This window comes from Rhipicephalus sanguineus, chromosome 10, assembly GCF_013339695.2.
Source record: "Rhipicephalus sanguineus isolate Rsan-2018 chromosome 10, BIME_Rsan_1.4, whole genome shotgun sequence".
NCBI classification, from domain to species: Eukaryota; Metazoa; Arthropoda; class Arachnida; order Ixodida; family Ixodidae; genus Rhipicephalus; species Rhipicephalus sanguineus.
Window position 1 is genome coordinate 141,003,575 of NC_051185.1, and position 288,358 is coordinate 141,291,932.

General features: G+C 47.3%; 6 protein-coding genes, 1 long non-coding RNA gene and 4 other non-coding genes across 13 annotated transcripts; 3 read left to right on the forward strand and 8 right to left on the reverse strand.

The window, feature by feature from the left end:
• Positions 1 to 3,431: 3,431 nt before the first annotated feature.
• Positions 3,432 to 3,505, forward strand: Trnan-guu (transfer RNA asparagine (anticodon GUU)). The gene has a single exon. It is a non-coding gene; the product is annotated as a tRNA-Asn (tRNA).
• A 4,642-nt stretch (positions 3,506 to 8,147) lies between these two features.
• Trnan-guu (transfer RNA asparagine (anticodon GUU)) lies at positions 8,148 to 8,221 on the reverse strand. Its single transcript has one exon. It is a non-coding gene; the product is annotated as a tRNA-Asn (tRNA).
• A 2,040-nt stretch (positions 8,222 to 10,261) lies between these two features.
• Trnan-guu (transfer RNA asparagine (anticodon GUU)) lies at positions 10,262 to 10,335 on the reverse strand. The gene has a single exon. It is a non-coding gene; the product is annotated as a tRNA-Asn (tRNA).
• Positions 10,336 to 12,563: 2,228 nt separating this feature from the next.
• On the reverse strand, positions 12,564 to 71,227 carry LOC119372500 (uncharacterized). 2 transcript variants are annotated; one of them, XR_007417765.1, is made up of 4 exons: positions 70,995 to 71,227; positions 66,143 to 67,651; positions 61,071 to 61,803; positions 12,564 to 17,403 (listed from the first exon to the last, which is right to left on the reverse strand). XR_007417765.1 is itself a non-coding variant. In XM_037642974.2 (3 exons), the coding sequence occupies exons 2-3, from the start codon at positions 67,052 to 67,054 to the stop codon at positions 61,153 to 61,155; spliced, it is 1,563 nt and encodes a 520-aa protein (XP_037498902.1). In that variant the 5' UTR covers positions 67,055 to 67,651; positions 70,995 to 71,227; the 3' UTR covers positions 60,215 to 61,152. The 2 variants fall into 2 exon arrangements, 1 of the variants encoding a protein (XP_037498902.1); XM_037642974.2 differs by lacking the exon at positions 12,564 to 17,403 and having other exon boundaries at positions 60,215 to 61,803.
• On the reverse strand, positions 17,402 to 30,415 carry LOC119372502 (uncharacterized). Its single transcript, XM_037642975.2, has 3 exons — positions 30,209 to 30,415; positions 23,541 to 25,030; positions 17,402 to 18,133 (listed from the first exon to the last, which is right to left on the reverse strand). Exons 2-3 carry the CDS (start codon positions 24,423 to 24,425, stop codon positions 17,483 to 17,485), a joined length of 1,536 nt encoding a protein of 511 aa, XP_037498903.1. The 5' UTR covers positions 24,426 to 25,030; positions 30,209 to 30,415; the 3' UTR covers positions 17,402 to 17,482.
• Trnan-guu (transfer RNA asparagine (anticodon GUU)) lies at positions 33,385 to 33,458 on the reverse strand. The gene has a single exon. It is a non-coding gene; the product is annotated as a tRNA-Asn (tRNA).
• Positions 49,854 to 57,782, reverse strand: LOC125760099 (P2X purinoceptor 7-like). Its single transcript, XM_049419776.1, has 3 exons — positions 57,225 to 57,782; positions 55,398 to 55,613; positions 49,854 to 55,071 (listed from the first exon to the last, which is right to left on the reverse strand). Exons 1-3 carry the CDS (start codon positions 57,524 to 57,526, stop codon positions 54,915 to 54,917), a joined length of 675 nt encoding a protein of 224 aa, XP_049275733.1. The 5' UTR covers positions 57,527 to 57,782; the 3' UTR covers positions 49,854 to 54,914.
• A 6,391-nt stretch (positions 71,228 to 77,618) lies between the features above and the next one.
• Positions 77,619 to 82,934, reverse strand: LOC119372503 (uncharacterized). Of its 2 annotated transcripts, none has more exons than XM_037642977.2 (2): positions 82,879 to 82,934; positions 77,619 to 79,337 (listed from the first exon to the last, which is right to left on the reverse strand). In XM_037642977.2, the coding sequence occupies exon 2, from the start codon at positions 79,241 to 79,243 to the stop codon at positions 77,765 to 77,767; it is 1,479 nt and encodes a 492-aa protein (XP_037498905.1). In that variant the 5' UTR covers positions 79,244 to 79,337; positions 82,879 to 82,934; the 3' UTR covers positions 77,619 to 77,764. The 2 variants fall into 2 exon arrangements, with proteins under 2 accessions (XP_037498905.1, XP_037498904.1); XM_037642976.2 differs by having other exon boundaries at positions 82,757 to 82,925.
• Positions 82,935 to 119,615: 36,681 nt separating this feature from the next.
• LOC125756166 (uncharacterized) lies at positions 119,616 to 238,812 on the reverse strand. Its single transcript, XM_049420204.1, has 11 exons — positions 238,564 to 238,812; positions 235,248 to 235,442; positions 232,877 to 233,089; positions 221,456 to 221,602; positions 219,430 to 219,622; positions 205,144 to 206,527; positions 177,518 to 177,668; positions 168,463 to 168,657; positions 162,589 to 162,801; positions 154,622 to 154,768; positions 119,616 to 119,838 (listed from the first exon to the last, which is right to left on the reverse strand). Exons 1-11 carry the CDS (start codon positions 238,718 to 238,720, stop codon positions 119,645 to 119,647), a joined length of 3,189 nt encoding a protein of 1,062 aa, XP_049276161.1. The 5' UTR covers positions 238,721 to 238,812; the 3' UTR covers positions 119,616 to 119,644.
• LOC125760100 (uncharacterized) lies at positions 156,111 to 156,684 on the forward strand. Its single transcript, XR_007417766.1, has 2 exons — positions 156,111 to 156,350; positions 156,487 to 156,684. It is a non-coding gene; the product is annotated as an uncharacterized LOC125760100 (long non-coding RNA).
• A 41,074-nt stretch (positions 238,813 to 279,886) lies between the features above and the next one.
• On the forward strand, positions 279,887 to 281,969 carry LOC119372506 (TNF receptor-associated factor 2). The gene has a single exon (XM_037642983.2). The coding sequence runs from the start codon at positions 280,024 to 280,026 to the stop codon at positions 281,431 to 281,433; it is 1,410 nt and encodes a 469-aa protein (XP_037498911.1). The 5' UTR covers positions 279,887 to 280,023; the 3' UTR covers positions 281,434 to 281,969.
• The last annotated feature ends 6,389 nt before the right edge of the window (positions 281,970 to 288,358 follow it).

Sequence of the window (288,358 nt, forward strand, 5' to 3'; positions counted from 1 at the left end):
TCTGTTTCATTTGTGTTCTGGTTGCTTGCCTATCGTACGTTTGTTCCCCAAATTAGTTTTCCTTAAGCGAGTTGGTACGTGCTGAAGGACATGATGTTGCAGGGCAAGACTTGAAGATACAGAGTAAGAGGCCGACTTTCCTACTTTTTTCTGCTTTTAGTGTTTTTTTTTTCGAGTTTTGCGCTACAGAATCATGTCATTCTTTCGCTCCAAGATGGTATGTTTGAAATGGAAGACAACTGAAATGAAGATATTGGGCACAGATCTATTCCTTAAAGAAGATGTGATCCGGAACGGCACGGCATAAAATGAGCTAAGAAGAAACAGAAGAGCTAAAGTATTTTTGAAGGCCTTCAGAAGATGCCAATAACAAGAAAACGCTGCCGACAGTCCACAATGGTGCGCCATTTGCCTGGAAGGGCGACTCATCATCGTTACGCCCATGCAACAAAGTACGGCGCCGACGGAAGCAGAATGATGGTGTTGCAATTGCCGCAAAATATTGCTACATCGTTCACTTGCTGCGATTTAGACTTCTTCTACGAGGTAGTTCAAGCCCAAATGGCATGTTCCAATCTATAAGAGCCAAATCCAAATTTTACACCTGAATACCGGGCATAGTGGGTGGGCTATATGGATTTTCGCCGCAATATAGATTTCATGTATTTTGGTGGCATGAGCACACTAGCAAAAAAATTGTCAGTAGCAAAAAAATGCGCTTTTCTCAGTTTCATTTACAGTGGACTTGGCTCTTTTAGAAAAAAAAACGTCACTACGATACCACACAGATTGGTCACCGCGCTTTTATCGAGGCAACAGTGCTAACAAAAGGATGAGCGCAATAAACTGTGCACTAAATAGCAAAGGGAGAGATAATCATTCCAGGCGCGTTTCATATGATAACAATGGAAGAATTGGCTGTTGAATTGAATTGAATGGAATTGAAGAATTGATTGTAGAAGAATTGACTGTTGGGATAGTTCTTGAGCATTCCTTGCTTGCAGTGCCTAGTGTAGCTGTGGCACCAAATATAATTTTGTTGCGAGTTCAGTGCTGTGGTTTTTTTCTTTAGTCCGTGCCCCAATTTGAGCTGTTTTCAAGATGTTCAAGGATTTTATAAAGGCGTTATCGTACATGCCTGCAGTGTTACCGTTGGCGCACGCGTATAAGCTCCAGAATGTGCTCAACTATACATGCTTCTTGTATGCAATCTGTGTAGAACAGTCAGAAACATTTGAGAAGGTATCAGTAGACGCAGGCGTGGCCTGCGCCCATGTAATATATAGTTTTAGACTGTGCAACTCGGTCCCTATGACTAAGAAGGATAATAATAGCTGCGGTTTTTCGTACCGAAACAACGATATAGCTAAGAGGGACGCCGTAGTGGAGGGCTCCAGAAATTTAGGTTGTCTGGTGTTCATTACCCTGCACCTGAATCTAAGTATAAGGGCCGGTAACATTTTGTATCTATCGGAATGCGGCAACCGCGCCTGGGATTCGATATCGCGGCCTTCGGATCTGCACTCGAGCGCCGTAACCACAACCATGGCGGGTGAGGTGGTACTTCCGTCAGGTAAATTCATTCACTATATTTTATGTCAGGCCGATATTTATGCCTCCTAAAAATTCGTTAAAGAAACGTGTTAAGAAGTTTTAGTAAATTTCGCGCACAAACAGTCCGAATCTCTTTTTTTTTTTTTTTGTATTGCAACAACACAGTACTTACTGAACCCTGGTTATAAGCGAGAAGTTTTCCGCACTGGCTCTTCAATACGTCTTGATCTGCAACAGCATTTTTGTGTCATATTGGTAACTGTTTTTCACGCCAATAAAGACAAATTACACCATCTCCCGCTAAAGGGGACCACGAGGCCATACGAAGCAGCGTTTCGGCATGTCTAGCGCACGTTTCATCCATAGCACTTTCCCGCCGACGTTGCCGTTTGCGCTGGGCTACCCCATCCCGGAGCACGTGGTCCGCTTGCCGACGTTTACGTTGCGCTTCGGCGCGTCGAACCTTCCGCTGCTCCAAATCGAAAAATTTCGGGGGGGGGAGGGATTTCAACCTCCCAACCCCCCCTGGCTACGCCCCTGCTGTGCTGAACTTCGAATAGCGCAAAGGCTCAAACGAGTGAGTGAGTGAGTGAGTGAGTGAGTGAGTGAGTGAGTGAGTGAGTGAGTGAGTGAGTGAGTGAGTGAGTGAGTGAGTGAGTGAGTGAGTGAGTGAGTGAGTGAGTGAGTGAGTGAGTGAGTGAGTGAGTGAGTGAGCGAGCGAGTGAGTGAGTGAGTGAGTGAGTGTTGGCTTACCTTGTTGTGTTTTTGTTTTTGTTTTTTGATTTTGTTGGCTTACCTTGTTGCTGCCTATCTGGTATTATGACGGAAGAATGTTTACCTATCGCTGTTTCTTGGTTCTTTTTAGGTTCTTCTTGCCCTTGCGCATGTTAGCATGATCCCCACGTGGCGACGATTGCACAGATCATTTGGGTCACCTTTGTATGTTTTCTTTTCCTTGGTTCTTTTAATAAATCTGCCATTTGCGAGTAAGCGTTCGTCTGTGAACTTCTTGTCCTTTGTCCCGTCTTTTGCGCTGCTCTTAATATTATGCATCTTTGCACTAGTGGTGCCGAGCCTGAAGGCTGTGAGGAGCTCAGCGGCGTTCCTTGTTTCTCTTTGCTCTTATCTTTCGTTCTCTTTCGCTTCTTTCTTTCTCTCTCTCTTTATTTCTCGCTTCCTTTCTCTCTTTCTTTGTTTCTCCATCTTTCTCTTACTGTCCTGCTCTCTATTTTTTCTATCTCTCATTGTGTCTGTTTCTTTCTCTCTCTTTCTCTCTCTGTCGATTTATTTCGCTGTCTTTCTATCTTTTTCTGTGTTTTCCCCTTTCTTTCTCTCTATTTCCTTCTTTCTCTTTCTCTACATCCTTTCTTTCTCTCTCTCTTTCTCTCTTTCCTTTGCTCTGTACTCGCTCTCTCGCTCGTCAGAGTTATTGCATACCACGCCGGACAAATCGGTGCATGTGTTCCCGGGGCGAAGCAGAAGATGAAGAAGAGGACGAAGAGGGCACGTGCCGGTTCATGATGATGATACCTTTTGGCCGCGACTAACGGACTTACTCCGAACTTAAAAACGCTGTTAAAAACGTTGGTGTACGGAAGAATTGTGTGCTTCCGTCTGACAAACTGAATGTTTCCATGTGGCAGAAAAGTTTTGTACTTTAATACAGAAACATACAGTACAGAGTACGAAAAAAGCGGAATTTGTTCGAATCCGAGAGAATTAATTGTCTGTTGGATTCATTCAGAAGGAAAGAGTGGTATTCCAAGTTCATAAATCATTTCAATGCAGATAGCAGGCGTCCCTAAGGTCGTAGCTTCTGTTATACCCGGAGATTTGCTCTATTTCACTCCTATTTTTGCGCGCCGCTTACACGCCCAGCCTCCGTGGCGCAATCGGCTAGCGCGTTCGGCTGTTAACCGAAAGGTTGGAGGTTCGAGCCCTCCCGGGGGCGGCTAAACTTTTTTTCTTGCAAATGCTTTTTTTTAATACCACCTCTATTACAATGATGTGCCGCCGCCTGAGTTTGGACTCTAGGCGGCAATGTGTACACCCTAAGCCGCAAAGGTGCGAAATGGGAGTAAGTGCTGCATTTCGTCCCCGCAACAGGTAGTTAGTCCCCGGAGGGATTAACTGCAAGACGAGGGTGCCGTGTGCAAAGTGAGGGAGGAACTGTTAGACCACAGGGAGCAACGTTTACTCTCACGGAACTTTCCGGCGCAGTGGCGGCCTCGAACGAATGGTCAGCATGCGCGTATTCAAAGAGTCCGCTAAAGAAATCAACTGTTAACAGTTTATTTAAGTGTAAACGGTCTTGTCAACTACGGCAACTGCGGCAGAAGTAAAGTAATATCGTTCATATGGCATAATAATAAACAAATGTGAAAAAGCTCCCACAAAAAAAAAATGTGCTCGCGCCCAAGCTGTATCAGTGCGCGGCGTGGTGTTCTCGTCGTATGCCTGGCAAGCTAGGACTCGGCGGTTTCGCGGTGTGTTGTGGATGTATTCTCGTTTCGCGGTTGCGATTGCTGTCACTAGTGGTGCATTGAATCGTCTTCGCGCTGTGGTAAACGTGATCTGCTACTGGAACGAAGTGCTACGCTGTCGAAATGCTACGCGCCGACTGGGACATCGCCTGAGAGGTGAGTGTAAACAAGGCTGCCATCAGTCCGCGTGATTTTACCTGTGTGCAGTTGATATGTAAGGGTCACCGCTGGTTTAACATTCACGTTCTGCGCGAACAAAACACGCATGATTGATGAGCTCGCGCTATACATCTTCGCGAGTGCTGCCCCGCATGCTATAGAATTACAAGCATGATGGTTGGGCCATCGTAACCTCGGTGAAGGCTCAACATTAGCTGTAGCAAGTACAGCTGTTCAAAAATAGTTTTGTTTTCAGTGCTGCCCAAATAAACGTTGTTTATCAGAACTTTTCTCGACTTTTTAAAAGAAAATTGACGTAAACTCCGCACAATATCTTCTACGGCAAGGTAAACAAATCATTTAGGAAGATTGGCTGTTAAAATAGTATGTCTAGCTAAAGGCTTAGCACCGCTAACACGGGCAGTCGGCGATGGCATCGGCGATTTCGCTCGTTTGTTGCGATGCTAGGAATCATTTAATTTTTCTATATCTCAAATGAAGAGCAAGCTTTATTGACAAATAAGTGGGCCCACTAGTGGGTCGCTGTGAAAGCGTGAAACGTTAAACTCGAGGACGGGTTTGTCGAACTTCATAACACATTCTGAACTGTTCCATGCATTGCACTATATGACAGGTTCTGTGAAAGAGCAGTTTCCATGTAATTTTTACGCATGCAGCATTTCTAACAGACGCCTTGTGACGTAACTGCAAGTGCACGAACAGTTCTGCCGGAAATATCAATGCTTCTGCAATTACTTTTTCAGGAAATCGATGAATGAGAGCGTTGCGCCTCCTGAGAAACGTCTTCAACATCTTGCAGCTATGAACACGCTCTCAGCAGCTGTCGATGGTGCTGTTGCACTTCCTGACGTCGGCTGGACAGCATCCATTCGAATAAAACATTGCACTTTTCATTGCCTCTTCTATAATACAGGGAAGCCATCCTATTTTCTGTATTCAACAAAGTTGTTCAATTTATGTGTACACACGATGCTGCAGAATTGACACGAGTCGTTGAATAAACTTGGTTGTTTCTTTAGATGTTTTCGTGTTTTTTTTTGTCATTAAGCAGACATTTTCGCTGAACGATATAACCAACCATGTTCTGCACAGTGAGAAGCGAGCAAGCTTGGCACGTCGACGGGAGCATATATGAGAACGTTTATATATACATACATTCATCAAGCGCCCAAATTCGCTCGAAACACGCGCGCGGAAAAACCAATCCAACGCATTTTACACTTTCATGAACGTGATCACCGAATGGTTGCTTGCGAAACACTAAAGGCTGAAGTCTAATATAATGAATCTTGCTACTTTGACTAACATGGCAGAACGCGCAGCTTCCAGACGGTGCCTGTACATATATAGCCCCGGTAATATTCACTCTGCTACATACTGGCGTGTGGTATAGTGGTTATCGTACGCGACTGCTGATTCAATGGTCACGAGTTCGAATCCAGTGTGTTTGTTGTGATTTTTCTGTAGTTTACTTCTGAATTTATTTCTGTGTATTAATTGTATATGTTGTCAAATGCGTGTATCAACCTCCAAATTCTCGGTAATTCAACCAGAAACTGTAATAAATTGATTTTTTTTATCGAGAAGGAGCAACTGTTAGACCCATCAGGGGTAACAGTTCGTCCCTACGCAGCTACCATGCAAAAAGAGGAATAGATCAGTTACTCCGTAAAAGGGGTAACTCTTACACCCGACATTTCGTCCCTCAAAACAACTGAGGACTAACAGTTCGTCCCCTGACAGTTACTCCCTAAAGGACGAATCGTTCATCCTTTAGGGAGTAATGGTTGTGGCAGTGCAGTTACCCCCCAAAAGGACGAACCGCAGACCTCTTTTCGTCCTTTGCGGCTTAGAGCGTATAGTACTATCGATCTAGCGCACTTTGCCTAGAACAAGCTCCTCAGTTTTGTAGCGAGTTTCTCCGGTTTTATTTCACCGTCCATTTGAAAACAACAGAGTAAAATAACATTAACATCACAAAGTAACCTTTTTTTTTGTTTGTGTCACCTTTCATATACGCTTCACGACTCCAAATAAATAAATGTATTGATGGCGAAAGCATCGTGTCGTCTTGTCGCTCGCCCGGCCGTCTCTACATAATGAGTGTGAGGTGTTGACGTGTAAGAAATTAAGACAATGAAGCGAAATCAAGCCCGTTAGTGGCGCGGCACCAGGCAGTAAGTAACCATTGCACATAGAACAAATATTACAGACGCCGTGGGGGTACAGTGGTTGCGGTGCTCGTATGGGACTGTGATGCGAGATTAGCCAGATCCTTATATTTATCTTTTCTTTATCAGTGTTCCGTGTTTATCGACCGAGCTCATGGGTCAATGAAATCAACCTTGCCCCAGAAATTAGATGGTGATTGATATAAGCACAGGTGCGAACTTACAGGCACACTGAAAGAAGCCTGTCGAGATTCCCTTGACCTCTCAGATCACCGCTAAATCAAACGTTTGCTTTGTTTTGTTTTTGTTTTTTTCATTTGCATCTGTATTGCCAGCTGCGCTGATGAAAAGGACAAGCGTGAAGCCGCAGCTTGTGCACTTCCAGTGAACGTGGAATCGCGTTCACCTAGTCTCCTCATTCTGTGTTACTCGTCGGTGCTGTGTAGCCGCATAGTCGCACACACGAAACCTTCGTTGAAACTTCATAAAGGGATATTATTCTTTGCATTTTTGAGAAGCTATATTCTCATGGTGTTCTTCAAGTTGTATATTGTATACATGTGCTGCGGATACGTTACGCTCGGAAATTTTGGACCCTGTATGTTCTATGTTTGACACCTCTAAGAGCTAAAGAGTAGACGGCGCCTTATTTGTGCGCCAGTATCTTCTTACATCATGACAATAATAAAAAAACAGTATTCATTTTATTTGTGTTCTAATATGATATGCATTCACTGTGAATTCCTGCATAGTCGCACCGTGGTATGGCATGCTGCGCACTAGCTGCTTCTGGCTAATTTGGCTATTATTGTGCTCAGGGCGCGTTGTTTGGCTAGTTGGTTATGATCCATGAGACTGGCGTAGCACGCAACCACAAACAAGGACAAAGGTGTGTGTGTCCTCCTTTGTCCTTGTGAATGCGCGCTACGCCAAACAGTCTCATGTATTGTTGTGCATTCGTTGAGGCCGCAGTGTTAAAGAGAAGCTGGATGGGCAGTCAAACAGAAAAGTTTCGGCGTGTTCAGAATGACTGAGCGATATATCGACACAGACAAACGCACTTCACACGGGCGTACACCGATGTTTGGTAAGCTGACGCGCAAGTGTATTCACCGACAAAAGTTGAAGATCAGGTGGAAATAAGGACGTTACGAATTAAGAAATTGCGTATGTTTTTGGAAAATAAAGTAACCTATGTAACTCTGAGCCTACGCCTAGCCTAACGTTATGCGTAGGCGCAGACACTATGTCGCGCCGGCGTGGTTGGTCCCGCATTCACACGAGGCAGTCCTATTCGGCAACGGCTAGATGGCGGCACCTTTCTGCAACTGTATTCTATCTATCTATCTATCTATCTATCTATCTATCTATCTATCTATCTATCTATCTATCTATCTATCTATCTATCTATCTATCTATCTATCTATCTATCTATCTATCTATCTATTATGTATGTATGTATGTATGTATGTATGTATGTATGTATGTATGTATGTATGTATGTATGTATGTATGTAACGTTTAAAAACACCCGCAGGCAGTTAGCCGCACTAGATGTTTAGAACAGTAGCAATACAAGCACAATCACTATGGCATGCGACACAGGCGCTGTGCCGTGTTAGTCATTGTTATCCTTATTTCTCAAATTGGCGCGACATTTTTAACGGTTTGTATGTATTGGTGGTGCCCTGTAAAAGGGAAAAATAAAAAGGAGAAAAAGAAATCGCGCTTCGTAAGACAAAAAAAAAAAAAACACAGCCGCCCCCGGGAGGGCTCGAACCTCCAACCTTTCGGTTAACAGCCGAACGCGCTAGCCGATTGCGCCACGGAGGCTGCACGGCTTCTGCCGTTGTAAACACGGAAGACAATATAAGAATTCTGGCTGGGAGTGCTGAATATTAATGAGTATTTGTACGGCAGATGTGTCAGAGCATGAGCCCTTTGAGTACTTCGCGAGAGGCAGCTTCCCAGACATCTGTGTTTTATCTTGAAAATACGACTTGCTCTCATGGCATTGGCGTCATGTCCGCCGGTGCTATGGTAATGCAGAATGTAATGGAGTGTTTTGTTTATGTTTTTTTGGTAACAAAGAAATTATAAATATAATATATGACATGTATAGCACGATTGTAGTCATTAAGCTCCAATACGTGAAACGATGGATATTATTTGCATTAAATATCAAAAATATCTGCTCGACCAGTTGACAAAAATTAATTGTTTAACTGACCAAAATTCATTTCCTTACGATACATATTGGAAATGATGAATTGTAGCGGCCAATTTCGCAAGGTTTTGAATCTTTGAAACACTGAATAAAATCTCAGGTGGGTGTGAATTTCCACGTCATCATCAGAAGAGTCAGCCTGACCTCGCCCACTGCAAGGAACAGGCCTCCCCTGTGATTATCTAATTTAATTAACACGGTCGTGTGCTTCCTGCGGCCACGCTGTCCCCGCAAACTTTTCAATCTCAAATATAATTTAAACGTTTGTGGCACCAAACTTGCGATACAAATGCCCTGTTATTTCAGCTACATATCTGTTTCCTTTCTCTCTATCTCTTTTTTTTTTGCACAAAATCGTTTTATTGAAAAGAGAGCGGGATCGAATCCCGGCCGCAGCGGCCGCATTTCGACGGAGGCGAAATGCTAGAGACCCTGTACTTAGGTTGCACGCTAAAGAAGCCCAGGTGGTCGAAACTTCCGGAGCCCTCCGCTACGGCGTCCCTTACAATCACATCATGGTTTTGAGACGTAAAAACCCCAACAAATAAATTAATTATTCGTTTTCTTGCATCTAGTGAAATTGGCGAGCTGCGCATGTAAATCGAGAGCCGCACACTTCACAGCCGCACGGTTGTAAATTATTTTACCGCTCTCCCTTTAGAAGCAGCCGCTTAATTTTGAGTTACGAATCTGGCTTGGTGCGACAGTCTTGACAGCGTTGGAGTGTGTTGTTAGAACGGTTATACTATTCACACATTACGAAGGAAAAAAAAATGCAGTAAGGTACATAGTTAACCGGTGAAGCAATCAGGCATTCCATGCCGCAGTTTCTGCGAAGGTCCGTAACTCTCGAAACCAACATTATGCAGACGCAAGAAGGCAACATGCTTTTCCTTCAAATACCGCGGTTGACTTCAACTGCATGATTACAGAAAGACGCGTAAAATAATTAAAGCTGAATTAGTGACGCTCTGTAATTTAACTGGCGATTATCGCTGAAAACTTGACGTTCATTTCTCGGTCAGAAAAAAATTTCGCCTCAGATTCTCGATTTTCACTAGTCCGAGAGCGACGTCCCATAAAAACGCCGCACACGCGTATTTTGAACGTATTGCAAGATGCCCGTGGCATAACGCCAGAGAGTTATCAGCAGCACGGAGTGGCGACAGCGACGCAGTTGCACAATTAGAACAAACACTCAGCCACCCTTGATTACGTACGTTGCTGTGCGTTAGTGTGTGCGTGCATTTATACAGATGCAAAATTTAAAGATTTCGGGTGGTTCGCTCCCCCAACCCCCCTATCCTTGGCTACGTCATTGCTGACTTGTAATGACAACGTTTACTACGTTATGCCTCGTACATTTCTGTAAAATGCCAGCGACAAGTAGTAAAGCTGACATGGGGTAGGTAAATGCTGCAGTTAATAACCTTTTGCTATTTTTTTAAGAACGTGCGCGTAACTACTGCGTGGTAGTTACTCCAGTTCACTTTTAAACAGCCGAACGCCACGCGACGCCGGTGCAGCCGGTTTCGTATTCACGCACGGCTACCATTGCTCCGCAAACTCAAGATGGCGGCACGTTTCTGAACGTGCAAAAGATAAAAAAAAGCAAAAAAAAGACCTTGCAAGAAAAAGATTCCAGCCGCCCCCGGGAGGGCTCGAACCTCCAACCTTTCGGTTAACAGCCGAACGCGCTAGCCGATTGCGCCACGGAGGCTGGCTGCGTAAGCGTCGTATAAAGTGGAAGAGCTAATCAACCTCACGTTAGTTACTGCATACCAGGGCTGGGCAGAGATACTCGGAAAAGTATTCCGGAATACAGATATCGAAATACATGGACCGGAAGCCTAAAATACAGATACTGAGATACATTTGCCTTTAGCGTAACGGGATATTTCGGAGATACTTTTGCAATATGACGAAAAAGTATTCCGGAATACAGATACTGCAATACAGATACTAGAATACTTCTTTTTTATTTCAAAGATGCTCGTATCCGCAAAGACATAAGTGCAGCATAATGGTGTAAATAAAGTTGCAGTGCATGGAAACTTTTAGTTTATTTGTTTACTACAGTACCCTCAGCGCCATTAAGGCATCACAGAAGGGGAGGGGTAGCTTACAAATTACATAATTAGTAATAATGACATACTAAAAAGACAGGGCGTGCAAACACGGACACAAGAAAGAAGTCAGGACACCACAAACGCCGACTAACAACTGAAGAGACGCACAACGGCAGAAAAGAAAGAAGGCACGAAAACTTATCTGCGCATGCCCATGCAACAGGCGAACCTATCAATCCGGCACGCGTGGCGGTCTACGTGGAAGATAACTGTTAAGGCATTTGATTTCATCTTTATGCAAGTTAATCGACGGTTGGCTCACGCATGTGCTACCACTATTCTCGATATGCCACGCTTCAATCATCAGGCGCGTTTCTTCATTTCTATGCCGGTACAACACTGCGCATTCATCAAATTCTGGCGTGCACTTACAATCTCGACGATGTAAAGATAGATTAGAAGGTGAGCCTCCTGTTAGCGATCTCTGCCGTTGTGCGTCTCTTCAGTTGTTAGTCGGCGTTTGTGGTGTCCTGACTTCTTTCTTGTGTCCGTGTTTGCACGCCCTGTCTTTTTAGAATGAATACTTACCAACTAGCTCAGCTCTCTGTTATTCTAATAATGACATAATTACACATATCAATCGCAATAAAAATACACTATTTCACAGCAACAGTAACATGAATTGGGCACCGAAATCGACATGCTTGGTGACAACTAAATGAGCTATGCTAGAAATAGCATAATTTAAGCAAATTGAGCTTCTGAAGCAGACTGTCTTATAGACAGCGTCGATTCCGCCCCAGCACAAGAGTCGGGAAAGAAAAAAGTCTATCTAGCGCTGCAGACGGGCACAAATTCGTGTTATAGTGAATAAATACCGCCTTCACAGCCGGATAGCCCTGGAGCGCGGCGACATCTCTTCTAGGGCCATCTAGATACTGAAACACTTCCTCCGTCACGTGGGTTGTTCTGACCGCTCGGAAGTCGGTCCCCATCTTCGGAATCCTCAGCCCTCTGGCCCGGTCGGCGCCGGGTCAGACGACTGCGGATTCTGCTGCCCATATAAGTCGGTCATAATTATATATGCGCAATGCAGCCCAATATGTCGAAACTGCACAATCCAAAAATTGACTTCCTAAAATCACGTTCTTTGGGGGTGAGAGGGTTCAAGCCCTCCCAAGTCGCTCCTGCAAACTATCTAAACAGACGTGGAATCAGGGACAGTTGCTCAGAGCGCCCCATCAGAAACTACAGCAAGCACTCGTCGCCTGAGCCGAAAGGGTCACTCTTCAATAAAGGTGTCACCACCACCGACGCTATACCAGCACCCATTTCAGCAAGCCGCAACAGGCGAAGTCGCCTCCGGCGGTGGGGGAGCCTGGTACCACAAAAGACCGTTTCATGCTTGTGATCAATTAGGAACGCACCCCGAAACGCTGGAGAGGTGGCTTAAAGCGCGACAAAGATAGCCATCTTCTAGTCACTTCCGCCGGGACTATGGGAACTGCTTTTAGAAGTGCCGCAGCTTTGAGAACTGAACGCACGCGAAGCATTGCAAAGCCTCTGTTCCAAGGCGGTATCCGCGATGGGGGTCACGAAGTAATGGTTTGCCACCCGAAAAAAAAAACTAGGCGAGCTGCACTGGCCTTGAGAGACATCGACTTTCGTCGGCAGAGGCCGTCGACACTGCCTCCGCGATTCTGCCGTCTGTGGCGTCGCGCGCTTTACCACATGGGCAATTCTGTGCTTGAGGGGAAATCATCGCCGCCCTTTCTGTCGGCGACCGGCGGCCTTGGTACAAAAACAAATGAAAAAAAACTGTCATACCTCCTTGGAAACACGCGTCAATTCATTTCCAACAAAAAGAAAATGTAACGAGATACCCGTGTCCTGCATTGTATCGCGATACAAGCGATACATCGTAAAAGTATTTCACTACTGAGATACAAATACATTTTTCAAATGTATCTCGATACAGAAATACAGATACTCAAAAGTATCTCTGAAATACTATCGCGATACTCTTGTATCGCGATACTGCCCAGCCCTGCTGCATACTAATGAATACTTGAACGGCAGTGGTGTAACAGACGTATAGGGTTTCAAGACTGCGATAGTAGCAGCAAGTGTTGTTTTCCTGTTCCTTCTTTTATCAGTACCGATAAGCGGAAAGCGTGTTTTTGAGGTGTCGATTCAGGAAAGCGTCTTATGTTACGTTTTCAGATAAAAGGAAGGCGTATAACAACTAAAGGGTACCTGTTATGATCGTGTGTACAGCTTAGAAGAATATTTATTTGAAATATCTGGCTAAACACGAGGAAAAAAATGTTCAAAATCTGCCGGCTACACGCCAAGGATTTTCTTTGACACTAGTGTTAGGAGGCTACGTCGATGGACAAAACCGGAAGCCGTCCAAAGGCTGTGCTCATAAACTGTGAAAGGGCCCTTTTCATTTCGTACGAGAAGCTGCATCTGAGACGCCCATATGTCACTTTGAAAGTTCCACCTGTTCTCGCTACGTACGAAGTCATGAGCGCCAGCTGTCAGCAGAACGCGGCATCTGACGGAGAGCGTTTCTTTCTCACAACGCTGCAGCCTCCGTAGTAATAGATGGATGGATTGAAATAAAAGCATTTCAGTGACCAGCTGCTCAAAAGTTCATTCAGAAATATCTCATCAACAGCAAACGCACATACCCACCACGGAAACAAATTTTCCTGTAATGGCTGAGAAGAAAGTGGGACCCTTTATTTTGATGGATAACATTTTTTTTTAAGAATTACCCGAGATGTTAGCCTGGTTAATCGCCTGGCTTGCTACTCCAGGTGTCGGCTGTTGATGTACATGCCTTGCACGTGACGTCATTGTTGATGCGGTCCTACGGCGGCGGCCATGTCGGTGAAGAGCCAAAGAGAAAAGCCGTACGTACCAGCCGTACGACGACATTCGACGACATTTGCAGGCTTGGCTTGGTGATGCGCTTACGGTAGGGAGACATTACTTCGCATTACTTACATTCGCATTACTGACATTTGCAGGCGAAGCACGCCGATACGCGGACAATTTTTTCGCTTGCCTACTACGAAGTGCGCTCCACACACACGAACGTTGGAGTTTTCTTCGTCGAAATTTGCACGCCTTATGTGCGCCAGCCAGGTCCTCCGACGGTTGGCGCTGAGCATTTTCGTGCGCTCGCACAAGCCTTCAATAATCTTTGGTATTCGAAAGAGGCTCATACTAGTGGGCTGCTTCTTTCATCCGCAGCTGTCGCTACGATTATAGCCGCCTACAACTGCGCATATAACCATAGTGGAGGAAGAAACTCACCGGTGCGGCAAAGCAGCGCTGAACAAGGTTTAACCGCTGTTCACCAATATGGCAGACTCGCTCCGAGCAGTGACGTCATAGGTGCAAGCCATGTGTTGACTACGGTACACGCAGTGATCACATATACACACACAAGTGACACGTACAGTCACGCGCACGCATATTCACACACAAAAGAGTCATTCATAAAGTTTCGTTAAGGTGTGTAGTCCTCAAGAACACCAACGGCGTTTTTGTATTGCGCATCGCTCAGGCTGCTTTGTCACGGGCCGAGGAGGTGCCCCAGAGTCCAAGGTCAATAAAATGCTTTGCTGAGCGCGTTGGTTCCTAGTCTGGAATAGATTTGAGCGTAAAAAGACGGGACAGAAGACGACAACACGAGCGTTACAGAGCGCTCGTGTAGCACTCTGTAACGCTCATGTAGCACTCTGTAACGCTCATGTAGTCGCCTTGTCTTCTTGTGTCCCGTCTTTTCACGCTCAAAGCTATTCCGTCCACGCTCAAGTCGCGTTGCAAATGTGGTGCTGTCTTCAGAATCTTTCGCTCTAAGCCATTACGGGAACAATCAGGCAGGCCGTGTTTTAAGTCTTCCCGAGCGTCGGCACCTAAGCGAATGCTGCCGCTTCCTTTTCTGTGGCAATAAAAGATTACAGAAATGCGATCACGTCATCAATTTAAGGAACGCACTCTCAAGGACATAAGCAAACAGCAGTGCCTAGTTCCCATCTTCCGCTGAAAGAGCAGAAGTTCCACATGCGGCCTTGACGACCAGACAGGTGGCCGCACTAAAGTGACGAGTTGGGCCACCAGGTACCACTTGGCTAGGCTGCGCCGCGCTTGACACGCGGCTCCTAGAGAGCATTGCCCAAGGCACGAGACTGCAGAGTTATTGTACGCCTTGGTGTAAGATCCGCGCTGTATGCATAGCTGTCGTTTCCAAGAGGCATCATGTACCGCGTCTATTAGATAATATAAATTTTTATAGTTTACAATTTATTTATAGTTTATTATACTCCGTTTCATACATCAGGTGCAATTCTATGGAAGGTAGCGAGACTTTTTGCAGTAGATGCGTTCGCCCCAAGGAATAGTTCAATTATTTTACCACACGTAATGTGATCTTTTTCGTTTTTAGAACCGAGTAATAAATGATGTCTTGCGCCTTCGAAATAAACAAACCCCCTTATTTATACGGCGTGTTGTTCCGGATCGCTTAGGGTATCTTTATTTTCGCTTCGTGGACTCCGCGATCAGTTCCGGTAGCGCGTAGCCGGAGCAAATCGCAGAGGCCACGTTTACGACAACGATATTCCAAGCGCGCGACACGCGGACTTACACACTTTGCTGACCGAACTTCTTGCATAGCTTCCGCAGCGTTGCACCTGATGTATGAAACGGAGTACAGAACTTGATTATAAGGTGTGCTGCATTGCGATAGCGGTACCGCGCAATCTGCCATGCTTTATTAGGAGCGAAGCTGCTTAGGCCCGCACTCCGCTGTCGCCGTCAAAGCTCCCTTCTCTTAAGCATCGCTTTGGGTTGAAGTGGCCGGTGATTTAAGAGGAAAATGCTTAGGCCTTGAGCGGTTTGGTTCTAGCGCACCACAAATTCGAGATTTAGGAAATAAGCTCTGTGCGCAACTGCTTATAATAGTAGTCTTCACTTTCACCGCATTTATCGTGGATTCTCAAATGACAGCCATCATTGTAGCGCACTACGGGCGCTTTGTCGAAGGTAGCAGCAGACGCTCTCCCCTACCGGCGCCGGAGCAGAAAGCGCGCGGCCCTCAAAAGAAAAAAATGGCGCGCGCGGCATTCCGCGCGCGTTGCGCAAAAAACAAGGCGCGCGGTGCAAACAAACAGTTTTAAAACGTACATGGTGGTTTGCGTCCCATTTCTAAGGAGCTTCGCTCATCGTTTGCATTCGTACAAGGAACAACTGCTGATTTTTTTACACTGCAGCGCAGCATTGCCAATTTGGCGGGCACTCTATTGACTCAAGAACAAAAAAAATGCACGGGAATAGAGAGTCACCTGAGTAGCAGGTGACCTAGAGCCCGACAGTATGCAAAGTTCAATTGATGCTCTCTTTCGCACGCAAGAGCAGAGGACAAGCGTCAATGCCCAACTAGCTCTATGGTGGCGGCTATTTCAGCGACAGTATGTTACAGTTGCGCCACAATAAGCATGGCGATGTGGGTGAGTTGGATTACGTTCGTGGCGAAGATGAGCAGCGCGAGGCACAGAAGTGTGGAAGCACAGACAGCCAAGGAAGGACTGAAGAAGCGAAAGTGTGAGCAACACAGCGACCGTCTACGTCACTCTTCCACTTCCTCTGTCCTTCGATTGCCTGTCTGAACTTCCGTACTTCTGTGCACGCGTTGCTCATCTTCACCACAATAGAGAGTTTTATTGCTGGGTTCCCGCGGGCTTGGGGGCGCGCGGCGTTGCGTACCCAAGAGTTCCTCAAGCGGAATGCCTTATAGTGGCGCGTACCCAACCGCAAGGCGCACGTTGGTCACACGCGCTCGCAGCGCCTTAGCATCTAGTCGCGTATAGATTTATTTGTGTAGATTGTATAGATAACGGCGTGAAGTTAATTGATTCCAATAAAATATTCTTAATTAATATGGCAAACTAATAAACCCGAGAGAAAAAATGTTTTTTTTGCACGTGTCGAAGTTGCGACTGCAGCCGGTGCCGTAGCCCGGCAACGACATACACGTGGAGAACTAGTGGCGGGTGATCGGCGTCGTCTTTTCCCGTGTACCGTTCACTTTCGTGAACTGTGCGGGTTCATTAGCGTCCTATAGTCTGTCCGGTATTTCCGCAATCGCAAAGGCCTAGCATGTGCCATAGCTGCCGCCACGTCAATTGGCGCCAGCTATGGACGAAAAAAAGAAAACTAACAAACATGTAATCTATGTCCTCCGATATTCCGGGAGCGCCCATCCTCTCGCTAAGCCTACAGCATCGATAATTTGAGTATGGCTCTCGAAAATGGTGCCGAATCGACACAAATACTTTGCTGTGCAAGCGTCACGACATTAATCTAAAGCAACTAAGAGCATTGGTTCGGAGCTGACGAACTACGGAGCGCCCGACGGCCACTTAATAGATTCGAGGCGGACGAGTCCTGCTAGAGACTGCTGATCTCCACTAGGAGGCCAATGGTGGCAGCGTTGTTCATGGCCGCGCGCACGCATGGCCCCGGCGGCCCGGGAACGCATGTTCTTGGAGCTTCGAGCATGCGCAGTACCGCCGCCCCAACGTCTTGAATACGCAAGCCGCTTGGGTGCCCAGCACTAAAACTCTCTAATAAGCGTGTGCGTGCGCCTAAGGAGAGGAGGAGGGGGAGGGGGTTGCGGTGAGATTTGCCCTCCTCCCCTACCCCTAACGGAGAAGCCTGGTCACGCCTATGACAGTAATCCTCGTGACAAGGACACATGCATTTTCTTAAGGCACAGCCCTGTTACGAATGCGCCTCCGGGCATTCCATTTCGTTTTCGCTCTCTCCCGAGTCGTCGTCGTCGTCTTGACTGTCCCCGTCGTCTTTGCCGCAGAGCTCCCTGCCACCAGCCTTGAGACGCCGAATCCTCTTGAGAAGGCACCTGCAACGCCTTTGGAGAAGCTCCACCTTGTACCGCTGCGCCGGTTCCAGGGACTCCAACGATATCCGGAGCCGGGAGAACTCCTTCTTTCCCTTGCGCTTCCGACACGCGTTCTGGCGCAGGGTGGGCTCCAGCTTCGCGCAGTGACGACACAGAGTGGTGCCGTACACCTCGCAGTCGACGCGCCTCCAGACGCCCAGCACGTCGACGCGAGCGTGCATGATATCGACGTCCGGGTACTTGAACTTGCACGGCCCGCCGCGGCACGTGGGCAGCCGGTCCACCGCCTCAACCATGCGCTCGACCTCCTCGATGGTCGTGGGCTTCGCGAGGTCGCCCAACGTGACGTTCAGGTTCCGGTCCAACACGAACGCCTCGAAGGGCTCGACAGGTTCGACCTTGTGGCCGCGACTCGTCGTGACGTTGACGAACTTGGTGATGACGGGAGTCGTGCCGTCGCTCGCCACGGCGACGGTGCTGTAGACGACGCGGTTCCACCGGAGCGCGCTCACCTGAGGAAGGTATAAATAATCACATATAAGATTATCCGCACCAATGTTAGAGGTACACATGTGCTTGCAGGCGGAAAAGATACCGTTAATTCAGCTTTGCAAGAACCGCAGGCGCTTTGCGTAAACAGCTTGACACAATATTGTTACGAAGCAGTGGGGTGCTAAATGTAAGCAAAAAAGAAAAAACAAAGAAAATAAAAAAACAAAAGTCGGATTATTACAAGAAGCATGACTTTCCGAATAAATCTTTCTGTTGCGAGTCACGACTCGTCCTTATGTCTGTTTTCTTCGTCGTTTCCCGTACCGGCTCACACCATTATTGCTCTTGTAGTGTTAGAGCTAACTGTGCCGACTGCGTTAACTTTGCAATCCGCTGTATAAAGCCTAAGGAATTCGCGGTTGCGTAGTAGCGTGTCGGCGAGTGCGGCTGAGCATGTGTATTGCCACGCCCACTTCTTGTTTTATTTTGATGTTTTTTGGTTTTGACCAGCAAGGACGGTTATCAACGCTCGAGGCTGTCCGCGAAGCAGTGTTCGAGAAGCTTCTCGATTGTAGTAGATCGTTTTGTTAAGATTTCGCGCCTCACGCGAATGTTCCAGCTTTATCGAGAGATAACGCCGCCATGCAGCGATATCGCTGGAAAGTTCGATAGCACCTGTATAAAAGCCGACGCACTTGACCGCTTGTCAGTTGATCGACGGTCGACGCTCTGTTCTCCGCTATCAGTGTATTGCTGTAGTTTGACTTTCAGTTTCGGCCACAAGTTCGGCCAAATAAAGAGTTTCATCTCAAACGTGCTGACTGCTGCCTTCTTCGACGTCACGATCACGTGACATCTGGTGGAGGTGCTGGGTACGTTCATGTTCCGGACGCCCCCGTCAAGCCGTGGACCCAGCCCCGCTCGTGAAGAAGACACCGACATCATCAGGGACAGTCGAGCAAGCCGGAGACTCAAAGGACTACCCCCTCAATTTGGACTCCTACCGGACAAGCCAAGAACCACGGCGACGAAGACAACGGGCACGATGACAGCCGCAGTGTCCCCTGCAGCTGTCGTGATGCAGCCGCCCAGAGAGCCGCCCACCTTCCGTGCATCGCCAAGCGATGACCCCGAAACCTGGCTGGAGACGTTCGAAAGGGTCTCGGCATTCAACAGCTGGAACACCGAGGACAAGCTGCGCCACGTGTACTTTTACCTGGAAGACGCGGCAAGGACTTGGTTCGAGAATCGGGAATCCAATCTTCGAACCTGGGACATCTTTCGCAGCGCTTTCCTGGAAACGTTCACAGGCGTCGTGCGAAAGGAACGGGTCGCCGCATTACTGGAAACTCGGGTGCAGCACCCGAGTGAAAAGGTGACAATCTTCGCGGAAGAGATGAACCGACTATTCCGCCATGCTGACCCTGACATGCCCGAAGAGAAGAAGGTTCGTTTCCTCATGCGAGGAGTAAAGGAACAGCTCTTCGCTGGACTTATGAGGAGTCCACCGAATACCGTCCAGGAATTCGTCTCAGAAGCCACGACCACCGAGATGACGCTGGAGATGCGCACCCGGCAGTACAATCGCCGCGCATTTCAAGACAGCGCAGATGTTCATGCCCTCGGATCCAACGACTTGCGCGAAACGATCCGAGCCATCGTGCGAGAGGAGGTGCGAAAGCTCGCACCTTTTGCACAGCCCGAAGTGAGGTCGATTGCTGACGTTGTACGCGAGGAAATCCACCAGTCACTGGGTGTTCCTCAGCCGACACCGCCGCAGCTGCAAGCAATGAGTTATGCTGCTGCAGCCCGACGCAACGCCCCCCCCCCTCCTTGCCCACGTCAAGACGCTGCGCCACCCCAGCAGTTCCACCGCCAGTCGCCACCACCGACGTCATACCGCCCGCCAGCCGGCCAGCGATACACACCGAGGAAGACCGACGTTTGGCGCGCCCCCGCTCTGCTACCACTGCAGGGAGGCCGGTCACACGTACCGCCGCTGCCAGTACCCACAGATGGGGCTACGCGGATTCGCCGTCAACGCGCCGCGCCCGCAGCCAGGCGAACAGCCTCGCGACATCGACGACTACCTCACCGGAACACAGTTAACACAGTGGCAAGAACAACGACCTTCCCGCTCGCCGTCGCCCGGCCGCTACATGTCACCTGCACCGCCGGCAGTACACTGGCCCAAACCGGGGCCCGTCGCCTAGCCCGTATCCGGGAAACTAAGGGCAGCAACCGATGGAGGTGCGGTTGCTGTACGACGAAATGCCGAAGATCATCCGCGGCCGCCGACGACGACAACGCGACGAGACCTTCAGAACACGACGCAAACCGGAGGGAACCCTCACGACGAAACTTCGCGGCCCGAAGAAAACCTGACTACGCAACGTCGAAACAGCGGGACAAATCGACGAAGCCGTGATCCGACGCCACGACCTAACCGCAACGCAAGACGACGAACTAGCGACCTCGATGTTCTTATCGACGGCCACAGTGTCACAGCTCTCGTCGACACCGGAGCCGACTATTCCGTCGTCAGTGGGCCATTCGCCACCAAGCTGAAGAAAGACCGCTTGGAATGGACCCGAAATCCGGACAGCTGGAGGCCACCTGATGACGCCGATTGGTGTCTGCACGGCGAGAGTCACCATCAATAACCGGACTTATCCTGCGAGCTTTGTAATCCTACAAATCTGCTCCAGGGATGTGATACTCGGAATGGACTTCCTAAGTGACCACGGCGCCGTCATCGACCTGAGGTCTGTGTCGATAACACTAACCTCAGACAAAGCGCTCCCGCCCCACGCGACGCCAGGGAACCATGCACTGAATGTGATAGAAGAGCAGGTGACCGTTCCGCCGCGCTCCAGCGTCATTATTTCCGTCGGCACCGAAAAACCTGCGAACCTTGAAGGCGTAATCGACGGCGATCAGCAACTACTCCTGAACCGTCAAATTTGCGTCGCAAGAGGTATCGCGGAGCTGCATGACGGTAAAGCAAAGGTAGTGCTGACAAACTTCAGCCACGAATATAGGCATCTCAACATGGGTACGACGGTTGCCTACATCGACGAATGTGTAGCCGCCAGCGATGCTTTCGCCCTCTTCGATGCCGCCGAACCTGCTTCGACGAATAGAGGTCCCGAACCGGCTTTTGACGTCAACCCGAGCCTTCCGAAGGTCAAGCAAAACCAGCTTGAGCAGCCACGCCCACTTGTCTTATTTTGATGTTTCTTTGGGTTTGAGCAGCAAGGACGGTTATCAACGCTCGAGGCTGTCCGCGAAGCAGTGTTCGAGCTTCGAACACTGCTTCGCGGGCAGCCTCGAGCGTTGATAACCGTCCTTGCTGGTCAAACCCAAAAAAACATCAAAATAAAACAAGAAGGGGGCGTGGCAGTATCAATACCCGCGCCTTCCGAATTCGTGACATTTCTAGTCCGCATATCAGGAAGTAAAGGTGTGCGCAGGGGGGGGAGGGGGGCGAAGGTTCACCGCAGCCCCCCCCCCTACTAAGTCAACGTACGAGGCAGATTTCGCCCCCCCCCCCTTCGTAGGTGACCAGGAGGTCAATGTATGGGGCAGATTTTGCACCCCCCCTCTTGGGTGACGGGTGGCGCCTCTCCTCACCCCCCCCCCCCCGTGCCCATGGCTATGTCAGGAAGTCAAATTGCGTTCCTGAACCCACTTCTCTCCTCGGTGCTTCGTCGTATGGCTGGTTCCAATCTATTGCCGGGAAGACGGGAATCAGCGTAAGGTGTAGCGGCAGCCGCAGTACGAGGAGGCGTGTCCCAACATCTCACTGCTTTCGCGAGGCCGGGCTAGTCCACTGCCGACAACCGGAGGTGTCCGCTTACTCAGCATCACCACGAAACAACAGATTTCTGAAGAGGTCGAAACTATTTCTCTGTGCTTTGCATTCGTCGCTAAAATTCGTTACGCAAAAAGAAATAAACGCAGAAATTAGGCCTACTGTCACGCAGTCAATGCCTCTGACGACCGAACAGTACAGGCAAATGTGGCGAAAGCGGCGGTAGAATTAAAAAGCGCGGAAAAGCCTTTCCTTCCGCTTTGGCTCTTTAACTCTCCTGCCGCTTCCCAAGCGTAAGCGTCAGCATATCACTGCTCGCCTAACGTGAACACGTTCGTCGATTTGACAAAGATATAGTACACAAGCACTATAACCACGTTGGATAACACACATAGCAATAAAATTCTTCGAATAACGTTCATCCGCCGCGGCATGTGCGTGGAATCTACAAGCCTAATTTCGCTTCTAATGCAAATATAACCTTCTCTGGCAGCCTGACACGATTCTTTCTTTTATTTCCGTACCAGGCCGGATATGAAAGCTCATATGCTTGTGCGTGGCAGGCTCACTGCATAGCGTTGCGGAACACTGCGAGGAGGCGTTGCCATCTCTTGCCGGGGGATCGCTATGCTTGACGCGCGTGTCGGATGGTTTGTCTCAGCGTAAACGAGGTTATCAGCATTAATTCGTTTGTACGGTTTTCTCAGTAGGCGAGAAATACACGCGGTGAAGTGAAAGTTGTTTCGCTATAATAACGTATAGAGCGCTCAACCAAAGCAAGGAAATCTTTGAACTCCCATGAGCATTCGCCTTTAGAGTTCAGAGGGCGTTGCATGCCACCTTTTAACCTATATACTTCATGGTTACGCCATACGCCAACATCATATAGCCTGTTTTTGTTTTGCCTCAAGAAAGGCTTCTGAACTGTACTCAGAAATGCTTGTATGAGAGATAAGAAGATCCCACGGCAACTGCCGTACCGTTTCACTCAGCGGCAGTCCAGTGACTACGGCGTCGCACTGCTGAAAGCAAGGTTGCGGGTTCGAAATTGGTGTAAAACCCATATGGTCATAATCGGAAGCTCCCACGACAGCGTGCCTCGCATTCAGGTCGTAGTTTCAAAGCTAGCACATAATTATTTCCTTTAAAACATCCCCTAGACAGAGTGTGCGTCGCGACGCCGCTGCCAGGAGGTGGCAACCTGCTAGGAGGTCGCAAGTAAACGAGGCGTCTCTTGAAATGGCCTCCGAGATAGCACGCGCCGCCTGATATCGGAGCCCATGTGTCTCCCGCCTGCTCATGTAGGCCGTACCTTTGTGCGCTTTTCTTGGCTTACAAAGTTCACTCATAAGAGATGAGTTATGAAACTAATGGTACAGTCGGGTGGTTGTTTCAGTGCGCTCCGGAGGCTCTGAAAAAAAAATGTAAAAGCGTAGCTAAGCATTACTACAAACAATAAGCGGGCCAATACACGATACGCAAGGTGGAACATGACTTGTATATCTGTTCTCGTTGTAGAGCTTTAAAGCTGTTGAATTCACCACAATCAAACCTGCTCAGAGCGCTGCAAACGACCATGCACCTGAATATGCCATAAGCAGTCCGTTCCGTACCTTGTGGTAGTTCCAGGTGAACGGAAGCTTCACCGCCTCCGGGTGGCGGACCAGGTGTTTCGCGAGGACACGCTGGGCAACTCCGGGTGTCGTCGATGTGTTGTAGAAACTACCCACTGCGCACACTATGCGAGGCACTTGAGGCTCATCGACGCACTCCTCCGGTTCCTTTTTCACTTCGACGCCACAGTCAACGCGCGCGCCGTCGGAATCGACGTCACAAACGGGTCTTATCAGGGGCCTGTCCTCCCCATGGAGAACATCCTCTGGATTCTGCACATCCGAACAGCGCTCATCCTTTTCAACTTTGATGCGGACATTCCGGTCATCAGAAAGGTCAGCGATCTTTTTCCCTTCGGCGCAGAGTTCAGTGTTCCTAGAGTGGCTTTCATCAGAAGGACAGCCGTCTTCTCTCTTCACGCTGACACGATGTCCATCAGGCTCAGCGCACTGAACGTCAGCGTCGGCGTTCAGCCGAGACTTCGTCTCGGCCGATGACTGAGATTCGTTCGACGTATCCTGTGCTTCAACTGGCGGCCATTGCGAAGCAGCAACCGCGGACGAATCCCGCTGCACGCCGCCACAACCACAGACACCGTGATCGTCGAAAATGGTTGGCACCGCGTCTCTCCGGAGCCTCGGAAGCTTGCCCTCGTTGAGCAGCACGTTTCCCGCATGTACGTTGTAATACCTGTCGGACACGAAGCGCTTCTCGAAGTGCAGCGAGCACACCTTGTCATTGCGAGTGAGCCCCCTGTCCGTCCTCCCGATGTTCAGCTCCCACCGACGCCGCAGATCGGGGTCGGCCGGTGGCCGGAACATAGAACAAGAACTCTTTCCTCCTATGGCGTAACGGGTGTTGCAGCCGGGCACGAAGCACCGCATCGTTATGCTTTCGACACGCGGGAGAAGGCGAGATCCTCCACAACGCCAGCCAGGATACCCAACTCCGGCCAGTGAAAAGAGCAGAAGAGGTGGCCGTCAGTCGCCGCCGCCTGAACGTCGCCTATCTGTGAAAAGCTAAATTTAATTAAATAGGGTTTTATGTCTCTCTCCTAAGCTTATCTAGCTAGCCTGTAGAGCCCGCGTGCTCTTACGTCACTGTCCTCGAGAACACCCTAGACACGCTTAGAGAGCGTTCTTCGTCTTCGCTTCAATCGTCAGACGTCTCTTCTGGCCAGCAAAGACGCCATTTTTGCCCTGAGGAACACCCTGAATGTCCAAGACCTGGTTTATGAGGCACAAATCAGCGATATTCGGCAACAGGCTGGTCAGGCAACATTGTCCAATCAGCTTGCGTACGGCAGTAAAGTGAAGACGGTCGTACAACTTTCTGCTTCTGAGCCTAAGCTCTGTGACCTGACACCAGGTTGCATTTTCCTGCGCTGACCTTGCAACCTGCACAGGCGGTGACACCGTAGCTGGCTGCGTGGGAGCTCTTGCTTAACCTGGGGCGCACGTTCAACAGGTGACGAGGTGTGGTCAGCAGCCTGCGCATAATGTTTTACATAATGCATTCAGTAACTAGGTCATACAAAGAACTCCGCATATCATAAGCAATCGGGCACTTGTCGCACAAAAACAAAAACTCCACCTGCGGACTTCAGGTAGTCTTAAATTTTCAGCATACTGTAGTGCTATGTGGCTATGGCGACAGTGGGCCACATAGCACTGAAAGTATTTCACAAAAAAATGCACGATGCAAATATGCAAATATGTCAAATTTGTCAAAGAAAAATACTAGGTACAATACAGAGTGATTAATTCACGACACATAAAAAAATTCTTCGGACAGCATTATGAGTAATCCCTTAGAAGCATTTAAAGCAATAATATATGCACCATCACAATCGTTACAGGTGTTTCAGGCTTACTGCTTCACTTAAACTTTTCACACCTATAAATAATGTATCCCAGCGAGCTCGAGCCAAGCCGACCAGAATAAAAGAAAAGGGATAAAGATACTACCTTTGAACCAACATTGTTTTTTCAGGCGACTTCATTGCGCACACTGGCGAACTTTTGTGTTAGCATCGATTGCATTATTAAATAAAAAACGCCGATTGTGGTTGCTCAGGCAAATGTGTAAGTTCAACATTAAATTGCTCATCTTTTTAGAAAGCAACATGTCTAATTATTTTCAGCTCGCTGGGGGGGGGGGGGGGGTGTTCAGAATTGTGTCTGATGGCGGTCACATCTTGCAGGCAGTGGACATATGTGCAGGCACGGAGGGAGCAGAAAGTTAGGTACGAGCATTGCGCAGTGAGATGGAAGCCTATTCCGCCGGCCAAACATGAGATCAAGACGTCAGAGCGCAAGGTAGGTTTTAGTACTCCCGGTTTTGTTTCGTTTTTGAAGCTCCTCCGTGAGCCAGCTCAATTAGCGAGTTGTGATTAAAAACCACCGAGCACCGAACCACAAAGTCTCGGCAAATCTCAACTGTTCCACGATCTTGGGGGAAGAAGTCCCGTGTTTTGTCAACAATGCTGGCTACATGGAGCGTTCGCTTGCCAAAGCCGGCCGCGTGGCGTAATGCTCCCTCCTAACTTTTTCTTCCACCATGTGGGCAGCTGTCTGCCTCTTGTTGCTGCTGCTGTTGTAGCCTACGAAAACTGGCTTATACCCACGGGGGCGATTGACCACACAGAGGCTTGTAAAGAAAACGCGCAAACAAAGAAATAAGTTAAACAATATAAAACACTATATAACCTAAAAAAAAATAAGTATGATACCTGGTGCAAACCAGTATTGTATACTAGTGGATTACATCATTTGTACTACATTTCTACGCATTTCTATACCTGCACACAATACAGATGGGAGATCTTGTCTGAAATAGTTTTCTTTCCCATCGTATATGTTCTTTATTCATAACCGGGGTACACCAGTAGCATTCGTGACTGCTGTCAAAAGCGAACTGCACCTAACAAAACTGCACAGAACAAAACGACTACACAATCTGCGATCCTGTCGTGCAACCAATCGTGCAACCGAGCGATAGTAATGACGATGATTATGGTGTGTTTTATTGTAATCATCTTTATAGGCATTTTCTCGAATCACAGAAGCCGAGAAATAGCCACTTCGAGTTAGTTTACTTTTAATCGGCTTTTATTGCATCTATTGCATGCTACCATCATCGGCCATCTCTCTCTCGTGTTTTCTTAACATCTTCATTCAAGCTACGTACACCGGTAATGGCTTTCATCCTTTCTTCTCCGCGAATACTTTAAACGTATCTTGCATGTCTCAAAGGCTGACCACATTATACTTCCAACCGCTTTTAAATCGAAAGTCCCTTAAGGTAGGCCACTCAAAAAAAAAAAAATTTTTCACGCGCAGCCAGAGTTGAAATAACTTTTTCTTCAAAACAAGCATGTCTTATTTAACTTACCCAGTCATTTATATTGCAAAATATTGATTATTTATTTTTTGGGAGGTGATCTTTGTCAAGAATTGCCTTAAAGGAGTACTGACACGATTTTGAGACATCGCAAAAAGGACATTTTCCGTTTCCTTGGTATGCAGTGTCAACGCTGTCCACACACCGGTGTCGAAGAACACGTATAAAATATTTTAATTTGACTTTGAAGTTGTCGTCGCTGAGCATGTGCAAGCCAGCCCCACTGCAATGGACATTATCCCGACGAGTGAAGACAGTTCCCCCGAGGTTACGAGTTCTGCGTGCTGCATGCAGCCTAAATCGCAGAAATCACTGTCAGGGTAACTGGACGACAGTTCACTCATCGTTGTTAATGTGAACCACGAGCAGATGACGGATTTGCCGTTAGTACGTCGCGAGTTGCTGTATCCCCGTGACGTCATACTGATATGAAACGTCACTGAGAAGCCGTCCCTCGATATCGAAACCGAAAGCGTATTTTTAATGTAGCGGTAATTAAAATATATACGATGCATTCCCAGGCACCACAATACTCGTTTTAGATTTCTCGTTACCAGTATTTTTATTTAGAGCAACAATCCGAAAATATTTAAAATTCGTGTCAGTACTGCTTTAAAAGTGGCAGTCACGCCAGCCGTGATAAGTGACTAATGGGTGGCTTAATTCAGTAAAGCTTTGGCATTTGTGTAACTAAAGGTTGTAGCTATGCAATGAACTAGGATAAATGTTATGCAGTAAATGTCAAGGAAGTAATGTTTAAAAAACCAAAAAGACAGGGAAGAAGAGCCAATTTGGACTGAACCTGTTTGAAAAATTAGCTGTGAATTTAAAGATATTCCATCAATATCTTTTATTCTAGTTCACTGCACAGATATATGTGTTGTGAACTATTATACAAAATTTCAGTTCGAAGTACGCACTGATAAAAAAGTTATGAAAGTTGGCGTCACATGACTTGGAGCAAATTCTTATTTTGAGAAAAACGCAAACAAAGATTTCAGATCTTGCAAGAGGTGTGCGTCTCCGCTGTAGCCATTTTTAGAGATTTTGAAAACAATTAGAAACACAAAGTTATATTTAATGACATCCTCTTATGTAACAGTCACAGTAAAATTTATAAAGTATATTGAATATCATTAGTATAGACGAAACAACACTTACTTTCGAAAAAAAAACACAATGTGGTTTCGGTTTCGCTATACGAGCATGGGGTATGGAAAACTTGCTGTAACTTGCAAACTAATGATGATAAGAGGATAATTTTTGCTGCAACATATTTTTGAATGTTTGGGCGTGCACAAAATACAAAAAACTAAAAATCGACCTCATGAAAAAAATTCGACTATTGAAGGAGACCTACCACCTTAAAGATGGGCGCCATCTGCAGGTGTGGCCTAGTGACTGCCCAGCATTATATTACAATACACTGACCGGTTTCTATGGAAGTTTGTTTTTAAAACCCGCTTGGCCGTCTCAGGATTGCTGTTGAATCAAGCTCAAGCCTCATCCCACACGCCGTGCAACCTAAGCAGCTAACTGTTGCTCTGCTGAGGTATTATTATTATTATTATTATTATTATTATTATTATTATTATTATTATTATTATTATTATTATTATTATTATTATCCTCAGGCCAAACAGTAAAGCACTCTCCTCTTCAATATAACAGATTGTTTTCCGTAACAATATTTCTTTCTGCCGCATTTGTAAACCACCTCGGTACCGCTCCCCCCCCCCCCCTTTTTTAGGGGCGGAGCTCCTTAAGGCGGCACCCGTTCGTCCCTCGTAGTCGTAGTCGTAGTAGTCGTAGTGCGTAACCAGTCTTACACTTTGACCTCCAAGGTGGTGCCGGTGGGAGATTTTTCCTGTGCGTTGTTGAACAATAAAAAATTCGCAGCGTGCGCGTTAACTACAAGCCCAATTCTTCTGCCTCTCATTCCCCATTAGCAGCCATTGGCATGTTCCAGTAGGAAACGTTAGTAGAAGTGTAAGTGTTAGCTAAAAGCCGACTTCTTCTGTCTCTCATTCCCATTAGCAGCCATTGTTTACCTCCAAGGTAGTGCCTGGTGAGATTTCTCCTGTGCGTGATTAAACAATAAAAATTTTGTTCAAAACGCCGTTGATTGATGAATTAAACCAACGAAAGACGCCAGATGTTTTGTAAAAGCAAAACGAAAGAACGCCAGATGTTTCTAAAGCAAAACGAAAAGACGCCAGCTGCTTAACGAAAGACGCCAGATGTTTTCTAAAGCAATGGTTTTCTAAACAATGAAAATTCACAGCGTACATGTAAAATTAAAGTGAGCTGCAAGTCGTCATAACTCATCGAACCTTTAGTATAAACGCGCCCGATCTCACGTCGGTGATGATGTACTGGGCAGAATTCACGGAAGATTCACGGTTTACTGATGAACCGCCGCAGCTTCGCCCACTCATCATCATTCACTCCGTGGATATGCTGTGATTTTTTTTTTCTTCCTTCAAATCCAATTTACCACCTCCATCTCTATTTATCTCATTATCTTTCTTCTGTGATTCCTGCTTGCTTATCTATACGAAAAGCACCAGGGGCGTAGCCAGAAATTTTTTTCCGGGGGGGGGGGGTGGTTCAACCATACTTTATGTATGTTCGTGCGTGCGTTTGTATGTGTGCGTGCCGCCATACGCAAGCAAAACTGAAAAATTTCGGGGGGGGGGGGGGGGTTGAACCCCCACCAACTCCCCCCCCCCCCCTGGCTACGCCCCTGAAAAGCACCCTGTACTTGGCCGTCTACTTTTCTGACCTGTTCGCGCAGAATACCGCGCTGCGGTGTGCAGCGTCCTCTGGCGCCCGCCAACACCCATTATACTTGTCCTGACCTCCACGTTCACTACTCTAAGTTGCATAGGCTCCTGTCGGAAGCCGCCTCTGCAATTTTAAACTACAGTTGACGACTACACAGCAGCTCGGATAAATGCACTACAATGCATCTGCCATCGCCCTGGTCACTACAACTGATAAAGTAGTCTGCTACATTGCTACACAGTCTGCTACATGCTACACGGCCCACTTAAGTCGCATATATAACACTTAACGAGCCGCATACGATCAGAGACTGACATGCGGTGTCAGCTCAGCTGCGCGCAGAGACCGTACGGCAGACGTGCCACCAACGCAACCAGACATACAGAATGCTGTGGTATGCACTTATCTTCGCGTGCTACACATGCACATGCTACGCGAGTCGCAGCCGCGAGTTTGAGAGGTGTGAAGCGTCGCTTACCTTATGAAAGCAACACCTAGAGGAAACGAACACCAGCCGAAAGAGCTGCGGCCCAACTCAGCCGCGTAGATCGGAGCACTGGTTTACTGTCATCTCAATGTTTAACGCACGAAGAACAGTGGCAATGCCGGCAAACGGTGATACAAGCGAAAAAAAACAGACATTTCGCGAACGCACGGACTTCGTGAACATTACCAAAGGCAAGTTGGGAACCAGAGAGACAGGTAAACAACGCAGCCTTCGTTCCTAAGATGGCCACTGCATCCAGCGTAGCGCTGAAGTAGCTTGTGAGTTAACTGCATCACTCGAACTGTGGTCGTGCAGGTGGCGTTGGGTAGTGGAACCGCTCTTCTATCATTCGACCTCACCTCCGCAAGAAAGTTTGGCAATCAGTGGTGTAGCCAGGAGTAAAGAAGGTACAGTGGAGAGTTCTGCGGTTTAACCAACTGTGTCTGTGTTGAGTGTTGGGCAAGTTGGTACGTCATCATAAAAAAAGCGCTAAAAGCAAGGATGTAGAGAGAAAGCGCTCGTTTAGAGCACTGTACGCTCGCGTCGTTGCCTTCCTCTCAGTGTCCTCGTTCCTTGCGCGTTTATCATTATTTGTCTGCATTCCTGTTTTAACCCCATAAGTGCCGATTAAATAACGAAAAACTTTGAAAATTGTCAAATTTTTATGACGCGAGATGCTCCAGTAACATGTTTAAAAAACTTTCGAAAACATTTAACTTTCGAAAACAGATAAAAATGCTTTATTCGTCATATTTCGAACCGTCATCTAATACCGAGGCCCGTAGCAAGGAATTTTATGGGGAGAAGGGGTGGGGGGCACTTGCTGAAGGCCTTGAAAAACACATATTTTCGTTATTTATTTTCGGCAAAACATCCCCCTCCATCAGAATTTCAGAGAAAGAAGGCCCTCCCCCCCTTTCCCCCCCCCCCCCCCCCCCCCCCCCCGCTGAGGGCCTGAGCCCTTGACTTGGGCATTTTATGTGTATTCCGGATGAAATTTCTGCAATTCGAGCAAATAAGGGTTCCATTTGACTTCCCGTGGAGAAAATGTACCATTCCTCAATACTACACAAACTATAGTCGGGTACAACTTTAGAAGGCATCGGCATTTTCCCCTCAAAGGCGGAGGTATAGCGGAGGCACACGAGCTTCCACCATCAGGCGCGCACTTCAGGTGACGTCATGAGCCGGACGGCCGGTGTCCCCGCCTACAGAGAACATGCCTAACATAGAGCGGGACTATTTCTTTAGTCGCGGAGGCAATTGGCTGCTGCACTTCGGTCATCTGGGCGGGGTCTCTCCGGTCTTCTAAAGTTGTACCCGACTATAAGGCGCTGCGCGGTGCTCCCGACCGGGCTGCAGAAATTAGGCGCCTTTTCCTCTTCAAACCACTACCACCACCACCGACTATAGATGAGGCCACCCTTCTTGCGGTAGCGTTGAAAGCACGGTACTGTGCCAACGCAAGGCGCTCATTTCGCCGTTTAGTGTGCAGACTGTTATTCAATAAAAGCGCCAATCACGGAACCCGTGCTACCACCTATCTTTTAAATAGGAAAACACCATTTGACGAGCTGGGCTCGTCAAAAGCCTCTTGAAATATTGATGACGGGCCTTGACGAGCATAGGTCGTCATGAGCAAAAAAGTGACTTTTGCTCATGACGAGCTCAGGTCGTCATAAGCGTTAAGGGGTGATAAATCCAGTCATCCTTACGCAGTTTTAAAAATTTTGCTGAATCCATACAAAATGCGGCCGCCGCGGGCGGGAGGCTGCTGGCCCGCGACCTTCGGGTCAGCAGCCTGCAATGTATCTATCAAGAAGGCATTCCCGAGTGTAGTTTGGCAAATTCAGCAAGGTCGACACTTGGGCGAGTTGTTGACTAATCATCATAACGTGCATGCGAAGCAGCGCACGGAAGAGGACAAAGCGGAGGAAGTACTGGTAAATGTGGATATCTTGTTCACTTGCGTTTTCTCAGTTCTTTTTCTTTTTCTTCCGTGCGCCTGTTCACACGCACGTTATGATAGTAGAGTAGCAAACCAGGCGCACCCTCGTTAACCTTCCCGTCTTTAATTTGCCTTTTCTCCGCTTATCGTTACACCCTGCCGACTACGTCACTACTTGTAACCACCCTGCTTGAAATACGACGTCATTAAACATCACCATGATTGTAGTCATGATACCACGGTGGTCGTATCACTAAAATGCTAGATACCAGAATGTGTATCACATGATGTGCAATATTGAAGATCAGCATATAATGAAGCCAAGGAAGCTATATGGGGTGTGAATTGTATTATATTAAGTGTCAATCGGATACAGACGTGAAGAAAGTGAAGCGGACGAAAAAGACAACTTGCCGCCGGCAGGGACTGAACCTTCAGCCTTCGGAAGGTTGCAGGTTCCGTCCCCTCCGGCGGCAAATTGGAATTTTCGTCCGCTTTACTTTCTTCCAATCTGTATCCGAATGACTACAAGACACTTAAAATAGTACAATTAACGCCCCCTATAGCTTCCTTGTCTTCATTATTTGCAGGTTTTCATTAAAGGGCCACTAAAGAGAAACAACGAATCGGTTTTAGATTGATAAATTGTACTTTGAGAACTATAATGCCGTTAATTTCACCATCATAGAGTATTAATAATGGAGCAAATGAAGTTCAAAGTTTCATATTTAGATTTCGCGCCAAAATCTCCACGCGTGACGTCACGGATATATATACACAGACACGATGCGACATCAGCCCACAGACGTCGTCGCCTCCACACATCAGATATACTTCCGGAGCCCCTCTTCGCACCCCCAACCCCTCTATCCTCGGGTACGTCATTGCTGAGTAGTAATGACAAGGTTTACTGCCTTATGCCTCGTACATTTCTGTAAAATGCCAGCGACAAGTAGTAAAGCTGACATGGGGTTGGTAAATGCTGCAGTTACTGACCTTTTACTACTTTTTTTTTAAGAACGTGCGCATAACTATTGCGTGGTAGTTATTCCAGTTCACTTTTAAGCAGCCGAACACCACGCGACGCCCGTGAAGCCGGTTTCGTATTCACGCACCGCTGCCATTGGTCGGCAAACACAAGATAGCGGCACGTTTCTGAACGTGCAAAAGACAAAAAAAAAACAGAAAAAAAGGCCTTGCAAGGAAAAAAAATCTCAGCCGCCCCCGGGAGGGCTCGAACCTCCAACCTTTCGGTTAACAGCCGAACGCGCTAGCCGATTGCGCCACGGAGGCTGGCTGTTTCAGCGCCGTATAAAACGGAAGAGCTAATCAACCTCACGTTAGTTACGGCATACTAATGAATACTTGAACGGTAGTGGTGTCACAGACGTATATGGTTTCAAGATTGCGATAGTAGCAGCAAGTGTTGTTTTCCTGTTTCTTCTTTTATCAGTACCGATAAGCGGAAAGCGTGTTTTTGAGGTGTAGATTCAGGAAAGTGTCTTATGTTACGTTTTCAGATAACAGGAAGGCGTATGAAAACTCAAGGGTACCTCTTATGATCGTGTATACAGCTTAGAAGAATATTTCTTTAAAATATCTGGCTAAACACGAGGAGAAAAATGTTCAAAATCTGCCGGCTACACGCCAAGGTTTTTCTTTGACACTAGTGTTAGCAGGCTACGTCGATGGACAAAACCGGAAGCCGTCCAAAGGCTGCGCTCATAAACTGCGAAAGGGTCCTTTTCATTTCGTACGAGAAGCTGCATCTGAGACGCCCGTATGTCACGTTGAAAGTTCCACCTGTTCTCGCTACGTACGGAGTCATGAGCGCCAGCTGTCAGCAGAACGCGGGATCTGACGGAGTGCGTTTCTTCGCTGCAGCCTCCGTGGCAATAGATAGATGGATTGAAATACAAGCATTTCAATGACCACCTGCTCAAAAGTTCGTTCATAAATATCTCATCAGCAGCAAACGCACATACCCACAACGGAAACAAACTTTCCTGTAATGGTTGAGAAGAAAGTGGGACCCTTTATTTTTATGGATACCAAATTTTTTTAATAATTACCCCGGAGACGTTAGCCTGGTTAATCGCCCGGCTTGCTACTCCAGGTGTCGGCTGTTGATGTACATGGCTTGCACGTGACGTCACCATTGATGCGGTCCTACGGCGGCGGCCATATTGTTGAACAGCCGCACAGAAAAACCGTACGTACCAGCCGTACGACTGCAGTGTTCAGTACGACGGAGCTGACGGAGTCGCATTGCCACGGTCACTTTCTTTTTCGCGAGCCGTTTATTGAGCATCATGCCGCCGGTTGGCACAAGGCAGCCGTTACATGCGGCGTACTATTCAGAACTGTTATAGGGCAAGAGTGCTCTCGCTATTAGGAAAAGGTGCGGTTGTGCGAGGGAGCGGTCACGCTTCGACCCGGAACGGACACAACTTCCAACATCTCCGCCTTCCCGGAAGTGTTGCACGGCGACATCGTGAACTGTTTGGTTTTCAGCACTAGCCTTGTTACTCTGGGCGAAATAAAGGCGTACAAGTCAATGGAATCGCACATGCTTTACCAACGGCTGGGTAAAGAGCCTCTCTGCAAAGGAGCTTCGCGACCGCAAATTTGATCGTGCTTGCAGAGGTAAGTTGAATGGTTCATGAAATTGACCCATTCGCCAGCCCCGAGTTATCAAATAGCGATGCACGAACGCTTCTAAGTGAACAAATGCTGATGTTTGCGCTTCGTTCTCTCTGCGAGTGCAGCGAGGTGCTCACGCGGCCGCGCGTTTTTCGATCGTAAACAATGAGGGATGTATGTAACGTATGTGTGTGCTGAGGGTTTTGTCACTGCATGAAGACTGTCATCGAGAGCGAGCCGCATTCGGCTTCATCAACACGCACCGGCCTGTGTTCAGCCTCCGCTAGCCGCTTTTCCAGACGCTGTTTTCCGCGTGCTCATGTCGCGCAGCGCCTGCATGATTGAAGCAGTAATTCGTCTCGTCGAACAACGCGGACGCCTTTCCTACGAACACAAGAGCATCCGCGTTAATTAGTGAATTCATATCTCATATCCTTTTCGCTTGCCTACTACGAAGTGCGCTCCACACACTATAGAGCATTGCACGGTCTCGGGCCTACCCGAAAACCCGGGCCCGGCCGGGTAAAGTAGCTTTCACGGCGGGCCCGGGCCGGGCTCGGGTCTGAAGCTCCGGGCTTAGGGCCGGGCCCGGGTTTTAGGTGGCGGGCTCGGGTCGGACCGGGCTTGCACTTTGCTCTTTTATTAAAGGGATACTAACGCGATACAATGAATCGGTTAAGACTGGTAAAGTGTACTCTGAGAACTCGAATGTAATTAGTTTCACCGTCATAAGGTGAAAATTAAGGGCAAAGTTTCATATTTAAATTTGGCGCCGAAATCTCCGCGCGTGACGTCACAGCTTTCAAACTGTATTTGTTGTATTTGGGGGACATTGGTTCAACGAAACTTCATGAAACTTGGTATGTTAAGCCTATGACCCTCTCAGCGGTCAATGCACTTAATTTTTACCGATTAGAAACTACGTAGATCCTAGTAGACGCCGTGTTTGTTGCACGATTTTCAAGGTGGCGTCGGTACCCGCATTTTCTTTTTGCGCGTTTTCCCGCTTACAAAGACTTGTCGCGGCGAGCATGCTGATTATGGAATTTTAAGAGTAATTTACTGAAAATAGAAGAATCGTTTTTTCTTCAGTGTCCCTTGAAGTGTGTTCCTCATACTTAGCGCGTACATATACGTTTCACATTTTATCTCGATAAAACGTTTCTTTTTTTTTATGTGGAGCAAGCTATTTGGAGAAGTGTTATGAGTGACAAGCACTGATCTTCTTTTGCTTGTTGCATATGGGGCTACTTGATTTATCGGAAACGGGCGAGCTAAAAGAAAAGAGACCAGGCGCCCATATAGTTAACACCTCGCTATTCCGTGCTTTATTTATTTATTTATTTATTTATTTATTTATTTATTTATTTATTTATTTATTTATTTACTTATTTATTTATTTATTCAGAATTGAAATACAAGTGAAAAATTGCACGTGTTATATACAAATACATTCGTTTGCATTCGTTATTATCTTACATCCTAAATATTATTCTCTAATCGCAGTAATAAATGTAGTATACTAAATTTATACCTATAACTTATCATCGCAAGTTCAATCACGGAGTTCCAAGGCAGCGAAACATTCTTGCAAGTTCCAGCCCTCCGCTAAAACGAAAATACTGCACGGAATCTCGTTGTAAAAAAACCCTATAACGACATTTTCTTTCCGTGGTTCCATCTAGGCTTCCAGAGGTCACGTGACGCGAGATGGACATGCACAGCCTGCTTTGTGTGCCCAGATTGTTAACATCTGAGCGTTCGTCTTGCTCCGCTATATCAGGGGTCTCAAACTCGCCTCATCGAACAGGCCGCATTCACGAAAATTTACTTCCGCACGGGCCAGGACAGTGACGATGGTAGGAGTGGGGGGTGAGGGAGGAATAGGTTGTACCAGATGTGAGCTTACGTTGCTGCCATTTTAAAGACCTTTTTATATTTCATATATGAGTCATTTCTGAAGGGTATCTGGCGGCAAGTTTCCACCAACATATCGATACCTATCTCCAAAATGACTAAAATCTGGACGCCAATTCTGCAATACTGAGTTTTGTTTCACGGTTATGTATCAACGCATGGCAGATGCATGCGATGCCTCGCGAAAAGAATATTTTAGACCTGTCGTACCTGTGTAGCACAAAAACGTACTTAATAGAGAAAATAAAGAAAAATGTGACAAAGACAGTCATGTGCGGGCCCCGCCACGGTGGTCCAGTGGTTATGGCGCTCGACTGCTGACTCGAAGGTCGCGGGATCGAATCCCAGCCGCGGCGGCTGCATTGTCGGTGAGGCGAAAATGTTTGAGGCTCGTGTACTTAGATTTAGGTGGACGTTAAAGAACCCCAGGGGGTCGAAATTTCCGGAGCCTTCCACTACGGCGTTTTATAATCATATCGTTGTTTTGGGACGTAAAACCCAATATATTATTATGTGCGGGCCGCAGGCCGCTAGCGAGAGGATCGAGGGCTGTGTGTTTGAGACCCCTGCACTATATAGTGCGAGAGATACATGATACATTCACAACAGCGTTGGAATGTGCAGGAATAACAGAAGTCCATTAAACATGTATATTATTGTTTAAAGGCAAGGTATATTAGCTTGATGAAATATCTGGCTTGAAATAAGAATAACGAATTTTATGCCGGGTGATGTCTTCTTACCTCCAATAATATGCATCCAATGAGTAAGCTTCGAGAACAGGGGTGTAGCCAGAAATTTTTTGCGGTGAGGGGGGGGGGTGCACCTCCTTGATCTGAAGTGGGGGCTGGGCAGGCAGACGAGGTCAAGTGTCATTTTGTGGTGTGTATGTCATGGCCAAAACAAATTTCGAAGGGGGGTGGGGGTGGGGGGGGGGGGGGGGCACGGGCCCGGTGTGCCACCCTCTGGCTACGCCACTGGTCGAGAATCTTATTCGCACCTTTATTACCCAACTGGAATAAACCCCGAAAATAGATCGCAATCACTTCGTCCACCTACTGCCAGTCCTACCAGTGTAGCCTTACCAGCGTAGACCACCTTCTACCGGTGCAACATCGTTAGGAAGGCATACGTACAGCATTATAATATGGAAAAAAGAGCGCCCTGTGCAAGCCGTGCGTGCAAGAAACACTGCTGAAAACTGCAAGGAGAAGCCATCAGAGGCATTTATAGATTATATCGAATAGTGGCACAATTTTCGGGAACGAGAGAAATGAAGGGATCAGCTTGACAGCTATTTTCATCCTGCGGAGGTCCAAAAATACATCCTAAATTTGCTCCAGTGGTGGACGTTAAGAACTGTGTACGTCTGCCGGCACCTTCACATTTAACAAGGGAGATGTGCGCCCCTGCATCTAGCTCAAGCAGTGCAAGAAACTTTAGCGCAGTAGGACACTGTGATGCAACGGCGCATGGTGTGCTTATAATGGAATCTCTTAATAATTTTATATTTTGTACAATGACATGCTTACAAATAAACTATAAACTATGCCACAAAAACTTAGACTGTATATAATAGCAGTGGTGTGATATTTGAAAAGAATGCTATGACAAATGGTTTCTTTTTTTCCATTCGGCTTCTTACACTTATTTGCAAAGTGCACGTGGTGCGCGCGGTTCGGTATAATTTTTATCTAGGTTAGTGTATTTACAACAAATGTAATAAATTTCGCTTTTTTCTTCCATTTCTCTCGATGTGGCAGAGTGCTACTATGATGAAGGAGCTACATATCCAGAAGATTGCACGGTTGGCTTTGTCGTTATGGCACGCTTTAATGGGGCACTAAAGAGAAAAACTATTTGTGTCGTATTAGTAAACTACTCTTTCACAATTCCAAAACCACCAAGCCTGCCGCGAGAAGACGCATGGGAAGCGAGAAAACGCGCAAAAAGAAATTACGGCTGGTGACGCCACCTTGAAATTCCAGCCTCAAACGCGTCATAGACTTTGACGGCGTCTGCTAGGTCCTACGCAGTTCCTAATCGGTAAAAAATGAAGTACATTGTCTTCCGAGGGGGCCATAGACTTAACATAAGAAGCTTCAGGAAATTTCGACAAGCCAAAGTCGCCAAAATACGAAACATCCGCCTTGAAATCTGTGCTGTCACGCATGGAGATTTTGGCCCGAAATTTAAAAATCCAACCTTGACCTTGATTTTCTCCTTCATTAACGCATCTGTGTTCGTGAAACTAATGACATCAGATTTCTCAGAGTACAATTTATCAATCTAAGCTGATTGATCGTTTCCCTTTCGTGTCCACTTAAACTTCAATGGAGAGCGCAATAAAAACAAAGTGAACAGAGCGTTCTGTTCTCACTCCCCTCTGCTTTTACTGCGCTCCTTATCAAAACAGAACTCATGCAGAAAATCACTTTTCTTCCTGCAATATCTGCTACAAAACGCTCTTGATGATCCCTATTGTATTTCTAGAAAATTAGGTACAGTACACCACTGCCAAACAAACGTTTATCGTACCCAGTATGTCCGTTCAACTGTTTCCACGGTGAGCCAGCCCCTTTTTACAAGAAAGTACCGTACGTTAAAGGGGTACTGACACCTTTTTTCGAAGGCGAGTTTACTGTGCCATACATATCTCCTGTATGCAGAGACGGCTCTGAGCAAGTTTGAAGCTCAGAAAATACTGATAAGGTATTTTAATTTTATATTAAAGTCCATTTTTCCATGGCGCACCTACTGAAATCGACACTAGCTTGACGTCAGGCTACAGTACAAATTCTGGCGACTTCACGCAGCAGTCTGGCTAGTTGTGATGACGTTAGGTACCAAAACTTTCAAGATGGCCGCTTGTGCGTCATCGAAACTTCCAAAATGGCCGCTTGTGCGTCACCAACGGAGCCACGTTGCGGAGCGGCCGTGGAAACGTCACTGTATATTGTGCGAGCACGTGACGAGAAGCTCATACCGTGTTGTGACGTCAGGGTACAGTAGGAACCGAAACTAGCTTTTAAAAAGATACTGTAATTACTTTTTCAGGGCGAACTCGCGCTTAGCACCACCTTTTCTAGGCTCTTGAGGGCTTGAACTTTCATTTGACGCAAAAAAACGACAACTCAAAATGTTCATGTCAGTACCCCTTTAAAGGGACACTAAAGAGAAACCGGAAGTTGAGCTTCGATGGTAGATTATCTTATTATGATTACAACGGTACCATTGTTACGGCGAGCAGAGCTTTCGTAAGCGAGAAAATAGCGAAAAACCGAAGGACGGGTGCTGACGCCCCTGCGGCTTTCCCGCACTAGGCGCTCGTGACGTAGAAACCCGCGAATGCAGACGGGCTGCGATTGGTCGACAGTGATTTAATGCTGCTAATAGAAACGCCCGATGAAATTTCTCTTAAACGTCCGTAAACAGTACTTCGCCCCTATTTAAGCCGTGCCACTCAAGGAAGTACAAATTTAACGCAAAACAAAATAAAGAAAGAAGAAAAAAAAACGGCATGGCGCTGCCGCGCTGCGTATGGCCGTGATGGTTTCGGTTTTGCTCCGCGCGTGAGCGTGCGTGCCTCGCGCTCCAGCTACTCTCCCGCATTGGTTTCGTTTAAAATCCCGAAATAACAGACGCCGGTGAGCGCTGACCTGTCGGCCGGAAACCTTTCCCACCGCACTGGACGGAGGCATCGACCCCGGAATTTACCCGGAATGTGCTTGGTACACCTGGTCGAGTGCGGCCTGTCGTCGTGGCGTTTCGCGGAAGCCTGACGGGGCAGTCGCGGACACCCCTTCTGCGCGGCGTCGTGAGCGTGAGACAGAGCCACTGGAAAGGTTCTCACCGCGCCAGGACCTGTCTTCACACGAACAAAACAAGCGTTTTCAGATGCTCGAGACAGTGGCCGTCATGGAAGATCTCCGAAGTGAACGACCCTCCGGACTCGACGCGTACCATGTCGCCGGGTGTCCTCAGAATCAATTCGTCAAGGTGTGGGACTTGTACGTCGTCATTGTGCGGTGCATTTGTGGAACCAATTGGGCACCCCGTCCGTGCTTCCCATCGGATACGTGTTATTCTCTCTGGAGATATCGACTTGAGCACAACCGTTGTGGACGACGGCGCGAGCCAGCTACCTGCTACGATACCCGCCGGACACCACACCTTACAGGCTCCGAGACCGGAGAACTTGCAGCAAACCGCAAAATGCGTAATGTGTGTAGTGTTGAGGGCTGTATTAACGGTCCACGGCGTCTGATCAAGGGCAGCGGCAGTGTCGACCCGTCTGTGTCTTTCCATGCGGTGCCACGCGATGAGCCCCGTCGTTCGCGATGGCTCAACGCTGTGCCCATGATTCGACGACAGAAGGAGCTAAAGAAACCGTTGGTGTGTTCACTGCACTTCTCGCCATCAGATTATGTTTACAATCCTGTGCTCGGGAAGGCTCTCGGCGTGCCCCAAAAGGGACTCCTCACGCGATCAGCTGTGCCGTCCCTATTGGCTCCTTCATTCCCGCCACAGGTGCCCTCGCAGGAGCAAACCAGTGTCTCGGTAAGTGTAGAATCCTAGTTATGATTGCTACCCTAAACGTATACCGAGTAGGCGCGCCACTTTCCGTTCTTGTTCGGTTTTCAGGCTGCTATTGCCGAGTCCGCGATCGAGGGCGACGCAGCTGGTGTACCTGTGGAAACCCAAACTGGGGTAAGTTGAGGTCATTCTCATGAGCTGCAGTTATCTGTTGCAGGGATAAAGTGCGTTCACAGATTGTGTGCATTATACAACTGTACGAAGGTCCTGGCGCGTGTTTTACGTCTAACAATTAATGCGAAACAATTCAAACTTCGTGTATGGCATAGTGCATTGGTTCTGCTTTCCAGGATGGCGTTGCGGAGACCGAGAGGTCGCAGGATGAGGAAAACACTGCGCCTGTTGGAGGCGACAAAGAGGTACTAGCATCATGTTTACGGCATCATCGTGGTACTGTACGGTACAATGCAAACCACGCTAAGCTTGACCGCTTTTGCACAAAAAAGAAGAAAAAGAAAAGTGGCAGTTCGCTCAGAACTGGCTCAATTTCTGTCATGGCAGCAAGAATATTTGCTTTTCAGGTCGACGATTCCTACAGGGGCTCTGCTGAGGATGTTGGAGCCGGCTGCCACAGGGAAATACACTCAGAGGCTTCTGTAAGTAAATAATGTTCGTTACAGCAGTTGCATTGAAAGGCCAGCTGTCTTTTGTGAGCTGAAAGTGCTACATGTGCTTTCCTACAAGTTTGGGCCTGTTATAGGTGCTGCCTGCTGCTGTCAGTACCAGTGGCTTGCAGGGGCAAAAGGATCCTGCCCGGTGCCCTCCAAGTGGCACAACAGGCCGCAGCATTGGTATTGACAAAAGCGTGCAAGTTCATGTGCGAGGCATAAGTGTTGGTGAGTATAGTGCATTGGACATGACTATATGTTTAAACTCGACGACATGGAAAAAAGTCTGTCTCTTAAAAGTTTTGTAAGCAAAACTTGAAATGTTCATTCTCTTTCAGCATGACCAAATGGAAGCATTATGTTTTCAAACCCAGTTTCAGGATAATAGTAATCTGTGAAATACTCATTGGTTTATTGTAGGAACATGAAGGCACATAAGCAGGCTCCTGTCTAACATCATTTCAAGTCTCTGCAGTAAACTTCCATCCATCAATTTGGTTAATGTCGTAACGACTAGGTCCAGTTTGTCCCATTGTTTCCTCATGGCTGGCAGCACTTTGAGGCAGTGTGTTCAACTGCACTGGCTGCCCCTTCAGCCGAGTTCAGGTGGCCATGCTTCCTCATTAGTGTGCGTAAAAAAAATTGGATATTACATTAATAACACCATCATAATCTCAGTACTGTTGTGTTGTGCATGAACAAGTAGATAATAGTTGCAAAGTGGGCTAGGTGGTGGTTTATATTAAAGTGGACCAGGGGGGCAAAATAAACAAAACAGTGTGTCTTCTGTCTACTTTTTCCTCTTGTTCCTAGCGCTAAACATTGTTGTTCCAAAGATTATACACGTGCTGTAACACTTTGAGGAACCACGAAGTAATCGGCAACTACCTGAAAACTTCTTTGCGTAGTGATTGTCACAGCACACACATGTGCATTATTTCTGCTAACAGCAGTCTCAAGTTCATAGCATTCGGACAATGAACAATGTTGAGCTCATCGGTTTTTTGCATTCACGCTTCGTATTGTTATGATTGATGCTTCATTTATGCCAACCTTGCTATATGCAGGAGTTCAAGTTAACCTCACTATAAAGGAAAAAAAGGATGAGGGCGTGCAGGTTGATATCGACGGTGTGCCACTGACATCAACCCCAGTGAAGCGACAACAGCAAATCTCTCCCGAGACCAGCTATGTCGCCTCACCTAATTTATCACCTGTCCGGACCTGTGTGGACACCACTGGCTCCACATACCAACCAGACGAGTCATCTTGGACCCTGGACTCCACACTGGATGAGGATGATGAGTAAGCAGGCTTTGATTAAATTACCTTAGCCCTAGTGTCTATAGATGAAATGGATTAAACAGAATTTCCCAGCATAAGTTTGCTTTATTCACATCATACATAGACCTAAGTTTGAACATAGACCTTGCACTCATATTGAAAGACTCAGATGACACTAAAAAAAAAGTAAACATAAGCAGCTGGTTGTCTGGCAGTAGTGTATGCTTGGATGGTAAGCAATTTTGTCCATAGTAGCATGGCAATCACACTAAAACATATAAATGACTGCACAGCCTTTTTATGTAATTTCATGCATTAATGAGAATTCACATTTTGTATATTCTTTTACAGATATGGTGTGGATATGGGAGATGCTCGGTCTTCGAGATATTACATCGTCTTTCATACATGCCTGATGGTGCTCTTGAACCTGTGCCGCACATGCCTCTCCACTGCCTGCACTGTCAAGCTTCGGCACTCTGGAACTCGCATAACAGCAAGAGTCGAGTGCCCTAACACACACACATACACATGGTCAAGTCAACCACTCGTTGGTGACAAGCCAAAGGGGAACATTGACTTGGCCACAGCATTGCTGTTTTCTGGATCGAGTGTTGCCTCCAGCCTACGAATGATGCGTCTCATGGGCCTCCAAGTGATCAGTGAGCAATCCTTCTTCAACTATCAGAAGGCATACTTGCTCCCTGCTGTCAACATGGTGAGTGTTTACTGCTTCTTTCAGTGGCATCGAAACAGGGGTCACCATAAGATGTGTTTAAAAAAAAGAAGTAAACCTTTGCCAATCGATTGTGTAACAAATAATGTTTCTATAGTCCCCAAGTAGATTTTCTTCTTGTCTATTTTTCACCTGTTACTTCCAATAACGCTCATCTGCATCAGTAAATATTCTTCCTTGTCAAAGCCCCCTCATAAAATATACAGCATAAGACATTCCACAAATCTTCTTTTAGTGAAGTCAAGTAAATCGCAGAGTAAGCCAGTGAACACGACATACAGTGGTGTTTTTCTTAGTGTGTAAGAGTCAAAAAGTTTACACTGAGGGTAATGCAGAATAGAAGGTGACACATCTGATTCAAAATAGAAGGCAGTTGCATATAAAGTATATCATTTGATATTCTTTAGCGAGGTGTAATGCAACAGTAGCATTAAGAAAAAAAAAGTCTACCTCCTAAGGCATTCAGCAGCCCATGTTTAGCTTTTACGTACCAAGCTATGTGTAAACAACCATTGCGGTACCATTTGCATACAGCACTGAATACTGTTGTTCATTACATCAAAAAATGGACATCTGCCAAGTCTATTCTTAGTCTATGCTTAGTTTGCAGCTTCCCTCTCTTACAGGTCTGGGACGAACATCAAAGAAGGCTGATGACATCACTTGGTGAAGGCAGCCTACAGCTTTGCGGTGATGGCCGATGTGATTCACCCGGCCACAGTGCAAAATTCCTGACTTACACATTCCTGTGCCCGGACATCAAGAAAATTCTGCACACAGAGCAGGTGCAAGTGAAAGAGGTAAATGAAAAGAGTGTTAGATCTCAGTTTATGAATTGCTGTTATGTAAAGGATTTTCAGCTCAAGCCTTTCAAGCATAAGACACAAGAGTGCTTGAACTACTATTTTTGCACAAAAGGCAAATTCTGTACTGCAGCTTGTCTCCGAGGTCTGAGAGTTAATACATAGGAAGTAGCACAGCTTTCATATGAATGCTGATAAATTGTTGGAAGCTGCACAGAGCTCTGCAGAGCACTTCACCCTTGGGAAATAACTCACGCTAAGCAGAGGAAGCGTCGCTTCAATACAACACAAAAAAGAACCGGTTTGCAGTGCAAATCTATATGTCCATTTCCATATGTCCATTATGTCCACATCACATCCATACAACCATATCCACCTGAACACCTTTTAGTTATACTAGCTATTTATGCATACACCTTTACATGTACCTCTAATGCACAGTAAGCATGACACCACAAACACCATAATGTGCTTTCAGCAAGCTGAGCCATGTGTATAAGCCATTTTGATGTTGTGAGTTCTCCACTTTCGTTCACCCCAGCACCTTGAAGAGTCATCAACACCATAATACCTAAACAGTGAATTTATTTACATGTGGCGTTCAAGTTACAAAACAGCAGATACACATACTATAGTACCTTGCACCTCCTCTTCATTGCTCATTACTATAGAAGATTTGCCACATGTACAGCTTCCTTTTGATAAGCACAATAGCATACCGGGACGATAAAGTTTAATATTTTTTTTTCAGAATGATGAAATTACATCAAGCAGCCAGATGGAAAAAGAAGGCCTCATCAGAGGCCTAGCATTCCTGCTAGAACATAACATCAGCATTGGCAGCCTGACCACTGACCGCCATCCAGGCATAAAAAAATATATGAGGCTGCACCAAGGAGCCATCCCACACCACTTCGATGTGTGGCATGTGGCAAAAGGTAAAAAACATGTTTCTGTGGCATCTTTCTGTGAAAACTGCCGACATCTACTTCAGAGGGCTGCACTGGTTCTAAATGCCTAAGGCGTGAGGCCCAATAAAGTGCACGGGAGGATGACCACCGTCGTTGCTCAATTGATAGAGCATTGGATGCGTTATTCGAAGGTTGCAGGTTCGGCCCCTGCTGACAGCAAGTTTTCTTTTCGTGCACTTTAATTTCTTCACATTTATATCACAATACTACAACTAACATCCTCTATACTTTCTTTGGCTTGATTTTTTTTAATTCGCCCTAATGTTGTGTCTAACAAAGGCATGAGGATGGCATATGAGATGCTGTGCTAATACTGAATAAAAAATAATTTTTACGTGATGCAACTATATATGACACACTCAATGCTGGAGAAGTGTTTGGAAGAAAGTACATTAAAACAGTGCATACAACTCGTTAATATTGGGACTCTCCTAGCGTTCCTGCGAAGGAGCCTTTCTTCAGAGCTGTGCTGTAGTGTTTGTACAATGAAAGAATACAAAACACTAGAAGGACGCGGGACAGCGTTCAATTTTCTTGTTCCTTGCATCATTTAAGTCCAAAACCTCAGTGTAGCGTAAATTTAAAACCCTTGTATCAGAAGAAAAAATGTCATAAGACCCCATGCATCGTGGTAATTGATGTCATGCGAAGCAGTCGGCGAGGGGCTGCCTGTGCCACATCGTTAAGCTTTGAGCCAAACATTACTAGGCGAATCGAGGCTTTTGTGCAAATTCAACAGCAGTGTGCATACAGCAGGCTTACCAGCCTTGTAGACTACACTGTGACAGCTAGAGAGTAGCTTATGGTCCAATGTAATATCAGCACTCATGTTAGAGCACAGAAGGTAGTTTTACCGAAAACGAAATGCACACTGCATTGCCATATTGCTGTGGGGTCGAGCAACACCAGACCAGAGCTTGCAGAGTTGTAGTAGAACATATGCAATGTTTATTACATTGTTATAAGAGCTGATAGTGCACACAGCAACCACAATTGACATCACACAAGCACCACAAGTGCCACAAGTGCTGATTATTATATTTATTTATGATCTGTACCACAGAGTCAGTAGCCGAGGGTCATTGCAGCACATCAGTCTGCATTTGTTTGCTTGTGTGATGTCTACAATAAAGTCGCCAATCATAATAAATTGTATTTATTTCTCTCGTTTAACCTATGTGCAAAATGTGTTCTTATAAAATTTAGAATGCCTATTTTAGCTGTTCCTATGTTGGCATAGACTGTGAACATTCCACTAAGTGGCATGTAGGCATGTTTGTATGGTATATATGGTATGGCATGTACCACACGCTATGGTACTCCGTTACGCGTTGCATGAGATGGGGTGGGAGAATTTCTTGACATACATGACGGGCATAACATGCCATTCATGCCATTAAGTGCCATTCATGTTTGTCATACACTCACGTCCATCTGTGCCAGTTTTGGTATATACCAGGTTGAGAAAATGGTGGCAGGAGCACCCAGATGTAGCCGGCTAAGTATAAATGTGTTCAAATTGCCTTTGGTTCACCAAGAAGCGCTTCACATTAATAGCACCAGAAGTGTCTTTCAGTACTGGCAAAATTATTCTATTTCATCCTCTTGGCTTTCGTGCATACTTTCAGTGTAAAACCTCATTGCAACAATCATAAATGGGCACCGATTAGTCCCGTTCATTGCTTTACTTAAGATTTTCTGTCTTTACTAAGCGCAATGGCTGCTGTAATCCAAATGCAGGTATTCGGAAAAAGTTGACCGCTGCGTCAAGAAAAGCCGGCTGTAGTTCGGTCAAAGGTTGGATTCAGGCTATCATCAATCACCTGTACTGGTGTGCCTGTGCTTGTGGTGGCAATGGGGACCTGGTGGTAGCTGCATGGGAAAGTTTGCTAAACCATGTAGTGAACATCCACGAAGGTCACAGTGAACTGTTCCCAAGGTGCCTTCATGGACAGCCTCGCCGTCTCTTATGGCTCAGTGCAGGTAAGCGAAAGCAACTGCAAAGTGGTGAACAGATGGAGTGCCTTGCACGACATGTTAATGTGTACCTTTTGCAGTGAGCAATCTGTGCAACTGGCATCAGGGTATGCCATAAGCACACTATCACTGAACACTTTCTGAATTGGGGACAAGCAGGCATCAAACACGAGCCATTACAGCTACATTATGCTGAGAGACGGGATCTCTCAATACCATTTCTTTAAATATCTGGAAGAGCAAAGAAGGATGTAGTCAGCTACGAATTACATCAGCTGTGTCAGAGGATTGAAAAGTGTGCGACAGACAGTGCGAGAGGTTCGTCCTCCTCAACTGCACAAAGAGTGCTAATGTTTACAACCATTCTTGATGTAAACCTTCCCACTAGGATAAAACAATCTCAACTGCTAGTGCAGGACAACCAATGGCTGGCAATGACTCTCAGGCTAACACCACTTGCTACACCACAGTAACTGCCACCATAGGTGCCAGCTATCACCAACTATGTTTTATCTCTTACAAGTCAGCACTACATCATCCCCATACAATCTCGAATGACTACCTGATCCACATTGCTTCATGTGATTGGAGAAGAATTCCAACTGCATGTGGAATCATAATGCAGAGGATGAATGAGATGGGAATGTTGAGAAAGGAGCTTTAACATGCTAGCAGTAATTGTGGCTGTATGAGCTGAGCCCACAGCTGTTCTGGCCATTATAAACAAGCAAACAAATTCTGAACAGGAGATGCTCCATGGCGGCACCTGTAGACATGGTATTGCAGCTGTAAAGGTTTATAGCACATGTATGCTTTGCCAGCTTTGTCATTTGTGCTGGTCTCTTATTGTTGTAACATGCTCAGTGGCGTAGCCAGGGGGTGGCACACCGGGCCCGTGCCCCCCCCCGAAATTTTTTTTTTGCCATGGCACACACAGCACAAAATGACGCTCGACCGCGTCTGCCTGCCCGGCCCCCACTTCAGATCAAGGAGGTGCCCCCCCCCCGAAAAAAATTTCTGGCTACGCCCCTGAACATGCTAAATAGATGCTGTAGTTTTAGTCATTGCAGGGTTAGATAATCTAGATGGTTGTCGATTGTGGCAATTGTAGCTTTTCATTCTTTGTTATTTTTATTGGTTCATGAAAAAGCCACTTCTATGCAATTACTCGAATGAAGTAATTAATGGCGAGTTATGTAGAATACAATCAGAGAAAAAGAATCCTTATGAAATATGGAAACATTGATGCAAATGTTATAATGTAAGTAGTTTGACTGTTACGGACTAGGTCAGAGAATACCACATTGTTTGAACAGAAAACACTGTTTCCCTTGCCACCAGGTTCTCCAGCCCATAAGGCACTTAAGGCAGTCATCACTGCACCTCTGCTGCGCAAGGACATTCGTCACCTGTCACCGTCTGCCCAGACCTACAGTCTTGAGAGTTTTCACAGCGTGCTCAATGGCTTGGCACCAAAGTCGACTGCATTCACATATGAAGGCATGAAAGCTCGGTAGGCCACTCATTTATTTCCAAAACATTATTATTCACTAGTATTCCATTTCAGGCGGTTACTTTCACAAGGTTTGCCCATTTCTTTCCTTCTAGAACCTTAATTGCTGCTCTTCACTTCAACGAGAACAGCGAGAGAGAGCAGTCGCTCACAGCTCATGGTCAAAGCAAATGGCACGCAAAGACTTCCAAGGCAAAGCCTGGCATGACGGCTTACGAAGTAAAGACTGCTGCAATCTTCTGTAAGTGCAGTTTAAACTTTAAAGTTATCTTTTTGTTCTTGCATTACTGTAGTGTAGTAACAGCCAGCGGCTCCTTCACATGTGCAAAAAATGTTACAACCTCAAAAGCCAGATTTTGGCAGCCGTGAGTGCCATAGCTAGCAAATTTTTTCTAGGGTGTGTGTGTGCAAGGGGGTGGGTGGGGGTTCTCAGGCTTTTTACTGTCTTGCGAGGGCCTGGCTGGCCATTCTGGTCTCATTTCATTTTATCAGAGGTACCCAGTGTGTTAGAGGAGTGCAGCAAGGGTTGCACAGTGTGCTACTCCCTTGCTACACCCCTGACAGCCATAGCCATATCTTTGTCAGATAAATAATCAAAGATTTTGCTTTCTACTGTGCTAAAGATGACAATACCCAAAGGTTACTGTTCAAGAACTGCTCTTTATTGCAAAAATTCCAACAACTGTGGTATGCATTTATCACAAAACACACAATGAGACGAGTAGTGCACGCCTTTGAAATTCTACGAGTTCGAATATCAGAATAAGAAATATCCACACGGTAATCATAGAATAAAGCAATTCTTTCACTTGTCTAATTTCAGGCTATGTGCAGGAACTCAGAGACAAAGTTCTGAATCTCTGCACATTGTACCCAAGTTTTCGGGAGGCACTGGTACAAGCTCCTGTCAAGGCCCCAGCAGCGTATGCACCACCTGCTGAGGAGAGACCTTCAAAAGCTGAACTTGTGGCAGCGCATAAGGCGCGCTTTGCAAAGCACTGAGAACATAGTGTGCATGTGTTTGAGCCAGGAATTATGGCAAAAACCAAGCATATGTTGTACGCCTGTGCTTTGGTTACAAGCACCTCTGGCAGAACCACTGTGAAATGCACAGGGGTGGTCAAAAGTTCCCAGGCTGCAACGGCCAGGCGCGGAGCAGCAGCTCGCTGCTATCGGGGCGCTGCCATCGCAATCACACCTTGGCGCACGCTAGCGTCGAGCGTGTGCGTGGAAGGGTGTGTATCCCTCTCACTTTCTTGCTCTTCTTGATAAGAAAGTGAGGTCTAAAAAACTACTGTGCAGCGCTGCTTATTCCACTAAGATATTCTAACTAGCCCCATCACAAGCTCTTCTGAATACATTTCGGGCTCCGGCCATGTTCGTATGCAGCGAATTGGCCTACGCAGATGGCTGAGAGAGCCACCGCAGTGCCAATGGAAAGTGAAACGCACAAGATTGTTTTCCAGGAAGCCCAAAACCATGGTAATGTATATGGTATCTAGCTAAACTTGGCCGCAAGCATGATGCGTCAGTTTTCCGGAAGACCGCCGCCTTGCTACACGCTGCACAGTAGTAAAAAATCGAACAGTGGACAGTGAGGGAACATGACGCACCATGTTTATACCTCTCTTTCTTATCAAGGAGAGCAAGAAAGAGAGAGGGATGCAACCCCCCCTCCTCTACGCACAAGCTCGACGTCTGCATGCGCCAAGGCGTGAATGCGATGGCAGTGCCCGATAGCAGCGAGCTGCTGCTCCGCGGCCAGGCGTTGCGGCCTGGGAACTTTTGACCACCCCTGTACATATTTTGACAGACATCTATCTGGCTCGGTATAAGAATTGCTTGTTGGGAGATGCCCATTGTGTACGTGCACTGCCTTCATGATGTGCACCTCAAGAGTCCTCAGTTTACGTGCATCATGTGCATGGTAGAGTGCAACAGAATTATCACACAAACCAAATGCCGCCTACTAAAGAGCCAAATCCGTGAATGCCACGTAAGAAGGAACTAGACCTTTTCTTTGTCTAGCGGCACCTCGACCATCAAATTCCCAATACACTTCCATCATAAAAGGGCTTTGCACGAAATGTGGCCACGACTGCAGCTCATAAATGAGCTTCCCACAAAAGCTAACTTTAGACTCTTCAAGAAGGAGAAAAAGAGATGGAGCAGCACTTGTAACTTCAATGTGACCACGACAAGACCACCACCGCCAAAAATCATTGTCGCTGCAGAGGAAGATGTACAGAGATTTGACAGAAGGAGATTGTCAGACTCTGTGGGCTTTTATGAGGCACGCTGTAGTGAAGGGCTCCAGAAATTTACACCATCTGCGCAGACTGACATCGAACAGTATGCGGGCCTCTAGCATTTTGCCTCCATCGAAATATGACTGCTGTGGCCAGCACCGAACCTGCAACTTTTGGGCCAGCCGACAAGCACTGTGACGGACGAGCTCAAAGGGTTATGCTCCCCACCGACAAGGGAAATGCAACTGTCCTATTGGACAGGGAAGCATACAATAGGAAAACCCAAGATATCCTTGAAAGCCTGGCCTATGAGAAGCCCACAAAGGACCCCACACCAAGAAATCAGAAAAATAAACAAGCTCCTGGCTGTTGTCTTCAAGCAACACAGAGAGGCAAGAACAATCTACCTGCGACTCATCTGCAGGGGCAGCTCCATGTCAGGAATTTATAGGGATTCAAAGATCCAAAAGTCCAACATCCACCTCCATCTAATTGTGGATTTCACAACCTTCCCAGACAGTGCATTGTCCAACCACCTGCACAGAACTGCGTTAGAAATCCCAGCGATTCGAATATTTTTGCACTTGCTTGAAGCACTGCTCGCTTTGTTAACCTTTCATTCAAGTCTGTCGTCGTCCATTTTTTTACAGGATAGCACAAAGCATCGTCTACAGTGTCCCATGTCATTTCTAGAATGTTGGCTTCACTTGATGTAGGAACGGCATCTTGATTCTCATCAAAATGTTGCCTCACCTCTTCACTGTTTGATGTCTATTTTCTAAGGTTCATTCCGGCTCGGCAAAACATTTCCTTTGCGTCCGTGTATAAACATTTTGCATGATTTTCGTGCAGTGCTCCAAGCATGACATCATCAATGTAGATTGAATTTCGATGTTTATCCACTTTTTCTGGAAAGTTTTTCTCTTCGTGATTTAGGTGATGCTGTACTGTTCCTGCTAGCAAAAAACTGCTTGGCGTGGTGCCAAATATCACTCTAGTAATCCTCCAGGTAACGATGTTTTCTTTAGATAAACCACAGTGTTCGCTCTGCCGCCATAAAAAACGAAGTGCATCGTGATCTTGCTCGTGAATGCTGATCTGCAAGAATGCCTTTTCCACGTCTGCTGTCATTGCAACTGAGTGTTTTCGAAGGTTCATTATCAGTGCAAGGATATCCAGATTTAGGTTTTCTCCAGCTTTGAGGTTTTCATTCATTCCTGGTGTTGATGACGACGAAGCATCAAACATTATCCCCACTTTCGTTACAATCTGTCTTCTCTAATAACTGCTTGATGTGGCATGTAGTATTTCACATGTTCAGATTCTTCCGACATCACTTGTTCTGCCACTCCAGATGTGAAGTATTCTTGCATAGCGCTGTTGTATTTTTCTCTTGGTGCCAAGTCTTTCTGCATCAATCTTCTGATTGCTACTTCCTTGTTATCTTCTATGTTCACTGTTTCTTTCCATGGCAGTATTACTTTGTATCTCTCTCCATCCTTCTCAATATAGTCTTTTTGAGCAATGTAAAAAGGTGGTCCAATCCCTGCGTCTTTTCCCTCTTTTCAGTTATGGCAGTGTTTTCTGGCTCTCAAAATCTTTTTATGGCCTCAGTTATCTCGCCAGTTCTTTCTGCAGCATGAAGCACCATGACCGACTTTGCCTCTCGTACTTTGGATTCTACAACACACGGTCCACGTACAATCCAGCCTAGAATGCTTTCTACTAGAACTGTATGCTTGTTTAGTCTTTTCACTCGTCCTGTGATCACGTCCCAGTAGAAATCATAACCTAGCAGTGAGCTTGTCTCCTGTGTTGTACATTTTTCATCATTGTCATCAGCAATTTTTATTCCCATCTTCTTCATATGTGACTTTGAAGTTTCGTATGGGCGAGGGAGTCGCACTCTTGATATCATGTCTACTTCAATAGCCTCGATTAGTAATGATTCGCCATCTGGATTTTCTTTCAGCACAACTTCGACAACGTTCATTAGACTTTCATTTTCTTTTCCTCCGAATGATTCAACTGTAAGCCTTTCTCTGCGGAGTAATTTGCAACAAATTCGTCATGCCAAACTGGTTTGTATGAATGACCTTTGACTTCCACTGTTGAACAATATTCATGCGTACTCTCCTTTATTTTTGCCTTCTGTCCATGCTATTGCCGTCTGCAATAGAACACAATGTCGTTCTTCCTGCAGTTTAGAAGATGCTAGCAGATTGCGTGATTTTCTAACAGTCATATTGTCGTTTCATTCCTCACTTTTCTCGTTAGGCTTGCAGATTTCATTGCCCTTCGTCCTGCACATTGACGTTGCCTGTCTTGCTTTGCAACATTTACAAACGACAGTGGCTTTACAAAACCTTGCGCTGTGATTCGACCTCGTGCACCTAAAGCACCTGTTTTTATCTCGAAGCTTTTCCCTTTTGTCCTTGTATTTTATTGACCTCCGACGGTCTTCAGTGCTGTGGCTATTTAGATTACAGAAGCAACGACGTTTTGTGACCAAGCTTTGAAATGCGGAAGTCTTGCTCGTGTAGTCTGATCTGTCAGTCCATTTCCTGCGAGCTTTTGTCTTCACTATCTTCAAAACTTCGTAGTGATTTTCTGCACCTCACTTGTTCTTGCAAACATTTTATCAACCCTTTTAGTGCCTCTGCACTAGTACTGCTGCTGGCTTCTCCTGTCGACGTTCCTGTTCTCTCTCGCGTACCTTGCATTGTAACCTTCAAAGTCTGGGGCTTGCAAAACGATGACAGTCAAGCCCAAGACATGCTACTGTTTCTGCGGGAGTCTGCACATGAGGTGGGCATTCACCATGTTATGTCAGTTCCTTCCCTAAACTCAACTGCCTCCTAACCAAATAGCCATAGCTAATGTATCATAAAATTATTGATTCATTCTAAGCAACACAAGCTGGACAAATCGTGACAATTTAAGACCATAGCACACATGCAGGTCCCATGGGACTTCACTGCAAAAGTGCCAATGAATGAATAGCCAACTTACGCTATAACACACATGAAGACCCCACTGGACTTCACTGAAAAGGCACCAATAAAGATTCAAGTTACAGCTGATACCATTGCTGAGCAGAGTATACCTGTAGAAACGTTGCGAGTGCCATTTTTAACGGCCACAACCATCCCGAGGAGTGATATCATCACACGAAAGCTTTCACTTGCTAAATGGCACACACAGGAATGGTGACACGCACAATGTCTTCTGGGGCAAATTTGGTGAGGAAGACCAGAGTTGCACAGCTGGTCCTCATGCCGAGCAGAGCATGCCTGTAGACTGCAGAAACGTTGCAAATGCCGTTTTTGACTGCCACAGACGTTCCAAGGAGTGATATCACACGAAAGCTTTCACTTGCTAAACGACGCACACACGCACGATGTGGCACTGAGTGTGCTGTTTGCACAGCCTGCTCATTCATTTGCACTCTTCTAGTATTCTGGATACTTGAATCCTGTTGGGGTCTCTGTGGGGAATGTGCCCCGAATTTTGGCCACAACGCATGAGGGTAGAACGAAGCGGTGACCTCTACCAAGGCGACCCCACAGCCAGCGGACGAACTGCCTGTAGGCAGTGTAGCGGTATCTCCTGTAGTAATAAAGAGTGGAAACCCACATTGAGAAGTCAAATCTTTTGAAAAAGAACACAAGCCGCAGTTATATAATACAATTCATGCTTGCATGTACAACAGTTTATGGAGCTGTGCTGACCAATACAACCTAAATCCTTGCTCTTGAAAATTGCAGCTAAGGCGACGCATGTACCGCACTAGTTCAGCCAATAAAATGCATCAGATGCACGGCAGCAGATTAGCTTATTTTTGTAATAATGGTGCATCCGTACAGCAATAAGGGTTTTTTTTTAATTATTAAAAGAAATCCGTAGTGCCATATTGTCAAGTAAAAATAATTTACTTGTGGATGTCTTCGTCCATGCAGTCCCTGCGCGCCCGCAGTTCGAAGTACGCAACACGGAGCACAGCTATGTTGAGACACAAGAGGTGGAACTCCGGGTGCTCCGTGATGCATCCTTCAGGCTGCGCAGCAGCGACAGGCTCTCCCATCTCTCGACAGCAAAGGCATTCCTCCTCGCTGAAATTGTCCAGCACCACGCAATGTCCGCAGTCGCACCTGAAACAGCACCAAACAAGCGCTCAAAAATTTCACCTTGGGCTGCATTAATAAAATCTAGGATGAACGGAAAAAGTTCTATACATAGCTGCCAGAGGTGCCTCTCTGCGTAAGGTATTGTTCGTTGGGAGATGCGCGTGACAGGGTAACAAGGATCTTTCGGTCGAGGTGTAGCCCGATCAAGATCGAATTCTTTGATCAAAATTTGATTCCTTGAGGCATAGCTTCCTTGCGGCGTCAATCATAACAAATAAGTTCTATCCTGGTCCGGTTCCGTTGCGATGTCTTTTGACGTACAGCACAGGTGTAGCCATAGGTCGGCAAACTCACTCATGAGTCGACTCACTCAGACTCAGATCGAGCCATGAGTCTGAGTGAGTCCGGGGGAGTAATATTTTGGTGAGCTTGAGTCCGAGTGAGTCCGGATCAGAAAAATTTTAGTGAGTCTGAGTCCGTGTGAGTCGGGTAGAAGGAAGTTTTGGTGAGTCTGAGTGAGCCCTAAGCGCAAAATATATTTCCTGAGTGAGTCTGAGTGAGCTCCACACTTCTTTGCCGACGTATGGTTCTATCTACACAACTTCAGCATTACTATCAGCCTTATGTCGGCTCACGTTTATACTCTCACCGACTCAAACATACTTCAAAGCACTAGCATTCGTACGCCAGCTCAATATTTATTAATCAGAGGCGTGAGTTACGTAGAAGAGAGGGGGGGGGGGCAGGTTGACCTCCCCCCGCAAACTCTATCACAGGAAGTTCTTGATAAAAATATCTCGTGAGTTACCACTTTCAATAAAAATGTCCTTACTGGATTACAACCACTGATAACTCGTATTTGAAGGTTCGAGATCAAAAGGAGCCAAGTAGAGCACCAAATATGCGAGATATGAGTGCTAAATAGCATTGACACCAGGGTCAAAAAAGTCCACTACACGCTAACGGACTCATGAGTCGACTCACTCACTCACTCACTCAGACTCAGATATAGCCGTGAGTCTGAGTGAGTCGGAGTGAGTAATATTTTGGTGCGTTTGAGTCCGGCTAAGAAAAATTTCAGTGAGTCTGAGTCCGAGTGAGTCCAGTTGAGGAAAATTTTAGTAAGCCTGAGTCTGAGTGAGCTCTAAGGGCAAAATATATTTCATGAGTGAGCCTGAGTGAGCTCCACATTTTTTGCCGACCTATGGGTGTAGCACGGCGCGCTTTTGACAGTTATCGAGTCCAATCGCGATCGATTTTTTTAATCGCGACTGGCCTATTTGTGCAAACCGCAGAATGCGGTCGGCTGCGGTCGATAAGTTCGATCCCTATCGGGGCTCGAATGCGATCGAAAAGTGCACCATGTGACGAAACATTCTGCGGGAATGGCACATCCGTAACCACGACGGCGTAGACACCGTTGCGGACTGGGCTCAATGACATCGCCTTCGTACTACATAAATAAGAAGCCGCCGGAGAGATTGCACAGCGCACGCGGGACGAAATTTTGGCCCCTAGAGGTAAACCCTCCCTTCGTCGCGTTGACACACCAACTTCCGAGGCACCTAGCTGAAACACCATTTCTTTTTCCTGAGTGGAAGAAATGCGTAGGCAGTAAAACGCTTTAGCACTTACCAGTCAGTACGGATGAGTCGCGAATGAAACTCTTCACCGACGTCTTCGCTTGGCTGACTGGCCGCCTCGCCTTCCGTCGACAACGAGGCTTCGCTCTCCGACGGTGCGGCCAGCGGCCCGCTGTCGTACGCAGGAACGCCTGCCGCGCGAGCTCGAAGGAGCATATCGCGCTCCACTTGGCTTAGGTCGCTGAAATGTAAACCCGCTTCCCTTGCGAGGTCTTCATTGCAAGGTTCAGCGGGTTCAACGTCTGCGCCGACATCCATCGCAGCCATGATCACGGAAAACACGGAAGCGGTCATGAAGCAGCGGAAGCGGCCGCCTACGCATGCGGTGACGTTTCATGGCGCCCTCTGATTCGCTGAGAGCAATGCGGACAGTGACGACACAGCTCCAGCGCCAAATTTCAGGCGAGTGAAATTGAGGAAGAGATATTTGGTCTTTGATTAAGAATTTCTCCACTAATAAGTCATCTTTTTGCACCGAACAAAAACCTACACGCATTCTCGAATGCCCATCTTTCGTCCCGTATCAACTTCGTGTTGCTCTTTAGTGTCCCTTTAAAGTACACTTGCGAGGGAAGCATACGCCAAGCAGGCGTAGATATTTGCCACTTGAAACGCTTTGCGGTCGATTCTACGTTCGGGCAACACCTATTGGCTCGGGCCCCTGTCGGGCCCGATCTGTGGTCGGGCCGGGCCGGGCCGGGTAGACGAAATTTTTTTTCGGGTTCGGGCCGGGCCCGGGTCTCGCTTTGAGTCACCGGGCAGGGCTCGGGCGGGTAAATGTGAACGAGTCCCGGGCCCGAGCCGGGCCCGGGCCGAGAATCAATGCCGGTGCAGTGCTCTACCACACACACGAACGTTGTGGTTCTTCTTCGAAATTTTGAAGGCCTTATGTGCGCCAGCCAGGTTCTCCGAGGATTGGCGCTGAGGAGTTTCGTACCCTCGCACAGGCCTTCAATAACCTTCGGTATTTGAAAGACGCTGAAACTAGTGGGCTGCTTCTTTCTTCCGCAGCTGTCGCTACAACTATAGGAGCCTACAACTGCGCATACAACCATAGTGGAGGGCGAAACTATTCGGTGCGGCAAAGCAGCGCTGAAAAAGGTCTAACTGCTGTTTACCAATATGGCCGACTCGCTCCGAGCAGTAACGTAGGTGCAAGCCACGCGTTGACTACGGTACACGCAGTGATCACATATACACACACAAGTAACACAGTCACGCGCACACATATACACACACAAAAGAGTCATTCATAAAGTTTCGTTAAGGTGTGTAGTTCTCAAGAAAACCAACGTCGTTTACGTACTGCGCATCGCTCAGGCTGCTTTGTCATGGGCCGAGGAGATGCCCACGAGTCCAAGGTCAATGAAATGCTTCGCTGAGCGTGTTGGTTCCTAGTCTGGAATAGATTTGAGCGTAAAAGATAGGACAGAAGGAGACGACAACACAGGCGTTCAAGAGGGCTCGTGTAGAGCTCTTTAGCGCTATTTATCCCTCCGTAGCGCTCATGCGGTCGCCTTGTCTTCTTGTGTCCCGTCTTTTTACGCTCAAATCTATTCCGTCCACGCTCAAGTCGCGTTGCAAACGTGGTGCTGTCTTCAGAATCTTTCGCTCTACGCCATAACGGGAACAACCATACAGGACATGTTTCAAAGGGACACTAAACAGCAAAACGATTTTTCTCGCATTAAAGTGGTCTTCCACGATACCAAAAACACCACGCTTGCTGCGAGAAGACGCTTAATAAGCGAGAAAACGCGCAAGAAGAAAATACAGGTGACGACGCCACCGTGAAATTCCTGCACCATATGCCGTGACGTCACATATTTTTGACGGCGCCTGCTTGGCCCTACGTAGTTCCTAATCGGTTAAATCGAAGTACATTGTTCTCTGAGGGGGCCAGAGACTTGATAAAACGAGTTTGTGGAAATTTCGTCGAGCCAGTGGCGCCAAAATACGTTAAATGCTTTTTAAAATGTTTTACGTCACGAATTACAAAGTCCGGCGCGAAATTTAAAAATGAAACTTTGAACTTGGTTTTCTCCGCTAATAATAAACCTATGGTGGTAACATAAACTACACAAGAGTTCTCCGAGCACACTTTATCAATATAAACCAATTCATTGTTTCTCTTTAGTGTCCCTTTAAGTCTTTCCGAGTGTCGGCACCTGAGCGAATGCTGCCGCTTCCTTTCTGTGGCAATAAAAGATTACAGAAATGCGATCACGTCATCAATTCAACGAACGCACTCTCAAGGACCCAAGCAAACAGCGGTGCCAAGCTCTCATCTTCCGCTGAAAGAGCAGAAGTTCCACATATGGCGTTGACGACCAGACAGGTGGCCGCACTAAAGTGACGAGTTGGGCCACCAGGTACCGCTTGGCTAGGCTGCGCCGCGCTTGAAACGCGGCTGCTAGAGAGCATTGTCCAAGGCAGGAGACTGCAGAGTTATTGTACGCCTTGGTGTAAGATCCGCGCTGTATGCATAGCTGTCGTTTCCAAGTGGCATCATGTACCGCATCTATCTATTAGAGAATATAAATTTTTATAATTTAGAATTTAATTGTAATTTATTGTACTCCGTTTTATACATCAGATGCAACGCCATGAAAGCTAGCGAGACCTCTTGTAGATAGATGCGTTCGCCCCAAGAAATAGTTCAATTATTTTAACATCGGTATTATGATCTTTTTCGTTGTTAGTTGTTAGAACTGAGTAATAAATGAAGATGTTTTGCGCCTTCGAAATAAGCAAACCCCCTTATTTATACGGTATGTTGTTCCGGATCGCTTAGGGTATCTTTATTTTCGCTTCGTGGCCTCCGCGATTATGTTTCACTTCTTGAGCGCACAAAAGAACAAGGACGAAAAACGACGCGGACACAGCGCTTACTTCAAACATATGCTTTATTTTCTACAGTGGTACATATATATATATATATATATATATATATATATATATATATATATATATATATATATATATACACACAGCAGAAAGCAACGCACGCAGGCGCATTGTACAGGAAGACTTCATGTAAAACCACAAATAAGTATGCGTGATAAGCAGTCAAACAAACCGGTACCGGATTTTTTCCTTTATACTTAGACTTTCTAAGCAAGGCCCACAGGGTGACCGACGGTAGGGACATTCAGGATTGACCTCTTGATCTTGTATAAAAAAAAAATTCGGCAGATCTCACGTACCGTGGGAGGCGATGTTATGCGAAGCATGCGGCGGATAGGGGACTGTGGCGTAACTTTTTTTACTGAGCGACACGTTACAAAATGACGCTAACGATTTCTATAATGTAAGCATGACAGACAGGGCTTGTTGGTTTAAAATATTTGAAGTTTAAGGCGCGAATAAGACACGGACGAAGATAAGGAACACAAGATAAGGTGCTCCGTGTGTGTGTTCCTTATATTCGTCCGTGTCTTATTCGCGCCTTAAACATCAGACTTGTATAAATTTTATACGCACACATATATGTGTGCGTATAAAATTTATACAAGTCTGATGTATACAAGCGACAGTAAGTTACAGTTGCGCCACAATAAGCATGGCGATGTGGGTGAGTTGGATTACGTTCGTGGCGAAGATGAGCAGCGCGAGGCACACAAGTGCGGAAGCACAGACAGCCAAGGAAGGACTGAAGAAGCGAAAGGGTGACGAACACAGCGCCCGTCTACGTCACGCTTTCGCTTCCACTGTCCTTCCGTCTGAACTTCTGTACTTCTGTGCCTCGCGCTGCTCACCTTCACCACAATAAGCGTGTGCGTGCGCCGAAGGAGAGGAGGAGGGGTACGTTGCGGTTAGACTTGCCCTCTTCCCCTACCTAACGGAGAATCCTGGTCACGCCTATGACAGTAATCCTCGTGAAGACCAGGACACGCGCATTTTCTTAAGGCACAGCCCTGTTACGAATGTGCCTCCGGGCATTCCAGTTCGTTTTCGCTCTCTCCCGAGTCGTCGTCGTCGTCTTCACTGTCCCCGTCGTCTTTGCCGCAGAGCTCCCTGTCACCAGCCTTGAGACGCCGAAGCCTCTTGACTAGGGCCCTCCTACGCCTTTGGAGCAGCTCTACCTTGTACCGTTGCGCCGGTTCCAGGGACTCCCACGATATCCGGAGCCTGGAGAGCTCCTTCTTGCTCTTGCGCTTCCGACACGCGTTCTGGCGCAGGGTGGGCTCCAGCTTCGCGCAGTGACGACACAGAGTGGTGCCGTACACCTCGCAGTCGACGCGCCTCCAGACGCCCAGCACGTCGACGCGAGCGTGCATGGGATCGACGTCCGGGTACTTGTACCTCGACGGCCCGCCGCGGCACGTGGGCAGCCGGTCTACCGCCTCGACCATGCGCTCGACCTCCTCGATGGTCGTGGGCTTCGCGAGGTCGCCTAACGTGACGTTCAGGTTCCGGTCCGACACGAACGCCTCGAACGGCTCGACGGGTTCGACCTTGTGGCCGCGACTCGTCGTGACGTTGACGAACTTGGTGACGACGGGAGTCGTGCCGTCGCTCGCCACGGCGACGGTGCTGTAGACGACACGGTTCCACTGGAGCGCGCTCACCTGAGGAAGGTATAAATAATCACATATAGGATTATCCGCACCAATGTTAGAGGTACAAATGTGCTCGCAGGCGGAAAAGATGCCGTTAATTCAGCTTTGTAAGAACCGCAGGCGTTTTGCGTAAACAGCTTGACACAATATTGTTACGATGCAGTGGGGCAGCTAAATGTAAGCAAGAAAGAACAAAGAGAATAAAAAAGAACAAAGTCGATTTAGAACAAGAAGCGTGACTTTCCGAATAAATCTTTCTGTTGCGAGTCACCACTCGTCCTTGTGTATTCTGTTTCCTCCGTCGTTTGCCGTACCAGCTAGCACAATTATTGATCTTGTTGTATTAGAACCGATTGTGCCGACCGCGTTAACATTGAAATCCGCTGTATAAAGCCTGAGGAATTCGCGGTCGCGTAGTAGCGTGTGGGCGAGTGCGGCCGAGCATGTGTATCAACACCCGCGCCTTCCGAATTCGTCACATTTCTAGTCGGCATATCACGAGGTCAAATTGCGTTCTTAAATCCACCTCTCCTCTGTGCTTCGTCGTTTGGCTGGTTCCAATCTATTGCCGGGAAGACGTGAAAAAAAGAGCCGAGATGGGAGTAAATGGACTTGTCCTCTAGCGCACGCCCCGATGGGGGTTTTATATACTCCGTCCAGGGGAGTAAAAAATTTACCCCCCTTAAGGACGGAGGTTTTGGATGGACTGAGGGGAGTATTTGTTTACATCCATAGGGGAGCTTTTCCAGGTAAGTATGGGAGTAAATTTTTATAACCATCGAAAAAAAAATGCTTTTCGCTGTCGCACTATGCGCCCGAGAATCTTTAATTAAATTAGCATCGAAACACGCAAACTCGATCACACGTACACAAACATGCACACAAGGTTCGCAAAGTAATACAACACTCACACTGACAACCGCTCGCCACCCGCGCTTCACAACCAAACTTTGGTCACCGAGCATATATAGGCACTACATCTTGACCTCCAATGTAGCTCAGATGGGACACTTCTTTTCCGTGTAATTAAGCAACAAACATTCACGGCGTACGTGTAAATTTGCGGTGGCCTTATAGATACCGCTGAGGCACACCTATCTTTTACTATAAACCCGCCTAACATTCAGCGCCTTTTTAATTAGCGAATTTTGATTATCAGCTGGCACTCCGCCGCACGAGGTGTATCCGCCTTAGCAGTACTGTGCGTAAGTCTGTAAAATGCACATAATCGTACACGAACCACGAGCGGCCGTGCACGAACGCTTCAGCGGCACACATTCACGAGCAACACCGGCGAACAACCGCGTCGCCCCGCCGGTATACCGCCTTGTGGCCGACGGCGTCGCTAGGCCTCTCCCAGGAGTACGGCACGGCTATACGATGAACGACAGCTCGCGATCACAAAATGCTTGCTGCTGTACAGTTTTCGTCGCCGCTTTTTTACACGCACACTGCCGCTATCCGAGTCCGCTATCCGCGTTAAGCTACGGAGCGATGCACTTACAACGAACGAGACGGCTCGTAGTCGCGGTTCCTGTTGCTCGCAGTGCATCGGCAATCGCATGTTGGTTCAATCTGTCTCGTATCGGCGCTCGCCTTCTCGCTAGACGTTTGACAGCGGTGGCTGCATGGCGCAAAAGAGACAATTTAAACTTATTCATTCCAGCAGCTTTTATTTTCTGTGAAACATATTCTTTGCTTCACCGGTGGCCGGTGCGAGCTCGTAGAACTCACCACGGCGACCGGTGTGGCGGTGCGAGTTCGCTACGCCGCCGGCTTGGTACCGACGATGTAGCGAAGCCTTCTTACCGCTTAGAAGTTGCAGCCGGTGAAACATCGGTTCGGTGACACTCCGAGAAGCAAGCGTTGCCGGTGGTCGGGGCGAGCGCGTCGCCGGCGTAGCTCTCACACCGGCCGCCGGCCGGCTTGATGCCGACGACGTAGCGAAGCCTACTTCTTTCTGCTTCGAAGTTTTAGCCGGTGAATCTCCAGAAACAACCCGCTGACGATCGCAACAGCTTACTTTTGTTACCGATGAAATTATTTTTCGCACTTCTTCGTAACTCGGCACGTTGAAGCGAGGTATCCGTGGCGTGTCGGAGGCTTGCACTCGTGTGCATGGGCATTGCCGCTTGACGGGAGAATAAACACGCGACAGCCAGCTCGATGTGTTCGCGGTCGGACGCTGGCGCGAGTGGAACTTGTCTCGGCCGGCCGTTGCAAATCCTCGCTGCACTGATAATTTCGTTGTCTGTCGACAAATGCTCACACGGCGACCCACACAATACACTGCAGCGTCACCCCGGCGTGCTAAACAGATGCCCGTACACACACGCACATTCACACACGCACGCACGCCACGACCAAAAATGGTTTTTAAAACTCCCATAGGGAGTTTAAACCACGTGACACGCACGCCACGACCAAAAATACTTTTTAAACCTCCCATAGGGAGTTTCTAACCACGTGATCTAAAACTCCGTGGGGAGTTTAACAAGGTCATGTCGTTCATAAACTCCTTCATTAAGCAAGGGGAGTTTTACGACGACATGTGCCGACTTCACTCCGCTACCACGGAGTAAATGATTGGGGCATGGGGGTTTTAGGGGCTCATATGCTGGAAAAGCTCCCATCCCGGCTAATTTTTGTTTACAGTGAGGTGTAGCGGTATAGCAGCAGTGCGAGTAGGCGTCTCCCAACATCTCATTGCTTTCGCGAGGCCGGGCTAGTCCACTGCCGACAACCGGAGGTGTCCGCTCACTCAGCATCCCCAGAAAACAACAGATTTCTGAAGAGGTCGCAACTATTTCTCTGTGCTTTGCATTCATCGCTGAAATTCGTCGCGCAAAAAGAAAGAAAAAAAAAACCGCAGAAATTAGGCCTACTGTCACGCAGTCAATGCCTCTGATGACCGAACAGTACAGGCAGATATGGTGAACGCGGCGGCAGGACTAAAAAGCGCGGAAATGCCTTTCCTCCCGCTTTGGCTCTTTCACTCTACTGCCGCTTCCCAAGCGTAAGCGTCAGCATATCACTGCTCGCCTAACGTGAATACGTTGGTCGATTTGACAAAGATATAGTACAGAAGCACTATAACCACGTTGGATAACACAGATAGCAATAAAATTCTTCTAATAACATTCATTCGCCGCGGCATGTGCGTGGAATCTACAAGCCTAATTTCGTTTCTAATGCAAATATAACTTTCTCTGGCAGCCTAACACGATTCCTTTTTTTTTATTTCCGTACCAGGCCGGATATGAAAGCTCATATGCTTGTGCGTGGCAGGCTCACTGCGTAGCGTTACGGAACGCTGCGAGGAGGCGTTGCCCTCTCTTGCTGGGGGATCGCTTCGGTTGACACGCGTGTCTGACGGTTTGTCTCAGCGTAAACGAGGTTATCAGCCTCAATTCGTTTGTACGGTTTCCTCAGTATGCGAGAAAAAGCGCGGTGAAGTGAAAGTTGTTTCGCTATATTAACGCATAGAGCGCTCAACCAAAGCAAGGGAATCTTTGACCTCACATGAGCATTCGCCTTTAGAGTTTAGAAAGCGTTACATGCCACCTCTTAACCTATATACTTAATTCATGGTTACGCCATACGTCAACATCATATAGCCTGTTTTTGCTTTGCCTAAAGAAAGGTATCTGAACTTACTCAGAAATGCTTCTATGAGAGATAAGAAGATCCCACGGTAAGTGCCCCACCATTTCACTGGGCGGCAGTCCAGTGACTACGGCGTTGCACTGCTGAAAGCAAGGTTGCGGGTTCGAAATCGGTCACGTGTGAACCCCAGATGGCCATAATCCGAAGCTGCCGCACATTCTGGTCGTAGTTTCAAAGCTGTACAAGCACGTAATTATTTAAACTAAAACATCCCGTAGACCGGGTGTGCGTCGCGACGCCGCTGCCAGGAGGTGGCCACCTGCTAGTAGGTGGCAACTCTCCTGGAATGGCCTCCGTGATACCGCGCACCGCCTCATTTCGGAGGCCATGCGTCTCCCGCCTGCTCATGCATAGGCCGTACCTTTGTGCGTTTTTCTTGGGTTACAGAGGTCACTCATAAGAGATGGGTGAGTTATGAAACTAATGGTACATTCGGGTGATTGTTTCAGAGCGCTCCGCAGGCTCTGAAAAGAAAAAAAAAACATGACGTAAAAGCGCAACTAAGCATAACTAGAAAAAATAAGCGGGCCAATACATGATAAGTAAGGAGAAACATGACTCGTACACCTGTTTGTTCTCGTTGCAGAGCTTTAAAGCTGTTGAATTCACCACATTCAAACCAGCTCAGAGCGCTGGCAAACGACCATGCATCTGAATATGCCATAAGCAGTCCGTTCCGTACCTTGTGGTAGTTCCAGGTGAACGGAAGCTTCACCACCTCGGGGTGGCGCACCAGGTGTTTCGCGAGAACACGCTGGGCAACTCCGGGTGTCGTCGACGTGTTGTAGAAACTACCCACTGCGCACACTATGCGAGGCACTTGAGGCTCATCGACGCACTCCTCCGGTTCCTTTTTCACTTCGACACCACAGTCAACGCGCGCGCCGTCGGAATCGACGTCACAAACGGGTTTTATCAGGGGCCTGTCCTCCCCACGGACGACCTCCTCCGGATTCTGCACACCCGAACAGCGCTCATCCTTTTCCACTTTGACGCGGACATTCCGGTCATCGGAAAGGTCACCGATCTTTATCCCTTCGGCGCAGAGTTCAGTGTTCCTAGAGTGGCTTTCATCAGAAGGACAACAGTCTTCCCTCTTCACGGTGGCACGATGTCCATCAGGTTCACCGTATTGAACGTCAGCGTCGGTGTTCAGCCGAGACATCGTCTCGGCCGATGACTGAGTTTCGTTCGACGTATCCTGTGCCAGCTGGGTAGAACGCCAAGGAGTAGGTCCACCTGGCGGCGATTGCGAAGCAGAAACCGCGGACGCATCCCGCTGCACACCGCCACAACTGGAAACACCCCGATCTTCGAAAATGGTCGGCACAGCGTCTTTCCGGAGCCTCGGAAGCTTGCCCTCGTTGAGCAGCACGTTTCCCGCGTGTTCGGTGTAATACCTGTCGAACACGAAGCGCTTCTCGAAGTGCAGCGAGCACACCGTGTCAGTGCGAGTGAGCGCCCTGTCCGTCCTCCCGATGTTCAACTCCCACTGACGCAGCAGATCGGGATCGGCCGGTGGCCGAAAGAAAGAACAAGAACGCTTTCGTCCTTTGGTGCAACGGGAGTTGCAGCCGGGCACGAAGCACGACATCGTTACGCTGTCGTCACGCCTGAGAAGGCGAGATCCTCCACAACGCCAGCCTGGAGACCCAACTCTGGGCAGTGAGAACAGCTGAAGAGGGAGCCGTCAGCCGCCGCCTGAACGTCGGCTATCTAAATCTAAATTTCATTAAATATGGTGTTATGTCTCTCTCCTAAGCTTATCTAGCCAGGCCGTAGAGCACGCGTGCTCTTACGTCACTGTCCTCGAGAATGCCCTAGACACGCTTACAGAGCGTTCTTCGTCTACGCTTCAATCGTCACATGTCTCTTTTGGCCAGCAAAGACGCCATTTTATCCCTGAGAAACACCCTGAATGTCCGACCGGGTTTATGCGGTACAAATCAGCGATATTCGGCAACAGGCTGGTCAGGCAACATTGTCCAATCAGCTTGCATACGGTAGTAAAGTGAAGACGGGCGTACAACTTTCTGCTTCTGAGCCTAAGCTCTGTGACCTGACACCAGGTTGCGTTTTCCTGCGCTGACCTTGCAACCTGCACAGGCGGTGACACTCCAGCTGGCTGCGTGGGAGCTCTTGCTTAATCTGGGACACACGTCCATCAGGTGACGAGGGTTAGGTCAGCAGCCTGCGCATAATGTTTTAAATAATGCATTCAGTATAACTAGGTCATACGAAGAACTCCGCACATCATAAGCAATCGGCACTTGTCGCACAAAAACAAAAACTCCACCTGCGGACTTCATGCACTCTTAAATTTTCACCATACTGTAGTGCTACGTGACTATGGCGACAGTGGGCCACATAGCACTGCAAATATTTCACAAAAAATGCACGATGCAAATATGCAACTAAGTCAAATATGTCAAATAAAAATACTAGGTACAATACAGAGTGATTAATTCACGATACATAAAAAAATTTTCAGACAGCATTATGAGCAATCCCTTAAAAGCATTTAAGGCAATAATATGCATCATCACACTCGTTACAGGTATTTGAGGCTTACGCTTCACTTAAACTTTTTATACCTTTAAACAATGTATCCCTGCGAGCTCGAGCCAAGCCGACCATAATAAAAGAAAAGGGAAAAAGATACTACCATGGGACCGATATTGATTTTTCGTGCGACTTCATTGCACACACTGGCGAATTTTTGTGTTAGCATCGATTGCATTATTAGCAGATTATAGTTGCTCAGGCAAATGTGTAAGCTCAACATTAAATTGTGCATCTTGTTAGAAAGCAGCATGTCTAATTATCTATAGCTCGCTAAGTGCTTTCTAGTTTCTTTTGTGTGTGTTTCGAAATTGTGTCTCGTGGCGGTCAGATCTTACAGGCTCTGGGCCTATGTGCAGGTATGGAGTAAGGATGAAGCTAGGAGGGAACACTGCGCAATCCGATAGAAGCCTATTGTGTCGGCCCAACGCGTGTTCTAAACGTAATAATAATAATAATATCTGGCGTTTAGCGTCCCAAAACCACGATATGATTATGAGACGCCGTGGTGGAGGACTCCGGAAATTTTGACCACGTGGGGTTCTTTAACCTGCACCTAAATCTAAGTACACAGACCTCAAACATTTTCGCCTCCATCGAAAATGCAGCAGCCGCAGCCGGGATTCGTTCCCGCGACCTTCGGGTGTGATCTAGACGTCAGAGCTCGAGGTAAATTTTAGTTATTCCGGGTTTGTTTCGTTTTTGAAGCTTCTCCGTGAGCCATGCTCAACAAGTGCGCTCTGATTAAAAATCACCCAGCACCAAACCACAAAGCGTCGGCAAATCTCAGTTGTTGCGCGATTTTGAGGGAAAAATTACCACGTGTTAAAAAGAAAATTCGACGACGCAAACCACCGAGAAGAAAGGGCGAAAGGAAAGAGCGTCAACTCGCATTGTTGTCGACAATGCTGGCTACATGGAGCAATCACTTGCCAAAACTGGCCGCGTGGTGTAATGCTCCCTCCTAACTTTTTCTTCCACTATGTGGGCAGGTGCCTGTCACTTGTTGCTGCTGCTGTTGTAGCCTACGAAAACAGGCTCATACCCACGAGGGCAACTGGCCACACAGTACTTTATAAAGAAAACGCGCGAACAAAGAAATAATTTAAGCAATATAAAACACTATATAACCTAAAAAAAGTAAGGATGAAAGCTCGTGCAAACCAATATTATATATACTAGTGAATTTTTCCTCATATATGTTCTGTATTCATAAATGGGGTACAGCAGTAGCATTCGTGACTGCTGTCAAAAGCTAACTGCACCTAAAAAGCACAGAACAAAACGAGTACACAATCTACGATCAAGTCGTGCAACCAATCGTGCAACCGAGCGATAGTAATAATGACGATGATTGTCATGTATGTTATTGTTATCATCTTTATTGGCATTTTCTTGAATAACAGAAGCCGAGAAATAGCCACTTGGAGTTTTTTCCTATCAACGTTTATTGCATCTCTTGAATGCTATCATCATCGGCCATCTCTCTCTGGTGTTTTCTTTCTTCATTCAAGCTACGTACACCGGTAACCACTTTCATCCTTTCTTCTCCACGAATACTTTAAACACATCTTGCATATCTTAAAGGCTGACCATATTATATTTCCAACCGCTTTCAAATCGAACGATGGATGGATGGATGCTATGAGCGTCCCCTTCATAACGGGGCGGTGCCAAGTGTGCCACCAGGCTCGACAAGAAAAAAAATCCCTTTACTCTTCTTTTTCTTAGTGTTGGCCTAGTCTCTGTACTTCAATTAAATCTATCTTACTACAGGAAAAAAAAAACAACGTAAATTCTCAGCCCAGTTCTCTGACCTTTACGGCAGAATGTCCTTTCATTTTTTTCCAATATTTATTTTTGTCCTTTCTCTCTAATTTTCTGCCACCTATACTCTAACCGTCTTTTACTTATTTCAATCGCGGGAGTGTTCAGTTTTCCACTGTCGTCTCTAAAACCCAGGGTTTCATGTAGGCTCGTGCCCAAACGTACACGCCTTTTAAAACGCCTCTTAAAAATGGGCGCCCCCTACAGGTTTGCCAAGTGACTGCCCAGCATTACATTATACATTACAATACACTGGGCGGTTTCCAACGAACGTTTATTTTTAAAACCCGCTTGGCCGTTTCAGGATTTCTGTTGTAGCAAGGTCAAGCCCCATCCCACACGCCGTGCAACCTAAACAGCTAACTGTAGTTCCGCTGAGGTATTATTATTATTATTATTATTATTATTATTATTATTATTATTATTATTATTATTATTATTATTATTATTATCTTCTGGCCAAACAGTAAAGCACTCTCCTCGACAATATAACAGATTTTGTTTTCCGTAACAATTCTTTACGGCATTTGTAAACCACCTCGGTTCTTTTTTTTTTTTTTCTTCCTTCAAATCCAGTTTACCACCAGCACCATCTCTATTTATCTCATTATCTTTCTTCTGTGATTTCTGTTTGCCTATCTACACAAAAAGCACCCTGTACTTGGCAGCCTACTTTTCTTACCTGTGCGCGTGGAATACAGCGCTGCAGAGTGCGGCGTTCTCTGGCGCCCGCCAACACCCATTGTACTTGTTCTAACCTCCACATTCACTACTCTAACTTGTACAGGCTCCTGTCGGAAGCCGCCTCCGCAATTTTAAACTACAGTTGACGACTACACAGCAGCTCGGATAAATGCACTACAATGCATCTGCCATCGCCCTGGTCACTACAACTGATAAAGTAGTCTGCTACATTCATTAGCACGGCCCACTAAAGTCGCATATATAACACTTAACGAGCCGCATGAGATCAGAGACTGACATGCGGAGCCAGCTCAGCTGCGCCCAGGGACCGTGCGGCATACGTGCCACCAACGCAACCAGACATACAAAATGCTGTGGTATGCACTTATCTTCGCGTGCCACACATGCACATGCTACGCGAGTCGCAGCCGCGAGTTTGAGAAGTGTGAAGCGTCGCTTACCTTATGAAAACAACTCCTAGAGGAAACGAACGCCAGCCGAAAGTGCTGCGGCCCAACTCAGCCGCGTAGATCGGAGCTTAAGCACTGGTTTACTGACATCTCATTGTTTAACGCACGAGGAAGAGTGGCAACGACGACAAACGGTGATACAAGCGAAAAAAAACTGACATTTTCGCGAACCCACGGACTTCGTTAACGTTACCAAGGGCAAGTTGGGAACCAGAGAGACAGGTAAACAACGTAGCCTTCTTTCCTAAGATGGCCACTACAACCAGTGCAGCGCTGAAGTAGCTTGTGAGTTAACCGCATCAATCGAACAGCGGTCGTGCAGGTGGCGTTGGGTCGTGGGACCGCTGTTCCGCAAGAAAGTTTGGCATGGCAATCAGCGGTGTTGCCAAGAGGAAAGAAGGTGGAGAGAAGAGTTGCGTGGTTTAACCAACTGTGTCCGTGTTGAGTGTTGGGCAAGTTGGTGGGTCATCATAAACAGTTAAAGAAAGCGCAGAAAACGAGGATGCAGAGAGGAAGGGCTCGTGTTGTCGCCTTCCTGTCAGTTGTCCTCGTTCCTTGCGCGTTTTTCATTATTTGTCTGTTTTCCTGTTTTGACCCCTTAAGTGCCGATTAAATTAAGAAAAACAGTTCGACAATTGCCAAATTTTTTTATGACGCGAGATGCTTCAGTAGCATGTTCAAAACAGAAAAAAAGCTTTCGAAAACATTTTACGACAGATAAAAATGCTTTATTCTTCATATTTCGCACCGTCATGTAATACCCAGGCCCATAGCCACTATAGCTTTTTTTTTGCGGGGAGGGGGAGGGGGGGGGGTGTTTGATGAAGGCCTTGAAAAACACCTATTTTTGTTATTTGTTTTCGGTAAAACGCCCCCTCCATTAGAATTTCAGCGGGTGGGAGCCTCCCCCCCCCCCCCCCCAACTTCTCACATGGCTGTGGGCCTGCTAATACCCCATACCTGGGGCATTTGATGTATATTCCGAGAGAAATTTCTGCAACTTCATCATATCTCGGTGGTTCTATACAAACTAGATGAGGCTACCATTCTTGAAAGCACGGCGCAGTGCCAACGCAAAGCGTTCATTTCGCTATTTAGTGTGCAGATCTCATTCAATAAAGGAGGAGGAATATACTTTATTCACAATCAATAAAAGCGCCAATCACGGAACCCGTGCTGCCACCTATGTTTTAAATAGGAAAACACCAGTTGACGAGCTCGGCTCGCCAAAAGCCTCCTGAAACATTGCTCAAGAGCCTTGACGAGCACAGGTCGTCATAGGCAAAAAAGTGACTTTTGCTCGTGACGAGCTCAGGTCGTCATAAACGCTTAAAGGGGAAATCCGGTGCATTTTCGGCCATATTGAGATAATGCCGTTTTCAAATAGTATCATCAGTCCTGTAACAGCTAGGGTGGCTCATTTTGCTGAGAGACTAGTCAATAATTTTAAATAGTAATAAGAAATAAGCGATGAGTCGGAACCGAAACCGGGAGCTAAGCTGGGTATGCGATGACGTCACGAAGTGCGCTACACGCAGCCACGGCTGGCCAGGGTGTAAACATAGCACACGCGCTTCTTCTATCACGCGAAAAGGAAGCTGGCGATGTCATCCGACGCGGAATCAAGCTGTGCCAGCCCGTCTCAACTTACCAGTCACGAGTTCAGCGATGATTGCAGCTACTATATGAGCGCGGGAGCATCGCCTTTTGATTTCTACCCGCCGGCGCTTGAAGTAGCACGTGCCCCGCATTGATCTCCTTGTTGTTCGACATTGTGCGTGATTACTGTAAGACTCGATGTCAATGACGACTAAGACGCTATGCAGCTAAAAAAGCCGAACTTTGCTCGCGTCGTCGCCGCCTCGTAGAAGAAAGCGCGCGCAGCAACCGTCTGCTGGGCGATGCGGGGTTGGAAAAGAGTAGACAGAGTAGACACGTTACGTCACATACACAGGGTGGCCCGCTTTAACAGGCGTGATTCCGGAATTGACTACCAAATTAAAATTCGTTTTCTAAAAATCTAAATGACTTACGGTTGTATAATTGGGCACATATCATGAGGGTACCGAAGAGGACATATGCTGAGAGTTCAACTGAAATCGGTGAATATCAAAAAATCCCCGATGTTCCCCTTTTTAAGGGGTGATAAATCCAGTCGTCCTTGCGCAGTTTTAAAAATTTTGCTGAATCCATCGAAATGCGGCTGTCGCGGCCGGATTCGATCCCGCGATCTTCTGGTCAGCAGCCTGCAATATATCTAACAAAAAGACATTCCCGAGCGTAGTTTGGCAAGTTCGGGAAGGTCGACAGTTGGGCGACTGGTTGACTAATCATCATAACGTGCATGCGAAGCAGCGTACGGAAGAGGACAAAGCGGAGGAAGTACTGGTAAATGTGGATATCTTTTTTACTTGCGATTTCTCCGTTTTTTTTCTCTCTTCCGTGCGCCGGTTCACACGCATGTTATGCAGTAGGCTACCAAACCAGGCGCGCCCTCGTTAACCTTCCTGTCTTTAATTTGCCTTTTCTCTGCTTATCGTTACACCCTGCCGACTACGTCACTACTTGCAACCACCCTGCTTAAAATGCGACGTCATTAAACATCATCGTGATTACAGTCATGATACCATGGTGGTCGTTTCACTAACCTGCCAGATACCAGAATGTGTATCATACGATGTGCAATATTGCAAATCAGCAGATAAGGAAGCTATAAGGGTAATTTAATTGTTCTATTTTAACTAGGGGTGTGCGAATATTCGAAAGTTTCGAATATTCGTCGAATATTACATTCGAAATATTCGTATTCGATTCGAAAATCGTGTATTCGAAAAGTTTCGAATATTCGATAACTTTGAATATTCGAAAAATTCGAATATGCGATTCGATTATCGTGCATATAATAACCCGTCTTCCACATTTCTGCTGCGTTCGTATAGCTAAAAATGTTGCCGAGAGGAGCGATAAACGTCGTAAGTACAGGGAGGCACGATATCTGCCTGCGACGAGCGCCCCAATACGTATGATTTATTGCTGGTGCATCTCCGACGTGTAGCGCTGTTGGCGATCATGTAACCGCACATTTTCAATATTATGCGGCCGTAACGTGCCGCACTACCACTCGTTCACTGTGCGGGACCACTTCTGAAGAAAGACAGTGACCCACGTGACTGGTGGCGGACTGTAGGCACCTTCAAATACCCCAGTCTGGCAAAGCTTTGCCCCATGTAACTCCCTATACCAGCCACTTCTGTTCCAAGCGAGCGTGCCTTTTCAGTGCCAGGTGGGGGGTGGGGGGGGGGGGGGGGGGAGTCTCTGTTACAAGGGAGCGCCTGCCACATGATCATGTGGAGCAACTCATATTTCTTCATGATAACATCTAGTCATTACTTTCATTGTGCCGTGATATTTGCTTGTGTTGTGATGTGCATTGTGCTAGCCTGGACATTGTGTTCTGGAGACAGCAGTGTATGTTGTGTTGCCAGTCAGGCTGTTAATGTTTTCTTTTTTTTTCAAATAGCTACATGTTAAATAAAATATCGTTAATGTGGAGGCATTTTTCCTTTAATATTCGATATTCGATTCGATATTCGAAGGTGGATATTCGTATTCGATTCGTATTCGAAAAATTTGATATTCGCACACCCCTAATTTTAACCCATATATGGCCATACTCGGAAAAACTGAGGAAACAAATATTTTTATTCAAGAATAGGGTATTTGCGCCCGCAACAAAACGTACAAAATATTTACCGGCAGGTAAGTGCAACACCGTTTTGCAGCGCTTTCTGCACCGTTTTTCTCTCGTGGCACTGAGCTCAAGTTGTGTATTTGCAATTACGGGCAATAGTATGGTCACTGCTACCAAACTACTTTTACCACGAATGGTGGAATGGCGGGATTCTTGAAATAATTTGAAGAAAAAAGAAAAGAAAGCGTCATATCTTAGGCTATCCTCCGCTCCACGGCCTCTCCCGTACAGAGTACACGTTCGCTCAGATGAAGTAATCCGTACGTGGTAATATTAAATGCAAGCAATGTGTACGCTCTTATAGCACATGTTTCGGTAGACACCTGCTTCATTTTCTATAAATGGCTGCAGTCTTCACCTAAAGAAGTAGCAATTTTGAAGGACATCGAAGAAGCATCCTGCATGTACGCCACTGGGCATATGTGGGTTAAGTGTATTATAGTAATTCTGATACAGACGCGACGAATGTCAAGCGGACGAAAAAGACAAGTTGCCGCCGGCAGGGACCGAACCTTCAACCTTCGGAAGGTTGCAGGTTCAGTCCCTGCCGGCGGCAAAGTTGAATTTTCGTCCACTGTACTTTCTTCAGATCTGTATCAGAATTACTACAATACACTTAAAATAGTACAATTAACGCCCCCTATAGCTTCCTTGGCTTCATTACCTGCAGGTTTTCATTAAGGTCGTCTCCAACAACGTTTCTTGTTGGTTCTAAAAACATTGGTGGCGAACGAAAAGAAACGAGCTCTCCAAATTACCTTCCTTCTTTCATGTGATGCGCATGTATGACAAACGTGACTGACAGTTCATGACATGAATATTAATCTCTATCAAGCCATGAATCTCAGAAATGGCATGATGCATGCGCCATGAACCCGTCGAGTCGAGGTTATTTCAAGACGGTATATTATGCTAGAATGTGCGGGCAAGCACGACAAACATGTTGTAATGTATAACATATGATATGGATACAATGAATGACAAGATATCATAGCAGTAATTTCTTCAGCTGGAATATCTCAATGTGCATGACATGACGGGCACGCCATGACGTGCACTTGTTGTCCAATACGTGCCTGTAGTCAGTTACCACCTAAGGATAAATACAAGCTCCGCCACCAGACCAGCAGCGCCCCTGCCATTCATTTGTGCAAGAAAGTCGTGCTAAGCGGTTTGCGTACTAACCGCAAGTACTTTTTCCCTGCTAGTATAAGTACTACGCACGCTAAGAATGAAAAGTTCATCATCTCTACTTGAAATATCACGTTTGGCTGAGCATTGATATCGGAATCTTTGCTGAAATTTGGCAGGAAGTTGAAGTTTTCTATGGACAACCAGCGACACGATTGTCGGTACGGGAAAATCACCTACCTGAATTACGCGAAAGGTGCCTGACGTCACGGAAATGGGTAAGTGCGATTATATAGGGCATCTATGCCAATTCTCTGAGCCGTGCTTCCAATTTGGGTTGCAGAAGTTGCGCCTTTTTCTTTCCTCAACCTCTCCTCTGGGTGAAACAGCGACGGCTGTGGGCGGAGCTTACACTCAATCTTAGGTTGTAACCGTATATATTGTAGGCTAAGTGTTTGATGTGTGCTGGCGTTGACTGTCTGACTAGTGGTTAAAAGGGACACTAAAGTGAAACAATGAATCCGTTCAGATTGATAATGTTCACTCTTAGGACTCTAATGTGGTTCATTAATTGCAAAGAGTGTCGCATATTGGCAACATTGGCTCGACGAAATTTGCTGAAACTTGGTCTGTTATGTCTCTGGCCCCCTCAGAGGACAATGTACTTCATTTTTAATAATAAGGAACGACTTGGGGCCTAGTAGACGCCGTCAAAATCTATGACGTCACGGCGTTTGGCGCGGGGACTTCAATGAGGCATCGCCACCCGCATTTTCTTTTCGCGCGTCTTCTCGCCGTGAGCGTGGTGATTTTGGGTATTGTGAAAGAGTAATTTACTGATAAGAGAAAAATCGGTTTTCTCTTTAGTGTCCCTTTAATGTTGGGTAGCACTTGATAATATTGGTATCTAATGCTTGATAATAATGCTTGCTGTTGGATAGCACTGGATGCTGTACGCTGTCAGTATTGGGTAGTGCTGGCTATGTTGCCTACTGTTGATTACCACTGGGTGTTCGGTGGCTAGTATCGGCTAACGCTGGAGTGCCTGCTAATTTTAGTGGCAACGAATAAATGGCTCACTGTGAGCGAGTGTTGGATGGAGCACGCTCTCAACTATAGGGTTGACGAGCATTGGACAATGTTCGTTAAGTGTCGGTGTTTGCTCATAACTGTAGAATTAAATGTCCTTCCCTTGTTGGCTTAGTGCTGGCTGATGTTGGCTACAGTCGTGTAGTGTTGGCTGTCCGCTCTTATATAACAATGTTATAAGTATTTCGTACGCGCTGCTATATGACTCTGTCACTAATATAGTCTAATGTTGCTCGACCCCGTAGATGCACGCCAAAAATACTCTTTTTACGCACGTCAGCGCACAGGAGCGGCCATCTCTTGTCTGAAACTTGCGTTTGCGCTCAAACAAGAGTGCCGACCTGGCTACAAGCTAACCTTATAAGGTGTCGCACTGTAGCCATCGTGACACGTTCGTCCGCGTCAAGCATACAGCTGCTCGATTTAGAAAGATGTCGATCAGCGTGTGTTGCCATCGGCTCAACAACGGGCCGCAACTGAGTCCTAGCTGACTGCTGCATATCATTTATCGCCACTGTGACTGCTAAATGCGGGATTTTTAATAAAAGCATGTACACTTCCTGCCACAGTGTCTTGGATCTACGGGACCTTTAAAGACAAATATTGGCATACACGCTCCTTTTTGCATGAAGTAGCACCTTGCAATAATTTATTACGAAAGTAATGCCAATATTGCAGACTATTTAGCGACCCGCATGCACCATAAGTAGCCTATTCACATTATCAGCTGCGTTGAAATATTATGAAAAGCAAGCCGGACACAGTCAGTGCCATCGGAGTCGGCAGCAGCTCAGCACTGAGCACCGGCAAGGGCGGCTTCCACATCGGCCATGACATCTTGCTTCGTCTTTCCGGTGATCTTTCGCAACTTCTCAACGAGAGAGGCGCTGGAGCGCACTTTCTTGAGAGCATCAGCCCCTTCCTCATCTTCGGTATCACTGCCTCCCGCTCTGACAAACTCGACCGCCCTGTCCAGGAGGCGGGCGTTTCTGTCCAGGAGCTCGGCCATCTCGGACACGCCTTCCACGTCGTCGTCCGGGTCGCACGCCACCATAAGATGCGTAACCGTATAGTTCTTCCTGAGGCCCTCCAATATGACGGCGAGTTCTTCGTTCCTTATTTCCAAGTCGTCGCAAATGCTGACGTCGTTCAAGACGTCGTTGGTGGCCAGGAGTTCCGAGAGCGACGCTGCGATCCCGGGAGTCAGCAGCTCCGAGCACATGGTAAGCGCCGTCACCGACCTATTCTCCCTCAGGGCGTCCAGTACCCGGATAACCAAAGTATCGTGGGCGCTGTCCACGCCCATCAAGTTCTGGAGGCGAGTGAGGGTCGACGATCGCTGCAAGACGGACACGAGACCGTCGGTGAGAGCTTCGAACGCCTTGTCTCCGCTCGGGTTGATGTGAAGCGTCCGCACGGTCGAGTTCGTCGCGACGGCGTCGAAGAACTCAAGCAGGTGCCCCTCTGGCACCGATTTGGTGACCTCGATGGAAACTTCCGCGCAATGCCTGTCTTCACGCAGCAGCCTGGTCAGCTGCGGAAGAAAGTCCTCCTTCCACAAGATGTACATCCTCTTAAATGTGTCCGCGTACCTGCCGTCCAGGAACAGGACTGCGACGTCTTCCTCATCCATGTCCACTTCGAAGACATCCACCATCTCCAGTGTCGTGTTGACGGTCAGCGTCTCCGCGAAGGCGACGAGGGTGCGGGAAGTGAGGGCGTTGTTGGCCAGCACTACCTTTCGCAGCGTGCTGTTTATCGCGAGCGCTTCGGCGAGCGAAGTGGCCCCATCGTCGCTGATGTCACTGTAACACAGGCTCAGCTCTTCCAGGCGAGTGTTGTCTTGCAAGAAGAACGCGACGTCCATGGCGAATTGGTCGTCGATGTCGCTGCACGATAGGCGCAACACGCGGAGGTTTCCAAATATCCCGGAGAGGTTCAGCGTGAAGTCCTCGTCGTTGCTCTCAATGTTGAAGAGTTCCAGTTCTTCCAGCGACGATGACTCGTCGAGGCCTTCCAGGACGACCTTGCAGACGTCTAGCGGTAGTCCGGAGAGTTTCAACCGTTTGACGAATCCCTCTGTGCTGAAGGCCCGCCGCAGGACGCGGGCTTCATCTACCGTGAGGTCGGGCTTGTATTCCAGCCTTAGGGCTCCGGCTAAGACGTCGCCAACAGTGCCCGAGCAGGCATTGTCGTCGGTGTTCGCCCGGAGCCCTTTCTTGAGGACGTCACTAAGCTCGACGTCTTCGGCTGACGCATCCCCGGACATGCTTGCGGTTATGAGTGGTAGCTTGAACTACGATTTTAACGCGCTTGTGACGTACAGAACTTCGGAATTTCCTGCGAAGTGACGTCCAAGCAGCCTGCGAAATAATAATTGTTGGGGTTTAAAAGCAGCGTGCGAAAGAAAAAAAAAACGAATAAACACGTAAATTATATGCCGATCGAACGAATTCCGCTGCACTACTGGAGGGACAGTTATCATGCTGAAGGTACGGAATCATTTCCATTCTCCATGGGGAAGTGCAAAAAGTGAAAGTGGACAAGGGACGGAAAGAACCAACCGAGACACTGTAATTAGGTGTGAACAATTTTGCCTTTGGGAGCGTGCTAAGGCATATGCATATGCGCTCAGGTGGACGTGCATACATATGTATGCAATACGTGCGGCGCTTTTCTCAGTTTTCGTGCCTTGTCCGCTTCGTGCAGCAGCATTCAAGCTTCCATAAAATCATGTCTTCCGCTTCACGGGGGAAATGTGCATCATATGACATTTAACCATTATGCCTAAAAACAAAATAACAGTTTTCTGGTTTTTATGCTGCTCGTCAGCCGCTACGCGCTTTTGAATACCAATCAGGTGTTTCGCCTAAAAGTAGGTCACCGTGTGCGCCAGTTCACACAGTTACACCCTATTAATGGCCATCACTTCACAGTTTCCGTCAGAATAAGGCGTAGTTGTATTCCTGAACAATCCTCCTGCGGTAACCCTGATACAAACGACGACACGTTAGGTAACTCCTCGACCTATTAATATCGGAACAGGACGGGGCTTCGTTTTTCTTTCGAGCATGTATAGCCACGATATGTATCCATAATGTCAGAATAACATTGTCCTTCCCTTTCTGATTCGTACCCCCTCCCCCCTCCAAAAGACCGAGCTGGAGCATACGGTCACGTAAGAACAAAAATACTCAAGGCAATTAGCTAAAGATTTCGAGTGCTAATCATACAAACTGTTTGACAATACAGTTTGTAAAATTACGGTTATCTTGAGGAGCAGCCTTCCTTACACTTGCGCAATGTGTCGTAGAATTAGTAATAATTTCCTGGGTATTACGAGCCAAAACTACGATATGATTGTGAGGGACCGAACCCGCTACTTTCGGGTCAGCAGCAGAGCACCGTAACCACTGTACGGCAGACAATGCGTCGTAGAATTAAATATTAGCAAGAATATCGGCTCGGCAAGGTGCAACTCTTGCGCAATGGGACTGATCAATGCGTATGCAGCGGAGAGGCGGGTCTGGAATTAAGTAAAGAAAAGCTACGTCACAAGCAGGCACACAGACAAAAATGAATCAGCTGAAAGTTGGACAATTAACAACTTCTCGTCCCGATAACTGCGGTTAGTAAAATTCGGCCGCTTTCCCGCAGTCGCTCACTCAATATACGTTATCCGCCTGATCTTTATGTCAGGAACACAGCGCGAGTATTAAAACTATCAAAACAACACAGAGATAGACAGAGAAGGGAAGTAGCACTTTATGTGAATTATGTTCCCGTGAACCATAAAAAAAATTTCCAGTGGCTTAGCTCGGCTATGCCAGGATTACATATAGCGTTAGCAAAGGCTCAGCTGATTATTCTTAGCTTTCCAGATTGTCTAGGATTATTAGCCTTCTTCTGTTCATTCTTCGTACGCTGAACCGCCAATTGCCAGGCAACTATTCGGGATACGATGAGATAAGCTTCTCGGCTCTTCTGCGCCATCGAGCAGCATTTGCGCTCTCCTTCTCCATGGCGTTACACACCTGCAAACGCCAGTCAGATGCGCTATCAGGCGGCCCCAGCGCAGTGTCAGACGGCGCTCGTACTCCCCGTCGACCGACACGTCTAGCTTCGAGATGCGCGGCTTCCTCCTCGGGAGTACGCACTTTCTTAGGACACCCCATGACTCTCCGTACGGGAGGTTGCGAGCAAGGAGGTTTAAAAAAAACTTGGTTGCGAGCGATGTCTCCGCCGGTGGGCGTGGCTTAGCTATTGCGCATGCGCGGCTTGGCCAGGAGGTGCGGTATCTGTTGGCTAGACGACGCGATGCTTGCTTCCTATTTCTTTCTATCTTGTTCTCTCTCCTCTTCTTACTCTCCCTTTCGCTGATGTTCATTCCGTCTCTCGTTTTCTTTCTGCATTTCTTTCTCATTATTTCTGTGCTACGCTTTAATCTCTCTCCTCCTCCTTTCCCTCCCCCTTACCATCACACCTCTCCTTCTCGCGCTCAGTTCCCTTTCCCAACCCCTTGCTACACTATACTATACACGGATATGCTATGCTCTGCTAGCGTGCGTGGACAGCCGAGTGGTTAATTAGGACGCTCGCCTTCGGATCGAGCGTACGCGGGCTCGAATCCCGCTCCATGAACTTTCTTTCAGCAAGAATTTTTCTGCTTCTCTTTCTTCATATCTTTATTTCCGTATCTCTGTTTCTTCCTTTCTTTCTTTCTCGCTCTCCCTGTACTTGTTCTCAGGTAGCCGCACAGCGGCACATACCCGTTAAGATGATGATAGTTTTCTGCGGTCGACTCACAAGGAACGATTTGCTAAGCAGCTTCGCTGGTAAAATCAAAAGTCGCATGTTGGCACACTGCTTCCACGGCATGTGCAAATAGCTCAGCACGACCCGCCACGGTGGGCTAGTGGTTATGGTGCTCGAGTGCTGACCCGCAGGTCGCGGGATCGAATCCCAGCCGCGGCGGCTGGCATTTTCGATGGAGGCGAAAATGCTTGAGGCCCGTGTACTTAGATTTAGGTGCACGTTGAGGAACACCAGATGCTCAAAATTTCCGGAGCCCACCACACGGCGTCTCTCATAATCACAATCGTGGTTTTGGGACGTCAAACCCCAACAATTATTGTATTAGAGCTCAGCACACGAAATACATATCACGTTCGCAACATTCAAGGAATGTCGCTTTTTGTGCGCTAAATATGTTAAAAACGAAAAATATGTATTTTGTTTTAAAAAAAGCTTCGCAACAGAAGCTACTCACGAGACGCAAGAAACAGCCAACTAGTTCCCAGAGCAAACCCCAAAACAGACGGGAGCACCACCTGGCCCTCTTGACCGCAAGACATTTTTTGGGTGCATTCTAAGTTACCACACTATGCCCGGAGAAAATGACAACGCCCTCTCTATGGTGACGCTCGCATCAGCATGCATGTCTTGCAGCACGGCAAATGTTTGCGTCCCTAACTCCATTATGAGACCAATCCTTTTCTCTAAAATGTATTATGACAAGCCACACGCGTTACCTAAAACGTGTTAGACATACTGAACAAACATGTGGTATGAAACACCCGAGGGTTAATGTAATCGTCTCTCGATTGTTGACACACCAATGTGACAGCTACAACTTCGTGCGCGCGACAGATACCCGCCTTACAAACACTGCGGCTTTGGTCCCTTATGTCTACTCGACATCTAGCGGATTGTATTCAAGGAGTGCCATTGAACGTTTCGCACGGGGCAGGCACGCATACAGTCGCTACCGGGTGGTGCTTACCTCAGATCAGCGCCTTTGACGAGAGAACTTCCATTCGAAACAAACAGTTTTGCTCTCCTTATTTACGCTAGCGTCAACACGGCTTATTCTACAATGAGCGACATTTGCAACATTATACATACGTCCAAGAATGACGGCGCCAGAGAAGCTTGGATGCACGTCTCAAGCGTTTTGATGCAGACGCGAGCTATGTAATCAATTATAGTAGGCGCTGCGGCACGAGCTACGCGGGCGCGTCGCGAAAGACATCCGCTGTAATACTTTTGGCGCGCACGTCGCTGGTGAGACATTTTATTTTCTGATATAGTTTGCGTGCAAAGACGATTCCTATGGTCGCACTGTTTGAACGAAAATAGGTCCAAAACATATTGTGAGACATCTACAAGCGTCTTTGCTTTCTTCCTTTCTTTTTTTTTGTATTAGCGGGGGCGCAGAGTTTCACAGTTTCATGCATTTTTTTAGGGGTTTGCGAATATTAAATTTTTCGAATACGAATATCCACCTTCAAATATCGAATCGAATATTGAATATCAAAGGAAAAATGTCTCCACAGTAACAATATTTAATTTAACATGTAGCTATGTGAAAAAAAAAAAAAACATTAACAGCCTGACTGGCAACACAACATACACTGCTATCTCCAGAACACAATGTCCAGGCTAGCGCAATGCACATCACAACACAAGCAAATATCACGGCACAATGAAAGTAATGACTACATGTTATCATGAATAAATATGAGTTGCTCCACATGATCAGGTAGCAGGCGCTCCCTTGTAACAGAGACAACACCCCCCCCCCCCTGCCACTGAAAAGGCACGCTCGCTTGGAACAGAAGTGGCTGGTATAGGGAGTTACATGGAGCAAAGCTTTGCCAGACTGGGGTATCTGAAGGTGCCTACAGTCCGCCACCAGTCACGTGGGTCACCGTCTTTCTTCAGAGGTGGTCCCGCACAGTGAACGAGTGGTAGTACGGCACGTTACGGCCGCATAATATTGAAAATGTACGGTTACATGTTCGCCAACAGCGCTGCACGTCGGAGATGCACCAGCAATAAATTATACGTATCGGGGCGTTCGTCGCAGGCAGATATCGTGCCTCCGTGTACTTACGATGTTTATCGCTCCTCTCGGCAACGTTTTTAGCGATACGAACGCAGCAGAAATGTGTAAGACAAGTTATTAAATGCGAAGCATTTCTTAGCGAACCTCTGGCACTTTGAGCGTTTCTATCTACGTATCTATCTATCTATCTGTCTATCTAGCAGCCTACGTCTGGGTGCTCTCATGATCGCCTCCTTAACTTGGTGTAGAACAAAATTTGCATGGGAGGGCAAGAGGATTTGACGAATATCATTGCCCGGAGATGACATGAATAACGTTAAAATCCTGTCGCGTACGTCGTCAAAACCTTTCCGCTTGACACGTGTGGCACATACCCATTTGCCACGGGCCGCGGTGTACGAGTATGCGCCAGAGGTGATTGACAGTTTATATCTACCCAGGAACGGCGAGAACAGACATTGGTAACTTAAATGCTAGAGCGTTAAGGAAAACCAACAACGGCAGCGTGGACTCAACGAATGGAAAGAATGAAAATTAGGATCCCAGTAGGAATCGAACCCAAGCATTCTGCGTTGCAATCTGGTATTCTACCACTGAGCCACGCCAGGTCTATAAACTGGTTTGGAAAAACAGCCTACGCAGGCGTAATATCGGTGCAACGTCAATCGTGGTTGTGGTGCTTGCTGTCTAATTTTACAAGAAATCAATAAGCACTACATGATACTCCTACGATGTGTACTCCTACGATACAGGCGTCATATCTTATAACGTCTGTAGTTCCATTGTTGGCTCCGCTTTTATAGCAGTCTAATAAACATTACGTTTGCACTCCTATGATTCAGCAAGCTATATTGAAGCATTGCTCGACCCTGGATGAATACATTAACGAAAGTTACATATGATCTCCACATCACCGCACCGTAAAATGCACTTCGTCCACCAGTACGACGCAGTGTCCTCTTCATTTCTTACGAGGCAGGGCGATGGCCTCATGCTGACCGAGTATGATGCCAGATTGATTGACAGCCGCTTTGTAGACTAGGCTACGTAGGCCACATATGCCCAGGTAGTCTACGAATACGACAAACACTATCCACTGATTTTGGTCTACGTAGCACTATCCAGGCCTACCAGCATCGACGGCCTATACCTCACCAACGCGAAAGGTGGCTTCAGGTTCTGACATGTCGCCGGCTCTGTCTACAGACAATTTGGCGACGAAATGACCGAGGCATCCACGAATTCCAACAGCTGTACTATACCACATACTTCACTACGCATGGACCCTTCCCTTCGTCACCACGATCACGACCGGATCCTATAACTGGTCATGACCAGCTGCTGGAGCTCACTGATCACGGTGATTATGCCCTTGTTCAAGAACTGTCAAGAACATTTTTGAACACATGCACACGGGTCCGTGAAACGTGCGTGCGTTCTCAGGACACGTATAAGCACTACATATCAGCTTACCGCTTCTGGTGTTGGTAATACCCACGTTGCCATCGGCAGCGTTACCCAACCATAAACAACTGGTTATATAACACATATGCGGCTCTCCAACATATACGTATATGTGTGCGTATAAAATTTATACAAATCTGTAGCGTCATTTTGTAACGTGTCGCTCAGTAAAAAAAGTTACGCCACAGTCACCTACACGGCGCATGCTTCCCATAACATCGACTCCCACGGTACGTGGGATCTGCCTAATTTTTTTATGCATGATAATCGAATCGCATATTCGAATTTGTCGAATATTCGAAGTTATCGTATATTCGAAACTTTTCGAATATACGATTTTCGAATGGAATACGAATATTTCGAATCTAATATTCGACGAATATTCGAAACTTTCGAATATTCGCACATTCCTAATTTTTTTCCTCCATGGTTTCATGAAAGAACACTGTAATGAAACTTTCTGAGCTGCCGCCATTGAAGCGCGACGTGGACGGTGTGCGGTCACTCCTCGAATGCGGCGCAGACCAGCAGCGGCGAGCCGCGCGCGGCGGTGGCGGAGCCTGTGCGCGCGCCGGCGCCAGCGTGTCTGCCGCGCCTATGACGCCACTCCTCCCGAACGCGCAGACCAGACCAGCGCAGACCTCCAACCATAAGTTACCCTTTAAACGCCAGTGTTGTCGACGTCCCTGGTAAGAGCACGATGTGCACACAGCTACTACACTTAAAAGGCACATCGATCCACCTAGCTTTGCTCAAAGCCATAAGATGCAGCATAGAAGTACTCGCTGACTGCTTCGCATGAAACCGATTCCCAGTACGTGTGGGACCTGCCTAATGTTTTTTTTTTTTTGCCTTCAGCTATTCGTGGGTGAGGAAACTCGTCACGTGCACAAGGTAATCCTTGATGTGCGAAAATTCTACCTTGGGTACGAGTGCGAGATCAAACGACGTTTCTTTGGAAGTAAGCGTAAGTAGATCGATGTCACCGCAAATCTCCACTTCCTTGACGTAGCGTTGCTTCGCACTCGCCTCTAAATTCTGCGCGTACGAACTCAACTTTAATGAGGGGCCCCCATTCACGGTTGCGAAACACTGGCGCCTTACTGCACCTCATTTAGGTAATGAAAAATCACAAATCAGATCACTAGACCACTAGCCGCGGTGCTGCAGAAGTACCTTTTGTTGACATCGTCCCCCCCAAAATATGGTGCCACTATAGTGGCCAACGCAGTTCGCGCCCTTTCCGCTGCTGCAGCCTGCTCTGCCATGACGTCACGTGAATATCAAGTATAGCGCGATACCGTACACGCTAAGAACCTCTATTTCTATTTTGACGCAGCGGTGATTGAGTCTTATATAAATTACATATAGTTTGAATGCAGTTATCATCATCATTTAGTAGTTTGCGTAAACGAAAGGTATACGTTTACGTACATACATAAATGTTTAGGTATGGGAAGCTAAAACTTTGCTAAAACATGTGTTCCTGTAACACGGTAAACTCAATCTGTACAAGCTAAAAGCCCCGATTATGTTACAGCATGACAAGAACGAGGAAAAAGCTAGGCACACGAACGACGGGACACAATGCTGTCCAGCCGTTCTAGAGCTGCGAGGAGGATAAGCATTTCACTTTCAAAAGACGAAGCAGCACGAGGGGTGGTGTTCGATAGTCTTTAAAAAAATTCGGCAGATCCCACGTACCGTGGGAGTCAATGTTATGCGAAGCATGCGCCGGGTAGGTGACTGTGGCGTAACTTTTTTTACTGAGCGACACGTTACAAAATGACGCTACAGATTTGTATAAATTTTATACGCACTCATATACGTATATGTTGAAGAGCCGCATATGTGTTATATAACCAGTTGTTTATGGTTAGGTAACGCTGCCGATGGCAACGTGTGTATTACCAACACCAGAAGCGGTAAGCTGATATGTAGTGCTTATACGTGTCCCGAGAACGCACGCACGTTTCACGGACCCGTGTGCATGTGTTCAAGAATGTTCTTGACAGTTCTTGAACAAGGGCATAATCACCGTGATCAGTGAGCTCCAGCAGCTGGTCATGACCAGTTATAGGATCCGGTCGTGATAGTGGTGACGAAGGGTCCATGCGTAGTGAAGTATGTGGTATAGTAGAGCTGTTGGAATTCGTGGATGCCTCGGTCATTTCGTCGACAAATTGTCTGTAGACAGAGCCGGCGACATGTCGGAACCTGAAGCCACCTTTCGCGTTGGTGAGGTATAGGCCGTCGAGGCTGGTAGGCCTGGATAGTGCTACGTAGACGAACATCAGTGGATGGTGTTTGTCGTATTCGTAGACTACCTGGGCGTATGTGGCCTACGTAGCCTAGTGTACAAAGCGGCTGTCAATCAATCTGGCATCATCCTCGGTCAGCATGAGGCCATCGCCCTGCCTCGTAAGAAATGAAGAGGACACTGCGTCGTACTGGTGGACGAAGTGCATTTTACGGTGCGGTGATGTGGAGATCATATGTAACTTTCGTTAATGTATTCATCCGGGGTCGAGCAATGCTTCAATATAGCTTGCTGAATCATAGGAGTACAAACGTAATGTTTATTAGACTGCTATAAAAGCGGAGCCAACAATGGAACTACAGACGTTATAAGATATGACGCCTGTATCGTATGAGTACACATCGTAGGAGTATCATGTAGTGCTTATTGCGTTCTTGTAAAATTAGATAGCAAGCACCACAACCACAATTGACGTTGCAGCGATATTACGCCTGCGTAGGCTGTTTTTCCAAACCAGTTTGTAGACCTGGCGTGGCTCAGTGGTAGAATACCAGATTGCAACGCGGAATGCTTGGGTTCGATTCCTACTGGGATCCTAATTTTCATTCTTTCCATTCGTTGAGTCAACGCTGCCGTTGTTGGTTTTCCTTAACGCTCTAGCATTTAAGTTACCAATGTCTGTTCTCGCCGTTCCTGGGTAGATATAAACTGTCAGTCACCTCTGGCGCATACCCGTACACCGCGGCCTGTGGCAAACGGGTATGTGCCACACGTGTCTAGCGGAAAGGGTTTGACGACGTACGTGACAGGATTTTAACGTTATTCATATCATCTCCGGGCAATCATATTCGTCAAATCCTCTTACCCTCCCATGCAAATTTTGGTCTACACCAAGTTAAGGAGGCGATCATGAGAGCACCCAGACGTAGGCGGCTAGATAGAAAGATAGATAGATACGTAGATAGAAACGCTCAAAGTGCCAGAGGTTCGCTAAGAAATGCTTCGCATTTAAAAATTTACGGTCGCTGTATTCGCGCTGTCGGGCATTTGAATCGTAAATGAAAATGCTTTGCTGAACTCTACGCCCAAGCATAAGCTACACACCATTCATATTTCACATTATGAAAAACTAGGTAGTAGCCGCAAATGCAGCGATGTGCCGAGAGAACGAAACCGATGGTGAGTGAGCTCAGGTGGCACTGCTGCAATGTCGTACGGTGCACTACCTCACTTGAGTATCGGGCAGCGTAAATTTTACAGCGGAGTTGTTAATCTTTTCGTTATGCCGGTTTGCGTCACCAGAAAGCTATCACCATCAGAAATGGTTATGAGATACAGAAATCGGGCAATATAAGTCTATAAGGCTAGCGAAGCCAACCTCAGGAAGATACTAGTTAATACTGACCGAGTCGAGCCTATGTAAGTTTAATAGTACCTATTAAGACTAGGCCTAATTAAGGCTAATCATTGTGTTATCGAATCAAGTCCACCCGAGATGCTTGAGTTTAATATGGCCAAGCTACGTTATTAAGTCTAACTAAGCTAATTAAACTGAGTCAAGGTAAGTATAGCCAAATCTAATTAAGCATATATGAGCATGATCTTTCCTATAGAACCAGACATAATTAATTATAATTAAACCAGACCAAATTAGGTCAATTAATCCAAGCTATCCAAGTGGAATTCCCTGTTAGAGTAGTCAAGCTAAGCTCAGGAAGGTACTAATTGCTACTGACCAAGTCGAGCCTGATTAAACAAAATTAAGTAATTGGTGCTAACTGAGAACCTAATTAAGAATGATTACCTTGTGTGTGATCGAACAGAGCCCACCCGAGATACTTGAGTTTTATGTGGCCTTAATACGCTAATTAAGTTTCATTAACATAACTAAGCCTAGTTTAAAAAATTTAGCCAAGCCAGGACTAGATATGAGAGCAGGAGCTCCAGTGTGGCTCATCCCTGCGCCTCCAGTGCAGACTGCCCACATTCTGTAAAAGGGCGTGCAAACATCGCACCTCATAAAAAAGGCATTGTATAAATGACTCCAGATGCTCATATCACTCACCATTACTGTGACCTAACTAATGTCGTTGAGATTCTGTAATGGGAGGTGGTGACGGTTGACCGTATCTCACTACCGGTGGGCTCCGGCCCGAGTTGGTTTCAGCTGTTGTTACATCCTCACCAATCAGGGCACGCGTTTCGTTTCAAGACGGACAGCACAGGGGGGTGCAAGAAACGCACTGAGAGCGGAGTCGCCATCACCTGATGTCCTAGCTGTTGCTTCGAACATGCGGGGCGTTTACAGAAGTAAACCGTAATTATCCGTAGTGGTAATTCGCTCAGTTTGTAACCTGTATAACTGCTCCATGATAAATATGGAAACTCATGCCGCTGTGGAAACCGTCGTGTGCACTATACCGGTACTTGGGCATCCCACAACGCAAGCCCATTCATGTAGTTTTTTTTTTTTTTTCCCACACAGCAAAGCTGTATATGGTTAGGGGTCCGAGCAATATTTCAGTCTGTCGACAAGTCACCAGTTTTCTCAGGCCCTCCGAGGGGGCAGTAGTCATTGAAGCTGGACGCGCTCTACCAGGAAACTTGCGCACCTCAGAGCAACGACCCCTGACACCAAAACTGAAACCTCGAGATGATTGTGTTGTTTGACTTTCCTGTATACGTGGGCACTTCTGACCAATTATTAGTGGGGAACGTTGCCTTTAAGATGTTTTAATTTGGTAATAAAGTAAGCGTGAGTGTTCATCTGAATTGGCAGCACCTCGCGATATCGCCACTGGTATGACGTAGAACGAGGCCACGTGTGACGTTCCACGAGTAAAGCAAGTATTCTGGACGTCACAGAAGGTTTGCGGGGCGCACACGACTGGCACCCGGGGAGGGCTCTTGTTCCTCGCGCCTCTCGCTCTGTGGTCGGCCTGCTCTCGGGCAACGTTTCTAGAACTACTTCAGCTTGAAAACTCAGCTCTGTTGCGCGGCTCTGCCGCAAGCGGAGGCGACAAGTGGCGCTGTAGTCGCGTCAGGCTTCAGCGAGGTGCGCCGGCGCTGCCGCTGCTACCGTATCGGCGCGCCGGATCATGTGTGCACTGCATTGCATTGACGAATGGGCAGTTCGGATATTGCAGTACGCAGCAGAAGAGATTACAGGTGTTGCGCGTCCAAAATGCCGACATTTTTGTGCCGGGCTGCAAAGCGCCAATAGAAGGAACAGATGACCGAGGCACTCTTGGGCTCCGCGTGATCAGGCGGGATAAAAGGCTGCCAGACAAATCTGAAGTTAATGAGCGAATGTACTGTAGAAGTGCTGCTTGCTGGGCCAGCTAGTTCTTCATACTCAACTTGAGAAAACCCGCGAAAACAGACGTGAACAATAAGTTAGGGCAAATTTGATGTTTTATACGTGTTTTGTACTTTGCTGAAAGCGTGGTGTGTTCGCTGTTTTGAATGTCTGAGGCCAGTGTGGTTTTCAACTATATGTCAGTTTCTAGTCCAGTGTGGTGTTGTGTCTTCCTTCCTTCATGTATGCATCTTCTTTCGCTGTTTTTAACAAGTATCATTAATGAGCAAGTCACGAAAACCAGGAGATGGCTCGTTTTCTGAAAATCAGGTTGGTGTGTAATTCTTGTAAATGCTAAACTAACCCCAGAAAACTTTCAATTAAACATGTGATTTATTTTTTTGACATTCACTATTGTGTCCTATAAATGTACCACGTATTCCTTTCATTATTCGCATTTTCTATGATACCTTTCTGCTAATTACAAAGCACCGCGTTCGCGAAGTCTACAGACAGTCAGAAGTCAGAAGCCTTGGTCAGAAGTTCAATATGCGGGGGTAAAGGGAGGCGTAGAAATACCAAACACACTCCCTGGTTACGCCACTTCAGTCTTCAGTGGTGTCAAGGCGCCTGTGAGTAATAATTGCAGAAAAAGTTTATCCATTGCCTTATGGCATGGGTTCTTTCACTGGGTTCCGCGGAACCCGGGGGTTCCGTGAAGGGCATTTTAGGGTTCCGCGAGTGGTCAAAGCGAATGCGACCTGCTCGCATTTTACCTCCATTAGCACCTGATTTATTGACTTAGACAAGAAAATTTGAAAAAATTTGCATTACATTTGCTACTTAACGAAGCCATCGCATACCCCCGCCCCCGCATCCGATTGACCTCCTCGTGCTGAAGAAAAAGCTAGGGGTTCCGCGGCACTCTAGAAAAGCCGTTGGGGTGTCAAGGCCAGAAAGTGTGAGAACCCCTGCTTTATAGTGTTTAACGTCCCAAAGCGTCTCGGGCTAGCTGTGAGTGACGCCATAGTGGAGGGCTGCGGACAATTTAATTCGACAACCTGGGGTTGTTTAACGGGCAACGGAATATAGCAAAGTACACATGTGTACCTCCCTCTGTCCTCGTTTTCTTTGTGCGGTCAAAATGTCAAACAGTAAGTACCAACTAGGCCAAACGCAAGTTCTCCTGACACATGCGAAGGCCGCGACCGGGATCGAACCTGCGTCTTTCGGGTCAGCAACCGAACAGCTTTAACCACCAAAAGCGTAGCCAGAAATTTTTTTCGGCAGGGGGGGAGGGGTTCAATCATACTATATGTATGTCTGTGCGTGTGGTTGTATGTGTGCGTTTAATACACGCATGCAAGGCTGAAGAATTTGAGAGAAAAATCTGACCCCCCCCCCCCCCCCCCGGCTTCGCCAATGTTAACCACTGTCATCGCGACGGCTTCATTGAGGTGAAAAGTGAAAAACTGTAGGCCATAACGAAGAACGTGCTTTACGATGCAGTTAAGCATACTATGAAAAGTAAAAAAATAACAAAATTAGTTGAAATGGTGACGTTTTAAAACAGTAAAAACACGGTTAAGCTGCAACACAACGGCGCAATTTTAATGTTTAGTGTTCATGAATATTTAAGGAGGCAGAGCAAAAATTATTTAAAGGAAAAACAGTAGATTACTAAAATTTAAAAAAGTAATTTCCTATTTTAATGCAGGATTAAATTATATGCAACATTCGGTACTTAAGCGTGAATTATGTCGTGTGAGCTGAGGGCAGAATTGTGCATCTTAAGGCCATTTTCGGCCTCAGCTAGTCGCGGCCGATATGAACGTAGTTCACTTAGCGTGGCTGGCTCCTCTCCACAACTTACACGAATGAGTCATTGAGCAACGCTAATGCACGCAACTTGCACAACTTAGCCAGTGAGCAACGCTAATGCTTGTAGTGATGAACATGACGAGAGCAGAAGCGCCTGCCGTGCTCGCGGTGCGTAGCTATACTGTCATTCGCGCAACACATAATACGAACAGACCCGGGGTGCTATGCGGGATGGCCCGAGTTTGGCGAAACTCGGGATCTTTCTGAGCTCTGGCGACACCCCCTTTTCAACGAGCTAACAATACGAGAAGGTGAAATCCATCCCTCAGCGCGCGCTCCATTCCATTGGTTACGATGGAACGCGGAGTCACGCCAAGGGCGGTCGAGAAGGTTGGGTGGTGTCTTCAAACTAGAGGCACCTTCTTTCATTCATTTGTCGTTCCACTGAGTGCGGAAGTGCACCCAGGCAAGAAAAGTGGCAGAAAGTTCTACTAACTATATTTTTGTGTGTGCGCGGGCCGTTTGAATTCATTTTCAAGCGTTTAATGTCTGCACTAAGTATCCTTTAGAATAATCAGCCCCGTGGCATCTGAGATTAGTTTCCGACCGAGCGCCTTACAACACCGCGGCAGTATCTAATCGCCGAAACCACGTGTATAATCACCATGGTCGGCCTGTACATTCTAGCGCGTTGCTCGGCCGGCGCGCGCCCTTTTCGTCCTCCTCTTCATCGTCTGCTCGCTCCCCGAGCACATGCGCCCGGCTGATTATCTAATTGGCTGGGCGGTATACCTAGCTAAGTCAGGACATGCTATGACGAAGCTGATTAAGCCAAATCATGCTAAGGCCGAGTTAATTAAGCCACGTCTTACTAAGACCATGCTAATGAAGCCGTGTAAAGCTAAGAACAATTTTCTAATTAACACGACGCTAATTGGGAGCGTGTAATTAAAACCAAGATAATCAAGGCCTTACTCACCGAGATCGTGCTAATTAGAGAACTGCTAATAATGATTATGCTAATTACCACTGTACTATTCAGGACCTTGCGAATTAAATCTGAGTGATTAATGTCGTGGTAATTAAAGCATCAACAATCAAGACAGGACCATTCAATATCATGTTAGTTAAGAGGTAGCTAATTAGGCCATGCTATGCAACACGACGCCAATTAGAAGCACGCTAATTCAAACAAAGCTATTAGGAACTTCCTCACCAAGTACGCGGTAATTAGGACCGCGCTAACTAGCATTATGTTAAGTACATTCGTGCTAATTAGGGCCTTGGTAATGCAATCTGAGTAATTATTGTTAATTATTATTACGCTCTCCACGCTGTCCTTCGCCAGTGTGTTGGGTTTCATAGCCACCGCTGCGCCGCTTGTTTTTGTACGTTTGTTGATAGGTGGCAGCACACTGCAAGCGATTTGCTTGTTGACCGGTCTGAGAGCAAAATGTTCTCCGCGCGCCGCCCAGACTTGTCTCTAATGTTGACTTCCAATGGCGGAATCGGAGCAAGCTTTTCTGCTCCTTTTGGAGCGAGTGTGTTCCAATGGCGGAGTGAGGTCGGGAGTCAAGGGTTCCAATCGGAGAGTCGGAGTGGATTCAGAGCGGGAGTCACTCCGTGGAGCAGGAAAAGTTGCTCCGCCAAAATCGGCGGAGTCGACCGGAACTCGGCTGACGTACTTCCTTTAACACGTTTGCCTGCTTGGGGGCGCTGCCGCCGTCGCGTGTTTTGGCAGTAATGGCGGACAACATGGGCGTCTGGGTAGCCACTGTAGTCTGGGCAAATCGTGCGGCGTTGCTTCCGCTGATCGATAGCGACAGCTCCGAGTCAGAAAACTCCAGTTTCTGCACGAGCGATTCATCGGATAGTGACAGCTACGCTGAAACTGCCGCGTACGAGCGGGAATTCGACAGCGGAATTAGCAGAATGGAATAACTACACGCAAGGTATTCTGGGCAACTCAAGCACTTCCGCTTCCTTCTTGCTACCATGCTTGCTCCGGCGGCGCTCATTGCGTTCCAATCGCGGATTTGGAGGCGTCGCTCTACGCCAGAGTCGAGTGCTCGCTCGCGGAGTCCATCGGCTGCTCCGACTCTGCCATTGGAATTCAACATAATTGTAAACGTGGTGACGCGGAGTGGTCGAAGTCGTTCGGCGGAGGAAATTCTTCAGATTGCTTTCAGCAGTGATGTTGAAAGAAACCATCTTGACGACGAGGATTTTTCACTGGACGTAGAAGACTGTGAAAGCACCAAGAGTGACAGCGACGATGAACGATCAGCTGCTAACTCACGAGGAGCGAGTTGCACTTCACGTCCCCTCGTGCGTTAATATTCTTTCACGCTCGTAAGTCACTTTGATGGTATTTAATATATAATATCCTTGAGCGAGATCAAAATAAAAGCATAGTTGCTCTTGTGCATTGCATGTATCACAATTATTGTGGATATTATGGAGCGCCGCATGCCGCCAACACCCTCGAGCTCGACCAGCGAAGCGAAATGGTTAGAGCGATGGAACGTGCAGTCGCGGCCACAATCCACGCCTCTCGGCTAACTTCGTCGACGTTGCGAAAAGGACACGTGTGCATTCTATTCGACATTCGTGTTTGGATCGTGCTGATCGAGCCTGCAACATGCGAGTGAAGTGAATTGCACACGGCCAGAGTCTCAGCATGGCTGTGACACAAGCGCTACTGAATGGGATGTTCAATGCTTGTGTTCCGTTGAGGACGTAACTCCGCGTTCCCGACTGCGCAACTAATGACGACGGCGTATTATGTTTGCAAACCATCACCACGTTAAACGTGCTGTCCCGTGCAGCAGTGAGGGCGCTATTCGCTGGCGGCCTACTACTGCCGCAAATCCGTCAGGCAGGCTCGGTACGTGCTACCTCGGAGTGCCGTTCAGCTCATACGTCAATTCTAGTTCATGCAGTTTTATGTAGCACGCACGGGATTTCGCAAAGCATCGTTATGCACGGTAACGGAGCTGAAATATAACCTTTCACACCGCAGCAAATAATTAGGTGGCGAGTACTTAGCACTTTCCATGGTTTGGGAAAGTATTTTAGTCTCATATCCAATTCGGCGCAGCTCATGACTTCATCCGGTGAAAGTGGCACGGGCCGTACGTCCGCACGTACTATCTGTTCCTATGCTAACAAACGGGTTGACCCTCCTCCTGGCGCCATCTTGAAAAGCACGGCGCGCCACCTATAGTTCGTGGGCATTGCGAATAGCCATTGGTAACAGTAGCCTAGGTGCCTGGGTGCCCCTAATTCAAGAAGTATTGAAGTTAGCCTCACCAAGTATTAGTTTAGTTGCTTCAATAACTTCATCTAAAGTGTTGCGCCCCATCAATTTCTTCTACTTCATCCATTTCTCCTCTTATTCACTGTCGCTCCTAACCGTTATAAAAGTGAGGGGTAAAATTAACTGCTAGTAATACATAGCAAGAAGAGGTACAATTGGAACTACAATGAACATTGAGCGTCAGATCCTGCGCATTGTGCGAGCCTAAGCGACGGGATTTCTTTTATGTGTTTATATAAATATTTGGGATGTAGCGTAGGTTCCGAGTGGATACACATAAACCGTAGGAGTTCACTTTTTTTGGCCTATTAATCGGGGTGTTATTTTACGGCGATAGCGCTAAAGAGCTCGTTTCGCAGAAATTCTGGTGTCGGCGTCGGTGCGGTTGCCTGCGAGCGAAAAATCGGCATTGCCCGTGAGCGAAAAATCGACACATATGCAAATAATTAAATAATGAAAATCTTTGGTCCGAGTAGGCATCTAACCCAGGCCTCCTGCATTGCAAGCAGGTGTTCTACCACAGAGCCACGCCGGGGCTTCAAACTGTTTTAGAAAAAACTTGGAGAACGCTTGAGCTACGCCGTGTCCCGCCATGGTGGTCTAATGGTTATGGCACTCGACTGCTGACCCGAAGGTCGCGGGATCGAATCCCGGCCGCGGCGGCTGCATTTTCGATGGAGGCGAAAATGTTTGAGGCCCGTGTACTTGGATTTAGGTGCACGTTGAAGAACCCCACGGTGTCGAAATTTCCGGATCCCTCCACTACGGCATCCCTCATAATCATATCGTGGCTTTGGGACGGTAAACCCCAGATATTATTATTAGCTTCGCCGTCAAGAGTAGAACGCGATATCGCCTTCAACCATGTCGCAAGGAAAGGAACGTTTGTGCGCGTAACATTGGCTGTTTCGAACTATCCTAGAATGACTACGGGATGTTCAATAACGAAGTGCCCACTACGCGTCCGTAAGTTGCCACACGCACCTGCATACTTTGTAATTGTGGGCAGCGTTAACCCAACCACTCGTCGCACAATTCACATGTTTTGACTTGACGCCTGGTGCGCTTTCACGATTCTGCGGCGCAATACTACATGCGTTAAGGAGACTCTTCCCACTACATGACATTCTTATAGCGTTTTTTTGTTTACGAAGCAGGCTCCATGGCAAAACACCTCTTTGCCACGCAGAGGGCCTCAGTTCGATTCTCACCCGGACCGAACATTTTTAGTATTTATTTATTCGATATCGTGTTAAAAGACCATGCGATATGTCATGTAGTAAGAGGAGTCTCCACAACGCATGTGATATTGCGTGGCAGAAGCGTAGAATCGCACCGGTCGTCACAGCACCTCCATTGCAGGGGTGGGTGGCTTAAAGGCCCACCTGTTATAAAACGCTAAGGTATAATCAATCAATCATCACCGGCAACAGCACCAAGAAAGTGTGCATCTGCTCAGGTGCGCTTGTTGCCTTACGGACGCGTAATGGGTACCTCGCCACTTTGCAAAAAGAATAATGATGGCGTAGTGGGCACCTCGCAACTGTAATTGCAGTAGGCATTCTAGATAGTTTGAAGCGACCATTATTACGCGCACAGACATTACTTTCCTAGCGGCACAGTTGAGGTGTCCACCAAGAACCGAAGCCAGGCTAGCGAGTGAGAAGGCGATGCGAACGGAGCCAGTTTGCGCTATCGCATTCTACTCTTGAAGAAGAAGCTCAAGCGTCCTCCAAGATTCCTATTTTTAGCTCGGACTAAGCAGCACGTATCCACAGTAATCAGGACAATCGTCGCTTTCTGATACCGGCCATGTGTGCCCGGAATCGTGATTGTGGCCTTCAGCGGTGTTTTTATTATTTGTAATATACTTTACAGCTACAGCTGAGAATAAACATCAAGGTTGTGTCGTTTGCGAGGTGACACTGTCTCTCGAGGCTGTTGCCATTTAGAATTTCCCGCTCGTTTGTTTTGTTTTAGCAAAAATCGGCCTTGCCTATGAGCGAAAATTTGAGATAGGTGCAAATAAATAAATAATAACCAAAATTTTCGGTCACAGTGAGAGCCGAACCCATGCCTTCCGCGTGGCAAGCCGGAGTTCTACCACGCAGCCACGCTGCAGTGCTCGAAGCTGCTTCGTAAAAGAACACTATAACGATGTCATTTAGTGGAAGGAGTCTACTAAACACATGTAATATTGTGTGGCTGAATTGTAGAATCACACCAGGAGTCAAAACGTGTGAATTGTGCAACGAGGTTCAAAGCTGCGCACCCATTACAAAGTGTGCAGCTGCGCACGTGTGCGTTGCACGTTATGGACGCGCAGTGGGTACTTCACAAATTTAAAAGAGCGAGAACTGTGGCGCGTAGTGGGAACTACGCAACTGTACTTGCTGTAGGCATTCTAGGACAGTTTTAAATGGCCAATATTGCGCACACAAACGTTCCTTTTCTTGCAGCATGGTAGAAGGCGATGTGCACGGGGCCCGATTACGCTACCGAGTTCTTATCTCGGGTTTTTGTCTGGGGGCTTTTGACTCGCACAGACATTTCAGCGAATGATAAAAAAAAACGCTATAAATGCATAGATTTCCTTAAAATTGCTGTCGCTCCTGCATGAAACTGCACACACACACACACACGCATTCGCTTGAGTATCACGTGACTCTGGACCCACGTTTATTACTTTTTTTGTATCCTTCGACGCCGTCGCCGGTCTCGCGAAGTATCGACAGATCTTGCCAAATCTCGAAGACGCGGACGGTCAATTTTCGCATTTGATGAGGTACCTAAGGCATTCGCCATAATAGGGACCTCATACCGGTTGGCTGATGTTTCGATGGGTGGTATATTCGTCAAAGGCGTCTTAGATTTGAAAGGGTTGGTCGTCGACGCCTTTCACCAAGACAGGTCCACCTACGAAAATGTTGGCTAGCCTGCCTTATGGCCTCGATCCTCCCATGCACTTTGGATTTTCTCACTAATACTGCCTACTGGAAAGGAATGGGCAGTGCGCATGATTCTGTAGTGATCGTGTCTACAAAACACGAGTGGCTGCCTCGCCGAAAGGCGGACAAAATTTGATAGAGAAGGTCATGCCTTTTTGAGGGAGCCAGGCTTTCTGCGAATGGGAGCGACGCACTGTAGCGCAGTTATTTTAGAGTCACTGACTGTTACACGCAACTTCATTTAACCCTCTAATCTGAGACGCTCAGTGCCGCCACTAGAATGGTGCGGTGACGCGAAATAGCGATCAAAAATGTCTGATTAGAAAAAACAGCGCAAAACCACAGGACACACAGGAAGGGAACGCACACAGCGCTGAACTCTCAACAAATTTATTGTGAAAAACCAAACGCATCGCCTATAAATACACATGAACCACTCGCATAATAGTGCGTCACTGGACATAGCGCAGATAGGCCGCGAATAGCACAACGGAGACAGATTACGTCAAACGCCTCCGTAGATACTCCATTTCCTTGGGCAATAATGTGATTGACGGGGTGCTGACACAGTTTTCACCCAACTGCGCAATCTTAAACGCTTCAGCAACTTCACGTGTAAGGCGATCCCTGTGCTTACTGACAACACTACATTTCTCAAAAATAGGTGAGCACGTGCACGATCTACAATGGATGGCTAACCAGCCATCTTGTGCACGTTTTACATTGTTGTCATGCTCTCTCATTCTATCGTTAGCACAACGACCCGTCTGACCTACATAATATCTACCAAATGTGAGAGGAATCTGATACCCAACATTTTCAATACAATCTATATACCTAGTGCTGTGCTTCTGAGAAATGTAGTGTTGTCAGTAAGCACAGGGATCGCCTAACACGTGAAGTTGTTGAAGCGTATAAGATGAAGCGTATAAGAGGGAAGCGCCTGCCGTCTCGGAGCACTGCAAACGGTAAAGGGTGTGTATATAACGCTCACCGTTAGCTACCTGAGGGATCTGCGCTTTGTGGAGTAGTGCTGAGCGCACCGCGCTGCGAAGTGCGAAGTCACTGGTTCGATTCCGCGCTTCGGAAGCATTTTCTTGTTAATTAATTAATTAGTTAATTAATATCTGGGGTTTAACGTCCCAAAACCACGATATGATTATGAGAGACGCCGTAGTGGAGGGCTCCGGAAATTTCGACCACCTGGGGTTCTTTAACGTGCACCTAAATCTAAGTACACGAGCCTCAAACATTTTCGCCTCCATCGAAAATGCAGCCGCCGCGGCCGGGATTCGATCCCGCGACCTTCGGGTCAGCAGTCGAGCGCCATAACCACTAGACCACCGTGGCGGGGCATTTTCTTGTTCATTTTTCTTTGGGATATTGATGTATATATACATACTTATACATATACGCCGCATGACGCGGCAAGAACCAGCCGAGACTGTCCATATAATTGCTATCGCAATAATAATTTCAAGCCCAATAAATCCCACCCCCCGGTTGACGCCCCTGGTTGGTGGTGTATGAGAGCACGAAATTTTGGGGGGGGGGGCTGAAGCACCATAAGCCCCCCCCCCCCCCCCTGGCTACGCCCCTGGTATGTACTCTAACGCGAGGGCTGACGTTACGTCGCACCATAAGTTACCCTTTAAACGCCAGTGTTGTCGACGATCCTGGTAAGCCCACGATGTGCACATAGCCATACACTTACAAAAACGCGTCGATCCACCTCGTAACGCTTAGCTCAAAGCCATAAAGTACAGCATAGAAGTAGTAGCTGGCTGGTCAACTTATTTCGTAACGATATAGTTAGCCGGTGGCGGCCACTTTTGCGTATGTGTGTTCGCTGACGTAGGTCCGTATTCTGAGATCATCACTTTCAACGACAGCGTCGCTTTGCGTGGCGTAGAATCTCGCGTGTCCAATGGCTGGCGGAATAATCTGCCCGCCTTTCAACTAGTCAATCAACACGAACTGAAAGTGGTATTATGGCGATATCCTCTAAAGCGATGGTGCCAGAACATGGCCTGTGGTCGTTGCCGACGCTTGGTCTTAGAGCATTCGACTAGATGACTGCATGGATATAAACATTGCTATAATTAAGTCTGCAAGGCTTATCAAAGCATAATTCACTGAAAGGTAGGCCAATGAGCGTACGTATCACAAGCTCAACGAAACCTCGCCTCTTTACGTAATTCCGGTGTACAAACTGGAAAAGACTAGTGCGTGGGAGTGGCCGTAATAATAAACTTTAATAGCATTCTTCAATGTCAAAATAGTTGCATTCAGTATCACAGTGACGAAAGTCCGATTATTCGCAGAATCATTGATCCGTACTCTTTGCAACGGTAGTCTTCTAATGTGTGACTTGATCACTCAATCACTACACAAGCTCTACCCCCACACGTGACTTGCACTTTCACTCTACATATCTACGCAAAGGGGGCACGTAATTCAGAAAAAAATGCTGATGCCATACCGTGACCTAGCGAACCGCAATAACGCTACATTTTCTAGCATTAAAGGGCCCTTAAACCACCTCTGGTATTTCTTTAACATTTCAAATAAACACGTACGTGCATTGTGTTCAGAATGCAGTCACGATCGACAATGGCAAAGACGGCAGCGCTACGAGCCGCAGGCGCGCCACAGATATATAGAACATACCGAGCTCCTCTCTGGGCCTTTCGGTTTCCCCGGCGTTGGCCGTGACGTCATCACCCGTATCTCGCCATGCCAGCACCAACAAGAACCTGTTTGTCTGCAGCAGACATACGCGCGCTCCCTGATCTTCCTCCTCGCACGACGAGGAGTAAAGACGAACCGAAGAAAGTAGCGTAGCGAAGGAAAGAGCGAAACGAGCGAGGGGCGCCTTTCAATCATCAAACACGTCTGATTCCGCTACTACGGCACCATTTCGAAAAATTCTCACGGCAACGTATTCGTTGTAGACTCGTGCGCAACGAAAACCCCACATCGACCTCTAGGTGGTTTAGGAGCCCTTTCAAGCGAAGCTTTGTTTTTGAGTCTTCCCGGGTTTTGCCAACCGTGGCTGCTACTGTTGCTGCTACTGGGTGCTGCTCTCTAATTCAATAGGTACGCTTAAGGATATAAACTAAAGAATGCAGCTTGCATTTTGCAATGCATTGTAAGTTTGCAGCTTACAACAATGCATTGCAAGCTTTGCAGCTTGCAATGCATTTTTGGTCGTACGTTCACTTCCGTTTTCTTAAGCTAACTTGTGGATTCCACTTCGTGACCGTAATCCATTCCTGTCATAGCCTAGCTATGGGTGGACTCTGAAACAACTTCGGTCAGAAATGGTTGTCGATATCGTGGAATGGAGGAAGCCCCGATAGACTCGCCATGTCTTGCTCATCTGAGCATTGGATAAAAGACGAAGATACGAAGGAGCTTTACTTGTTCGTAGATTTCAACAAGACACGTTAATTCTGTCAGGATGTTCTTCCTTTTTTATTCGAATCAATTTACGGAAAGGGAACTAGCGCTCCGGAAGCATGCAGGTGTCTCACTTGCGCAAAGAAACATTTCGATGCTATAACTGGGGGAAGAATGTACCAGTGAAGTAACGTGTGGCGTAAGAAGTATACGAAACTACAATAAAGTCAAAAATACCAATGTTGATTATACTTCAATGAAAGCTCTTATCGGAAGCCATTGCGAACATTGAAGTGATGAGCAAGACACACGTAGTACCCTCTATACAAAATGCCGCCACTGGTTAATGTTGGTTAGCGCTTGTTTGTGTTGGCTTATAGTGAGCTGGTAGTGGTTATTGCTGCCAGTGCATGTTGTGAGCAACTAATCCTCCGCACACACAACAGTTCCCCAATGGGAAATTCTACGCAACATTTACTTTTTTTTCCTGACTTATCGAGGGAATTCCTATGCGCATATCCCATAAATGATGCTCATAACATTTCACCAGACATAAGTATTGCGCTCTGTCCATAGAAATCCATAACTGTGCATCTGTCCTTTCCATGGCTCGCTGCGTCATCCTCAATTGAAGCTCAACCATCTTAAAGCCTCTAGGTTTTTGCTTCGTTGGTAAATGCCGGCAAGACGCAGCTGTTATATTGCCGCGAGTCTTATATTTCATGAGTTGAACCTTCACCCACAAAGACTGTGGGCAACGCGCTGCGCAGGCCTCGCCGTGATGTGTAGGAAGCTTCGCCATTGTTTTGGAACAATCTGTTAAGATGGCGCGCCGCACGAGAATGTTCCAGCTTTGTCGAGAGATAACGCCGCCAACAGCGATATCGCTGGAAAGTTCGATAGCGCCTGTATAAAAGCCGACGCGCTTGACTGCTTGTCAGTTGATCGACGGTCGACGCTCTGTTCGCCGCTATCAGTTTATTGCTGTAGCTGGAGTTTCATTTTCCCGGCCACAAGTTCGGCCTAATAAAGAGTTTCATCTCGGACGTGCTGACTGCTGCCTTCGTCGACGTCACGACCACGTGACATCTGGTGGAGGTGCTGTTCCTTCATGATCCGGACGCCCCCGTCAAGCCGTGAAGCCAGCCCCCAGCGCGGAGAAGACATCGACGCCAACCACGACCAGCGAGCTAGCCGTAGGCAACAAGGCCTAGCACCGGAGTACGGGCCTCTACCCGACAACACTCGGAACAGAAAGGCCAGGACCACGACTGCGGCAACGATGACAGACGCTGTGCCGCCCGCGCCGATCCTTCTCCGGACGCCCAAGGAACCACCAACCTTCCGCGGATCGTCATTCGAAGACCCGGAAAGCTGGCTGGAAGCCTACGACCGAGTCGCCGTTTTCAATGCCTGGACCAGCGAAGACAAGCTACGGCATGTCTACTTCGCCTTGCAAGATGCCGCTCGCACCTGGTTCGAAAACCAAGAGCGAACCCTGACAATGTGGGACACATTTCGCACCAGGTTCCTCTCTACCTTCACGAGCGTCATCCGCAAGGAGAGGGCCGAAGCGCTGCTTGAAACCCGTTCGCAGCTACCAAACGAAAACGTGGTGCTCTTCACACAAGAGATGACCAGACTCTTCCGCCACGCCGACCCCGAAATGCCGGAAGACAAGAAAGTCCGCTTCCTCATGCGAGAGTAAAGCAGGAGCTGTTCGCGGGTCTGATGCGGAACCCACCGAGTACTGTCCAGGAATTTATCTCCGAAGCGACGACGATTGAAAAGACGCTGGAGATGCGCACCCGACAATTCAATCGCCGCTCGACGCCAGCTTACGCAGAAGTTCAATCATTCTGCTCCGACGACCTCCGTGAAACAATTCGAGTGATCGTGTGGGAGGAACTGCGAAAGCTTTTACCCCCGCCGCAGCATCAAGTGGATTCAATCGCCGACGCTGTCCGCGAGGAAGTCCGGCAATCGCTTGGAATTCCCGAAGCACCGCAGGCTCAGCCGGAAGCCATGAGCTATGCTGCTGCAGCCCGACGCAACGCCCCCCCTCCGCGCCCGCGTCAAGACGCCGCGCCGCCGCAGCAGTTCCGCCGCCAGGCACCGCCGCCACCACCACCGACGCCATACCGCCCGCCGACAGGACAACAATGCGCCCCCCGAAAGACCGACGTTTGGCGTACCCCTGACAACCGCCCGCTCTGCTACCACTGCGGGGAGGCCGGCCACACGTACCGCCGCTGCCAGTACCGTCAGATGGGGCTACGCGGATTCGCCGTCAACGCGCCGCGCCCGCAGCCAGGCGAACGGCCTCGCGACATCAACGACTACCTCACCGGAACACAGTGGCAAGAACGACGACCTTCCCGCTCGCCGCCGCCCGGCCGTTACATGTCACCGCACCGCCGGCAGTACACTGGCCCAAACCGGGGCCGGTCGCCTAGCCCGTATCCGGAAAACTAAGGGCAGCAACCGATGGAGGTGCGGTTGCTGAACGACGAAATGCTGAAGATCCTCCGCCGTCGACGACGACGCCGCGACGAAGTTCCGAGCCCCCGCCGCACGCCGAACGACGTCCTGAAGACGAAACTTTGCGACCGGAAGCAGACCTGACGACGCTAAATGGAAGCAGCGGAACACACCGACGCAGCCGTGACCCCACGCCACGACCTAACTGCAACGCGAGACGACGAACTAGCGACCTCGACGTTCTTATCGACGGCCACAGCGTCACAGCTCTCGTCGACACCGGAGCCGACTATTCTGTCTTCAGTGGACCGTTCGCCACCAAGCTGAAGAAAGTAAAGACCGCTTGGAGTGGACCCGAAATCCGGACAGCTGGAGGCCACCTGATAACGCCGATTGGTGTCTGCACGGCGCGAGTCACCATCAATAACCGGACTTATCCTGCGAGCTTTGTAATCCTACAAAATTGCTCTAGGGATGTGATACTTGGTATGGACTTCCTAAGTGACCATGGCGCCGTCATCGACCTGAGGTCTGAGTCGATAACGCTAACCTCAGACAAAGCGCTCCCGCCCCACGCGACGCCAGGGAACCATGCATTGAACGTGATAGAAGAGCAGGTGACCGTTCCGCCGCGCTCGAGCGTCATTATTTCCGTCGGCACCGAAAAACCTGCGAACCTTGAAGGCGTCATCGAGGGCGATCAGCAACTACTCTTGAACCGTCAAATTTGCGTCGCAAGAGGTATAGCCGAACTGCGTGACGGTAAAGCAAAGGTAGTGCTGACAAATTTCAGCCACGAATATAGGCACCTCAACATTGGTACGACGGTCGCCTACATCGACGAATGTGTGGCCGCCAGCAATGCTTTCGCCCTCTTCGATGCTGCCGAACCTGCTTCAACGAATCGAGGTCCCGAACCAGATTTCGACGTCAACCGGAGCCTTCCGAAGGTCAAGCAAGACCAGCTGAAAACCCTGCTCCTGCAATACAAGGACTGCTTCTCGTCGTCATCACGAATTCGACAAAGTCCGGTGGCGAAACACCGAATTATAACGGAGGAAAGTGCGAGGCCCCTCCGTCAGAGCCCCTACAGAGTTTCCACTCGAGAGCGCGACGCGATAAAGAAACAAGTCGACGAGATGCTACGCGACAACATCATCCAGCCGTCCAAGAGTCCGTGGGCGTCACCCGTGGTGTTAGTGAAGAAGAAGGACGGGACACTGCGCTTCTGCGTTGATTATCGGCGCCTGAACAAAATCACGAAGAAGGACGTGTACCCCCTCCCACGGATAGACGACACCCTGGATCGACTACACAACGCGACGTACTTTTCGTCGATGGACCTCAAGACCGGCTATTGGCAGATCGAAGTAGACGAAAGAGACCGAGAAAAGACCGCTTTTATAACACCCGACGGCCTCTTTGAGTTCAAGGTCATGCCTTTCGGTCTTTGCTCGGCACCTGCGACGTTCCAGCGCGTCATGGACACCGTCCTGGCTGGCTTGAAGTGGCAGACTTGCCTTGTTTACTTGGACGACGTCGTTGTGTATTCCTCGAACTTCGACGAACACCTCCAGCGACTTCAATCCGTACTTCAAGCAATAAAGAACTCCGGGCTCACCCTGAAGCCAGAAAAGTGCCGCTTCGCGTACGAGGAGCTCTTGTTTTTGGGTCACGTGATCAGCAAGACTGGAGTGCTCCCAGACCCGCAGAAAACAGCTGCCATCGCCGCTTTCCCGCCACCCACCGACAAGAAGGCCGTGCGCCGATTTCTCGGCTTGTGCGCCTATTACAGACGTTTTGTCAAAGACTTTTCACGGATCGCCGAGCCACTAACGCAGCTCACGAAGACCGACGTCGAATTCAGGTGGCAAACAGCGCAAGTCGAAGCATTTCATGAACTGAAACGACGCCTACAGACGCCTCCGATACTTGCGCATTTCGACGAATACGCCGATACAGAGATTCACACCGATGCAAGCAGCATAGGACTCGGCGCCGTCCTTGTGCAGCGGACGGGCGGACTGGAAAGGGTTATCAGTTATGCTAGCCGGTCGCTGTCTAAAGCAGAGGTCAACTATTCCACAACAGAAAAGGAGTGCCTCGCCATCATCTGGGCTACGTCAAAGTTTCGCCCCTACCTCTACGGCAGGCCCTTCAAAGTTGTGAGCGACCATCACGCCTTGTGTTGGCTAGCTAACTTGAAGGACCCTTCAGGTCGCCTCGCACGGTGGAGCTTAAGACTTCAAGAATTTGACATTACTGTCGTGTACAAGTCCGGAAGGAAACACTCCGACGCCGACTGCTTGTCTCGTGCCCCCGTCGACCCACCACCGCCCGACGACCAGGATGACAGCTTCTTGGGAGCCATAAGTGCCGAAGACTTCGCCGAACGACAGCGAGCCGACCCGGAACTGAAGGGTCTAGTGGATTACCTGGAGGGCAGGACCATCGCTGTCCCAAAAGTATTCAGGCGAGGATTGGCATCATTTTCCTTGAAAAACAACGTCCTCGTAAAGAAGAACTTCTCTCCGGCCCGAGCCAGCTACCTTATCGTTGTACCTTCGGGACTGCGACCAGAAATTCTGCATGCCCTGCACGACGACCCGACGGCTGGACACCTCGGACTTTCCCGAATGCTCGCACGAGTACAGGAAAAGTACTACTGGCCGCGCCTTGCAGCCGACGTCACTCGCTACGTAAGGACGTGCCGAGACTGTCAGCGACGGAAGACACCGCCCACAAGACCAGCAGGCTTCCTTCAGCCGATCGAGCCTCTTCGGCGACCATTCCAGCAGATCGGGATGGACCTCCTGGGGCCGTTCCCAACGTCGACTTGCGGAAATAAATGGATCGTCGTGGCTACCGACTACCTCACCCGCTACGCCGAAACAAAGGCCCTGCCCAAAGGCAGTGCCGCTGAGGTAGCCAAGTTCTTCGTTGAGAGCATCGTCCTTCGACACGGCGCCCCGGAGGTTCTCATCACCGACAGAGGTACGGCGTTTACGGCTGACCTAACTCAGGCGATCCTGGAATACAGCCACACAAGCCACCGCCGAACCACCGCGTACCACCCACAGACCAACGGCCTCACCGAGCGTCTAAATAAGACCATCGCCGACATGCTGGCCATGTACGTCGACGTCGAACACAAGACGTGGGACGCCATCCTTCCGTACGTGACCTTCGCGTACAACACGGCCGTACAGGAAACTACGCAGATGATGCCATACAAGTTGGTCTACGGACGGAGCCCGGCAACGACGCTCGACGCCATGTTACCAAACATGGCCGACGAGGAAAACATTGACGTGACCACCTACCTACAGCGCGCCGAAGAAGCACGACAGCTCGCCCGCGTACGGATCAAGAACCAGCAGACGACTGACAGCCGCCGCTACAACCTTCGACGACGCCACATGGAATACCAACCCGGTGACCGTGTCTAGGTCTGGACGCCAATACGACGACGCGGACTGAGCGAGAAGCTTCTTCGACGATACTTCGGACCGTACAGGGTACTTCGACGTCTCGGCGCACTCGACTACGAGGTTGTCCCCGACGGCATCACGAACTCTCAGAGGCGCCGAGCTCGACCCGAGGTCGTGCATGTGGTGCGCGCCTTAAGCCGTACTATGCTCGTTAGCGCACCTGAGGACTCTAATGTTTGCTTTCTTTATTAGTTTTCTTTAGTATTGCATGTGTTCATATTCTGTTTTTAAGCATCGGGACGATGCTTTTTCAGAGGGGGGCATTGCCGCGAGTCTTATATTTCATGAGTTGAACCTTCACCCACAAAGACTGTGGGCAACGCGCTGCGCAGGCCTCGCCGTGATGTGTAGGAAGCTTCGCCATTGTTTTGGAACAATCTGTTAAGATTGCGCGCCGCACGAGAATGTTCCAGCTTTGTCGAGAGATAACGCCGCCAACAGCGATATCGCTGGAAAGTTCGATAGCGCCTGTATAAAAGCCGACGCGCTTGACTGCTTGTCAGTTGATCGACGGTCGACGCTCTGTTCGCCGCTATCAGTTTATTGCTGTAGCTGGAGTTTCATTTTCCCGGCCACAAGTTAGGGCCTAATAAAGAGTTTCATCTCGGACGTGCTGACTGCTGCCTTCGTCGACGTCACGACCACGTGACAATATACCTTTACCTTGAGGGATAGTCGCAAACTACGATTCATCACTTGAGAACGCCTGCCAAATACGCTCCACCCCATTGTTATTCAGCTAACCACGGAAAGGAATATGATAGGTGTAACCTTAAGGGACAAGAAGAGGGGACAGTGGGTCAGGCAACAAACGGGTTTTAATGACATCTTAGTCGAAATCAAGAAGAAGAAATGCGCATGGGCGGGTAATGTAGCGTGTAGGCAAGATAACCGCCGGTCAATAAAAGTAACTGACTGCGTTCCAAGAGAGGGCAAGCGCGCGAGGGTTAGGCAGAAAATTCGACGAGCAGATGAGATTAAGAACATTGCGGGGATAACGTGGCAGCAGAAAGCAAAAGACCGGGTTGACTCGCGCAACATGGGAGAAGCCTTTGCCCTGCAGTGGGCGCATTCAGGATGATGATGATGATGATGATGATGGTGATTATGATGATGATACTGATGAAGATGATGATTATGTGTATGAGTCTATCACACCGTACTAACTGTTGGCGGGCTCAAAATTCTTTCAGTGACGCAGGGACAAGGCGTGCGCGTACTGCTCCCGTCGGAAACCCAGAGTCACGTCCTGCACGCAACTCGACGAGTGACCGGTCCGCTGCTCCCGGTAAGGTCACAAAGTTATCCTACGGATAGATACAGAACCCTATTTTACTTTTCTGGTGCCGATAACGAGTCACATGAGGCGGCTACATCTACAGGTAAGCACCGAATGAGACAGTTGCACAACAGTGCGTATTTTGCATTCCACGAAGAAGTTTATGCAATTTCTGACGCGTTGAACTGGACTAGAATGCTTGTCAGGACCGGTTGGTGCATGTCCATAGAAAACGAGAAACGGCGCGAACCGCAGGACAACAGGACAGAGACGGCAGCGCTTAGTACGTGTCTGTCCTGTTGTCCTTGTGTTCGCGCTCTTTCTAGTTTTTCTATGACGTCTTCATTCTTCGAGCATTTGAATTAAAAAAAAAACATATGTCGTCTTGAACAAAATACATCGCCAAGTCTTTTCTTCTAGTTTTTTTTTTTACCTACCTGCCAAAATGTTGATGAGCTCTGCGCTTAAAAAAAGACATCGAATCATTAGGTTGAAGATGTTTGGCTGTTTATTTACACTTATGCATATACAGACTTTTTTTTTCAGATAATAGAAAGCTTTTATAAAATGCTTCAATGGTAAGGCGCCTCTAGTTTTACGATTTTGCAAAATATAATAAAAATTATAGGAAAGAACAAGGAGCAATGGGTGAAATTCAATACAGTGATGGAGTCTTTCTCGAGAAAACAGGTATTGTTGATCTAATCGCGGAAGACGGGCGGCGATTTAACTTTATTTCAGAAATTGATCACTCTAACACACGTCACGAATAAGTACAGTTTAGCGCTCGTTGAGATTTTGATCACTATATTCACAACACTTTGCATACGTCACGAATAAGTACAAGCTAGCGCTCGTTGAGATTTTGATCATTATATTCACAACACTTTGTATACGCCACGAATAAGTACAATCTAGCGTTCGTTGAGATTTTGATCACTATATTCACAACACTTTGTATACGTCACGAATAAGTAAAATCTAGCGTTCATTGAAATTTTGATCACTATATTCACAACACTTTGTATACGTCACGAATAAGTATAATCTAGCGTCCGTTGAGATTTTGATCAGTATATTCACAACACTCTGTATACGTCACGAATAAGTACAATCTAGCGTTCGTTGAGATTTTGATCACTATATTCACAACACTTTGTATACGTCACGAATAAGTACAATCTAGCGTTCGTTGAGATTTTGATCAGTATATTCACAACACTTTGTATAGCGCGAGAGGTACTCACTCGGTGCACGTTTCTTTTGCTTCTTTCTTTGCAGGTTTTGCAGGAACCGAGAGGAGATAGTCGCGAACTGCGTGCCCCTCGTCCGACGCATACAAATTGCCGACGCACCACAGTTAAAATGAGAAAAGTATTTGCCGTAACATCATGTCGAACAGACCGAGTAACGGAAACTAAATGTAATGAAATTGCGACGCGATGCCGAAAGTGGCTCTAAACTGCGATAACTTGTAGTTGCCGCTTAAAATGGCTTCACATACATCAGTGGCGCAGCTTTTTTACAGCGAAAGCTGAGATCACAACAACGGCCGTTTTTGGCAAGACGAAAGCTGACGTCAAAATTTTGAAGAGGTAACGTGCCATCATAAAACAGGCTGCACAGCTGCAATCCATCTGGCGCTGGAACCGTAAAAACCGGTTGGCAGTCGTTTTAGCGCACTGGCGCACCGACGAAGGAGGAGGAGGGGGAAGGTAGTTAGAATCATAGAATGTTGTAACTACCCCCCCCTCCCCATGTGACGCCGACTCACCTTCCCCACGCCCACCTCACTGTGTGGAACTACTTCGTTCCGATTATGTTTTCGTGCACCGTTTCGCAGAACGGTTTATTGGCCTTGCCGATATATTTCAACACCTTCCGGTAAAACACAGGAGGCTTTCCGAACTCCACGGGCTTTCTTCACGACCTCCCTAAGACGATAGCTACCGAGAGTGACCAAGAAAATTTCAGGCTTCTTCTAACAACTCACTAAAAAGAAAAGAAAACCAAAAGAAATGTTTCTACATAACCGAACGCAATACGCATTGTTCGTGTCATTGCCTTTCTTGTTACTCATGGCAATTATACGTGAAAAAATATTTCGCCGCAGCCAAATTATGTCCGGCTCGTTCTGTAATTCTCTTGTGTGTATTTCACTGGGTGAAATTTTATTCTTTCGTGAGCTATCGCGGTCAAAAGTATTTTTCTCGCCTGTACTGTTTCTTTTGTTGTATACATCATATCCTAACACAGTGTTACCGTGGCTTAGCTTATATGTTACTGGAACACCTTCTTTTAACGCGGTAGCGTTAGAGAGCTCGTGTCGCAGAAATTCCGCTGTCGGCGTCGGCACCGTTGGTTGTGAGCGAAAAATCATCCGTGAGCGAAAAATCGAGAAAGTAGCAAACAAAATAAACGATAAAATCTTCGGTCCCAATGAGGATCGAACCCGGGCCGTTCGGCGTGGCGAGCAGGTGTCTTACCACAAAGCCACGATGTTGCTTGCAGCTGCTTCGGACAAAAACACTACATAAATGTCATGTAGTGAAAGGAGTGTCGACGCATTTTGTTCGGCAGGTGTCACGACGAAAACGAGCCCATACGGTAGGCGCATTTGCGAGGCCATCAAACTACGTCGAAAAACGCCGGGATAGTGCAGCCATCGCCGCTAAATACACACACGAACTTTCAAACAGCTCTAAAAATTAAAGTCCCTGAAACTTCGTAAAGTAGCGACACTTTCCTCCTCCGCTCGCGTTCCTCCTCGTTCTCCTCTCCTTCGCACTCTCTTTTCGAGCATGGCGCCACCTACCTTGCTCTTGCGTAGCAGACGACGCTTCGCGAAGGGAGCGCGCGCTTGCCAGGCGGCGCGCTTTAAGCATTCGCACTAGCCGTCTAGATCTTTGTATCCTTTTTTTTTAATTTTATGTCGTTTAGGAGATGTTAGGACACGTTTGTAAAGGACATGTGTGATGTTGAACGTTAATGTCCCGCTCTACATGAAGCCTTTTGAAACCTATACATTGTATACGTCGTCCTCGCGAGGCGAATTCGCCGCGCATACCAATGACGCACTGAGGCTGCCAGTACGCACTAGAGGTAGCCGTTCCGAAGTATCGGTTGGGTAAATATAGTTAACGCCGCTATACGTGCCTGTATCATGTAACACTGCACACTGCAATACAAAAGGGCGTATTTGAGACGTCTCTTTCCTACAAAACAATATCCAGCATCTGGCTCACTTGTTTTATTCTTTTTCACCAAATCTCTGTGCTCGCTATTTTCTGTTAACTGTTTAGCAACCTCACAAAAAGGGCGTGCTATGGGGCGTATTTCTGTCCCGAAACAATAACTATCAATCTCGCGTGCCTTTCCTTGCATTATCGCCGGGCGCGCCGTACTTTCAGGTCACGAATGACGTGCGTGTTAATAAAAAGCATCCTAGATAGGAAAGTGCCGAGCGCCGAGTTTTCAAGAAAGGAAGCGCAAACTAGCCAGAGGACGGTTATTGGTGAGGGGCAAGAAGACTTCACAAAAGGTGCGGACAGTTTTTAGAGTGGAAGAAACACATGGGCAATGGGTGTTGGCTGTATTAGGAGTGCCGACTATTATTTATTTAGAAAATGACTGTCGTGCAAGCAGCAGCTCGGAGCTTCATTGAAAGAAGAATGCGCCAGAAGGCGTACATCATTTCTAGTCGATACATTTAGACAGCGTTGGTTGATTCGTTAAGAGATTAGACGCACCAACCATAGTGCGCAAGTGTGCCTCGTAGACGTACTTGACATACGAACTATACTCGCTGCTCAATGAACGAGCGAGCGAACGAATAAACTAGCCTGCCACCGTAAACGTTTCCTTCGCGAGAGCTCCACTCGCGGATATTAATATCATTCGGGGTTTTACGTCCCACTACCACGATATGATTATGAGAGACGCCGTAGTGGAGGGCTCTGGAAATTTTGACCATCTGATGTTCTTTAACGAAAACTGAAATCGCACGGCACACTGGCTTCAAGCTATTCGCCTCTGTCGAAATGTGACCGCCGAGGTCGACCGCGACCTTCGGGTCAGTAGCCGAGCACCGCAACCTCTGCTCCACCGCGGCGGAAAGCCACTCGCCGATATAAACCTCCACACGAAACGCACGTAAACCTTCGAGCTAAATACCACGTGTACGTGAGGTTCCTAAACGATGAATGCACCCTGCGACTCGGTTGGACACGCACGCTTTGCCTACCTACCTTTTATCGCAAGTCCACCGGCGGATCTGTCGGCGTCAAAGAGCCAGAGAAAGCTATTTGCTTTGGGGGAAAAAAAAAACAGAAAAAAACGAGCACGCAACAAAAACAGAGAGTACCACACCTAATGTGAGCTTTCACACGGTAACTGTGTTTCTTCAAAAGAACTGCGCCGAATCTCTGAAGTTTCGCAATCATATTTTCGAAAAAAAAAAAAAAACACTTAGTACAGACCCCGCAGAAGCAGCAATAAAACGTGTGAGGAAAAGCGACGTACTGCCCAAATAACTGAGACGTGTCTGCGGCGTTATAGCACGCAGCGATTTGCGCGAACCTCGACGAGTACTTATAGTGAGAGGATAGCAACTTACATCGCATAGTCGCGTCGAAAACGTCGGCCGAAAGTTCTATCTTCCGATTCGGTGTAACCAAGCCTTCCTTCGCAACTCGTTGCGCTTCCCGGACGGTATCATAAACAGCTTTTTGCCTTCACTTGATTTGTTTCGGCATCCGAAAGCGCAGCAGAAGCCCATGGCAACCAACCGTGACGTCGGTCTTGTGTGCAAGGTATCTCGGAGCACAACGCACGCGGAATGGAAAGCGCGTATCCATAAAACACATGCGCTGAGAACCAGCGAACCCGCGCTTCGAGAGCGAAGATGGCAGTCGCGAGCGACTGTAAACAAACGAATGCTCCGAGCGGTCCCACGTGACTGCAGTTGGCCAATGCCGACGCGGCGTCAGCCTCGGAGAGGGCAGAGGGGGGAGAAAAGAGAGGAGGCGCGCTTTCATGCACGTATGTCGCTACTTTACGAAGTTTCAGGGACTTTACTAAAAATGGACAACTATGTCCATCTAGAGGAAAACATATCAAGCCAACGCAGCAAACGCTAGATAATGTGCTGCCATCTGTGAGGCATTGTGAGAAATATGTCTCGCCTTTTCATGGCTTCCGAGAGGGCCGGCGCACGGCGTATATCTTGGAGGCCATGCGACTCTTGCTTTAGATCGAAAGCCTGTAAAATTCGCGCGCGTGCGTGCGTGTGTGTGTGTAACAATACACATTAATAAGTATGCACTTAGTAGTTGAAGTGCGCACTAGGGGCCGGATTTCGCTATCGCGTTCAACTCTTAAAGGCGAAGCTTAAGGGTCCCCCAATTTTTTTTTTTTTTTTCCGCAGTAAGACGGCAACTTGGACGAGTTGGTGGTTCATATTTCAGTGTAACAGTGCACAGCAAAACGAGCAGGCTGATAGGAGAGAAACGACGCACACAACTTTCTTTTCCTTTTCATTGCACATTTGTGCTGCTTCCTCGTCTTTTATAAATACTGTGCCTGTTAAATCTGCGACTGTATATTCCCCTTACGCAATGCCTCTAGGGGCCTGTGCTGTTTTTCTAAATAAATAAATAAATAAATAAATAAACAAATAAATAACATCATCATCATCCTTCAAGATATTATTATTTGGCATTTCATTTGCTGTTAAATTCCTCCATCTAAAGCAAGGAAATGGCATATTATGCAGGGCTTGTTATCATAGGTCAGCAAGAAATGTGGAGCTCACTCAAACTCACTGAAGAAATAGATTTTGCTCTTAGGGCTCACTCGGATTCAGACTCACCAAAATTTTCTTCCACCGGACTCACTCGGACTCAGACTCACCAAAAATTTTTGTCAACCGGACTCACTCGAACTCAGACTCACCAAAATACTTTACTTACTTACTGAAAAACCAAAAAGACGCGTACCATCAAGGAAAAAAGTAAGACAGGACAGAAAGGGCGTCACTCGCAACTAACTTTATTCCCAGAACATCAGCATCATATATAACCACAGCGACCCTGCGCGCGCACATCGCCTCACAAGCTCGTCAAAAACCCGCGATAACAAGATTAACTAATCGAAAAATGAATCGATGAAACTAAATTCAGCTAAATATATGATGCTGATGTTCTGGGAATAAAGTTAGTTGCGAGTGACGCCCTTTCTGTCCTGTCTTACTTTTTTCCTTGATGGTACGCGTCTTTTTGGTTTTTCAGTAAGCATGTACCAACTAGCCCAACAAAAAGTTCTATTAAGTTACTTTACTTACCCGTACTCCCTCAGACTCATGGCCCTATCTGTGTCTGAGTGAGTCTGTGTGAGTCGACTAATGAGTGAGTTTGCCGACCTATGCTTACTATGCGAGGCACCCACCTAGCATATACATGCACGTGTCGTAGCCATTGACGCCGCTATAAGCCAATGGCGTAGCCAAAGGAAGGGGGGAGGGGTTCGAACTCCATTAGCGGAAATATTTACATTTTGTATGTATACATATGCAAGCGCCGATACAAACAGGCGCACGATTAAAAGAAAAACGGAGCTCCCCCCTCTCCCCTCACCCAACTTTATTTCTCTCTACGCCTGTGACATAAACTGTACGTATATTGTTGTGTCCCTTGCGGACTATCTGTACGCAGCGGGAAACGCCCTGCTTCGAGTCGTAAATATGAAGCAATAGAGCATTTCCTCCATCATAAGCATCCTGTAAGAGTCCGCTAAGGGGGCTGATCTGTCTTGGTGTGCCTTGATTTGGCAAAGTTAGAGCACCGTTGGAGAGGCGGCATTCGTTACCACTTGGACTCAAGCTCTGTCCCATAAACTTGACGTAAGTACGAACGCTCCACATAGTTCTTTATTAAGGCTAAAGCCTAAAATGATTAAAGGGCCCCTCACCAGGTTTGACAATTTTGAGCTAACGAGCGCAATGCATACACTGGGCGTTCATGATCACGTCTGCCAAAATTTGCAACGCTACGCGCCGCGGAAATGGGTCAAATTTCAAGGTGAACGCTGCTTGCCCTTCCTCTCGCGGGCGCGTGCTTTAGAGAATGAGGGAATGACGTACATGAGAAAATGGCCGTACGTAGATGGTAGTGCTGTGACGTCGCTCCTCTACGTAGACGACTGTGCTCTGACGTCGTCAACAGTAGCGCGTGCCACTGCGATAATTATTTGACACGACATGTTTAGTTTGTGTAATTTCTTGTTTGAATAGATTAATAAAACTTGAGAGAAATAATGAGACACACAAAAGGAATGTGTGCGTCTTTTTCATTCTTTTTTGTGAATTGCAGTGAGATGCGGGGCTAATGTATACCTCCCTTTCCCATGCGTTCGTGTCCCCGCGGTTAGCGCATCGAGCAGACGCCAGCCCTGGAAACAAAAGTAATGTTCTGGCGCGTTCGAGCACTCATTATGCTCGTTTATTCTATACCGCGTCCAAGTAAACGTTAATGCGGCACTGGCTCATGATACCGCCACTCTCGTGCCCGTTCAAATGTCTCAACTTTCATGCGCGTCCCGCAGAAACAGACAGTACACCACAGAGAACGCCGACAAAACGCCCACGGCCGCTACATAAAAAAAAAAAAAAAAAAAGGGTAGCGGCCGCGCAACGCTGCTCGCGTGCTCGGGCTGGCTCGGGCACGTCATGCGCACGTGACCATGCATGCGCATGACGTGTTCATGCGTATGTGTCAAGTGAAGAGGGCAGGGAAGGGATTTGGCTTGCTAAGGCTACACGGGGCGAGTGGCAAGGGTTTGAAACTCGCCTCCTCGCATCATGGTTTCGCGCCGCTACAAATTATTGTTTTTCTCAGCTCGTAATGAACCGATTTGAAAAATTCTTGCCGCACACTGCTCTTCATTTGGCACACAACAACTTCCAGCGTCTAACTAAAATTTGCTATGTGGCCTGGTGAGGGGCCCTTTAGTCAAACGCCGAAAGTGACCGTTATCGGCGGCGTCAACACAGTGATGCAAAAAAAAAAATCATCACGTGATGACGTCATCGTGTGACGTCAACAGACCACCGAACTTTGTGACGTCACTATGGGGTCATCATGACGTCACTGTGACCTCACATAAATGTGACTTCACGTGAGGACGTCGTGACACGATATCGTCGCTTGGTCAAAGGTGGGCCGATCCCGGAGGCATTGCAAGACCACGTGAGGTGTAAAGAGCTTGCAAGCCTCCTATCCCGGAGGCAGTGCAAAACTGCGTCAGGTGCAGAAAGTTTTCGGGGTGGGTGTCAATACAATCGATTCAAGAAGATAGCTTTCGCCTTCGAGTCGTCTTAAGGGAATGCATAAAGGACCATGTAACTTATTACAGAATACGTACCCTAGATTGCTGAGAATGTGCTCTTTTGTGAATACTGTAAAGATATTCGTCAAAGAGCACACACACAAATGAATAAAAAAAATGGTACGATATCAGGTTCGTACTGGCTGACGAAGATGATGATGGCGGTACACATACGATGCTGTATAATGTTGCTCGGTCTGTTATTCAAAGTTTTCCGATGCTGTAGCCTCCTTTCTGTTATTTTCTATGCACTGTTTGTGAACATGAACACTCATATGCACTTTCGTTTGTCGCTATGACATTACTTTTCATTTTGTTTCGTTTTCCTTCATTCGTTGTACACACCAAACGCGGAAGAAAGGCCCAGATTCCAATAGCATTCGCTAATGTCCACAGAAACGTTTCAGGAAAATGTCACTTGCGCTTTGTGTCCTCATTGTCATAAGTCTGAGCAATGTAGCTGGCACGTCTGAGATATACACATCTTAACACACGTTTTATGTTCGTATAGCTTGAGAGTGTGGTGGACATTATGAGAGAGAGCAAAGAAACCCAAACTAGTTTGAATGAATATAAGCCTACGAGCTAGAACATGGCCTCCGAGATCAGACGATGCGTGGTAAAGCCCACGCGCTGCTAGATCTCGGGGGCCGTGTTCTGAGCACTATGGTTCAGCACGTAGTTACGAAGGGTCACCATTTGCCCCGTAGGTTCTTGGACCTGATTGTCGCTATGTCGACGCGCATTTACGCCATTGTACGTTTACGTTATGTTAAAGGGGTACTGACACAAAAGTTTTCAGTTGTTTTTTTTTTGCGTCGAATGAAAGGTCAAACCCTCAAGAGCCTAGAAAATGTGCTGATTAGCGTGAGGGCGCCCTTAAAAACTAATTGCGACATAATTTGAAAAGGTAGTTTGGTTCCTGACGTCACGAGCTCTTCGTCACGTGCTCGCTCAAGGAATCGTGACGTATACACGGCCGCACTGTTTCGTTGGCGACGCATAAGCTGACGTCATCACAACTAATCATACTGTCATTAAACGCAGTGCACAAAAACACGGACACAGAAAAGGAGCACACTACGCTGGCTGACAGAAGCAACTGTGCTCGCAAGACTACAAAAAAGACCGAGCCAGACATTGAAGAGGCGTTTTTTATCAGCAAATTTGGGGAAGCATGTGTCGCGAGGCCGTCAATACGGTTGCATACTATCGAGTTAGATTTTCTCATTGAAATCACTAAATCTCCTCTTTTCGTTTCGGATCACGTGTTTGTTTTCATGAGTATATATGCGTGTGTGTTCTTCAATAAATTCGAGTTGATAGCGCTGTGTAGTGTGCTCCTTTTCTGTGTTCGTGTTTGTTGCGCTGTGTTTAATGATGTTATCGTACCAACTCGCCCAGCAAGACACCCTTCTGAGGTTAATCATACTGGCGCTTGAAGTCACCAGAATTGGTATAGTAGCCTGATGTCACGCTACTGTCGCTGTCAGTAAGTGCGCCATGCTAAACAATTGACTATATTATTAAAATAAAATATATCTTCACAGCCTTTACTGAGCTTCACACTTCCTGAGAGTCGTGTCTGTATACATGAAATGTGTATAACGCAGCACATTCAGCTTCGAAAAATGGTGCCGGTGCCCCATTTAAACTTGTTTTCCCGCCGCATTGGAGGCTAGCCGGCGAATTCAAACGCCGCTTTTCCTTTCACTCCGAGCTCGGTGACTTGAAAGAGCAGCCCGTCTTCGGGTCTTGTGGCGTCAGGCGGGTAAGTGGCGGAAGTGACGTAGAGCGTGTCGTAGTTCTTGCCCCCGAAGCAGCATGACGTAGTGTACTTGGCCGGAAAGTTGATCTTGGTGAGGACTTTAGCTGAAATCGGGGAGAGGTAAACATGGGTAAGAGAAATTATGTACCGCCCTTCTCAAACAGAGACGTGGAGTATTGTTCCGAATTCCGTCGATTCCCGCCATAATGTGAACTTTTGTAATGGTGGAATTCTAAGCCAATCAGAAAGGTTGTAGCAGCGCTCAGGGCGAATAGGAGCTGACTATGTTCGGGTACAACTTTAGAAGGCAGAGGCATTTCCACCTCAAAGGCCTCAAAGGCTCAATTGTGCAGGCTCACAAGCCTGCGCATTATGAGCGCGCGCTCTAGGCTGACGTTTTAGCCGCATGGTCAGCCGTCGGAGAACATTGCCGAGTACATGAGTTGGACTACTTTCGTCGTGGAGGCAACAGACAGCCCGCTTCGGCCATCTTATGGCGCCTCTCCTGCCTTCTTAATTTGCTGTATCCGACTACGGGTGGTGAATTTGACAACATGGCGGAATACGACAGTGTCCAAAATATTACCCATATTACATGTCTTTTTGTAAACAGGACACTCTGAACAGGGTGTGGTCGAAATTCATAAAAGGCTCTAATCATATGTCAAGCAAAATAATCAAATTACCTTTCAAAGTAATATGTTTAGATGGTCCATCTCAACTTACAGCAGCTGCAAAAAACAGTGCGTGAGCTACCGAAAAACGTGGCAATCGAAAAACGTGACAATCGATATTCTTATGCGAGAGGGGTCGCGTGGTTTCAGACAACATATATAGTGCCAATTTTCGGAGCCTTTATTTAGTGTTCTGGGGCAAAAGACGTCTGTACTCTGAGATTCCCTCGAAATACCAAATATCTTCTAGGTGTGCATTATGGTTCGTTATCATTATCGCACGGAGCGTATATCGATATTTTTGACAATGTTCAGGCACGGCCGCTGTTCAGGTTGCAGCATGCAGTGCAAGATACCTTCGATGCTACGAGAGGCTTCACCTCCGTACAACTCTACATTACCTGGACGGAAACGCTCTCAGTGTCGTCAGGATCTTGGGACCATGGCACTGCGCGTCACAGTTCCGAAAGGCAACGAAAGCGCTGCTGGGATTTCTTAAGGATACTGGACTGATCGACTTCCTGTGGTGTCAAGTGCGGAACTGTTGATACTTCCGGCGGAAACAGAGAACTTTCTCTTCTCCTGTCTAACTTTTCTTCCCCTTCCCCAGTGCAGGGTAGCCAACCGGGCTCAGCCCTGGTCAATCTTGCTGCCTTTCTTTTATCCTTCTCCTCCTGCTTCTCGCTGTACCCTAGCTGACGTTGGACCAACTAGTATAAATCTAAGTTCTAGCAAACTTTTCCAGTCAATTACATTAAAAGGTGAGCGGTACCTGCGTGACACTTGAAACCGGTCTGTAGTGAAGCTATGCGCACATACTTAGCAGAAATAACATTTTACCGGCACAACTTCCTAGATATCTATCACAACTGCTCACAGGTCCATCTGTTTTCCCATCTACCATTGCGTTTACCCTCTAGGGTTTCAAGCACCAAAACCACAATGGGGGACTTCCGGTTAACTTTGACAACCTGGGGTTCTTCAACCTGCACGAAAATCTAAGCACACGGGTGTGTTTTGGCGTCGCGAACCCACCGAAATGTGGCTAACGTGGCTGGGAATCGAGCCCGCGTCCTCGACCTTTGCAGCGCCACATCTTACCTGCTAAGTTACTACGGCGGGTCGTAGTTGATATCAGATCTGCTTCATGCAAAGTTCTTGGTAACTCAAATGGAAAAGCCATGGATTCCTTAACGCATGAGACCTTTTAGCTTGAGTTGAATCAAGTACGCTATTCATGATGCGGGAGACTCATCAGCAAACAATCGCGCGACATCTTGGCGGAATCGCAGGCTCTCTTTACAGGCACAGAGACAGCGCACCTGTCGGGTACTTCGACAGTGATGTATGCCGAAAATGGCGTTACTCGTGCGATTCTTCCGCGTAAACGTTTGCCGTTCACTCTGTGTTCTTGCTACTCGGCCTGAACTTAGCAAGTTCAACAGTCTTCCTAAAGCCAATAAATAAAATCGTTAATTAACGAATCCCTCCGGCCGTATGGACATTAGACGTCTTTTAATTCGGGCCATAGTCCTAAACGTAACTGAAAGCAGGGTTGCCACTGACTTTCGAGTAAATGTCGCCAAACGACGAGCAAAAAGTCGCCAAAAGTCGCCATTTTTTTACAAATTTCGCCAAAAAAGTCACCATTTTAGATATGTGCGTCATACCTAGTAATAACAATTTCCTCTCACGTATAGCCTCGTAGAATACAGTACCATCTAAGACCCTTAAATTATATAGACGCTTCTCAATGCCAGTCGTATCGCCCGCTTCACCATGGCAATGCATGGTGCTGATTCTCCGACTAGCCGCAAGATGTGCGTGGTGGCGCAAGGGTGAATGAATGAAACACTCACAATATCCTTCCATCCCTGTCCGCTCGTTAAGGTAGAAGTGTGGTAAACATTGGGCGAAAACCGTGAAAGCGTTGTTTGTAGACAGCTTTAAGTGAACATTATGAATTAAAAGGATTAAAAGGTTTATTGAAGGTAACACGACAGAAGTCTTACAGGAACCGATCATTGGTGAGCCTTACACCTTTTCAGTGTGAACTAATATGATAAAGGACGTCACCGACCCTTTCTATAGACCCTTATATCTACACGCGTCAATCCGATGCGTTATTAATGAACAGGTAGACAATATAAAATGTTATATAGCAATTGTTTTCATTGCACACGCTCACCGAGAACACTGGGAAATGCCTCAATTCGCTATTCTAAAAAGTCTTTACGAGCTGAATTAGGGGTACTGCAACAGTGAATAAGTCGCCGAGCTATTCATAACAGTTGGAGCTTTGGCGGAACAAATGGTTGGAACCTTCAGCCCCTTCAGAAGCGAAACTTTAGAGAAGCTTAAAGCGCTGAAAGCTATTAACTTATAGTCAAACACTGCCCCCTCGCGGTTTACATTTTGCTAGAATGTCTCTGGGGGACGTTGCCGTATCTCCTGCCTCTAGATGAATTCAGATACGCACGAGTTACAGGACGGACATACGGAATGGCGCGTAATGTGCACATTCTACTCTTGGGTCTAAAACCAAGAAAAATACAGAGAATGTTGCCGCTCATTCGTTGGGAAGACACTGAGCTTAGGATGTATAACTCAGTGGAGACCTAAGCCGAAAATCGCCAAAAATTCGCCATGTCGCCATTCACAATTTTAGGTCGCCACGGGCCCCTCAAATTCGCCAATTTGGCGAAAAGTAGCCACCATTGGCAACCCTGACTGAAAGGGCGAAACAGTGCCTTCCATCTATCTATCTATCTATCTATCTATCTATCTATCTATCTATCTATCTATCTATCTATCTATCTATCTATCTATCTATCTATCTATCTATCTATCTATCTATCTATCTATCTATCTATCTATCTATCTATCTATCTATCTATCTCTTTATCTATCTATCTATCTATCTATCTATCTATCTATCTATCTATCTATCTATCTATCTATCTCATAGGCTCGTGCTTTTAAAGAAAGAAGTATTGAACTAAAAGAAGATTCGTATATCTGCAAAGGATCACTTGCCGGTCTCGGGGTCGACTTGCACCACAGCGCCGGCTGCGAAGCAGGCAATCCAGAGTTTGTCGTTGACGTCGATGGTCATGCCGTCAGGGTAGCCCAGCTGCTGGTAGCCGGGAGTCACCCGGAACTCGGCCAGCACGCGCCGGTTACCTGCGCCGACGACAGATCCACTCTTGAAGGGTGACCACCTCTTGATGTTTATTCACGCCATGCCGAGAATTGTCTGGTAAATTTGGTGCTCTACTGTTGGTTCCTTCTTTGTCAAAACTCTCAGGTGTCGTTCAGCTACTTAAATTCGCAACAAAAATAAAAGCAATTCCACTTGCATTAATGAGTAAGAGAAGAGAGAATATGCCTGGCAAACGATGAAACGCGCAAAAAAAGAAAACTGAAGTGGCAATGCCACATTAAGTTTGTAACACGAGCCTGCCGCCCATGACATCTTGGGCTTTGGCAGCGTCTGCTAGGGCCTCAGTAATTGAGTATAACGAAACATGCAATCAAAGCTTTCTAGTGAAGCATAGCCAGTTTCAGGAAATGCTGTTCAATCAATGCGACCAAAGCACGACAAAATAAAGCTTTGAATTCTATTTTATTACAGCGTGACAAGGACGACGAAAAAATTAAAGCACACAGACTACAGGACATGGCGCTGACTATACGCAAGCAAGACTTAGTGAGAAAAGGAAGAAATGAAGAGCAAGAAAAAAAATCACAACATATCCACGGAGTGAATGATGATGAGTGGGCGAAGCTGCGGAGGTTCATAGGTAAACCGTGAATCTTCCGTGAATTCTGCCCAGTACATCATCACCGACATGAGATCGGGCGCGTTTATACTAAAGGTTAGATGAGTTATGACGACTTGCAGCTCACTTTAATTTTACATGTACGCTGTGAATTTTCATTGTTTAGAAAACCATTGCTTTCGAAAAATCTGGCGTCTTTCGTTAAGCAGCTGGCGTCTTTTCGTTTTGCTTTAGAAACATCTGGCGTTCTTTCGTTTTGCTTTTACAAAACATCTGGCGTCTTTCGTTGGTTTATTTCATCAATCAACGGCGTTTTGAACAAAATTTTTATTGTTTAATCACGCACAGGAGAAATCTCACCAGGCACTACCTTGGAGGTAAACAATGGCTGCTAATGGGAATGAGAGACAGAAGAAGTCGGCTTTTAGCTAACACTTACACTTCTACTTCTACTAACGTTTCCTACTGGAACATGCCAATGGCTGCTAATGGGGAATGAGAGACAGAAGAATTCGGCTTTTAGTTAAAGCGCACGCTGCGAATTTTTTATTGTTCAACAACGCACAGGAAAAATCTCCCACCGGCACCACCTTGGAGGTCAAAGCGTAAGACTTGTTACGGACTACGACTACTACTACTGCTACTACTACGACGACGACTACGAGGGACGAACGGGTGCCGCCTTAAAGGGCCCCTCACCAGGTTTGACGATTTTGAGCTAACGAGCGCAATGCATACACTGGGCGTTCACCATCACGTCTGCCAAAATTTGCAACGCTACGCGCCGCGGAAATGGGTCAAATTTCATGGTGAACGCTGCTTGCCCATCCTCTCGCAGGCGCGCGCTTTAGAGAATGAGGGGATGACGTACATGAGAAAATGGCCCTACGTAGATGGTAGCGCTGTGACGTCGGTCCTCTACGTAGACGACTGTGCTCTGACGTCGCCAACAGTAGCACGTGACACTGCGATAATTATTTGACACGACATGTGTAGTTTGTGTAATTTGTTGCTTGAATAGATTAATAAAACTTGAGAGAAATTATGAGACACACAGAGGAAATGTGTGCGTCTTTTTCATTTTTTTTTCGTGAATTGCAGTGAGATGCGGGGCTAACGTGCCTCCCTTTCGCATGCGTTCATGTCGCCGCGGTTAGCGCATCGAGCAGACGCCAGCCCTGGAAACGAAAGTAATGTTCTGGCGCGTTCGAGCACTCATTATGCTCGTTTATTCTACCACGTCCAAGTAAACGTTAATGACACACTGGCTCATGATACCGCCACTCTCGTGCCTCAACATTCATGCCCGTCCCGCAGAACCAGGCAATACACCACAGAGAACGCCGACAAAACGCCCATGGCCGCTACATTAAAAAAAAAAAAAAAGGTAGCGGTCGTGCAACGCCGCTCGCGTGCTCGGGCTGGTTTGGGCACGTCACGCGCACGTGACCATTCATGCGCATGACGTGTTCATTCGTATGTGTAAAGTGAAGAGGGCAGGGAAGGGATTTGGCTTGCTAAGGCTACACGGGGCGAGTGGCAAGGGTTTGAAACTCGCCTCCTCGCATCATGGTGTCGCGCCGCTACAAATTATTGTTTTTCTCAGCTCGTAATGAACCAATTTGAAAAATTCTTGCGGCATACTGCTCTTCATTCGGCACACAACAACTTCCAGCGTCTAACTAAAATTTGCTATGTGGCCTGGTGAGGGGCCCTTTAAGGAGCTTCGCCCCTAAAAAGTGCCCAAAGGGTGTAGCTGCTTTCGGAGCGCAGTCCTGTTAACCAGTCGTAGCTGGTCCTCGAGACCTCGATCGGTATGTCAGCTGGGCCTCCCATTGAACTTTATAATAATATTACCTGGGGTTATACATGGCAAAACCATGATATGATTATGAGGCACGCCGTTGTGGAGGGCTCTGGAACTTTCGACTACCTGTGGTTCTTTAAAGGAGCACTGACACAAAAAATTTTGCACCTTGTTTTTTTTTTTTGTTGCAATAGATAGCTTATGATCCACTTATCACGGCTGCAAACCTCGTTTGCGCGAGTGCGCGACGGTTATTTATTTAGAGACGTCTTCAGAGCGCCCAGTCGCAGTTTCGGTTTCAAACAGCACCGAGCTAGGCAGCCACTTCCGGAGGACGGGTAGCCACAGCTGGCCACGTGAACACGCAAAATTGTGACGTAGGCGGCGCGCGAGCGTGAGTGCGGTGGGCCCCGAACCAGGTCAAGTGGCGCCAGCTATGGAGGATTAGAAACAACTAACAAACGCGTAATCTATATCCTCCGAGCATTCGGAAGCGCCCATCTCGACTCGCTAAGCTTACAGCATCGATTATTTGACTACGGCTCTCAAGAACGGCGCCGAATCGGGACGAATACATTGCTGTCGAAGCTTGGACATGAATCTAAAGCAAATGGAAGCATCAGTTCGGAACTTACACGTTACAGAGCGCACGGCGGCCACTTGATAGATTCGAAGTGGACGACAACCGCTTTTGGCAGTGCTGCCATGTTTTTCGGAGGCGCGAATGCCTCGCCGGCGAAGCTTGCCGTGCAAGTTGGACAGCTCTCGCGCGTGCGGCGACGGCCGACGTTCTGCGGCACCGCGCCGTTGCGGCAGGCTTGCCGCTAGCGTGAGCGGGCCATAACATCTGCCAACGGGCACGACGAGCGAACAGCGGAAGAGAACACAACTAGAACACGCCAAGCCGCAGGCACGGAGGAAGAAATGGCAGGTAGCACGGCACTAGAGGTGTGCACGGGCTCCGGGTAGCCCGAAAGCCCGAGCCCGACCCGGCCCGCGGGCCGGGCTCGGGCGGGCCGACGTGTTTTCACCTCGGGCCCTGGCCGGGCTCGGGCTACTTGGAGTTTTATCGGGCCGGGCTCGGGCCCCGCGCAAAGCCCGACTCAAGCCCGAAATATAGAGAATGAGCGGGAATTGTTTTCCAGCACGCACACAGCGCCTTTTCCGCGACCGCCCTTTACCGCTTCTCCTTTCCATTCGCTACTTCAAACAAAAGGGGAGCAGGTGAAGCACTGCCTCTGTTGCACTCCGACAGACAGAGAAGTAACACCACCTGAGCTGGTGACGGCGCCACGCGACTGTTAACGTTAGATTAAAGGCCAAATCCCGTGAGTGAAAATGCACGCGGCAGCGACGAGCGACTCGACGTAGATCGCCTTCGTGCAAGCTGACGCTTGCATGGGCATACCCCATACACGTGACGGCTTTGGCGAGTGAACTCCATTGTTGCTGGCATGAGGCCGTCTACTTGTATTTTATAATCTGTGTAATAGAGACTGTTCGTCGTGTGTCGTTTCATCATATTTGATATGCTCAATAAAATGCCAAATTACCGGAAAACGATGTTTTGTTTTCGCAACGAACCTTCAAAAAGCCGGGCCGGGCCGGGCCCGGGATTGTGTTTTCTTACGTCGGGCCGGGCCGGGCGGGCTCGCAGCCCTTTGCCGTCGGGCTCGGGCGGGCCTTCGACAAAGTCAGCGGGCCCGGGCCGGGCTCGGGCTCGGAAATACGGCCCGTGCACAGCTCTACACGGCACAAGCGCAAGGGCACAACCAGCCACCAGCCAACACAAAGTCGTGACGTAGGTTTGTTTACACATACTGCGCGTTGATGTCGGCGTCGCGAAGCGCTCGCATCTCGCTCAGTCGCGCGGCAGGCACTTTAAAATTGATTTTAAATATGTTCTAGGCTATATTGGCCCTTGATATTTCGTAGACGTTGTGTACGGCTCCACATACGTCTATTTCACTCATTATCTCGCCTTCGAAATTTTGTGTCAGTGCTCCTTTAATGTGCACCTAAATCTAAGTACACGGGCCTCTAGCATCTTCACCTCCATCGAAAACGCGACCACCACTGTCGTGATCTGTCCCACGAGTTTCGGGTCAGAAGCGAAGCACCGTAGCGACTACATACCATTTTGACAAACTGCGGTTTTAAACCAAGGAAACGCAAAGTAGGTGGCAATTTTTTCCTTGACATATAGTCACCCGAAATGTTGCATTAACTTTTAAGCCCCGTTCACTCTGAAAAATTTGTCTATACAGTGTCTATAGAGGGCATTCGCGCAATGGGACACTGTATGTGCAGCACTCAGTATTTAACTCATTGTTGCATAGTAACCAGTAACCTGCCTCTTTCTATCCCTGTCTATCACATTTTCCTTTGACATTGGCGAGGAGTAGCCTGATAGAGACGCACCCTCTGCATGTTCACGTATCCTCCTCTCTCTTGATCGAATGATCCTCCCCCTAAAGTGTACGCTGTGTACTGGAACTAAAGAAGCAATGGCCTTGTGGCGTCGAAGAAAAGGAAGATCGTGGGCTCGCTGTATCACCTCTCGCTGCGCGCGTCTATACTATTCGAGGACTCTGGTCATATAGAACGCCCCTCGACAGTGAACATTCTTTTAAAGACGATAGTCTTTCTTGGGATACTTAAACGGAGAAATTTTGGTCTGTCTTTCTGTCTTTCTGTTTGTCGGCACGTCCCTCGATTCAGCCACTCGGCCAAAGTTGAACCACTTGCCCAAGGGCCAGCCGTCTTGAACTGGTACGGCTGTTCATACTTGTGAACGTTGTCGATCAAAAAGTAAATATCATGCATATCTGAGGCACAACATCACTAGGTAAGTATTAGGTGGCGTGTTCCTTTAATAGAAAATGCACACATACATAATTTTAAGGACCCTAGTTTCTTGAGCTGCGCTGAAAATGCGACTGCGCTGAAATTTGCCTTCCTCCGTGCCCTCCGCACGAGCTCATTGTTGTGTTTCGGTTTCGGTTTTGTGTTGCACTGTACGAATGCCATGGGTTGGTGTTGAAAAACTTTAGTTTTGATAAGACCAAGAAGGTGAAAAAAACATTTAAAAAATGAAAAAGCAGCGTTGTGGGCGGCCTTCAGGCTGCCGGTTGTGGGCGCCGCTCTGGCATTCCTGTTTTGAACAGGCGACGTGTAAATAAAAGAGTGTGTGGAGAGTACTCGTTGAGTGCGGACGTTTCTTCTGCTTCAGCGCTTCGCGCCAAACCGCGTGTTCGGGCTGGCTGGCGTCCCCGCCGGTCGCGTTGGTCACCGCTGGTCTTCGCCTGCTGCTGCGCCGGGACTACCAGCACGCAACACAGCACTCATGTTTCCCGACGTATTGCCAGATGGCGTCTATATCTCACACAGCGCCTCTTCTATCGTCTTTACACGACATTTGCAGCGAAGCACGCAGATACGCGGCCAATTTTTTCTTATGTATTGTACATGTGTATTTATGTTTGTACAGATCGGTATATATGTATAATTATGTATGCATGTGTAAGCGTCTATATGTATATATATGTCAACAGTTTTTTGCCTCTTCAATATTTTTTTTCTTGTATAATTAAAATATATTTCTTTATCATCTTTAGCGCTATATTTATTATGTAACATATTTGCTGTATTCTATGTAAAATCAGTGCTTCTTAACGTTTTCGCGCTGTTTACATGTCCCGCTGTTAACTATTCTGATGACCTATTACTTCTATGATCTTTTGACTACCGACATGTTGCTGTTCATCATTTAGCATGAACACTGAGATCGGATAACACGAGTGTCATGAAGTCAACCTTGCCTTGTGTTTTTTGCTTCCGGCCCTCTGTCAAGCTGCCGACCGCCGCTTTTAGCCCTGAAAACCATTCCAAATGTATTTGGAAAAATTTCAATTTTAATTTTAATTTGGAATTATGTTTATGGTCATGCACGAGGGCTCGCAGTTTGGGCTCCAATCTGTTTCCACAGAGCACACTCAGAAAAGGGCACTCACTTATCTCGCCGGAGGCGAGGTCGAAGTCGAAAGCGAACAGCTTTCCTGGCACGGAGTCGTTGTAGAACATGGTCTTGTTGTCGGCCGTCCACGTGATTCCGTTTGAGAGGGATATCTTGTCAAGCTTGTGCTTCAGCTGTCCCTTGGAGTAAGACCAGAAGTTGTTCTTGCCTTGGACCATGCCCTCGAGGTCGACCTCCACAGGCATCGAACCTGCAACATGAAGTGGACAATGCGGCGTCGTCAAACTTTTTTTAGAACAACGCGTCGAGTTCAGCGCCATGGGTTGGTTGCGGAGAAAAACTACGAGGATGTTTTAGCTTAGGAAATGCTATTCAATACGTGGGTACGAATAAATTGTTCAGCTCGGGAATCACTGCACCGAATAGATGAGCCTTGTTAAACAAGCTTACAATTCAGAAGCACGGAAGCTTGGACGAGTTTGCAAGACATGATGGAAGAACTTCAAAGCGATCGAACACATGATGGAATAACTTGACAGCGCTCGTGTTGTCTGCTCTTTTTCGCATGTCCTCGTTTTTCGGCGCTGTGAAGGTATTTTAAAGACCCCTCACCCCCGCCTTACCCGACAAATGCATTTTTGCCGCCTCGCTGTAAAAGTGCTCTTTGCGACTGCCTTGGAGAAAGATATACGCAAAGGCGAAGGAAAGGCAGGGATGTTAACTAGCAGGGACAGTTGGGCGAGTCAGTGCAAATGGTGAGCATGAAAGGACTTTGAGAACTGTCAAGCTATCGCACCTATCTGCTCATTATCAGGCCTATGGGTTCTAGCCTTTGTTTAAGTAAACGCGCATTTTGTTTGCAAACCGACTCCAGAGGACTCGCGAAGCCGCCTATATCGCGAAAGCCGGTGTTTCATGCATCAGCTGTCCTTCAGTCTGGTTAGTTGTGACGACGTCAGGTACTAAAACTTCCAAAATGGCAACTTGTGCGTCACGAAAACATTCAAAACGGCCGCTTCTGCGTCACCAACGGAGCCACGGTGCGGAGCGGCCGTGGAAACGTCACGATATCTTGCTCGAGCACGTGACGAAAAGCTCATACCATGTCGTGACGTCAGGATACAGTAGGAACCGACACTACCTTTTAAGAACGTACTGTAATGACTTTTTCAGGGTGCACTCACGCTTAGCAATACATTTTCTTGGCCTTCAGAGCTTGGCCTTTCATTTGACGCAAAAAAAACGACAACTGAAAATTTTCGTCTCAGTACCCCTTTAATGTAAAGACCAATAAAGCTAAAAACAAACATTGGAAATTTAGACTAAAAATAGAACATCGAATAAATGAAAATTCTAAACGATTGAGTGGTCAGACTATCAGATGGAATTTAAGACGGAGGTAATAACCCACATGGTGATAAACATCCGGATATGAAGTTATACAAAGAATCGAATTGGATCCAAAGATATGAAGATACAAAAATAAACTAATATGGCAATACTTTTGCTTAATTTATGTAATCGAACAGCCAAGCAGACATCTCTGTGACTATAATCTAATGTAGTGCCGCCAAATGACAAAATTACTGGAACATTTATTTCTAATCATATCTGCTGAAGTGGAGCTAGAAGGTATCTTTTTCTCTGATTAGAATATCGGTGACAGAATAAAAAAGAAATGATGTATTGTTTCAATTCCATCACAGAACTGGGACAACGGGGACGTCTTATTTTATTTATTTATATGTGAAAATAAAAAAACATGGGAAGGTAGGCTACGTTAGAGCCGGCTATCCCATCAACATGGTAGTAGTATCGAAGAAACACGCAAAGATAAGAAAAACTACGATGAATAAACGAGTAAGAAAATAGAAAAAAAATAATCAGAGGCACTATGTGCGTATAAAATATGGGGCGTGTAAAGAATAAACAGAGTCTAATGACACAATCAAGTACATACAACGCGGTCACACCGCGGATGGAGTCCGTACAGACAGTTTTCTATGCAGTTACATACATCGCGACTGAGATATGTTCATAAAAAACAATCGAAAATGACATCACAATTCTGTGAACTGCCCTTCATATAATACATCTGAAGCGTTCAAGAATAAGGTATTATGCACTGTTGTAAAATGCACCAAAAGACGTGTGAATAAGACTTGCAGAACTCATGTGAACACTCTTAAAAATTCACGTAAATCATAGACTTATGAATAAGTGTGAACGTTTTGTGTGCTCTGTCGCGTATGGAGTTTGCAGAACTGCGATATCTGTTCCTTGGTGTAGGGGCGGGAACTTGCAAACTTCGTGCTCTTTCTTGCTCAACATTTGCGAAAAGTAGCAGGCCAATATTCATACTTCCACTACCTGCAGCAGCTATAAATTAACTTTCTGTCTAAAATGCAGCAAACTTAATTCAGATTGGTCCAGCGGGTGTCTCGCAAAAGCGTTTCAGCTTTTTAAGTTTAATTGAAGAAGAAGCATCGTAATTGTCCCAACTTCTTTTTAAACAAAGCAGTCGCATTCACTGGCAGATAGATAGATAACGTTATTGTGCACCGAGGGAGGAGAGCCGGGTTTTATCCCGACCCCCCTGCGGGGCGCTCCCACGTTGGAACAGGCAGGGAGCACCTACCCGCGGCATCGTGGGCCCCTTGGATTGCCCGAAGCTGACGGTGACGATCCGTACTTTTGATGGCGGAATAAAACCCTTGTCTTGGGATGATTTGCGCCTTGAGTTCCTTGGGTATGCGCAGGCAGTCCCACATCATGTGCTCAAATGTGCACACACACCCACAGTCCGGGCAGTCAGGAGATATATCCATATAAATAGATACGTTAGCTGGGCCGGGGTAAACCCCTGTCTATAGTAGTGTGAGCGTGATTTATTGTCCCCTGGGAAGATGCGAATGGGGTTTAACGAAGTCACTTCACATTATCGTTTGAGTCGTAGGGTCTTTCATTCGCTGGCAGAGCGCCCTACAAAAAGAACTTATTACTAAATCGGGCGTTATCCGTAGTTGTAGGACATACAGTGATTGAAGCATATTATGAGAATTTCGGCCAGAACGTTGTTTTGCCTAACGTTGGCCCTCCTGCGGGTTTTGCGATATATCGAGACCTGATCCATTTTAACGAAATGCTTAGATGCGTCGCACAAGAACCCTCACCTGCCCACAGTCGACCTAAGGCGTCGCACTTGCCGTCGTTGATGCGTGTAGGGACGGGAGACTCCTTGTCCAGCATCTCGGTCAGCAGCGTCGTCTTTTTGGTGTCCAGGTCCACCTTGTAGACGCCGTTGCCCATGCACACCATCAGCTTCCGGTTGTCTTCGGCATATGGGATCAGGTTGCCGATTTCGTAGTCTACGTAAGTAAAAGCTGGCGGCTTATTAAGGGTCACTGAACAGAAAAAAACTAGATTTCTCGTATTCGTGTATTACCCTATAGCTTAGAGGAGGAGGAATAATTGTATGGAAGAACATGGAGGCTAGACCGGCTGGCTACCTTGTGCTGGGGAAAGGGCTAAAGAGGAAAAAAATATTCTAGAAAACAGATGTTACAACAAAATGAAAGAAGAGCAAAAACAGAGAAAGAAAGAGAGAAGAATATACAACATTCCTTAATGTCTGGCTCTAAATCCAGTTGTCCGCAAGAAACGCAACAACGCTCTCAAAGCCTTCGGTGCTGAGGGAGGTCTCGGCCAGTGTCCCAATACCATTTCCTCCGACAATGGTGATTGTCAAGTCCACCAAACACTACTGAAAATTATTCTCTTGGCGCACTCAATCAGGGACACCTTTCTTGCGGTGAGAACACGCTTGGCAAGTGAGAAAGCGCTCGAAGAGAAAGCGCAATTGGCGACGTCGCCGTGATGTTCCCGTAAGAACTCGTCGTGACATCACACGTTTTTTGACGGCGTTTCCTAAGGCCTACGTGACGTTTCTCAATGAAAAATTTAATTGTATTGTTTGCTAAGGAAGCCAGAGCCCCGAGGTAACAAATCTCGGGAAATATTGTTGCGCCAATATATATTGCCAGGATACGAACAAAAATAAATTCGTGACGTCACACTGAGATTCATGTGCTGAAGTATAGGCACGAAATTTATTACTTTGGTAAATGCTTTGGTTGCCCAGCGTAACTTTGACGCGTGAGACTACGGTCCAATGATCTTGATCGTGTCCATTGTCAACATTCTTATGATTTTTTTCAGCGGGCTCCAGTTCGCCAAGATGGCCATGCCGTTGCAGAAAATGAAGAACTGGAAGAACCCTACCTAGCTTGAGGATCTCGGTCTCGGTCCTGGTCTGCGGGTCGTAGCGGACCACCTCGGGGCCACGTGCATTGTCGTACAGCAGAGTACCGCTGCGCTCGTCCCAGTGTGGTCCCTCGCCAAGGATGTTCTTGCGCTTGCTGGCCACTTCCACCTTCATCGCTCAGGCTCGAACACGTCTGGTCCGGATGATAGGTTCACCTGCTACTGGGAACCTCTCGTCTGCCTGTACTTACGGGACAAGATACACCGCGAGTCGATAAGCTCGGAGAGATAGCGCCTAGTGAGAGGATCGAACACGCGAAAGCCTATTTGGGTACGCTGCACACCGACACATTTTTTTTAGCCACGGTATCGATAGCAGTTGCGACGGCTTGGTGGACGCTGCAGCGAGCAGTGAAAGTGAGACCCAGGATGTGTTCATGTATTTAACGGAATGTTACTGTAATACGATCAGAGAGAGTGCATCGGCATGTCCTAAGGATTCCACGGAAACTTTGCAGTTCAGCTGACACTGCTAAATGGGTCCTGCACTGCGACGATCGACAACGCTGCAACGCCGCCTGTTGTTGCACTCTTCAATATAATAATGTGCCGTCGTCAGCACGAATGGTGCACACATTCTCGTGACGTTGATGCATGTAGTATGTTCTTTAGTTGGTGTAAAGAAAGGTACTGCGGACAGATAGTACCCGGGCTTCCCCGTATGCCCGGCAAGATCTTAAAAAGAAAAAAAAACAACGAGAGAGCACTCCGAGATATTTCGGACCTTTTCTTTCTTTTTTGCTTGTTTACTGCGGCGTCTTTCTTCATCCACTGCGTAGTTTAGGGCGTGCTAAGCCTCAATACTTGTTACCGCTATTTAAAGTTCAAAGGCTGTAGATGAGCACGTGTCACATATGCAGCTGTTACACGTGCACGAAAAGGCATTACATGAGCATTAGCAAACACTTGGAGGACGCATGAGCTTCGCCTTCAAGAGTAGAACGTGATAGCTTAATCGGGCCATGTGCGCATCGCTTTCTCAACTGCTAGCCTAGCTTAGGCTCGTGCCGCGAGGAAACGAAAGTCTGTGAGCGTAACATTGGTCGTTTCAAAACTATACTAGAATGCCTACTGCAAGTACAGTTGTTAAGTGCCCACCACCCCATAATTCTTCCTTTTGCGAATCAGCGAAGGGCTCGCTACGCGTCCGTATGGCAACACGCGAACCTACGCAGCTGCTCACTTTGTTGCACTTCGTTGATGCTTTTTGCTGCTGATGATGATTAAACATCTCTGTGCGCTTTGTAACGAGTGGGCCTTTAAAACACGCACTCGTTGTGCAATTCACATGTTTTGACGTCTGGCGTGATTGTTCGCTTCTGTCACGCAATATTGCATGCGTTAAGGAGACTACTCCCACTACACCACATTCACAGATAGAGTCCGAATAACAGCGCGAAAGAACCACCGCACACACAGGAAGGGAACGCACAGAGCGCTTACTCTCAACATTTTTTTATTGTGAAAACAATGCACCGCCTATATATGCCAAGATCACAAAAGGTAGCCACTCCCACTGTACCGCGTCACGGGTCATAGCACAGATAGGCCACCAACAGCACAACAGTACAAATTACGAAAATCGTTTACGTGGGTACTCCAGTTCCTTGGGCGATAATGCAATTGACGGGATGCTGATCCAGTAGTCGCCCAACTGCGCAATCTGATGCGCTTCGACAATTTTGCGTGTTAGGCGATCATTGTGTTTACTCACTACAGTACATTTCTCAAAAGGAGGTGAGCACATGCATGACCTATACAGTGGACGGCCAACCAACCGTCTAGCATGTAAAAAAGAAAAACGTGAACCCGAAAAGAGCAAAAAGAAAAACGTAGCTGTCATTCCATATATGCAGAAGACATCACACAACTTGAAAAAGAAATCGTGCAATAATCGAACGTTAACGTGGTGTTTTCTCCTCCTGAAAAATTGAACAGTATTTGCCACTTGACGAGGACATGCAATTCAATGAACCGCGAGAAAGGTTGCCAAAAGAAGCATAAAACAAGGTATATTGATTGCATTGAAAATGTTGCATATTAGATTCCTCTCACATGCAATAAATTTTACGTGGGTCAGACGGGTCGTTGTGCTAACGATATGATAAGAAAGCATGACAACAACGTAAAACGCGCACGCGACGGTTCGTTAGCCATCCACTGTATAGGTCGTGCATGTGCTCACCTCTTTTCGAGAAATGTACTGTAGTGAGTAAATAGAATGATCGCCAAACACGCGAAATTGTCAAAGCACATCAGATTGCGCAGTTGGGCGACCATCAGCTTCCCGTCAATTGCATTATCGCCCAAGGAACTGGAGTACCCATAGAGTTTCGTACAATACTTACTAGAGGGAACTCTGGCGCTAGTGTCTATGGGAGATGCAACGCATAGCGCTTCAGCCAGCATGGGAATGATGGGTAGTACACGGATTTGTCTAAACTTCGTTCTTTCGGCTCCGTTTGGCTCCGCGTCGCCTGCATCCGCTTTTTCGCAAAACGAAGTTCAGCAAAAGTCAGCAGTTCCACTTTACGCCTTCAACCTTTTCAGCCTCACCAATTCAAACTTGGTCACGAAGTTCACAACGATCCAATATTTTATCCGAAAGAAAACCAAAATACAGCAATAAACAAAGCCACAAGTGCGTTCGAAGCCCGCAAGTACGAAGACTAGGCAAACCGTGTACAACCCATCATTCCCATGGTGGCTGAACGATCGCAGCGCCAGAGTTTCCTCTAGTTAATTTTAGGAAACTCTATGGGAGTACCCACGTAAACGATTTTCGTGATTTGTCTTGTGCTGTTGGTGACCTATCTATGCTATGACCCGTGACGTGGTACAGTGAGAGTGGCTATCTTGTGTGATCTTGGCATATATAGGCGGTGCATTGTTTTCACAATAAAATATTGTTGAGAGTCAGCGCTGTGTGCGTTCCCTTCCTGTGTGTCCTGGGGTTATTTCGCGCGGTTATTCGGATCACGTAAAACCAACAAGCCCAGCTTTCCGCACTTTTGGAATATATATAGTCTTTCTTTCCGAAGCAGTTTCAAGCAATGGTGTGGTTCTGTGGTAGAACACCTGCTTGCCGCGCAGCAGCCCTGGGTTCGATTCTCACTCGAACCGAAAAATTTTAACGCAATAGCGTTAAAGAGCCCGTGTCGTACAAATTCCGGCGTCGGTGTCGGCGTCATTGGTTGTGAGCACTTAAAGCCGGCCACCCATTACAAAAGGCACACACGTTACTGCGCGTATTCCCTTACCAGCACGTAGTGGGTGCATCGCCACTTCGAAAGAGTATCACGCGCGTAATTGCTGCTGGTTTAAAGCATGTCCCCCATTAAAATTGGCACCCACATTAGTGCGCGCATTCTCTTACACACGTGTAGTGGCTACACTGTTGTCATAAAAGTGCTATTGAAGAGGGCGGAAACCTTTACCTTTACTATAGGTATGTCGTGTGTGTGTGTGTGTGTGTGTCTGTGTGTGTGTGTGTGTGTATGCGTGTGTGTGAATGGCTGGGCGGCTGAACATAATGACAAGCGAGATAGAGCGCGATGAGGACGGGACCTGATATCGCTATCGCGTTCAACTCTTAAAGGCGGAGCTTAAGCATCCCCCAACTTTATTAATTATATTTTTTGCATTATTCTCGATTTTTCGGTTACGGGCAATGCTGATTTTTTGCTCACAAGTACTGATGCCGACACCGACGCCGGAATTTCTGCGAAGCGAGCTGTTTAAACGGACACTACAGAGAAACAATGAATCGGTTTAGATCGATAAATTGTGCTCTGAGAACTCTAACGTCGTTAATTTCGCTATCATAGGTTTAATAATAGAGGAGAAAATCAAGTTCAAAGTTTCATTTTAAAATTTCGCGCCGAAATCTCCCCGTGTGACGTTACATATTTTTAAATGTATTTATCGTATCTTGGCACCATTGGCTCAACAAAATTACCCCAAACTTGGTATGTCAAGTCTATGGCCGCCTCAGAGGACAGTGTACTTCATTTTCACCGATTAGGAACTACGTAGTCCCTAGGCACCATCAAAACGTATGACGTCACGGCGAATGGTCCGGAAACTTCAAGGTGGCGTCGCCACCTACATTTTGTTTTTGCGCGTTTTCTCGCTTACTAAGCGTCTTCTCGCAGCAAGCGGGGTGTTTTTGGTATCGCGAAAGAGTACTTTACTAATATGAGAAAAATAGTTTCGCTCTTTAGTTGCCCTTTAACGCTATCGCGTTAAAAAGCGCGCACCACGTGTATACCACACATATTCAAGTTCCCGCCAAGTGGAGCGCGCCACTCAGGAGATAACGTATGCGCTACCTTGAGAGCGGCCGTTCGAAGTTGGGCGCGTGTTTAATACGTATACTTCCCACGTTTATCTTCCTGCACCTGCACTCACAGCGCGTCTCCTCACAGTCAGTGCGAAAAGCGGAGAGCTTCTACGAAAGTGAAGCGACGTTGTGGCCTCTCGGCGTTATCAATCGCTGGACCGAACTTTAAAACGAAAGCCGATTACAGAACTCCATTTTCGCTGCGCATGGGGTGAAGGGAGAGGAAGTTATCGAGCGCAAGAAGGGTGGTTCCACGTTTGATTGCACGTGCGGTTTTTATCTCTTCTTATTCTCTTGATATTGCTTATCCAATTCCGGGAAGCATCCTGAATTTTGTTTAGCGATGATGTACAATTATTCTATGTATAAAGGGGCGTTGTTTCCATATAAACTTTCAGTTGCTAGTAACGCTTTGTCCTGAGTTCTTCTAAAGTCTCCTTTCCTATAGTAGCGTTTTACCATCCGGAAGTTGTTCAATCGCATCTATGACCACAGGGCCCCTTGGGCTTCCGCGCGCCCGATTCATAGGGTTCTCTGATGTGAACCGCAGGTGGCCTGACCTCAACAGGGTTGTACTTTGACGCGTCAGAGGCCACGGTATAAAACAGGTGCGCGAACTGTAACTTCAATGCGCAAGCAATCTTCGTCCGTCCGTCCGTAACGTAACGCCTTATGCCTTATATTAAGTGGCCTGAGGCAGGAGATAGTAGTAGCGGTGGTCCCGGAATACCGCACTTCCTCGCATACAACCAGCAGTGACATCATCACGGTCATTGATCATAATGGTCATCCTCATCAATCTGACTACGTCAACGCAGGGCGAAGGTCTCTCTAATGTTCCGCCAATCAACCCGGTCGTGTGCTCGCTGCTGCCACGTTATACCCGCAAACTCCTTAATCTCATCTGCCCGCCTAACTTTCGCTCTCCCCCTCGCTCGATTGCCTTCTCTTGGAATCCAGTCTGTTACTCCTAATGATCAGCGGTTATCGTGCCTTCTTGCTACATACCATGTTCATGCCTATTTCTTCTTGATGCTGACTAAGACGTCGTTAACACGCGTTTGCTCCCTGACCCACTCTGCTCTCTTCTTGACCCTTAAGGTTTCACTTATCCTTTTCGTCTACATGGCTCGCTGCATCGTCCTCAATCTAAGTTCAACCCCTATGGTAAGCCATCAGGTTTACGCCCCGTGGGTAAGGTGCAGCTGCCTGTCTCTTGAGGGAAGCTGGTGAACTACCATTCATGACCTGAGAATACTCTGCCAACTGTGCTCCACCCTATTCTTATTCTTCTAGTTACTTTAGTCCCATAGTTCATCTTCGCGGGCACTGCATGCGCTAACTAGACGTGGCAAATTTTCCAAGTGTAGACGTGCCGATTGCTACCAGCTGTGGCAAGTGTTGCTAAATAAAGACTAGTGGGGGGTATTGACGGCTAATTTCAGTCATAGTTCGTTAAATGATGGCGACCGTCTCCACTAATGTTGCCTATAATGACGGCTAGATGACAGCTAGTCCTGGCTAATGCGGTTGGCTGCCGTTGGCTAATGATGGCTAATGTTGGCCAGTGTATTGATATGTCGCAAAAGTGATGTAATGGATCGTACTACATCAGGGATCCTCGGGCGCGATTATCGTCAAAATCCTGCATGGCCGTAACCTTATACCTTAAAGGATGACGGGTCTGGTTCGAGTTGGCAAACTTGTGGGGCAGACCTGACGATCCCCTCAAATGATTAGGATGAGGGGCGGGGAGTGCCCCTTCCTGCCCCCCCCCCCCCTCGCGCGCACGCCTAAGGTCTTTTGTTGTAGCTTTTCATTTCTATAACACTAAATTTAAGAGATGCGTGCTTCCAACTCTACGTTTGGTGACGTTTGCTTTAAGAATATTAAGAACACCTAAAGCAGGGCTGGGCAGAGATACTCGGAAAAGTATTCCGGAATACAGATATCGAAATACATGGAACAGAAGCCTAAAATACAGATACTGAGATACATTTGACTTTAGCGTAACGGGATATTTCGGAGATACTTTTGCAATATGACGAAAAAAGTATTCCGGAATACAGATACAACAATACAGATACTAGAATACTTTTTTTTTTATTTCAATGATGCTCCTACTCCGCTAAGACATTTAGAGGTGCAGCATAATGGTGTAATTAAAGTTGCAGTGCACTGAAACTTTTAGTTTATTTGTTTATTACAGTACCCTCAGCGCTATTAAGACATCACAGAGGGGTGGGCGGCTTACAAAGTACATAAGTAGTAATAATGACATAATCGCAATAAAAAAGTACACTATTTCACAGCAACAGTAACAAGCATTGGGCACCGAAATCGACATGCTTGGTGACAACTAAATGAGCTATGCTAGAAATAGCACAGTTTAAGCAAATCACTAATGAACAACGGTGAATTGAGAAAAAGTATACATTTACTTTGCACATAAGATCGGCTTTGCTGAGTAGGTTGCTGTGTGAGCTTCTGAAACAGGCTGTCTTCTAGACAGCGTCGATTCGGCCTCAGCACAAGACTCGCGAAAGAAAAAAGTCTATCTAGCTATGCAGACGGGCACAAATTCGTGTTACAGTAAATAAATACCGCCTTCATAGCCGGATAGCCCTGGAGCGTGGTGACATCTCTTCTCGGGCCATCCAGATACCGAAACACTTCCTCCCTCACGTGGGTTGATCTGATCGCTCAGAAGCCCAAGTCTGTCCCCATCTTCGGAATCCTCAGCCGTCTGGCCCGGTCGGCGCCGGGTCAGACGACTGAGGATTCCGCTGCCCATATAGGCCGGTCATAATTACATACTCGCAATGGAGCCCATTATGTCGAAACTGCACAATCCGAAAATTGGCTTCCTAAAATCACGTTCTTTGGGGGTGAATGAGTAACGTGTAAGCCCTCCCAAGTCGCTCTTGCAAGCTCTCTAAACAGACGTGGAATCAGGGACAGCTGCTCAGAGCGCCCCATCAGAAACTACAGCAAGCACTCGTCGCCTGGGCCGCAAGGGTCACTCTTCAATAAAGGTGTCACCACCACCAAAGCTATCAGCACCCATTTCAGTAAGCCGCAACAGGCGAAGTCGCCTCCGGTGGTGGGGGAGCCTGGTACCACAAAAGACCGTTTCACACTAGTGATCAATTAGGAACGCACCCTGACACGCTGGAGAGGTGACTGAAAGCACGACAAAGATAGCCATTTTTTAGTCACTTCCGCCGCGACTATGAGAACTGCTTTTAGAAGTGCCGCCGCTTTGAGAACTGAACGCACGCGAAGCATTGCAAAGCCTCTGTTCCAAGGCGGTATCCGCGTGGGGGGTCACGAAGTAATGGTTTGCCACCCGAAAAAAACTAGGCGAGCTGCACCGGCCTTGAGAGACATCGACTTTCGTCGGCAGAGGCCGACAACACTGCCTTCGCGATTCTGCCGTCTGCGGTGTCGCGCGGTTTACCACATGGGCCATTCTGTGCTTGGGAGGAAACCATCGCCGCCCTTTCTGTCGGCGACCAGCGGCACGCTTTTGCTTGTATTGGCGCAAAACAAATAAAAAAAAACACGTCATACCCCCTTGGAAACACGCGTCAACTCATTTCCGACAAAAAGAAAATGTAACGAGATACCCATGTTCTGCATTGTATCGCGATACAAGCGATACATCGTAAAAGTATTTCACTACTGAGATACAAATACATTTTTCAAATGTATTTCGATACAGAAATACAGATACTCAAAAGTATCTCTGAAATACTATCGCGATACTCTTGTATCGCGATATTGCCCAGCCCTGACCTAAAGCATTTTTTGGGGACCGATTCATGCGGCGGCAGGTATCGTTCTTAGCTATATATACTGACAAAACCTCAAGAGAAACTAGTGCGAGGGAGGCCCTTCGAGGTAGCGCACGCTAGCATTGCTTCTTGTTCACGGTCGGCGCACTCACGGACCGCCTCATTTTACCATCTCCAAGCCATGTATAGCTTCAATTTCAAAAAAAGCCCACAGCTATTCAATTGGCTTACCTTTTACGATGTAAGGGGGCCTCGTTCTACAAGCGACGGCTTTCGGCCACGAATACACAAACGAACCCCCAGTGTCTACGCTGAGCTGCTGCGCGAATGCCTGCTGAGCGCACACTAAACGGCGAGGACGGCCGCACACGTGATGAACCTTTACACGCGCAAAAAATGTGGCGGCCGCGGTTTTTCGCTTAGGCGGATCTACATAGCGCTGGGTGTCTGCGGAGACTTGATTGCCGCTCGATATTATTTCTTTGCTCTGTTGTCCGTGTGCACACTCTCAACTATTTTTTATGTTTCTTTTTCTTTTTTCTTTCTTTTTTTTAGCTTTCTTTTTTTTCTTTTTTTTTTTTTAGCGAACGCGGCATCGGCCGTCGGCGTCTATCAAGATCACTTGCTTGGGCGAAGCGAACGTCTGGCGCTTGGCCAATTATGCGCCAACCGACAAGCCGCGCAGTAGTCGCCGTGCAGTTTCTCGCATAAAAACAGCGCGACAAGCGCGCGTACCCACAGAGAAACCACATGGACGAGCGCTGTGTTTCGTCTTGGGGCACTGTGCCTTATGTATACATGGAAAACCAGCTAGTGCAGCTTGGCACCATATACCGGTAGCGTAGCCAGAGATTTTTCGGTGAGCGGGGGGGGGGGGTATTTATACTTTACGTATCTTCGTGCGTGCGTTTGTATGTGTGCGCGTATATATCATCATGAGGCCGACTGCGCCCTCTGCAGGGCAAAGGCCTCTAACATGCTCTGCCAGCCAACCCGGTCCTGTGCTTGCTGGGGCTTCGTTATACCCGCAAACTTCTCAATCTCATCTGTCTACTTAACTCTCTGTTTCCCCCTCGCGCGTTTGCCTTCTCTTGGAATCCAACTTGATACTCTCAAATACCTGTATACGAAGTGTCTCTTGACGGTGAGGGGGCCAGAATCTTGGAAGAATCCTAACATAATCTTAATCCGTAAGAACGCGGAGTCAAAGACTTGAAAAATTACAGGCCGATCAGCTTACTGTCCGATGTCTACAAGCTATTTACCAAGATAATAGCTAATAGAATTAAGGCCACCTTAGAATTCAACCAATGAAAGGACCAAGCAGGATTTCGTACAGGCTACTCGACTATAGACCATATTCGCACAATCAGCCAGGCGATAGAGAAATGAGTGTATATATACACATATGCAAATTTGAAACTTTTATTGCGATAGCAATTATATGGACAGTCTCGGCTGGATTTTGCCGTCGCCGTCGCCGCCGTCATGCACCGTATATGTATAAGAATGTATATATATATAAAAGCCCCAAAGAAAAATAATTCAGAAATTGCTTCCGAAGCGCGGAATCGAACCATTCTTGCTCCGCAGCGAGTGGCGCTATCCACTACGCCACGAAACGCAGATCCTCCACGTAGCTAACGGCGAGCGTTATATCACACTCTTTACCGCTGGACGGACTCAGAGACGGCAGGCGATAATAAGCGTTTCTTCATTACCAGCGAGATGGCGCTAGGAGCCCGACGGGCGCATTAAAAGTCGTCGGCGAGCTCGCTCGCTTCTTCTTATATTTGCGCATGGGAGAACCTTGCCCTTCCGCTGTCTGCTCGCGCGGTTTTCTCGTGGGGAGGGGAAGAGGTATGTTTCAAGCTTTCACCGTGATGTCCGCGCTCATGTTACGGCGCGTACGAATGTCACTCGAGCTCAAGAGACGCCGCTAAACGAACAAACAGAAGATGAGCGCGAACTATCAAGTGTCACAGCTCTACACTTGAAGCACGCTAGTTTCCTTCGCTGCTTCGGCCGCCTTTGCAACAGGAGCGCTGTTCAAACTGTGGGTATCCATTGGCGAGCCTCACTTCGTATAGCATTAATTTCTTGCTATCGCATTCATTGCTTCGCCCTTGCGGCGAAACTGTGACATTTTTTTTTTGATGGGGCCGGGGGTTGTTTGAACCTTCTCCCCCTGGCTACGCCAGTGCCATACACTCTTTTGTGCAGTTAAGAAAATGTGTTGCTGGGCTAAATGGTTCGTTCTCGTATATACGTGGTTCATTCTTGTATGCGGTACACTCTCGTATGTGGTACGCGCAAGCTTTGCGCGGGGCAAAGAGGCATGCAGTCAAAGTACAAACGCTGGTTCTCCCTTCGTTTCACCGTCGCATGCGAAGTGGGCGCCTTTCTTACCACCCTCTTGCAGTGGCGTGACCAAAATTTTTTGCGAGGATGAGGGGCGGGAGAGACCGGTCTTCCTTTATTTATGTTGGTGCGTGTGTTTGTATGTGCACGCTCATTAATACACGAAACGTGTGAATTTTGTGGGTAGGGAGGGGAGAGGTTAAACCCCCAAGCAACCCCTTTAGCGACGCGCACTGCCCCCTTGTAGCCTCTTGTTACTTTGCCGCGCTATTAACCCGAGGGCGGCTTCTGAGGTTTGCCTGTATTTGTTCGATGTTTTAGGGCGTTAAGCCAGTATCAATAGTACAAAAAAATAGAAATGCAGATGATCGAGTGCAATTCTAAGATCCGGAAACACCCTATATAATCGATACATTGTGGCGAAGCAACTGGTACTGCTTAACGATAGTGCTCTCCAGCGGCTCCTAGTGGGTCGTCCTCTTCTAAACGCCGCTCGCGCTTGGAGCCCGTGCTTTTGCCTTGACTGTCGCCATAGTGCATTGTCGCCGAGTGCCGTCCAATAAATAGCTTAACAACATGAATATGCACCATGCCTTGTAAGAACATGTTTATCTAAAGCGCGCTCAAAACTTGTGCACACTTTACCAGATGTTTTCCGGGTATGTTGGCGTAAGCTTACGGTGCTCGGCTGCTGACTCGAAGGTCGCATTAAAATAAAAAAAAGTATGGGACCAACACAGTCATCTGCGGGCCGAGCCGCTTGCGAGAAGTCTATGGGCCGCGTGCTTGAGATCCCTGACCTACACTGGATAGCTTTAGAATTGGGAACCCAAGGAGCTAGGGGACCCAAGAAATTTGCGAGCTGCCAGGGCGCATGCGCAGAACGCAAGCCACTTTCGGACTCTTGTGCGCGCGTTGTCCCAATACTTCGATCCCGGCCGTGGCGGTCGCATTTCGGTGGAGGCGAAAGGGTAGAGGCCCGTGTACTGTGCGATGTCAGTGCACGTTAAACAACATCAGATGGTCAAAATAGTCATGCCCTCTGCTGACCATTTGTAAACGGCGGGGAACGCACTGCTTCATGTGTCGTAAATCTGAAACGAAAAATCACAGTTTCGCCTCAAGGGCGAAGCAATGATTGCCATAGCAACAAATTGGAATGTCGCACGAAGAACGGCAAGCAGCTCTTGCAGCGCGCTAATCAAGCACAAAAGACGCAGGAGAAGAACAGGCATAGGGAGAGTGCGAACTAACAATTCTCAAAGCTCGACATTTGCAGCACGCTGCTCAAACACAATGAAGGACGCACGAAAAGAACGCACAGGTACACACAGGACGAGCGCGAACTGTCACAGTTGTTATTTCAGATAGCCCCTACTTTGGCTCTTCTAGCTAGCAGCTCACTCCTTTCGCAAACGCGGCCGCTGCAGCGAGCGAAGTGACCTTCGTGCAGTCTGTAGAATGAACGCAAACTTTGCTGTGAAAGCACAAGTCGTACAAACATCGCCTTCAAGAGATAAGCGTGCGAGCACGAGCATGGAAGAACGCACAGGTATACACAGGACGAGCGCGACTACGCCCTGTATATCAAAGTACAAATCGGAGGCGCACATCCCAACTCCGGCGAAACACTGGATAGCTTTAGAATTGGGAACCCAAGGAGCTAGGGGACCCAAGAAATTTGCGAGCTGCCAGGGCGCATGCGCAGAACGCAAGCCACTTTCGGACTCTTGCGCGCGCGTTGTCCCAATACTTCGATCCCGGCCGTGGCGGTCGCATTTCGGTGGAGGCGAAAGGGTAGAGGCCCCTTGTAGTGTGCGATGTCAGTGCACGTTAAAGAACGTCAGATGGTCAAAATTTCCGCAACCCTCCACTACGGCGCCCCTCATAATCATATATCGTGGTTTTTGGACGTAAAACCCCAGATATTGTTACTAACATTATGGCGTAAGCTTGCCTGACAGCGTTATGATCGCTGTATGCATATCTTAAAGGGACGCTAAAGAGCAAAACAATTTTTCTCGTATTAGTAAACTACTCTTCCACGATACCAAAAACGCCACGCTTGCTGCAAGAAGACGCTTAGTAAGCGAGAAATCGCGCAAAAAGAATATGTGGGTGGCGACGCCACCTTGAAGTTTCTGCAGCATCAAAAATTTTGACGGCGCCTACTTGGGCCTACGTAGTTCCTAAACGTTAAAAATGAAGTACACTGTCCTCTGAGGGGGCCATGTAGTTAACGTACCAAGTTTCAGGAAATTTTGTTGAGCCAATGGCTCCAAAATACGATACACTTTGAAATCCATGAGGTCACGAGTGGAGATTATGGCGCGAAATCTAAAAATGGGACTTCGAACTTCATTTTCTCCTTTATTAATACACCTGCGATGGTGAAATTAACGACGCTATAGTTCTCAAAGTACAATTTATCAATCTATACCGATTCCTTGTTTCTCTTAAGTGTCCCTTTAATACCAGGGCTCACAAAACTTTTGCAGTAATCGCTGTTAACGGGGTGGCGCATTTATTGCCTTGTTGAGGCGTGGATGGACCGTATAGTAGCCAACGTTTCGCGTAGGGACTGGTCCGTAGTTTTCAACTGAAGTCTCTGCCTCTCTCGTTTTTCTTTTCTTCTCTTTTTTTTTCAGAAATGTTTTCATTAAGCTGTGGGACACTTACAAAAAACATTTGAAAAACATCCTCCTCTGAATTTGTTTCGAAATTTAGTTGTATATGTTGACAATGCCCTTGAAATCTTAGTAAATTTCACTTCACTCTCTGGGATAATCATAGAATGGACAGAGAACAAAACATAAGTAGCGTCTTAAATTGGGCTAGTTGGTATACGTTATACAGAACTTTAAGCACACGCATGTTTGCCTCCTGTTCTTTTAGCGCTGTTTTCTATAGTTTCAGGACAGAAAGTATTAGAGGACTTTCCATGGAGTTTCTTTTTACTTTTTTTACTTTTTTGCCACGTATATACCACTCGCACATATAAATAACTCTCTTTAAAGAGACAGGTTAACTTTTGGAGTAGTGTTTTTCACGACTCTCCAAAACAGAGTTAACGTGTATCTTTAAGAGAGTTAGCCTGGTCAACAGTTAAAAAGCGTATTATCTCTCTCTTTCTGCATGAGTGCTACCTTACTTGCTACGTCAAACAGAACATCACCGCTCCTCTCACACTGCATCTTAGTTCCGTTGGCTGTGATCAATCGAATCACATACATGACTGGAGGCTCCCACCAGCATAATCATAGGCGTACTTGATAACTATAATACCGCCCCCTTTCTCCTCCCAAATCAGCCTTTTATTTTTCACGCGCACTGCTTTGCAGAACGGCTTCGTGGTGCTGCCGAGCTCTTTCAAGACCTTTCGTTTAAATGCGGCACGTATTTCTAACACTGCGACCTTTCTTACGCCACAGCTTCTGAGAGCGACCAATAAAATTTGCGACTTCTTCTAACGACGCATCTTTTTTTTTTTTTACATAAGTCTACATCACCTAACGCAATGCATATTCTTGTCATCGCCTTTCCCGTTATTTATGTTCAATTATACATTAATTTTCGATGTGCTTACAGAGCAAGAAAAGACGAGGACGCAGACCAAGGATGTGACGACATCCTTGGTCTACGTCCTCGTCTTTTCTTGCGCTGTAAGCTGATCGAAAATGAACTATTACCAACTAGCCCAGATTTCCCTCCTTATGCAATTAAAAATATTTTGTAATAGCCAAATTATGTTCCGCTCATTCTGTAATTCTATTGTTTGTATATTACTGGCTAAAATTTTATTTTTTAATGAGCTGTCGCGAAGAAAAGTGTATTTTTACTTGCCTGTTCGGTTGTTTTGTTGTATATACTCTAAGACAACATTACTGTGCATTAGCACCATATTTTTACTCGAACATGTTTCTCTCGCTCTCATTCCTCTATATATTGGTGTTGCTTCCTCATACGTGCTAATTATTTCATATGTTATAATCTTTTACTGTCTTTCCTCCCTCACGTAATGGATCTGGTCAGGCCCATAGCCAGGGGGGGGGGCAGTGTGCCCCCCCCCGAAAGTTTGATGAGACATGGTGTTTTATCGAAAATAAATCATGAAAATAGGCGTTTTTGTCAAATAGTCAAGGCTTTCAGCAAGTGGGCCCCCCTCGAAAAAAATTCCTGGCTACGGGCCTGCCTCTGGTGGCCAGAAGATGTTCTTAAATAAATCAAGAAAAAACTCGCAGGGTCCCTTATGCATTCAACCATGACGACTGGAAGGCGAAAGACATCTTCTTTTTCTTCTCAGTCGATGTACTGATCCCGTCCCGCCACCATGCGAAAGCTTTCTGCGCCTAACGTGGTTTTCCACTGCAGCCATGATCGGAGGCACCTCACCTGTCTTTGCGCTGCCTCCTTGATCGACGCACCTCTGACCAAGCTACGATGTCGTGTGATGACGCCAGCATGTGACGTTACGTCACGTGACGTCACGATGACGTCACAAGTTTTGGCGATCTGTGACTTTGCGATGACGCCATATGGGGACGTCATCACGTGATGATATTTTGCAACATTCGTGTTGACGCCGCCGACGGGAGACGCCGACGCGGGACGCCGGTCAATTTTTGCGTTTGATGAGGCATCTAAGGCTTTCGCCTTTAAAAAAAGAAAATATGTTGGCGTAGTATGTGGGAGTGAGAACGTAATGGTTGAGATGTAAGTCACCCTACAGTTTATCAATGAAGGCAATGCGCTCGAGGGACCTGAACAATAAATTTTAAAATTTGACGTTGCTGAGAGGGAGAAGACATAGGTCCAAATATTTTCCGAGATATAATGGTGCTGGGGAAGTTGAGCATATTTTAATTCGGAGACTAGTTTGGAGGCTCGTTTACGATGCTGTATTGCCGCTTCTGTTAAAAGCATGCGATGCGAGCCAGTTGGTACTGCAAAAAAGCAGCGCAATATGAACACGGATAAGTAAGCACTAGTAAGGACAGAAAACTAGTGTTTCGTTACTAGAGTATATAAGTATACAGGGTGTCCCAGCTATCACGCAGCACGATTTAAAAAAAGAGGAACGGCGTTACGCGAAGCAAATGTACTGCATATTGCTCCTAGTACACTGGAGTAGCCATTGCTATTTTTTTCGTTAATGAGGTTTAATTATTTAGTCATCACTATATTTGTAACTCCACAAGTACTCGCCTAATTGACAGAATGTCAATGAGGCGTATGTAGGCATGTTCGAAGGACAGCTAACTGCGCAATTTTTAACAACGTACTAATTGCGTGCTCATTTTTTCCGGCTCATAAAGAAAGCCCGCGAAATATGAAAAATAACACGTGACTGCGCTCCCACCCGCAGAGGAAACCAGCGCCCTCAAATAAGCTTACTACAAACAACCGTTTTGCCTGTTCGTTGCGAGAGACAGCGTTCCGCGGTTTGGCAAGGGTACAGATCGGGCGCCAACGATATGCGTGCAATTTCGCTGGGATTCATTCCGTTCGATAGCACGCCACAATCATCCATATCTCACGGCCGACTGTTCTCATTGATAACGCGGCAGGTGTTCTGATTACGGCCTGGCGGTGCATTTCTTAGGCCGGGGAGTGGCAGATAGGGCGATGCGTTTTTTTTCCTTTCTGCATTTTTTCCTTGATACTGTCTACCTCATAGGAAGCCTGTTTGAGGGCGCTGGTTCCCGACGCGCGCAACAGTCTAGTCACGTGCACTTTTCATATTTCGCGGGCTTTCTTGATCAAGCGGAAAAAATGAATGCGCAATTAGCACGTTGTTGAAAGTAGCGCAGTTAGATGCCATTTGAACATGCCTACATACGCCTCATTGACATTTTGACAATTAGGTGAGTAGTTCTCGAGTTACAAATATAATTATGACTAATTAATTAAACCTCATTAACGAAAAAATAGCAGTGGCTACTCCAGTGCACTAGGAGTAATATGCAGTAGGTTGGCTTCGCGTAACGCCGTTCCTCTTTTTTTTAATCGTGCTGCGTGATAGCTGGGACACCCTGTATATATAAAGCTTATATGGCGCTGATTTCTTTTTCCACTGTGGTTGCTTTTGTTATTTTCCATGTACTGTTTGTGAACTGTTTGCAAGGACGCTCATGTGCATTTTTGTATGTCATTATGGCTTTATTTTTCATTGAGGGTGTGTTCCAGTACTCACCGCAGAAGGTTAAATAGACAGCTAAGCGGAGAGCGGCCATCTTGAGTATCATTCCAATTCTCACGTAGCTGGCAATATATAATGCTTCGTGAAGACAGTATCGGATACAAATACGATGCAGGCTACAATATCTGTCCAAGCAAGATGGCGGCTCAGAGCCATGCTCGAATCTCACTGGTATGGTCGTCGTCCCGCAAGTAGACGCTTTATTTTACGCGCTTCATGCAAGCCGCGCTGAGTTTTCCATAATTTTGAACAATACATAAGTTGAAGAAATTATTTTTGTTTGCCTTAGCTTTCTCTTGTCGACAAGCGGTGGCGTCACGTTGCAGAGACGTCATGTAGATGCGTTCTGTTAGCCGGACAAATGAGGATCAATGCTGCCTTCTAAGCTGTCAGGGTAGACTGCGTGCGATGTTGTCCAGGATTGTTTCATTTTACTTCATTCGTGGCTCACACGAAATGTGGGAGAACGGCCTAGATTCTAATAAAATTGGCTAATATCAACAAGAAGTTTCCAGTAAAAAAATTACACCATCTCCCGCTAAAGCGGACCATGAGGTGATGCGAAGCAGTGTTTCGGCATGTAGAGCCCGCGTTTCAGAGGGGGAGTAGTGAGGAGGAAAGGGGAGGGGAGGGAAAGGGGAAGTGGATAGGAGGGAGAGGGGGAAGGTGAAGGGGAGAGATTGAGGAGAAAGGGGAAGTGGAGAGGGTTTGCGCATGCGCAGTATGGGTGGTCACGCCGCACACCACTACCACCGGATTGAAATCTGCTATAAGATGCTTCACATCTAAAAATCGTGAGCGTTTTTCCATGTTCCTTGTCATACGTCCAGCAGGGTAACTGCTGGCACGTCTCTCGACAAATATTTTACGTTAATATAGCTCACAGAGCTATGGACGTCATAAGAACGAGAAAGAAAAAAAGCTCCAAAGTGTTTTATTTACTCCCTAGCCATATAAAGCTAGAATATGACCTCCAAGATTGGGCAATGCGTGCTGAAACCCAGGCGTTGTGCGATCTCGGAGGCCGTTTAGCAGGATGGTTCAGCACGTAGTTACGAAGTGTCACCACCTGCCCCGTGGTTTTGGATGTCACTGCCGGTACCTCGATGCGCACTTCCGCCATATGCGTTGTGTTAAATTTCTTTTGCCGCACATCTCACAGTCATACTAACTCATTGTGCGTGTATCTCCCCCATCCCTTCCCCCAGTGTAGGGTAGCATACCGGTCCTTCTAGACTGGTTAACATCCCTGCCTTTCCTTTCTCTCCTTCTCCTTCCTTCCTTCTTTTGCCGCAGCGTCGGAGGCTAGCCGGCAAATTCAAACGCAGCTTTTCCTTTCACCCCGAGCTCGGTCACTTGATAGAGCAGCCCGTCTTCGGGGTTTGTGGCGTCAGGCGGGAAACTGGCGGAAGTTACGTAGAGCGTGTCGTAGTTCTTGCCTCCGAAGCAGCATGACGTAGTGTACTTGGCAGGAAATTCTATCTTGGTGAGGACTTTAGCTGAAATCGGCAAGGGGTAAACATGAGTAAGAAGAGAATATATATTGCCATCGTCAAATACAAACGTGAGGTACTATATTCTGGTCAATGTAGAATTCTGTTATGGCGGAATTTTAAGTCAGTCAGATAGCTCGCAGAAGTGCTCTGGACCAATAGGAGCTGACTAGACGGCGAATTTGGCAACATCGCGGAATTCTATAGTGTCCACCCAGAAAAGTAGTCATATTAATGCGGTTCAGGCTTCGCATAGTGTCAATGTACCACGCCTTCATTTGGTGTGCTGCTACAGAATACGTTTGTACTCTGAAATTCCCTTGAAATTCTAAGTCTTTCCTTAGTGTAAATTATGGTTCGGTATTTTTTTATCACAAGGAGCATATATCGATAGTTGGCACGTTCAAGGGATAACAGTGCAGGGTACTTTTGTTCTTACCGAACCTGTGTTGCATGCGCGACAATTTAAACCAGGCTGTGTATGTCAAAATTCACGCATGTGCTTAGCAGAAATAGCATACGACCAGAGTAGCTCTCGAGACATCCGTCCCGGAGATCTGCTGAGAAGTGTATTGTTGTTAAGTAACATTGCATTTATATTCTAAGGTTTGAAGTGCTAGAACCATCATAAAATTATGAGAAATGTAGCAGCTGGGGACTCCGAGTTAATTAAAACAATGTGGATTTATTTAACGCGCACCAAAATCTAAGCACACGCGTGTTATTTAACTTCACAACTCGTTCAAATGCTGCCGGCGTGGCCGGGAATCGAACTCGCGTCCTTGCTGAGCAGCACGACAGATTACCTGCTAAATAAGCTACCACGGCGGGTCGCGGTTAACATCACCTCGAACTCTGATGCAAGCTTTTGATAACCCTTAACCCTTTAAGACTCTATTTAGACAATTGTGTACACTAGTTGTGTTTGCTATTTGTATCGACTAGGGGTTACGAAAGAGCACGATATATTGAGCTTTGGATGAGGTGAACCACTTGCATAATAAATTTGTCTTCATTTAACTTCATTTTGCAGTGTACTGTTGCATACGAGCACTCTGTTGAAGGCACTACGATATTCGACGAGTCGCTCGACGTGCCGCTTCCCGCGACCCCCGTCAAAAGTATATCTTTGTTCAACATGGACATAACCGAAAACGAATTTGCACTATATTTCTAGCTTCAGATTTCATTCTTTTTATGCAAAAACAGAGTACGAATGGCTTCAGAATGAAGAGGTATTTAATTACAAAATAATTAGGAATGATAACTATAACGCACATAAACCAACGTATTGCGACATTATGTTTTCCGTAATATAATATCGAGTGCCTTGAAACAACATTGCATTGATTTGACGCATTTACAGACAGTTCTTCATAGGCGGCGTCTGAAAGAGTTAACTGTAAAAGCCAATTATTCCTCAACGCATTCGAAATTTGAACTTTATTTGCATTAAGTACGACATACACGATGCGGGTGACTCGAGAGAAAAAATTCGCCTCAATGACCTCTTGACTGAACCACGGGCCCCCTTTAGTGGCACAGAGACAGCGAACCTGTCGTGTACCTGGACGGTCATGCAGGTCGAAAATGGGGTCACGCAAGCGATTTCTTCCAAATAAACGTTTATCGTTCACTCCATCTGAATGTAGCAATTTCAACATATTTCCGAAAGTCTCCAATTACGAACGTTAATTAACGCATCTCTCCCGTGGCATGTACGTTAGGCTCTTTATTATGCGGGTGACTGCCGCACTTGCCCGAAATGCAACTGAAAAGGGCAGAACAATCCCCTCCCTCCCTGCCCTATCTATCTATCTATCTATCTATCTATCTATCTATCTATCTATCTATCTATCTATCTATCTATCTATCTATCTATCTATCTATCTATCTATCTATCTATCTATCTATCTATCTATCTATCTATCTATCTATCTATCTATCTATCTATCTATCTATCTATCTATCTATCTATCTATCTATCTATCTATCTATCTATCTATCTATCTATCTATCTATCTATCTATCTATCTATCTATCTATCTATCTATCTATCTCATAGGCTCATACTTTTAAAGAAAGAAGTATTGAAGTAAAAGCAGATTCGTATATTTCCAACAGATCACTTACCGGTCTCTGGGTCGACCTGCACCACAGCGCCGGCCGAGAAACAGGCAATCCAGAGTTTGTCGTTGACGTCGATGGTCATGCCGTCAGGGTAGCCCAGCTGCTCGTAGCCGGGAGTCACACGGAACTCGGCCAGCACGCGCCGATTACCTGCGTCGACGACAGATCCACTTTTGAAGGGTGACCACCCCTGGAAGTTTATCTACGTCATAATTATCTGAAGTACATTCAGTGCTTTTGTGCATTCATCTTTTCTGTGACGCTCAGGCAAAGTTCGAGTACTTCCTTAAATGCGCAGTAAATAAAAACGATTTCACTTGCATTTTATATAGGAGCGAAGATTTTTCGTAAAACAGAGACAGCGCGAGAACAAAATACAAGCGAAGGTCACTGCATCGAATCCCGGCTGCAGCGGCAGCGTTTCGATGGAGGCGAAATGCTAGAAGCCCATGCACTTAGCTTTAGGTCCACGTCAAGGAACCCCAGACGGTCGAAATCTATATATATAGGAGCGCTCCTCTACGGCGTCTCTTATCGTCTTATTGTGAGTTTGGGACGTAGAGCCCCAAGAATTACAGAAAATACAAGCGACAGTGCCGCCTTAAAAGGCCTCTAAACAACCTCTGAAAATACAAAGAACGAGACACGTTATTCTCTCTTGGCGTTTCCTGTATTTTCGTCACAATTCGTGGCGCCAGCGGTCCGTTGACGCCACATCATGAAGGAATAAGCTCTCGATTGGTCCATATGAGAGGGATATCAGTTGTGAATTGACTCCTAGCCTGGTTTGCCATGCAGTAGCACGCCCGTACTATACCCTGTCTCCTTGATCAACTGATTTCACTTTCATGGAAGTAAGCAGCGCGAAAAGCAAGGCGACGCACACAGCTAGCAATGACAAGAACAAGCGCTGACTTTCAATTTATAAAAAAGAAAAAAACGCTTAGTTGAAAATCAGCGCTTGTTCTTGTCATTCCTTCCTGTGTGCGTCGTCTCGCTTTTCGCGCTGCTTACTTACATAGATCTACAACAACTGGCCCAGCTATCTACACTTCTGCAATTGATTTCACTTCGTTGTGTGCGTTTTTAGACTGCGCAAGCGGCGATAACAGTGTGTACTACTGGTGGACTGGGCTTTCCTCCAAGAACAATTCACACCTTTTGGGGAGTCTTTTTGTCGCGATAGTAATTGTTTCTTCGCCTGTGTATACGCTTGCTTTATTTGAAATTCGGCTGTCGCCTTGTTTCCTTTAGATAATGCTGTGTCACGTTGACGGCGCGCACGCCGGTCGTGACCTGGTGTTGCTAGCAATGCGGCGTTAAAAGGACGACAACCAATTTTTATGGTATACCTGTTTTCTTTAGTGCTACGGAAAGCTTACCGGTCAGAGTCTCTAATCACGGAATAATAACATGGAAAACACCGGGAAACGTTTATAGTCACAATGTTTCGATCTACGCCGACTATGAGGTCGTACACACAAAACCAAGGTGGTTAGAAAAAAGTTGCTGGAGTGGAGGGGGGGCGCTTCAGCTGAAGCCATACGCCGCCATCTTGCCATTGGCAGGAAGCACGCCTGGCCTCGTCCGTGCGGGTGCCGCATTACTGCCGCGGAGACGAAAAAAGAATGTGTTCGCGAGTGTGACTCAAGTAAGGAATAATGGTGTCGTCGTGCGTCGCCTACGGGTGCACAAATAGAGCGAAGAAAGGATCGGGAATTACTTTTCATCTGTAAGTACCGAAGTTTGTTAAAAAGAATGCATGCCGTGTTCACCCACGGCTGCTCGTTGTGGACCTACTTAAGTGGCCGTGATTCCGCTTCGCTCGTCTTTGTTTTCTGGTATCACATCACGTATTTCTTGTACAGATTCCCCAAAAGGACCCAGGTGCGAAACCAGTGGAAAGGAGCGGTTCGCCGAGAAGGCTAGGAGCCTAAAAACGGGGACCAATTGTGCTCCGTGCATTTCACTCCGCAATGCTTCGATCGAACTGGACAAACAGTTCGGCTGCGACATGGGAGCTTGCCGACGGTGTTTCCAGCGTTCCCAAAATACCTGCAAAAGCCTCATTACCTAGTCAGTATCGCAGCTGTATTAAACGCCGCTGCTTCGAATGGGCTCGTTTAATGCGCGTTTTCGTCACTTGTAAACAAAATTTTTGTTGCTCTCGGATGAATTTCACAGCGAAAGCTGTTATGAGATCATTTCACCGGCCGTTTTTGGCGCCGTAGTTGTCCGCCGCCGCCGCCGCCGCTGCCGCTGCCGCCGCCGCCGGTGTCCGTAACCAGTATCGCTCGAAATAAGAAAAAAAAACGAAATAAGAAAAAAATTCCAGGATGGAACGAGGTTCGAACCTGGGCCCTCTGCGTGGGAGCCCAGTATTCAACCTCTGAGCCATGCCGATGCTTGAAACTGCTTTGCAAAAAAGTCCTATACAGGCTTCATGTCAGGAAGGAACCACATTAGCATACGCAATATAGCGTGGTAGAAGAGTAAAATGAGCACCAAGCGTCGCACAACGCGAATTCTGTAACCAGGCGTCACACAATGCAAATTGCGCAACGAGTAGGTTGTTGAATGCTTCCAACCCATTACATGGCCTCTGCCATAATTCTTCATCGTCATCAGGCACAGCATCAACAAAGTGCGCATAATGCCTTACATGCCTTTAGCAGGTACCAATGCTCTCCGTAGAATGACGAAAAATGGCACAGTGCCTGCTGCCCTACTTCTCAAAAATTACAATGATTGATAGCGTAGTGGGTTCCTCGCAAGTGCACTTGTATTGGTTGCCAAGGAAGCCCATAAGCGCATGATCCACTTCCTCGGGGTGTCAGTAAAATTACAATGTTTTATAGCGTAGTGGGTTCCTTGCAAGTGCACTTTTATTGGTTGCCAAGGAAGCCCATAAGCGCATGATCCATTTCCTCGGGGTCTCAGTAAAGTTCTTCGCCCCCCCCCCCCTGTCTCTCTCCCACGTCAACGTATGTTATACAGCATGACGGGAGAGGGAAATAGCGACCGGGCGTCACCCAATGCAAAAACATAACTGGTGGGCCGTTTAAAGATTCCAACCCATTACAAAGGGCTGAGCCATAATTCTTCATCGTCATCAGTCGTCGCGTCAACAAAGCGCACATAATGCCTTACAGACGTGTAGCTGGTGCCTCGCTTCTCCGCAGAATGACGAATAATGGCTTAGTAGGTGCTTCCCAACTTCACAAAAATTGTGATTTATGGCGTAGTGGGTACCTTTCTAGTGCACTTGTATCGTAGCCCCAAGAGAGCTTAACGGGCTCTAGAAACGCCGCTCTTCCAGCTTTCGCTGTGACTGTGCTGCGGTTTCAGCGCAGGCCTGGCGTTTTTTACCATCGATCGTGGCAGTAATATTTCGCGCCACAAAGCTTCGCGATACTGAACTAACGGCCTTCCGCTCAGCAAGACAACTGTTAAAATATACAGGTAACGTGGTACGTGATATCTGAACGATTATCATTCATATGTAACGCAGTTCATTACGTAGCTAGCGAGATTCCTTGCCGGGCACGTTCTTTGTTTTTGTACGTCCGTTGCTTATTCTGCGCGACAATTTTTTTCTAGAAATATTGAGTAATTACTTCATTAAGATTTATAATAGGCTCGTTTTGCATGCAGAGGTACTCTAACGCAGTGGTAATTTCATTACAGGAGAAAAGGAAGCGGCCTCAACCAACATCTCGGGCTCTTCCTGCCACTGGATGTGTGGAAGTTGTTAATGTTGGACGAGAAGTGGAAGATGGTGCCACGGCATCACCCACGAAAGAGTACTACAAAGAATTGCTCCATGCATCAACAGAAAAAGTAACCCAGCTGCAGAAGAAAGGTAAAGTTTTGCAACAAAACAAGCGGCGGCTCAACAGAAGAAACGAGGTGGCTGAGGAAATAATGAAGAAACTCAAGGAGCAAAATCTCTTGTCCGAGGAAGGCACAGAAGTGGTTGGTGCGACTTTTTCTCCCGAGATTGAGAAGCTACTTTGTAGGGCACGAGAAAAACAAAAAGGCAAATACCCCTCAGAGCTACGTGCGTTTGATTTAACGCTTCAGTTTTACTCGCCAGCTGCTTACGAATATGTTCGATCGAAATTCAATGGAGCTCTGCCAGCACCTCGTACACTCCGAGAGTGGTACCGGTCAGTGCATGGGGAGCCAGGGTTCACGGCTGAATCCTTCTCCTAGGCTTGAAATCCTTGTTAAGAGTGTTGAGAATCTGCATTGTGCCTTAATTGTCGATGACATGCCGATAAGGAAAAAAATTGAGCTTGTTGGAAACAAGGTTGTTGGTTATGTTGACTTAGGGACAGGCATGCAAGATGACAGCATTCCGGAGGCAAAGCACGCACGTGTATATATGCTTGTCGGGTTGAATATGCGACTAAGGCTGCCTGTAGGCTATTTTCTTACTGATTCGCTCACAGGGTCAGAAAGGGCTGAGCTGACGAGACAATGCATTGACAGGTTGGCAGCTATAGGAGTGCAAGTTGTTTCACTCACTTTTGATGGTGCAGCATCTAATTTCACAATAGCAAAGTGTCTTGGTGCAGATCTCCAACTCAGCAGTGAGCACTTTACAACAAGCTTCAAGAACCCTAGTGATCCGAGCAAGCTCATCTACATTATGTTAGACGCATGTCACATGGTAAAGCTTATCCGCAATTCACTGGCACCTGTAAGTCACTTGGTTGATAAGGATGGTGAATTTGTGAAATGGGCATATGTAAAGGCGCTAGACGTCCTTCAGCGAGAAGAGGGGTTGCGACTGGGAAACAAGTTGACAAGTGGCCACGTTCGATGGGAGAGACAGAAAATGAAAGTGCGACTCGCCGTCGAAGTGCTGAGCGCATCAGTTGCTATGCCTTGTCTTGCGAGCATGAACTGAAACTGCCCCAATTCAGGAGCGCTAGTGCTACTGCGAGGTTCATCAGAGTTTTTGACCACCTCTTCGATATCCTCAACTCGAGGAACCACTTAGCAAAGTCATTCAAGGCTCCTCTGCGCAAGCAAAACGAAAATTGCTGGAAGCCTGACTTTGATGAAGCTCGAAGGTACATCATGGCCCTGAAGGACCCAGCAGGTCGCCCTGTTCTAGAGTCCCCGAAGAAGGGAGGGTTCCTTGAATTTATTGTTTGCATGCAAAGCACTGAGCACATTTTTGACCGCTTGGTATTCCATGGAACTATGAGGTACATATGTTAACTTATAAAATGAGCCAAGACCATGCTGAAACTTTTTTCGGCTGCATTCGAGGTCGAGGTGGATTTAACAATAACCCGACATCAGCTCAGTTCACTGCTTCGTATAAGCGCCTCCTAGTACACACAGAAGTGACATCGTCGAGCGCTGGCAACTGCTCACCAGACTTTGTGTCCATCCTCAGCAAGTCTGCGACCATTCTCAAAACAGAAGACACAGACACCACTGTGGCAAGGCGATCAATCATGCAGCCCGAAGATCATGATTATACTCATGGATTGGGCAACCCGGAAAGCTTGTCATCATTTAGCCAGTCTGTAGTGCCATATATTGCTGGCTTTGTTGCGAGAAGTCTGGGTGCCGCTAGCCTGTGTGAAGAGTGTGTAATGGCCCTTCAAACAGAAGAACAGCCTGCCTTGGTGAGGCATAAGAACAGAGGTAGGCTTATTTCACCATCGGAGGATGTTGTGTCCATTTGTACAGCTGCAGAGAAAGGTCTGCGTCGATTACAGGCAGAATGCACAACTCTCAAGGCTCTCCACTCAAAATCAAGACACCTAGTTCTGAAAATTTTGGGCTTTCTGCCCGACAAGCAGTGGTTTTCAAGTCTGAATGAACACATCCTTGATAGTGATGCCTTGGACAACCACATTTACAAATTGTGTAAAAATGTGGTGGAATTGTACATAAAAATTCGAATTCACCACATGATCAAAGAAAAAAAAATAGAAAATAACAGCAGACAAAGTAAGGTCTGTGCTGACTAAGCTCGTACTTTTCAAGAATCAGTAAGCAATTTTTTCAAACCTACTTGAGTGATCATTAAAGTTGTGTAGTTGCAAAATAAAATTTTCCTGCTGTTCAGTACCTCGTATAATAAACAAAGTAGTAACTGTAATAAAGCTTTTTCGTGACATTTGTATGCGTTTCTTTACTTGCACAATTCAAAAATTACACGGAGGACAAGGAGGCCTCATCGCGAATGTGTGCGCCTGGGTTGCGTTGCGTTCCTGCCTATGCCAAGATGGCCGGCGCCCGCTCAAACCGGCTTCACCCCTTAGCACTAGCACGCATAGGGGGCCTCAACTCCAGCAACTTCTTTTCTAACCTCCATGCACAAAACAGATGATGCAAATAGGGGGGCGGGGGGGGGGGGGGAGTGAGCGCGACAGCGCTTCGTGTTTGTGTTCTGTGGACGCTAAGGGAGCGAGCGCGCGCCTCCAGACCGGCCGTGCTGTGGACTGCTGCGCATGCGTTCACTCCGCGCGCATGCGCCGTGACTGCACGTTCCACTAGCTGCCGCAAAGCAGCGCTGAGAAGCGGCGTCGCTTCTGAGTGTCACCTCCTTTTGCCTTGTATAAGTGGCACAGAATAGAGCGGGCATGGAGAATAACATGCATGCTCTAATGTTGAGCTCTAATTATAGTACACATAAAGCAAATGGAACGACTCCATAGTGAGCTAGCATCAAGGCTCTACCGCTAGGCTGCGCGACATACCGGTTTCCTCGGGCCTTTAAACGAAATTTAATAATACAATCCTACTAAAATCGTGAGAAGTATGCTTGAATCTGTCACTATAACTTACGGTCTTTTTATTTCCAGCAGGTTCTAATGGCACGTTCTGGCCAATTATCGGTCCTTTTAAAGCAGGGAAACACACTCAAGATAAATGGCGATCATTCTTGCGAGACCGAAATGGTGCAATATTTTTTTAGAGTCGCAGGCCATGAACACATGACGACGGCTATCTGGAATAATGTGAGCGCCTGCCTCCGGACAACAGTGTGGTCAGGAGCGCAGAAGAAAAGCAGGACATGATCATTACAGCTATGGGACAAACATACAACCTCATGAGCGTAAACTGTTTCCACTATAGACTAGCTGCTTCCACTACCGCTGTGAAGACACCGAGAAGCGTTACGTCATGGATTGCGGCTGCGTGCAGCGTATACACCCGGGACGGGAGCAAGAACCGTGACTGTTGCGCGCGTCACACTTCAATCATTATGCTTGACATCCGCTCGCTGCGTGTGCCCTCAATATGCGACCGAGCAAAGGGCACCTATAGTGAGACGTAGACTGCCGAGACTGCAGGCCCTTTTCGGAGGAGAAGTTTCTAGACGCGTGAGAAGCGTTGGTCATGGCAAACATGCTGTAAAAATGCATGTCTGATAAGCTTTCTGAGTGACAAAGGCTCATACGCTCGTCTCTACAGAACATGTTTAATGCGAATACACCTCAACGTACCACGTCTATACATGACGTCCACAGAGGACACTGTGTGTGCAGCACGCGATATTGAACTCATTGTTGCTTAGTAACCTGTCATCCACCTCTCTCTACCGCAGTAAAAACAGCGTTAAAACCCAGACGCAGGAACACACTGAAAGTTAAGGACAAAAACAAGCACAGTTCTGTGTACGTTTCTGCGTGCCTATACGAGTTTTTGAGCTGCTTTTAGGACGGATTCATAGAAACTGGCCCAACTTACTACACTTCTGCAATTCCCCTATCTCTATCCGTCTCTCTCCCGTTTCCCGTACATCGGCGAAAAGTACGAGTTAGCTGCGTCACGTCTCGCTGCACGTTTCTACTATTTGATGATATTGGTCCTCCAGAAAGCCTCCCGACGGACGTTAAAAAAGGAAGTCCCATTATCCTGTAATGTTTAGTGCGTAGAGACTCACAGTTTTGGCGCCAATCTATCTCCACAGAGCAGGCTCAGGAAAGCGCACTCACTTATTTCTCCGTTGGCGAGGTCGAAGTCGAAAGCGAACAGCTTTCCGGGCATGGAGTCGTTGTGGAACATGGTCTTGTTGTCGGCCGTCCACGTGATTCCGTTTGAGATAGATATCTTGTCCAGCTTGTGCTTCAGCTGCCCCTTGGAGTAAGACCAGAAGTTGTTCTTGCCTTGGATCATGCCCTCGAGGTCGATCTCTATAGGCATCGAACCTGGAAAATGGAGTGAACGATGAGGTGTCATCAAACTCTTTTTAGAACAACGCGTCATGTTCAACGTGATGGTTTGTTTGCGGAGAAAAAACTACGAGGACGTTTTAGCTTGGGAAATCCTGTTTCAATACGTGGGTACGAATTATTTGTTTCTCCTCAGGAATCACTGCACCAAATAGATGACCTTGTTAAACTAAAGACCAAGGCTGTTCTTTTTTTCGGCCGCTTAGCCTGGATATCATTATCAGTAATGACCTAAAGCTTGAACACGACCTTATTGAAATTGTGGACAAGTTTGAAGCACTCGGCGTCGTTTTCGACTCTCGTATGAGATGGTACGACCTTGTAATGCATATCGAAAACAACCTTTCTAGGTCCACGGGCTTCCTCTCTATCCTTCGCAATAAATTTTCGCCGAAACACAAGATTACAATTTACCATGCTATATTCCAATCGTACATTCACTACTGTCACCTTGTTTGGGGCACAACATCCAAAACAAACTTAAACACCATACTCGGTCTCCATCAATTAGATTGATCGCCGGTGTTTCTTACACTGCCCATACTGCAGATTTATTTGAGCAGTATAAGATCGTACGTGTACTTGTTATGTTTGAGTAACACTTGCTCAACTGCCTTAAATTCGCACCGCAGTGATCATACGATTTTCTGAAGATTCTTTCTGAACATAAACGCCATTAAAAAATGCTTCTACACCCGAAGCAAACAAATATTAAACGTTCCCCGAACCAGGACGCTATGCGATAACCAAAGCCCTCGTTTCACTTTACCCCCCATAGACACCAAATCATCACAAAATAAACAATCCAAATGTTTTACAGCCTCTTTGAAGAACTTTAAGTCATATCTTATTAACGCACTTCAGCCTTCCTTTCGTTTGTCCAGATGAGCACTGCCCTGAGAGATTCACATTAGTTTTCGGCCACTGAACGGCCAATTATTGTTTTCTGTTTTCATTGTTTTCATATTTCCATTGTTTTATTTAGCGCAGATGCTCGTTCTTTTCGATTTTCTCACTTTGTAATACACGTATGTGTTCGCCTTTGAATGTGCACATGTTTATGCTGCTCTGCTTTTTTTTTTTTTTTTGCTCTTTCAGGCCTCACGCACAAGAAACAGGACAAGCTTCCCGTATGCTGGCACCATCGCCCCCGAAAATCCGACAGACGAACGGGGTGGGTACGTCGTACTGCAAAGCGGTGAAACGATTTCCATAGTCAATACGACATTAATGCCACCAGCCTCCGGATGTGACGTCGGAAAGCTGCCTGTGCGAAGGGCCTTCATTGAATCGCAACCGGTATCTGTCCTACGATACACTGGCTGCAACAGGGTAGTTGTGCGGCATACGTTGGTACCTAGGGAGAAAATGACAGGAACAACAAGCCCGGTGTCCCTGTTGGATAGCACGATTCATTACCTACCGAAAGCCATGGTATTTCTCGACACGCCATTCTTTACAGGCCTTACGCGGGTTAAGTGCACGCGGGACCCCTTGTATGACGTGTGCTGGGGAACATTGAAGGAGCCCGGCCACCTAATGACCCGGCCAGTTTGTGGTCGTCAGACAGAACTCGGAGCGATATGAGTTCCCCTTCCATGAGGGTGCCACCTACCTCGCAATTAGGGTGGCCAGACATAAAGGACAAAGGGACGAACGAGGATGGAAACGTAGCCTCAAGCCAGGCACAGAAGGGGGCCGTGTCCGGTGCCGGATTCATCGCTGCTACAAAGGGAACGCAGTCACGGTCACTGCAAGCGTTGCCAGTGCTGCAACCCGCAATCACAGGGGTCGATCAATTAAAATTAAAGGCCTTACAGAGGAACAACGGATCTCTAAGACGCTGCTTCGAAAAGGTCGGCAAGATGCTGATATCGTGTGGCATAATATTACTTGCAAGATGACATTCTATACAGGAAACATAAGACGACATGAGGAAAAATACTAGACCAGTTTGTGGTGCCCAAAGTCCTTAGAAAGAATGTAATGAAGTTAGCTCATGAAGGGAACCACGCTCGTCACCAGGCAGTGACGCAAGCGGTCAATCAAGTCGTCACTGAGTTTTACTGGCCCGGAGTGCAATCAGGGACCAGACGATTTGTCAGGTTGTGTGGTACGTGCCTAGGAGCAAAGAGTTCCACGCCACTTAGTCGGACGCGCTCCATCACACAAAGGCCTCAGACTTGCACGAACTATTTGTGTCATCAACGTACGCCTCGCCGAGAAGTCTCGGAGAAGTGGTTGTGGCAAAAAACGAAGAACTTGGTCTAATGGCGTGATCCTCGACGAATAACGTGCGTCGCCTTTGTGCTACGTGTGACCTACGTCCCCTACGTCGTGTGGTGCTACATCGCCTTGGTGCTCCTCCTCGACTTCTCGAAATTAGGGGGAAATGTGACAAGAATTTAGCGCGTTTGAAGTGCGCAGCCAAGCGCACGTATATATAATGGTGGAACAATGAAGAAGATGCCGAAGAGCGTCTCTCGCGCGAGTGGGTCGGCCATAGCGCCGTTTCCTTCAAAAAGCGAATCCAATCTTTGAGAAAGGCACCGTCCGATTCATGGCCTATCCCCCTAAGTGGGTTGCGCCAAGTGTCTGAGGAACAACAACAACAACAACAACAACAGCGCTAGCCTGAGGTATAGTGTTCTAGATATTGGGTAGTGAGCCCACTCTCCGGGGAGAGGGTACGTTGCCGCGGCGCAAAAAATGTAAACGAGTTTTCGTTTTCCTGAGTGCCCGCGTGGCGGCGCTACCATCGTCAGCAATGGGAGCCTTCGCGCCTTCGCCCCGCTGCTGTAGGGCTGCTGCTGTGTTTCGTCGTCGCTGCAGGTTTTCGGCCGAGCATTGCTTCGTCAATACGTTTCATTTTTCAGTTCCTGTAGTTGTGAATAATGTAGATTGGTAGCAAGGCTTGTTCACGGGCGGCTTTTCATGTGAAGAACTCCATGCAGACAGCATTTTAGATGTGCTGACCATTGTGAAAGCGAGGCTTTGGAAAGAGGTTGGGTGCCGAAGCCATGCCTCAATGCTCTCTCAAAAAATAATCCAATTCTATGTTGTTACGCGACTTCATTTTTACATTAAGGGGCTAAACACAGACAGAGCAGGCAAACGCCAAAAAGCAAAACACTTCAAGATAAGCCGCTGGCTGCACTTAAATTTTTTTTCCTTGCTATAGAAGATTCTTTAAATTTTATTATTGTTCCTGCGTTAGGTTTTACAAGTGTAGGTTAAACTTGAAGTATGAATCTTCTCTGAATATTCTTTTTCTGTTTCACTGACCCAAATACAGGAAAATGCCAGATTTGAAAAACAAGCAAGATAGTATGTGAATTGCCACTCGTCATGCATACTATAGCAATAAACCCTTAATTCAATTGTGAATGGTGGCTTTGGTCCTTGGCGTACCATCAACAATGCGATTAATATGATCTACCAGAACGTCAGTAGATCTGTATAAAAATGCATGTGTTTGAATGGAAATGCGCCTATTAGCTTGTCATTTTTTTAGTATTTCTTCTGATTCAGTGTCTTCACTTATTGTGTGAACAATATGTGTTGAGTATTCATGTGCTTTTGTGAACTTTTTAAATTTATGCTATGCTAAGTATGCTATTGAAAATATTTAGCGTCTCTTTGTGAGTATTTTTCTAGCATCTATTGGGCTGTTTTAGGAGACATGCTTTTTGCCGCACACGCTGATAAGTACAAAATGGGGCAAGGCCCTCTTCAAGCTATTTCAGCTTTTTTCCATCTGTTTTCACTTTGAAAAAAAAAATGAAAGTGATTGATACGCATGGCTTTTGTGGAGTATATAAGGTCATTGTGCTGCCCCACCAAACTTTTCACTTATTTCCGCGAACGATTGTTGTCTACATTTTTCCAAACCTTCATTACAAATTCATTTTTCTAAATACAGGAGTGCGGACAAATAGTTCTGTAGAAAAGAGTGCATATGAAACTTTTAGGCATATTATAGTGTCAGCAGAATTGCTAACTAAATTTTGCACTCAACTGATAGCGGTGTTTGCATGCAATGTCTTACACAAATATAATTTCCAGCATGTGAGGGGTCTTCAAGAAGCAAAATCTGATTGCATGGTCTACCCTTACTTTCGGTCTTTTATTTCTTGGGCATGATTAGGATAGGTCTTTCCTGCTGTGCACTCCCACACATTTTCTTGCACTTTTCAGGAGAATATATCAACTGAGAGCGCATAAGGTGCTTATGTTTGTAGTAATATTGTTTTATTTATAGTGAGAGTATGACCTCACTAAAGAGACTACCGAGTACAAATGCTAGCATGAAAATATTAGTCTCTTTTATCTAAAGGCAATCGATGTCAGTGCACGTTAAAGAACCCCAGGTGTTTGAAATTTCCGCAGTCCTCCACTACGGCGTGCTTCATAATCAGAAAGTGGTTCTGGCACGTAAAACCCCATAAATTAATTAATTATCTAAACGCAATAAAACTGCGAGATCTTTTTTTTAAGCGAGAGCTCGCTACTGCAATACAAAACTGGCGGTTTACAGCATATATTGCATCCGGCGCCCGCTGATGACGCGCTCATGTTTAGCGATACCTCATGCGCCAGAACAACGGCCAAAGCAAGAATATGCTCACGCAAAAGAAAAAAAAAAAGCAACGAAAATGGCTGTGTACAGGGGTTGCACAAGAGTAGTTTGTGCTTGAAGCGCTGGCAAACTAACCTTCGCGCTGAGGGCAGCAACGCATCGCTTACATTGCAGGTGGTGGTGGCGCCATCTACCAGGTGAGACATAAAGTGCGTCAGTGCACGGCCTCCAGTCAGCCCACTACCCCTTTCTAGAACACTTTACCTGAGGTGCCTGGGCGGGACCCGCGTTCCCGACCAAATGTGCGGCAACTGAAGACTTGTGTCTGGGTCCTGTACACCAAGGGCGTCGGCCCGTTTCGGTGCTGCCGAGCCGTATCCTGGGCCGCTACTGTGCTGGGCGACGTTCCAGACCACCCGGTGCCGCGCCTTCGTCCCGACGCACGCCTGCACCGTCGGTGACCGCATCGCCGCGCGGTCGACGTGCCGTGTGTGTGTGAGTGTGCCGTCGGCGCGCCGATAGACACTACTCACTAGACGTACACTGAAGTGTGTGTTATGTGTATGTGCTTGTGCAACGTGCTCGTCAGTTCCGTCCCACGTCCACATTAAAGCGTCTATGTTTCTGTGAGATCTTCTTTGTGTGCAAGAGGCTTGAAGCCACCAACAACATCACAGTAGTACATGTATTTGCCTAAGCTTTGTTTGCTTTTTTTTGGGTGGGGGGGGGAGGGGCTACGCGCGGCCTGCAGCCACTTTATCGAAAGACGACGTTCATGAAACGTTCAGCAGCCCCGCTTTGACCCTTTGAGGCTGACCAAATCAAATCACCTCACTATAGGTGCGCAACGGGCCATTCTTTTACCCGAAACAAAAGCCAAAACCCAGCAATAAGTACAGCAACAAGTGCGTTCGAATCCGCAAGCACGCAGGCTAGACAAATTCATTAACCATCCATCATTTCCATGGTGGCTGAACGATCGCAGCGACGCAGTTCCCTCTAGTAAATATTGTAGGAAACTCTGTGGCCGTTAAGATGCTTCGCACAAGAGCCCTCACCTGCCCACAGTCGACCCAAGGCGTCGCACTTGCCGTCGTTGATGCGTGAAGGGACGGGAGACTCCTTGTCCAGCATCTCGGTCAGCAGCGTCTTCTTCTTGGTGTCCAGGTCCACCTTGTAGACGCCGCTGCCCATGCACACCACCAGCTTCCGGTTGTCCTCGGCATACGGGATCATGTTGCCGATCTCGTCGTCTGCGCGTGCGTAAAAGCTGGCAGCTTACTAACGGGACACTCAACAGAAAAAGTCACACTGTCCCTTATGCATTCGCCTAAGACGACTCGAAGGCGAAATTACGCCTCTCTTTTTTTTTCTTCTCAACCGATTATACTGATCCCATCCGAAAGCTTTCCTCACCCAACGTAGTTTCGGAGGAATCGAAAGAATATGAAGCTTTCTGTGTCTCACATTATCTTGCAGCACCTCCATGATCAAGTAAAATCTTTGAGCGCAATAAACGGCGTAGGACCGAGAAGAGAAACACACACCACAAGCGCTCACTCGGAAATGAATTTTATTAGACGAAAGAACGTACATGTAAACATACATCGCATCGCGCATGTCACAAGGAGTTACAGGCCTACACCCAAGGCACGTGTTCAGTGTCTGTTGATAAAATTGAATTCCTTGTCATGCAAAGATAGAGATGGTTGGCTAACACATATCGCCGCGTACAAGAGGAGGCGTATCACATCACAAAGAACGCGGCGATATGTGATAGCCAACCAAGGAATTAAATTTTATCAACAGACACTGAACACGTGCCTTGGCCTGTGACTCCTTGTGACATGCGCGATGCGATGCACGCTTATATGTACGTTCCTTCTTCTAATAAAATTCATTCGCGAGTGAGCGCTTGTGGTGTGTGTTTCTATTCTTGGTCCTGCGTCGTTTACTGCGCTCAAAGATTTTACTTAATCATGAGATACTAACTAGTCCACCTAGCTATGTTGTTACAGCTCCCTGATCGGCTCATGTTTGACCAAGCAACGATGTCATGGTATGACGTCATCATAGTGACGTCACGATGACGTCCCATATTTTGGGACCCGTGATGTCATCACTTCACGATAATTGTTTACATCGCTCGTGTTTACGCCGCCGACGCCCACGGTCACTTTTCACGTTTGATGAGGCAGCTAAGGCTTTCGCTCTAAAAACTATATTTCTCGTATTCGTAAGTTACCGCAGCTAAAAAGCACCCTTCTTGCTGTGAGAACACGCTTGGTAAGTGAGAATAGGCACCAACCTCTCCTTAAATCACATTTAATTTAAAAAAACGCTCGAAGAGAAAGTACGAGTGGCGACGCCGCAGTGATGTCCCTGCAACAACCCGTCGTGACGTCATACATTTTTCACGGTGTCTCCTAAGGTCCACGTAACGTTTATCAATGACAAAAAAGTGGATTGCGTTGCATTGTATAGGAGCCAGAGGCTTGAAGAAACAAAATCTGGGAAATATCGCTGTGCCGGCGTACGTTGCCAGAATACAAAAAAAAAGAAATTCATGACGTCACACCGACATTCATGTGCTGATCTATAGGCCCAAAATTTAGCAATGAGAGTACTGGCCTTCATTTTCGCCTTTAATAGATAACACAAGTTTTCAAAGCTGGCAAAGGGAGGATTCACATGATTGTTGCTAGTTTATGCTCGTACAAAACGTTGTCTAATAGTTTAGAATTTAACAAGCCTTTTGCTTTATCTCACTCGTTATCGAAGCATGTTCTGACCATATAAAAGGAGGAAAACGATAAATGGAAGACACGTGCGTTAAGGTAGGTCTGAGTCCTGTTTGCTACCCTGCACCAGGGAAGCAGAATAGTCTGAGAGAAGAAAGCTTTTTCCGTTGATTCCGCCAATGTAGGACTAGTTCCGTGCTTGACGTCACAGACGGTCACTCGATTCAGAAACCGTGCCAAATGCTTTGGTCGCCATGCGCAACTGTGATGCTCAATACCATGGTCCAACAATCTTAATTATTGTCATCATTCTTAATATGACCAAAATTTTCAGCAAAGCTGTTCTAGGTCGACCCTTTGCTTTCCGGCGTCACGCAGGAGCAGAGCTAGATCCCGTGACCAAGTGTGGTGGGGAGAGGAGGGTATCAGAGCAGCTGCGATCCGCAGGTCACATGACCAGCGCGCCGGGGGAGGAGCGGACCAATCAGAGAGCGCGTCGGGGAATGGGCTCCGCACGGTTCGAGTGGCAACGGGAGCTCACACGAGAGCGGAAGCACCAACGTCGAGCTGCAAACTCCAAGTTTCGTGAGCAGGAGGTGCAAGCGAAGCGGCAGTGGAGGGAAGCCGCCAACCCCGAGGTTTGAGAGAAGGAAAGTAAGTCCACCACAGCGAAACACGCAAGAACCACAGTTAACAGCAACAACGACACCAGAAATCACAGCAACGCACACATACGGCACCAAAACACAGAAACGAACACCGAGAACACAGAAACGAAGCACCGAGAAACACTGAATGCGGGGGCGTAGCCAGAAATTTTGGGGGAGAAGGGAGTTCAAACGCCCGTATGTATGTTCGTGCGTGTATGTATATATATATATATATATATATATATATATATATATATATATATATATATATATATATATATTGTAAAGGCGTTTATTGACGGCGGGATCGACGGCGACGATGCGCAGCGACGACAGTAACGACAGAGCGCAGACTCGCAGACTCTCACGAGCAAGAGCACGAGGGGCGTGCTCTCCGAGAAGAGGGGAAGAGGGCGACCCACTAGAAGGCGCTGAAGAGGACGACCCATTACAACGTTCCAATGCTTCTGTACAACTACCCCGGGTACGAAAAGGGAGCCGTCTGGCGACCTAGCAGCTGGTCACTATGAGCGGGTCATGGTAGGGCTTGAGGCGCTCCACGTTGACAATGTCGCGGCCTCGACGGCGCATGTCGGAAGATGGGTCGATGGGTTCAATCAGGTAGTTGACCGGGGATGTGCATTCGACGACACGGTAGGGGCCTTCGTATTTGGGCAGCAGTTTCGAAGACAGGCCAGTTGCAGTGGTGGGGACCGAGAGCCATACGAGTGCTCCAGGTAGGAACGTGGGTGCAGAAGTGTTGGTCTCACCGCGGATGCTTTTCTGCCGCTCTTGGTCCTGCGTAGTAAAGGTCTTCGCAAGCTCGCGACACTCCTCAGCAAGTCTGGCTGTGGCAGAAATAGGCGCACACTCAGATCGATCCGGCTTGTATGGAAGGATTGTGTCGATTGTGTGCGACGGGTGCCTGCCGTACAATAGGAAAAATGGTGAGAAACCAGTGGTGCTTTGAGGGGCGGTATTGTAGGCGTAGGTGACGAAAGGTAGAATGGAATCCCAATTTGTGTGATCGGCGGCGATATACATCGAGAGCATGTCGCCGAGTGTGCGGTTAAAGCGTTCCGTGAGCCCATTCGTCTGCGGGTGGTAAGCAGTAGTTTTGCGGTGAACAACGTTGCACTCTTTGAGGATGGCTTCGACGACTTCCGACAGGAAGACACGGCCTCGATCGCTGAGAAACTCCTGGGGTGGACCGTGGCGCAGCATGAACCGGCGGAGCAGAAAGGAGGCTACATCGCGCGCTGTAGCCGCTGGGAGGGCGGCAGTTTCGGCGTATCGCGTAAGGTGGTCTACAGCAACGATGGCCCAGCGGTTACCAGCCGAAGTCAGAGGGAGTGGCCCATACAAATCGATGCCAACACGCCCAAACGGCCGGTCAGGGCAAGGTAAAGGTTGCAGACCTGCTGGTGACTGGTGCGTTGAAGTTTTGCGGCGCTGACAATCGATGCAGGAGCGAACGAACTTCTGCACGTAGCGGTACATGCCTCGCCAAAAGTACCGTTGGCGAATGCGGTGGTATGTTTTCGAGACCCCAGAGTGCGCACACTGCGGATCAGCGTGGAACGATTCGCATATTTCAGAACGCAGACTGCGGGGTATTACTAGTAGCCACTGGCGGCCGTCGGCGTTGTAATTGCGTCGGTGGAGGAGGTCGTCGCGAATGGCGAAATGGTGGGCTTGACGACGCAACGCGCGAGTGGATGGTGTTGCCGAAGGATCAGTGAGCAAGTCTAGCAGTGAAGCGATCCATTGATCCTTGCGCTGTTCGGTAGCGACAGTGTGAACGTCGATGGAACAAACGGCATGGTGAGACATTGAGCTGTGGGTATTGTCGTCAGGCAAGGGGGAGCGCGAGAGTGCGTCGGCGTCAGCATGCTGGCGTCCGTTGCGGTACAGCACGCGGATATCGTAGTCCTGTAGGCGAAGTGCCCAGCGGGCGAGGCGGCCTGATGGATCCTTCAATGATGACAACCAGCAGAGTGCATGGTGGTCGGTGATGACATCAAATGGGCGACCATACAAATAAGGTCGGAACTTCGTAAGGGCCCAGATGATCGCCAGGCATTCCTTTTCGGTGACGGTGTAATTGGTCTCGGCTTTGGTGAGCGTACGACTTGCATATGCCACGACATATTCAGGGAACCCTGGTTTGCGCTGCGCAAGGACAGCGCCAAGGCCAACACCGCTGGCGTCTGTGTGTACCTCTGTAGGGGCCGTAGGGTCGTAGTGGCGTAGTATGGGAGGCGACGTCAACAGACGACGGAGCTTCGCGAAAGCGTCGTCGCACTCTGACGACCATGAATTGAGGGACCCGTTACTTCCGAGGAGCTTCGTCAGCGGCGATATGACGGTCGCGAAGTTTCGAATGAAGCGCCGAAAGTAGGAACACAGTCCTACGAAACTGCGCAGTTCTTTGACGGACGTAGGTTTGGGGAACTCGGTCACGGCCCGAAGCTTGGCTGGATCGGGAAGAATACCGTCCTTGGACACGACGTAACCGAGTATTGTCAGCTGCCGTGCTGCAAATCGGCACTTCTTTAAATTCAGTTGTAGACCGGCGTCGCTCAAACGCGTCAAAACATGCCGCAGGCGTTGAAGATGCGTTGAGAAGTCCGGAGCGAAAACAACGACGTCGTCGAGGTAGCACAAGCAGGTGTGCCATTTCAGGTTGCGCAGAACGGTATCCATCATGCGCTCAAAGGTGGCGGGCGCATTACACAGCCCAAACGGCATGACGTTGAATTCGTACAAGCCGTCGGGCGTGACAAAGGCGGTCTTCGGTCGATCGTCCTCAGCCATGGGTACTTGCCAGTACCCTGAGCGCAAATCGAGAGACGAAAAGAATTCTGCTCCTTGCAGGCTGTCAATCGCGTCGTCTATTCGCGGTAGTGGATACACGTCCTTACGAGTGATCTTGTTGAGTCGTCGGTAGTCCACACAGAACCGCACAGAACCGTCCTTCTTCGCAACAAGAACGACAGGAGACGCCCAGGGGCTGTTAGAAGGTCGAATAACATCTCGTCGAAGCATGTCGTCGACTTGCTCGTTGATTACACGGCGTTCTGTGGGAGATACGCGATATGGACGTTGCCGCAGTGGCGGCTGGGCGCCAGTGTCGATGCGATGCGTAACGGCGGAAGTGCGGCCGAGAGAAGTTTGAGCGACATCGAAAGAAGAGCGAAATTCGTCCAACAGGCCCAGAAGCTGGGAACGCTGGACCTGTGTAAGGTCGTCAGCAATGGAGGAACCAAAGACATCAGCGGGTGATGAACCAGACGTCGAAACAGCGCCGAGCGTACTGGAACTGTGGCAGTGCATTTTATCTGGTTCGTCGATAACTTGTGCGTCTTCGAGGGGTTCCACGCTGCCGAGACATTCCCCTCGGACCAACATAACACTGTACGGAGATGGGTTGATAACAAAAATTGACGTACTGCCCTGAGTGACTTGCACGGTCGCGAAAGGCACCAGCATGCCTTTTCTCGTGCAAACACGGTCAGATGGCGAGAGAAGTGCAACGGTGTCGGAGAGACTGGCGCAGTACACTGACACCGCCGTCGACGAGTTTGCAGGCACCTTGGTGTCGTCTTTGACAAGTACCTTGCCCGCAGCCGATGGACTGTCTGCCGGCGCCAATTCAGAGAATGGTGAGAGCTCTATTTCGGCTGGTGCGCAATGAATGACGGCGTCGTGGCGGGAGAGAAAATCCCATCCTAGGATGACGTCGTGAGAGCAGGCAGGAATTACGATCAATTCGACGGCGTACAGAGCACCCTGAATAATGACGCGAGCTGTGCACACCGCTGTTGGGTGAATACTTTGGGCGCTGGCTGTACGGAGGGAGAGCCCGGAAAGCGGCGTCGTCACTTTTCGCAGTAGTCGGCTAAACTTGGCGTCCATAACGGATACGGCGGCTCCAGTGTCGATAAGGGCAGATGCGCGAACATTGTCCACAAACACGTCAATCACGTTCGAGGGGCTTCGCTGAGGGCTTTCGCAGTTCGATAGCGTCGCAGCCCTTGCCTCGTGGACTGCGACGACTAGTTTTCCTGGTCGCGTGAGCCCGGACGTGGCCGCATCGGCGACAGTGAGCGACGTCGTGGAGACGGTGAACGGCGGGTAGATGGTGCGGGGCGGGACGTCGGTGACATAGGCGGCGCTTGGTCATAATAAGGGCTGCTTGATGAGCTGGTCAGGGTTGATGCGACCCGAGGCGGCTGCACGCGATTGCAGTAGCGTGCGACGTGACCGGCGCAACCGCACGCAAAGCAAATGGGGCGGTTGTCGGAAGTGCGCCAGCGGTTCGCGGGTCCCATCCATGTCGCAGAACGGGATGGACGAGGCGGCTGCTGATATGAGTGCACTGTGGGCAGCAGTCGGGGCCTGGGGACGACGTCGACGTATGTAGGCGGCACAGCCGCGTCGAAGGCCTGTGGTCCGACGACGGCTTCGGCGTAACTCCGCGGGCCAGCCACAGGAATCGCTGGGGGCGGCCTGGCTACAGCTTGCGCGTAGCTTAGTGGTGCAGGCACTAGAGGCGGCTGGTGGTATTCGGGAATGACCTCCGCGATTTCTTGCTGAATCGCTCGGCGGAGAGGAGGCAGAAGTGTAGTTGGCGGCTGGTCAACATGCTGCGGTGGAGTGAAAGCCAGCAGAGAGACCTGGCGCGCAATTTCCTCACGCACGAACGACTTGATTTCGGCGAGCAAGGTGGAGTGGTCAGGAATTGCCGACAAGCCTGCGAGATCGGCATCGCGTGATGGCGGGCGACGGGTCATCAAGCGCTGCCGGCGCAGCTCCTCGTAGCTTTGGCACAGGTTAATGACCTCCGCCACTGTGCGAGGGTCTTTGGCGAGCAGCATCGTGAAGGCATCGTCGTCGATGCCTTTCATAATGTGCCGCATCTTGTCAGATTCCGACATGGTGGCGTCGGCTTTCTTACACAAATCGAGGACGTCTTCAATGTAGCTGGTAAAGGTTTCGCCGGCCTGCTGAGCTCGTTCTCGCAAACGCTGTTCGGCCTGCAGTTTACGAACGGCAGGGCGGCCAAACACGTCGACGATGGCGGTCTTGAAAGCGGACCACGTCGGGAAATCAGATGCATGGTTGTTGTACCACATGCCTGCCACACCCGCGAGGTAGAAAACCAAGTTGCTCAGCTTGCCTGCTTCGTCCCATTTATTGGGGAGACTCACCCGTTCGTAAATCGTGAGCCAGTCCTCCACGTCGGTGCCATCCGCGCCGGTGAAGACAGGAGGGTCGCGGATACGGGGGACACCGGGACAAGCGGTCGGGGCAGGAGGCGGCGTTTGCTGAGCGGCGTCTTGCGGCATGGTAGATGGCACGGTACGGGATCGAAGCTCCAGGGGCATCAGATGGAGAACGAAGTTATGGGGACGGTACAGCACTCTCCACCACTTTGTAAAGGCGTTTATTGACGGCGGGATCGACGGCGACGATGCGCAGCGACGACAGTAACGACAGAGCGCAGACTCGCAGACTCTCACGAGCAAGAGCACGAGGGGCGTGCTCTCCGAGAAGAGGGGAAGAGGGCGACCCACTAGAAGGCGCTGAAGAGGACGACCCATTACAACGTTCCAATGCTTCTGTACAATATATATATATATATATATATGGGATTCCTCATATTTCGTTCGCTTCGTGTAAGAGTGTTCAGTTTTTGAACGGGATCCCGTTCGCCAAGACGCCCGTGGCCTCCGGTACGACACATACCATTACAGAACAGGAGAGAGGTCTATTATGAAAGAAAAGCTAAGAGAGGCCGGCCTGAATCAATTTTCTCACCTGCCATTCAGCGTTAGGAAAGGGAACGGAGTGGAAAAGAGAGAATGTGTTGATGACGAGGATGAAAGTGGTGTTGAAACCTTATGTGTCAGAAAAATGTTGCAGTGGCTTAGCTCGGCTATGTCAGGATATACGTAGCGTTAGCAAAGGTTCAGCTTATTATTCTTAGCTTTTCGTGTCTCCGCAGCCCGTTTAGCCTTCTTCTGTTCATTCTTCCTACGCTCAACCGCTAATTACCAGGCAACGTACTAATTCGGGATCCGATGAGTTAAGCTTCTCTGCTCTTCTGCACCGTTGAGCAGCATTTGCGCTCTCTTTCTCCACGGCTATACCACACTGGAAAACGCCAGTCAGAAGCGCTATCAAGCGGCTACAGCGCAGTGTCAGACGGCGACTGCACAGCGAAGGTGAATAGCTGCGCGCGCGCCGGCGCCAGTCCGTCTGCCACGGCTACGACGTCACTCCTCTGGAATGGGCAGACCGGCGGCGGCGAGTCGCGCGTGGCGGCGGCGGAGTGCGCGGGAGGTGCCGGCTCCGGTGCGCCAGCTGCGTGACATCACTGATCCTCGCGCATGCGCAGCACGGCTCTTGAGGAGGCGCGCGAAACTGGCTCGGCTAGGCCAGTGTAGCTAACGCTACAAAACTATTTACAGTCTCTTCTCTAGTTCCGTCTCGCGCCAAAACTGGCTCAGAGCTTTCAGAATATTGCGCCGATGACGAGGTGGAGATACCAACAGACATTCTTCCGACACATTGTTGCTTCACAGATTTCAACAAGAAGGGGGCCATCGATTTCTTTTGTATGATATATCGCAGGCAGACGTACAAGAGCCGTTCAGTGGCTTATAGAGGGCCACGTACCTTGCACTTCAGAAAAGGAACAGCTAAAAGGACGCCACCTAGCTTGAGGATAACGGTTTCGGTCCTGGTCTGCGGGTCGTAGCGGACCACCTCTGGGCCACGCAAATCGTCGTACAGCAGGGTGCCGCTACGCTCGTCCCAGTGCGGTCCCTCGCCCAGGATGTTCTTGCGCTTGCTGGCCACTTCCACCTTCATCGCTCAGGCTCGAACACGTCTCGTCCCAATGATAGGTCCACCTGCGACTGAGAACGTCTCGTCTAAAAAAAAACGGTTCTACTTGTGCTCACGGGGCAAGATACACCGCGAGTCGATAAGGTGGGAGACACATGGTGAGAGCATCGCAACCGCAAAATCCTGTATGCTTACTGCACAGCGACACATTTCTTTAGCCCACGGTATCGATAGCGGTTGCGAGGGGTTCATGGACGCTGCAGCGAGCAGTGAAAGTGAGACCCACGCAGTGGGCTTGTATTTCACGGGACGTTTCGAAGGTAATACGATCACGGACATTGGCATGCGCTTTATTTCCGCGGGACAGTTACAGTCAAGGCGGTACTACCAAACGGGCCCTTCACTGCGATGACCGACAACGCTGCCTGTTGTTGCACTCGTCGCAACAAAACAGTCAAACATATTCAATTGAACTGGGTTATTTTTTGTCAGTGATACAAGAATGTGTACAAAAGATTCTGTTGGGCCGGTAGCCAAAGGTAGTGTAGGCCGATAGTCAATATTAATGTAGCAGCAGCTACAAAGGGCAGTGCTTATCTGCCTTCTACTGATACAACCTCAAAAAGTTAAGAGAATACATAAACGCAAAGCCAAGCAAAAGAAAACAGTACGCTCTACATAGCAGTGATATATACGTATGTAACATTTTAAAGGTTTTTGCGCAGGTGTTTATTGCATATCTGTTCTCTATAGTAATAAAACAAATCAGGAGAACACATACATTCGGAGTCAGTTCACTAATGTAAATAAACGCTAGCTCTAACCACGACAAGTTATCTACACACAGACCATAGGATCTGTAGTTGCAAAGCGACTGCCGCCCTCCTCTACCATGGTAAAAGCAATTATTGAAACATACAGCACTGACATCTAGAAATTGCGTTAATGAAATCCTTTCAAATGTCATAATATTGTTACAAGCCGTGACAAACAAGCAGGAATGCTCCATCGAGTCGATGAAGACGACGATCGCAAGAGCGCTCGCGTTGTTGTTGTTGGTGTTCCGCCATCTTGGCTGAAGGACTCCCGGTGTATATCTTGTAAATACATTTCATTCTTTCTTTCTTAATTGAGGGTATTCTCACGCCCGTGACATTTTGGTGGTGGTGCGGGGTACCAACACGGTATAACGGAGCTCCGAAGCGGCCGACACTTGTTTGAACCCACGATGGCAGAACAGGGTTCGGCCCCTGCAGCGGCAACCGCCACGACGACAGTTGTCCTTCCACAGCTGAAAGACCCAGGCACGTTTTGCGGGACTGACAATGTCGACATCGAAGAATGGTTGCCGATGTACGAACGCACCAGTAAGAATTATCGCTGGGACGACACTCTTATGTTGGCGAACATCCTATTCTACCTGAAAGGGACAGCCAAAGTGTGGTTCGAGAACCACGAAGCAGAAATTGGCAGCTGGGATGCGTGCAAAGAAAAGATGCGTGCCCTGTTTGGCAAATCGACTGGTAGAAAGATAGCGGCCAAAAAGGAGCTGGCGTCTCGTGCTCAGACATCGAATGAATCCTACCTGTCTTATATACAAGACGTGCTCGCCCTTTGCCGCAAAGCGGACGACAGCATGGAGGAGTCTGAAAAAGTGGCTCATATCTTGAAAGGTATAGCGGATGACGCGTTCAACCTCCTGATCTGCAAGGACTGTGACACAGTAGATGCCATCATCCGTGAGTGCCAGCGTTTCGAGACCGCCAAAAGCCGACGTATTGCCCATCAATTTACTCGACTTCCAAATACAGCAGCAACATGGTCGTGCGAAGACGCCCCCCTACCACAGGCACCACTGACTGCGGAGCACGTGACGAAGATAGTCCGACGTGAACTCGAAGCTATCTCTCCTGCCTCCACGTGCTCTCGTTCCTGTGATTCCGGCTCGCAAATGGTACCACTAGTGCACGCCATCGTTCGTCAAGAGCTTTCGAATGTTGGCCTGGACTCCGTGTGCACGGCCGCTCCCTCCCGATCGAATGACCGTCGTCCACCACTTTCGTACGCCCAAGGCCAGAGGTCGGTGCTTCCTGGCAATCCCGCCGAGTGGAGGACTGCTGACGACCGGCCCATTTGCTTCAACTGCCGTCGTATTGGCCACGTGGCCCGCTATTACAACAGCCGGTGGTATTGGCGTCAGGCGTCCTATGGGTCCAACCGTCGCCCACAGACAAATGATGGTCAATTCCAACCCCACCGTGAGTCAGCTCAGTCCACCAGTGATGAGGTTTCTTCCATGCCGTATCGTCGGTCACCATCACCGTATGGTCACCAGTCCCGCTCGCCGCAATCTCGTCGCCCGTCGTCTCGCTCACCCCAATTCCGCCGTCCTGCATCGCCGACTTCCCACCTGTCTCGGGAAAACTAGACGATGCTGCTCCCGGAGGTGACGCTGCATCGACGATTCGCCCGCTAAATCCTCTGACCACACTGCAGACTCGACGCAACCTTATAGACGTTAAAGTGGACGACGCACATGTTGTTGCTCTTGTGGACACAGGCGCCCACATATCAGTGATGAATTCAGAGCTTCGTCGCCGCCTAAAGAAGGTTTTAACGCCGCCCACGGTGCCGCTCATCAAGGTCGCCGACGGTGGAACATTTCCCGTGCTAGGGATGTGCTCGGCACGTATTAGTGTTGCTGATCGCTCCACAGCTGTACTATTTGCCGTGCTCGAAAAGTGCTGCCATGACCTCATCCTCGGCATGGACTTTCTGTCCGCCCACTCTGCCCTTATTGACTGTGGAACCGGCTTACTTCAGCTCGACCTGCCATGTTACTACGACGCTCCAGCAACACCTCAACCACGTTTGTGTTCTATCGAGTACGTCCGCCTAGCGCCCCAAGCCGTTACGTATGTTACCCTGGGCTCTTGTCCTCCTATTTCCGACGGCGATTATGTGTTGACTCCTACCATTGACGTTTGGCTGGCCAGAAATCTTGCCGTTCCTCACATGGTTTTCACGGTCACGAATAATCGAGCATCTCTACCGATACTGAACTTCAGCTGGTGTGCGCAAGTTATCCCAAATGGCATGTCTCTAGCCAACGTCTCTTCTCTTGCTGACCATTCTGTTTCTGCGTTCATTGCAGACGCTTCTTTTTCCCCCGCTTCATTCTGTTCCTCAATAAGCCCAGCTGATGGCGACATTGACAAGATGATCGCGCCTGACCTCGTTCCAGCACAGAGAGCCGATATCCAGCGTATCTTGGAATCCTTCCGGGACATCTTCGACTTTGACGACCGTCCTTTAGGTCAGACGTCGGTCGTCACTCACAAAATCAATACGGGAGACGCCAGCCCAATCCGACGACGTCCTTATCGCGTGTCCCATGCTGAGCGACAGGTAATACAGCGTGAAGTTGATAAAATGCTCACGAAGGACGTCATTGAACCATCCTGTAGTCCATGGGCATCACCAGTCGTGCTCGTAAAAAAGAAGGACGGCAGCTGGCGCTTCTGCGTAGACTACCGGCACTTAAGGTCACGCGTAAGGACGTCTACCCGTTGCCAAGGATTGACGATGCTCTCGACTGCCTACATGGGTCTGCCTACTTCTCCTCTATCGACTTGAGGTCGGGATACTGGCAGATTTCTGTCGATGACCAAGACCGTGAAAAAACAGCATTTGTGACACCGGACGGACTTTTCCAGATTAAAGTAATGCCCTTTGGTTTATGCAATGCCCCGGCTACGTTTGAAAGGATGATGGACTCCCTGCTACGTGGGTACAAATGGTCCACGTGCCTTTGTTACCTCGATGATGTCATCGTATTCTCACCGACGTTCGAAAGCCACCTTAGCCGCCTGTCGGCAGTTCTTGAAGTTTTCAGGAGCGCAGGTCTCCAGCTGAACTCTTCCAAATGCCGTTTTGGCCGCCGAGAAATCACGGTGCTCGGCCACCTCGTCAGTGCTCAAGGCGTCCAACCTGATCCTGACAAAATTCGGGTCGTCAAAGACTTCCCCATACCACGTTCCACGAAAGATGTACGCAGCTTTGTCGGCCTATGTTCTTATTTTCGACGTTTTGTCAAGAACTTCGCCCACATTGGTCGGCCTTTGACACAACTCCTGAGGAAGGATATGCCGTTTTCTTGGGGTCCCCAACAAGCTGATGCGTTTCGCAAACTTACTACGTTGCTTACCTCCCCGCCCATCTTAGCCCATTTTGACCCGTCAGCACCCACTGAAGTTCGCACCGACGCCAGCGGACATGGCATTGGCGCAGCTCTCGCTCAGTGGCAGCAAGGGAAAAATCGCGTCATCGCCTACGCCAGTCGCCTCCTTTCCTCATCCGAGTGCAAGTTTTCGATCACTGAGCGCGAGTGCCTCGCACTTGTTTGGGCTGTCGGCAAATTCCGACCATACTTGTTTGGCCGCCCCTTTTCCGTGATCACAGATCACCACGCTTTGTGCTGGTTGTCGTCCCTCAAAGATCCTACTGGACGACTTGGGCGTTGGGCTTTGAAGCTTCAAGAATATAGCTTTGACGTCACCTACAAGTCTGGCCGACTGCACCAGGATGCTGACTGTCTATCTCGTAATCCTGTAGATCCCCCTGACCTGTCGGCGCATGATTCAGACGCCTGCGTTTTCGCCATCTCTGACCTCACCGACATACGCAGTGAACAGCTCAGTGATGCCAATCTGCGGTCCATCATCCAAGGTCTACGTTCTCACGACTCCGACCCGTCCCTCGACTTGTTCGTGCTCCGTGATGGCATTCTCTACCGGCGTAACATGAGCTCCGAAGGCCCAGAGCTTCTACTAGTTCTTCCCGCAACGCTCCGCTCTACTGTTCTTGAACAGCTTCACGACGCCCCAACCGCCGGACACCTCGGAACAGCCCGCACGTATGATCGCGTACGGCGTCGATTCTTCTGGCCAGGCCTTTACCGTTCTGTGCGCCGATACGTTGCATCTTGCGAGTCCTGCCAACGCCATAAGCGTCCTTCGCTGTCGCCGCCCGGCACACTTCAACCAATAGACATTCCTGCCGACCCGTTCTACCGCGTCGGCCTCGATCTCGTCGGACCATTTCCAACGTCGCTGAGTGGGAATAAGTGGATTGCTGTCGCTACTGACTATGCGACACGATATGCTATCACGCGAGCACTACCGACAAGCTGTGCAACTGATGTCGCGGACTTTCTGCTGCACGACGTCATTCTCCACCATGGAGCTCCACGTCAACTGCTGACCGACCGTGGTCGCTCATTTCTCTCAAAGGTCGTCGACGACATTCTTCGCTCGTGTTCTACGCGTCATAAGCTCACCACTGCATACCACCCGCAAACTAATGGACTCACTGAGCGCCTCAATCGCACGCTGACCACAATGCTATCTATGTATGTTTCTGCGGACCACCGAGATTGGGATAACACTCTGCCTTACGTGACGTTCGCCTACAACTCGTCACGCCACGATACTGCTGGCTTTTCCCCCTTCTATCTCTTGTATGGCCGCCATCCCACTTTACCGTTTGACTCTCTCCTACCATCAGATACCTACACTCCTACAGAGTACGCCCGCGATGCAACTGTTCGAGCTCAAACAGCTCGCCAGATCGCACGGGATCGTCTTTCTGCCTCGCAGCTGTCTCAAAAGTCTCGCTACGACAGCCATCACCGGGCCGTGTCCTACTCCCCAGGATCGTTGGTCCTGCTCTGGACACCTTGCCGCCACGTTGGTCTGTCATCGAAGCTCCTCTCCCGCTATTCCGGGCCGTATAAGGTCTTGCGCCAGCTTACTGACGTCACGTATGAGATCGCCCCGTTGGACAGTGCATCGTCGTCGTCTGTCCCCTCTACAGAAATTGTGCACGTATCCCGTCTGAAGCCGTACTTCTCCGCCCACGATCGTACTCTTCCCTAAGCGCCGGGACGGCGCTCCCAGCGGCGGGGGCTATATGTTACAAGCCGTGACAAACAAGCAGGAATGCTCCATCGAGTCGATGAAGACGACGATCGCAAGAGCGCTCGCGTTGTTGTTGTTGGTGTTCCGCCATCTTGGCTGAAGGACTCCCGGTGTATATCTTGTAAATACATTTCATTCTTTCTTTCTTAATTGAGGGTATTCTCACGCCCGTGACAATATGATTAATAAAAATACATCTTTTGGACGCATTGATCAGATATGAGGAACTGAAGAAATTGTATGAAGTCAGAAACTACACACGTACCCTTTTTCAAAAAATAATAATGTGTCGGAAATTATAACGGCACACGACACATACAGTGATCTCGAAAAAAATCACAGCATATCCACGGAGTGAATGATGATGAGTGGGCGAAGCTGCGGAGGTTCATCGGTAAACCGTGAATCTTCCGTGAATTCTGCCCAGTACATGATCACCGACGTGAGATCGGGCGCGTTTATACTAAAGGTTCGATGAGTTATGACGACTTGCAGCTCACTTTAATTTTACATGTACGCTGTGAATTTTCATTGTTTAGAAAACCATTGCTTTAGAAAACACCTTGCGTCTTTCATTAAGCAGCTGGCGTCTTTTTCGTTTTGCTTTAGAAACATCTGGCGCTCTTTCGTTTTGTTTTTACAAAACATCTGGCGTCTTTCGTTGGTTTATTTCATCAATCAACGGCGTTTTGAACAAAATTTTTATTGTTTAATCACGCACAGGAGAAATCTCACCAGGCACTACCTTGGAGGTAAACAATGGCTGCTAATGGGAATGAGAGACAGAAGAAGTCGGCTTTTAGCTAACACTTACACTTCTACAGAGACAGAAGAATTCGGCTTTTAGTTAACGCGCACGCTGCGAATTTTTTATTGTTCAACAACGCACAGGAGAAATCTCCCACCGGCACCACCTTGGAGGTCAAAGGGTAAGACTTGTTACTCACTACTACGAGCACGACGAGGGACGAACGGGTGCCGGCTTAAGGAGCTTCGCCCCTAAAAGAATTGGCCACGTATCTGCGTACTTCGCTGCAAATGTCGTCGAAATTTGATAGTCTTATGCCGGCCGTACTACATGAGTCCTCCTCCTCTATGTTGAATCGCCGCATCTGGCTCATAGCGTCGCATTTTCAGCGCAGCCTAAGAAACACTAGGGTCTTTAGAATTACGTATCTATGTATTTTCTAGTAAAGGAACGCATCGCCTAATACTTTTATATCGTTGTTGAGCCTCAAATGTGCGTAATATTCGCTTTTTTATCGACAGTGTTCTCAAGTATGGACCCCGCTACCAGTTCAAGATAGCTGGGCGTTCAGAAAGTAGTTAAACTTTGGCCAGGTGGATGTATCGGGTGACAGACAGACAAATGGAAAGATAGACAGACAGACCAAAATTTCTTCGTTTAAGTTCCCCAAGAAAGACTATCGTCACGTGCTACGTGACGCCAAAAAGGCAGAAAAAAGAGTATTCCACACTCGCCGCCATGGCTGCGATCGTCGCTGACTAACTCCCAGGTTTATTGCACATATATACCCTATTAAATGGACGGGGGGATGACCGCCGCCGTAGATCACGGGTAGAGCATCGGACGTGTTATTCGAAGGTCGCAGGTTCGGTCCCTGCCGGCGGCAAGTTATCTTTTCGTCCAGTTTACTTTCTTCATATTTACATCCCGATTATTACAAACAATATCTCCTATACTTTCCTTGGCATTACTGTCTGAGGCTCGTTCACACCGGCGACTAGCAACGGTCGCGCGGCTAAGTTAGTCGCAGAGGGACTGGTCGCAAACGGTCGCAAATGGCCGTTTTGGTCGCAAAGCGACTGCTTTGGCTCAGTCGCTCGCTGCTCGATTTTTCAGTCGCGCGACGGCAGTCGCAAACCGCTGAACCAATAAGATGCGCAGGAACAGGACGTCAGCTTAAATTACGGGGCAACGGCAATGCAAGCTGTATACGAGCAGACGTGAATTCTACATGGCGACGCATATAGGTCGCACGCAGGTGTGAACATCGGTCGCTTTGAGTCGCTTTTCGACGGCCAGTCGCAAATTGTCGCGCGACCGTTGCTAGTCGCCGGTGTGAACGAGCCATTAGTTCTCATTAATATTGTGTCTAACAAACAAAGACGAGCCCTTAAAAGCCATCTTGTTTCTATCGTCTTTAAAAACTTGGACCATCTCCCCGAAGGGAACCCTGATGGGATGCGAAGCAGCAACGGTGCGCACGGCGTTGACCCGGTTGAAACGGGCGTCGACTTGGGTGCTGGAAGAACGGTTTGAAGCGAAACTCGGTGTAGCGTTTACTCGAGTAAACGTTTGTTTGAAACGCAAGGACACGGGAGGCGGGTTGGGTTTCGTGTAAGTTTCATTAAAGCGTTTGGCAAGACTTCATAGTCGTTGTTTCTTCAGAGTCGAGACACGGGCGCTGGACCGGAGCAGGCGCGCGTTTCGCCTTGACTACCACGGGTGAAGCGAGAGAGAAGTGACACGTTCAGAGGTGTTGCGAGCGGGCGGAGCAGCCGGCACCTGCGGGTGCTACGGCGAGCATGCTGCGGGTGAGGGAGAGAGTGACGTCAGCGCGCACCTGCGAGGGAAGCGTGCAAGCGGAGCGTGACGTCAACGCAAAGCTGTGGCGTGACCCACTTGGCAACGCTGCAACACCTACGGCGTGGGGAACGCGTTGCGGCGCATTCGTACGGACGCACGTAACGTACGGCGTTACACACGTGAGTCAAAGAGCTCCTTCGCATCTAAAACACTTTATCCTCTTGTTATTCCATTATGACGTTTAGAGACGACTGTTGGATACCTGTCTGGTACGTACTGTTGCACCCCCCTGCCCACGCCTAGAGTTACTGTGTATGCTTCTTTTAGGTATTACTGCGGGGTACGAACCTGCGTCTAAGCCAGTGTTCCCTCCGTGGTGCTTGAGCCGCCCACGAGTTCACCTAACGGTTCCGGGAGTGCAGAAGAAGTCAGACCTACCGACACATGCACTGAAACAATTGAGCCTGCTCCTACTCTACGAAAACTACGGTAACCACGTCCACATCTATACGGATGGCTCGACTACGTCGTCCAGTTCTGGTGGTGCGGTGGTTATACCATCACAAGGGATAACTCTGCGTCTTAAAACTTCACATGCGACGACGTCTACGGCGGCAGAACTCGCGGCTCTGCGCAGGAGGAGGAGGAGGAATAAACTTTATTGTCAACCAGCAATTTAAGCGCCTTGGCCTAGGCCTCCCACGTGGGGTGCGCAGCGCACTAGAATTTATTGATACTGAAATACCAAGTAAATGGGCTGTGTTTTCTGATTCAAAACCGGCGTTACAGTGCCTGCGGTCAGTTCTCCGACGAGGATGCCACGAACAGTTGACGTATGAAACCGTGAAACTTCACCACCACGTAATTCGAAAAGGCCACGATATTGACTTCCAGTGGTTACCTGGCCACTGTGGAATCAGTGGAAATGATTCCGCCGATCACGCTGCTCGCGCATCACATCAGGAAGCAAACATCATCCCAATTCCGCTTTCAAGGACAGACGCTGCAAGGCAGATTCGACAACTGGCCCGCAGTCTCACACTTACGGAGTGGAACGTACCAAGCATCAGACATACCAGACTACATCAACTGAACCCTTCACTGCAACTCCAACCTCCATCCGGCCTTCATCGACGCGAAGCTTCGCTTCTCTATCGCCTTTGGTTTGGAGTTGCTTTTACGAAGGCATATACAACGTTAATCGGAATGACGGACAGCGCGGCGTGTGATGTTTGCGGAACCGAAGAAGACATCGAACACCTGCTGTGCCACTGCCCTCGTTTTTCCTCGCAGAGACAAGTACTGTCCAACGCACTGCGGCGACTGGATGATCGGCCAATTTCCGTGCAGGTGCTACTACAGCACCGTCCACATCTCTCGACGGCCCACAAAGCAGTGAAAGCGCTCTTGTGTTTTTTGAGAACGACGGGCTTATGCGAACGCCTCTGACTTGTGGTGCAATCCCGCACGCTGTAGTGAATGCACTGCATCTCTTCTCTCTCTCTCTGTTTTTTTTTTCTCTTTCCTCCTCTCTATTTCTCGTCTTTCTTTCCCCGACCCCCCAGTGTAGGGTAGCCAACCGGAAATGTTTCTGGTTAACCTCCCTGCCTTCTCCTTTTTCTGTTTCCTTCCTTCCTTCTTTTAGGTATATGCTACCTAAAGGTACCATATATAGTAACTCTACCCACGCCTATGGTCCAGCGTCGTTTGGCGGCGTCATGAACACGCATAGTTTCCATATTGCCGTAACGTCAATATAGGCGTAATTATGCCAATTGATTAGGAGTACAAATTAAAGTGAATTCAAAGTAAATCACCGCTCGTTAGAGCGAATCAAGAATGAATTAAGTGAATTAAGTGTGATTCAAGATATAATTAAGGAGCCTAAGCTTAAGTTAACGTCCATTGAAGTGAATCAGCAGTGAATCAACGTATTTGGGCGATGGAAAGAAACGCGAACAGTGCGGAATCTACACTCTCTGCTGTTTCGCATTTCTGTTCAAGCGGTTGTAGCCTGGATGGCAACAAAAGGTCACCAGAGACATCTATGATGCAATCAAGGGCCACTCTAGCGCCGTTTTATTGCCACCAAGGTCAGATCGCGATGAAAACAGCGCGCCGCGCTATTCGAATTTCTTTCCATTCCCCCTGTACATTAATGCGATAACCAACGTGCACTAAAACGAATCAAGTGAATCGAGAATCAATCAACTCCCAAAAGTGTGGATGAAGGGGGAATCACAAGCGACTTAAGTGGGGATCTAATGAAACCCACGGACAATTAAGCCAAGGAAAGCATAGGGGACATTATTGGTGGTTTCTAAACTCTATTATAATGGTTCCCACTTACACTGAAAGAAAATTAAAGTGGACGAAAAGTCATCGTCTCCGTCGGTGGGATGCGAACCCACAACCTTCGAATTAAGTCTCATATGCTTTCCTTAGCTTAATTGTCTGTCGGTATCATTAGTTGTGCATAATGAAGAAAGTCAAGGTAGTTCATTCTAAATCAACGTACAATAATGTGAGTTAAGAATGATTACAGTGAATTAAGAGCGCTTCGAAGAGCATAAGCTCTCGCCAGTTCTTTCCTTATCGTTAGCTTAAGGGACCCGGTGACCTTTATTATTGCGTGCGTGTGAGTGTGTGTCGGCAGAGTGCTGAGAATGGTAAACAAAAACATCGCTGCATTTCGCCGCAAGTGTTCATGGCCCCTTAAGCGCGAAGTTCAGTTTCGTTATCAAAAGTGCGTCGCGAGCTTCTGCTTGTACTTTAAGTGTAAACAATTTGCTCGGAGGATCCTCCGACTCCTTCTGCATCTACTGTATATCATCTGAAGCTGGACCTTTCATGCAGCATAAAATTCTCTCGCAGTTAGCGTTTCGATGTTGTCATTGCAGCGTGCACTCATGTGTGATATATTACGACAGCAAAATGAGCTTTTATCATTAATCTTTCATGTCACTCGTGCGTTCAGTACCCGCCTCTTCAAGGCTAACCAGCTGATGCGACAGAATTGCGGCTCACGTATTCCGTATATAAGGTGCGTTTTTTAGTTGTTATGAAGAAAAATACTGAGGAAAGATCGTACTAGGGCTTCTCCATTTCCTCGGGAAGAAGCAAAACAAAAGTAGAACTCCGAAATATTTCCTCGTTTTTTTGTTTTTTTTTCTTTATACTACGGCGTCCTTTCTAACCCACTTCGTAGTTTAGCGTGTGTTAAACCCTAATATTTGTTGTCGCTACTATTAGGTAGAAAGGCAGCACATGAGCGCGTGTCACCTATGCACGAAAAGGCATTTCGTGAGCATTATCAAAAAGCATGCAGCCTTTACCGCCGCACACTTTCACTTTCCCATCAACTGGAGCGCGTCACTCAAGATATAAAGTATATAGGCTACATCTTAAGAACTGCCGTTCGAGGCAGCGCGTGTGCTTAGCATTCGTTCTTCTCACATTTATCTACGTGCACCAGCACTTACAGCGCGTCACTTCAAAGTCGTTATTAAAAGCAGAGATTCCGAAGGCCAAGAAAAAGAGAGCGAAGTTAATATTAATTGGTGGGGTTTAACGTCCCAAAACCATGATATGATTATAAGAGACGCCATAGTGAAGGGCTCCGGAAATTTCGACAAATTTGCAGCCATTTACGAAGACCTACGAAGGCGCGTGTGCGGCAACTTCGCGAGATGTTTGCAACAACGCATGGCAGTGCGCAGGGTTCCCTTAGGGGTCCAAAGACCCCCTCTTCCCTTCTTTAGTCCAGTCCAAAAGACAACACGCTTCGCAATGGATGAAGAAAATAACAATGAAGCGATGAGGTGCTTCTCGCAATGGCCTGCCTTTGGTTCCTTATATTCCGGGAGTAAAGACGGTAACATTTCATGGAATGCAATTATCAGGGGCCTTCGGCCGCCATTATCGTCAAAAAACCTGCGTGGCCTTAAGCCTGTACTCTAACCAATGACGTGTCAGGTTTTAGACTATGGGGCATACATTGCGCCCCCTCCTTAGGTGATCAGGGGTGCGCCCTCCCTGCACTTCTTGTGCGCACGCCCATGCAACAATGCATTAATGCAAAACGGAGGATGCAGCTGCTTGGTGTAGTTTTCAAAAAAAATTTCACCATCTCCCACTAAAGGGAACCATGTGGGGATGCGAAGGAGCGCATGGGTCGACTTAAAGTTCCGTTCATCACGGGCAGCTTGCCCGATGTTAACGCGTCCTTGCATGTGGAGCACACCATGAATGCACTCTAGTTGCTGTTGCTGTTACTCGTCACGAACTCTTGTTGGAGCATGCCACGCGGGTTCATCGCGCGTCTGCAGAATCTCGTTCCCCGACGCCATCGCGTGATTGCTGAGAGAGTGTAAGGGGGAGAGGCCACAGCGTCTTACCCAGCCCCTTACACAGGCCCGAACGCGCTAGCGCCTGCCAGCACACGTGGTTTTGTCTGCGTTACGCTAAGCTTGGACAGCATACGGCAGCCCGGGCCACTAAAGTGCTCTGCACGTATCATCATCAAGGCGGTCGAAGAACAAGACGAAGACGACTTCTCCTTGACGCGAGCGGGCGCTCAATATGTTACAGATGGCTATGGTAGGTTTTAGAAAGCGGGCGGTCGCCAATGGAACTACGGACAAAGCCCAGCGCATAAGCTGCTTCGCATCTAAAAATAACCTTGCAATCGGTGATGAATGACTGGCATATTTGGTCGTATTTGTAGACTCTTTTTCTTATTTCTTTCCTTGCTTCTGCATATAATATGTGACTAATTAAAAATTTTCAGTTGGCTCCGTGCCGCCCTGTAGATATATGAAGCATGAAAAATAAACTTTTTATCGCGAGATTACGAGAATAAAAAAGCTGATAGCTCTTCAACGTCTTACCTTGTCCGGCGTGAGGAGACCTTCAAGCGGCGGCTCTCGGCCACGAATACAGCAACGAACCTTCAATGTCTACGCTGCGCCGCTACGCGAATGCCTGCTGAGCGCACACGTATTGGTGAGGACGTGCGCACATGTAACCAACCTCTACATGCACAAAAAAGGTTGAGACCTCGGTTTTCGCTTGACGTATTTATGACACGCTCTGCGGAGACTTGCCGCTCGATGTTACTTCATACCCCTTTTATACGTGTGCACACTCTCAACTATTTTTTTATTTTTTTGTTTCGACGCACGTACGGGGCACTGGCCGTCGGCGTCCATCGAGGTCGTTCGCTCGCGCGAAGCCAACGTCTAGCGCACGGCTAATTAGACGTCAATGTGTCGCGATAGTTCCGTGCAGTTTCTCGCAAAAGGACGGCGCAACAAGGGCACGCACCCACTCAGAAACCACATGGACGAGCACTACAAGAGGAATTTTGGCGAGGGGCTGGTTCCTACGTTAGGCGCCACCAAATGAATCCAACAGACAGTTAGACCAGAAACAGCACAATAATTGTTGTTTTTAACTGTAGTGTAATAATTATGGCGTAAATTGAAATTAATTAAAGTGGACGAAAAATCACTCTCTCCGTCCGCGTGATCCCAATCCACAAGAGAGATATATATATATATATATATGAAAAGGAAACGCAGGGAGGTTAACCTGGCGCGAGTGACCGGTTTGCTACCCTGCACAGGGGTGGGGAAACAGGGGTAGGAAAGGGGACACAGAGATATTTAGATAAAATGAAAACGAAAAACACACACACACACACACACACACACACACACACACACACACACACACACACACACACACACACACACATGCACACACACGCAAGACGTTCCAGTCAGAGCCGTTCTGAGAGACCGGTTGAACGCAGAAAGCGCAGTAGCGCTTGCACAGCCTTTTTCTGTGACGGTGGGTCCGGTCGATGGCGCGGGATTCTTTCTTCCGACAGACTACGGTCGTTAAATTTGTCGTGCGCGTTGCAAAGTGACTGTCTCTGTGAACAGTACTGTGGGCAGTCGCACAGAACGTGTTGAATAGTTTCATCACTGCCGCAGTCGTCACATGATGCGGTGTCGGCCATTCCTATGCGGCACGCGTACGCGTGTGTAAATGCAACACCCAACACTAACCTGCACAGAACGGTAGCGTCACCTCGGCGGAGGCCTGAAAGTATTTGAAGGCTGAGAGTTTGGTCCAGGGAATATAGTCGCGCATGCTTGAAGTGCGGCTCGTTCCATTGCGACGTGGTGCATTGACGAGCAAGCAAGCGGAGCTCCCATGCAGCGTCAATCCTAGCGTCAGCGCCCAACAAGTCACCTTACTGAAGTCAATCCTAGAGAGCGGTATTGTTATTTGACTGTTTTCTGTATGGGCTGAACGGGCAGCTTGATCGGCCCGTTCATTGCCGATAATGCGACAGTGACTTGGTAGCCATTGAAAAGTTATTTCGTGGCCTTTCGCAATTAAATGGTGCGTCCCTTCTGCAACCTCAAATACCAGTTGCTCGAGCGGGCCGCGGCGTAAAGGTGACAGAAGTGATTGTAGTGCCGCCTTTGAGTCACTGAAGATTGTCCATTTTTGTGCCCGTTCATCAGTAGTGAAATGTAATGCGGCAAGAAGCGCTGCGAGCTCTGCTGCTGTCGATGTCGTAAGGTGAGAGGTCTTAAATTTGATTGTTGTGGCTTTCATAGGTATCACGACAGCTGCGGTTGAGCTGTTCGTCATAACGGAGTCGTCGGTGTATACGTGCATTGAGCCTTGGTACTTCTCATATAGCAGGAGCAAAGCGAGCTGTTTAAGAGCCAGTGACGACGTGTCTGCCTTTTTACGGATGCCAGGGATCGTCAGGCTGATGATAGGCTGTCAGGCACCACGGAGGAATCGAAGGTCTCGAGGCGGGCGTAAAGCATGTCGGTAAAGACTCGCGATACGTAGCTACCTTTCGGCAAAAAGAGGTGCATGGTCTGTATGCTGGTAAAGAGGCTAGGTGGTGGCGGGGAGTCCGAGCAAGATGTCTTATATGTGTCCTGATTGTTTCAACGTCAATGTGTGTCTTGACGAGGTGGTCTCTGGCGATCGCTATAGAAGCCACCGTCGATGCGCTAAGAGGCAAGCCTAGGCAAATTCGGAGCGCTTGGGCCTGAACACTTTGTAATATTCGTAGGCTTGTTTTGCTTGCGTTGGTTAACGCGGACAAGCTGTACCGCAGGAAGCCGAGGAAAAGCACCCTGTGCAGCTGTAGCATAGCACTTGGTGACATTTCCCAAGTCCTCCCTGCGAAGAACTTCAATGGATGACAGATGCCGATCAACCGCTTTTTTATGTACAATACGCGATGGCTCCATGAGAGATCCCTGTCAACTATGACACCTAGAAACTTGTACGATCGAATACACGGTATAGTTTGGCCATTGATGATTACGCCGTAATTATTCATAAATTTGCGCGTGAAAGCCACTAGCGCGCATTTCTCGGAAGAAATCTCCAAGCCTCGATTGCGGAGATAACGGGCAGTTTGAGCGGCTGCTCTTTCAATTCTCGCTCACAACTGCAGGCGAGCGAGAATTGTATGGGTGCCGTGGCTGATTTTGAGCTAATTCACGGCCATGTAAGGCTGCTTGATGATTGCCGGTACGTTTTAATTTATTTCGGCGCTTTGAGTTTCGTGTGTTGTTTCGCTTGTACGCTATGGACAGTATTGACACTCGCAGTCGTCCAATTAGCTGGGAGTCGCAGTAATTAAAGAAGCCTATTGGGTGTCAGTGGCGAAAAATTATGCATGCAAAGGCTTGTGGTTGGATTAAAACCAAAGTTCTACATGACTGGACGAGGAAGTCGAAAGCGGCGCGCTATTTGGTCAACGTGTTTTTGTTATGTTGTTGTGTTGCGTCCTACTTCCTCCAATGAGACGTCCAACTTATCATGATGTACGCAGCATTGGTCGAAATTACCACCAAAGAGGTTCAGAGCAGCACATGAGCTGCTCGCTATTTGAAATCAAATTGAGCGGAGCATTTCAGTTAGCCGTTAATAAAGCCTGTTATGTGATTCCACAACTTGTCTAGTTGGATTGGCTTTAACTGCCCAATAGGCACGATCTCCGAAATGAAGCTATCGCTATGCACTTTGGGCCGATCCAGAGCGGGCTCTTACATCGCGCATATATATATATATATATATATATATATGCGAGGATGAAGTTCAATGGATCCGGTGGGAAATGCAGTCGAGAAAGGAAGACAAAACGTACGAAACAAGCTTTACTAACGTTTCGGCAGGAGGGCCTGCCTTCGTCAGAGTGAATGGTTTGAGATGCCACGCAGGGCATATATACAAGGCGCTTGCTTCCATATCGCAAGACTAAGTGATTTTCACTTTTTTGGACAGGCGATATTGCAAATCAAGATATATACGTGGTTATACACAATGCACGTGCCAATGTACAATAATAGTATGGCACATCTTGGATAGATAGAAACTTGTGTGCATTGAACAAAGTATACAAAACAGCAAAACAAAACTGCAAACTGCGCACAAACCAAAGAGAACCGCGAAATTCGTACAGTAGTTTATATGGACATAAAGGCAGCAGGATAATCTCGGTCAAACATGGATGAAAATAATACAAATAAATAAATTAGATACAAGAAGCGCGCAAAGCATGTACGTTCAAAATAATGAGTGACAGGCCGCAGGCGCTGCGTACGCGATGATAGCCAAATAGTGAACCGCGCGCAAGCAACATACGTTGTCATAAAATAGTGATTAACAAGGCAAAATGCAAGCAAGTGCACCCGAGCTCTCGTTCATTCCGTCAGACAAAGTTTTGAATTTATGAATTAGGAATGATTCTCTAACCTCGCGTTCATGATGTGATTTAAAACCTGATTCAAGTATTGTGGCTCTGATATTACTAAAGGAATGGCCTGCGTCGGTGACATGCCTCGAAACTGGTAAGTGAGGAAGGGCATGCACATGAGCTTTATGATTGTTAAAACGGTACCTAAAGGCAGTTTCAGTTTGACCTATATACTGTATATGACAGATGGAGCATTCTAGCAAATAAACCACATTCGCTGAGTCACAATTGAAATCGCCCCTGATTTTCAACTTGAAGTTAGTCGCTGTGCCGGTTGCCAGGGTAGCCGTTGTCATGTGAGCGCACACTTTGCAACGGGGCTTTTTACAAGGATGGCAACCAACCATGTGGGTGTTGTCATTGCCTTTGGTTTTAGAGGAAGTTAACAAATCGCGCAAATTTTTGCCTCGTCTGTAGACAACACGGGGTGGTTCTGGAAAGGCTCTTGTAAGACGTTCGCTCTGCATAAGCATGTTGTGGTGTTTTCGAAGAATAACTGCGACATTAGGGGCCGATGCACTATGGGTTAACACCAAGTTAATCTGTGAACGACTCTTAGCATTTTCCTTCGTTCTACTGAGTGCTGTTCGGTCTAATGCGTCGGCGCGCTTTACTGCGTCATCGATTAACTTCGGCGGATATTTCTGTTGAAGAAGTGCAGTGCGTAGTCGGTTACAATTAGCATCAAAATCAGACTGTTCTGAGCATATTCGCTTAAAGCGTAAGGCCTGGCTATAAGGTATGCTCGATTTGCAATGCCTTTTGTGGCTGCTTTCAAAATGTAAGTACCTGTGTCTGTCGGTGGGCTTGCGGTACAGTTTCGTGGTTAATTTCGTACTACTCAGACATACTGTCACGTCGAGAAAGTTAATAGTGATTGGTGAATATGTGTGCGAAAATGATATGGAGGGGTGAACATTGTTAAAGTCCGAAATGAAAGACAAAAGTTCCGCCTCTCCATGTGACCAAATTATGAATATGTCGTCAATGAATCTCTTATAGTAAAATGGCTTCAACGAACGACCCGACAAGAAATTATTCTCAAGGATTCCCATGAAGATATTCGCATAATTTGGCCCTATTTTTGTACCCATTGACGTACCGCTTACCTGAACGTAATGCACTTCGTTAAATTCAAAGTTGTTATACCGTAGTATCATTTCCAGCAGGATAGCTATAGTGGAGCTATCAATAGAATTATCAAGAGCGGAGTGATCATAAGCCTCAACCACGGCCCTTATACCGTCCAAGTGAGGTATGTTTGTGTAAAGAGATGCAACATCGAGAGTGACAAGGAGAGAGTTGTTGGGTACAGTAAGGTTGTTAATATCTGACAGGAAGTGGTCAGTATCACGTAAAAATGATGGAAACGTGGATGGTATCCGGCTGATCAGGCCATCTACGTAACGTGATAGGTTTTCTGTTACTGTACCTATGCCGGAAACAATTGGGCGACCAGGGTTATTTTGTTTATGAATCTTTGGCAACAAGTAGAATCTACCTGCGACCGGATTTAGAGGGATCAAAGAAACTGCCCTTTCATTTAATTTTTTATCCTTTATCAGTGCCCTTATTGTGCTATCTAGCATTGCTTTATTATTCTTATTGCTTATTATTCTTATTGCTTATATTATTATTGCTTATTTCAAGCGCTACTTTATCTAAAGAAGAACTAAGCCTTTTATCCCGTGGCCTAAGCTTCTGTCCTGCAAGCGGTAATTACAATGAATTTCAGTTGTACAAAGATTTAGATAATTTCGCACGAAATATGAGGCTGCACGAATACTTCTTCGATCAGCCGGCTCCGGCCGACGATCCAACAGCTTTGCCTTCGGCTAAACGCTGGACACCTGCGCCACAACGGGACAAACATCTTGACATGTTTATTAAGCGGTGACGCGAGATATTATTCAGGCTTATAACAAACGACGTTCTTTCAAAGGAAACTTATCGAACCTAGAACTGCAAGCTATAGCGAATCTAAGTGGGCGCACTGATATCACAATCAAACCTGCTGACAAGGGTGGTGCCATTGCGGTTATGGACACAAATAAATATATCGCTGAAGCTAGACGCCAACTGGATGATAGGTCGTTTTACAAACGGCTCGATGCCGATCCGACTGAAGACTATAAAGCAATGCTAGATAGCACAATAAGGGCACTGATAAAGGATAAAAAATTAAATGAAAGGGCAGTTTCTTTGATCCCTCTAAATCCGGTCGCAGGTAGATTCTACTTGTTGCCAAAGATTCATAAACAAAATAACCCTGGTCGCCCAATTGTTTCCGGCATAGGTACAGTAACAGAAAACCTATCACGTTACGTAGATGGCCTGATCAGCCGGATACCATCCACGTTTCCATCATTTTTACGTGATACTGACCACTTCCTGTCAGATATTAACAACCTTACTGTACCCAACAACTCTCTCCTTGTCACTCTCGATGTTGCATCTCTTTACACAAACATACCTCACTTGGACGGTATAAGGGCCGTGGTTGAGGCTTATGATCACTCCGCTCTTGATAATTCTATTGATAGCTCCACTATAGCTATCCTGCTGGAAATGATACTACGGTATAACAACTTTGAATTTAACGAAGTGCATTACGTTCAGGTAAGCGGTACGTCAATGGGTACAAAAATAGGGCCAAATTATGCGAATATCTTCATGGGAATCCTTGAGAATAATTTCTTGTCGGGTCGTTCGTTGAAGCCATTTTACTATAAGAGATTCATTGACGACATATTCATAATTTGGTCACATGGAGAGGCGGAACTTTTGTCTTTCATTTCGGACTTTAACAATGTTCACCCCTCCATATCATTTTCGCACACATATTCACCAATCACTATTAACTTTCTCGACGTGACAGTATGTCTGAGTAGTACGAAATTAACCACGAAACTGTACCGCAAGCCCACCGACAGACACAGGTACTTACATTTTGAAAGCAGCCACAAAAGGCATTGCAAATCGAGCATACCTTATAGCCAGGCCTTACGCTTTAAGCGAATATGCTCAGAACAGTCTGATTTTGATGCTAATTGTAACCGACTACGCACTGCACTTCTTCAACAGAAATATCCGCCGAAGTTAATCGATGACGCAGTAAAGCGCGCCGACGCATTAGACCGAACAGCACTCAGTAGAACGAAGGAAAATGCTAAGAGTCGTTCACAGATTAACTTGGTGTTAACCCATAGTGCATCGGCCCCTAATGTCGCAGTTATTCTTCGAAAACACCACAACATGCTTATGCAGAGCGAACGTCTTACAAGAGCCTTTCCAGAACCACCCCGTGTTGTCTACAGACGAGGCAAAAATTTGCGCGATTTGTTAACTTCCTCTAAAACCAAAGGCAATGACAACACCCACATGGTTGGTTGCCATCCTTGTAAAAAGCCCCGTTGCAAAGTGTGCGCTCACATGACAACGGCTACCCTGGCAACCGGCACAGCGACTAACTTCAAGTTGAAAATCAGGGGCGATTTCAATTGTGACTCAGCGAATGTGGTTTATTTGCTAGAATGCTCCATCTGTCATATACAGTATATAGGTCAAACTGAAACTGCCTTTAGGTACCGTTTTAACAATCATAAAGCTCATGTGCATGCCCTTCCTCACTTACCAGTTTCGAGGCATGTCACCGACGCAGGCCATTCCTTTAGTAATATCAGAGCCACAATACTTGAATCAGGTTTTAAATCACATCATGAACGCGAGGTTAGAGAATCATTCCTAATTCATAAATTCAAAACTTTGTCTGACGGAATGAACGAGAGCTCGGGTGCACTTGCTTGCATTTTGCCTTGTTAATCACTATTTTATGACAACGTATGTTGCTTGCGCGCGGTTCACTATTTGGCTATCATCGCGTACGCAGCGCCTGCGGCCTGTCACTCATTATTTTGAACGTACATGCTTTGCGCGCTTCTTGTATCTAATTTATTTATTTGTATTATTTTCATCCATGTTTGACCGAGATTATCCTGCTGCCTTTATGTCCATATAAACTACTGTACGAATTTCGCGGTTCTCTTTGGTTTGTGCGCAGTTTGCAGTTTTGTTTTGCTGTTTTGTATACTTTGTTCAATGCACACAAGTTTCTATCTATCCAAGATGTGCCATACTATTATTGTACATTGGCACGTGCATTGTGTATAACCACGTATATATCTTGATTTGCAATATCGCCTGTCCAAAAAAGTGAAAATCACTTAGTCTTGCGATATGGAAGCAAGCGCCTTGTATATATGCCCTGCGTGGCATCTCAAACCATTCACTCTGACGAAGGCAGGCCCTCCTGCCGAAACGTTAGTAAAGCTTGTTTCGTACGTTTTGTCTTCCTTTCTCGACTATATATATATATATATATATATATATATATATATATATATATATATATATATATATATATATATATATATATATATATATATATATATATATATATATATATATATATATATATATATATATAGAGAGAGAGAGAGAGAGAGAGAGAGAGAGATAGATAGATAGATAGATAGATAGATAGATAGATAGATAGATAGATAGATAGATAGATAGATAGATAGATAGATAGATAGATAGATAGATAGATAGATAGATAGATAGATAGATAGATAGATAGATGTGCGTGATTATGCATGAAATCACAAAAAAATCGAGCTTTCCGACCTTCACTGTTCGGAAACCGAAACAGAACGCATCTATATGGCAAGCAATCAGAAAGAAATGGCTCCAGTAAGTTGAAACGACATCGAAAATATGCGCGAATGCTGACGATTCTCGAGTATAAACAAACTTTTGCCGAATTCATGTCCCTTTGATTATTAACTGCCATTTAACTTGGCGTAGGAATATCATTTAAAGGTGATCCACCCCCTCATATATGTATTTTGTGCTCAGAAGCGTCAGCTTGACCTGGAAATCATCGCGTAGCTAGGGTGTACTGTACTCGGTGACAACTTATCTTGGCATTGGAGCGAAGGCTACGGAGGCGGGGGATCCGCACATTTGTGTTACTACGCAAGTAGTTCGGCATCTTGCAGCCGATTTCGGTTCCAGTTTCGGTTTCGCTTGCTCGCATCGCTAGAGCGTTTACCACGTCTACATGCAGAATGGGAACATCAGTGTGCATAGATGCATCTACCTACTGTACTGTATATTGTCACAGGGTTGTTACGTTGACGAAGGCAGCAGTGGGTGTGTCTAAGATGAAACTCTTTATTCGGCCAAACTTGTGGGCGGGAAACGAGTCAGTCAGAGCGTCGTCCGTCAATAATTCTGACAAGTCGCAAAGCGTGTCGGCTTTTATACATGTTCTATCGAATGTTCCAGCGTTATCGCTGGTGGCCACGTAATCTCTAGACTATTCGCGTACCGCGCGCAATCTTAACGGAAAGATGTAAAACAATCGTGGCGCTTCTGGAACATCGCATCGTCGTCTACGCGGAGCATTCCAAACAGTCTTTGCGGGTGAAGCCCGAAGACAACAAAATAAGACACATGGGAATATGATGAACGCCACCAAGCGCACACCGCAGCCTGAATACGGCGTTTGCTCGATTGTAACGCGACCACGATTGTAACGCAAGGGGCGACTTTAGTAGCAAACATTTGGAGAAAAAGCTTGCATTGTATTCGAATAAATACGGAATGCAAGTACCATGATGCCGCTGAATTGGGTTTAGATTCAAAGAGAGCTCACGCTTAATTAAAAGGAGACTGACGCAGATTATTTTATCAAGCTTCGCTTGTCACACACCTTCACAGAGCATAACGGCCACCGATGTTTTTCCTTCTGTACATGCAGTATGTAACAGGTATTGTCCATAATACCGGATGTGACTGGTAGAAAAAAATAAAGCACAAAAAACCGTTCTTATCTTTAATTGCATTGCATCCAGGCGTGATTTGAAACAGCAGGAAAGCAAAAGGAGAGTAATTATATTTTACAGCACAAGAAGGCACACTGCAAACAAAAAGACCAAAAGTTCTTGTTGCTCTAAATCAGGATTTTCTGGACGCTTCGGTAACAAATCAGTCTTGTCCAATTTACAAATCACTTTACATTTTTTCCAATTACATTATGTCCGACAACAAAAGCATTTCCACATAGGCTTTCAAGCGCAAATAATAAAGCTTTTCTACAGTGGGGAATACAATATTTTTGGGCACTCTGTGTCAACATATTGTTTCGCGCTTATGGTACAGAACGTGATATGGTATGGTATGGATAACTTTATTGATGTCCTGAGGATTCAGTCCAGGACTGATGCGGGCCGCTCCCATGTCGGGACAGAGAGGCCAAGCCCTTCTGCCGCCACACGGGCCCTTTGGACAGCCCTGAGTTGGTCCGCCAGCGCGTCACTGTGCAGCATTCGCTGCCACCACTGTTCACCTTGAGAACCATCACCGGCCAACGCCGAGCAGCGCCAAAGCATGTGGTCTAAATCGAGCAAACCCCCGCACTTACTACGATAGACTGAAATCCCGCAGTCCGGATTAATTTTATTCATGACGACCGGGTTAGGGTACGTCCGCGTCTGCAGAAGCCTTAACGTAACCGCCTGTGGCCTGTTTAATCTAGAATGTGGCAAGGGGAATGCCCTGCGCCCTAGGTAATAGTGCTTGGTGATATCGTTATAAGTTAATAGCTGGTCCCTAAACTCAGGAGCGGGAGATCCGGCCTCCTCAGGGAGTGCACGGCACACTAATCCTCGTGCCTCCCTGTGCGCCACCTCGTTGAGGTTACGCGGGGCTCCCTCCACTGACCCCATGTGCGCCGGAAACCAAGTAACTGTATGCGAAGTGATGTCCCTACCCTGCAACAGTCTGTAAGCCGGTTCTGCAACAACTCCCCTCGAGAAGGCTTTAATCGCAGATCGCGAGTCACTAAAGACTAAAACTCTGCCTGAATCAATGAGTGCTATAGCAATAGCCACCTGCTCAGCGACCCCCGGATTTTTTGTGTAAACGGAAGCGGCATTGCGAACGCTCCCTTTGCCATCTACCACCACCACCGAGTAAGCATCTTTCCCATTAATCCATGCAGCGTCAACAAACGCCGACTCCTCCTCCCGATCCTTTGCCTCTCGGAACAGAGCCCTAGCTCTCGCCTTTCGCCTCCCTACATTGTGCACAGGGTGCACATTCCGCGGAAACGGATGAACCATGATATTAGCCCTAAGGTTCGCGTTCAACTCGTATAGACGCTCCCCATCGCGCGACGCAACCACCGATTCTCCAATTGACTCTAAGATATACCTACCCGCCGGTGTACCTAGCAACCGCTCTTTCTGTGCCGTACGCTGAGCCTCCGCAATTTCATCCAAAGTATTATGCAATCCCAACCGCAACAACATATCGTTTGACGTACTCACAGGCAGACCAAGAGCCGCCTTAACGGCTTTTCTAATTAAAGCGTCCAATTTGTCTCTCTCCCCCCTTTTCCAATTTAGCATAGCTGCCACATACGAGAAATGGCACAAAATAAACGCGTGAACTAACCGCATCGCGCCTTCTTCTCCTAATCCCCTATGCCTATTAGAGATCCTTCTGATAAGTCTTATGGCCTCCTGCGTCCTCTTGGTAATACGCTGAATGGTTATATTATTCGATCCATTTGCTTCAACTACCAAGCCGAGGACTCTGATAGCCTCTACTTTTGGTATCAGTGACCCATCCCTAGTATGGAGTGTAATGCAAGTCTCAACTTCTGGTACCCAATCCTTGGGCCTCCGACCTAATTTCCTAGATTTGAAGATTAACATCTCCGAATTTTTAGTGGAGCACTTGAGCCCCATAAGACCCAAACACTCTTCCGTAAGCGTTACCACTTCCTGCAGCCTAGCCTCAAGCTCTCCGTGACCACCACCGACACTCCATACAGTAACATCATCCGCGTAGATAGTATAGCCAATATCCTCGACAGTGTCCAGTACATTAGCCAACTTTGACATCGCCAGATTGAACAACATAGGCGAGAGGACGGATCCCTGCGGCGTACCACGACAACCCAATTTAAAGACTTCCGACTTGATCTCCCCTAACCTAAGACATGTCCGTCTATCCATAAGGAAAGCCTTAACAAAATGGAAAAGCCGTTGCCCCAGATTCAAGTCCGACAGCACTCGTAGAATAAAAGAGTGTCGGAGATTATCAAAAGCTTTTTCCACATCAAGTCCAAGTAGTACTTTAGTATCCCTCGTCCGCCGATCAAGTAGCTGATGCTTAATCCTGATCATAGCATCCTGAGTCGAGAGGCCGGGCCGAAATCCTATCATCGAGGGCGAAAAGACCCCATTGTCCTCAACATAACGTGTCAGCCTATTTAAGATCACATGCTCAGCCACTTTCCCCAAACACGATGTCAGCGAAATTGGTCTGAGATTTTCAAGCCCTATGGCCTTCCCTGGTTTCGGGATGAGAACTGTAGTTGCAAGTTTCCACTCTTCTGGGAAAGATCCTTCCTTCCATTGGCTGTTTATCTCCCGCGTAAGGAACTGAATAGACCCCTCGTCTAAATTCCGTAACATTTTATTTGTAATGACATCCGGCCCTGATGCCGATCGACTATTAAGATCCTGCAACGCCACCCTTATATCACTTTCAGTAAATTCATCATCCATAATTCTATTCTCATTCCCACTATATTCCAGGACAACGTCAGGCGTGTCCTGCAAGTTCTCCAACGGAAGGTATCTGTCAGCCAAATCCTTCAGTACCTCCTCCTCCGTGGAGTCCCGACACGCCTCATGGACCAGCTTACCTATTATCGTCCTCTGATTAGACTTAGTGTTTGTCTCATCCAGTAAATGTCGCAACAAATTCCAGGCGCCTCCCCTTTTAATGCCACCATCAATCGAATTACATACTTCATCCCATTGCTGCTTGCACAATACCCGACAATGGTCTTCAATTTGCCGATTAATCATTGCTATACGCTTTCTAAGCCTTCTGTTCAACCTCTGACCCTTCCATCTCGCTAACATTGACTGCTTCGCTTCCAACAAATGCGCCAGACGACTATCCATTTGCTCTGTGTCAATATCTGTTTTAATTTCTTTAGTGGTCGCCTCAACGTCACTTTTAAGCTGACCAGTCCACTGTTCTAAGGTCAACTCACTACCCTCATCTTCGTTTCTCTGCGTTCTTCGTTTCCTAAATGCATCCCAGTCAACAACCCTAAATGTGCGCTCCTTTTTTTAGACATTACCAAAGTAATCATAAGTATGTAATGAACGCTACCAAAATCTATATTAGAATTTGACCAAGAGGAATCCACCACCCCCCCGAACAAAAGTAAGATCCGGTGTCGAATCTCTACATGTCGACGTGCCGCATCGAGTGGGATACGAAGGGTCTGTAATCAGAGATAAATTCAAGTCTAGTGCCTGCTGCCATAGTCTCTCCCCCTTAGTAGTGCTATAGACATACTTCCATACATGATAGGGGGCATTAAAGTCTCCTCCAATAAGCAATGGCGCATTCTTAGCTAGACTGGCTGCCTTGTTCAAGAGAGATTTGAAACTCTGTTTCGTGTCTCGGGGGCTACTGTACAAGTTAAGCAGGTAGACGCTCCTCTGACATGCCCCTTGCCGACCTAAAATTACTTCCACCATAATATATTCAATCCTGCAATCCGCCATGTGAAGATCATGCCTAACATACGCCAACCTTCTATTAATGAGTGTTGCGAGCCCTCTGCCCTGCTCATTACCTTTAACCTCCGCTTTGAAACCGGTTAAGGTCACGCTAGACGTTAGGGTTTCCTGTAGCATGATGACCTGAGGTTTCACACCACCCGTTCTAACAAACTGCTGCAGGGACGCCTTCTTATGATTGAATCCCCTACAATTCCACTGCCAAATACTAAATGAACTATTTATTGGAGCCGCCATCTTGACCATGTAAATTCGGTTTACTTAAGGTGAGCTTAATGCCACTAGGAGATTTATCCTGCTGGGCAAGCGGCCGAGAGCACTCCCGCTCCATAACAGGAACAACCGTCTCATTTAGATAGACTTCAATTTTGCCTAATCTCTGATCCGTGACATTTTCTCGCTCTTCTATCCGCTCCAATCTATTAATGACCTGATTTACGCTTTCTTGCAATGCCGCCATCATTTCTTTAAGCTCGGAACCAACCTTGGCCTGAACCCGCACAGTCGAGGAGAGGGCCCTCTTTTTCGGAGCTGGCGTCTCCTCGTCAGCCATGTTCTCTTTAGCAACCTCCACAGACCTTGGTACCTCAACCGGGCCATCAGATTTGCTACCCTGACCTGAGCTACCGCTGTTAGCGGACTGTAAGCTTCTCTTAAGTTCAGCTATCTCTTTTACAAGCCCTTCAATGGCTGCTTTTAAGCTACGATTTTCTTTCTCCAATTGCGCAATCCTGTCTTTATCCCTATTACCAGACACATGCTCCTGGCTCTGCTCACGCGTTCGGCCGGTGTTGATGCTGCCCTTGACCTTGTCAGCCCAGGTGGCCCGGCCTCCAGCTGCACCGCCGCCTCCACCAATAGACACAGAGCGGCTCCTGGGGGCTGGAGTCCCAGACGATGACTGCCGCCTCGACTTTGACCGGCTCCGAGAGCGCGAGCATCCCCTAGAGCGTTGGGGGACGCTCGCCAGCTGCGCCGCTTCGGCTGCTTCTTGTTCCGCTGCTAGCTCCGCCCTGGCTCTCTCCTGTCGTCGAACACGCACGACGTAGGGAACCTGGTACCGTTGCCTGCATTGTTTATCCGCCGTCAGGTGTCGGCCGCCACAAAGTTTGCAACAAGGCTCACAGTTATGGTCCTCTTCAGGGTTCCGAGCCCCACATCCTCGGCATTCAAGACAATCGGGCGCCGGACAGACATCCGCCCGATGTCCAAGCTTGCCACACACATAACATATGTCCACTTGCTTTCGATACAAGTAACACCGGACCAAGGTTGGCCCATACCTAACAAAATTGGGCACTCTTAAGCCGTCGAAGACAATGATGACTGAGCCTGTATTCTTGATTCTTTTGACCGCCATAGCCAGTGGATTGCGATCATTCACGATGTTCCGCTCAAGGGTCGCAGGGCCATCCATAATGTCCACATTGCGAATGACCCCTTTACACGTCGTGTGTGGGGCCGTCTCGTACGCACTGACTTCAAAATCCTTGTCCGCCACTCTGATTGACCTGATTCTCACATATCGTTCAGCGTTGTTCCTTTCTGGCTTACTAGCCACCAAGATGTTTTGCATAAAGTTGGGGCAGATAACATCGTCTGTAGTCTGCTCAGTAGTGAGGCCTGCCGCCTCGACGATAGCCCTGCCCACCGTTGTGGGGCTAACTTTCTCCAAATTCAATCCACCCCGTGGGCGAATGACTATCTTGATGTGCTCTTCTGGCATCGGCGGCATTCGCGACGCCTTCACAATGCGTTGCTTGATTACCAAGCCTTTGCGCTGTTCACCCGCGCCCCTTCGTTCAGCCATCTCGCCTTGTGAACCGTCATCGCCTAATCCAGGCTTCGTCAGAGCTCTTGATTTTCGGCTGGGCACCGTCCGCCATCCCAGGTCTTCAGTAAATTCCTCTGTCGGGAGCACCTGCCCTTCGACTTGCATTGCTGCCATGCCGGACGCGCGCGTCCCTCCACGTATAGGGCTACCAGACGCTGGGCCAGCTCCCGGCCAACGCGGCGCGAGCACAAAAGTCCAAATAAATTCCAAAAAAGGGTGGCCCACCTCAAAGTCAAGTATCCGCCGAATCCTCTCGTCTTCACGGATCCGATGATGTCAAGTTTGCACCACACAGTGACCAAAAAAGCCGCGGAAACATTCGCAAAAGACGGAGCCGATGTGAACGCGTCCGCTCACCTCGGCGGCCGCAGCGTCTCACAGAACGTGATAACCATAACAACTTTTTGCTGACATTCATAACATTAATTCACTTGCGACATAGAACATGATAACCATTACAACCTTTTGCTGGCACTCGATGTCAACATGACATTTTACACGCGTGAGTCATGACACAGAACATAACCATAACAACCAAACGCGGAGAGTACGGGGGAGCTGGGGGGCTTGCCCCCCCCCCACCCCCCCGACTGCTTCATGGGGGGGCAGAGCCCCACCCTGGCGCCGGCCCAGGATATTTTGTTAAGAGCTTGGCTTAGGTCCCCAACCATTGACAACGGACTTTTGGCCGTCCTGTCAGGCAGCTAATGCACAAGGGGCTGTTTATGCTCACCGTTTTTTTCATTTCGGTCTTTTAAAATTTGGATCATGGTTCATTGACAAGACAAACATTCACTGCAAAATTTCCCTCAAACGAATTTTCTGTGCAGAATATGTTGTGTTGATGAACAATTGAAGTGATCATTTAAGCAATGACAAGTTAAAAAGTCTTGAACCGCTTAGCGACCGGTTTTCCTAACACAAAAATACTAATAAGAATACAGGGCAATCCGACACAGTCAGTCAGTTAATGCTTTCGCACACACTTGCTCTCCAATGAAAAAAGGGCAATTTCTCGGTTGTCTACAAATGGGTACCTTTCGACATGCCTGCCTAAAAAGTGCCGAGAAAAGACGGTACGCATTTTTTATTTATCAGCAGAGGGTTTTACTACCAGATCTGTGACCGAAGGGCACTCAAATACTCGTCCAGAAAACAACCTCTGGCGGAAGAAGTCGTAACCCCAGCTTCGCACAAGGTGTAATGGTAGCAAATTGTATTTTCTGCCTTGTGAGAATTATTTTTGGTCATCTTAACTTGAATTCAATGACATAGTTAAAGCTTCCTGTGCCAGCATTAGCCTACTCTCTCCAGTTTGGTGCATGTTTTAACGAAGTATAGCATGTCAGTAAAAAATTCGGGAGATCCCACTCATTGCGGGAATCAATTTGATGCGATGCAGTCAGCGAGTAGCAGCCTATGCAGCCTTCTTCGCTATGAGCCAAGCGTTACGAGGTCGACCGATGTCCATGTGTAAATTGAAAAATAAATCTGAAGTCTCCGCTAGAGATATTCATAATGACATCTCAGTGTCGGAAGCTAAGCGACTAGTTGTATTGAATTATTTAATTTGAAAGTCGGTCTCTATCTTTATATACACCGGCTGTCCCAGCTAACTTAGAATAAGATTTAAGAAGAAAATGTGCTCTAGGAAAGCTCTACCTGTTGTATATTAGCGGTAGTCGTGTGTACATACAACCTGTATTTTTTCATGACTAAGCGCTAATTAATTAGCTTTAATTAGCCAACTTTATTTATTCTTGCTCGAACCGGTAAAATATTAACATTACATTGTACCCCACGTCAAATAACCCCAGAATCAAGCATGTATTTTTGCTGAAATCTGCCTGGTTGATTTTTCCGAGAAAAAACAGAAGTGCGCGAAACATGCCAAATATGAAATAGACGCGCGCCCAAGCGGCGCTATATATATATATATATATATATATATATATATATATATATATATATGTGTGTGTGTGTGTGTGTGTGTGTGTGTGTGTGTGTGCGTGCGTGTGTGTGTGTGTGTGTGTGCGTGTGTGTGTGTGGTGAGAGAGAGAGAGAGAAATGTGGAAGAGCTAGCAAGTCGGGCCCCCGCCCCCTCCGGGAAAATGAAAACTCTCCACCTATGATAACAACGTTCAGCTGGAAATGCATGGCAACTGAGATTTCGCACTTGTTACCATAGGTCGGCAAAAAGAAAGAAAAAAAAAACTGGAGCTCACTTACTCAAATGTATTTTGCTCAGAGAGCTCACTGTGACTCAGACTTACGAAATTTCCCTCATCCGGACTACCTAAACCTTTTCTCGACCACGCACTCAAGCTCAAACTTTTTTTTATTTAAATAGAAAAGAAAATAACACCAAAAGGTAGGCTATATTAGAGCCGGCTGTCTCACCAAGAACAAGAAAGAGGCCATAACAAGAAAAATGAAAAGAAACAAAAAATAGAAAAAGAAAAACAATCAGCTGAACTATGCACATATGCAACATGCGTCGTACAATTTCGCACTTGCACAGTCCAAGTGCAGAGTCTAGCACAAGGAGGGTTGTGTCGCATAACACCTCGGATGCAGTCCACACAGCCAGTCTCCCATAGAAGGATATATGACATGACTAGACAGTATTCTCAATAATGTAGTGCTATGAAAGTAAAGAATCATGGCGGTCGTAAGTCTGCATCAAATAAAAAAATCCAAAAGAGCGCTCATAGCCCATCTTTTATTGTCAGGATTTGGCCATGGTCCAAACCTTGCAAATTGAGAGTGGTCGTTTGTCAAGTCTCTTGAGTAGGTCAATAAGTCGAACACGCTGTTCTTCATATTTCGGGCATTCTATAAGGAGATGCTCCACTGATGATCAGAATTATCACAATGGTCGCTGGTATTGCTCGGCAGAATAACCATTTCTAATAAATCTAAACAGGCAAGAGTAGGAACACATTGGTAACAAGGAAAGCCAGGGTAGAATAACTCAGTAAATGAGTAAATGAAACACAAAAATGAGTAGTGGTATTACAATTTCAGGTCCGAGTGCGACAGAAATGAAACAAGGCAGCAAGCGCCATTGACATGAGATCAGAAAGAAAAGGGAACCTTATTTTGATCATTTCAAGTCCCAACTAAGCAATGTGGTTCTCGCTGATGCAGCATATAATGTTAACATTCACGACCAAGATAATCACATGCCAGCCACAGTGACGGTACAGTGCTTACAGTACGTGGCTGCTGACACAAAAGACTCATGTTTGAGCGTGTCGCATTTCAATGAACGTGAAATGCCAGATGTCCGTGTACCTATACTTGGGTGCACATTAAACAACGCCCAGAGATCAAAATCTGTACAGCCTCAAGCATAGCATGCCTCATAATCACAACGTGGTTTTGGCACACAAAATCCCAGCAGTCATTATCACATCACGATAACGTAATCAGAACATGCACGAAGTGCAACAAAAGAGATCAGCAGATAAAATCACAATGAAGTGAATAAACGATCAAAATGTAAAGAAACAGCAGTGACCGACAGTCCTCAAAAACAATATCACAGTTTCTGGTTAGGTACACGTGCAATCATTTGCTCGAAGCATTGGCAAGGCACACATGGAGATGTCACGGCAGTTCATCAATTCCACTCATGTCGAAGCAGCTCGGCTCATCTGAAGAACTCGAGTCAACACACCAACACCGGAGCAGTGGGAGGCTGCGCTGTCCTGCTCGAAGCCTGAAGAACAGCTCAAGCTGATCGACAGAGCTCGCAAGATGGCAAAGGCCACATGGGCCCTGGACTGAGGGCTCCACCTTCGCCGGGAGATTTCTTTCCACCAATAAAGTTTTTCATTCATTCATTCATTCATTCATTCATTCATTCATTCATTCATTCATTCTGTGCACAAAGAAATGATGAGACTTTCTCATTATACCTATATGGTTAGGTAGCGCACTTTGGACGGGGACAAAAGAAACAGGAAGGACACGACACTCGCTACTCATGTTCCTTCCTGTTTCATGTCCTTACTGTTTCTTTTGTCCCCGTCCAAAGTGCGCTACCTAACCACATAGGCATAATGATCAGTCACCAACTAGCCCAGCCCTCAACCTTAATGAGACTTTCTGTTTGGCTGTCTATAATGTCATCACGTTCCCATGCCTCATCCTCATCAAGTGAGTGCAGTCATGGAGCCAGTTCTGTTGGGTCACACTTGCGATTCCTTCCTGCAGCAGCTTCTTGACAGATTCAATCTTGAAGTCTGTGTTCCTTGAAGCAACATAGCATTTGACTTAGCTTCATACAAGCTCTATAGCATTTAGCTCGCAGTGGTAAGGAGGCAAGCGCACAACCTCATGCCCGGCAGCACTTGCTAGTTTGTTAACCTGGTAAGCAAGGAAAGGATGCTTATTCTGCTTAACAGCTGCAGCAGTTCACTTTTCAGTTGGTCATCCGAAAAAGGAATATTTTTCTATACCAACCAGGACTGGATTTCCGCTTTTCTGGATGATGAGTTTGGTAGCTTCTTAACCTGAGCACTGTGATACGACGCGTTATCTATCACGATCACACTGCGTGGCTTGATGTTCGGTAGCAGCTGTTCAACAAACCATTTCTGGAAACGCGAAGCATCCATTTCTGTGTGGTGACCACCAGTGCCCTTCTTGGCACGGAAAACTAGGGCGGCTCCATCAACAAAGCCTTCTGCACTTCCAGCATGTAAAACGATTAGGCGTCCTCCTTTACCGCTGGGTGCACGGAAGCCAGTTGAGAGGTGCCCTCACCTGAGAGACAGATATCGTGCACTCCACACCTAATTTCCATTTTCATTTCCTTCTTCCTTTTAAGAATCACCCCCCCCCCCCCTTGACGAAATGCGTCTTTCCAAGTCAACACGCTGGTGTCTGTCCAAACTCTCCCCTTTGTATAGCCGGCGTTTACCCAGGTCTCATCAAGGTAGTAGATGGTCCTGTAAAATAGAAAGCAGTCTTATTGTTAACAGCGCACTTTCCCTGGCAAGAGCCCATTAACAAAGCAGACAGCCTTCATCCGAGGTTCTGCCTCTGTTTAAGGGCAAGAAAAGTGCACTAACAAAACCTATGTGAATACATATAACATACATAAGCTGGCAAAACTCTCTGTGACAGAAAACTTGTTTCAGGCTGCCAGAAGCGTAGCTAAAGGGCGGCACTCCAGGCCTGCGCCCCCCCCCCCCCCCCGAAATTTTCTTTCTTCCACGGAATACAGAGCAGAAAATGACACTCGACCACATAGTCCGACCGGGCCCCAAGCTCAGACGAAAGTGGTGTAAAAAAATTCTGCCTACGCCCCTGCAGGCTGTATATCAAAGCTGATGCAATCACGTCCCCAATCCCCAATTACGTGCGCAGCGTATTCGCTCAATAAAATCTACAATTAAGAGGGCCATCACCAGCTCCTACGCGGAAAAACGGCAGTAAATCTTCTCAAACGATGCCACGGCAAATGCTGCAATACACAACGCTGAGTTAAACCTACACCACATGCAACGGAATCCTCGGCGAATACTATTATTTACCGTACAAGCGCAAACATGAACAGCCACCATATCTTAATGGGGAATTTCGCTGCGACTGAAGCCAGTATTATGTAAGGCGTTCGATCACTGACGTCAATAGCACACGTTTGGCGATCACAAATGCAAAGCACACCTATCGTTTTCGCTAACCAGTTGGCCAACACGCATGCTCACCATTCGCGTCAACTTTTTTACCAACAATCACGCGTAGTGAACAGAAAGTTTGCAGAAATAAAAAGAACGTAAGAACTTACCGCCGCTGCCTCTGCATTTCTCGGATGGTCCGGAGATACTTTCGACGCCAAGCAACGATGTCGTCTCTCTCTAGCAACGCGGAATTCCTTGTTGTTTTTTTTTCGGAAGGCGAACCCCAAGTCGTTCAGCATTCTTTGGATCGTACGAGTGCTGATGGTCGGCATGTCCATGTCAGGGTCGCTAATCACGTCGTTGCGTAGTTTCTCGGCCGTAGGTATTTCATTGCGCATGAAGTAGCTGTCCACTTTGCGCCGCAATGCTGCCAACGCAAACGTGTAATAGCGCAGCAGCCGCTTCTTGCCGGTGATGCGCTTCTCAGTTCGGCCCGAAAAATTCAATTTCTTGCGCTTCGGGGAGGCAAGTGGGGCCCGCAGAGCTTCAGCCTTGATACGCTTGACTGTTCGTTATCACTCACTCCGGTGAGCTCGGCGACAGTCGGGCACTGCATTTGCAGACAAGTCACGCTGACGGCGCCTCACTCCAGCGATGACAATGCAGATAACTTGCGTGGTCTGGTTTGATAGCCACTTTCTGTCACATTACAGCTTCTTCGGAGAACGAAACGGCGAGTTTGCGGCCGCACACGGTTCAGGCCAACGGTTCATGCGGCATCGAGAACGCCATGTTTACTGAGACTCTGAGAGAGCAGGCGTGAGGAAAATGTGGTGCAGGCGTGAGGAAAACGTGGTGCTGTCCAAGAAATAAAGACAGAAACAAACTTGAAGTTTACAATAACATTTTTTCACGAATGCCTTCCCATACTCGTCCTCTTTTTATAATGAAGAAGTTTTTATTTATTCGAGCTAGGTAACTTTTCGAATTAGAAAATAAATATAGGTACTAATTCTTGGCGGGCGCGCATGCAGGCACTTTGGCTCTGTAGCTTCCACAGCGGTGCTGCGGTGCCAAGAAAAGTTGTCGCCGAGAATAGAACTAGAGTGACCTAGAATAGGGGGAGTGTCCAAAGCGCCGCGCGAATACATGGGAGGAGCGAGGGCCTTTTGCGGTGAACTCCCGCGCAGCGGCGCTACCATGCCGGACCCGTGGGCTTTCTCCGCGGCGCAAGCCGCGTCAAAGCGGCGAGCGTCTGCTACGCGCGTGATATTTTGGCCGCTATTAGCTAAAGTTGCGGAAATTTTGGCAATATTTAATTCTGCGTCACTGCAACATAATACTGCAGCGACTAATCACACAGAGAACGCGTTTGTTAGTTTGTGTGTTGTGAAACGGGGATTTTGTATATAGGATGGTTTGTCACCGCATTGGTCCACACTTTCGTGGCTATTTGAGGAACGCATCCTGCGCGCACTTTATCGTGAGAAAAGGCGCTTAACTTACTTTCGTGTGGAATGGCGAACGTAAACTTGCTGCAGGAGAGAATAAACTGGAGATAACCAGGAGAACGTAGCACATATTCACGTATTAACTAGCTCATGCATGCTAACGCGTTTGCACCCTTCATATCCTATCTTTTATTTCGTGCATTCGATTTGTTTTACAAGGCTGCCTCCAGCGCTCTGTTGTTTCAAGCCATTTCATGCGAAGCCGGATGTGTCAGTCGGCTTGGCCGCGGTACCAAAAGTAAAAAATTACTCGCGTAACTTGCGTCTCGTTGACTTGGTATACACGAAAATTGGCACGGAGAGGCACGAATGTGCGTATGCCCAACACGACCAATAGGTCATGGGATCACTAACTTGACATGCTTGCCATCTGCGTAACGACTAACAATAATAATATGGTGTGTGGCGCGCAAACCCGCTTTCTGTAGCCAGAAATAATTCTGACGATGTGTGGTCTGACGATTTGTTTCCGTCAGGTTATAAAAAACTTGATGGTCACCAATATCGATTTCAACATGTTAGAGTTACCCATACATTTTGAAGAACTGACCGCATAGGTAAAATGTATGCCAAAAAAATACATGAAAAAAAAAAAACGTGGCCCCCTTATGCATTCGCCTGAGATGACTCGAAAACGAAAGCCATCTTTTTCGTCAGTCGATGCATTGAACCTCCCTCGCCCGTCTGAAAGCTTTCTGCACATAACGTGGTTTCGGACTGCCGACAGGATCGAAGGCATTGCAAGCTTTCTGCACCTCACCTGCTTTTACATTGCCTTCGTGATCGGCCCCCGATCACGGAGGCAATGTAAAAGCAGGTGAGGTGCAGAACGATCACGGAGGCAATGCAAAGCGACCATGTCATGTGATGGCGACATCATATGACGTCACGTTGAATGACGTCATAGTGACGTCACAAGTTCTGTCGACGTCATCGCGTGATGATTTTGTGCATCACTCGTGTTGACTACGCGGGACGCCGACGGTCAATTTTCGTGCTTGATGAGACATCTGAGGCTTTAGCCTTAAGAAAAGACAAACCAAAGAAAATGAAACGATAACAGTGCAACATCCTCACTTCACGTTACGAGCCTCACTTCACGTTACGAGCGATCGCCTGAAAACAAACGTGATTCTCAGTTCAGAGCAGCTGATTGCACGCGTCTGCGGGACAAAAGAGGCTTGCTTTACCCGTCTGGTCACCTCTTTATATTATTCAAGAGATAAGCAGACTCGCTATTTAAGTACTCCGGAGCTTCAGCACGAAATTGTGGTGGACGCTATATTGAGGTCATCAGGAAAAAGCGGGAAATTGCGGTCGGGTGCCCTTTCGGCGCGCACTCAACTGCCGCGGAAACAGTTGTATTTTATGTAACTACTCGCCCACATCTTTTTGTAGTCTCTGAACCGGGCGAAGGCTAACCTCCAAGAACCGTGATAACATCTGAAGTTGAGAATGAGTTGTTTGAAACTGTTTTCATTTCGTATCGTGACGGCTTGAAGCAATGCACGCATCTCGCGCGAAGGCTTCATACTGATGTTCAGCGATCCATTGCAACATGCGGCTAGGTACAAAATGTATCTCTGCATTTGAACAATTTTCTGAAGTGATTGAGATATTACGCTTCTATTTCTCAATTTCTTACCGTATTTTCGTTTCGGCAGCTTGTACAGCAAGAATGGGGGCATTTGTAACTTTGTTTCATGATATCTGGATATCAGGGGCGTAGCCAGAAATTTTTTTCGGGGGGGGGGGGGGGGGGTTCAACCATACTTTATGTATGTTCGTGCGTGCGTTTGTATGTGTGCGTGCCTATATACGCAAGCAAAATTGAAAAATTTCGGGGGGGGGGGGGTTTGAGCCCCCTCAACCCCCCCCCCCCTTGGCTACGCCCCTGCTGGATATTTGTAAAGGATTTTCTATATTACACCTTTTATGCAAAAACTTGGTGGAATAAGGTTAGTTTACCTGGCATTGCTTTTCTTTCAAATGTTTGCGCACGGTGAGCCTTGTTGTACGATACCTCAGAAGCAAAAATAAGACAACAGCATTGCGGTCGTATGGCCGTCTCTACTCCTTTTTTTTCTTTTTTTTGTTTCCCTTGCGTCTTCCCGGTGTGCTCTGTCCATAATAAAGTGCCAGTGGAGGCTAATTAATTGTCGAATAAAGCGGCGTGCATATGGCTGGCAAACCAGTGGCGACCATGAGTAAAAAGCTCGTAGTGTGAAGCGGTCACTGCGCGCAAGTATTTCAGCTGACTGCGCGTGCAATTTACTTTTTTTTATTACTCTTAATTCGTGCATGCGTGATGCTATTGCCCGATTAATCGTGCGAATAGGGTTTTTTTTTTTTCGTTCTTTGCTTGTGCGTGGTCCGTTTGGCGCGTTTTTACACACGCACCAACGTTATCGAACTCTGTAACCGCAACTAGGCTACGCTGATGCCACTTGACACATGATTTTTTGCATTCTGTTGTTGCCCCATCATTAACACAACGCTTAAAGATGGATAAGCTCCATTCCGCACCGCATCATAAAAGTTAAGTGCACTTCAAGTACCCTGTGTGGAAACACGGCGCAAAAAACTACAGCGCGTAGCAGACGCCCCTCGCTTTCCGCGCGCTTCCCGAGCGCGGAAAGCCCACGGGTCCGGCGCAGCAGCGGCGCGGCGCGGGAGTTCACGGCAAAAGGGCCACGCGGGAGCCGGCGCTTTGGACACTCCCCCTATTCTAGGTCACTCTAATAGAACAGGAGAGTGCTCGGAACGGCCGCAGCACCAATGTACAGAAAGTGAAGCCAGAACAAGGTCAATCCACCTGCGGCGCTGCGATCGGTAGTCTGCAATGTGTCGTCGTTTAAGAATTGCGCGCGTAAAGTCCCTAGATATTTCCCTGTTCTTTAAAAAGGAAAAATCTAGGGACTTTATGCGCGCGGTTCCGCCAAAGTGGCGGAGGGGTAGAATGCCCGCTTCTCACTCTAAAGGCCCGGGTTCGAATCGCAGACGTAGATGGTGGATTTTTATTCTTAGTGTCACCTTTCATAGCTGTGTTGATTGTCTGTCGATAGAGCCGGCGATATGTCGGAACCTGAAGTCACCCTTCGCGTTAGTGACGTATAGGCCGTCGAGGCTGGTAGGTCTGGATAGTGCTACGTAGAACAACATCAGTGGGTGGTGCTTGTCGAATTCGTAGACTACCTGGTCGTATGTGGCCTACGTAGCCTAGTCTACAAAGCGGCTGTCAGTCAATCTGGCATCATCCTCGGTCAGCATGAGGCCACCACCCAGCCTCGTAAGAAATGAAGAGGACACTGCGTCGTTCTGGCGGACTAAGTGCACTTTACGGTGCGATGCTGTGAATATTATACGTAACTTTGGTTAATGTATTCCTCCGGGGTCGAGCAATGCTTCAATATAGCTTGCTGATCATAGGAATACAAATGTAATCTTTATTAAACTGCTATAACAGTGGAGGAAACAAAGGAACAACAGACGTTAATCTGATATGACGCCTGTATCGTAGGAGTACACATCGTAGGAGTATCATCTAGTGTTTACTGCTTTCTTGCAAAATTATATAACCAGCGGCATAACCACAATTGACGCTGCACCGATATTACACATGCATTGGCCGTTTTTCCAAACCAGTTTATAGACCTGGCGTGGTTCTGTGGTAGAATACCCGATTGCCACGCAGAATGCTTGGGTTCGATTCCTGCTGGGAGCCTAATTTTCATTCTTTCCATTGGTCGGGTCAATGCTGCCGGTGTCAGTTTTTCTTAACGTTCTCGCGTTCCTGGGTAGGTATAAACTGTCAATCACCTGTGGCGCATACCCGTACACCGCGGCCCGTGGTAAACGGGTATGTACCACACGTGTCTGGAGGAAAGGGTTTGACGACGTACGCGACAGAAGTTTCGCGTTATTCATTTCGTGACCCGACAGTCATATTCGGCAAATCCTCTTACCCTCCCATGCCAATTTTGTTCTACACGAAGTTAAGGAGGCGATCATGAGACCACCCGGACGTAGGCGGCTAGATAGATAGATAGATACGTAGATAGAAACGCTCAAAGTGCCAAAGGTTCGCTAAGAAATTCTCCACATTTAAAAAGCTGCGCAATATAAACACGGATAAGTAAGCACTATAGTAAGGACACACTAGTAAGGACAGATGACTAGTCGTGTTTCGTTACTGTAGTAAAGCTTATATGGCGCTGATTTCTTTTTAAACTGTGGTTGCTTCTGTTATTTTCCATGGACTGTTTGTGAATGTTTGCACGAACACTCATGAGCATTTTTGTATGTCATTATAACTTTATTTTTCGTTGAGGGTGTGTTCCAATACTCACCGTTGAAGGGTAAATAGACAGATAAGCGGATAGCGGCCATCTTGAGTCTCATTCCAATTCTCACGTAGCCGGAAAAATATAATGCTTCGTGAAGACAGCATCGGATACAAATGCGATGCAGGCTACATCGTTATTCAAACAAGATGGCGGCTGAGCGCCATGCTCGGATCTCACTGGTATGGTCGTCGGTCCGCAAGTAGACGCTTTTTATAGGCGCTTAATGCAAGCCGCGTTGATGTTTTCATAGATTTGAACAATAATAAGTTAAACAAATTCTCCTTGTTTCCCCTAGCTTTCTCTTGTCGACGGGCGGTGGCGTCACGTCGCAGAGACGTCATGCAGACGCGTTCCATTAGCTGGACAAATGAGGACTTCTAAGCTGTCAGGGTAGAGTGCGTGCGATGTTATCCAGGATTGTTTCGTTTTACTTCATTCGTGGCTCACACCAAATGTAGGAGAACGTCCTAGATTCTAATAAAATTGGCTAATATCAACAACAAGTTTCCAGTAAAAAAAAATCGTGAGCGTTTTTCCATCTTCCTTGTCATACGTCCAGCAGGGTAACTGCTGGCACGTCTCTCGACAAATATTTTACGTTAATATAGCTGGCAGAGTTGTGCACGTCATAAGAAGGATAAAAAAAAAGAAAAGCTCCAAAGTGTTTTATTTCCTCCCTAGCCTTATATAGCTAAATTTGACCTCCCACATTCAGGCAATGCGTGCTAAAACCTACGCGTTGTGCGATCTCGGAGACCGTTTAGCAGGATGATTCAGCACCTAGTTACAAAGTGTCACCACCTGCCCCGCGGCTTTTGGATGTCACTGCCTGTACCTCGATGCGAATTTACGCCATTTGCATTGTGTTAAAGGGGTACTGACAGGAAAATTTTTAACTTGTTTCTTTTGCGTCAAATGAAAAGCCAAGCCTTCAAGAGCCAGAAAAGGTGGTGCTAAGCGCGAGTGCACCCTGGAAAAGTAGTTACAGTATGTTTTTAAAAGATAGTTTCGGGGTTCCTACTGTTCCCTGACGTCACAACACGGTATGACCTTCTCGTCACGTGCTCGCACGTGACGATTCCAAGGCCGCTTCGCACCGTGGCTTGGTTGGTGACGCCCAAGCAGCCATTTTGAATGTTTTGGTGACGCACAAGCGGCCATCTTGGAAGTTTTGGTACCTGACGTCATCACAACTAGCCAGACTGCTGCGTGAAGTCACCAGAATTAGTACTGTAGCCTGAGGTCAAGTTAGTGTCGATGTCGGTAGGTGTGCCACGGAAAAAAATGACTTTAATATAAAAATAAAATATCTTATCAGCATTTGCTGAGCTTCACACTTGCTCAGAGCCGTCTCTGCATACAGGAGATTTGTATGGCCGAGTAAACTCGCCTTCGAAAAAAGGTGTCAGTACCCCTTTGAATTTGTTTTGGCGCAGCGTCGGAGGCTAGCCGGCGAATTCAAACGCGGCTTTTCCTTTCACCCCGAGCTCGGTCACTTGATAAAGCAGCCCGTCTTCTGGGTTTGTGGCGTCAGGCGGGAAACTGGCGGAAGTGACGTAGAGCGTGTCGTAGTTCTTGCCTCCGAAGCAGCATGACGTAGTGTACTTGGCAGGAAAGTTTATCTTGGTGAGGACTTTAGCTGAAATCAGGAAAGGGTTAAACGTGAGTAAAACAGAATATATATATATATATATACATATATATATATATATATATATATATATATATATATATATATATATATATATATATATATATATATATATATATATATATATATATCGCCATCGTCAAATACAAACGTGAAGTAGTATGTTCTGTTCAATGTGCAATTCTGTAATGAGGGAATTTTAAGTCAATCAGAGAGCTCGTGGAAGTGCTCTGGAACAATAGGAGCTGACTAGATGGCGAATTTGGCAACATGGCGGAGTTCTACAGTGTCCACCCAGAAAAGTAGTCATATTACATGTCTTTATAAATAGGACATGCGCAATAGGGCGTTATCCAAGTTCACACATACAAAAAACTCTAATCGTATATTCAGTAAAATACACAAATCACCTTTTTAAGTCATATATTTAGATGGCCCATCTCAACGTATAACACTTGCAGCAGCAATCAGTGTATGAGTCACCGAAAAACACTGCATATGCATCATTACGCAAAGGTGGCCATGCGGTTCAGGCTTCGTATAGTGTCAATGTTCCAGGACTTCATTTGGCGTGCTGCTACAGAATACGTCTGTACTCTGATATTCTCTTGAAATTCCAAATCTTTTCTTGATGCACATTATGGTTCGGTATTTTTATCACAAGGAGCATATATCGATATTTGGCATGTTCAAGCGATAATAGTGCAAGGTACTTCCGCTTTTACCGAAGCTGGGTTACAAGCGCGACAGTTTAAACCAGGGTGTATACGTCATGTTCTACGCATGTGCTTAGCAGAAATAACATTACGACCAGAGTAGCTCTCGATACATCCGTCCCGAAGATCTGCTCAAAAGTGTATTGTTGTTAATTAACATTGCATGTATATTCTAAGGTTGGAAGTGCTAGAACCATTATAAAATTATGAGAAACGTACTAGCGGGGGACAACGAGTTAATTTAAACAAACTGGACCTATTTAACGCGCACTAAAATATAAGCACACCGGTGTTCTTTTACTTCGCAACTCATCCAAGTGCGGCCGGCGTGGACTGGAATAGAGCCCGCGTCCTCGAGCTGAGCAGCGCGACAGCTTACCTGCTAATCAAGCTACCACTGCAGGTAGCGGTTAACATCACCTCGAACTCTTTGATGCAAGCTTTTGATAACCCTTAACTGGTAAAAGCCAAGGCATTCCTCAACGCATTCGCAACTTGAACTTTATTTGCATCAGGTACGACATACACGATGCGGGTGACTCGAGAGAAAAAATTTGCCTCAATGACATCTTGACTGAACGGGGCCTCTTTAATGGCGCAGAGACAGCGCACCTGTCGTGTACCTGGACGGTCATGCACGTCGAAAATGGGGTCACGCATGCTATTTCTTCCGAACAAACGTTTATCGTTCACTCCCTGTGAATTTAGCAATTTCAACATACTTCCGAAATTCTATAATTACAAACGTTAATTAACGCGCCTCTCCCGTAGCATGGACGATCGGCCCTTTATTATGCGGGTGACTGCCGCATTTGCCCGAAATGCAACTGAAAAGGGCAGGACAATCCCCTCCGTCCCTGTCTTATCTATCTATCTATCTATCTATCTATCTATCTATCTATCTATCTATCTATCTATCTATCTATCTATCTATCTATCTATCTATCTATCTATCTATCTATCTATCTATCTATCTATCTATCTATCTATCTATCTATCTATCTATCTATCTATCTATCTATCTATCTATCTCATAGGCTCGTGCTTTCAGAGAAAGAAGCACTGAACTAAAAGAACATTCGTATATTTGCAACAGATCACTTACCGGTCTCAGGGTCGACCTGCACCACAGCGCCGGCTGAGAAGCAAGCAATCCACAGTTTGTCGTTGACGTCGATGGTCATGCCGTCAGGGTAGCCCAACTGCTCGTAGCCTGGAGTCACCCGGAACTCGGCCAGCACGCGCCGGTTACCTGCGCCGACGACGCAACCACTTTTGAAGGGTGACCACCTCTGGATGTTTATTCACGCCATGCCGTGAATTATCTGAAGTACATTGAGTGCTTTTGTGCATTCATCTTTTCTGTTACACTCAGGCAGAGTTCGAGTAGTTTCTTGAATGCACAGTAAAAAAGTTATTTCACTTGCATTTTATATAGGAGCGAAGATTTTTCGTAAACCAGAAAAAGCGCGAGAACAAAATGCAAGCGAAGGTCGCGGGATCAAATCCCGGCTGCAGCGGCCGCATTTCGATGGAGGCGGAATGCTAGAAGCCCGTTTACCTAGCTTTGGGTCCACGTTAAAGAACCCCTGCATATGGTCGAAATCTACGGAGCCCTCCTCTACGGCGTCTCTCATTATCGTATCGTGCTTTTGACACGCAGAGCCCCCAAAATTACAGAAAATACAAGCAGCAGTGCCGCTTTAAAAGAAACAACCTCTGAAAATACAAGCAACAAGACACGTTGTTCTCTCCTGGCGTTTCCCATATTTTCGTCACAATTCGGGGCGCCAGCAGTCCGTTGACGTTACATCACGAGGAAATAAGCTCTCGATTGGTTCATATAAGAGGGATCTCAGTTGTGAATTGTCTCCGAGCCTGCTTTGCCATGCAGTCCGTTCTGCCCTGTCTCGCTTGATCAATTGATTTTACTTTCATGGAAGTAGGCAGCGCGAAAAGCAAGAGGACGCACACTGGAAGGAATGAGAAGAGCAAGAGCTGACTTTCAAATTAAAAAGAAACGCTTAGTTGAAAGTCAGCGCTTGTTCTTGTCATTCATTCCTGTGTGCGTCGTCTTGCTGGTTGCGCTGCTTACTTCCATGCATCCATACCAACTGACCCAGCTATGTACACTTCTGGAATTGATTTTTTTCACTTCGTTGCGTGCGTTTTTTTTTTTTTGACAGCGCAAGCGGTGATAACAGCGTGTAAGACTGGTGAACTGGGCTTTCCTCCAAAAACAACTTACACCTTTTGGGGAGTCTTTTTTTTTGTCGCGATAGTAATTGTTACTTCGCCTGCGTATACGTTTGTTTTATTTGAAATTTGGCTGTCGCCTTGTTTCCTATAAATACTGCTCTGTCACGTTGACAGCGCGCACGCCGGTCGTGACCTGGTGTTGCTGGCAATGCGGCTTCAAAGAGACCGGCAGCCAATTTTTATGGTACCTGTTTTCTTCAGGTGCCACGGAAAGATTACCGGTCAGAGTCTCAATTCACGGAATGATAACGCGGGAAACGCCGCGAAACATTTATAGTCAGAGTTTCTCGGTCTACCCCGACTATGAGGTCGTACGCACAACACATGCTGCAAACAGGGGGTCGGGGGAGGGGGGAGCGCGACAGCGCTTCGTTTTTGTGTTCTGTGGATTGCTGCTCATGCTCTCACTCCGCGCGCATGCGCCGTGACCCTGTACGTTCCACCAGCTGCCGTGAAGCAGCGCTGAGAAGCGGCGCCGCTTCCCAGTGTCATCTCTTGTTGCCTCGTATAAGCGGGACAGAATAGAGCGGGCACGGAAGAACAACATGCAAGCTCTAATTTTGAGCGCTAATGTAATTTGTGCGCATAAAAGCAAACGGAACGACTCCATAGTGAGCTAGCATCAAGGCTCTACCGCTAGGCTGCGCGACATACCGGTTTCCTGGGGCCTTTAAACGCAACTTAAAATATAATACTACTCAAATCGTGAGAAGTATGCTTGAATCTGTCACTATAACTTACGGTCTTTTTCGTTTCTACCAGGTTCTAATCGCACGTTCTGGCCAGTTGTCGGTCCCTTTAAAGCAGAGAAACGCACTCAAGATAAATGGCGATCATTCTTGCGAGACGAGACCGACGCCCGAATGGTGCAATATCTTTTTTTTTTTTTTTAGAGTTGCAGGCCATCAGCACAGGATAAAGGCTATCTGGAATAATGTGGCCGCCTGCCTCCGGACAACGGTGTGTTCTGGAGCGCAGAAGCATTGGCGTAAATCATGGGGCGGTCAGGGGGGTCCTACCCCTCTTGTGTTCAGGCTGGGCGGCGGGGGGGGGGGGCACACTTTGCAAGTGTCCCCCCTTGAGATTTAGCATTAGAACATCATATATTTGAATTACGAGGACGGATAACTGGGCTAGTTTGTGGGAGCTCATGTTAAGGCAGGTAGCGCAAAGAGACACGGACACAAGCGAAGAAGTTTGAAGTTGGCGCTTGTCCTGTGCACTTATTCTTCGCTGGTGTCCGTGTCTCTTTGCGCTACCTGCCTTAACATACTGAAATATTGGCAGAGCCAACTAACGGGACACAGAAGGGGAACACAAACAGGCGCAGACTGAAACTTGGATTTATTCACAGAAGATAATATATACCAGGAAAACATGAAGGGAAAGGGAAATACATGAGGGAAGGATCCACCATAATCAGGTGTCGTCCATAAACGAGATTTCACAATCTAAAAGCGATATAGAAGGTGAGCTGACACAACTATCAATATTCCTTTTAATGAAAAAGGCTTCCGCATGTATTTCCCTTTCCCTTCATGTTTTCCTGGTATAGATTATCTTCTGTGAATAAATCCAAGTTTCAGTCTGCGCCTATTTGTGTTCCCCTTCTGTGTCCCGTTAGTTTGCGCTGCCAATGTTTCAGTATGAACCTATACCAACTTGCCCGCCTTTCAACACTTCTGCTGCCTTAACATATTTGAATTACTTGACAGTTAAGTATGGCGCATTCAACTGCTTTAAAGGCTGATTATTTTTTAGTGTGTATCTGTGTTCAACACCCCTCAGCTGTGTCAGACTATAAAAATCGCAAAAGCCGCTCGACTATGTTCAAAGAAGACTGAATAGAACAATGAAATTGCTCGAGCTGGGACCCCATGCTCGTTTTACAGCGAAAGCTGTAATGAGATCACAGCAAGGGCCGTTTCTGGCGTCGCCGTCGGTGTCCGTAACCACTATCGCGCGAAATAAAAAAAAACGATATAAGAAAAATAAACGCCAGGCCTGCGCGGAAAGCGCAGCACAGTCACAGCGAAAGCTGGAAGAGCGGCAATTATAGTGCCCGTTATAAACTCTGTTGTGTCTACTAATACAAGTACACTAGCGTACCCGCTACGCCACAAATAATAATTTTTGTGAAGTTGGGAAGCACCTACCACGACATTATTCGTCATTCTGCGGAGAAGCGAGGTACCATCTGTAAGGCATTATGTTCACTTTGTTCATGCCACGGTTGATTGATTGATTGAAATAACTTTAATGAGGTCCTGTGGGACGCGCCCGAGCGCGCAGCGGGCGACTCCCACGTCGGGACCGTCAGGCCAAGCCTGTCGCGCATAGCCATGTGGGAGGCGGCCATCCGCGACGGTTGATGGCAACGAAGAATTATGGCTGAGTCCTTTGTAATGGGTTGGAAGCTTTGAACCATCCACTAGTTACGTAATTCGCATTCCGTGACGCCCGGTCGTTATTTAATACCCCTGTCACACGGGCACTCGTGAACTCCGTTTAACTCCCTCGTCTTTTCCTCGAGGGAGAGGAGGTTCATGTCACACGGTCACCATTTCGCTGAAAAAGTTAAATGGAGCTTTTGGTGGAGGGAGTTCGGTAATGACCATTAGGGCTCAATGGAGTACTCTCGTTTCCAGCCGGCTACTGCTACGCTGAAAACCGCACTAGCAAAATCGTCCTAATGAGCTCAATTATAATGTTGCTCTTTTTTTGCGTAGCATTTCACGCCCCGTAGTGTCAGTTTTAGTTTTATTTTTTCGGACATCAGCGCTTGTACTCTCCACACCAACGCCTCGCCAAGCCGCCGCTGTGAAGCTTCGCGCCATATTTCTTTCTGTACGTGTGAGGCGCGCGCACTAAAGTCCCTCTATCTTTCAAAAGTAGCGAAAGGTCTTGATCCAGCCGCCGCGTCCTGCGATAGGTCGGTTGGCGACACGTGACCTTTTCGCCTTCGCGCCCCGCCCAAAGGGTCCAGCGGCGGCAGCGCTGTGCCGGCGATAGGTACGGACCACTGTGTTTTCAAGCGTGGAGTGGGGTGATTTTAGCGAGTAGAGAGTACTTCACGCGCCTCTGTCGCATTGTTGTTGCAATCTAGAAGCGTTTATGTACCTGAAGTTGAGTGGACGCAGGAATTCCGCGTTTGAATTTAATGTTTGGAGCGTGACGTGCTATGTCGGGTCTCTATGCCTTCGGTTGCCTCCCGCGCGGAGGACAGAAAAAAGCTTTTCTTTTTTTTTTTTTTGTTCCTCGCGGTGAGAAAAATATATGCTGAAGGAAGGCCCAACAAAATCAGTCGCAAGAAATTTGTGCCCACAGAAAACACCCGGATATGCGAAGTAAGTTATTTTGTAATGGTTATAACTTCAAGCAGCCTTTCGCCTGGCCGGCGTGCTTTTGTTCGTGAATATGCGTGAGCATTATCTCAGCAAGGCTATCATTGCTTCGGCATTCTTTATGCCGTAGATTTGTGCGCAGTAGTCAATGTAGAGTCACACCCCGTATCTCTAACATTAAATTGCTCGGAACCCAATAAAGCTGCCTTTGTTTTTCTCAGCCGAGGTGGCTTCAACATTACAAGCTCACAGGGAAATGAGCATTTGGGATTAGTTTTTTGCCACACCTTGCCGTGTTTTGCCGCACTGCTGTGTGCGAGATCGATTAAGACTTCTTCATTGAAGCATTCCGCGTGATGTATTCCCTAGAGGACCAGAATGCTTTTGACATGTTAGAATAAATAATATTGCAAGACGCTGGGAGGAAACAAGTGAAACCATATATGCCGCACCGAACATCTTTGCTGATTTGCCAAGGCAGAAGGAACGGAAGCCACCCTGCAAGCGAATGAGGGGGGATCAGTGCTCACAAAAAAACTACCAAAGAAAAAGTTTGTTATGAATTCATGCAATAAAACCCAGTTTTTCAATAGGTACTCTTCTGTTCTCTTGCATCTCTACAGAAAGCCACCTAACACAGCTTTTCTTGTTGTAGTCTGGTTTTAGGGCCTGTACGTGTATACATACCCCAAATTTATTTGAAATGACATTGGGTAACATTGCAACGTGCCTTTATATCTGCGGGACACGGAGGCAGCGGGGGTAGTAAAAGGGGGACGGCTTTGGATAAATGCACGTTGTTAAAAACAGTTAAACATTAAAATGGGCGAGGCACTAGTGGGCAGGCTATATTTCCTAGATCTTGAAAGGTACTCAAGTTGCTGATATTCCTCAAATGCAGTGCAACTGCATTTGAGGAATATCAGTCCTTCTCCTAAGGGAGGAATACATGAGGAATATCCCCACTTCTCCTAAGTAAATCTCTTAGACTATAAACAAAATAAGCTTAGTTAAAAATACCGTGTAACCGTGGAAAGACTTCCGAACACTGACAAACACAGTCAAACCAATAATAGCGCGTATTTTGCGCTACGCAATACAAGAGCGCTAGGTGCCCGATGAAGTTTCCGAAAGTAGCAGTACGCTGACTACCTGCCTATTTTATTCGAGCTAGAAAACAAGCACTTTTAACTCACCCAAACACCACCTGTTCTTCAAGTTACGCTGAATGTCAAAATATGCAAAGAAAAAAAAATAAATGCCCTGCGTGGCTGCTGCTGTGGGGAACCCGCTCGGAACCTGCTTCGGAAATGCACGCGTTTTATTTCAATATTTAACGTGCTCCGTGCTCGTTAAAGTTATTGTCCCTGTAGTTTGAGAACTGATGAGCATCTTAAGCCAGAAATATTAATAATTTAGCGGTTCAAGCGAGCACCGAGTTCGGTTGCAGTCGCCCGCAATATGCACGGGAGCGAGCGGCGCGTCGTCTGCTATCGCTGCTCCTTGGACCCCTCGAGAGGGCGCGCGTGTAGTTGTCGCTACCTTTATAAATATAGGGACCTTAGCGCGCACAAGCACTGTGACAGCAATGGTGATTCCGAGCACTTCATCAACACACAAAAGCACGTTTTTGTTGCTTTAAAGGCGAGTACACAGGCGAAAATTTGGACGTTTCGACGAGCGCAGCAGCGCTGTTTCTGCCCCTTGCGGCAACCGTCGAAAGCTTGCACCGAGCCGTGTAGCACGGCCACAACTCCATTCTGGTTAAGCTTCATTAAGGAGTTCAATGCGGAACGGAGATAAACGGAGTTCGGTGGGGGCCGTGTGACAGGGGTATAATAACATACGTTAACCTGAGGATGAGAGAGAGGGCGGGAATTAACTTTATTGAGACCCTGAGGATACGCATGATGGGAGACTTGTGGGCTTTCTTAGCAACCAATAGAAGTGCACTTGCGAGGAACCTAACACATCTGTAAGTGCACCTAATGCTTTACAGATGTGTAGCTGGTGCCTCGCTTCTCCGCAGAATGACGAATAATGGCGTAGTAGGTGCTTCCCAACTTCACAAAAATTATGATTGGTGGCGTAGTGGGTACCTTGCTAGTGTACTTGCATTAGTAGCCCCAAGAGAGTTTACAACGTACTCTAGAAATGCCGCTCTTCCAGCTTTCGCTGTGACTGTGCTGCGCTTTCCGCGCAGGCCTCGCGTTTTTTTTTTAATTTTATTTCAAAGCATGGTTTAATTTTTGTCCAAATAAAAATACAACCCTTATGTATAAAAACAAATGACCGCCATTGTCTGATGTGTGTCCCCCCTTGTGATCTTTCTGGATTTACACCACTGCGCAGAAGAAAAGAGGGACATGATCATTACTGCCATGGGACAAAAAATATACAACCTCATGAGCGTAAACTGTTTTCACTAGACTAGCGGCTTCCACTATACCGCTGCGAAGACACCGAGAAGCGTTACGTCATGGATTGCGGCTGCATGCAGCGTATACACCCGGGACGGGAGCAAGAACCGTGACTGTTGCGTGCGTCACACTTCAATCGTTATGCTTGACATTCGCTGCGTGTGCCCTCAATATGCGACCGAGCGAAGGGCACCTATAGTGAGACGTAGAGTGCCGAGACTGCAGGCCCGTTTCGGGGGAGAAGTTTCTAGACGCGTGGGAAGCGTTGGTCATGGCAAACACGCTGTAAAAATGCATATTTGATAAGCTTTCTAAGTGACAAAGGCTCATACGCTCGTCTCTGCAGAACATGTTTAATGTGAATACACCTCAACGTACCGCGTCTATACATGACATCTAGCACACAATATATAACTCATTGTTGCGTAGTAACCTGTCATCCACCTCTCTCTACCGTAGTAAGAACAGCGTTAAAACCGATACACAGGAACACAGAAAGTTAAGGACAAAAATATTCGGCAGATCCCACGCATTGTGGGAATCGATGTAATGCGAAGCAGCCAGCAAAGAGCTGCATACATCGCCTTGTTTGTCTTTGAGCCAAATGAAATCATTCATGCCATGGCATCTAGTCCACCATATATCGCATGTTTGCCATGCACGCATGCATGCACAATCTAGTGTACACCACGCCAATGAAACGCATATTCTGGTATATAAATGCATGACCTGTCGCTTATGTTCATCACGCACTCGTGTCATGCCGTACCAATTTTGGTGTATATCACGTTAACAAAACGGCCGGAAGCGCACCATGACAAAATCATACCGTACATGCCATGCATAACATGATTCGCATGTTAAGACCTCTCATTTATGTTCATCATACAGTCACATCGCGCAATACCAATTTTGGTGTATATCAAAGGAGGGAAATGGCAGCGCGCGCACCATGAGTAGAGCATGTAAATCATGCCATACATGACATGCATATTATGGTTTTTCATGTCACCACCTGTCACTAATGTTCATTATACAGTCACATCGCGAAATACCAGTTTTGGTGTATATCAAGCTATCGAAACGGCCGCGAAGGCACCATGAGCGTGGCATGTAAGTCATGACATACATGACATGCATGTCATAGTTTTCCTGATACCACCTGTTATTCATGTTCTTCATACAGTCACATCGCGCAATACCAATTTTGGTGCATTCAATCTAGCGAAACGACCGGGAATGCACCATGAGCGCGGCTTGTAAATCATGACATACATAACCTACATGTCATGATTTCCATGTTACCACCTCTCATTTACGTTCGTCATGCAGTCGCCTCGCGCAATACCAAATTTGGTGTATACCAAGATAGCGAAACGGCCGGGAATGCACCATGAGCGCGGCATGTAGAGCATGACATACATAACCTGCATGTCATGATTTCCATGTTACCACCTCTCATTTACGTTCGTCATGCAGTCGCGTCGCGCAATACGAATTTTGGTGTATGTCAAGCAAGCGAAACGGCACGATTGCGTCATGAGCATGACATGTAAATCATTTCGTGCATGTCATGCATGTCATGCATGTCATGCATGTCATGCATGTCATGATTTTCATGTTACCACGTCTCATTTACCTTCGTCATACAGTCGCTTCGCGCAATACCAATTTTGGTTACATCAAGCTAGCGAAGCGGCCGCGAATGCATCATGAGCGTGGCAATTAAATCATGACATACATGACATGCATATCATGGTTTTCATCTTACCAACTGTTATTATTCATGTTCTTCATACAGTCACAGCGAGCAATACCAATTTTGGTGTATATCAATCTAGTGAAACGGCCGCTAGCTCATCATGAGCGTGGCATGTAAATCAGGTCGTACGTGACTTGCATGTCATGATTTTCATGTTACCACGTCTCACGTTCGTCATACAGTCGTGTCGTGTAACACCAGTATTCGTGTATATCACGCAAGCGAAACGGACGCGAATGCACCACGAGCGTAGCATGTAAATCATGACATACATGTCATGGATGTCATGGTTTTCATGCTACCACCTGTTATTCATGTTCTTCATAAAGTCACATCGCACAATACCAATTTTGGTGTATATCAATCTAGCAAAACGGCCGCGAGTGCGCCATGAGCGCGGCATGTAAATCATGTCATACATGACATGCATATCATGATTTTCATGTTACCACGTGTCAGTTATGTTCGTCATACAGAAATGTCTCGTCATACCAGTTTTCGTATGTATCCCTTCACTTAAACGGCCGCGAGCGCCCCGAGACCATGTCATGTAAATCATGCTGCACATGACATGCGCGTCATGATTTGCATCTTAGGACCTGTCATTATGTTCCTCATAAACTCTTGTCACGCCGTACCAATTTTGGTATGTATGAAATTAACGGAACGGCCGCAAGAGCCCAAAGGCCGTGGAATGTAAACCATGCTGTTCATGACATGCATGTCATGATTTTCATGATGTGACCTGTCATTTATGTTCGTGATAAGGCCATGTTATGACACACCAATTTCGTATACATCCGATTAACGGAACTGCCAGGGAGCCCAAAGGCCGTGGAATGTAAATCATGCCGTTCATGACATGCGTGTCATGATTTTCATGATATGACCTGTCATTTATGTTCGTAATAAGGCCATGTTATGACACAGCAATTTTGGTATACATCCGATTAACGAAATTTGGCCGGGAGAGCACAAAGTCGTAGGCGGCTAGATAGATAGATAGATACGCTCAAAGTCGCAGAAGTTCGCTAAGAAATGCTTCGCATTTAAAACAAGCACAGTTCTGTGTACGTGCCTGAGTACGTGCGCCGCGGTTTTGCGCTGCTTTTACAAAAGATTCATACCATCTGGCCCAACTTACTACACTTCTGCAATCGCCTGTCTCTATCAGTGCTTCTCCCGTTTCCTTTACATCGGCGAGGAGTATGCATGGTAGAGGTGACCCTCTGCATGTTGACTTAATTATCCTATTTTCTCTTGATTGAATGATACCCCCCCCCCCCTAAAGTGTATGCTGTGTGCAGGAACTAAAGAAGCAGTGGGCTTTGTAGCTTCGCAGAAGAGGACGACGAGTTAGCTGCGTCACGTCTCGCTGCACGTTTCTACTATTTGATTATATTGGTCCTCCAGACAGCCTCTCGACGGACGTTAAAAAAAACGCCAGGCCTGCGCTGAAACCGCAGCACAGTCACAGCGAAAGCTGGAAGAGCGGCGTTTCTAGAGCCCGTTGTCAGCTCTCTTGGGGCTACAATACAAGTACACTAGAAAGATACCCACTACGCCATAAATCACAATTTTTGTGAAGTTGGGAAGCACCTACTAAGCCATTATTCGTCATTCTGCGGAGAAGCGAGGCACCAGCCGCACGTCTGTAAGGCATTATGTGCACTTTGTTGACGCGACGACTGATGATGATGAATTATGGCTCAGCTCTTTGTAATGGGTTGGACGCTTTAAACGGCCCACCAGTTAAGTAATTTGCATTGGGTGACGCCCGGTTGCTATTTCCCTCTCCCGTCATGCTGTATAACATACGCTGCCGTGGGAGAGAGACGGGGTGGGGTGAAGAACTTTACTGAGACCCCAAGTAAATGGATCATGCGCTTATGGGATTATTTGGCAACCAATACAAATGCACTTGCGAGGAACCCACTACCCTCTAAATCATTGTAATTTTACTGAGACCCCGAGGAAATGGATCATGCGCTTATGGGCTTACTTGGCAACCACTACAAGTGCACTTGCGAGGAACCCACTACGCTATAAATCATTGTAATGTTTGAGAAGTAGGGCAGCAGGCACTGGGCCATTTTTCGTCATTCTACGAAGAGGCTGGTACCTGCTAAACGCATGTAAGGCATTATGCGCACTTTGTTGATGCTGTGCCTGACGACGATGAAGAATTATGGCAGAGTCCTTTGTAATGGGTTGGAAGCATTCAACAACCTACTCATTGCGCAATTAGCATTGTGTGACGCCTGGTTACAGAATTCGCGTTGTGCGACGCGTTGCGCGACGCTTGGTGCTTATTTTACTCTCTACCACGCTATATTGCATATGCTAATGTGGTTCCTTCCCGACATGAAGTCTGTATAGGACCTTTTTGCATAGCAGTTCCAAGCACCGGAATGGCTCAGAGGTTGAATACTGGACTCCCACGCAGAGGGCCCAGGTTCGAACCTCGTTCCATCCTGGAATTTTTTTTCTTATTTCGTTTTTTTTTCTTATTTCGAGCGATACTGGTTACGGACACCGGCGGCGGCGGCGGCAGCGGCGGCGGCGGCGGCGGCGGCGGCGGCGGCGGACAACTACGGCGCCAAAAACGGCCGGTGAAATGATCTCATAACAGCTTTCGCTGTAAAAGGAGGTCACATTACTCTGTAATGTTTAATGCGTAGGGACTCACAGTTTTGGCGCCAATCTATCCCCACAGAGCAGGCTCAGGAAAGGGCACTCACTTATTTCTCCGTTGGCGAGGTCGAAGTCGAAAGCGAACAGCTTTCCGGGCACGGAGTCGTTGTAGAACATGGTCTTGTTGTCGGCCGTCCACGTGATTCCGTTGGAGAGGGATATCTTGTCCAGCTTGTGCTTCAGCTGCCCCTTGGAGTAAGACCAGAAGTTGTTCTTGCCTTGGACCATGCCCTCGAGGTCGACATTTATAGGCATCGAACCTGCAACATGGAGTGAACGATGTGGCGTCGTGAAACGTTCTTAGAGCAACGCGTCGAGTTTAGCGGGGTGGTTTGGTTGCGGAGAAAAACTACGAGAATGTTTCAACTCAGGAAATCGTGTATAAATACGTGGGTACGATTTATTTGTTTGCCCTCAGGAATGACTGCACCAAATAGAAGACTTTGTTGAACTGAAAAATCACCACCCAGGCACTACGTACAGATGTTTAACTAAGGAAGCTCAAACGTGCGGCCCCTGTGATTATCACTGAACTAATCACGACGGTTCAATAAACTCTTTCTGAATTACCAGTTAGGTCTGTACAGAAACCTTAATTGGTGTTTGCCGTCCATGTGTTCCCTATTCTTCATTTTTATTGGATTAGGGATGTTGGTGGTTTTGATGGCACAGGGTGGCTGGGCTCGATGCAATCCAACGTAAACATGCATATTAGCGCAGAAGGCGAAAACCGACAAGGGCGAAGAAAAAGGCAAACACGCGTCTGTCCCATGTTTGTATTAATGCAATAGCGTTAAAGAGCTCGTTTCGCAGAAATTCCGGTGTCGGCGTCGGTGTCCTTGGTTGTGAGCGAAAAATCAGCGTTGCCCGTGACCGAAAAAAATTGAGAAAGATGAAAATAAAATAAATAATAAAGATCTTTCGTTCGAGTGAGATTCGAACCCAGGCCCTCTGCGTGACAAACAAGTGTTCCCCCACAGAGCCACGCCGTTGCTTGAAACAGCTTAGAAAGAAAACATCATATGAATGCCTTGCAGTGGGAGGAGTCTCGTCAACGCATGCAATATTGCGTGGCAGAAGCGTACAATCGCGCCAGACGTCAAAACAAGTGAACTGAAAAACGAGTAGGTGTTTTAAAGGCCCACCCATTACACAGCGCTCAGACAAATTTAATCATCATCAATAGCTTAAGCATCAACAAAGTGAGCACCTGCATAGGTTCGCGTGTTGCCTTACGGAGGCGTACTGGGCCCTTCGCTGATTCGCAAAACGAAGAATTGTGGCGTTGTGGGCACTGCGCAGCTGTACTTGCAGTAGGCATTCTAGGGTAGTTTGAAACGGCCAATGTTACGCGCAGAGACATTCGTTTACTTATGGCGTGGCTAAGGCACGCACCGAGAGCCGAAGCCAGGCTAGCAGTTCAGAAGGCGATGCGCACGGGGCCCGATTAAACTATCGCGTTCTACTCTCAGGCGTCCTGCTAAGTTTTTACCCCCTCTGGAGCTGCACTAAGTTGTTAACTTCCTTTGGGAACGTCTCTCTCTTCATATGGTGAACAATGGAGGGGTTCGGGGCTAAAATTCCTTCTTCGCCATCCAACCACTGGGAGGAACGGGACAAGATGCTTGTCGACGTCATTCGCGTCGCACGCCTTCATTGAAGGTTAGTTATCGGGCTGACGCGTGTGGGAGGGTCAAGCAACTCTTTCAGCACCGACATAGCGAAGCGGCGTTGGAGAAGCGCTCGATGCAGTGTCGGGAAGGATGAAGGAAACAGAAAGGCAGGGTCGTTAACTAGAAAAGCGTCTGGTTGGCTACCCTACGCTGACGGATTGGGAAAGAGGAACTTAAAGACGAGAAAGAGAGAAGGGAGGGAAAGAAGGAAATGAGCGGTGAGTTCGCTGACGCGCGCACGACTAGCCTGTGATGAAAAGTCACATGATCCGTTGTGCACTTCACTAACACCATCCGAAGGTGAAAGCAATCTTCTTCTTCTTTTTAATATAATAATATCTGGGGTTTAACGTCCCTCTTCTTCTTTTTACATCTTCTTCTCAGTCAATTGCATTGATTCTGCGCCCCCCCCCTCCTTGAAGCTTTCTAGACCTCACGCGGCGTTGCACTTCACCTGGAATTGGCCCACCCTTGATGAAAATTCGATGTCATGTGCTGACGTCATGTGCTGACGTCATGTGCGACGTCATATGATGACTTCATTCTTTTACCCGAAACAAAAGCCAAAACACAACAATAAACAAAGGAACCAGTGCGTTCGAAGCCGCAAGCACGCAGACTAGACAAATTCATTAACCACCCATCATTCCCATGGTGGCTGAACGATCGCAGCGCCACAGTTCCTTCTGGTAAATATTGTAGGAAACTCTGTGGTCGTTAATATGCGTCGCACAAGAGCCCTCACCTGCCCACAGTCGACCCAAGGCGTCGCACTTGCCGTCGTTGATGCGTGTAGGGACGGAGGATTCCTTGTCCAGCATCTCGATCAGCAGCGTCGTCTTCTTGGTGTCCAGGTCCACCTTGTAGACACCATTGCCCATGCACACCATCAGCTTCCGGTTGTCCTCGGCGTACGGGATCAGGTTGCCGATCTCGTAGTCTGCGCGTGCGTAAAAGCTGGCAGCTTACAAACGGGACACAGAACAGAAGTCACACGGTCCCTTACGCATTCGCCTAGGACGACTCGAAGGCGAAACTACGCCTCTGTTTTTTTTTCTTCTAAACCGATTGTATTGATCCCGCCCCAAAGCTTTCCACACCCAACGTGGTTTCGGAGGAATCGGAGGAATAAGATCTCTGAGCCTCACATAGTTTTGCAGCACCTCCGTGATCGGCCCACGCTTGACCAAGCGACGATGTCATGGGATGACGTCATCATAGTGACGTCACGATGGCGTCACCAATATTGCGACCCGTTATGTCATCACACGATGATAATTATTTACATCACTCGTGTTGACGCCCACGGTCAATTTTCGCGTTTGGTGAGGCACGTAAGGCTTTCGCCTTAAAAACTATATTTCTCGTATTCGTACGTTACCGTAGCTAAAAGTACCCTTCTTGCTGTGAGAACACGCTTGGTAAGTGAGAATAGGCACCAACCTCTCCTTAAAAAACATTTAATTTAAAAAAAACGCTCGATGAGAAAGTACGAGTGGCGACGCCGCAGTGATGTCCCTGCAACCATAGAGTTTCCTACAATACTTACTAGAAGGAACTCTGGCGCTAGTGTCTACGGGAGCTGCAACGCATGGCGCTTCAGCCAGCATGGGAATGATGGGTAGTACATAGATTTGTCTAAAGTTCGTTCTTTTGGCTCCGTTTGGCTCCGCGTCGCCTGCGTCCGCTTTGTCGCATAACTAAGTTCAGCAAAAGTCAGCAGTTCCACTTCACCACTTTAACCTTTTTAGGCTCACCAATTCAAATCTGGTCACAAAGTTCACAACTATCCATTCTTTTGTCCGAAAGAAAACCAAAACACAGCAATAAACAAAGCCACAAGTGCGTTCGAAGCCGTAAGTACGAAGATTAGGCAAACCTGTGTACTACCCGTCATTCCCATGGTGGCTGAACGATCGCAGCGCAAGAGCCCCCTCTGGTTAATTTTAGGAAACTCTATGCTTGCAACAACCCGTCGTGACTTCATACGTTTTTCACGGTGTCTCCTAAGGCCCACTAACGTTTATCAATGCAAATAAAAAAGAATTGCGTTGCATTGTATAGGAGCCAGAGGCTTGAAGAAAGAAATTTCGGGAAATATTGCTGTGCCAGCGCACATGCCAGAATACGAAAAAAAAAAAGAAATTTGTGATGTCACACCGACATTCATGTGCTGAAATATAGGCGCGAAATTTAGCAATAAGAGTACTGACCTTCGTTTTCGCCTGTAATAGATAACACACGTTAGCAAAGCTAGCAAAGGGAGGATTCGCATGATTGTTCCTAGTTTACGCTCGTACAAAAACGTTGTGTAACAGTTTCGAACTTACCAAGCCTTTTGCTTTATCTCACTCGCTATCGGAGCATGTTCTGATCATAGAAAAGGGGGGAAACGATAAATAGAAGACACGTGCGTTGAGCAGGACTGAGTCCTGTTTGCTACCCTGCACCAGGGAAGCAGAAAAGTGGAGGGAAAGTCTGAGACGACAAGAAAACTTTTTCTGTTGATTCCGCCGATGTAGGATTAGTTCCGTGCTCGACGTTACACACGGTCACTCGATTCAGAAATTGCTCCAAGTGTTCTGGTCGTCCTGTGCAACTGTTATGTGCAAGACCGCGGTCCAAAGATGTTATCTATTGTCAACATTCTTAGTATGACCATTATTTTTATTAGCGAAGCTGTTCCAGGTCGACCCTCTGCTGTCTGGCGTCACGCAGGGGCAGAGCCAGGTGACGTGACCAAGTGGGGTGGGGAGAGGAGGATATCAGAGCAGCGGCGCCTCGCAGGTCACATGACCAGCGCGCCGGGCGAGGAGCGGACCAATCAGAGAGCGCGTCGTGGGAGGGCAATGGGCTCCGCACGGTTCGAGTGGCCACGGCAGCTCACAGGAGAGCTGCAAACGTCTAGCTGCAAACTCCGAGCTTCGAGAGCAGGAAGCGCAAACCAAGCGGGAGGGAAGCCGCCAACCCCGAGGGTCGAGAGAAGGCAACGGCAAAGGAAACTAAGTCCACCGCAGCGAAACACGCAAGAACCACAGTCAACATTAACAACAACGCCACGAATCACAGCGAAGGACACATACGACACCAAAACACAGAAACAAACACCGAAAATTACAGAAAAACACTGAAGGCGGGGGCGCAGCCAGACATTTTTTGGGGGAGGAGGAGAGGGCGGTTCAAACACCCGTTATGTATGTTTGTGCGTGTATTTTCATGTATGCGTATAAATATATCCATGCAAAATTGAAAAAATCCGGAGGATGGCGGGGGGGGGGAGGGGGTTGAGCCCTCCCCGCACTTAGCTACCCCATTGACTGAAAGAATGAGCACAGGTCCGCTGTTTCCTCATATTTCACTTCGTGGAACTGTGTTGAGTTTTTGAACGGGCTCCCGTTCGCCAAGACGCCCGTGGTCTCCGGTACGACACACGCCATCACAGAAAAGGTGAGTGGTTTATTATGACACAAAAGCTGAGAGGTCGGCCTGAATCAATTTTCTGACCTGCCACTGAGCGTTAGGAAAGGGGATGGGGTGGAAAAGAGAATAGAGAGAAGGTGTTGATGATGAGAAAGAAAGTGGTGATGAAACGAAACCTTAAATGTCAAAAAACTATTTACTGCCTGTTCTCTAAGTCCATCTAGAGCCAAAACTTGCTCAGAGCTTTCAGAATATTGAGCTGATGACGAGGTGGACGTCCCAACAGAAATTTTTTCGATACTTGTTGCTTGACAGATTTAAACAAGAATGTCGCCATCCAGTGGCGTAGCCAGGGGGAACGGGGGGGCACACCGGGCCCGTGCCCCCCCCCCCCCCGCGAAGTTTTATTTGCCATGGCATACAGGGCACAAAATTACACTCAGTCATGCCCGACCCCCCCTTCAGAGCAAGGAGGTGTCCCCCCCCCCCCACCCCTCCGAAAAAAATTTCTCGCTACGCTCCTGTCGCCATCGATTTCCTTTGCATGATATATCGCGGGCAGACGCAAAAGGGGCGTTCAGTGGTCTATGGAGTGCCACACACCTCGCACTTCGGAAGAGGAAGAGCTGAAAGGACCCTACCTAGCTTGAGGATCTCGGTCTCGGTCCTGGTCTGCGGGTCGTAGCGGACCACCTCTGGGCCACGGGCATCGTCGTACAGCAGGGTGCCGCTACGCTCGTCCCAGTGTGGTCCCTCGCCCAGGATGTTCTTGCGCTTGCTGGCCACTTCCACCTTCATCGCTCAGGCTCGAACACGTCTGGTCCGGATGATAGGTCCACCTGCTACTGAGAACCTCTCGTCTGAAGAACTCTCGTCTGCCTGTGCTTATGGGACAAGATACACCGCGAGTAGATAAGCTGGGAGAGATAGCACCTGGCGAGAGGATCGAACGCGCGAAAGCCTATTTGAGTACACTGCGCACCGACATGTTTTTTTTTCTTTTTTTTAATTGAGCCACGGTATCGATAGCGGTTGCGACGGATTCATTGAAGCGGCAGTGCGCAGTGAAAGTGAGTGTCAGAATGTGTTCATGTGTTTAACGGAACGTTACTGCAATACGATCACAAAAGTACATTTTATTTATTTATTTATTTATTTATTTTAAAGTACCTACTTCGCCATAAGGCATTACAGCCGGGAGGACACAGCGCATATAATCAGGCACACAAAAATATAATCATAAAACAGGAAAAATTCATTTGAACAAATACAGATAATTTCCCGTGGCAGAGTGTTCCGCTCTCTTACAGTGCGAACGAAGAAAGCGTAGCGAAAAGCGTCACCCCTAAAAGGTATCTCATGTATTTTCAAGTGGTGATCTCGTCTTTGAGAAACATAGTTGGGTGGTTGAAAATGGAATTGCCTGATGATCCCTGTTCTCGAATGATAAATGCTATGGAGAAATTTTAATCTGAGGCTTCGACGACAGTGTTCAAGAAGATGCCAATTTAATGTTTTTTTTTTGCTCTCTGTCATACTAAGCATCCTGTCATAACTGCCAAGGACAAATCGAATTGCTCTATTCTGCACTTTTTCAAGTTTATCTACATGTTTCTTAGTATATGGGTCCCAGAAGACGCACGCATACTCCAGTATACTGCGGACATGTGTGAAATACAGCTGCTCCCTAAGTTTCTGTGGTAAACTACTGCAGTTACGTTTCAGAAAACTCAATGTTCCTACAGCCGTGTTCCTAACATAAGTGACACGTTTGTTCCACCTTAAATCAGCAGTGAAAAATACGCCTAAATATTTATATTCCGTGACTTGTTGAAGAGTGGCGTTATTAATCGTGTAATGATTGCTGCAGTGCGAGAGCTTCCTGGTAAAGGTAACGTGAACGTTTTTTTTTTTTCACATTCAACGACATTTTCCGTTTTTGACACCGTATGGAAATTAAATCCAAACCATTTTGCGGTGCTTGTTTGTCAGAATCGCTATTGATGACCCTATATACTATACAGTCGTCTGCAAACATCCTAAATGATGATGTGATACCTAAAGTGATGTCATTAATGAACGACAAAAATAAAAGTGTACCTAAGACTGATCCCTGTGGTACACCGGAGGTCAGAGAAACATATTTAGAGGAACAACCGTTCAGAGCCACAGACATCTGTCTTGAGCGAAGATACTCAGCTATCCAAGCAACAACCCTATCATTCAGTTTGTAATGTCGAAGTTTAGCGATCAGGAGACTATGCGTAGCAACGTCGAAAGCTTTTCTGAAATCCAGAAATATACAGTTAGCACTTTGGTTCTTGTCGACAGCTGAGACAAGTTCATGAGTAAATTCTACCACTTGCGTCGTACAAGAAATACCATGCCGGAACCCATGTTGTCTAGGATGAAGAAGGCTATTGTCAACAAGGTGAGGCATGATGCTGCTGTAAATCACATGTTCCATAACTTTACATACGATGCTAGTTAAATAAACTGGCCTATAATTATCAACTCTGTCCGTCGGTCTACTTTTATGAATTGGCACCATACGGGCTAGTTTCCAGTCTCCAGGAACAATGCTGTCATTTAAGCAATTTTGAAATAAACGCCATAAATAGAAGCACAGAGTGCCCGAGCAGTTAATAAGAAATGATGCCGGGATATCGTCTGGACCATTCGCTTTCGTGTGTTTCAAGGAAGGCAGAAACTGAATATCTTGATCATTTTTACTGAAGTGAAAACGTGTTAGTGACAATGCACTTGATTTTCTGCGCATGTGTGGTTTCTGCATATATTTGCTGGCGAAGCCGCGAATAGAGTTAGATGTAAGTAGCGCCCGTCCTGTCTCTCGTTCTGGTGAATTGTCTGACTTTTGCGCACAAAATTTCCCATCAGCTATGCACCATCTCGCCGAATTTCAAGTTTTGTTCAACAATCTTCAAGTGTTGCAATAATCTCTCGGCTCCTGTCGCACTAAACGCAACCTCAGACATTTTGTCGACTTGGACAGAAAAATCAACAGTTCTAACTACACTAGTATTTGAAAGATTAGACTGAAATACCGATGAAAAGTAATTAATAAAAATGTCGACCTTACTTCGATCATCATTAATAATTCTGTCGGACCAGTGCAAGGGAACAGAAGTGTCATCCTTGCAGTTTCTTCTAACGTATTTCCAAAATTTCTTAGGCAGAGCAAACCAGATCTACACAACTAACAACTCATGACGAATGTATACATTTGTAAGAACATCCGATAAAAAGAAGAATCAAGAATAAATAAAGTTACTTAATTGCAAGTCAACGTGCATTAATGTGAGTTACGAATGATTAAAGTGAATTAAGAGCACCTCGAAGAGCATAGGCTCTCGCCAGTTATCTCCTTTGCGTTAGCTAAAGGGAACCGGTGACCTTTATTATCGCGTGCGTGTGAGTGTACGCCGGCAGAGTGCTGAGAAATGTTAACGAAAGCATCGCTGCATTTGGCCGCAAATTTTGACGACCCTTTAAGCGGGAAGTTCAGTTTTGTTATCAAACTTGCGTCGAGAGCTTCTGCTTGTACACTAAGTGTCAACATTTTCTCGGAGGATCCTCCAACTTCTGCATCGACATCATCTGAAGCTGGACTTCTTATGCAGCATATAATTCTATTGCAGTTAGCGTTTGGATGTTGTAAGCAAAAGGCGTGCAGCGTGTGCCGCCGCACACTTTCAGGTTCCCGCCAAGTGGAGCGCACCACTCGAGAGATAACGTATATTTGCTATTTGAAGAGCTGCCGTTCGACGCAGCGCGTGTGCTTTCTATACTTTCTTCCCACGTTTATCTTCGTGCACCTGCACTCACAGCGCGTCACTTCAGAGTCGTCGTTAAAAGCAGAGATCTTGCGAAGGCCAAGAAAAAGAAAGTGAATCTAATATTAATAATTATCGGGGTTTAACGTCCCGAAACCACGATGTGATTATGAGGGACGCCGTAGTGGAGGGGCTCCGGAAATTTCGACCACATGGGGTTCTTTCACAGGCATCGATATCTAAGTAAGACGGCCTCGGGCATTTTCGCCTTCATCGAAAATGCGGGCGCCGCGGTCGGGAGTGGATCCCGCGACCTTCGGGTCAGCAGTCGAGCACCATAAAGTGAAGAGGCGTTGTCGTCTCTCAGCGTTGCCTATTGCCAGGTAACACTTTCAATGATCGCCGATTACAGGGCTCAGTCTTTCGCTGTGCACGAGATGTTATCGAGCCCGTCCCTAAGTTGTGATTGCATGCCCGGTTTTTATCTCTTATTCTCTTGACATATGGTATTAATAATAATATCTGGGGTTTAACGTCCCAAAACCACGATAGGATTATGAGAGACGCCGTAGTGGAGGGCTCCGGAAATTTCGACCACCTAGGGGTTCTTTAACGTGCACCTAAATCTAAGTACACGGGCCTCAAACATTTTCGCCTCCATCGAAAATGCAGCCGCCGCGGCCGGGATTCGATCCCGCGACCTTCGGGTCAGCATTCGAGCGCCATAACCACTAGACCACCGTGGCGGGGCTGACATATGGTATTGAATTCCGGTTTCTTTCAAGTGCGGAGCACTTTAGGGGCCCGGACTGTCGTATGCTGTCACCTGTCACCCGTCGTCTCATGTCGCTTGGCGTCACGCAGGCAAAACCATTTATAGCATAGCTATATATAGTATAGTATAGTATAGTATAGTATAACATAACAAGGGGGCGAGAAAGGGAAGTGAGGTTGAGGAAGAAGGAAAGGAGGAGGGGAGATGGTAAAGCATAGCATAGCCACGTATAGTGTAGCATAGATGCGTAGTATAGTACATCAAGATGTGCGAGAAGGAAGTGAAGGTGAGTAGGAGTGACGTGAGGGTGAGTTGGAGGAAAAGGAGGAGGACTATACTCTGTTCCAGAAGTTCCGTGCAGCAGAGCCAAGGCTACATGACCCTCGAGCGCAGGTTGTTGCGAAGCGAGATGTTGTGCCCCATATACGTAGCCCGTTGTTTGTCCTCATGACTTTTCCAAGCGGTCTCGTCGGAGGATTTTTACTTGAAGGCTTCTCTGCGTGTTGTAGCTGTGACTTGTATGACGATTTTGTCGCATTTTCTGTATAAAACAATTTTTGTGGCTTCATGATACTGAAGAAAGAGTTCTTTCTTGTACGTGTTATAGCATGCAAATGATGAAAGAAATAACGCTGTTGTGGCTCGTATGCGTTATGTTTTTACTTATAAAGTACGAAGGAATGGTACGACACTGTCTAAACTTTTATGAGTAGTCCGCACAGCCCGAGCGTCCACAGCGCCGCGGAGGAACCAGTCTTGGGTTGTGATTAGTCCGCGGTGGCAGATTTGGTCACTCCTTAGTCAAAATGGCGGCGCCTGGTTCACCTGTGCGATATCGTGCGAGTATCTCGAAGACGCGCGCTTTTACGGTGCCGAGGAGAATATTTAACCGCTTTCACAATAGGCTCTTTTAGCTGAGCGTCGCTTACGCTCAGCCCTTCCCAGATGTAGCGTCTCGAGAGAGTGCAAGGTGCTGCATGTATTTCGTGTTTTCGACTATACCTGGCGACAACATTCTGTGGCAGCGCAGCGAAGGCTACGCAACCGAACCACGCACTTTTTTACTCCGCTTCTGTATGTAGTCCGCGAACGCTAGCTTTTGTAGAATACGTAGCATAAAAGAAAACATAAAAAGAAAAGAAATACGTATTACGTTCAAGATTGCTTGCGTTGAAAGTAAGAATGATAATCCCGTAAAGGATTAGCGATTTTCGCTCTTTCGAGTTTTCAGGTTTTCTGTTGTCCGTTTCACGTTTTCCGTCCCCACTAAACAACGATGGGCGAGCGAACTCCATTGTTGCTGGCATGAGGCCGTCTACTTGTAATTTGTAATCTGTGTAATAGAGACTGTTCGTCGTGTGTCGTTTGATCATATTTGATATGCTCAATAAAATGCCAAATTACCGGAAAACGATGTTTTGTTTCCGCAGCGAACCTTCAAAAAGCCGGGCCGGGCCGGGCCGGGCCCGGGATTGTGTTTTCGTACGTCGGTCCGGGCCGGGCGGGCTCGCAGCCCTTTGCCGTCGGGCTCGGGTGAGCCTTCGACAAAGTCAGCGAGCCCGGGCCGGGCTCGGGCTCGGAAATACGGCCCGTGCACAGCTCTAAAGTGTAACCTTAAGGGCATAGGTCGGCAAGCTCACTCATGAGTTGACTAACTCAGACTCACTCAGAGTCAGATCGGGCCGTGAGTCTGAGTCTGAGTGAGTCCGGGTGAGCAATATTTAGGTGAGTTTGATGCCGAGTGAGTCCGGTTGAAGAAAATTTTAGTGAGTCTGAGTCTGAGTGAGTCCAGTTGAGGAAAATATTGGTGAGTCTGAGACCGAGTGAGCCCCAAGCGCGAAATATATTTCTTGAGTGAGCCCGAGTGAGCTCCACCTTTTGTTGCCGACTTATATGCTCCTATCGACTCATCTTCATGATTACTATCAGCCTCATATTGACCTAAATTTATACTGAAGTCTATTCACGCATATTTAAGCACACTAGCATTCATGCACCATCTCAATATTTCAATTCATCAGAGGTGTGAGTTAGGGGAAGGAGCGCCATGACCTCCCCCCACAAACTCTTTCATGAGACATTCTTGACAAAAGTATCTCGTGTGAGTCGTGTACTTAATAAAAATGTCCTTACTGTGTTTATATTTGATACTTATGATACATGATATATGATGTTATAGGTTTCAAAACAGGAGAAAGTGCCTCAGATCAGGCTGGCCGACGTTTCGATAGGGGACCTATCTTTGTCAAAGGTGCCTTGTCATCCCTGGCGTGTTAGTTTTATGGGGTTAGTGATGACGTCATGTCCAGCGGTGGCGCGTCTGTTGCTGTTGGTAATTTCTGCCTGGAAAGAGAGAAACTGGAAAGCAGAGAAGTGTAGCCCTTGCCACATTTCAAGAGAGTTTGCAAACACGTTCGGGTCTGCCATGTCAGAGTTAAAGGAAGCTGCAAAGAAAAAAAAAAGGGAACGGGGGGGGGGGGGGGGTTACAACCAAGCGAGAGGGCGAGTGCAGCCATCACAAAGAGCTGCAGAAGGTGGTGAGGAAGGAAACTACAGGCGGGGAGAAAAACCGGGCGGCTTACGTTTAAATGTCCGCCAAGGAGCTGCAGAAGGTAGTGGGGAAAGCAGCTAAAAAAAAAGGAAAAAAAAAAGAAAGAGGTATTCGGGCGGCGTACGTTTAAAATTCCGCCTGCCTACTTTAAGTGATATTGAAAGGGTTGCCTGAAAAGCTCCTGCTTAATGGGTGAAGTAATTGGCTGGCATATGCATCCAGTGTCGTCGGTGGCTTCCAAAAATTGGGCGTCCGTCAACTAAGAGGGAAAGAGAAAAAAAAATAAAGGAGAAAGGAAGGAGGGGTGGTCGGGGGGGAACAATCGGAATAAGACTCGTAGAACTTCCTGAGAAGACGAGCGCTGTGACAATGCTGGCCAGAAGCGGCCTTTGGAGCGCGGAAAGGGGAAAGGAAACCGTGGTTCGGATTCACTAGAAAATGAAAACATCTTAAGAGTATAATATCTACACGTATGTGTACATTTATACATGCAAGGTTAAGAGATATTAAAAAAGAATATTGATAGTGTATTATGGGAGCTGGTCGGGATTTTATTTTGCGAATAGGTTAAGGTTTTTGAAAGCTGAGCGTACTTCATGTCTCTTAGTATTATAGGAATCATGCTATGGCTTTTAATGATTCCAAATTACCACGTGCTAGATTTATTCCTGATGGGTGTAGGGATTCAAATTTGTGTATCAAATACGATTCCATGTATTTCCTCTCACGTGGTGACCGGAAGTTTGTTTGTAGAATGTAAAGTTTGGCTTGATCAAAATTGTGGTCTTGTTGATTGAAATGGCTGGCTACTGCTTTTGGTAAGTTGTGCTTTGTGTCTGCGCGGTGGCCGTTCAGTCTTACATGAATTGGTTGTCCAGTTTCGCCTATGTACTGTTTTTTACAGGAGGCACACTCAATGCAGTAGATCAGGTTGTTTGAGGTGCACGTGAAGTTCGATGTTACCTTGTGAAGGTAATCGGATGCTGTGCTTTTTACGTTGGTGGCTGGCTGTATATGTTTGCACGTAGAACATCTTGGACGCCCACAGGGTCCAGATGTTGGTGTAGTTCTTGTTGCGAGTTTTGCATGTACGAGCATATCTTTAAAATTAGCGTTGCGTCTGTAGGCAACCTTAGGCGGTTCGGGGAAGATTTTTTTAAGTTTCTGGTTGGTTGTTAGAATCGGATAGTATTTTGCGAGGATGTTGTTTATGTTCGGAAGTGCGTTGGAAAATTTTGTAGTGAGAAGAGGCGTTGTTGTTGTTGTGGTTTTAGGGCGTGGTTTGAGTGTCTCAGTGCGATCTAGCTTTAGTGCGTCTGTGTAAGCCTTATGAAGGAACGCGTTTGGATGGCTTCTGTTTGCTAGTGTTTCTTTTAGGGTAGTAAGTCTGTTTACGTAATCCTGATCCTCTACGCATATGCGACGTAACCTTGTTGCTTGGCTCCTGAAAATGCCCTGTTTACAATGTTTTGGGTGATGGCTAGTATAATCTAGGTATTGTTGCTTGTCAAATGGTCAAACACGCCAGGGATGACAAGGCGCCTTTGACAAAGATAGGTCCCCTATCGAAACGTCGGCCAGCCTGATCTGAGGCACTTTCTCCTGTTTTGAAACCTATGACGTGTATCCATCTGTCGGCTCCCTTCTTGATCTTGGACTCCATGCCTGCTGACGATGACGGAACAGGGTAAGTGCCCCTTGTTGTCCTTGGCGCACGCAGCTATTCTAGGCGACAGCCAATTCAAATACTTACACGAACACTTCCCGTCAGGCCCACAAGCACCATACATTAGACACTTTAGCGGCGCACAGGCAACAGACATCTTAACACTGGTATGTGACGGCCCAACAGATACCACACACTTCATTATCAATGTTGGAACGAACAACCTCCACAGTCAGAATGCAGCAGAAACAATCGAATCACTAAACGACGTAATACTTTCAATCCAGGCAGCTCGCCCGAACACACACATAACTGTGACAACTGTGGCTCCTCGACTACAAAACAAACACCGCCCACTGATCCACCAAACAACCGCACTGATGAGGCACACAGAGGAAAGAACAAACTAAACACACTGATACTTAACTTGCCACATTTTCGCAAGAATGTAGACGCCATCCACCACACAGAAATACACAATTCACCACACGAACACTTGGCCTGGGATGGCCTCCACCTGAACCACCGAGGCGTTGCAGCAGTCGCTCAGCGCATTAAACATCTCATTAAAGGACAACATAACGTCACTTACCAGCCCACACAAGGCCTTTCCACCATCCCTGTCTCCGTTACAGCGCCACGCACTAGAGCCACACTAGCCCACTCAACAACATCCCACGCGCAAACAACAGAACAAAAGACGAACTCACCACCGAAAACACACTCGTCTGTGAGCCAAACGGAGGCAACATACACCACAGCCGAAGCCTCCACACAAACTACACCCAACGCAAGGTCCACAGCCGAAGCCTACACACAAACAACGTCCAACATGAGGCCCACAGCCGAACCTTCCACACAAATTACATGCCCACCTCCACACTACCACCAGGAACCCGACACAACCGACACCGACGAAACAAAATCCGCAACCGAAGTCGTCACGCAGACGCCCACCCTCATACCTCCGCACACGGACACCCAAGCCGCAACAGTCGTCGAATCTAACGAACCAGAAGTTCAGACAGCTCCCAAACCGGAACGCGCGGACACACGCCGGTCCACCCGCACTAAGACATACAAGTGACAAACCCTTGAAATCACTACTCCCCAGACACGCCGCATTGAATTTTTACGAGCTAGAAAACTAACCCAAAAACTCGCCAACTACACCTGCCACCTCAACACGTACAAGCACTGCATAAAGAACAACACAATTCCCAAAGGACTAAAACTGAAAGCGACACGTGCGTTAGGCACTAAAACTAGATCGCACTGAGACACTCAAACCACGCCCTAAAACCACAACAACAACAACGCCTCTTCTCACTACGAAATTTTCCAACGCACTTCCGAACATAAACAACATCCTCGCAAAATACTATCCGATTCTAACAACCAACCAGAAACTTAAAAAAATCTTCCCCGAACTGCCTAAGGTTGCCTACAGACGCAACGCCAATTTTAAAGATATGCTCGTACATGCAAAACTCGCAACAAGAACTACACCAACATCTGGACCCTGTGGGCGTCCAAGATGTTCTACGTGCAAACATATACAGCCAGCCACCAACGTAAAAAGCACAGCATCCGATTACCTTCACAAGGTAACATCGAACTTCACGTGCACCTCAAACAACCTGATCTACTGCATTGAGTGTGCCACCTGTAAAAAACAGTACATAGGCGAAACTGGATAACCAATCCATGTAAGACTGAACGGCCACCGCGCAGACACAAAGCACAACTTACCAAAAGCAGTAGCCAGCCATTTCAATCAACAAGACCACAATTTTGATCAAGCCAAACTTTACATTCTACAAACAAACTTCCGGTCACCACGTGAGAGGAAATACATGGAATCGTATTTGATACACAAATTTGAATCCCTACACCCATCAGGAATAAATCTAGCACGTGGTAATTTGGAATCATTAAAAGCCATAGCATGATTCCTATAATACTAAGAGACATGAAGCACGCTCAGCTTTCAAAAACCTTAACCTATTCGCAAAATAAAATCCCGACCAGCTCCCATAATACACTATCAATATTCTTTTTTAATATCTCTTAACCTTGCATGTATAAATGTACACATACGTGTAGATATTATACTCTTAAGATGTTTTCATTTTCTAGTGAATCCGAACCACGGTTTCCTTTCCCCTTTCCGCGCTCCAAAGGCCGCTTCTGGCCAGCATTGTCACAGCGCTCGTCTTCTCAGGAAGTTCTACGAGTCTTATTCCGATTGTTCCCCCCCGACCACCCCTCCTTCCTTTCTCCTTTTTTTTTCTCTTTCCCTCTTAGTTGACGGACGCCCAATTTTTGGAAGCCACCGACGACACTGGATGCATATGCCAGCCAATTACTTCACCATTAAGCAGGAGCTTTTCAGGCAACCCTTTCAATATCACTTAAAGTAGGCAGGCGGAATTTTAAACGTACGCCGCCCGAATACCTCTTTCTTTCTTTTTTTCCTTTTTTTAGCTGCTTTCCCCACTACCTTCTGCAGCTCCTTGGCGGACATTTAAACGTAAGCCGCCCGGTTTTTCTCCTCGCCTGTAGTTTCCTTCCTCACCACCTTCTGCAGCTCTTTGTGATGGCTGCACTCGCCCTCTCGCTTGGTTGTAACCCCCCCCCCCGTTCCTTTTTTTTTCTTTGCAGCTTGCTTTAACTCTGACATGGCAGACCCGAACGTGTTTGCAAACTCTCTTGAAATGTGGCAAGGGCTACACTTCTCTGCTTTCCAGTTTCTCTCTTTCCAGGCAGAAATTACCAACAGCAACAGACGCGCCACCGCTGGACATGACGTCATCACTAACCCCATAAAACTAACATGCCAGGGATGACAAGGCACCTTTGACAAAGATAGGTCCCCTATCGAAACGTCGGCCAGCCTGATCTGAGGCACTTTCTCCTGTTTTGAAACCTATAACGTGTATCCATCTGTCGGCTCCCTTCTTGATCATGATATATGATGATAACTCGTACTTGAAGGTATAAAACCAAAATGCGTATCGTCGAGCGCCTTTTGGTTTTGGTTTTGGTGTTAAAGAGGATTGATACCATGATGGAAAACGGTAATTTTACTTCAATGGACTCGTGAGTCGACTCACTCAGGCTCACTCAGACTCAGGCGAAGCCGTGAGTCTGTATCTGAGTGAGTCCGGCTGAGTAATATGTAGATGAGTTTGAGTCTGAGTGAGTCCGGTTGAAGAAAATTTTAGTGAGTCTGAGTCCGAGTGAGTCCAGTTGAGGAAAATATTGGTGAATGTGAGTCCGAGTGAGCCCTCAGAGCAACATCTATTTCTTCAGTGAGTCTGAGTGAGCTTCAATTTTTTTTTGCCGACCTATGCTTAGGGACAAGAAGAGAACTGAGTGGGTCAGGGAACAAACGGGTTTTAAGGACATCTCGGTCGAAATCAGGAAGAAGAAATGGGCGTGGACATGGCACGTAGCGAGAAGGCAAGATAACCGCTGGTCATTAAGAGTAACAGGCTGGATTCCAAGAGAAGGCACGCGCGCGAGGGGGAGGCCGCGAGTTAGGCAAGCAGATGAGATTAAGAAGTACGAGGGAATAACGTGGCCGCAACAGTCACAGGACCTGGTTGAGTGGCCAAATATGGGAGAGGCATTTGCCTGGCAATGGGCGTAGGGAGTCACTTTTTCCTTCTAAAAAGACAGGGCGTACAAACACGTACACAAGAAAGAAGTCAGGACACCACAAACGCCGACTAAAGAAACTGAATAGATGCACAACGGCGGAAAATAAAGAAGGCACGAAAACTTATCTGCGCATGCCCATGCAATAGCAGGACACCGTTGTGGTGTCCTGACTTCTTTCTTGTGTCCGTGTTTGCATGCCCTGTCTTTTTAGAATAAATACTTACCAACTAGCTCAGCTCTCTGTTATTCTAAGCTTCAATTTTTCCGTTTCATAAGGCATTGCAAGACATATAATAATTCCCCGGTAGGAAGCAACTGTTTCAATCTCTCGAAGACGCATTGAAGATCCTAGTTTCAGATAGTGTATAGACATAGCGTGTATATATATACATGCAAAATTGAAAAATCTCGTGAGCTAGGGGAGGTTGAACGCGCCCCACCCCACCTCTCCTGGCTACGCCAGTAGCCTCCGGGTAACATTCTACGGTACGATCGCAAGCGTCAGGGAACGCTCGCAAGAATAACCACGTTTATTACAGAAACTGGAAAAGAAGAAACGCCGCCATGAAGGCTCGCTGTAAGTGACGCATGACAAGGGCAGGGCATGACCTTGAACGCGCAGCTCCTGCAGCATGATCTCAAAGATAAGGGGCCGCTGAAACATATCTCGGAGGCGGTGTGCCTGGACCTACGTCATGGAGACAACTAGCAGGTGAATGCGTCGTCTGTTCACGTGCTGTTTGAAGACTGTTGTACAAGGCATTCAGCCGAAGTGAAATTTCGTTCCAATGATCCTTTTAAAGACCGCGATATCGTCTTATATGCGACAAAGCGCTGCAAATTCTAGGCGCATATGCGCGTCACGAGTTCACGATGAAGCCTGAGACCCCTCATCTATTGCGTTGGCCAAAAAAAGAGGTATTTAACATAGTATTGCTTTGGGATGAGTCAGCATAGAGAGTTCATATATGCTTCAGCTATTCCTTATTGCGGCAATATACAAAAGGACCGTAAAATAATAGAAGGCATGCGCTTAGTCTCCGTAAAGTAATCGGCAACCATTGCAAACAAAACGTATATCTCAGAAAAGGCACACAATTCGCAATGTTTAAACTGACGCTGAAGTGAAACATTAATTCAATTTAGACATATAAATTATTATTTAAGAACTATATTGTCATTAATTTGTTCTCCTTCTTCTAATATCGCCATTATAGGTTAATTATAAGACGAGAAAATAAAGATCAAGGTTTCATTCTTGAATATCGCGGAAACTTTAGCGAGTGACCATCACTGTGACGTCGCCAATTTCAATCTTTTTTTGCGTATCTTGGTCACATAAGGTCAGTGAAATTTTCTGAAACTTGGTATTGTAAGAATATGGGTCCCTTAGAAGATTATGTACACAATTTTTACCGATAACCAATTACGTAGTCCTAACCATAGAGTTTCCTACAATACTTACTAGAGGGAACTCTGGCGCTAGTGTCTATGGGAGCTGCAACGCATGGCGCTTCAGCCAGCATAGGAATGATGGGTAGTACACGGATTTGTCTAAACTTCGTTCTTTCGGCTCCGTTTGGCTCCGCGTCGCCTGCATCCGCTTTGTCTCAAAACAAAGTTCAGCAAAAGTCAGCAGTTATACTTCACCACTCTAACTTTTTTAGGCTCACCAATTCAAATCTGGTCACGAAGTGCACAAAGATCCATCCTTTTATCCGAAAGAAAACCAAAACCCCGCAATAAACAAAGCCACAAGTGCGTTCGAAGCCCGCAAGTACGAAGACTAGGCAAATCCGTGTACTACCCATCATTCCCATGGTGGCTGAACGATCGCAGCGCCAGAGTCCCCTCTAGTTAATTTTAGGAAACTCTATGGTCCTAACCAGACACCGTCAAAATCCTTGACGTCACGGCGAGCTGGGGCGGGAACTTTAGGCGGCGTCACCAGCTTCATTTTTCGTTTTGCGCGTTTTCTCGGTTACCAAGAGTCTTCTTGCGGGAAGAGTGGTGATTTCGATATTGGGAAATTATAATTTACTAATAGGAGAAATATCGTCTTTATCTTTAGTGTCCCTTTAAGTGAAGGGTTGCCAGGAGTCAACGTACATATTTCAAATATGAATAGTGAACCGCTGAGTTAGCCTGCAGTGGTTGAAGAAGAACGGCTATTTGGGCTAGTAGGTTAATATGCATATTGAAAGGGTTTGCAGCGCAAGCACTGTAATGCTGAAGGAAAGGTTTAAAAACGAGGAACGGAAAGGAAAGACGGACGACACGAGCGCTGACTACCAACTGGTTTTATTGCTCACGACACACACGTACATATATACACAGAGGTAAAAACTTTTATCAAGCAGACGTCAGTAACGTGACACAATTCGGTGGCATGTCCGATAAAACTAAAGTAGAATGATAACTATTAAAAGATTAACCCTTATCCAAAAGCGCGAATTCTTTTTCATGCAAGGCCACTGAAGGCTGGCTCACGCATTCACCTTCATATTTCCTAATGTGATACGCCTCAGCGATTTCTCGTGTTAGCTTGTCTTTATGGCGTTCCAACACACTCCCAGCTTGATATTGAGGCTGACAGCCGCAACTTTTGCAGTGCAACACAAGGTTGGAACTTATCCCTTTGCATAGGTCATTCTTATGTTCCCCTAACCTCTTGTTTATACACCGCCCAGTCTGTCCTATGTAACTGCGCCCGCACGTTAAAGGAAGCCTATACACCACGCCCACGGAGCATTCTACAAATTTATTTGCATGTTTTACTGCGCATGCCCGTCTCCTTATACTTGACATTTCACTAAGGCGTTCATCCGTCAACCTACAAATCTGACCGACTTTGCACGGGGCTGATAAAACCACATCCACACCGTATCTCGACCCAACTTTTTTCAGCCCGTCAGATATTTTGTGGAAATATGGGATAACAGCCACTATTTTCTTTTCTTTCTGTCTTTCTGTTTTGACTTGCTTTTGTTTTACTTTCTGCAGCAATTTTTCACACACCGATGAGATGACGAATTTTGGGAAACCCGCTGAAAGGAACCTGTTTACTAGTGTTTTTACACTGTCCGTCACCAAGTGTAGGCACGATTTAGATAAGCTCGCGCCTATGGCCGAAGAAGCAATCGCTCTTTTTACCAGTTTACTATGGCTGGAGGCATAGTTTGACATAGGCCTAACACTTCGCGGTTGGTATTCCCAGCAAACGTGATTTGGAAATATTCTGATATTAATATCTAGGAAACGCAACTATCCCTGTTGAGGAACTTCGCAGGTGAAGTCTAGCCCACCCCCGTGTTCTTTGAAAGCACCTAAAACAAGCTCGGCCAGGTCTTTTTCATTTTCTACGGAAGGCTGCAGGAAAATTAAATAGTCGTCCACATATCTGAAGGCGACTTGCACCATGCCTTCGAGTTTTTCTTTAAGAATCACGTCTACCCTGGCAAGAAATATTTCACTTAAGACAGGGGCGACTCTTGAACCTATGCACACACCCGTGCGTTGTTTATAAAGAGACCCACCCCACGACACAGCGGTGGAATCCAAGTAGAAAAGCAACAGTTCCATGAAATAACTAACACTGATGCCACATTCATTGATGAACACTTGGTAAAAGGTTTTACCTCTGTGTATATATGTACGTGTGTGTCGTGAGCAATAAAACCAGTTAGTAGTCAGCGCTCGTGTCGTCCCTCTTTGCTTTCCGTTCCTCGCTTTCAAACCTTTCCTTCAGCACTACCGTGCTTGCGCTGTAAACCCTTTCAAATTGCAGTGGTTGGCGGGAGGGGGAATGGTAGAAGGGGGGCCGCCATATGTATTTCCAGCAGGACGGAGGCTTTAGCAACAGCCCACTCCTCGCAAAAGAGCGTGGTTTGTACGTAAAAAATGTTCGCAACTGTTATTTCTGGTCTTCGCGAAATCACTTGGCCAGCTCCGTCGGCCGACCTTAGCGTACCGGACTCTTTCCTGTTGGGGTTCCTGAAAGACCATGTGTTCCGGAGGTAGATCATGAGTCTGTTCAAGAACTCAAGCGAGCCATCGGCGACGAAGTTGCAGCCATTGATAAGGACCTTTGGAGACGAGTGTACGGAAACTTCGAGAAACATCTGCCACAATGCATGGATGCAAAACTGGGGCCATCTGCCTGACGTAGTTTTCAAAAAATAACCTTCCAGTCGGTGCTGAACAAATGGCGTACTTGGTCGTATTTGTATGCACTTTTCCTTATTTTTTGTCTCTGCTTCCACATATAATATATCACTAATTATTTTTATTTTATTTATTTATTTATTTAAATATTTATATATTTAAATATTTAAATAATTATAAAGTGTCAATTGTTCTGCGCCACCCTGTAAACATAGGAACCACGAAAAACAAACATCTATCATACGAGTACCGGAATAAAAAACCTGATAGTTCTTCAATGGCTTACCTTGTCCGGTGTAAGGAGACTCCCTTCCTCAAGCGGCGGCTTTCGGCCACGCATACAGGAACAGACCTTCAATGTCTACGCTGCGCCGCCACGCGAATGCCTGCTGAGCACACTTGAAACGGCAAGGACGCACGCACATGTGACCAACCTTTACGCTCGCGAAAAATGTTGAGGCCGCGGTTTTCGCTTGGCGCATCTATATAGCGCTGCGTGTCTGCGGAGACTTGATTGCCGCTCAATGTTTCTTCTTCCCTCTTTTACCCGTGTGCACACTCTCAACTGTTTTTATTTATTTTATTTTTTTCGACGCGCGAACGCAGCATAGGCCGTCGGCGTCCATCAAGGTCGCCACGCTCGCGCGCAGCGACCGTCTGGCACTCGGCTAATTATGCGCCAACCGACACGTCGCGCTAGTTCCGTGCAATTTATCGTGGAAGGACAGCGTGACAAGGGCGCGTACCGACGGAGAAAGCACATGGACGAGCGCTGTGTTTCATCTTGGGGCACTGTCCCCTATACATGCATGGAAAACCAGCTAGCCCTGCTTGGCACCCATGGGCGTCGGCATGCGGGAGCCAAAAGGGCACTTGTCCCTGCCCCCACTCCCTGCCAAGCCACACTAACGCCTCTCGCCCACGCAAGACTCACCAGTGCTCCACTCTACCCCACCGCGATGTAGCACGGGTTTGCACCCTCCAAGAAAAAATCTTGCCGCATGTTGAAACTCTATAGTCCTCGTGCGCTCAGTTGATGGCGCCACCGCTCTCCCGAGTGCGCAGCGCCAATGCGGCCACTTCGGGCATTTTGTCCCTGTTCTCCTCCCGGCGCGTACCTCGAAGTTGTGTGTGGCGAACGTCGATGCGTGAAAATATGAACGCAAAACAAGCCCTGCTTGCCTTTTTGCGGCTACGGACGGGTAGCAAACGTTCAGGAATACTTGAAACGAAGTAGTTCGCTTCGGCGTGGCGACTTGTACGCCGCTAATCACGTTTACTGCGTGAGGTAAGAACTCCAAGTGCCGTCGGTCCGTCGAAAATATTCGGAAAATGCGTCGCACAAATAAAAAGCGTGAAGTACGACGAGCGTTTAGAAGCCAGTAAACTTTTTTCTTGGCGTACGATAGAGAATACTTTTTATCGGCAGCCTCGCGCGTCGCTTGTCCTGTGACGGGCGCGCATTAGCAGAAAGCGGGGATAGTTGAAATGACATATTAGCAACGATAAAAAAATAGATACCGCATGAAGTTCCCGTCTTTTAGTTTTCTAGCGTTGTTGGTACGTCAAACACTTTGCTAAATTATATTTTTGAACATGTGCAACTGTGTTTTTTGTCTAGGTCGTGCGATCATGAAGCCGATCCTGAGGCCCCTCAGTCCTACAGTCGTGCACAGCCGACAAATTGGGCACTGCAGAGGAGTGTCTTGCGCCGCAATCGTTGCCACAAATCTCCGTTCGGGCGAACAGTAAATAAGAGGATCAAGGGAACCAACAATGTGTCAATATTACCTGGGGCAGTAGCGCAGCCAGAACTTTTTTTTTTTTTGGTGGGGTTTAAATCATACTTTATGTATCTTCGTCCGTGCGCGTTTCAATGTGTGCGTGTATACATATCATAGGTCGGCAAAAAAATTGGAGCTCACTCAGACTCACTCAAGAAATATATTTTGCTCTGAGGGCTCACTCAGACTCAGACTCCCTCAACTTTTTCTCAACCGGGCTCACTCAGACTCAAACTCACCTATACATTACTCAGCCGGACTCACTCATGGCTTCACCTTAGTCTGAGTGAGCCTGAGTGAGTTGACTATTAGTCCGTTGCCGTAAAATTAGCTTTTTGGGTCATAGTGTCAATCCTTTTTAACGCCAATATCTCACATAATCGGTGCTATACGATACGCCTTTCGATCTAGCACCTTCAAATATGAGTTATCATATATCATCATTATCGTATATCAATCCAGTAAGGATATTTTTATGAAATATGCAACTCACAAGAGATATTTTTATCAAGAGCTTCCCATTAAAGAGTTTGCTGGGGGAGGTCATAGCACCCCTTCCTCTAACTCATACCTCTGATCAATAAATATTAAGGTGGCACGTGAATCCTAGTGTGTTGAGATATGTGTGAATAGACTTGAGTATGAACTTAAGCCGATATAAGGCTGATAGTAATGCTGAAGATGAGTAGATAGGACCACAAGTCGGCAGCAAAAGGTGGAGCTCACCCGGGCTCACTCAAGAAATATATATTGCGCTTAGGGCTCACTCGAACTCAGACTCGCTAAAATTTTCTTCAAACCGGACTCACTCGGACTCAAACTCACCAAAATATTACTCACCCAGTCTCAGACTCACGACCCGATCTGAGTCTGAGTCAGTCGACTCATGAGTGAGTTTGCCGACCTATGATACATACACATGCAAAATTTTAAAAAAAATTCGGGAGTAAGGGCGAGGAAGGGTGTCAATAGCCAGTGATTTGGATAGAAATCGAAAGAAACTGTGCGAAGACAGGACCAGTTTGCTTATCGGGCGCGCCGAACGGCTGCGATCCAACGTTTTCGCCGATCAGCCTCGTACGAATTCCATGGAAAATGATAAAATTGCACATTCGGCAGTTACCCGGCCGTGTTCTTGTAGCTTTTATGACATGCGAACTCGCAAGAGCAGATAGAAGTCGACTTCTTTCGCCGCGCACACACGCTTGCGCTGCTAGGGGTCATTGCCAACCTGCTGCGGCCAAGCGCGGCGGTACGGAGGGAACAGGGACAATTTGCCAGCAGCCGCCGCAGTGGCGCTGCATATCTGATTTGAAACAGCAGCGCACGAGGCCTATATACTGTTGTTGAAATCGATGGTTTGACGAAGCATCGTCTGGTCGGGAAGGAGCATGAAGAACAAACGAAATGAAATAACGCCGACCAAATGAAAGGTTTTATAAACATTAAAAAATGACGTTTCGGCTACCGTACGGTAGCTGTAAGCCGAAACGATGCTGGAGGCATCAGACTTGTGGCTTGCTAGGCTATCGCTCCTGTTCAGCGTGAGCACCATAAAAACGGTGTCTGAAAAGAAGAACGTGATATTATGGTGAGAAAATGAAATTGCAGTAAACGTTTGCAAAATCTGCACAATAAGTAGTTCACGCGGATATAATAAAGGCTCACAACAAAACAAATGCGAACAGGCATGGTAAGGAACCAAGTTTTTTGCCGTTATCATGTAAAACACATTTTACAAATAGTAGCTCTTGTAACACGTCACTTGGCGACAAACTTGCAGCACAAGATCATGTGAGCCTCTTTTAAACAACAAACGAAATTGGCTTAAGCTCCTTTGCGTGGGTGCCACTCACCTCTTTTCCTACGTCGTCTTGTCCAACCAAAGGAAATGTAGGACCGACTTCCTCGCTGACAGGGTGAACGCCGCTGTTGATTTTCCCATCACGAGTGGTGAGGCGCCAGATCAAGCGACACCTTCGTTTCCCCGAGTGTGGCTGTCAACTGGACTGAAGAGGCGGGAGAAGTGATCATGGATTCTGGGAATAACCAAAACATACACACTGCTTAGATGTATTTAAAACCACCCTTTGTTCAACACACGGTGACTGTACACACATCTGACAGGCGTGTTTCGTTCGACATAATTTCCCAACGAAAACAAATTTTCACGTAAAAGGCAGCGGGAACCTCGTTCTTTTCACTTCTTTTCTGAGAAATCGCTTCAAAATTTGGTTTCAGAATAAGCACGGCTTAGCGCCAGCATATTCCGACACCCAAGCACATCCTCCGGTAGTCGGGGGCACGCCGTGAGCGGTTACTGACCGCATGTTTTACAAACGTAACCCATCCAAAATACTCAGCAAACACATTTGAGTACGAGCGCCCGAACGACACCCAGTGCGCGCGGCGATCAGCAAAAAATGTGCGATCAGCAAAATATGACCCTTGATAATTGTTTGCATCCCTCATTTTATGGGAGCTTGTACAGCAACGCGTATAACGGTGTCAACTCGTTAACTGACAGATTTAGTTGGGCATCCGCAACAGCCCCGCGGACGCAGGCTGCTGATGGAAATGGCTGGCAGATAACTTTCGCAGAGCGGCTGCAGACGCCGAGCTAAAGCTGTATAATTAGTATCCAGGAAAGCAGTACACTCACCGTTCACGGGCGCACGTTGTCCGTGTCCGCAGCACCATGAAAATTCCACCCTCCAAGCGTGACTTCGAGCACGGAGCCTGGCGTCAACGCCACCGAAGATGCGCATTTTTGTTTGAACACAAAACTGCACGACAGGCAACTGACGCAACCCGCGCAACCGACGCAACGCATTCCAAAAGACCGAGCAGACTGGGGAGGCGGAGGCGCGGCGCCAGCCTGGCTGTCTCCGTCGGCGAGCGAGGTGAGCCACCGCGCCAGAACGGCGCCGAACGGCAAATGCGCGATATGTATGGCGTATACGACGGCACTTTCATCACGGAAGCCAATCGAAACGCGCTTCAGGAGAGTCCAGTGATTCTTGCCGAAATGCTAACTCTCTTTCTCTTCATCTACCTTCCAAAAGGGGTCAAATGGACACCCGAAGAGAGTCACGCTGCCGAGTTGTCGAACACAGTGTACCATACAGTCCGGGAATGCAACAAGAGTCATCAGGCAAAGACTATCCAATCACCAACAGAAGACCAGTGGGAGGCATAGGTGACAATCTCAAACCCTTAGAACCATGGTACAGCTGGTGCACAGGAGCAGGTCAGCGGCTGCCTGGTATGATTGATTGATTGATTGATTGATTGATTGATTGATTGATTGATCGATTGATTGATTGGAATAACTTTAATGAGGTCCTGCGGGACGCGCCCTAGCGCGCAGTGGGCGACTCCCACGTCGGGACCGTCAGGCCAAGCCTGCCGGGCGCTTTGCGGGCCTGCTGGACAGCTCAAAGCTGGTCGACCAGGAGTGGGCTGCTGATGGCCGCCTCCCACCTGGCCATGGAGGAATAGGTAGATAGCAATTTTTAATGGTTACTCCAAAGACATTAGCCTGGTTTATCGCCTGGCTTGCTATTCAAGGTGTCGTGCGTGGGTATGTGCAATAATCAGATATACACACATATAATACGTACAGCCACAAACACATATGTACACACAAAAAAGTCCCTCATGATGTTTCGTTCAGGTGTGTGCTCCTTAAAAACACTAACAGCGCTTTTGTGTTGCGCGTCACGCAAGACCTGCGTGGCCACGGGCCGAAGCTCAAGCCGCTTTGCAAACGCAGTGCTTCAAGAATGTCGTTCCGCGTCGTAACAGGAATAGTCACGCAGGAGGTGTTTTAAAGCGTTACATCTTGTGCACGCGGGAAAGTCGACTCTTTCATCTTGTGCTTAACGGTGGCGCAAGTAACCAGTACGGAACGCTGCACCGAATAAACCCGTCGTGTAGCTTTGATATGCCACAAGGACAAACCAGGCAGGATGAAACACGCATTCACCGGAAGTGGCAGAGTCTATCTCCGGGCGTAATTAGCCTGGTCAACAACAAAAAAGTCTATTATCCCTCCCCCTTTCTGCATGAGCACTACCTTACTTGCTACGTCAGAGAACGTTACCGCTCCTGTCACACTGCACGTTAATCCCGCTGTGATCAATCGAATCGCATACGCGACTAATCTCCTATCAGCGCAATGTAGTGTTCAAAGTCGATTATGCTACAGACGCAGTTTCAAGTAAGTTGACCATTTAGCAAGGTTACTAGATAGTCAGATGTTTAATACTTGCGATGACGTACACTGCAAAAAAAAAAAAAAACAACTGACAGTGTCCCAAATGCATTCGCCTAGGATGACTCGAAGGCGAAAGTAATCGTATTACGTTTTTTTCTTCTCATTCCATAGCATTGATACCCCCACTACCAAAAGTTTTCACTGCCTCCGGCATCGGAGGCATTGCAAGTTTTGTGCACTTCACATGCCTCCGGGATAGGCCCACCTATGACCAAGCGACGATATCGTGTGATGACGACAGATGGCGACGTCAGCACATGATGATGAATATTTCTTGCATCACTCGAGTTGACGTACACCTATGCCGACGGTCACTTTTCGTGTCTGATGAGGCACCTAAGGCTTTCGCCTTCAGAAGTAGCTCCAGCCTTCACTGTCCACGTGATAACTAAACGCGGCGCATGTGGTCAGACCCCACCCCTCCCCCTCCCTTTTTTTTTGCAGAAACTAGGATGCAACCCGCGCAACATCAATATCGTCTCAACGTTTACATTATCGTCCTACGGAAAGGGTCTCAAGGGCCCTTTCAGTGCTTTCATAGCTCTCAAATGTTTGTCTGCAACTGCATGGCGACGAAGTCGAGACGCTTCCTAGATAAAAGTCGTCGGAGTTCTTGCGCCTGTTTTTGCCAAGACCTAACACCCCGCACTTTCAAGGTTGCAGAGAGGAGTTGCTGGGAGAGCTTCCGCGTAGTAACTATATACACACTATTATTATTCACGTGTCCGCGGTCAGAGGAAAATATCTTGTTGTAATGCTCAGGTTACATATATGAAAGAAATTGTTTTATGACAGTACACAGAGCTCAGCTGCCGATGCACTGACCGCAAAAGCCGCAGGTCAAGCCAACGTTGCTAGACTATAGGTTACGGTGGGTCAAACCGCCGTGGTAGCCGGTGCCGCACTGCTAAGCTCAAGGTTACGGGTTCGACTCCTGTCCATGGTGGCCGCGTTTTGATGGCGGCGAGATGCAATAACACTCATGTATTTCGATTTAGGAGCATAATAATGAATCTCACTTTGTCAAAATTAATCCGGAGTACCCCAATACCGTCTGCCGCATAACGATTCCGTGGTTTTGGCACGCAAAAACCCCGAAATTGTGTTAAGCAGTGGGTCTTACAGTAGCTGAGGGTACAGATTCCGGAGATTGCGATAGCGCCATCAGCTACCACGAGCGGCTGTTGCACGCTGACTATCGCTATGCTGCGTGGAAGTAGCTCGGGCACCCAAACCTGGCTAGACTTCTATTATGGCGCGTAGCCTTCATTGTTGCGGAAGTGATCGCAAAGGCGACGAAGAGTTGTTCTTATGGTGGGTATGCACTTAGGGGGATAGGCCATTTTTTCCAAACGTTCTTTGCGTCTTGGAACGTCATAGATGGCTCAGAAATCTACGCTTCACACAAATACCCGGGTTTCTATTAGTGCAATAACTTTTATTGATGCGCCCGCATTTCCAACGTTAGCGAAGAAGCCAATCGCGTGCTGTGACATATACGTCGTGATCTACGCCTGCTTCCTCTTTCAGTCGTACGACACACTGGAAATGCTTGCTCAACTAGGCACCCACACCAAACTTTCAGTTCTCCTTCCTGGGTATTTCTTCAAAGCCGCTTCGGTTGTTCGCTTCTCTTGACTCTAAGATAACGGCACCCTGCACTGCCTGATCTGTGGTCTCACCATGGACTTAGCAAAAGCTGGTGGGCCGGCTGGCATTCAAGCAGACGTTGCACCTGAGAACCATACCGTTCGCACCCTTATTTCTTTCATAATTTCTCGGATCGTCCCATCTTTATTCTAGCTATAGTATTTTATGTCTCAATATGCTTCTCTATTCCGCTTCCTCTTCTCTTGGTTGCTGTCTGAGTAACTCTTTTCTCCATTTATGGACAAACTTAGTCATGCTTATTGCTTTACCGTGAGTATGGCTTGCTCTTGAGTCGATAACGCACGAGTACCGACTTCTTCATTACAAATTTGCAATTCCAGATATCCACACGCTCCAATTGAGGCGCAGATATGCCGGTGCATTAATAAACGCGTTTGCCCGTCTTTGTAAATACGTTGCGTAGATCGATAGCACAAACATAACTGGTGCGCATGCATTTGCCCAGTAAAACCTTTGCGGCACCATTTCTTCATTGAAATCGTGACCAAATTCACTATTTTCCTTGTTATTTTGTTGTTGTTTTTGTAACAGCGAAACTGTTTAAGCTAGCCGTAATTTGTGCGTCCTATCAGAAAACTATCATCATCATGAACGGGTATGTGCCACAGAAATTGGGCAAATCTCACTACTCACCCCTGGTTCACTAAGACAGAGAAAGAGAGAAAGCTTTAGAAAGAAAGAGAGAGAAAAAATAGAGAGGAATAATGGTAATAAAAACATAAAAAGGCAGAAAGACAAAGAAAGATATAGAAAGAGAGAGAAAGAAGCAGAGAGAGAAAGAGATAGAAAAAAAAAAAGACAAAACAAGACAGGAATAAAGAGAGAAAAGAAAGCAGAGATAAAGAAAGGGTCGTTCTATAAGAGGTGCGAACGCTCGGTTCTGGAGTTTGGGCATCCGTGTCGTGACTATAACCTAGCTAAAGCCTAGCAACAACCTAGAAGCCGCCAGATTATAGACTTCAGAATAGTCCAGTTTCGCTGTTTCAAGCCTTGCGCGACTTGGTGCAAGCTTCGCCATTTTTAAAGACGATAGTCTTTCTTGGGATACTCAAACGGAGAAATTTTGGTCTGTCTTTCTGTCTGTCTTTCGGTTTGTCGGCACGTCACTCGATTCAGCCACTCGGCCAAAGTTGAACCACTTGCCCAAGGGCCAGCCATCTTGAACGGCTGACTAGGTTCCTACTTGTGTACATTGTCCATCAAAAAGCAAACATCACGCATATCTGAGGCGCAACATCACTAGGTAAGTATTACTTGGTGTGTTCCTTTAATAGAAAATGCATACATACGTAATTCTAAAGACCCTAGTTTCTTAAGCTGTGCTGAAAATGCGACTGCGGGTTACATTTGACTTCCTCCGTGCCCTCTGCACGAGCTCATTTTTGTGTTTCGGTTTCGGTTATGTATTGCACTGTATGAATGCCATAGGGCGCCACTCTGGCATTCCTGCTTTACCCAGGTGACGTGTAAATAAAAGAGTGTGTGGAGAGTACTCGTTGAGTGTGGACGTTTCTTCTGCTTCAGCGCTTCGCGCCAAACCGGGTGTTCGGCCTGGCTGGCGTCCCCGCCGGTCGTGTTGGTCACCGCAGGTCTTCGCCTGCTGCTGCGCCGGGACTACCAGCCCGCAACACAGCACTCATGTTTCCCGACGTATTGCCAGATGGCGTCCATATCTCACGCAGCGCCTCTTCTATCGTCTTTAGACGACGTTTGCAGCGAAGCAGGCAGATACACGGCCAATTTTTTTTCTTCTTCTTGTGCGACTTCCGCTTTTTGGTCGTAGACCTCCCCTCATGTTGACGTCCGGGGTCATCTGGTCTTACTGCAGCCATCAACGTTTTCATGTCCTCGAAACCCAGGGCTGGTATCGAATTCGCGGTTTTGTCGATGAATAGAGATGAATCAGTGGAGTTGGCGAAGAAGATTATTAAAGGGACACTAAAGAGAAACAATGAATTGGTTTAGATTGATAAAGTGTGCTCGGAGAACTCTTGTGTAGTTTATTTCGCCACCATAGGTTTATTATTAGAGGAGAAAACCAAGTTCAAAGTTTCATTTTTAAATTTCCCGCCGAACTTTGTAGTTCGGGACGTAAAAGGTTTCAAAGAGCATTTAACATATTTTGGCGCCACTGGCTTGACGAAATTTCCACAAACTCGTTATGTCAAGTCTCTGGCCCCCTCAGAGGACAATGTACTTCGATTTAACCGATTAGGAACTACGTAGGCCCAAGCAGGCGCCGTCAAAGATATGTGACGTCACGGCAAATGGTGCGGGAATTCCAAGGCGGCGTCGCCACCTGTATTTTCTTTTTGCGCGTTTTCTCGCTTATTAAGCGTCTTCTCGCAGCAAGCAGTGGTGTTTTTGGTATCGCGGAAGACTACTTTACTAATGCGAGAAAAATCATTTTGCTCTTTAGTGTCCCTTTAAGTACAATAAGCAGATATTAGGCAAACAGCTAAATGGCAGGCAGCTCGCAAATGTAAGTATTTTAATGTCGCACAATGTAGTAATGTATGTGTTGAACTTACGCCACAGTTCACAGCAATTAAGGCTTTGAACAGAGTCCCAGAGATAATAGTTAATTCTACGGAGTGAAACAATATTTTCTTGCTTCGTTAAAGACATAGTAAATAATAAACTATTTTATAGTTGTGTAATTGCCGTAACGCGATAGTGTTTTATTATTATGTAACAAAAATGACATAGTTCTCTGGTTTTGCTCGTTATGTACGTGTGTTCAACAGTCGACTAATTCAGGTTTAATGGATATTTGTACAGCATCTTTTCTTGGAAATGTGTAAGACATTCGCAATAGCGCACATCCTAAAAGTGAGATAGCTCTACTTTTGCATCTGTATGTAGCTTTTACCTTGTTCTTCGGTACTCTAACGCATGTCAGTTCTTGGTTCGTTGACTTTCTTTTTGTTCATTTGAGAAATCAATGTTGACATTTTTGTTTGTGCAATTATTACTGCTGCTGTTTTTTTCATTCCCTGGTGTCCTTGAACTTATTAGGGTTTTTTTTTCTCTTCGAACCTTCAGCTAGCCATGGCTACAGGCGGGGCTTAAAATCAGGGGGGGGGGGGGGGCAGGGGGGCCCGGCCCCTCCTTCATTTTTTTAAGGAGGGGCTCGGACCCCCTCGGCAGATCAACTGTGCACTGCGGGACCCATTTGACAAGCGCTGGAGTTGATTTCTTTTTGGCAGTAGTGCTCTGTGCACAGGAATTATGGCTCTCAATTCTTTAAAATAGTGATTTAATCGCAATTATTCGGTTGATGGGACGTCAGCAAAAAAAAGGAACAGGTGTCATCGTACTGCTGAATGAAATTCCCCGAGACCCTGCACACCATGGGTCACCACAATGTTCGACTAAGCTTCTTGGCACAACACACGTTTTCAAGAGGCACCTGCGCATGAGGCTACCTGCTCGTGAATGAGTGGAGGTTCACCTCGGTCTCTTTATGTTAACCGTCTTATCACTCGTCTCGTTGTGCATTACCAGTCTGTTGTGTGCTCACTGCGGTTCTGTTCTTGCTCAAATTTCGCGGAAAGCACGCATGTTATTGTAGAAATCTTTGTATGCAACCAGTGTCGCAATTACGTGCTTCATCTTTAGGAGAAAAACACAAACTTCCATTTATTATTTTTTTTTTTGAAAAAAAATTCATCTGCTCCAAATGCAGGCGCTCTCGCCGATTTTCGTCGCCGCCTGCATGTGGCTGCACAAAGCAAGAGCCCTGACAGGGTTCCTGATCCATAACAGTAATAATCTCTAATGTGCCAAAACAACGATATGGTTATGACTCATGAAGCACGCCGTTGTGTCGGGCTCCGGAAATGACAGCGCACAGTACACGGACCTCTAGCCGTTCGACTACACCGAAATGCGACTGCCGCGGACGAACCCGTGACCTTCGGGTCACCAGCCGAGCGCCGCGACCACTATGCCACCGCAACGGACACGAGTTCCCGAAGCGCCTCGGGCTTCTCGAGATTTGTACTATATAGCGCACCATTTCATTCTGCTTGTCAACAACCTGAAGGCGCATATCACCGGTTTTATGTGGAGGGCCATTTCGGTGACAATCCGAGAAACATTTCGATGGTGCTGACAAACAGTTCGTACAATCAGAAAGTTTGAGCTGAGTCACATTGGAATGATGGTCGTAATTTCGTGAAATGTATACGGGCGGCTCTGTTCTGAACTACTTCAAGCATCTTAATCTGATAATGAGCGGAAGGGGTCCAAGCAGATGAGGCATTTTCAAGTTGCACGTGGGTGGACGATAGTTAGATAGGGCAGTTTCCGAACGCTAGAGGGTGCCCCGCCACGGTGGTCTAGTGGTTGTGGCGCTCGACTGCTGACCCGAAGGTCGCGGGATCGAATCCCGGCCGCGGCGGCTGCATTTTCGATGGAGGCGAAAATGTTTGAGGCCCGTGTTCTTAGATTCAGGTGCACGTTAAAGAACCCCAGGTGGTCGAAATTTCCGGAGCCCTCCACTACGGCGTCTCTCATAATTATATCGTGATTTTGGGACGTTAAACCCCAGATATTATTAACGCTAGAGGGACAATGACGGAAAATTCACTTCAAAGGTATACCTGTTACAAAGGAAGACTACGTATTTATTTACGCGTTGTATTGGACTGAACGAGCGTTTTCATTAGATAGATATGAACACGTTTGACTGTGCTAAGGCACCGATGCAAGTGTCATATCAACAAGAACACTGGGACTTAATTGTTCCTTTCACATGGTGCACCTCGACTGCTGACCCGAAGGTCGCGGGATAGAATCCCGGCCGCGGCGGCCGCATTTTCGATGGAGGCGAAAATACTTGAAGCCCGTGTTCTTAGATTCAGGTGCACGTTAAGGAACCCCAGGTGGTCAAAATTTCCGGAGCCCTCCACTACGGAGTCTCTCATAATCGTCTAGTGGTCTTGGGACGTTAAACCCCAACAATTATTATTATTATTATAAAGACGCATGTAATTCGTCTACTTTTCTAGGCAAGTATAGTGTGAAAATAAGATATACCATTGTCGTGCCTGAGATTCTTAGTGCAGTGAGTGAAGTAATGTTCTGCGTTGGAGCTAGACTTATTTGCTTTGAGTTCGCATAGCTTTATCCCTTTACATCCAAAGTCATTTTTGAAAAAATATTTCTAAGATGCCCACTTTTTAGTGCTTGATTGGATCGGCACATTGAGCAAATACACGAAATACACTCTGAATGACATATTTCCTTGTGTAACATTAATAAGCATTCGTTCAATTCTAGAGACAGTTGGTTTCACTGCACTGTGATCGTACCAAACTCAATTCTGTCACCTGCGAGGGTCGTGACGAAACTGACTTTTACCTAGAATATATATGGGTCATTCCACGCCAACTGTACCAGTCTGGGCGCTCGACAAAAATCAGTTTCTCTGAAAAAATCTGAGAAAATTACGCGCATATGGGCATTAGTTCTACAGTATTTTCCCGAAATATTTTGAGCGGCAAAAATTTTTCGGGCACGTGAGCGCCATTTGAACTTCTCGGTATGGTGGAAAACCAGGTACGAAAGAAAAATTCGCTAAAAATGGACCGTTTCACGCATTCATTCATAACTTGTTTTTTTGTGTGTGTGTTTTTAGAGCATCGCGCTTTTATTGTAGGACAGTTGCTTAGAGTAGCTTTACATTTTCCCCTCCTTAGCGCGTAGGTAAAATTGAGTAAGTTGCAGCGTTTTCGGGAATTTTTTTACAAAGACGATTGTAGACCAAATATATCAATTATTTTATAAAACTCTCCATAAAACGTACTATCTTCTAAAGTTTTTGTTTTGCCCCTGTGCGGCGCACAGGCTCTAAAATAAAATCCTAAACTTGGAAAAAACGCTACATTGGCCTATGTTCAGACGTCTGTAGCACCCTAAGGTGGTCCAAGCAAAAAATAAGCAGAAAAGCGCATACGATTGAGAATCATAACAACTTCGTCCACAGAAAGTTTAATCGAAGTAGTTTTTGTTTTAGTTAAGAAAAATGTTTTTGAAGTTAAGTCCCACCATTGCATTATTTTGCTATGGGGGCAATACAAACCGACTGAATTTACTGCATAAAAAAAGAGATAGTGTATTCGTAGCACATGGTTTTCAGTTCCTTTTGTAACTACCTTATAAATTATAATACATATCAAGGAGATGATAAACAGAGGTAAAAATATAACAATACCATTGGCTTTGATGCCGAAATTCCCCAATAATGAATCGCGTTACTTATTGCATGCGGCTCTGAGAATCAGTTAGCGTCAAAATAAGTTAAGTCTCAAAGTTCATGTAAACTGGAAAAAGGAGGCGTGAGCGTGGCCATTTACAGCGGATCCAAACGGACTTCATCTATGTATTCCGCAACCAACGGCGCACGATGTGACGACGCGCCGCGTATTCACTCATTCCGTCCGTCGTCCGCGACACTACTGGCGGGATATGCCAATTAAGCTATTCTTCACATCCTTATTTGGATGGTTGTAGGCAGCAGATTTTGGTAAAAGTAGAATTTGTCTGTCTGGTAAAATGCACTGTTTTACAGCTGTTATAAGATCACAACAGCCGTTCACAACATCAGTTGATCACAACAGTTGTCCGGCGCCGCCTCCGATGTGCGTAAACAATGCAATAGGTAACGCGGTTCTTTATTTTGGAATTGGGCGTCTAAGCCAAAGGTGTTGTTATATTTTTACCTCTGTTTATCATCTCCTTGATATGTATTATAATTTATAAAGTAGTTACAAAAGGAACTGAAAACCATGTGCTACGAATACACTATCTCTTTTTTTATGCACTAAATTCAGTCGGTTTGTATTGCCCCCATAGCAAAATAATGCAATGGTGGGACTTAACTTCAAAAACATTTTTCTTAACTAAAACAAAAACTACTTCGATTAAACCTTCTGTGGACGAAGTTGTTATGATTCTCAATCGTATGCGCTTTTCTGCTTATTTTTCTCGAACCACCTTAGGGTGCTACAGACGTCTGAACATAAGCCAACGTAGCGTTTTTGCCAAGTTCGGGATTTTATTTTAGAGCCTGTGCGCCGCACACAGGCAAAACAAAAACTTTAGGAGACAGTACGTTTTATGGAGAGTTCTATAAAAATAATTTATGTACTTCGTCTACAATCGTCTTTTGTAAAAAAAATTCCCGAAAACGCTGCAATTTACTCAATTTTACCTACGTGCTAAGGAGTGAAAAATATAAAGCTACTCAAGCAACTGGACTACAATAAAAGCGCGATGCTCTAAAAACACAAAAAAGCAAGTTTCGAATGAATGAGTGAAACGGTCCATTTATAGCGAATTTTTCTTTCGTACCTGCTTTTCCACCATATCGAGAAGTTCAAATGGCGCTCACGTGCCCCAAAAATTTTTGCCGCTCAAAATATTTTGGGAAAATACTGCAGAACTAACGTGTATATCCGCGTACTTTTCTCAGATTTTTTTCAGAGAAATTCATTTTTGTCGAGCGCCCCGGCTAGGACAGTTGGCGTGGAATGACCCATATATATATATATGTGTGTGTGTGTGTGTGTGTGTGTGTGTGTGTGTGTGTGTGTGTGTGTGTGTGTGTGTGTGTGTGTGTGTGTGTGTGTGTGTGTGTGTGTGTGTGTGTGTGTGTGTGTGTGTGTGTGTGTGTATTTACTGGTCGCCACACTATGAGCCCCACCTCCCCCCCCCCCTCCGATGAAGGGAGACTTTAAGCCCTGGCTAGAGGTCCGACAAGTGCTTTACCTGCATATGTAATATGAAATAAACATTGCATTTCATTTGATTTGAAATAGTCGTCAGAGACCACATGTGGCGTTTCCCTTTTAAAGAATGATCCTGCCTGGTATTGAGTACCTGTGAGACTAGTCGTCTCGTCCGTCCATCATCGGGGTAACACCAAGCGCTGTACGTATATTGTCACGTGGTTGTGACGATGAAGAAGCCAAAACACAGCCGGTAAATATGAAACTCTTTATTGGCCGAACTTGTGCCCAGTAGAAGAAGCGACAGTCAAAGCGCAACAAAAGTGGCAAGCACCGACGTCGGTCGTCGGTAATCCGGCCGATATCAGCGGTAAGACGCGTCAGCATTCATACATGTGGCGTCGAAGATTCTAGCGTTATAGTAGGTGGTCGCGTGGGTTCCAGGATAAACTCTACTGTTCGCGTTGCGTGCTCAAGATTATCAGAGTAATGTAAGCTAATCGGGAATGTTCGACATTCGGGCGCGACGCGCGCAAGGCAGTGGTTACATGAGTAACGGGTCAGTTACATGGAAATAGGAAAAAAAAGGAGTATGCGTGACAATATGTGTCCGGCAGAGTTCTCCCCACGGTGGGCGGCGGTGCAAATGCCGCCCACCGCTCCGCTTCATCGCCCACCGTTCTGGTTTACCGTCCACCGCTTTCGACAGGCCGCCCACCGCTCCGTTTGACCCCTTTGCAATGTGCGCGTCAGGAACCAATAAATAGGAACAGTGCGCGCGTAACGCCAGAGAGCCGTGCCTCCCGCCACCTGGTTATGTAAAAAGGAGTCTGAACAGGTGGCCTTGTGGCTTCAAAGATCGCCAACTCCAGTGCCAGCGCTGGAACACAAGCGCACTCGCTTCCGTTTTCTACGAGCGTCGTATGTGCCAGAAATGCACGACCAGAAATGAGATATCGATCTGTGTCGCTCTCGAACACGGAGAGTTCGAAAAATTTAGATATTCCTAAATTTATTATCCCCCCATCCCCCTAAAAATGTCCACTTCTAAAAATATTTCTGGCGAGAACCTTGGTGTCCGGTATTGCGCAAATGGAACACGCCAAACTCTGCAATGTGGCACTTAGCTGAAGGAAAAAACACGTTTAAACGCTTCTATATGAATCGTAGCCGCTGCACCGAACTAAAGCGGGGTGGTGGAGCAATTTGTCAGAAATCTTGGCCCAGAATAGCGTATACGTGCTACGAATCTCTGAAAGAAGTGTGGCTCATTGTAATACAATGTATTCCCCATCTGAAATTCACTGCGACGTTTGATTAGCCTCGGGCCGGTGCACAACTGATGACGAAATGCCGGGACGACACATTCTGGACTTGAACGGGCGGAAAGACGAACGTGGAGGTTGACCAAGCGGCGTATTTATTTTAATGCGTAACATTCTTTGGCAAGTAGCCCCACAGGCGAGTCCGGAGCAAAACATGTCTAACGCAAAAAGCTTGGCACCTTTCGCATGAAGAAAAGTTCATGGGATTGGTGCGGACCAACTAACTTGTATTTGTGAGTCGGTCAACCTAAATTGGCGATGATATGGGGGTGGGCTAACCTAAAATATAAAAAATTCAAATAGTTTGGGGTTTCTGTATAAATTCAGGGACGAGGCAAATTCAAAATTGGTATTGGGCCAACTTGAATACTTATGGGGTGAGGCAACCTGTAGATTTGGTGGGTGGGCCGGCCAATATGAAAGATTCGTGGATGAGCAAACTTAAAATTTTGGGATGGGCAGCTTGAAAAATTTGGGGGTGAGCCAGATATATATTTGAAGGTGGGCCATGCACATATGTGTTATGGAGCACATATTCGTTATGCCCCACCTTCAAAATCACCTTTTTACACTTTTACGATTGCATATACAGTATGTGTAATCATAAATGTGTAAACAGTGGATTTCAAAAATTCGGGTGCGGCAAAAAAGGTGGTTTTGTCTGCGTTTCGGCTCCGTTTTGATCGATTTCATAACTTTTGTATCCATTTGTGATTTTAACACCGCAGTTGTTCATGTGACGTCAAACCACATGTGATAACGCACGTCATCACTCGGCGGTGCGCCATAGAGTTACAGTATCGGGAGCCATATATGGTGCGCACTGGGAGCCCCATTGGACGGAGCGCCGTTATTACTCCTGTGGACCATTCCGTATAGTTCTGCTTTTACATTTCGTATCAGTCTCGTGGTGCCGGTATTTCACGCTATAGTAACTATACACAAAGATGAGCGACGAACCGAACAAGAGCTGAGCAGTGTTGCGAGATGGTACAAAGTATGTTTCGAAATCCGGCCACTATATGGGATGTAGGTGTGGGCGCGTGCAAATAAAAGTGTGCATTTGGATGTGTCGTTGCGTGACGCCACCTGAAACGCGCTGCAATCCAGCCGTGAACACTGCGTAACTGTCTCGGGCCCCTACTCAACAGCCTTGACTGACCCATGGCAACACAATAATATAATAATATGTGGGGTTTAACGTCCCAAAACCCATGGCAACTCAGAAAGTACTCGGCATTCCCAGCCGCGATTACTGAACTAGAATGAAAGGACGAGTCAAAGCGTTGTCCTTGCAGGACAGGCCTCGCCGAGATGACTGAAGCCCGGCCGCCGATTGCGTGCGCGACTAAAGAAATGCAGTTAAAACTCGAACTAACGAAACCCGATTTCAAGAGTTTCTCGATATAACGAAGCAATTCCCATTTCCCGCCAGGTACCCATGGGGTTCAACGTTGTCATCAACTCGAATTGACGAAGATATCATGGCACTAAACCTTTTAACAAGTTTTTCCGGAAATAAATGGGCAAAAATGCAGTCATTTCTTCCTAATTTTGACACACACGGGTTTTAAATGCGAAGAATTTCTTAGCGAACACTAGGCACTGGCGGAGCGTTTCTATCTACGTATCTATATTTATCTAGCCGCCTACGTCTGGGTGCTCTCGTGATCGCCTCCTTAACTTGGTGCAGACCAAAACTGGCATGGGAACTGTCTGGTCATGACATGAATAACGTGAAGATCCTGTCGCGTACGTCGTCAAACCCTTTCCTCCAGACATGTGTGGCCCATATTCGTTTACCACGGGCAACGGTGTACAGGTATGCGCCACAGGTGATAGAGAGTATATCTATCCAGGAACGGCGAGAACAGACATTGGCAACTTAAATATTATAATTGTTGGGCGTTACCGTCCCAAAACCCCGATTATGAGGGACGCCGTAGCGGACGGCTCCGGAAATTTCTACCATCTGGTGTTCTTTCACGTGCATTAACATCACACAGTACACGGGCCTCTAGCATTTCGCCTCCATCGAAATGCGACCGTCGCGGCCGCGGGATCGCACCTCCGATCTTCGGGTCAGCAGCCGAGCACCGTAACCGCTGCACCACTATGGTGGACGTTTTGGTAATTTAAATGCGAGAGCGTTTAGAAAAACCGACATCGGCAGCGTTGACCCGACGAATGAAAAGAATGAAAATTAGGATCCCAGCAGGAATCGAACCCAAGCATTCTGCGCGGCGGTTAGGTATTCTACCACAGAGCCATGCCAGGTCTAGAAACTGCTTTGTAAAAGCACCCTATGGAGGCGTAATGTCGGTGCAACATAGATTTTGGTTGTGATGCTGGCAATCCAATTTTATAACAAAGCAATACTACTCCTACGACACAGGCTCCACTTTTATAGCAGTTTAATAAACATTACATTTGTATTCCTATGATTCAATAAGCTATATTCAAGCGTTGCTCGACCCCGGATGAATGCGCTAACGAAAGTTACGTATGAAGCTCACATCATCGCACCCTTAAGTCCACTTCGTTTCGATAATACTGTTATGTGCCGCTTACCTAGAGGACGAAGAAGAGGAGGGCGTGTTCGTTGCTGCTTTCTAGCTGCCTTTCTAGCACAGCACCTTTGTGGGTAAGAGCCACTAGAAGAGGATCAAGCAAGCAAGCAAGCAATGCTTTCGCCATCTTAGTTGTCACCTCTATCTCTCTGATTGTGTCAATACTGTAAATACAGTCTTCTGTCGTCTCCCCGTAACATCTTTGGTGGAGGTGTGGGGTACATCCGAAGCACACCACGGAACTTCGCAGCGGGCGTCTCCTTGGGCAATCCATCATGTCGACAGGCAGGCCCGTTGATCCTGCCCCCGCTACGCCAACTGAACCCAGCCACGTCGTTGTGACCCATCTCCGAGACCCTGGCACCTTCTGCGGAACTGACAACATGCACGTCGAAAAGTGGCTGGCCGACTACGAGCGCGCCAGCAAGACCAACCGGTGGGATCCCACTTTGATCCTCGCAAACGTCAGTTACTACCTCAGGGGAACGGGCAGTGTGTGGTTCGACACGCACGAGGAGGAGCTGACCAGCTGGGATGTGTGCAAACAAAAAATGAAAGACCTTTTCGGAAAGCCTATAGCACGACAACGCGCCGACCAAAAAGAACTTTCGTGCCGTGCACAAACCTCGACGGAGCCGTACATGGTGTACATCCAAGACGTCCTAGCCTTGTGCCGGCAAGTTGACGACCAAATGCCCGAAACTGACAAAGTCAGCCACATTCTCAAAGGCATCGCCGATGACGCATTTCACTTACTAGTCTACAAGGACTGCTCCACCATCGACGACATCATCAGGGGGTGCCGACGCTTTGAAGAAGCGAAGAGTCGTCGAGTCACACAGCAATTTGTTCGACTGCCTAACACCGCCGCCACGTCGTCGTGCGAAGACGCCCAGCTCCAGCCGCCACCCTGTACCGAAAACTTCCTGCGCCTCGTGCGGCGAGAGATCGAAGCAGCATCCCCATCCGCACCGCAGGCCCGTTCTTACGAAGAGACCCGCCCGACAGTGTCGTTTATCCAGGCCGTCGTGCACGAAGAACTGGCGAACGCAGGCATCCAGCCGATATGTGCCCTCAGTCGTCCCGCGGTCAGCACTGTTCCATCCTACCGCCCACAGCCGACCTATTCCAGGTTCCGTGATCCGAACCAGTGGCGCACACGAGATGACAGGCCTATCTGCTTCAACTGCAACGGGGTAGGCCACATTTCTCGCCATTGTCGCTATCGTCGGCCATCGTCTCCTCGTGCAACGTACCGTGCAGAGGACACTCGATCCTCACCTTTTTACGCCCGCGAAGACCCTACGAACCTTAACGCCCAAACCTCGGCTCCACGTTACGACCGCTCGCCGTCCCCGCAGAACCAGCGACGTTCTCGGTCACCTTTGCCCCGTCGCTCACCTTCGTCGTACCCTCGCCGTCCCTCCTCGGAAAACTGACCAGTGCAGCTCCCGGAGGTGATGTTGCATTGGCCTACCGACCCGGAAATCCTCTGTTGACCCTGGCTACCCGACAAAACCTTTTGGACGTAGAAGTCGATAGCGTACCGGTTTCGGCGCTCATCGACACTGGTGCCCAATTATCAGTAATGAGCGCTCACCTTTCTCGCCGTCTCCGCAAGGTCCTTACGCCCGCTTCATCACCTGTTGTTCGTGTAGCCGATGGCGGTACACCTTGTGTTTTTGGAATGTGTACTGCGCGTGTGAGCTTCGATGACCACAAGACCTCAGTGCTCTTTGCTGTTCTGGACGAGTGCCCCCATGACCTCATTCTCGGCCACGACTTTCTGAGCACGCATTCTGCCCTTATCGACTGTTCTTCTGGCCTTTTACAGTTACAGCCTCCTGCTATGTCTGACCACACCATCGCGTCGCCACCACGTTTATGTGCTGTCCAGTTGGTTCGCTTGCGCCCAGGTACAGCTACTTACGTCTCGTTTACCACAGACCCTCCTGTGCTATGTGCTACCTGACGTATGTGCTATAACGTGAGTGCTCACGTCGCGTCAGACCATAAGTTACCCTTTAAACGCCAGTGTTCTCGACGTTCCTGGTAAGCACCACGATGTGCACACAACTACTATACTTACAAAAACACGTCGATCCACGTCGTAACGCTTGGCACAAAGCAAAAAAAAAATGCAGCATAGAACTACTCGCTGATTGCTTCGCATGAAACCGATTCCCACGAGGCGTGGGATCTGCCGAATTTTTTCTTCGAGAGTGTTCTGTAACGCTATCGCAAACATCTATCCGCCCTCGTCACGGCCTGACCCGAAGGTCGCGGGGTCGAATCCTGGCCGTGGTGGCTGCACTTAGATGGGGGCAAAAGTGCTTGAGGCACGAGTGCTTAGATTTCGGAGAACCTCAGGTGGTTGAAATTTGCGGAGCCTCTCATAATACGGCGTCTCTCATAATCATATCGTGGTTTCGGGAAGTAAAACCTCAACACTTGTTAATATATTAATATCTTGGTGAGGCTGCAAGCTGCGTCCGTGTGCCGATGCTCTCCCAGACGAAGAAGTTCTAGTTCCAGCTGGGTTCTTGAACCGGAAATATTTCCAGCTGGAAAGACTTGCGGTTCGATAATTCAACTCGAAATGGATGAACATCCAGCTGAAACATTGTCAGTTCTCGGTTGAAGCTCGGCCATATCCCAGCTCAGTTATAGTTTTATATAGCTGAATTATCGAACCGGAAACCTTTCCATTTGGAAATGGAAAATTTACCATCTAGGGCGCGTAATCCGAAGGTGGGGGTTCGGATCCCACTGACGGAAAGGATGCTTTTCGCCCACTTCAAATCCTTTCGATTACGTAAATAATCACTACACAGTTAAAAACAACAAATTTGATTTACTTGGCTTTACAAACAACGATTTCCTTGGCTTAATTGTCCGTTGGCTTCATTAGTTGTGTCTAGCAAAGAGAAATTAGCGCAGCTGCGCTAAGTCGCGCAAGCCTGGGTCACAGCAGCGCTGGTGGGCACCTAGTTGGTCCTGGCTTGGCTAGGCTTTTACCCATTCACCTCTCTTTCCCACCCCTTGCTATACTATACTATACTATACTATACTATACTATACTATACTATACTATACTATACTATACATGGCTATGCTTGCTCTCTTTTTTCCTATCCTTGTTTTTTGTTCTGTGTCTTTATATCTCTCTTTCTCTTTCTTTTTTTCTTTCTCTACCTTTCTTTTTCTCTCTCTCTCTGTCTCTGTGGTCGTTCACTCGCCTTCTATCTTTTTCTCTCTTTCTTCCCGTTCTTTCTATCTACTTCTCTTTCTCTCTCTCTGCACTCGTTCTCCCCTCCTTTCTCTTCTCCTCACCCTCACATATATCCTCGTCACCCTCACTTCCCTTTCTACTACACTATAGACGGTTTCGCCAGCGCTTACCGCTCTCTGGCAACATTGTGCGTTCACCGGAAACGCTCCCTAGAAAACTTCCTGTTTACCTTGTTTTAGCGTGGTTTTAGCTGCGTTGCAGGCCGTGGCTGCTTGTGTTTCGATGTTCTCTGCGGATAAAATTACTCCGATGAAGCGCTCGCAACTCGGGCACTGATGTGTAGTGCCAGGATGCAGTCTGCGGTCCTCAACTAACTTGCTATCCAAGACAAAACGTTTTGTTTCCCGACAGATGAAGGCAGAAAGAGCGCCTGGATTGCAGCGATCAGGCGACAAAAACTGAATTCCCACAAAGAGCGCGTAGATTTGTTCTTCCCACTTTATCAAAGGCAAGTAAAGTTCAATGCATACTCAGACAATGCGCAGACGTTAGTCGAAGGTCCCCAATTACAAGGAGGACGTCGGACGCCGTCGTCTGCCACCCATGACAGATAACTGCACTGACGCCTGAAGTGGATAGCAAAATGTGAAAGCTGGCTAACACCGAAAATCCACCGTAAAGTTGGAGCCTCATCAGTGATGTGTACTGTTCGATCAACAATCGGGACACCAAAGCAGCTGTGCTAGACATGAATCGCCACACGTCGCGGTGCCCACGTTTTGTTGCCAATTGCAGTGACACCGCTGAATATGCTTCTTATGAGAGCGACGCCCGCGAGTGGGTTCGCATCGGTGCGAGCAAATGACTCATCGACTGTCGTGTTGCCGCATATGGACATCGTTGCACTCTAGCTAATTCTTATCTTTCGGTTGGAGCGTGGACTGTAGATGTAGGCGGGTCAAGTTGAAAGCTTAATACATGAATACCGTACTCGTTAGTAAACCATAGTAGTTCGCATGACTCAGCCTCACCTGATGTCATCACATAATGAGTACGTTTTATATCTTCTCAGTCATACCGAACGCTTTGGATCACGATCGCTTCCGATCTCTATCAAAAGTGCCCGGTGTGACACAAGCGCAACAATAACTTTATCGCGACCTTGTGTGCCTAGACCAAAATACATAAATGACCGCGGATGTGACAGGACACAGGTTTCCAGCTCCGGTAGAAAAGCTGAATTGGCTGAATTGCACAACTTCCCTATGCAACGTATCAGGCAACTCTTCTCCTCTCCACTGCAGTGCTTAATTCTGCTTGTACCTCCCCCGTGCGACGTTGTTGAGCCCCTTCATATACTCCCTAGACATCACTCTAAACACATCTGAAGGAATGCACCAGAAATAATAGAGCAACAAACTCAAACCCACCAAGCAAACACCGCTGGGACCGTTGCAAAAGTATTACCGGAAGTGGCGCACCGGAAGTCTTCTTGGGCAGACCGTTCGGCGCAGGCCAGTTTGTTTACAAACAGCGAAACCGTCTATACTATACAAGACATAGGCTATGCTCTGCTAGCGTGCCTGGATAGCCGAATGTTTACGATGCTCGCCTTCGGATCGCGCGGACGCGGGCTCGAGTCTCTCCTCGCCAAGAATTTCTCTTTGCAGAAGAGGGCGAAGGGAGCGCGTGCTGGTTCATGATGATGCTAATTTTCTATCTACCACACACGGCAAACCTCGACCGTCAACAGCTCTGCTGTAAAACGAGCCCTTCGAACCATTCCCCTTCTTTCGTATTTTCATTTCGAGGGCTTCATCCCGGCAGACTTGATGCTTTGGGTAGCATGCGATGATTTCTTGGTCAACTATAAAAACATTGTGCAAAAGATCACGTGCCACGTGACGGCCTCTGGCATAAAGAGTGTTCCATAGTCGCTGCCTTGACTACGAGTGGCGCTGGCTAACACTCCCAGCGATTAAACGCTCATAAATACCCAACAACACAAGGACGCATTGTGACCGAAATGTGCGTTTTGGTTAAGTGCCTAGAACTCCGCCTTCATCTAGGGCTTGACGTATTTTTGATGTGAGCTGCAGCGGGCAAAAGCACAGCCTTAGAGATTTGTGTTTCACAGAGTCGATAAACAAACGCAAGCATGACCGTGGTCGTGCTGTAGCTTCCACTAGTAGTAAAGAGTCCGAAAAGCGATACGCAAGTATTATACTTTTGCTAAACGCTGTGCAACTAGTGCCGCAAGAAGCCATCAACGCACATGGAGCACATGTGCAACGATTTTAGCGGCCTCCGAGATGGTAACGTTACTGACGTTGCTCTGGCAACGTTTCTGCCATGGTTTCGGCTCTGGCACGGAGGCTCAAACACTTTCTACATAAAACTCGGCTTACGTTACACAGTAGTTATTAACTGATTAGCTTGTTGCAATTGAACTTGTTATTTATTTTAGATCGGATACTTCGAGAGCTACAAACAGTGAAAATTTTTATTTTAGAGGACGCTGACAAAACTTGGACTATCCAGAACAATTGAATGCGATGATGTGTTCCGGTATTCTTATTTATGTCGTTTTTACGCGAGAAGTCTAATAACCACAACAAAATAGAACGTGTTTTATCATTTTGTTTAGGCGTTCTGTGGTTTTATTTCTTTGTCATAAAGTTAGAGCCAGTTTTTACTAACTATGTTTTTCATACTCATGTACTTATTTTGTGCATGACGTATCAAGCGCACCTATCGCTGCTCAAAAAGAGCGCGCCCGTGAAAGCAGCCCGAAATCAAACGCAACAAAGAAAGACCGCGCGACTCCGGTGAACCGCGGTGAATTGTGGAGCGACTGTCAAGCACCTGTCCACGCAGAAAACAGCGCCATGGCCACCCATCGGTACACGTGCGTCGGCTTTTCGCCCAAAATAGACTGGAAGTGTATCGAGTTCCTGCTTCCCATGCCAGTGTACCGCATCTGTAGCATCTGCGGAATCGTTCCCGACATGATCTTCAGTCTCGAGTGCGGCCACGTCTTTTGCACCACTTGCATGAACGAACTGATGTTGAACTCTCCCGTGGTCGTGTGTCCTTTCGACAAGGGAAGCTTCGAGGAAGGTAGCGTGAGCCGCGACTCGTCCTCACAGGCGTACGTCAGTGGCTGCAAGTCCTACTGTCTCAATAAGGCGAGCGGGTGCAACTACGTGGGTCCCGTGTCCGAAATGGTCGAGCACTACTACTCCGAGTGCAGTCACCATCTCGTTCACTGCCGCACGTGCAAAAAGCCCGTCGCCAGAATGAATGTCATGGCCCACTTGCGCTCCGGCTGCAAGTCGGACGTGATGGCGACCAATCAGGCGCCGTCCGCGATCGCGAGCGGCGGTTCCGACGCCGAAGGCTCTGTGTCGACGCTGGTAAGCAAGATCGAAAACCTGGAGAACGTCCTGCTGACGCGTACCGATAGACTCGAGGAAATGCTGCGTGAATGGATTAGCGTTGGCGCCCAGCTGCCGCCTCCCACGCCCGTTTTAAACGGCGAAGTCGCGAGAGCGGAGAGTCGTTCCCGACCGGACACTACTGCTACGGCAGACACTACCACACAGGCCGGCGAAGAACGACAACCCGACGTCGCGTCTACGTCATCGACGTCACTCTCCGAAGCCGGCGATTTCACGCCTGTAGCCTACGGTGGCGCCGCGGTCGGCAAGTCCCCGAACCACTCGAGAGAGGAGTCGCCGTCCGAGCCCCAGGTTAATGGTCTCAATGGCGAGCCCGAAGAGCAGGCTGTCGTTGAGTCAACTTCGGGCGCAGCTGAAGCGCAGCCCAGCACGGGTCCAAACGCTTTCTTCACGTACGACTGGGTGATCAAGCCCTTCCGCAAGTACCGCAACGCCCCTTTGCAGGTCTTCACGAGCGACGTGCTTACTGTTGGTGAGAACGGATACAGGGTAAAGCTCGAGGGCAAGTTCCACGACCTGGGGGACTCGTCACTCTACCTCGCGCTCTACATGAGGATCGTCAAGGGCCCCAACGACGCCTCTCTCGAGTGGCCGTTCGACCGCAAGTGCACCTTCGTGCTCCTTCACCACAAGCAGCGCACCCGAGATGTGAGCTTCGACGTGTTCGCCCTGAAGGACGTCGAGGAGAGGCAGAACGCGGCCAACACGGTTCTCAAGCGGCCCAAGAAGAAGGAAAACGACAGCATCGGCCTCGACAGGTGCCTGTCGGTCACGCAAATGCTGCAGAGCGGGTTTGTCAAGAACAACGAATTCAAGGTGCGCTTTGTCGTCGAATGAAAGGCGGGAGTTGTCGGCACGCAGCCCGAAAGTCTCGACTTGCTACCGGCCCCGGACTGTTTCCTGTGAAAGGGCTGGCAAAACTGTTGACCACTACTGCATTTCATTTTTGTTCATGTTGCCTTTCTTCGGTCACATATAGAGTATGTTGTATGTTTATGTGCTCAGATTGCATGAACCAAGATGGAGACAAATGTTGAGCAGAGTGCTTAGAGTTTTACCAAAGCATTTTCTTTTCTTTCACTGTTTGATAATTTGCCTCTCATTTGACCATCTTAACTGTGATCTGCACAGTAGCTAGACTTGTGCTTACGTTTATGCTTACATCATTGAAGCAGCTTCTCTCAACAGTCCTGTTGTGTTTTTATCAACACCACCACCTCATTTGCAGTGAAAGTTTTACAGGATCTACTTTCAAGGCACAGTTCTGCAGCGAGATAAATCCTGTTGTGCATTTGATTCGACGATTCAACAAGGGTGCAGGCTTTATTTTAACGGGTGGCTCGTACCAATGCCACTGCCATCTTGCTGGTGAAGCATTAGCAAGCACTAATTCTATTTAGCAGACCTCTGCAACGCAGAGTGCCACACCAAAACGATGGAAGGGAAACCGAATGCAAGCCATCTTTTGAACATTGCCAGTATGCTGAAGTTTGTGAGTACTTCTACATTGATGTACCATCGGCTGCAAAAGCTGGCGGGATCTGGAGCGTGTGGCAGAGCGACAGAAAACTGCATTGCTGTGCCGCCTAACGTCATACAGCATGGTGCTAAGGCTATCACCCGTGGCCTCCGTGATTACCTCCGCCAACTAATCACAGAGGAGTGCATAAACTAATCTGTTGCTGGAACTAATCACAGAGGCCACGACCGATAGCCTCAACACCACGCCGTGTGATGGTAGGTGGCACAGCAATGCAATTTTCCATTGCTCGCCACGCGCTGCAGATCCCGCAAACTTTTGTGGCCGACAGTACAAGTTGGGGGTTTGCAGATGTGGGCATTTGAATAAGCTGGAAGGGTCTTTCTGATTTAACAAAATAGTGTTTGGCCTCTTGAATCTTGTACTTTGCTTGCTATATCTTGAGATCTGCTCCTTCATTGAATGGAGTAACCAAACCAGTTAATGGCAACATCATCTCTTTTTGTGTAGATAGGAAATTTTAACCAAAAAAATTTTATTTTTACAAGGAACGATTCAGTGTAATTAAGGTCCTATGCATTTGTCATTCAACTTATTAATTGAACTTTAGCAATAACCTGTGGCAGCTAATTGGTGGAGTCAGCACATGGCTAATAGATGGCTTCTGGAGAGTTTATGATGCATACCTTGATGTGCATATGCCAACTGCTGTTTTAGTATTTGGCTGTGCCCATTGCCAGTTTGTTTGCTGGAATTATTGTGCAGCAGAATGAAATAAGCATGCTTCAGGAATTCATTTTGGCCTTCCTTTCAGACAAAACAATTTTGTTTCTCTGACAGCTAGCGATGACAACCACAGTATGCTAAAGCTGTTGCAAGCAGAGTACTTCGATGTGGGCTACATCTTTAGCGTACTGGGGTATTTTGTTGAATTGCATGATTTAGAAACTCAGCCACTCAGTCACAGTGGCCACGCACTAGTGTTTTGCAATGTTTGCATTTTGAGAGGCAGTTTGTAAGAGGCCCATGTAATACTTTCTGACATGCATCACCTGAACTCGGCAAGCCACAGTTCGCGTTCACTCGTGCATTTGATTTTATGTTGATTTTCATTTTACTTGCCATGTGTTTTCACTGCACGAGGGACTCAAATGCATTCCAGTGCACTCTGCATGAAACTACACTTTGCACTGAAACAGAAATTTATCATTGTTAAGGTATTTTAACTGCAGTTCTTCTGTGACTCTCGTGGTTAAAATACCATGAATTCGTGTCATCCAGTCCAAACTGGTGCATTGCGAAAGCCATCACTTTCGATGGGCATTCATTGAAACCCCTGCTGGGGTGATGTCGATTGTTTTTTGTGCGTTGTCGCGTTAAACTAGTGAGCAAGCAATTGAGAATACAGCCTGCGCTGTATTGTGGCCCAACGTCGTTGAAATTTTATTTTTGTGCACAAGTGTGAACCACGCTGGCGAATCTCTGCTTCTTTCTTGCTTTTCTCATGCTTTCAGCTCTACGTGTATGTGGTGCTTCTTTTGTTGTGCATGTGCCATGTTTTCCATTTCTTTTGTTTTGAACTGTGGACACTGTGGTGACCGAAGAACCTAGCTTTCATTTGTCCCTCACACTGTATTTGTAAACTGTTAGTGTTACGACGGAGCTGCTTCTTTTGAGGAGGTCAAATAAAGTGATCTTGTTCACAAAGAAAAAGAAAAAGCCTTGTGGACAAAAACAAATGCACTTGCTAACAAGGCTTGGAACAGTTGACATTAAATGAAACCTGTAATCGGGTATAACTGAAGAAGTCGGGAGAGTCCCCACCCAGACGACCGAAGGGCAGCAGCCGATTACTTCCGTGACTAAACAGATACCATCAAATTCCGATCAAGTGCCCCCTCTAATTTCACTGCTAATTTCAAATTTCCACACCGTTCCAGGAAAGTGCCCCCCCACCCCGATCATGCACCGCGTCCATGCAACACCGGCCTGCTTGAATTCCATCAAATCCTGCTTAGCAGCCCGATCTCTAAGTGCCTGCACCTGAAATTTATCGTCAAAATCTGATTTTTTTTTTTCCCTTGGGATAATGATCACACCCCAAACTTAGCGTAAGACACCCATGGCAATTTTCAGAGCAAGCAAGAGCATGGCCTTCGAGATGTGTATTCCAAAATGGTACCTATGACAATTTTGGTACTATGAGTCAGCAAAAGTAATGCCTCCGAGATCTGCGTTTGTTGCTTAGGGCTGTGTCGGTTCATCATTATTGGAGGTACTTCCATGCCATGCTTCCCGTGATCTGATAACGTTGCCATTGTGTCTCTTGTGTTTGTGAGCTGTCATAATATGCCCTGCTGCGAATAGTGAGAAAACTAGTCTAAGGAAGTGCACACGCACTCCTTTTTTTTTCCGGTGGTAAAACTTTGCCGCTGCCATCTTGAATTTTGGTGCTGTACCAGTAAAGCGCACCCCCCTCCCCTTCGCCGGTAATTTCTACTTGCTCGGGGGGGGGGGGGTTACTCAGTATTTTACAGTTGTCTCACTCATGCACTTGGCAATGTTCTACGAAGGCGAGGTTACCGGTCGTACAGCTCATGACTCCGGTCTGGAGAGCGTGCCCATTGGTGCAGACTTGTGTGCATCTTTGCTGACTTCCAAAGTTGTACTTGATTAGAGTTCACTAATTTGTGAACACCTCATAGCAGATGTGCTTATGCAATATAATTATATAGATGGCAGTTAGGTTATTGACACATTTTAAACACAATTCAGTACTCGCCACAATACCTTAATAAATTAAGTTTAGCGTTGCTTAGAGGATGCGGGTTCGTTTCCTGGCCACAGTGGCCGCATTTCAATGGAGGAAAAGTGCGAGAATGCTTGTGAAGTTAGGTTTGGGCAAACCCCAGTTGCTCAAGTTTAATCCGAGTCCACCATGACAGTGTGCTCTGTAATATCATCATTTTAGCGTGTAAAGCCCCAGAATTCATTTTGGTTCGAATAGCAATTTAAAGTCAATACTCGCTGTCATATTTTGTGAGTATTTCCTGAATAGTTCTGTTTCAGCAGCTGTGTAAGGCCTTTGCGATTTATGAAAGGAGCACAAAGCCTTTTGTAATAAACAGGAACGGTTTTGTCACTTTTAAATAAAAGCGAGGCCATCGGTCAGTGACAAGGCAGAAATGGCCGGCAAAACACATCGGGCAAGAAGGAGTACCGTTTGTGCTGCCATTACTTTTCAAACTAGAATGTTTGCTTACCGTGGTGGCAATGCCATCGTTGGTTGAGCTTCTCTTTCTGGTTGTGCAGTTTGCCATTGCACGTCCCAAGAGCTCGCAGTCTCGGAGAAATCCAAGCCGAAGGTTCAAATTGACACATCTCGTGTTTTTACTGAAATGCTAGGCCCTGTACTCAGTCGTGTAGCAATCCTTCTCACCCTGTGGCATGACATCAAATAGCATATCGCTTCACATTGTGATGCCGACATAAACCGTCGCATGTACTACTCCGCACTACTAAACTTGCCAGAGTCTGCAGATAACAGCCAATACATGCTCATTGTACTAATTGACAAAACTGACATGAGAAGCATTGAGTGAAAACCACCATGGTGGTCTAGTGGTTATTGTGATCAAATACTGAGCCGAAAGTCGCATGATCGAATCCCAGTGATGGCGGCTGCGTTCCGATGGAGGCAAAATACTAAAGGCCCATGTGCTTAGATTTAGGTGCACGTTAATGAACCCCAGGTGGTCAAAATTTCCGGAGCCCTCCTCTCTGGTGTCTCTCGTAATCATATCGTGGTTTTGGGATGTAAAACCCCACCAGTTATTATTAAGCATTAAGAAAAGGGGGTTTGTTGGTTCAGCAGTGACAAACATTTCACGATCATGAATCAACATCAACAGCAGTATTGTGATAAAGCAGTTTATCGAGTGCGTTGGTAAGAGCAGTTTGTAGCATGTGCACTTTTTAACCTCAATGTTGTAATTTGTTTAGACAGCTTTGGTTCTAAGAGACACAGCTGATGTATAAGTCAAAGTGCTTAAATGTACTGTGGGAAACAACACAGGCAGTTGCTTCATATTCAAGGTTGACGAGTGAAAACTGATGGGACGTCCGTCTTGACTAATGTGGCAGTTTGAAACAACACGCTCCTGCATTAATAGGTTCCTGGTTCCATGAATCTTTTATGACCTTGTTTGTCGCAACTGTCATGCCTTTCTGTCATACTCTAATCATCAGAAACTTGTTGATCAGCGAACATAAATACGGTTTTGCCAAAATCAGGTTAAAGCAATACCATAGATCCGTTGGTTTAAGTTTGTAGGGTACAGCTTTGAAGTTCTGTTCACATTATTCTGGTGGCAAAATGCTGATTGCACTAGGTAGCTAAGACAGAATTCACTTGTTCAAAGAAAGTTTTGCATGCAGTGCAATCATGTAGGTGGGATGCTGCAGGCATCGCATCGCTTTGGTAGAGCATACAAGGACTACTCCACTCAGGCTGGTATTACTATCTTGGCAATTTATGGAGGGTTTCTCAGCAGGACGACTGTGTGTATGTGTGTAACGCTTACATTGGAAGCGCATTAGGAAACTGCAGAGCTGACGCAAGTCTGAACGTGCTGGTTGCGTGGCTTCTTGACACACTTGTGCAGAATACCGGACTGCATTGCTCATGTCTGTGGGGACTGGTGAGAAATTCAAGTCTGCACAGTTCTCGGCAGTCATCTGAGCACACTAAATGTGAGTGAGGCATGGACGACGCTCCATTGAATCTGCCTAACGCGGTATAGCTTCAAGAATATTTCAGCTGTTCTGGTTTAGGAAAAAGTGGTGAAAGCTGCCAGACCGGGTTTCAAGAGCTATGTCCCCTTCAGGCGTGAATTATGATGCACTGTCTACGAATGTGTCAAATTCACATGCCATCGTTCCAAGGCACTCAATATTACATTCCTAGAAAGAAAATGAATTAAGTAATATGTTGTTTTGTGTGACTTTCAGAATTGTAATTAGCATATAATTAAATACTTCATTATACTGCTCTCAGTCATGTTTCATTAGGACATAAAAAGAATGAAACGATAGGCTCCAAATGTGTGTGCTATTAGGTTTTGGTTGCATTCATTTTGAGAAAGGGAAAGTAATACTTTTGACATTTGTTCTGGAACGCGCCATGTCAAACGACCCGTCGAACATTGTAGTGCCTTCACCAAAGTGACCGGCGACAGTCATACACAGAACACCGAGGTTAAGTCAAGACATCGTAACTTATTTTTAGTGCACACTGACACACGGACACGGAAAATAAGTTACGATGCACTCATATACCAACTAGCTCGTCTTTCAATATTACTTAAGTCAAGACATATTGACTATGCAGATGGTTCAGTTCGTCTAATGAGCAATGTATCTTGCTTTCTTTTGGCCGCAAGTTGACACAACTAGCATAAACAAGTTGCATACACAAACGTAGCCACCGTCGCTGAAGGGGATGTGAAATGCTTTCAAAAGTACCACAGCAAAGAAAAGTGGTTGCTGCCCGAGTAGCATTCTCACCAGCATGAACTTGTGGTTGCTATGCCCAGGTGCGTATGCTCGACTGCTTTCCATATGGCCACATTCTGACTTGCTAATAAACCTCGTTACATGGGGTGGACACGTGTAGCAGCATGCGAATTTACGAAAGGAGGGGTACGGATCAAGGGCTCGTTTTCGTTGTTAGACACAACTGGATAAAATGGACGGGACAACCATTGCTGTAGCTCAATTGGAAGAGCATTGGACGCATTATTCGAAGTTAGTAGAGTTCATTCATTACCAGTGGCAAATTAAATTGTCTTTTCGTTCACTTTAATTTCCTTACGTTTATCATAACTACTACAATACAGTTGAAAGACTACGAATAACGTCCCCTATACCTTCCTTGGCTGCATTGTCTGTTGGTTTTTGTTACGTTGTGTCACACCAGCACGCCTCAAAGTTTATACTTGCGTGCACTCCCATTCGTCAGCACACACCTATGTATGTGCTCACATCCACTCACACCTGTTGACAGTTTCTCTTGTTCATACTCTCGTCCACTCAAACTCAGTCACCAAATCTTTTTTAGCAATGTGCATGTTCGGGCTAGTTGGTAGTAGGGCTTGTGTGTGTTGCATTTTTTTCATCCCTTGTTTCAGAGGTCCTTGTGCTAAAGAAGAAGTCACTGAATATTTGTTCATGCTCACATCCATTAATGCTTGTGCATACTGCTGTCCACTTGCAGCGCTCTCT

What these genes read in the sequence shown, in the direction of transcription:
- LOC119372502 (XM_037642975.2), bottom strand. Translation starts at nt 24,425, where the DNA reads ATGCGGTGCTTCGTGCCCGGCTGCAACACCCGTTACGCCATAGGAGGA. An exon ending in TCACCTGGAACTACCACAAG is followed by an intron (nt 18,134 to 23,540) that starts GTACGGAACGGA and finishes TACCTTCCTCAG; the next exon opens with GTGAGCGCGCTCCGGTGGAA.
- LOC125760099 (XM_049419776.1), bottom strand. Translation starts at nt 57,526, where the DNA reads ATGACCGCTTCCGTGTTTTCCGTGATCATGGCTGCGATGGATGTCGGC. An exon ending in CGACTCATCCGTACTGACTG is followed by an intron (nt 55,614 to 57,224) that starts GTAAGTGCTAAA and finishes GTGCTGTTTCAG; the next exon opens with GTGCGACTGCGGACATTGCG. An exon ending in ATGGACGAAGACATCCACAA is followed by an intron (nt 55,072 to 55,397) that starts GTAAATTATTTT and finishes TTATTACTACAG; the next exon opens with GAGATACCGCTACACTGCCT.
- LOC119372500 (XM_037642974.2), bottom strand. Translation starts at nt 67,054, where the DNA reads ATGTCGTGCTTCGTGCCCGGCTGCAACTCCCGTTGCACCAAAGGACGA. An exon ending in TCACCTGGAACTACCACAAG is followed by an intron (nt 61,804 to 66,142) that starts GTACGGAACGGA and finishes TACCTTCCTCAG; the next exon opens with GTGAGCGCGCTCCAGTGGAA.
- LOC119372503 (XM_037642977.2), bottom strand. Translation starts at nt 79,243, where the DNA reads ATGTCCGGGGATGCGTCAGCCGAAGACGTCGAGCTTAGTGACGTCCTC.
- LOC125756166 (XM_049420204.1), bottom strand. Translation starts at nt 238,720, where the DNA reads ATGAAGGTGGAAGTGGCCAGCAAGCGCAAGAACATCCTGGGCGAGGGA. An exon ending in GACCGAGATCCTCAAGCTAG is followed by an intron (nt 235,443 to 238,563) that starts GTAGGGTCCTTT and finishes ACGCACGCGCAG; the next exon opens with ACTACGAGATCGGCAACCTG. An exon ending in CTGTGCGGGTTCAGGCCAAG is followed by an intron (nt 177,669 to 205,143) that starts GTTGGTTCCGAG and finishes TGAGCGATGAAG; the next exon opens with GTGGAAGTGGCCAGCAAGCG.
- LOC119372506 (XM_037642983.2), top strand. Translation starts at nt 280,024, where the DNA reads ATGGCCACCCATCGGTACACGTGCGTCGGCTTTTCGCCCAAAATAGAC.